Raw genomic sequence first — 224,149 nt, 5'->3', positions numbered from 1 at the left:
TTTACCTCCTTCTTCATAGTCTAAATTACCTGTGTATCTGCTGTGCAGAGATAGGCCCTTATCTCATATCGAATATGTTGACAACAGGCAGTTGTTGTGGGGTGGCATATCTTGAAAGCGGCGGCTTTCTGCTTCGTCGATAATTCTCCATGCAGTGTTTTCTTGAGTTGCTACAGTTCAGCTTGAAGCCAAGTGCTTGTTTTTCACCGTGCGAGTGGTATTGTTTTCCTCGCTGCTCGGTTTGGTTGGAGACTGTAGTTACTCTACTGAAACTCCTCCACTGGACTCACACAGACACTGTACATTTGAGTGTTAGTGCACCTTTGTTCAAAAGGTAAACATTCACATATCAGAAACAGACCAAGACTATCAGATTAAAGAAGTCTCAGGATCAATAAACACTGAGGCAGATAAGTTAAGAAAACCAATAATTGTAAAATATTTTTTACATTCGTCTTAAAATAAGACAAGAAATATGAACACAGCAGCAACACCCTTGCCTTAAGTACATTTAAGTCATTCTCTTGTACACGCTGTACTTACTGTTATACGATGGACATGCAACTGACATTTATTATTATTATTATTAGTAGTAGTAGTAGTAGTATTACTATTATTAATAATAATAATAATAATACTTATAACAATAATCATACAAGTAATAATCATTATGATTATTATTATAATAATATCATCATATAATTTGCTCACTCATAGAAAGCATTAAAAAGTTTATGATTCTGTGTGTGTGTTTTTTTTATCACATTTGTTATTTGAACATTAATATATTTGTTTGTCACTGTGCTTTACTTGCCTATGCTGAACTGTGGATAGCAGCTTAAAGCTTATCTAGCTTTCATTTTAAATTAGGTTTGTGTAAAGAGGACAGTGTTGCCGAATAGGTTTTATGAAAAATTACAAACAATTACAACAACAAGAAGCTAGTATAAGCACCAGACCTAAATTTAATAATGAAATAAGCAATCTAGGACTTGAAGGTGCAAAATAACACAATTTTAATATTTTAAAATAGCAAAACAAAAAAATAACAAAACTGAACATCAGGTATCAGGTACCAGATGCTTGATAACACACAGACAGAAAGAGTGTGACATCACTGTCTGCTCTAGACACTAGCACTCAACTATGTAATAATAATAATAATAATAAGAATAATAATATTGTATAATGCACTTTTCATTAGAAAACGATTCCCAAAGTGGCTCTTGACATCTTGAAAAGCTAAACGTTGTCTTTCAAATGTTGAAATTGGTATGTGCTGAGCACACACATCCGTGTACCTGTGTACATTATTTTGTTCCTTTTATTTTTGTAGAAAGATATATACACATATATATATATATATTTTTATCATAGTGTTACTTGTCCACACTGCATCCAGGAAACCTAATTGGAGCTGCATGGTGATGTGAACAGCAGCAGCTATGCTATAACTTGCAGGCACGTAGTCATGCAGTTGTTCAGGGAGCATATGATTGCTATTGGTGGACAATCGTACTTATGAGAGGCCAAAATTGTGTTTGTGAATCAAACATGATTTTGAAGTCCCACTTGTGTGCTACTTGTGAGATCGCTCTGTGTGCAGCACAGGGGAGAGACGGACAGTCAGAGTTGTGTGGAGCGAATTAGTTTAATTAGCACCATGTGAACTCATGTGACAGTGGTTTCAATGCAGGTGACATTTGTTTAAATTAAAAAGTCACAGCTCTAAGATTGATTAGATTTTAACACATTTTAACACGTGCAGCTATACAGGGCTGTCGACATGTTAAGGTATTTATGGAGCTCACAGGTAGATCCCTGTTGGTGCATCTTCTATTACACATATGTCATGTGTGCAAACTTTTCAACGTGACAGAGACGAGTTATTTCACAGTTTTATTCAGATGGGGAAAAAAAAGAGGATAGCACTAAAGCATTAAAGCTGAAATAACCTTCATCTTGAACTTGTCATTATGAAAGTAAAAGTGAGAGAAAAGCAACACAATTAATGTTTATATTAATTATAAACTCCTATAAGTTAGGGTTAGGGTTAGGGTTATAAGTTTAATTCCTATAAGTTTACTTACAAGACTACAGTGTGGGCTTTTTTTTTCTTCTGCTGCTTAACCCTTTAGGGGTCGACACAGCGGCTCTCCTGCCTCTATCTTGTTACACCAACTGTCCTCATGTCCTCCGAACACAGAGCATTTCGGCTGCTTTTTTCCATTACTATGTTAACACAAACAGTATATACAAACAGTATAAACTATAACTATATAAACACACCTGTGCAAAAAGTAAACATTTTTAAAATTTGGAAATATGACGGTTCAAAGTTCACTTGGGTTGTTTTGACAAAGAAAAAATAAAAGAAATACAGTTTTGTGACTTCTGCACAGTTATTGGTACTTACTGTGTATTAGTGTATTAGTGTATTATTCCCACGGCAATTTACCATGGTAAATGGTCTGTATTTATATAGTGTGGTGACGACTCAAAGTTGCTTTAAACTACAGTTTTTGCCATTCACCCACACGTTCATATGTGCAGCACATTCTATCATTCATCTTTCATACCCATTCACACACTGTCAGCACAGCCACCAGGAGCAACGTGGGGTTAAGTGTTTGCCCAAGGACACATTGGCATGTGGAGCCGGGAATCAAACCCACAACCTGCACAGATCCATGACGCGCGAGCACTAAGGGTTAACACCTATGAACCTTCCCTGTGGTCTTCCTCTTTGGATAAAAATAAATAATCATCTACCCATATCTACACATCTCTATACTGTGTAACATAATTGCACTGATTGCAGATGCTCTCTATAGTACTACACTTTCTATTATGACAAGACTGTGACCATGGATGCTTGCTTGCTTGAGATTATACAATGAGATGCCCACACATGTACAACCCATTGCTGTGAAAAATAAATAAATACAAGGACATACAAGTGTGGGCAATTTACTTGCAAGAAAGTGCCTCAACTGGAAGGGAATATGAGATCAAGTATGCATGCATTGAACGCAAGACTGACTGATAAAAAATAGTTTTCCCCACCTAGAATTATGACATTTCAACTAGTTTGATTACCAGAAACAGCTAAAAGATGGCGATTTTTTTCTAAATGGCCCAATTAAATGTAGTAGTTACCTTAAAAAAACAATCCTGTTGTTATGTACCACTGTTCCTTGTCTGATGATGTACACTGACTTGTAAAGTGCAGCTTAAGGGGGAAAATAAAGTCAAAACTGCAATGCTTTGAGAATTGCAATACGAATCAATTATCATGATAACATGGAATTGTGAGGAAAGCACATTGTCCCAGCCCTTATAATATAATATAATATAATATGATATGATATGATATGGTATAGTATAGTGCAGTGCTTAACAATTTTATTAGAGCACCACCAACCGCCCTAAATTACCAGCATTAGTAATTATCAAAATCATTTTTATGTCTCTGTGACAGTTAATACACCAGTATGTAGAAGCTCTTTAATCAAAATTAGATTTTTAATGCTAAAAACATAATTATCATTGCCATCCATGAATTTTCAAGTTTAAAAAATAGCAACGCACATTATTATTTCTTGATGAAGATGTCAAATTATACTTATTTACTTGCATTACTGAACAGAAAAATGGGTTTTAGTGGTTGAATGTTATGTTAATTTCTCAGTGAGCCGGCTCAGACTGCTGTGTAAAAAGGTGAATTCAGGTAAACTTGTTAAGCATAGTGTAGTATCGTATCCCTCCTTTCCAATTGTTTTTCATTGGTGCCACTATTACAATGTAGGTGACTTGGTTTTTATCACCTCATTGATCATATAGATAAAGAACACAGCAGCATATTCCACACACACAATAAACAATAACAATTACCGGCAAAATCGGAGGAATGTAGTTGCATGGACAAGCGCCCACACACTGTAAAATCTATCTTTTTAACTTCCTCTTTCGCTGGATACAGTATGGTGCAGTAACATTCTTGAGGACCGAGCTGAGTTTTCCACCAGACAGCTCGGTAATAGATCACACTGCCCTGACCTGCCAACCAGCATGGGTGAGCAATGTGCAGTGGGAGACTCAGGCAGTCACATGCTGCGGGACTTTTTTTTTAGCTTGTGAAAAGATGAAATAACTTCATCCATGTACAGCTTCATCCATAACCCACCTCAGGTGGAGTTTGGTCCTGCTTTTGTGCATTTGGGTACGTTCATTCGGCAATTATATGTACTTAAATCTCAGGATAATCGGAATCATGAGGCAGACATGTGTAATTGTGTTTTTGAATCTGGAAAAAAAAAAAAAAAAGAGAGAAAGAAATAAAGGCCGTCCAGATGTCATATTGTTAACGGGCCTTCCCACATTCTATACACGAGTAGAAAAGCCATTACCATGTCAATGCTGCACTGTGACATGGACTTAAGTGTCGAGCGGCTGCAAGATTGGCCTCAGGTGACAGGGCCATATTCTTCTCAGCTGCAGGGGGCTGAAATCTATAATAGAGGACTTGTCAGGACTCTAAAGAGGATTCATAATGATATCTTTGACCATAGACTGCCTGGCTACCAATGATGCCTTGCCTGTCAGGGAAGCAGAAGCAAACATAATGCCACAGAGGTGCACAGACTGCACTCCTCATGGGAAACAATACAAATATGAGATTATTAAGGACTTTAAAAGCCGGGTTTGTACTCTTGACTATTTCCCTAAATCATCTAAACCACTGTCAAATTAATGTATACAACGCTGATTGAGCCAAACAGCCACAATCGACTCCCTACGTTTCTTGGTATATAGACATGTTTATTCTTTCATGTCACGGACACATTCCCACACTGCACACAGAATGATGTATTTCACATTACAACTGATGCAGGCAAGGCGGCAGCGCAGCAGCTACATAGCACTAATAAAGCAAGACAGCTGCATGCAGCTGGACTAGGGCTGAAAACACCAATGAGCAGCCACGAGAAGTTTTAGAAGAGAATGTGGCTAAAAATAAACCTGGATGCTCAGTAGGGCTGCACAATTGTATTTTATGAACAATCACGATTTTGGCTCCTCGTGAATGTCATAATCCAATATAGAAAATGTGTGCTCCACAAAAATGATATATAATAATAACAGTTGTTGTGTGCCTGCATGTGTCACACGTGCTGCTGTTCCTGTACTATGCAGCTCCTGGATGGTTGAAAGGCAGATATACAACAGGGATTTGACCAAATAACTGTATGAAAAAATCGGACTTTAACAGCCTACATCCGTCAACTTTATCCTCCACAGGTGGGTCGTGGTGGGGAGCTGTGCCAATCTCAGCTGACATAGGGCGATAGGCGGGGTACACCGACAGTTCACCAGTCCATCGCAGAGCCACATATAGAGACAAACAACCATTCAACCACTCATTCTCAATCTCACATCCACAGAGTGTCCAATTTACCTAATCCCCATATTGCATGTTTTTGGGCTATGGGAGGAAGCCGGAGAACACAGAGAAAAGTCACGCACACATGGGGAGAACATGCAAACTCCATGCAGAAAAGCCCTTGTTCCAACCAGGGCTTGAACCCAGGTCTTCTTGCTACAAAAGGCAAAAGTGCTAACCACTAAACCAACCGTATGGCCCTGACAGCCTGTCAGTACAGTCACCTGTTTAACTGTCAAACTGCAAACTTGTATTTTGGAACTATTCCTCAACTTCTCACTTGTCTGTCTTCCCCCCCTTTTTGGGGCTGTAACAAGTGGATTTCCCTGGTGTAGGATCAATAAAGTCTAATCTGATCTTATCTAATCAAATATTGTTGTTTATGTCTAATCATTCTCCACTGCTGTGACTCCACCGCTGCTCGGGGAAGACGCACTTTCATTCTCAATCTCTGCCTGTTAAAAAAAATGAACTAAATAGTTTTGATGTTTATAAAAATAAAACAGACTTATGCATGCGTATGTGGCATGTGTAGCTACTTGCAACCGACAGTGTTTTTGTATTGGAATCGACTGAAGTCGCTTCAGCTTCACTGAAAGAATGAATTAATTAAACTAAATGAAAAAAAGGGGGATATTTTCATCTTGAAAACAGGGACATTGCAACAAAAAGTGCTGCATATAAACACTAATGTAAACACTAGTGGCTGCATTTTTACATACAGCTGCTTTAAGTTATAGCTTCTTCTTCTTTTTTTTTTTTTAAATCATAGTATTTGACACTTTCTTGGCAGTAACAAAAAAAAGAAAAAAAAAGAGAAAGTCTTTCGTCCTCTCACTCAATCATTCTCTTTTGCCCCCGGAGATGTAGAATAACCCCACGCTACCTTTCTTTGTGATAACACACTTCAAGTTCATGGCTCTTCCCTGACATTATTATTACACAGTGGCAAATTGGAAGTGTCTCAGGAGGTTGAGATGACATTCAAATATCCCATCCAGCTCTATTAATTTTGACCAGAGTGAGTGTCCACCCCCCCCCCCCCCCCAAATGGTGAGCCAGGTGAGCAACTCTTCTCTCAACTCTCATCTAATCAGCTCCCCACGGAAATCTGGTTTCTGTCCAAAACATGCATGTGTGTGTGCGCGCGCGCGTGTGTGTGTGCAGCCTTCAAATTTTTATTGCTTTCACTCATTAAGGTCAAATACTTGAAAAAGAAAGTTATGACCCTAATGTTTGCTCAAACTCCACAAGCAGTCCGTTTGGGACCGATACATATCTGCAAGCCATTTTCATGCTGTTTTTTTATTTTTTTTTATTTATTTTTTTTTAATGCTCTTTTCATTACACTTTCAATAAAAATATGAGCTGGTGACAGCTACTCAATAAATATCCACTTATGATTTTTTTCAGGTGGTGTGATATTACCCCAAGGTGCAATAGCTCTTATGCAAGTTATTGACTCTCTTTAACAGAAGTGCTTTCTTCCGCCACTTACGTCCGCTAAAACTGGATTATATGAACTTGCAAACATGGATGAAATTTCATTTTTGTTGAAATAGTACACGCGTGTCCCTGTATTGTGTCAATCAAATAAATGACCTAAAGTTGCATGGATCCATTTCCAGGCTTTCAATTGCCCTGAAGCAAAAAATCCCAAAGAGGGTATGCTGTGAGCTCATATTTCCAAATTAGTGTGTTCTTTTTTTGAACACAGGAAGAAAAGCAGAGGTGGTCAGAATGAACAGGACTCACCCATTTCCTACTGAGGAGTTATTGGAGCATATCCCATGAGCTGACAGTGTAAGTGGGCTGTGACACTACGTACGAATCATTTAATGGTATCAAAAAGAGAGGGGGTGCGGGTGGAGGTAGATGATTTTAAAAAGACTACTTTGACCTCTGGCGTCCTTTGAAAAGACGGAACATATAGGTCTCTTTTTAAATATGCCTAGTCTTTAGCAGCTCCGTAAATGTTCATGTCTTTGCAATGCCCACATTCACTAACCTCACTCTTGCTCTGCATGTTGGAACAAAAAAGAAAATATGTAGGTCCCAGTATTGTCAATCTTTTATTTGTAGACTGTGAAGCAGGAATATTACAGCAAGTTTTAAACATGAAAATCACTCATCACAGCTGAAAATGTCACAGCACAGAGACTGAAATACATGTGTTTCGTTAATGCGGCACGTTTTCGAAAATAACATTGACATTAATTAATTGGACAGGCAATTGTGCTTTATGAGAGAACTAAGACTTTGTTATTGCATAATTATTTCTAAGAAAATATTGCCTACGCAAACACAATTTTTATCACCGTAAAAAGTTTTAATTCGAGGACTTGAGTTTGTTGTTGAGTGGCCTTCACTTTGAACGATGTACTTAAAATTCAACTGGTTATTTGGAACAGAGATTTAACTTTTAAAATGTTCACTGGTATAAATTGCTGACCTAAAGTCCCAACTTTCTTAAACATTTTTCTACCTGCATGGATCAGTAATAACCTCCCACTATTTAAATATTTCATCAACAGTAAAGGAGCTGCTCTAAAAGTGCAATGTGCAACACAGCCAAACAAAATATCAGGCAACAAATTATACTGATGTATAAAAACACTGCATGGACTTTAAAGTTCTGCTGCATTAAATGTTATTTTGTTCACATTGAGCACACAGAGTTGGTTTAATAAAGCTTGCTTCTCTTTTCGTCATTATTATCAGGATTGTCCGTCTGTTGCATTTGAGTCCCGTTGGAAATGCTGGACCCTCTTTACAGTATGTTGTGTTCAAATGTGATTGTTTGCTACGTTTACAAGATAAACACATTTGAACACGCTTCTGTCTTATTCTCCACCTGTTAACTCATTTCCTGAGAGCTATGAGTTCAGGGTTTGTATCTTCCTGAGAATTGGCAGAAAGTAGTAGTGTTATTTTTTCCCCTCTACTCCCACTGGACTTGTATGTAACTCAATGCAATACATATTATTAACATAATATTAAATGTGTTTTCATGGTCTGTTTTCCTATCGACATGGCTGACGTGCAAGCAATTTCAATCATATTTGTTTTGCTCTGACATGACGGATGCAATGATTTGCATTTTGCACCTTCTTTTTTTCTTTTCCTTTTGTTTAATGACTTTTCCCTTAAATTATAATACAGAAAATTAGACACATTTACACACACACATACACACACACACATACACACACATGCATGACTCAATGTCTTAGAAAAACAATTTGAATCCCTCAGGTTTTAGGTGATTTTTGAAAGTCATATGAGGCCACATTTCTGTGCCCAACCGGTCATATTTCATTTTTTTTTTCCTTTTCTCTAAGATAACCAGGGGGAACAACCTACCTCAGGTGTTTCATGCAGTTATATTAGATTCACTATCCTGTATTTCTAACATATGTATTGCTGTGTGTGTGTGTGTGTGTGTGTGTGACATGTAGTCTGAATTATTTTTTCTTCTGCAATGGACCCAAAAAAAACAATAGAAACGTAACAGTTACAGTAAATGATGACCATGTAAGAAACAAATGTACAAATTAAAACTACTTGAGTAAATGGTATAAATAGTTTCATTTATTTTGTTTTTAAAGACTACATACACGCACTTATATTTTCATTGTCTTATTCTCTCTCATTTCTAGCTCTTGTTTTTATGAGCATCTCTTTTTTTAACTGCGTGTTGTGTTTATGACTTTCAGTTTCCTTTCAAGAATTTATGGTGGCGAGACGAAGGTGAATGTTGACGCTGGTGGAGAATAAAGTTCTATTCTATGTATTTCAGCATTTACTGCTTTAATTATACATTTCTACAATCTAAACACATTCAGGAATTCCTGTAATTCTCCATTAATTAATTTATTTCTCCTTATTGTTTATTCATTATAAGCCACGTACTGAGTGATTTATTCATTTATGTATTTATTATTTTGGCAGTTTTGGTCCTACATGCAGCTGAAGAAGAAAATCACCAAAGTCGAACAAGAGAAACAACTTTGCCTTGCAGTCCTCCTCAACCCACTGCAGAGAACAGCTCAGGATAGTGACTGTCAGGGGACAGGAAGCCCGTCGTCCTCCTGGATTACAGACACATGAGCATGGACAAACCTGGATGAGGCAATTGGACCCTACAGCTGCAAGGGGGATGACTGCCTGCAGGCTCCTGGTCAACAACCATAACATCACGGATGTGTCCTCATATGATAGCTTGCTGATATGAAGGCAGATCAACCCGACCTGACATTCCTGATGAGCAGAAACAAGAGGAGGGTGTTCCTGAGCTCAACTGGTGAAGGCATTCATAATCCCCCTCCTCTCACAGCGGCCGCTACAGCACGTTAGAAACCTGCTCAGGAGGATAAAACATGTCCCAATCCAGCGGAGGCTGCAGCTGGAGGAGACGAGAGGAGAGGAGATGCCAATTATGGCCCCAGGAGAAGGAGTGTAAAACAAACAGCATGTGCTGCATGGTACAATTAGAGTACATCCACACGCAAGCATACAATGCTCTACATGTAAGTTCGATCGATACTAGTGAAAGGAAATCAGTTAATTACAGACTGAACAAAATCATCTGTTGATGGCCTTAAAGAGTCTTTGGGGTTTGGACACAAGGGAGGAGATTTCTGAGACTCACGAGCAGCAACTAAGGAAACATAATGAGGGACAAGACACTGGTGGTCATGGTTGTTTCGGTGACATGGTGAGACTGATGAAGGTAAACAATGATTGATCAGATTACCAGGTTGCAGTTTTTGATCTCACATCAATTAGAGCATAAACACATGCATTTTATAATTTGGGTGTTAATCTGGGGTTTTGCCTTGGAAGTAATAATTTTAAACTACTCTCCACCAGCTTGTGTCGTTATTGGCCATATTTGTCATGGAAAAAAAAAAAAACACATGCTATTTCCACTAGGTGGCACTGTCACAATCTCTACCTCACCAGGCTGAAACAATTAAACTCACAAACATTTACTTTGCATGTAGTATATTGAACATAATGAAAAACTGGCATTTCGAATGGTTAAAATCTTTAAAAATGTATGAATATTTGATATCAATAATTAGGTCTGATGTAGGTGAAAAATAATAAGCTCAATGAAAGTAGAATATATAATAATGTCCAATATTTTTATGGCTCGCTTTTAAAACAAAGCAAATTTTTTGTGCTTAGTGGTACGAGTGTGACTAAAACCATTGGCTAACAAATCAGGTGCATCACAGTCCTATTGGGCAGACAAGACTAGCCGATTGACACAAAGGAAAATGACACTCGAGTAGTTACAGTGCACAAAATGTGAGGAGATGAAACCAGGAAGTGTGTGAATGTCATTATGATTGCAGCATGCAGCAGATAAGTCCTCCTCCTTATCCGTTAAATGAAGCTCGAAGGCTAGAGCTTCATTTAACCTGAGCACTTCCACATTTGTCACCGTGCAGACTGTACACACCGACTGAAGCATAACTCTTTCTGCTCCATCTGGTGAGCATTTGAGTGGTACACTCAAATGTGTGTGAGTGTACCACTCACACACATTTGGTCAAAAGACACAATGAAGAAGACATAGCCCATGACGCTTGCTCAGCACGAGTGAAATAACCGTAATATACACACAATGATTTTAAAGTGCAACTTCTCAGCTTTCAGAGGATTTTTCCGATAGCACTGCGTTGTGTAATTACGGTTAATGCAGAGTGCTCTTGCGCAAACGTGTCATCTGCGATACACTTGCTGTTAAAGGGTTAATGGTCACACCAAAATAAATCACCACTTCACTAAAATACATAATACTCAAATTGGATGTAAAAATCTGGATTTCCAAAATCCTTTCACAACCATAAAAGTAGCTTTAGCATTAATATTATTACAACTAATAAGAATATGCGTAATTATACCCATTAGAATATACAATATTAACAAGTCAATTATTTATACTTGATATCATTTTATATTTATAAAATGCATGTATATTCCTCCAGTTACAAATGTACCTCAGAGACTAACTGTAAGCAGGGGAGTTATAGATCCCTGAGGGAGGGCGTTTAATTGCTTTGCAGATGTCGTAGTGAAGCAGGGAAAGCCGTGTTCGAATAAAAAATATACAGGCTTAACTCTTGACTGCAACATTTAAAACCGCACAGAGGTATTTCCTCCAAACACGGTCCATGCCAACACTGACCTGGTGGCTGCAGGCGCTGTTGTTGAGGAAAACAAGCAGCCCGGTGTGTCCTCTAAATAAAAATTCCTGCACTGAAATGTGCCCCTGCAGCAGATTCACTCTGCATTTGATGACACACACACACACACATTTTATATGGGGTCTCAAGGTGATAACAGGATTTGATAAGTATTGATTTACACAAGTAATTTGAGACCCGCCTACATATTGTACATCACAAGTTTTTGACATCGCAGTTATTTGTTTGAGATAAGTCTATCCATCATGACACACTCAAAAATGAGAGCTGAAAAAAAAAAAAACAGGAGAGTAAACCTAAGTGTGTCTCTGGCTTAGGACTCATTATGCTTTGATTCCAATGCAGTTTCCCCCTCTTTCCATTCTTCGGAGTCACAATTCTCTGTCGAGCCTTTACTGCTGAAGCCAAGCTGTGGTTTGAGCAATGGAAATGTATCCTCAAAATCAGCATATTCTCAGCAAATGTGCCTGCAAAAACAAGAAAGAAAAAAAACAACAAAACAAAGCAAAAAAAAAAAACAACCCACCCTCTACATCCTGCACACCTCTGACAGAAACAACATCACGTAATTCCACGTAGAGCCCCTCCAAAGGGAGCTGCCTATTTCATATTTATACCTAGTGAGGAGATGGTGTACTTCGCTACACCTGTGAGCAAGAGATTTCCCTCGTCTCTAACAAAGAATAAAAAAATAAAAAAACGCTGCCAGTCTTTAAACATTCAAGTCATGGTTCAGTAAGGTGCCTGCTGTCAATTTTATTTTTTAACCTCCCTGGCCTTCATTCAGACAGACTCTGCAATCCCTCCATCCACATCTCGTTCACTGCCATGAGAGATACAGACACACCACCAATGAGGCCGAGGGTAAACAGGCTCACAACAGCACTTAATACAATCACTGGGCAAAGAAAACACATGCCTCAGCAACATTAGGCTACAACACTCTGCAAGGTGTTATGGTGAATAAAAATGCTTTCGCTCCAGCCCCGTGGCAGTAGACGCGTATATTTCTTCTGAGAGCTACATCTCACAGAATTACCCCCTGCATCCTCTGCCCAGTGTTTGGCTCTTTCGCTCATCAGACAGTGAGGCTGTGTGGAGGCGTGATGGCTCCCTGGTTGGAAGTCTGACGATGGGCTGTGATGCTTACAAACTAAAGTGATGGCTCCCTGTGTGGGAACGCAAAGAGAGACGCCCAAATAAAACCAGATAGATGCCCTGAAGGACGCCAGAGGAGCACTCAAACTGTGGGATTCTAATGACATAATGAGGGCACGTGCATGCATTCTGGATTCATTTGCAGTTTTGCTTCATGCAAGAGGAACACCTGCAAGTGTGTGAAACTCAAATAAAGACATGCAGCACAGAACTGGTCGTTACAGATGATCCTGTTGTTACTAGTAGTTTAGTAGTGTTGTATTTTTATTTTTCATCTCCACTACTCCAGTTTTACCCCATTTTCACTGGCTAGGGTAAGGGTGCAATTTGCCACCTTTTGCTTTTGTTCCTCCTCTATCAAACACTGTGAAAAATTGTTTTCCAACAAATGCAACTTTGCTAAATTGTGAATTAAGTAGCCAATTAATTACCAGTGTATGCTCAGATAGAAGCCCAATGGGTAAATACCATGGAAACACAAAGATTCACTTTAACACTGAACGTATCACAACACATTTAGATCACCGTAATTAAATTACACAACAGATCGTGCTATCGGAATAATTCCAACAGTTTCTAAAAGCGGAGAAGATGCATGTCAAATGTTGTTATTGTACTTGATTACATTGATTACATTGATTATATTGATTGAAGCTAATTGCATTTATTGAGTACAGTAAACTGCACCAATTCATATAATCAAACAAGTTTTATTTCAAGATTGAACCACACAAGGCATGTCATGGTAGCTCACCTTTGTTTTGCTCCTGATCTCTATAACAGGTCATAAGGTAAAGTTATATCGCTTTATATGGTACTTATATTTATACTGGTCCTTTACAGATCCATACAAATCATTAAGGCTCCAATTATAATGGGTTTCAGAGTTGTTCTTTTTAATTAATTACATCAAGCTCTAATGTTTCAGCTTCTTAAACATGAATATTTCCTGGTTTCTTTGATACATATAACAAAAAAATGATTGAAACTAAATACAATTTTGGTTTGTGGACAAAAGAAGACACCTGAAAACATCAGGTTTGAGAAACAAATGAATCGAGAAAATAAACAGATTACTCTATATGTAAATACTCATTAGTTGCAGTTAATTGTTACCATCATAACCAATTAAACATATCAGTCAATCCCAATAAACAGAACTGAAAGCAAAACATTAAATGTCTGAATGATATTAAATTGCCTTCAACACAATGCAAACTTAGTGGTACATGTTGGTAAATATTTGCCGAGTATTCATACATTTTCGGTGTAATATACAAGATATATGAAAGAGTATAAAGCTGTACTATGTAACTGGTTTCCAAAACAGTATAATCAATAAAAACAGTTGAGAAGATGAGTCAGCGGATCAACATGGTTGCAAAAAAACTAAAGGGAAATTAAAAGCAAAAGGTCATTATTTGTCACATGTCTGAAAACTAGCACGGTTCAAAACACATCACTCCGAATCTCAGAGGGTAATAATTAAATTATCCAACCAGCAGGTGTGTGTGTGTGTGTGTGTGTGTGTGTGGAATGGGGTGGTAGGAGTTGTAGTCCAGGCGAGCAATTATGAGAAAATCATTTCGGAACAACTGAAACTGTTCCGTCCAGAACAGTATGACCAAACTGGACATGGAGTCGCTGCATGATACATGAGTGTATTAGAGTGGAATATTGAGTTGCAGTCAGATAAGATGTTCCCATCCTCATATTTGTTATAAGTCATCAATAACATTTTCACTCAGTCGGCAGGCACAGGAGAAATGAGGGAATGGGCAAAGACTAATGTTCAAAACTGAGCATGGATGTGTAAACTGGAGAGGGATGACTTGGAAACTGGGCCAGTTAAAGTGCTATGGGGCAAATAACAGAATAGCTACTGATTAAATTAAACAGGTGGGTGTGAGGGGACTGGGAAGTTATCTTTGCCTTGTCTAATTGTAGGTATTTAACGGTAAAAATAAAGAAAGAAAGAAATGAGGCAGGTTAGAAATTAATCCAAATGTATTCATGAAACACTTTTTGTGCAAAACTACAATACAAAATGTATGGCAAATAATGCAGAAATATAGCAATGGAATAAAACAAATATGGCAACTAAATAAAAATTTAAAAATATTAAAACTAGGACATTACCAAGGTAAAAGAGTTGGTTTCAAGTAGTGGTGGTACTGGCTTGTGTGACGCCCTGGACGGACAAAATTGTGCACCTGATGGCTTTGACCTTCTATTTTTCCCATGTTTGGGCACTTGAAAACAACTATCAACGGCTCATTAACATGATCCCCCGACACCTCACCCAGGAGTCAAGGCTAGACCAATTCATTTGCAGATTTTCTTGTTTTTAGTGAAATAACACGTATGCAAGACTCTTGGTGTGTGATATATTCAATATTATGAATGAAATATGCTTTATTTGTAAGCAATAAGCAATAATTAACTTGAGGGTGTAGTCTCCCTCTTTGCTAATGTTGCCATAGTGATTAACATAATCACATAGATATGAATTGACTGGCCGACGCAAGTGCTGCCGCTTGGAAAGTTGAGCATTTCTCAACATCCTACACACATGCAATGCAAGCAGAGAAAAGCAATGGATCCACAATACAGTTCAAGGTTTCATGCTGCTCTATTCAAAGTGAATGAAAAGCATGTCTTTGACACTTCCACTGCAAACATAAACAGTTGCTTCCCCAAGAGTCCTCAGTCATATAAAAAGACATTTCCAAAATGCTCTCAACATAAAAAAAATAATAAATAATTCAAATGAATGAACAGGCATGATCTAAACCAATGAGTGCTGCCATCACATGGAAATGGTACATCACCTGGCGACACCGCAGACACCACAGAATGAATTCTGTTTCAAAGCGGTGGACCGACCAACATCGCCCTATAGAGTGTGACCCGAAAGGAGAGAGAATAAGTCTCACTCATTTCATCTCAGTCAGCGGCAAGAGAATGTGTGAATAAAAGCCTGGCAGACAAAAGGGAGCTCTGTCTCCAGGCCAAGTCCTGACCTGACCTGTCCTCACTCTACCCTCAGACCTCCTGCCTCATACTTGTGAACATCATATCACTGCCACTTGCTAAACAAGACAACCGTCCACAGCATGAGCAGGTGAAGGTCACATAGACCACTGTAGGTGCAGCTTACTGATTACTGTATATGTTGTTATATATAGAGTTTGCCTGTTCTGGTGTCATAAGTGTCAGCCTGTGTTATTGATCTAGAAGAGAAAAAAGTATTTTTTTTGCTGCATTGAGTGATAAATATCAGATATAGTTAAGGTATTTTGTGCAACATTCTTCCTCACAAGATATCAGGTGACAAATATGACCTATTTAAATATGTAGTATAGTAGAGAAGTAAGGTCTAACCATTCCTCTGAAATTGAGCCTCAGTTAAGGAAACCAGTCCAGTCAACTAGATAATTTTTTTTAAATGTATTATTTTCTTATGCAGGATCACATAGTAAGCCACTGTGCAGCCGTTCGCAGACTTTAAGCAGCCCGTTATCTTTTGTATATGTGTCTTTTAACATTGCATGTCCGCACTTCGTCCAGGAAACTTGGAGCTGCATATTGCGGTGAACAGCAGCAGCAGTTTCATGCTTGGTACGTGCTGGAGAGGGCTTGATTTGCTTTGTGTTCTATCGGCAGAGTACACATTTTCAATATCGATTGATGACGTTGACAAGAGGCCAAAATTGTGAACATTAGAATCCACTTCTAAAGCCTTTCATTCGTGGTGTTTTCAGTCATCGTGCTGTTGTAAGATGCAGTTGTATTAAGTACTGTTGCTGAAATGACACAATAGAATTATGTTAATAATAACAGCTGCAGCAATAATCAAAACATAATTTGGGCCCAGACATAATTGCCATTTATGAAAACCCACCATACTTGCTGTGCACGTCACCTGCAAAAAAATTGTGATCTAACCAAGTTTTATTGTGATCCGATGAATTTGCAGGAATTATAGTAGCAATAACTAACATCTCTGATTTAGTATACATTTGATATAACAAACATGCATGGGGCGTGCATTTAGTGCTGCTTACAGCCCAAGTTGATCATATTATTGGTGGAAATAATATGAAAAAGAAATAACATGCATGCAGCTAAAGGGCACTTGAGCTTATATTTGTGTTTTTGTTTCACTGTTTGTTTTACAGTACTGCACAAACAGAGCATTAACCTTGACTCAATGTTCACCACAATTAATTATTACAGTGGTCAAAAATATGAAAAAATATGCCTCTGAATAGATATAAAAACTATTTTGGAATTAAATGTGGTTAGGGAACTCCAGTTGGTTTTTGGTTTAAAAACATGGCTAGGAATGTTTTTAAATGTTTAAAAGTCTATGCAGTTCTAACAGTCATTACTAAACTTCATCCTCCATAGAGCAAATCTTATACATTGCTGATGTTGAATGTGAAGAAACCCTTTCATGTGCAACTCTGCAGAGAGACATTCATTCTTTCCCGTCAGCACTCACGCACAAGAATTAATTTGATTGAAATGTGATTCATCCATGGGGCTCCAATTAACAAGGGAGAGATGTTTCTTAAACTTTAAAGCTTCAATTTGTGATATCATGTGTTTGCACATCTGAAAATCTACCGAGTGAAAACTAAATGAGACAGCAGCATCACCTCACATCCATTACAGATGTCTGAGAACATCTGACTGCAAGTTTGGACAAGATTCCTTTAATGTGCCCATACATAAACTCTGCAAACAAACAACTAGACCAAAGAAACGTGATAATTATGTAAAATGTAAATGCTGTAATAGTGTTTTTATTTACAGTGTATATGACCAGCTATTTGTCAAAAGACTTCCCTCGCAAATACCACACAGGACTGAGGCAGAAAAGGCTCCACTGTCATTAAGTTTGCAACACTGTCAATCAAAAACTCCAATCATCATGCAGAAGCCCAGTGTCTGTACCCGCCCACTGTTCCATTGACTCCCAGAGAAGCTGAGCTTCTGTGGAAGTGACATTTTTGCCACATTTGTCCTAAGCATAGAGCTCACTGCAGTGAAAACCAACCCTATTTGGTGCCGTTCCCATAGAGAATCACCCACATGATTCATTCAGAATAAACCGTTGATTATGAATAAACTAGTGACACGTTGCAATCGCTTTCTAGTGCACATTCACTATTGAAATGTAAATACAACACTTTCCTTGCTGTCTGAAGAACAACAACAATTAGAGTAAAGAAAGATGCAAACAGCTAGAGTATGGTTTAATATGTGAACACCAGCACAAGTGGATTCTTCTAAAGAAAAACAAACACTAAAGCTACAATTAACATAAAAAACTGCATGCACAAAAAAGGTTTTACAAATAAAACAAAGTATTTCATTGGCTGCAAGGGCAGTAACAAGTGTATGTTGAAGTGGTCCTTATAACATTCAAATCAGATGTAATGCATTTTCAGATTCACCTATACTTTCACAGCCACACACTGTATGAAGGAGGGTTAACATCCAAGTGCCAACAAGGGTTACCTTGTCTTTTGATAAAGTTATGGTACGAATAATTAAAAGTAGTACTCGTAACCCAAAAGTAGTAGAGTTTTTGGGATTTAATTGATTATTGGCATTGCATGTCAAAAGTTAGGTTTCTTTTGTCAATACTCTGTGCCCCATCACCCGCAGAACAGCCTGTGTTATACAGGAGTCAAGCATTGAACTCCAGCAACGAAGGAAACAAGACTGAGTTGCTGAGCAACTCTGCATTTTACAAAAAGGCCTGAAACCAATTCTGTGTTTGGATAATGACGGCTTCATCTGCCATTAATGCTGCAGTGGGAGAAGCTGTTCTCTGCTGCTGGAGATGTAATGATAATGCTGCTGAAGATAATTCTGCCTCAACCCACTCCCACTCCACCCACTTTTGCCAACAACTTTGACCTAATGGTACTGGTCAGTAAGTTACATTTTCCACTGAGGCCATTATTGTTTAACCCAATTTGACCTAAACAATGCAAGCACTGTTTGGAACCTTCTGTCCAAATCTGAAATGTTCTCTGAAATGCGTGATTTCTCAACCCCTGAGGGTAAAAAAAAAAAAAGTTGTAGGCAATTCAAGTGCTTACATGGTGCAGTAAGAGAGTGTTAGATTAAATTTATTAATCTTATTGGAAGTGGGTGCAAACCCATAGCTTGGCTTTTATTGTGAATTTGCACCTCAGAAAAAAGACATGACAGGAAACAGGCAGATATTTTTTGTTCAATTAATTTTAGTTTTATATAAAAAAATAGTTAATCAAAATCTAAAAGTGTAATAACAATAATAATGAGCTTTAATTACATAGCGCATTTCCAAACACAAATAGAACGTGCAAAAAATAAACAGTGGGAGGAAACTGTGCAGAGGTGCAGAAAGAGTTAAACTTCTACAAATACAAAAATAAAAGAAACTGCACTGAAAAGAACAAGTAAGTTCACGAATTACACAAAATTATTAAAAAGCTTTTCAGTTCACTTAAATCATCTTGTAGAGTGCTGTGCAGTGTTTTAAAAGTCAGCTATAAACCATTTAAATCAATCCCAATGGCAACTATGAAGAGCAGCCAGGATGGCCTTGGTTAGTATTCTAGCAATAATAAAGTCTAGGGATTTAATGTTTGTTTGTTTTTTTGAGCCAGGTTAGCTTTACCTCTAGTTTGTGGCGGTAAAGAAAAAAAACAGTATCAGTCCCGACAGTGCTGCGAGTGCTCCCTGCACCGAGATCAGCTTGAGATGTTCACTCTCACTGAAAACATGGCTACCAGCAGAAACGCAAAGAACGTTTACCACCGAACAAAATCTTGATATTTTAAAATATTATCTGCCAATTCATCTCACCGTTAGACAGCCTTATCGGACTGAAAACCGCCCACTTTTCTCCACCAAAGTCCATAAAGAAAATCAGCATTTTTAGCTTGCGAGGGACACATTAGCCACTGGTACACTATTGCCTCATGGTCATTTTTTGGGTCACAAAAAAGAAGTATTTTAAATATTTGAATGCACTGAATCACTGATTTTCTCTATGGACTTTTGTATGGGAGAGTGAGTCATTAATAAAAGGTGAAATTCCAGTCAATAAATGAATAAACAAATTGTCGAAAAGTGCACAATGGGAATTTAAAGCACAGTTACTACTGACATTGTGCAAATACAGCATACATTCACAGCTCAACAAAATCCTGAACTGTGTCTTTAAAAGTGTCTCAGGATCATATATTTAAAAAATAAATATGGAATATTCTAAATAGTACATTTACACGTGACACAATGACCCCTCAGTGGACAAGCTGTAACACCATGTCACAACATGTTTGGTTAAAATGTCACTGTGATTGTGCAACAAATGCATTGATGATGAAAATAATGTAATTCAGCGACAAGGAAATAGATTGATAACTAAATGAAGGTAGCTATTAAGTTAGAGCCAATGTAATTGTTTTACTTTATTATTCAATAAACACCCTTTTTTGCCTCATGGGTCTTAGCATCACATCACGTGATGAAGATATTTTTCCTTCATAATTACTGATATCTTAAGAGCATTCAAACATTCAACAATGTTGGAAGATATCAAAATATCAAACGAAAACAGGAATTACTGACTCTCAGTATGGATACCTGAACACATCATGTGTAGACATCACTGAAGCTGCTGCTGCTGCTCATGATTCATCTCATATTAATGAAAGGCCTAACTCACTTTACTCACGCTTAACTCAGTGATGTATGACTTCGAGGACCAAAAAGGTAAATGATGGATGATGTACTGTAGGTTGGTGCAGTGGATGAGTTTCACTTCGATAAGCTTAAATGGCTTACCTTCAGATGGGCACAGGTTCAAGCAGACGAACAGAAATCAGGAAATCCCAAACGCTCTTTATCCAAATTAAATAATAAGAAACCACTGGTTAAAAACTCAGAACTAAACAAAAACATAGTGGAAACACTGGCAAGCAAACACACTCAGTAACCCAGCTGGCATAATTAGGCACAGCTGAAACTCGTTAGGGGTGGGGCAGACAACCTTAAAAGCAGGAAACAAGAAAACAGGAAGTTAATCCAGAAAGGTATGTATTTCAAATTAAGGGCGCAAATAAAAGCCAATAAAACACATAACAAACAAATCCTGAATGAATTGTGTCTTTCGGCATTTGTTTGACCTTCACTTGATTATTTATTTTTAAGAAATCAATGTATTTCCATTCATTCATGGAAGTCTCTTGATATCACGTCTTACATGTAAGTCTACACCCCTGCTTAATTATTTGGCAAACTGAAAATGACTTCTTTTTTTTTGCTGCTGTCTAGAAGCACAATATCACACAGACTATTCACATCACCAAACAGGTAATGTGATTTTTATATAGATATGATGAAATGCGCTTTGTAAAGCAAAAATTCAGCATAAATGTCAGGGATCAGGTGATAACAGAGCTACACTTTCTGAGCAAACAGTCAGTAGCAAGGACATATCGTCACCTTACTGTTTTTTAAAGCTTTTCACAGATCCACTGTGTATACTGCTGGGTTGTCGGTGGAGCATGGACTGTATTTCCCAGAATAAAATAGCTCCGTCTTGGATGTATTTGCTCAGTGATGCTTCAATAGCATTTACTCCCCTCACAGGCGGCTACTCTCTGATAGCCTGGAGGAATAGTTGTGTATGAGCTGCTTTTAACTGTAACCCAGTAAGTTGCCTTCAGTTGTGTTAGTATTACAAATATCACAGTGAGAGAAGTGTTATTTATTTTACCGACCTCACAAATATGAACAAGAAAAGACGTGGTTCATGCAGAATTTTGAATACTCGAGAGGAAGAGTAAATGCATTTAAGTTATTGCAAAAAAAAAAAAGTGGATTCTGCCCCAAGGATAAAAAAGAAAAACAGAACAGTATGAGCTCCTTTCAGCATACTGCATCCCCGAATCTTTGTGAAGTCAGAGAAATCCGTCATGTACAAACTCTGAGCTTTTCCATCTATGAGAGACATGATGAGACTAATTTAGGACCATTTCGATCAAATGACACTTTTCGGTCAAAGCTATTTTTAAATGTCACATTTCTTTATGTTTGATCCATGAGGTACACTTGTCCCACTGGCATCATCGATCATCTTTAAGTCAAGCTACCAAGCGACTCTCCTGACCACTGAGCAGTCAGTCTTGGGAGACAGATGCCTCTGCGGAACATTTGCCAATCAAAGCCTGTCATGGAGCCATTGCTACGTTATCCATTTTCAATCAACCCCAAAGAAACATTTGATTCTCATAAAATAAATTATCCTTGTTCTGTGCAACCTTCCAAGTGGCAGAGGGCAGATACCCGCCAAGGATTGGACAAAAGTTTTAAACTTCTGGTTGGGTTTGGTCATATTAGCTGGCCTAGCCTCTTCGACATGTTACTTAAATCAATAAAAGTGATGGATCTACTGTCCATGGCTGCTTTTAGATGTGCACTGAACTCTAGAGATTCTCCGGAGATTGTGTGGAGGGACCGTACATGTGAACGAGAGCAAAAAAGGAAGAGTCACAGACAATAAAAGAAGATTGGAAAAAAAAAGAGAATTTAATTATGTTCCTAAAAACAATGCAGTTTGAGAGGAGAAGACTTCAGGGAAAGCTACGAGTGAAAGGGCTCGGACTCGATCGGCCTGCCAAAACAACTTTTGATGTTTCCATTGTCATAGAGTATATCACTTTTTACATAACATGGGCATGTAATGACATTCTGAGTTTCTTATAAGACATAATGTGTGGTTTACCTGTTCAAATTAATATTATGTGTCACAGTGTTTAATGTCTGTAACTCATAGAAATGACAGTAAAAAAAAATAGACCGAAATGTTAAATCAAGCACAGGTTTAATGAGCGCTTGACAAAAATGGGAAAAAAGGTCAGCATACACCTGTTATCACCTGTCATGGTCATCCTTACAAAGCTTGAATAGGGATGATGGTAAGGGTTATTCTTGATAACTTGTGAGATACAAGCAAGGCAACACAATGACAATTAAAAGGCTTAGCTCTTTTGGTTGTACAAGTACAAGTACAAGTAGCATAAGTTCAGGACATGTGTGAGTATGTATCTATTTGGGAGTATATTCAAATGTAGCTTACAGGATCAAATACATACCCCACTGAGTAACACTCGGAAAGAAACACTGTTTAAAAAAGGCCAACTAAGAATGACACTGCAGAAATAATGCAGAGTCATAAAGGGCTTTAATCTTGAATAGAGTGGATGAAAGATACACTGTACACTTAAGCATTGCTAAACAAACAATAAACAATAAATTGTAAAACCACACATGTATGCCCCATCCTCATTGCTCCAGTAAAAGACAAGGAAAGGGTTAAGACTTGCCGTAGAAATCCTTGTGGTCCAGTTTCTTGGCGTAGAGCTGCATGGTGGCTATGTCCTGGGAGAACAATAAAAGTCCATAAATCTTTCAAGTCATTTCACAAGTTAAGTTTTGTTCAGACCGAGACAGAAACACAGAGCCCCCACCCAATAATCAAAACTTTAAATCCTGCAGGCAGTTCTCTACTTGGGAAATGGCTATTTTAATGTCCAGTATATTTCAACCTTACATATCTTCCATAAATGTGGCCATTGTAACACTATGATTTGCACTGAATGTGCACATTGCTGCCTCTACTATGAAGATTTTGCAAAAAAAAAAAGAAAAGACAGAAAGAAAAAAAAGAACTTAAAGCTGCTGTATGTGACTTCTGGTTATTCTTTTGTTGATGTCATCATTCTGCTTCTGTTTCAGTCTTCATGAGCAGAAATGATATAACATTATTTATATGCCGTGTCCTTCATCTGAAAATGGGCTGTATCGAGCAATATTGTCAAATCTGACTGTGTACAACACAAGGGGCGGGAACAAGAAGCATTTATCCCAATAATCTGCTGAATCACCTGGATTTCTGAGTATATAATAGAATATAAGTCACTTCTGAAACTTTTTGCATGCAATTATTTCTGTTTACAGCCAATGTGGCTTTACCAGAGCAATGCTGCTGTTGCCTCCATCTGTCCTGACATTAAAGGAATCACTTCCTGTGTGCAGAGTGGGAATGTAGCCGAGCAACACACGATCTGACCACTCTGCTACACAGAGAAACAAGTTTCTCTGTGCAAGTCCTGTGTCAACTCATCCGGCAACTAATCTAATGAACATTTATTTATAAAAGTTATGCACAGGCCTTCAAACCTACAGGAGTTCCTGTTTTTATATTATTTTATATTGTCATTTGTCTTTGTTAACTGGGTGTCTGTTGATGTAGTTTTCCTCATGGTGTCACATGGGTATACTTGTTAAATTGGTTCTGTACCATCAACCTGCCTATAGGGACAACAGGATGTAAATTAGTCACTGGCTACAATCTGGCATGTTTACATGTTGATGTTCATTAATGTGCAATATCCCTATTTTAAGTATTCGGGCCAGGTGTCAGCCCTTGCTTGAATCCCCCAGAGATTGCTGTTGTGAACACGTCTCACCCAGACATTGTTCCGACGCGTTCCTCACTTTGTTGGGCTGGTGTTACATTTTTTTGGGGGGAGGTGTATTTTAATGAAAAGAGTAAAAAAAAAAAGCACTACATGTATCAAAAGAAAAAAAAGAGCAAACGCGATCGATTAGAGATCAGACAGCGGAGAGAGACACGTGGGGTGTGGCCTCTTGCTGTGGCAGTATGATGTTTCAAAGTAGTTTGACTTTCACAAAAGTTTATAAAGACATAAATTGACTTATATCCGGATATCTGGGCCAGTCCGCTCGGCTGTGTGCAGTCTGTGTGCATTGTCATTATAGCGAGAGAGTCTGTGATAAAGATTTGTGCGCCCTAAAGGAACTGGAAATACGTCTCTTGACTGGCACTTACTGTAAATGAGTAAGGGAACTTTTTTAAACTACACTTGAGCGCAGATTTCACACGGTAGTCACAGACTGTAAAATGAGTAGCTCATTTATTTAAATGTTCCAATGTTTCTATATGTCAATTACAACCTCAGGTATAATATCGTCCAAAATGAGAATAGAGGACATGACTGTGTCTGGTCTGGGTCAGGATTGGTTGAATTTAGTCAGAAAAAACTCCACTGGTTGCATGGAAGTCTATGAGAAAATGTACTTCTTACTTGATTTAAAACACCAGCAAAACATTTTCTGAGTTGGGATAATTGTCTTAATTGCTTGGTTTGGTCGTCTTAAATAGCACAAGAAGTCATTGATAAGAAAATAGATGATGAAGCCTGGTTGCAAAACATCACCGCCGTGTCAGTCAGATCACGATTCTTGAGGCTTCAAAATGGATGATTCTAACAGGGTGAGGTCACAACCGGTTGCCACTTGGTCCTGCGCTCCATTCTAATGCAGTTATGCAAGAAAAACTGCACAGTCACTTGCCGTGCTTATTTTCTCAATTCTGTACTCAGACTGAGTCACTCTTTGACACTCGAGTTATTCATAAAAAGATCTTCACATGACAGTCACAGCTGGGATTCCCATGCCAGCTTTTTTTTAAAAATGCAGCTCTGAGCCAAGGTTGGGGAAATTAGAGAAGAGTGTCTTAACGGCAGGAGTGTAAACATTAATTTCGGTTCGTGTTGGCAGCTGTTTGTGCGTGTGTATGTGTGCGTCTTTGTTGAGGTGCTCATAAATTAAAAGGTGAATGCAGTGTAAGACTCCTTCAGGCCTTTAGAGGTGCAAGAGCAGCAGTTTATTGAGTAGCCTGAGAATGATTTTTGAGCGGCTTTGAAGGCAAATCAATGGCATGTGCCGTCTAAACACAACGACCTGTGATTTAAGCAGTCTAGTTAGCACAAAATAAAAATTTAAAAAATGAAATATCAGGGAAGCGCGGCTCACCGAGATGGACTTCAAGCTCAGTCCTTCAAGTATCAGTAAATTGAACAGCTGTTGGTGAAGTGCTGACAAAAACACACTGTCACTGGGAGACAGGGTAAGGATGAGAGACAGATTTTTTTAGATGTTTATGGTCAACAAAGGTTGAGTACTACTCAATCAGGGACGATGACAATTAATTCAGGTCTCATCCCTGGGACATCCGCTCTTTTCAGTGTTATATGCCCACCGCATGATTAGAGACACTGAGAAATAAGCAATTTTTTCCCCCTTAGGGATTGGCAGTAAAGAGGGAAAACTGGGATCATTTAATCAAATCATATCTGTGTTTACACACAATATGTAGAAATCCTCCATTGCCAGGAGTAATAAGTACTAGTTGCCAAGTTGCAAACACCATGTCGTTAATCTGTTGTGCGCTACACTCGATTACTCCATTTTCTCCAAGGAGCCAGGAACAGACCGTGGCCTTAACTGTGGTTTCACAACATCTATAATTAGAAAAACAATTATTCAATTCCATGATAATCCTGGTTGCAACACCGTGTAACACGCACAAATCACACCGTATGTACAGCTGCAGTCTTTTCCCACCGTTCCCTCTCACCTTCAAAGTTCGTTCGGGGCTAATGAACACAGCTCATAAGAGCTACGAACTCCCTGGTGGTTCAGGAAGATATTTCACCTGTTTATGTTCACCATATGGTTAGTGCTACATCGTACTGAGGGCCTGAACATGAGGTTACCTTCAAAAGAGGCCTCTACACATAAATGACTTGTTTCATGTTGACTCATGTATTTTTTTTTTTTTTTAGATACTTTATGAATCCCCTTAGGGAAATTATTCTCTGCATTTTGACCCATCCTAGAATTAGGAGCAGTGGGCTGCCACACTGAGTAGCGCCCGGGGAGAAATGGGGGTTGGGTACCTTGCTCAGGGGTACCCCAGCCCTTTCGACCTGGTGGGGACTTGAACCGGTGACAAGCCAAGTTCCCTTTCCACTTGGCCACAGGCTGCCGAGGAAAGACATTTAGAGAAGGATCTAAAGCAGTGGTCTCAAACGCCACATGTGGCCCCCAAATCAATTTCACGTGGCCCGCCACTTAATATCAGAGAGCACCCGGATACTGAGAAACACAGAAAGAATCCAGTGGAGTTGAGTGTGAACTCATTTGACAATGGTTGGGGAATGTAAGGGACATTTTTAATATTGAAACATCCGATACAAGTTTTTAAGTTACAGTAGATGAACAGTTAGCAACGGAGCCACTGCTGACAGCATCCAGATATCTACACAGCACTAACGGTGATCAGCAATGAAAATAAATGCCTCTGCCAGAGGAAAACCCAGCTCAGATCAAAGCTAAACGATGTAAGATAAGACAAGTAGTGAAGTAAGACAGGGCCTTTAGGGGAAAAGACATTTTTTTTTTAACTTGTCAGGTACTATAGCTCCATTCATTGAGTCTGAGCAACATTACAAAGTTAATTTATTTTCCTCATCATTTAACAAATAGTCAGGTTATGTAGCGAACAATCTTTTCTCTCCGTTATCCATGCCGCCTAACGATGTGGAGGCAATTGCTCGTGTCAGTAACTGCATCTTTGAAGACAACTGCTTCACAGAGACCACAAATGCCAATCTCCGTTTTGTAATTAAAAGTGTGAGACGCTGCGACAGGGTGATTAAGGAAGTATAGACTCACTGCTGACAGATGAGAGGAGGAAAACTGTATCGATAACAGCGGAAAGGAGTTATCAGTGTGGTCCTGTCACCAGTGTTGGCGAGTAATGGAACACCTTAAACAACCTCACGGATCTACAAAACTAAATCCAGGTATAGCGACAACATAGATACACTGACTAATTAGAATACATATTAAAATGAGTTGTTGTGTTATCCATTGTCAAACTGAATTATGCACTTTTAATGAATTACCCATAGACGCAGTAACCTTAAGGGCAGTGCGGAATCAACAAATGAAACTCTGGCTTCAGGGTGGCTTGTCTGGCTCAAAGGTCCAGTGTGTAAGAATTAGTGACATCTAATGTTGAGACAGCAGATTGTAACATTTCTTCAAAACAGGAAAAGCACGCTCTGGTTGGTTTGTTTGCTGACGCTGCAGCAATAGCAATTTTTTGACACAGTTTCTTTGCAAGGGACATCCTTTGAAAATAAATCGGTGGGGGAAAAAATATGGACTAGAAGGTGGCGGCGGTGGAATAAAGCCAAAATGTGGCTTTGAAATGTTGCCCATTAGGTGAGTGTTTTGTTAAGTGGCTAAAATCTGTTTCTCCTTTTGTCTCTGCAGACAGGGAGAGTGAAGTGTCCCGCTCCCTGATGGATCCACTGAAGCACTAATGTGCACGCCGGTGTGCTCGACAAGGCTCACAAATGTGTTTTCTGAGTATGAACGTAAATCAAATATTCACTTTGCTGTTGGATATTGTTTACTCTTCGGCAAATCCGGGCAAATAAGTCTGAGTCTATCATGCTGATCATTTCTTCATTCAGCTTGTGTCCATCAGCCCGATTTTGATGGGCAGCACAATGATCAGAGGATTATTCTTCCTTGTGAAAACAGTTGCCTGGCGCTGGAGTCAAGGTTAAACAGAGCATTAAGACCGAACCACTGAGGCTGAACTATAAAGTTGCGGGCCATAAAACCAAAACAATAAACTGAAAGACATTGAAGCGTTCCGTGGAGGTAATATGCAAAGTCAGGTGATAATTAATGGTGGATTATTCAGCATGCATGACCTCCTTTCATAATAAACACGGTCACCAGATCTATCATTTATATAAGAAAATATTGACAAGTGCAGCCTATCCGACCATGTGGGCCATGTAGCATCTCACCAAGACTTTAGAAAGGGGATTTATTATTTTAACTTAGTAGATAGGAAAATAACACTGGACTTCATTAGTTCTTTTTATTCTACTGGGATCCGCACACACACACATTATAATCAAATGCTCAATAACCTCTAGTGTTCCAGTGTTTGAAAATGACAAGACAAATAACAGGAACATTATTCATAAGTGCCTTATTACTCCAACTGCCGGAATATTGTGTTCCATTAGACTTGTCTGTAAAGTTAAAATACGTGATCAAACACCAGGACACATCATGTAAATGTATTAGCTAATCAGGAAAAAGCCTGTTGGTGTTTCTTTATCTCCATGAAATACAATATACAAGGCTACATGTACAGGTATGTATATATTCTTTTTTTGAATTCAGAAAAATTGAGTTGATGTAACTGTAAATGAGGTTTTTTTTTTCATGGGGATTGTTTAATGTATCTTTTTGATGTAGTGATTTCTTCTTTTTATCCGTTTTATTGAGCATTTCCTAACAATGCTGTCCAAGACAAACAAACTGGATGACGGTTGTCAGCTTATTTATTTATTTTTTGCCTATGGTGATCGCCGACTCGCTCTCTAAAAACGACTGTCATGTCATCCTCCGACAGACCAGCAGTCATCACTGTCTGAACTTGTTCTCTGTCAGACTCTGTCACATTCATTCTCCTTTTTGATTCCATTTTTATTTGTTTGGTTCTTTTTTGTTTACGGCCGTGAGTTGTACTGTGTTGGTTGTATTCTTGTGTGTGTGTGTGTTCCCTCTGACTCCACCTCCTTCAGGTCTTTCCTAGATCTCGCCGCCTTAGGCTGGTTACCAATTAGGGACCAGAGGGATACGTGCTGCAGGGAACGTCACTCAAGGGTGGCGTGTGACCAGTGTGGCAGAGCGTGCTGCATGAGCTGAGTAGGTGAAGCTTCTCCAGCAAGAAGCATGTTTTTCTTCAACTTTAATCACGGGTTTTACTTCATGCACTAATATCCTCTCTCCCTTTGTGTTGCTGCATACAGATCAGCCTCTTCCTTCAGAAGAAGCATGGTTCTGGCTGATTAATTTGCTTTTGTAAATAAACACATTTTTCTTCAGACTCTCCCTCATCCCCTAGCTCTCAGGGGCGTAACATCCTTCTTGAGTTTGTCGTAGCTCTGAGCTAAACTGAGGTTATAGGATGAAGAAGATATTAGCAGTGACATGCGTCTTCTAGGGCTGTGGTCAGGAATGTATATTCAATATGACCCTGATGGCCATTCAAGGTAAAATACTCAACTAAACTAGAATAAAACATTTTCTTCCTTTGATGTAAAAGGCTTTTGGAAAAGTTGGACAATTAGTAGGTACTTTGATGCTCATTTATGTTTGGGCATAAAATAAAAATTCAAATGAAAACAAATAATTGCAATTAAATCAGATTCAGAGAATAAACCCTAGTAGTAACAGAATAAACTACATACAAGAGGAGAAAATGTGTGCACCAAGGACTGAGAGCACAAAGCAAAAAATGTTACTCTGATAATATATGAGTGCAGCAAACTAACACAGCTATTTATCAACAGCTACTGGTGCTTTCTTTACAGCATCAAGTTCTCCTCCTCCTGTGATGACCCAGATTTTGTGGCACCCTATGCCTATCCTGTTGAATTATCTCCCTGTAACAGCAGTGGATAGAGACACACATAAATATGTATTTTCTGATCATTTGGTTAAAATATTTTTTTACTGAATCATAGCTAATGTGACTTGTTAGGAACATTCATCCTCTTACAAATCCAGGGGGGATTGCTGTGATCCAGACTTACATTTGATATATCATTTTATTATTAACAAAATCCATGTTAACATTCCACTTGTTCAAGCATTGGTGAAATAATCCATATCTGTGTAAGTTATCATGTCTGTGTCTGGCCTTCAGCAAGCAATTTATTGCAATGTAAATGTCAGGTTGTGGGCTGCAGCATGTTAACATGGCCTTACACATGTCTAGAATTTGAAGATGGTATTTCCTGTTTGCCTTTTGTGCTTTCACACACTCACACACACACACATTAGTGTCACCATAAACATTAAATTAACAGTCAAGTTAAGTCCTCTGAATTTTTTATCTTCAAAACGGTGTCTCATTAAAATGGTATCTCCCAATTTACAGAGTCGTTCACGTGTGCAATTGTGACAAGAATCCACAAAAAAGATACCGTCATGCTGTTCTCACATTATCACAATACTGCATACCCTGAACCAAATTACATATAGTGTGTAATGCACTGTGGTCACTGTGTTGTGACTTGGCCTCGGATAAGAACAATCAACAATTAACAGGAAACAATAGTTGTATGTGATGTTTTATTCCAAAACTGTACCACTTCCTACATACAATATAAAACACCCCTTTTTTTTTTACAACCCTGTTGTACAAATGAGATGGGATACAGGGTGAAGCCCACGTTTCACTTATCAATAATTTATAAAGCAGTGATCGACATGGCAACAGCCAAATCTCCGGGGGATTCCCAAGGTTAATGGCATACATGCGCTAATAGGCTGAAATACTAGAGGTCCCTTGACAGGGTATAACAGATAAGAAGGCATCATTGTTTCTGACCTGAGTAACAAGGGTGACTGTGTGTTTACAGAGCAGCGAGGTGACGCAGGTCAAATTAAAGACAAGAAAAAGCATCACTCGTGAGTACAAAAGGTGAAATTTGTCTTGAGTAGAGGAAAACATTTTTTTTCGAAGGTCGATTCATGAGATGATTCCATGCTGTTACAGCTCTCGAGTAGGTAATCAATAATGGAAGCCTGACACACTCACTTCTGAATATACTTACCAGGAATGTATAAACAGTTCAGAGAAGACACACTGTAATACTCTACTGTATGTGACGGCAGATTAGACAACACATTTGATAGATTTTAACTCAAAATGTCACAATAAATGACATCATTTCGAGCGCTTTAAAGGCCCAGTGCGTAAAATAAGGTGTCATTATTTTTTTAACCGAATAAATTTAAATCAACATTTTACATTTACATTTTTACAACTTTTACATTTATATCAGGAACCAGGTCAGCTCTATGGAGGCCACAATGAACAAACTTAACATCTTTTGGTATCAATAATACTTATTTACATAAAAGATCTTGGATCGTGTTACTATTGAGAGGTTACAGTAACATACAGAATCTTTTATCTGAAAATACTGTTCATTCACAGTCATATATGGCACCACTGCTACAGTAAACAGCTGTCAATAAAACGATACCAACCTACTGTGAAAGTACAGTATCTAAGACACAGTAATCTACCATAAATGCACATACAGTCATTTTCAATGGATGTTGTTCTGTGAATGTGGAAATATTTAACTCTGGGTATGTGTGTGCGTGCATGTGTGTGTGTGTGTGTACCAGGTATTCCTTATGTTGTGGGGACCTAGATCGGTTTACCCAGTCACATTATGGGGACTTGGCTTCCTTATTGGGACACAATTCAAACATGTTTTAAAGTTAGGCTGAGGTTAGGGTCAGGATTAGGATTAGGATAGTAGTAAATATGGTTATGGTTAAAGTAATTCTCCAGGAAATGAATGTAAGTGAATGCAATTTCATTTGAAGTCATGGGAACCAGAGTGTGTGTGTAATTGTCTTTGAACTGAAATAGGCCACATTCCCAATGCAGACCTCCATACAGGGCTCTGAATTGCTGCTCGTGTCTGACTTTTGAGGATGTTTACTTCCTATCTATTCTAGGACGTAAACCCACATCTGACACCAATATGAACTGACAGCCATGTTGAAAAGACTAGTATGGAGAGTGACAGTTACAAAGGACGCCACTTTTCTGAGGCTTGTTTTGAATCCATCCTGGTTTTGGTATGCCCTCTATTTTTTTTTTTGACATGAATTGAGGCTGCTACCTGAATATCAGTCAAGCCACCAATTCCAATTCTTCTCTGCTGTGTTTTGACCACTGTACTTCAGAATACGGGGAATTTTAACTCAAGCAAGCTTCCATAGGAACAAAGTTAAAACTGCTTTCTCAGATAAATAATGCCTCACACAGGGTTGTAAATGATAGCACATGGGTATATAATAGCACCAACAAACTTGAGATGCACAGATTCATATTTCGGTCAGACAGGTAGTAGATCGCTCAGTGTGGTCCATAAATCAACAATAGTAGATGATCTGAAAGTTCAGTCATTTCCGGCTTAAGTGCAATAACAGTTGACAGTGGCCTGATGTTTAATCTTCTATCTATCAGCTTTGAATGTGTCTAATGTCTTGGTTCATAACCAAATACCTACAACATTAAGATCACAGTGTACCCATCTGCCAAAGCTGTAATTAGGACTAATTAACAAAAGAAGTTAGCATGGTAACACATTAAGCTAATGTTGAAAATGTTAACTATCCCATCTGCTAATAATCAACATGAGCACATGAGCCTTAGGCTACTCCAATGTTAGCATTTAGCTCAAAGCACATACTGTGTCTAATTACAACTTGGGGGAACATTTAACGGCAACTTAAAACAAATAAGTTGTAATAATAATAAAAAATAAATAACAGTAATGTAACTTCATTTTATTTAGACAGGGACAGGGCACAACAAAACATTAACCTTGTATTTAAAAGAAGGAGAGACACATATTGTGTACTGTATCAACCACCAGTCGTCCCTGGGCGGGTACGTGGGCCAATATGTCATGAGGGTTTTTTTGTGATTAGTTTTGAAGGAATCTAGACTTTTCTTTGCAGTATTTAATCAAGAGAGAATTAACTTTTGTTTATTTTCTGCTTTTATTAAAGCCTGATAAGCCCAGTGTACCTGCTCAGCAGACATACAATGCTGGCAAATAGGTACACCTCGCACCTCTTTGATAATATGTCCATTATTCCCCACTTAGCGAAGTAGTCACATATGCTAGTTTTTGCTTTTCCTAACTTACATACAGTCGCTTTAACTTACAAGGTCATACATAACTTATTTAGAAGAGGACAATTAAACAAGTAGATAGTTGTAACAATTAATCAACCTTTTGAAGAGAAAGATCTACTCGCTTTTGAATTTTATCCTCAAAATAAAATAGTCAGTCTGCAGTCTAACCACCTCATTTTTTTTTTTATTTCACACTCTCGCTGTGTCTATGTCACCATGTTCCTTAACTCCTTCGCTGTGTACAATGTCACTAAAACTAAATCATAATGAACCAAACACCTGCCTTGCGGTCAAATTGACCCATTTCATTTTTTTTTTTACTGAAAGAAAAAAGTATACATGGACACATTTCTCAACATGGCATATTACTTTCTGTGAATCACATGGTTTAAGTACGCATGCTACAATGACTTCACACATTCTTGTTTTTCATACAATGTTCGGGGTCAGTTTGACCTTTGTAGACACATGCATGTGCACGCACACACACACACACACACAATATTGCAAGAATTAATTCTGTCCTCTTCTGCTTTACTATAGGTCTAAGCACAGTGACTTTCTGCAGACACCATGCTTAATAAAATAAAATTAAGAACTGTAGTTGAATTAACCTGTACACTCATGTCATCACCTTTGCGTTACAGCTTTGATTATAATAACATTTAAAAAGAGTGATTGACAGTATGAGCTAAAGTCAATGAAACAGTAAAAGTAAGTAAAACATTGTGTCATTTAAATTTTTCTCAGACAATCGTGTTTGACGTCTGTATTTCCCTATTAAGCTTTGTTGAAGATTTAAAGGTTCATATTTGTATTCAAATTAAATGTCAACAATACACTGCCTGGCCTAAAACAAAGGGTCACACACTCTAATATTTCATTGGACCGCCTTCAGCTTTGATTACGGCACTCATTCGCTGTGGCATTGTTTCGATAAGCTTCTGCAATGTCAGAAGATTTATTTCCGTCCAGTGTTGCGTTCATTTTTCACCAAGATCTTGTATTAATGATGGGAGAGTCGGACCACTGCGAAAAGCCTTCTCCAGCACTTCCCAAAGATTCTCAATGGGGTTAAGGTCTGGACTCTGTGGTGGCCGATCCATGTGTGAAAATGATGTCTCATGCTTCCTGAACCACTCTTTCACAATTTTTGCCCGATGAATTCTGGCATTGTCATCTTGGAATATGCCCATGCACATCAGGGAATAAAAAATCCATAATAATCTGGTCATTGAGTATATTCAGGTAGTCAGCTGACCTCATTCTTTGGGCACATAATGTTGCTGAACCAACTGCAGCAACCCCAAACCATGGCACTGCCCCCACAGGCTTGTACAGTAGGCACTAGGCATGATGGGTGCATCACCTCATCAGTTAAATCTAGGTGGGGCCAGGCAGTGTATATAACAATAATACACAAATACAATTTTTACACAAAGTATAACAACTTCACAAAACACTACATTTCGAAAGATACAACACATAGATACTCGACAGATATACAACACATAACTTACCAAAACAAAAAACAAAGAACTTAAGAAAACCGAAGAAACATAAAACTAAACTGCCTTGTGAGAGAGAGAGTGAGGAGGGGTGGAGTGGTGGCATCTGGCAGTGTTTCGGTGATCACTCAGAAGTCCACAGAGGGCGATAGAAGTTTCTGTACAGGACCTTTAAAAATAAGTATTTTCTAATCATAAATCTCATTATTGATAAGATTCAAGTCCGTCCAATTTAGTGGACAAAACCCTTCCAATGTTGCCCAACTCTGCAGCAAAACTGCAGACCTGGCAACCCTGAATCAAAGTGATGAGTCCAGTCAGTGTTAGTCTAAGCCTTCAGCAGTGATCTTCCACACACAGGTGCAGACACACGCACACACGCACGCAGGCACATGGGCGCACACACACGCACACACGCACACACAGGACTTTCTCCCTGTGAACCTGTGAGAAGAGCTCTGCGAGCTGTCTGTCAGCTGTCCCATGGTGCTTGGAGAAGGCTCATGGTCGTTTTTTAATTCCCAGCCAATCTTCTGTCCATCACACCACTTTATCCCGACTTCAGAGCTCAGCTCAGGTCCACACACTGTCACTTTTCTGACACATCTCGCAGCCTACACCTCAACAATACCAGAAAATATTGTCAGCTCCTCCGCAGCCTCAGCTCCAACTATGAACAACAAATCATATTTTCAAACTGGATGTAGAAGCTTCCTTCCTGCCTCACCACACCAATTCTCAACAGCATGGACACACAAGGTGTTGTGTCTGTGTGTGTGTGTGTGTGCGTGTGATGGAGATGAAACCATATTTGAGAATAAATTAAGAGCTTTGGGTTTGGCTCATGACAGAGAAACCTGCCGTGCTTAACGTGTGACCCAAGCACTCAAATCAGATTGCCTCACACGCGGCTTCACGTTGTTTGATAATAATGATCGGAGGGGGATTCAAAGCAACACCATGCGTGCACAGCCCCAGTGAAGGCAGAGACGCCGCTCCATGAACGCTGCCATTCTCAGAAGATTTCCATGAATAAAAGAATTGCTGCCAGCTGTGAGTCAAACTCTGGCTCTTGTGGATACTTTACATATTTAAGACCCAAACCAGCAGAATAGTGAGCTTAGATTTATCGAAAGTTTGTGCAGCAGTTCTCTAAAGTGGGGATGAGTCTTGGAGGAATATATTGATGTATGTTTTTACGAGTATGCTTTCATGTGTCTTAGTTCACTTTATATCAATGTTGTCCTAATGTAAACTTTATTTTGTATTTTTATGACATTTTTTTATCATCCTTAGTTCCTGAAATTCTTAATATACCTCTTTACGCCTCTTTACGTGTACATCTCCAGTTTACATAATGTATCAAACCAGTTGAGCTAAACCTGCATGTCACAGGGTTACATTTTATTTTGTAACCTTAACGGGGCAGTTTGTAACTGTTGTTGTTGTTGTCTGTGAACAGAAAACAATAAAATTGTTTGTATGCTGTGTCCATCTGAAATCAAGCTCAGTCAAACACTCAGGGAGCGTTTGTGTGTACACAGGGGCAGCGCAGGGGCGGGCGGAAACAAAAACACATTTATACCGTCATACCGTCGGAATGACTTTAATTCCATTTTTTTGTGTTAATATCGGCCCACCAATAATATTGGCCCGATATTAGCCTGTTATTATGATATTGGTTCGTATCCGCATCAGATAATGAAAACCTGATATAACAATGCCTGGATTTCCTGTTAATATGCGAGTAAATGCTTGGTATACATTGAGGCCCGCTTGACTTGCAGTTAGCGATCATAAGAAGTGGGTAAGTAATTAAAACAGGAAGTGACTTTTATTTTGACAGTCACAGCCTTGCGCAAGACACCACATCCAGTTAATACCCAGAGACTCATTAACTGCATAAACATTCTAATTCATGGTGAAAACACAAACACTTGAGAAAGCTGTGTTCCCCCAGAATGCATTTCGTCGGAACATTGCAGAAGAGAAAAGAAATACACACCTGAAGTAAATATTTTTCTGTGTCCCAGAATGCAGTTTTAAGATCACTTGAGACTGGAAATAAGTCATTTAGAATTCAAAAATGTGGTTTGTGTATCAAGGTATGACGTATTTATAGTTCGTCAGCAACGTGGACGGAAGTGATTAGCTCCGCCTCGGTCTGTCCTGTTGAAATGATCTGCTGGCTCAGACAGCGAGGGTCGTGTGGAGCTGATAGACCTGATCAACATCATGTGTAATCATTTGACAATGGTTTGAAAGTAACGGACATTTACAGTATATATGTTTCAAAGTTGCACACTACAGCTTTGAATTGCTAAAATGTCTCCAAGTTTCCCTCTGTAACTTTTTTGGCCTCATGAAAGCCAAAATAATCCCCCTAATGCTGCACTGTTACAGTGCAGTTTGTTTTTGACACAGAGATTATGAAGTGAAGATGTTTATCTTCCTAGATAAATGACTACGGGATAAACTCCAATCATCATAATCCATCTTACATTTAATTGGCTCAACCAGGATCTTTGGCTGTGATATCAATTTTGTATGAGTAAGCACATCACTTGATTCAACTTTCTGATAAGAAGTGATTTTATTTCATGTGTATTTAATAAAGTGTAAAATTATGATAGTAAATATAAGTTTAGAGGATTGTGAATGTTGTGTAAGTATTTCCATTAGGGCTGCAACTAATGACTATTTCAATAGTCGACATCGGCTACTGTAACGACAAGTTATTTATGACACGGCTCACGCAATGTTTACTTGCTTCTCCATGGAAGCTGCCACTGCTATTTAATACGTATGCATATATCGCATTCGATCACATAATTAGTTCCAACACAAACTTTTAAAGCCCTATAGTTTCCAAAAATCCCCAAAATACTAAGAAATTATTATTAGGAGTAACAAATGCAACCGTATCACTGTATGTGCTGGTTAACTTCACATTTTATAGCACAGTTGAAACCATAAAAGAGCTTCATTTCTGACCATTAAAACTCTATTTCAAAAGCATTTCAATATGAAACATTTATTGATTCATCTCACAGAGATATCACATCAATACAATGGTATTACATTACCGAAGGAACAAACTGCAGATTCAGTTAATGCATGTTGGTAATAAAAAGAAAAGGGTTCTTTTTTTTTGTATCATTATTAGATTAGAGATTACAAAAGGACATAAAACCATTAATGAGGCAAATTTAATAGCATTTCAGGTTTTAGTTCATCTATAACAGCACAATCACTAAGGACTGATATAGATTTTATAGGCCATGGATTTATAGTTGCACACTATTTGCATATAGAAAAAATATAAAATAAATATTTGTAGCACTTAAGATTAAGAAAAATAAGGAATAAAGCACAGACATATTTACAAGGAAAAAACAACTGGGAGTCCTTTTAACTCAAGGGAAATCATTTCTGTAATTGAATCATATAAATTATGAAACTTTTAAACTTATAACAGAATTGTACTTAATTTAGTGATGTTATTATTAGTTACCAAACAACATTAGTTACCAAACAACGTGTCATGTTGAAATGACAAACCCACTTACTCATTTACTGTGTAAATAAAGGCATCATATGATCTAAAAATAAGAATAAAAGCATGTGCATAGTGAACACATCTGAAATCTCACATTTACACAAGCACTTACACACATTTTCCCAAAGAAAGCGTCACTGTAACCTCGTCCATACATTTTACCGTTAAAAACAACCTCCAACAATATCTGCACTTACAATACAATATAAAAGAGAAAGTGGTGTTTTTTTCTCCTTTGGAAAAGAAAACAAAGAAAAGAGGAAAGAAAAACAACCTAGAAGACAATAAATGCAATATAAAGTGTGTAAATATCAGCAGATGACCTCATATTATCGCTCATAAAGTGTACATTTATCTGTGCTCATCTGGTGGGAGTGGCTCAGGACAGAGAGCCTCCATTCCAAAACATGTAACCTGAAACTCAACATTCATTCATTTCAGTTTGACCTCCTGTGACTTCATTATGCCACACAAAATATCATAATATAGAATGTTACAAATAAAACCAAAAATGAAATATGAATGATACGTTAGTCCTTCTACAGAGTCTTTCTTATGGGTCAACAGCACGTTTGAAGGATCGAAGGTTAACGAACGAGACAACTTTGTTAAACACTTCAAATATAACATAACACAGAAAACAGTGGATGATTGACAGGCTGGTGTTAAAGTGTTAATCCTTAAGATTGTTTGCCTTGATAGATTTAGTCACACATTATTAGTGTAAACTGGGTTGCATTGTGGGTAATGTTTCAGCTGTATGTTCAGCTTTTGACAAGGGAAGGCGAGTGTGGGAGTTGGGACTAAAACAATTCTTATAACATTACAGGGTTAACCATCATTCGTGATTAACTCTTTTAATACATGTTGCTTCATTTTTAACCTCATGTTGGCTCAATAACAAAATTCCATTGGGAGCTTGTTTCAGTATAGACGAGTTTCCCATTTAAAAGCAATCAACAGAAGGGTTAAAAAAAAAAAAAACCCTTGGTTTGGAAAGGTTTCTGTGGATTTAGTTAATGGTCCAATGAAGAAATGATTAGATTTAGGTGGCGATCCAAATATGGAAAGTGAGTGCTTTTTTCCAAGAGGTTTGCACACTCTGAGTGCATTCACGAGAAAAGTTCAAAGCTTATTAGTGTATATGCACATCGCTGTCAACCTTTTATACACAACTCTGGCTGCTGACGTGATGCATATTCGAGTAATAAGCGGCAGCTAATGGCTGCGATATGACTAGAGAAGCTTTTGAAAATCATCAGCGGCTTTGGACGGCATTAGCTACACAGGAAGAGCGCCGTGACTGTGTTTGCGTCGGGGAGTAAAACAACAAATTAGCATCGGTTTGCTTTTAACACGCCACACAGAAAGAGCTGCGATATTATATCTGTAACATGAGCCGATAAGAAAAGCCTGCTTATGAGTTACCAGACACAGGAGATAATATAGCGGATATGTTAAATAATGCAAAATCCCATATCAGAGATGAGTGAAGTATAGACAGAGTGTCACTCCTGACTAGTAATCAGTGGTATTGATCAGCCGCGCAGGATGCTGTACTCATGTTTCTAATTTACCGGAAGGTTACGAGCATGGCTGTGTGACAATTTTACATCCAAAGCCATCGGTGTGTTTCCCTCCGATCATCTGTCACTAATTAACAACTGACACTGTAAATAAATGTCAAACATTCAGTCTTGGCCACATTCATTAATCACAGGGTGACAGTGTTAGCTGTTCTTCCACAAAAGTGCACGATCAAAGTAAAGGCATTTGCAGACAGGATCACTGAAACCAGGTTTCTAAGGATGGTGAACATGTATATGTTTAGTCACAAAAGCAACTTGTCAATCAAACCTCCCTCTTTTAGGCCGTGATTAAATATGGGACACATGGATGCATCCCTCTGACATGGATCTATACCAAAACACATGCACAAATGAGTTTTTCTCCACATAAGTCAAATAGGGATAGTTCAGTGTTAGCTGGTTATATGACAAATTAACAAATTATCAACACTGACTTTGCCAGGGCTCATCCAATAAAATCTAGGTTTGCTTAAATATCTTGCTTTATCTGATCATTAGACAGCCTTCTCTGACTGGATGGATAAACCACTGTTTGTGACTAGTTGACTAACACAGTCAACACAAGCACAGGACTTTGGGTGTATGGATCATTTCCTGTAGGCATATTTTGTACCTGCAGAGGACATTATTTTATATATATATATATATATATGTATATATATATATATATATATATGTATATATATGTATATATATATATGTATATATATGTATATATATATATATATATGTATATATATATATATATATGTGTATATATATATATATATATATGTGTATATATATATATATATATATATGCTTGATTTCGTTAGAAAACCAATACCACCAGCTATGTCTATTTTAACTTTGGTGCGAGACCTGAGAATCAAATGGCTTAGTTCAGCACAAAGACAGGAAAAAGAAGGACTATTCCTAAAAAAAAAAAATCCAAATTATTTAATTTGAGGGTTATCTTTGACTCTATTAAAGCAAGGATTAACACTAAAACTCCAAACAGAGATTAACTTCACTCTCACGTATGCATATGATAAGATAGGATGTGAAACTTGAAACCTCTTAGTCTATAACTGGGGTGTCAAATGTACGGCCCGTGGGCCAGAACCGAAAATTCACATCACGATTAGATTCTAAAATATTAGATTTTTCAGTTCCAGACGGTAAACTTAAAAGTAATAAATAATAATAACTTAGATTTATAAAGCGCCTTTCACGAAACCAAAGGTTGCTGTACAGTTGAAAACAGAAGACGGATCCAAAAACACAAACACTAACAAACAATCAGGTGGCAAAAACGTGCAGGAACAAGTGTCGCTTCAGCAGTGATTGAAATGACTCCAGAGTTGGTGCTTGGCGAATAGCCAGAGGGAGCGAGTTCCAGAGGGTTGGAGCAGTGACACTGAAGGCCCTGTTGCCAAAGCTTTGCCTGCAGGTGCGGGGAATGGAGAGGATACCGAAGTCAGCAGACCGCAGGTTCCGGGAGGGACGGTGCACATGGAGGAGGTCGGACAGATAATGTGGCGCAAGTGAATGGAGAGACTTCTAGCAAAGGAGGAGAAGTGATCCGGAACTTAACGGGGAGCCAGTGCAGTTGTTTCCGCGTGGGGGTGATGGGTTGCCAAGGTTTGGTCGTTCTGGACGTGTTGGAGCCTAGCCAGGGTTTTCTTCAGGACCCCAAACAAGACGGCATTACAGTAGTCCAGGCGTGATGTAATGAAGGAATGGATGAGGGTTTCAGCGACAGAATCAGTGAGCGATGGCCGGAGTCGGGAGATATTTTTGAGGTGCAAAAATGCAGATTCTGTGACAGATTTGATGTGTGCATCGAAAGATCGAGTCCATAATGACACCCAGGTGGCAAACCTCCGTGGACAGTGAAGTGGTGATGTCATCGACATTATTTTACTGGTCTGGTCCACTTGGGATCAAATTGTGCAGTATGTGCGCCTGAACTAAAATTAATTTGATACCCCTGGTCTACAACATTCATGGGGGTCACATTATGTCAAAAATCACTTAGAAGTTGAGGTGGAAACAGACATGAACCTGGGACATGAACATGTGCTCATGTTCAATTTACAAATAAAGATAAGGAAACCATTTTCCCATGTTTATGAAATGTGTGCATCCTGGAGGATGGCAGCAGTCCGGAAAAGACGGCAGATGAAAATGTGTCGTTACTGTACCGGTGCCTATAAGTAACAGTCCATCCACGGGTTAGTGGGCATTTGACAAGCTGTCAAAATGATTCCAATCGCTCAGTTTGAATTTGCAACCCAACGTCGGAGATGCTTGTCAGATATATTCCACATATCTGACACGTCGAGGAGGAGAATCATCATCTAAATTCACTGTAATGTCCAGAGTTGAATACAAAGGCATCAAAAGCTACAAAGTCAACGTAGAAAATATGAACGAAAAAAAAAACATAATGAAAGAGCAAATCTTCACTGAAGCTGGGAACACACACCCTTTCGAGTTAAGACCTGGAGAAAAAAAGAAATACCTCATTATATTAGGAGTCACATTAAGAATATACCAGGTAACATTATAGCATTGATTAAACATCAAACTCAGTTCATTACAGCTGAAGAGTGGTTTCTCCCTTTACACTGATCCTTCAGTTCCTGTCACCAAAATGAAAACATGTTGGCAATTCATAAATAATTCAATTTTATAATATATGGAAGAATAACGTGAACAGAATTAAGAATATACAATAACAAAAAGTATAATAAAAAATAAGTTTGTTCAACTAACCAGGACAAAGTGATACATTGAATGGCAACATATTGACATTTTTTTCAGAACAAAATTAAGAGCTTAAAAATTGTATTTTGCCCACCAAGTTTCACGATAGGGAGTAGTTCACTGTATTTAAAACAAATACATACATTTTCAGCTTTCTTTGTGCGAGTGATGACTGGTTTAATAAATTGCATGTGGGGGGAGAATGTCACCAAGAAACAGCTCAGAAATACAGCACGCACAAATGAAACGTAGGACCTGAGCGCCGGACAACCACTCAGGGGAGCGAGTTGCAGGTCAAAATCCAAATTTAATGAGGCCACAGAGGGGGAAGAAAACAAAAGGCAATAACACAAAGGAAAATAATGTAAAAACAAAGGGCTCAAGGGCAAAGTCAGGAACAAAGAGCCAACAATCACAGGGTGAACACGAGTAACAAACAAGACAATCGGGCAGGGAGAATATAAAGTGAACTGAGAAACAGGTGTAGTCAACAAATGAGAGACAAGTATGAATACAAAATAAAATAAAGTATCCCAACTATCAGTGGTTCTAAAACTTTTTATACCAAGTACCACACAAGACAACATTAAACTCTTGAAGTAAAATACAGTGGTGTAAGTTAATTTACTCTCATCATCCTCCTCTTCCTCACATACAATTCACACACTGGTATTGTGACATTAGATTATGATGGAGCGAGAGATAAAGTGGCTCTGATTATTATTATTTCATTTATTGTTATTTGTTTCATTTTCTTCGCACACCGGTCAAAATTCCTCAGCTAGCTCCGCTCCGATCTCATACCCTGGTAGAACAGTATTTCAGATTTTTCTCCGAGTACCTCCAGAGGAAGCTTGTGTACCATTGGTGGCACATGTACCACAGTTTGAGAACCATGGCACTAGATAAAAGCAGACATACTGTTCATAAACATCAAGTGTGAAATCACTTTTATGTTCGGTAGATGTAAAGTGATCCTCTTATGTCACGACCCTGGACCCTTGATTTATTTCTAGTGCTTTGATTGATTTGGACGTTTGGTTCATATTTTGACTTCAATCGTCCAGTTTTGACTCGTCTTATTTTGTAGTTTTTGACTAAAACATTTCCATGCAGGCCAAGACAATTACGATCTCATATGTGTATGTAATGTAGCTGTGATCACAGTCGTGTTTGTAAACTCCCATTTTGAAGCCTCAAATGTAATGTTTTGGCCAGTCACATGCTGTTTGGTTCAAGGTTCAAGGTTTTTATTTGCCATTTGTGCTTAAACAGACAGTCCAGGCACATTGGAAATCTTGTGCGGGTTCTACGAGCCAGTAGTACGAAACATAAACACACTTAAGGATAAATATAAATATAAAAGTATAAAAGTAATAATAAAAAAAAAAAAAATAAAAAAAAAAAATGTCGAAGATGTGGGGAAATAAAAATAAAGAAATATACAGTTATACAGCAGATTATGGGGTGTATTGCACATTTCTGACATTGCACATTTATCAGACGCCATATTTGGAAATGCAGGGTTGCTCCTGACTGAGAGCTTGTCCACTGCCCCGTACACCTACACCTGCATCCAAGCATGCACTGAATGGTACTTGCTGTCATTCACAGCAGTGTCTATATTCCCAATACATGCCATGTTTTACCATGTATTAGAATCTAAATGGGGCTGCATTTCTCGAAATTGACACAACACTGTATGTGTTTGTCCAAACTGACATCTTTTTACAGACGATGGAGACCAATCAATAGACTGCAGCTTCTAGGCTCTTACTTGTTGGCTTCAATCTTCACACCAGGCAGGAATTTATTTCCATTTTCATATGGTTGCAGATCTCTTACAAACATGGACTCTGTGGGAGACCTTTAATAAAAGTGTAGGGATGGCTTGATACCACTTTTTTCATGTCTGATACCAATATCACGAGTATTGACCAATCAATCCATCTTTTTTATATATACATTTGACTTGTTTATTTTACTTTTCTCTTCTTTTATCTTAAAATAAGTCCACATGGCTCACTTACATTGTGGTCACATGACGCAGGTCTCGCTTTTCATCCTGTGCTTGATGAACCATTCATGTGATATTTAGCAGTTTTTACTTTTTGACCAGTATTGTACCTATCCCTATCCCTGATTGAAAGTAACTCATTTAAATAATGAATTTGCCAGTTGTAATGAGTATCGGCTGCAGGCTATTAGAAAGGAGGAGGTTCTATTAAAGATAAAAAAAAAAATAACCTAGAGCTGCTCGTTTGAAAAACTGTAAGAAATATAATCCGCATGAACTGAGCTGTATTTGAACTTTCACAATGCTGCCGTTAAGTTTGCAACACCCTGCTAGTTAATGGAGAGAGACGACTGAAACAGATGACTTCTTCTCCCCCCCACATACATTGCAGTCCTATTAGAATTTATATGTGTATTGTGAAAGCCTTGTCCAAGCCAGAGCAATGGTGATACTGATGGAGAGTATGAGTCACACTGGGGATTAGTGACACACAGTGCACCCAGTCCCACTGCTCAATTATGCTGCTGAGTGTTGGAAACTTACTGGACATCTTTGGTATGCGGATGGGACCACTGCTGGCACCTTCGCCCCCTTTGGTCAGAGCTTTGATCTCAATGAGGTAGTCGTCCCCAGAAGGGATCTGCAGCTCCACGCTGGTCTTGTTGGTTTCCACGACAGTAGTCCTGTCTTGCCAGGTCTGACGATATACAACCTAGGAGCAGAGAGCATGTGAACAAATACTTTCTCAGCGGTAACGGTGTGAATTGAAACTTTTATTCATGACCTCAGACAAATGTATGACTTTATTCAACATATTAAACCAGCGTGTGAAAAATAAATCCAAGTCCCAAAAGAAGGGAAAACACATGCAGCCATATTCCACTTGTACAGTCCCACTCTGGACATGATAAATAATTGAAAATGCATATTGTGGTACTGCTTTGGCCTGGAGATTCAGCATGGAGGAACAAAATATGTATAAATTAACCTTCAGCAAAATGTAGTTAGTTAAGGAAACACACAGGACAGAAACAATGTACCACTCCCAATATTTAGGTAGCTGTTCTCTAATGACTACCTAATTTGTGGTGCATGTATTACCACAAGGTGGCAGCAACAGCAGGCATTTAGATACTGGACTTCACGTGTGATCGCGGAAGTGATGACATTTTACGAGGTTACTTGAATGCCCCTTGAAGCAGCTCCAAGCTAAGCTCAATACGCTGTAGACCTTGTAAATGTGAAGGCATTTACTAGGTTCACTGAACGCATCTTTTTAGCTGCTCCTCTTGAGTCATCATGGTGTGAACCTGGCAATTCTCAAACTGTTTGCTTTTCTTGACTTCTGATAACAAGTCTGTTGTTTAGGCTTGGCCGGAGCACTGCCACCTTTTTCCTCCCTCATAAGAACCCTGGCAGAGTTAGTTTGAAGCAAGAACACACACTGCTGGATCTGAAAGGGTCAATGTGTGGAATAGCCAACTTGAAACTTCCTTCACAGTCCTTCAAAGTACCATTTTGTAGTATTCATGCATACTGTGCTGTATGGCTCGTTTCAAATTAACTGTCTTGTGGAGGACAAATAATCAATGTCTGTCTATCTTTGGCCTGTGTGTAGCAGCAGGGCGGTGTATGTCTGTGTGTGTGTGTGTGCATATGAATATTCCTTGGATAATCTTCAGTGACTAATAAAATAGCATTTCGTCTTGAAATGCTCATCGCTAGTAAAAATGTGCTGCTGGTGGTGCATATCGTACTGCAAATATGCAAAGAGGATCAAATATGAGTCATTGTTGTACTGGTTTCAAGAAGTGAAATCCCCACTCTGGCATGACACCTTTCATTTTATCACCTGGAAGGGATCTTTTAATTTTGAAAGGGCAGACAGGGCCAATCCATAATGTAACACTGGAGTGCTGAGCTCTATCTTTCCACCGCAATAAGAAAGCCATTTATTGAGATGACAGCTGCTGGGCCTCCATTTGTTTCCCCAGTTGTAGAGTTTCTTTTATTACACTGACAAACTCACCTTGTATCCCGTCACCTCCGACTCATTTTCCATCGCCTTGACGTGTTCCCAGTTTAGAAAGATCTTAGAGTTCGTCAGGTTCCATTCAATATTCCCCGGTGGCTGACTCGGAGCTGCGTGAGAGATGTAGACACAAGTCTTGCAAATGAATGCATGAACAATGTCTTGCTCTTTAAACTAACGTCGCAGTCAGCCTTGAATTGATCATCTTCCACAGCAGAATGTATTTTATACAATAGACCCTTCAAACTTCGGGGGGGGGGGGGGGGGGGGGAGAAGAACTGAAGAAAAAACAGAGGTCAACAAAAACAGAAAGCACACTCTCTTTGATTACCCTTTCATTGATGTGTGTGAAAACCCGGCTAATAGGGATGAAATGAAAAGTTCACCCTGAAGCAGCACAAAAGTCTTTACTGCATTGTGATTCACTCAGCTGCTGAATTCAGTCGTTGGGAGCAGCTTTCATTAGATGTTGCTTCTGCTTTGGTCTTGTTGAGAACTGGAATTAGTGCTTTGTGCCTCCTTTGCCTCAGCCGAATGGGTAAAAACATGACTGTCATTACAGCAACCTTGCCGTTTAACGTTTAACGTTTAACCTCTAAGTAAACATCTCAGCGTGTTTTGTTCTCTATGCCTTCCTGAGAAATTGTGTTCAGTGTGAGTGCAACATTATTTTAACCACCGGATTCAATTCACTTTAAAGCTGCAGTGCAGTACAATGCATATGTGATTATTCTGAACATAATTGCTGTAACATTATTTGTATGTTGCAATTGCCGTGTTTCCACCTCGCATCACCTTTGCTCTACACAATTGGTTGGTTTTTCATTATATACAATACAGTACCTCCTCAACGTGGGCGGGGTTATCACAGCGGCTGCATGAAACTGCCGTGACTTTGTTTTATGTACGAGACACACAAACTAGTGCCGTACAGTGTGCTGAATCATTTAGAATAAGTTGATTAAAAAGATTTGTTCAGTTCTTCCTCCATCGCCGGCTTTCAGCAGTGCTGCCGCTAAATACACCAGACTCACACCAGACACTTCCTTGCTAAATGTTGGAGATTAACCCACGTTTTCAGGACTGTTAACTGATTGTTCGCTTTGGTTCTTGTGTCGGATGTCTCTTCCAGTGACGACACTCTGACCAATCAGTGGCCGGCAGTCTGATGATGTCACTCAAAGTATCGGCTCAGCTCGCTTGGAAAAAAAGGTACCAGGTACTATCGCTGATGGAAAAGCAAAAGAAGCATGCCGTGCCGTGCCGAGAAGAGTGGAGTCACGTTAGTGGAAACACGCCACATCCGACCTGACTGAGGGAGCTTTTATGTGTTTGCAGCAGCAGCACAGGGACGGGCGGGGACAAGGGTGTTTTCAGTCCCCCTCCTACTATGTCTCACTTTACTAGGACATATTTGCTGTTGCCTGCGTCTGTTTCGTCACTTCCTGTGAGCAGTGAGAGAATGTCACTGGACTACACGAGATCTAAACACCACTAAACTGAGAGAGAGTCGTGTGGAGCTGATTGCCTTATTCAGCATCGCATGAACTCATGAGTTGTCCGTTGAGTTCAAATAAACATATTTGGGTAATAATATGATACAGATGTATCCTGCGGTATCTAAAAAAATAGCCACATATTAGTTTTTATTAATGTTCAAGAAAATTACTAATTTCCAACTTCATTCCAAACATTGAAACCTTCCGTTAGAAACTTGAATTCATCATGCCAGATTGACGTCAGCTCAGGCAGAAGGCAGCAATTCCACCGCAGTTTCTCCAGAAATCACCTTTCCTAGTTTAATATTATATACACACCATATATATACCTTATTTAATACCTAAATAAAGATTGTTTGTCCAACCCATGTGTCTGTGTGGCTGAGTTTTCAATTTCTCTAGTGTATTTTTCTCGACTGTTGATTTGGGAGATGACATTTAATAAAGTTCATGGACGTGAAGTCATCACAGGACCACCTGTCCTTAGACGAAAAAGGGCTAAGTAAAGTTAAAAAAAAAAAAAAGTCCCACATCGAGTGAGTCAGCCCGGAAGAAAACACCTGCTGGATGTTTGTTTACTGGAAAAAGTCATCCAATTATAGTGAATTTAAGCTGGAATTCTTGCCAAAGCTGGAGCTGAAGTAGTGCAGAGAGGACACAAGAGTGACAAACATGCTTTGGTTGGGAGAAGTCAGAGTTTAGAGTTAAGGAAGGAGACATGCATCTCTAAAAAAGTAAATAAATAAATAAATAAATAAATAAAGATAAGCCTCTGTCTTCTGTCGACATCACAAGGAGTGAGCAGGGGCAGAGAGAGGGTGGACGGTTGGTAAATTGTCAAAATATAAAAATAAACATTCTCTCTATGTTGATATGCAATCTATTGTTACCTTCTTTTTTTTTTTTTTTTTGCTTGATATTATTTATTTTGGAAATCCCTCTGAGCCAGAGTGATGTCATCTTGTAATTAGTCACAGTAACACATGGGGAAAAAGTGGAGACGATTTCACGTTCAAATTTGAATACCGTTCAATAGTGATTCCCTGAAGATGTTCTTGGGATACTGTGTAACCGAAACTGGGATGAGCGTATGGACAGACTCCAGCTTCCTCCCACAGTCCAAACATTTCCAGATTGAGGTTTAAGTAAATTAGAGACTCTAAATCAACTGTAGGTGTTTATGTGAGCGTCGATTTTCACTGCACTATTTATTACCTTTACTTTTTGTTTTACTACCTGTGATGCTGTAAGCTGCAAACTTCCCCGTTATATGACTAATAAACGGTTATCTTTTCTTTTCATTTTAGCACATCTACTCTATTTTCCATTCAAAGATCTCCTCCATTTGCTCCAGGGCATTAGGCAAGAAACCTAACAATATTTCAACGTTCACATGGGAACCTGACTGTTGTTTTGTGACAGTTCTGCTTCATTTCACGCATATCTGCTTTTGCTTTCGCACATCTGCAATAAAAACAGGGTTAAAATAGTACTTAACACAAGCATAGAGCAGAAACTGAGAGCAGATTTTACAGAATTGTCCCTAATGAAGAGTAATGTGGTTCAGTTGTGACTCATTTACAGTGTGAAAACTTGCAGATGCAATCACTGGCAAATAGAAGCAATAGCAGTTGTGCTGAAGGAATGTGAGTGAATATAAGGTGGGAAAACAATTTATTCAGGGAACAAAAGAGTTGCAATTTACTGACTGTTACCAAAACGAAATGGAACTGTCAATGGCACTTTGTATTAATTCATAATAAAAAAAACATTTTTATATATTTACACAACCTTTACACTCACTGAGGCCAAAGTTACGGCAAAACATTTATTTGTATCAGTCAAAGTCACAGAAACAGTTTAACTTGGGACGATAAGCTGAAAAACGTCACTTTCTTGGGAATTTTCGTTTTACAATATTTAATTTTAGAAACCAGTGAGTTTTGATTACATAAAAAAAAAAAGTTTTAGTCTTTTTGTCACCTAACTACAACACCTAATTTAAGTGGCAATGATATGAGTTTGCATTGACAGGTGACCTAACTAACTTCTGTCCATTAAGCATATTTAATATTCAGTTTTACTAAAGATAATTGAACATTTAAAGTTTCATTAAAGGGGGTAAAAATCATATATTAACATTTAAAAAAATGTAATTCAATAGTTACTTTTCTTGGTAACCAGTTACTTTTACAATGCAGCAACTCAGTTACTTTTTTGTCGATTCCTGTCAGGTGACGTTTCATCAGAGGAATTGAATTTGGCATTAAGAAAAAATAAAACAATTATATTTCTAACATGGGGGGAAAAAAAATGTTTATTTAAACTTTACATAATCAGGAAAAAAAAGTCCTGTTTAAGTTCAGAATGTCTTTTTTCAAATACCCTGTAGTGTTTTAAACATGATTTTCCAGTTTCAGAGCAAGAAAGAGAGTGCAGGGAGTACTTACCCCTACTTTTCTACATATAGTAGTCACTTCAAGCTCACTGAAGCATCAGCATTAAAGCAAACCAGGATTATAATTAAAGTATTCAAGTTTGAAATCACTTCAAGTGAAATCACAGGAAAAATAACAGTTACTTCACCACCCTGGATGGAAAAAATTGTGCCAAACTACGGTCAGAAATAGTCAGAAAGAAAGTGTTAGTCACTTGAATGACAGTATGCAGGTTCTGCCCGTGTTCTGTGACAGCCATTAAAATGTCAGCTTAAGTTAATTACTTGCACTTGACAAGAATTAGTATGACAGGTGGGTTAGTGTGTAGCAGCTGAAGGCAGTTCACATGCTTCTTGTCGTGTTACTTGGCACCGAAAAGAATCTGAATTATTAATGGAGACCTAAGTGTCACACTGTCCTCTCTTTGGACAGCATGAACGCAGTCACCAGTAGCTTTCAACACGTGGCGTGTGAGTTTTGTATTAAAAATAAGATTTGAATATGCCCTGTAGGAAAGACTCTTGAAGCTAGAGTCTGCCTGTTTTTGAAACGCGCACACAATCGTAAGAATTTAGCAAGTAAGTCACAGAAAAATGGCAGCCTAAAAAAACAGTGATGGAAACAAAGAAATAAATCTTGGTTTCTTGTTTGTTTGCTTTTTGAGCTTTTATTATGCTCTGTGGCATTTTGAATATTTTATGTTTTTATACTACTTTTTTGATTGATTTTTATTGGCGCCATTCTGTACAGCACTTTGGTCAATCTTGGTTGTTTTTAAATGTGCTCCGTAAATACATTTGAGCTGAGTCAAATAGGTGCGATGGATACAAATTCAGCAAATAACCGATGACATTTGAAAACCACATGACTGTAACATAAGCCCCTTTTCCACTAGTTTGGCACACCTCACCTTGCCTCGACACAGTATGGTACGTTTTGCGCTTTCATTAGTGATAGCACCTGGTACTTTTTTTAGTACCTGCTCTGGCGAGGTTCCAAGCGAGTTGAGCTGATACAATGCGTGATCATGTCAGACTGCCGACCACTGATTGGTCAGAGTGCCATCATTGGCACGAGGCATGAGCAAGAATCAAGCCGAATAATGCCGATCAGTTAACAATCCTAAAAATGTGGGTTAATCATCAATTACCAAGGAAATGTCTAAAATTTCATCATTTAATAGAGGAGTCTGATGTATTTAGGGACAGCACTGCCAAAAGCGGTGATCACAACTAGCGACCTGCATCACAAACCCTGCCGCTGTATTTCAGTTCAGTGACTGTGTCAGATGGAGTCGGAAACAATTCTTTTAGCTGATTGTAATGATTCAGTTACACTAAAAACAACTGCTTTACAAGTCACGAGTCTGCGTATGTCGTGTGGAAAAACGAAGTCACGGCAGTTTCATGCAGCCGTGCAGTGACGACTGAGAGGACGACAGAAAGCGTGAGAGAGAGAGGTTGAACACTCATGAGAGCAACAGCAAGAATATGTTTTGGTCCGACAGTTGAAAATCGAAATGGAGACGTGATTTCCAATCACACTGCATGACAAAATATGACAGTGTCTGTGACATATAAAGATTTCACAGGTGCGCTACAAGAAAGAACCGAGTGACACTTATTTTCTGTCTGTAAGTCAGACGGAGCTTTGATGACAGCGCCGACTGTAAGGTTAAGATGTGTTTTAAAAAAAAAAAAAAAAAAAAGTGAGGCCTGCTATTAAACGCTTTCCAATGGCAACGCACAATATAAAAGCCGTTTATGTTCATCATCGGCATGTCCCACTTTAGTTTACAGATAGTTTGTAATATTTGGGACACCTGGTGACTGTCATTGGATGAATAATGGGTTAATCACTGCCAAGCCAAAAAAGTCACACACCTGAATATTTTGACTATCTTTAGCTTGATGACACATATTCAACCATTGGCATAATATACATTTAAAGCTTATGCAATGTCTTCTCCTGCAATGTAGTTAAGGTCTGAACTCTGTGGTGGCCAATCCATATGTGAAAATGATGAGTCATGCTTCCTGAAGCATTCTTTCACAAGTTGAGCCCAATTAAAAAATCTTGAGATATGCCCAAAACTCTGTAGGACCTAGACCTGACCAACTGAAGCGATGTCAAATCATAACACTGCCCGAGAGGCTTGAATGGTAGGTAATAATCCAAATATTAAAGTATGTGCCTTTTTCTTTTTGGCTGTGAATGTGGTGTGACAGGGAATCACGCACACAGTTCTCACCAGACCTGGAACAAAGGAACACACTGCTATGACGGGACAAGACCAAAACAGCAAAGAATCTATATTAACAAAATAACATCTTCTGGGTCTGCCTAAGATCACTACTCCTTCATGTATGTTAAAGGGGAATAAATGAATAAGTTTGCCTCGACACACACAATATGAATCATACTCTATGTTTGTGTTGTGTTGTGGGTGTAGACTTACGTGGTTTCTTGGTGGTGATGTTTATTGCAGGGCTGCAAGGTCCATGTCCAGCACTGTTCTGGGCTCTGACTGAGATCAGATAGACTGTACTGCCCTTTAAGCCAGACAGCAGAGCTGAGGTGTTGATAACCTTCACTCTTTCCGCCTCACTCTGCTGAGATCCTTCCTCCCAAAACAGAACCTAGCCCAAAGAAACACATTTAAGAGAGAGCTCCAACACTATTGCCTGCCTTTGTACATTTCCACTATTAAAACTGCTTTTTGTGGCAGCTGAGTCGAGTCAAAATATTTATTTTGGCAAATTTCCGACTGGGAACATCACAATGTGCTTTAAGGAATGAGCCTCCTTCTGTCTGCACAGCAGAGCCAGCGTATGCACAGAATATGGCAGGAAAGACACACACTTATGCTCATTTCAGGGCTTTAATATAGTAAACCACAATTCTACAGGACCTAAATGTGAAGAGTACACTAGCTCAGATACTGTAGGTCCTGAAGCTGTTTTTACACGACGCAGTGACACGGTATCTGACAATCGGCAGTAACATAAGCAGCACTGGGAATGAGGAGTTCTAGGATAAGGGGCTTGTTCATGATCTGTATTCACAGTGAGATCATTCATGACCTGAGAACACGAGACAGAAAAAGCAGACAGGAAAATGTCAAACAGATGGTTTGAGAGTAGCCTGGGTACTGATTCAATTGGCAGCATGCATGTTTGTAGGGACCTTGCTTGAGAGTCGCGACAAGGCCTGGAGTTGCTGATAACAGATGCATCTGTGTGTGTGTGTTTTTTCCCCCCACTAGCAGTTTAATTTTTGCACTTTCAAAGCCACTTGGGAAAATATCCCAAATGCTTCAGCAGAAGTTATGGTTTGATTTTTGTTCCCCCCCCCACCACCTCTGATAATCTAAGCACATACTCAAAGATGGATGAAAAAGTGGGATCAACGTGCTTTAGCTGTCAAACCGCACCATAATGTGTGAGAGCGACAGAGGCAGGAAAGTGCATCCAATCACCAGTACTGTGTTTTAGCAACTCAACTACTTGAGTGTGCAGTTTTATATTAGATAACATGTGACATACATGTTATGTAATATTAAGTGTGTTCAGGGGAGAATGGCGGTGCATGACTATGACTATTGTAGCAATCAAAGTCTAAACATCAGACATCCTGTGGTCTTTGATTTCAGTTAATGGCCCCATTTTGATTATTAAATTGAACACTAAATAATTGCGTCAGCTGAGATTGGCACAGCACCCCCCCGCGACCCTCATCGAGGATAAAGTGGTAGAAAATGGATGGATGGATGGATAATTGGAATAATTGCAATAATTGCAAATGTATTAGGTATGCCTAGTTAAAATTACTTTTACCTGCAGTTATAAGGTACTAACATATTCAGTTCTGACTGGAACCAGGGCTTCTAACTTGGACACAAGAAAGAAAGAAAAACAAGATTTAGCAACTTACCAAAAATCTCACCAGATAAAACCCTTGCCTGCTTTTGTTTACAACATCTTAATAATGTATTTGCTGCTTTATCTCACTATTAGATAGAGTTTTCTGACTGGAAATTTGAGAACTGCTGACTCTATCGCACCAGAGTCCATAAAGCTCTCTTAACGCACTCGTACCAGGCAACTGCTGGTCTATTGCTGCCTCATTTGGTCAGAATGTGTCAATTAAGTAAATTGAAACGAAAGATTTCAAACTCCAAAATCACAAAATGCCACATTTGGACTTAGTGATAGAGGCCACAGTGAATCAACAACTCCTGTTTGTTGTGGTATCCTCTGTGAACCCAGCCGAGCCTGCCAGTGATTTGATTTTGCTCTGCGGACACGTCTGGCAATGATACTGTTTTGGCCACCTTCAGAATCTCTCCCTTAAAAAAGTGGAGAGGAGCTTTAGTGAATCAAAGCTCTATACACGCTGCTGTAACATGACTTCGGTTTTAAGCACGGGAAACAAAATAAATCATATGGTCATCAATGTTAACATCGTGTTGGCGGCTTGCTGATGAGTGGAAAAAAAAACCCAAAAAACTGAAACTGTTGTGGATCAACTGAGGAGGTAATCTCTAATCCATACCAAGGATACACTGCACACACACACGGCTTCAAACCAGCTCTGAATATGGTTTCTGTGATCAGACTTGAGGATGCATTACGGACTGGGACCGTTCAGACCTGAACTTACTGATAAGATCACTCGCTACGAATGTGAACACCAGGTTTGATCACAATCATAGGGAACTGAGAGCTAGAATAACACTTCTGCACCTGGTCTGGGCACTGTTTATAGCTTTTGCAAATTCTGTCCAATCACGGTAGACTATGACACGTTCAGAGAGGGGGGGAGAGAGAGAAAGAGAGACAACAATCTCTTCTTTTTCAAGCCATTCTGCCTATTGCAGCTTTAAAGTCTGCATGAGTAACCGTCACAGGTAGAGCTCCTCACCAGGCTTTTCAGTATTGCCGGTCAGTCAGTCTATTTCAGTTCATAGAGTTCTTCAGGTGTGTTTAATGAAATTACGGCGCTCGAGTGAGGCACAGAAACCTGTCAAATATAGTGATTAAGGCCTTTTTTCACTACAATCGGCAAAGACTGAATCCACTATATGGAATGTAGCCATGCAACAGCACAGCAGGTATTTCTTCTCACATCCACTATGTGTGTCTGTGTGAGTGTGTGTACATGTTGTACGTGTTTGTGTTAGCTATTTGTGATATGAACATGTATGGACCAGTATTCCTCAGTGATAGTTCAACTGTTTTGGTGTCTAACAGTGAGATGAAAGACATTCTTAAGGACATGGGAGAAGACAAAGAGAGGAAAAGGGAAGGGAAGATGAATTAAATAATGCGCCATTACATTACATCCTTAGAAAATCGAAGAAGACAAACATTACAGAGGAGGAGTTTTACAGCATTACAGATGCCAACTGCCGCCAACTGCCAACGACACCACTAACAACCAAATAAGACACAACACACTTAAGCTGGCACACGTTTCATTATGTCAGTAATTTTATGTTAAGTGGCTAAAATATCTTCCAGTTGTCACTGGCAGCCATATTTCATGCAGGTTCTCGTCACGAGGGCATGCAGTGCCATGCTCAGCGAGGTCGGTGTTCATATAAACACCTCATACAACTATCCATCTAGCCAATCTCGGCTGACATAGGGCAATAGACGGGGTACACACTGGACAGATCACCAGTCCATCACAGGGCCACATAGAGACAAACAACCATTCACTCTCACTTTAGAGTGTCCTATTTGCCTCATCCCCAAAACTGCTTGTTTTTGGACTGTGGGAGGAAACTGGAGGAAACCCACTCACCCTTGTTCTGACTGGGTCACGAACCCAGGTCTCCTTGCTGCAAAAGTGCTAACCACTACACCAACCGTGTGGCCCCCCTCATACGAACCAATCCAATTTAATAAAAAGCATGTTTAAAACAACACAGTTGACCAAAAAGCTCTATAGCAACAAAGCAAACTATTTAAAAAAAAACATAGGTACAGAGCATGTCTCACATTCAAAGTGTAAAACAAAACAAAACACTCACACAATGTCGAAAGTTAAGGAGGACAGATGTGGACCACACTTCAAAAACAAACAAACAACACAACTAACTAAGAGACACTTGTCTTATGATGTTCTAATTCTTCTGATGTAGTGACTTGACTGCATAATATGTGTCTCCCGGGGTCTAATATGTTTATATACAGCAAAAGATTTGAGTCACAAGAGAGAAGAAATGCTATCAGGGTTCTTTTATCAAACAGATCATAGTATTTTGTTAGTTCTTTGTTCTTAGGATGTTGCTACTGGATATATAGGTATTCTGCATTCACTTCAGTGAATAAATATTTGTGTCTGACAAGCTACCACTCAATAATGTCAGGATCACATGGTGGAATAGTGATAAGCACCACTGCCTCACAGTACAAAAGTAACCAGTTGGAAACCTGTTTGACAGAGGGCTTTAATGTGTGGAGGATGCATGTTGTTTCTGTGTGTGCGTAGACTCTCTGCAAATACTCCAGCCCAATTTCACTTCTCTCTTTTACCCCCTACTCTTTGCCCAATGCCACTTGGAAATGAGTATACAAGCATTAGTGGGAAAAATCTATCCTTTGTAGTCACTGTCACGTGTTATATTGCTATCGCTATTGTGGACCATGGGAATTAATATGCATTTGTCTGAATCAAAGTGGAGACATGTCAAAAAAAAGTATTTGAAGTCTTGAAATACAAGTGGACCAGATTGTGGCTTACGCATGAGACTACAAACACGTTCTGTTGTGGTTAGCATAGCTACACAAATCAGCCTAATGACGGTAACAGTTTCCCTGGATTAGGTCAATCTGTTTTGAAATTTAAAAAATCTCCCTAAAGGACATTTAAAAGCAAAAGGACATCCTATGCCTACAAGTGAACATGTAAAACAAATGGGGTTGGTGGTTGGTATATTAGCCCTGTCATGGATGATGACCTGTCTAGTGTGTACCCCACCTTTCACATTATGACTGCCGGTTTTGGGTTGAACTCACCCAGATAAATAACCCTGAACAGTGTAAGTGGTAGAAAAAAAGAAGTACTAATTTGATGTTCTATTGACATTAATGAACAGGAATAAATTGAAATGATGTTTCTTATTAGGAACAACACGGCCATCTGCGATGAGAACATGTTTTCCATGCCATCCTCAGATGCAAGGCAACCTGCTGTGGTTGAGAGAGCCAGGAAAGTGTTTCCCAGGACTCTGCCAGTCTGTCACAGCAGGACAGCTCAACTGCAAAGTGCATCTCATGCACACTGGCCAATGAATACCATTTAGGCATAAGTGTTAGAGCCTTTGTTTTCAACTGAAGTGTTCTCCAATATGTCGTCTTCATGTGGCGGGTCAGGTTGAACTAGAAAAGGGGGGGGAACCGCCACAGCTTCCTTCTTGTAGGCTTTGTCTCTCCTCAGTGACACTTTGAAATCTGTCAAAGACACAGTGTGACTGACGATGATGGAAACCGTTGAGAAAGTCTGCTTCACCATCAGAATTATACACAGTGAAATCTAAAGGATTTGCTGCTGTTTGGACCCAGTTGAATTCAAAGTGACATGTCACAGTGGGAATCAGTCACATTTCTATTAAACATTCTAACTTGCACTTAGTTGTCATTACAACTCTTTAAGCCATGCTGGCCCTGTTGATGTGTATATGAGTGGTTTAAACATTAAACCATAGCAGTAGGAGTAGCTTTTATCTGGTGGCTTTTTTCTTCTGTCCCTGCCCAGGTGGGTCCACAAAGGCAGTGTCACACCAGGCAAAGTCAAACTTATTAATAAGTCAATACCTCATACCAATAGTGGTTGCTGGTAGAACTGAAATGCTATAAGAGTGTTTCTATTTACAGACTATAACAAATGAAAATGGGCTACGACAAGCTAATTTTTTTACAAACTTCCCTCCAAAATCCATGCAGGACTGAGGCAGAAAAGGCTCCGCCCACCACCCCATCCACTGTCATAGAAGCTGAGCTTCCATGGAAGTGCCTATCCGTGCCGTCACATAGGGAACAGTTGAAGCTGAGCTGCTACGGGAATACGAAAATCACGTAAGACGATCCGTCATCTTAGATACACAGTTGATTCTGAATGAACTAGTGATACGTTCTAATCGCGTTCTAGCGCATGTTTAGTATTGAAATGTAATTACAACACAGTACATATTTTATTTTTTTGGGCTTTGTAATGCCTTTAATCGATAGTTCAGTGCAGAGAGGGGGAATGACATGCAGGAAAGGACCGTCCGATGTGGGATTCCACAGTATATATTTGACGGCATTATAGAGGAAGATTCCCATGCTGTCGTAGAGCAATCGCCACTGACACACACCAATTTGGTGTTTGAAGGACACCTAATTCAATGCATCTCTGATCCACTGTCAGTGAGAGTGCCTTCACTTTCCATGGAGTAATCCACATGAATATTTCTATTGGCACTCATGTCTTTCAAAGATGCAGATTCATATGTTAGAGCCGCTGTAGTCCTATTCTAAATGTTCTCATTCTAATAGCCCAGCCCGGGGAGTGTTTAGTTGAGTCATTTCCCAATGCCATTACAGTTTACAATCATATAAAAGAAAAGGAGTCCCGACAGACAAAAGTGTATGACAGTACAGTATGTCAACCCAAGCTGCGTAGTTACAGAAGCACATTAGCACAACGGCTTTGGTCTATTCAAGTCCAAGCGACCATTAGTCAATGAGCCGTTCCAGATCAGTTTTCAGAATCTGCACATTTGTAGCGGCGTTATGCCGCCTCATCAGCTCACTGGTGTACCCCCACTTAATTTCCCCTCTAGTGTAATTGCAGTGGAACCAGCCAAATTGTCACTCTTGGTAAAATATATCTCTAAAGCTTTTTATTTCCGAATTTCATAATGGTGATTTATTTGATTTGCCTTTTAATTTGGATATTTTACCTTTACCTGAAAAATTATCTCTGACATCCTAAAGCATCTCTCAGTAGCTGTTTTACAGAAGTACTGCCTTTCAGTCCTGAACAAAGTTACCCATATACAGTTTGATTGGCTATTCTGATTGGATGACAGTGTCTGCTATTTTTTTTTTTAACAAAAACCTGTCATAAATAGTAGCACTATCTAAATCTAACTATAATTAGTATCCAAAATAACGTTTTAGTGATTATAATATCATAGTTAAAGATGTCAGAGAAAAGATGTCAAAAAATCCCCAAATCCTGTTGGATGCCGTCACTAATTATGGGGTTTCAACAAAAGCAAGTCCCAAAAAGTCAGTCAGAAATGCAAATAGGAAAAGCCCTGAAAACATGTTTCTCATCTTTGTCATCCATTTATCTTAGTTCAGCTGTTTCTCCATATGACCCGATCAATATAGAGACCATTAGTTTTCTCTATGTAACCTCCTTCATGTGTGATTTCATGTAAGACCTTTGTATTTGTATTCAGGGCCAAATATAAAATAAATCATTCTCTGAAAGTAGGGTCTGGAATATAATGTGAAATTGAAATTCACATCAATTTTGCATTTGCTATGGACCAAGGTCCTTTACAGTGCACAATTGCACAAAGATAATTCAAACTATCTGCAAAAACAGGTGCATCCTGGTCCTGGGGAGCCACTGCCCTGCAAGTTTCCTTGCTCCAACACACCTAAATAAATAAAAATAAATGGGTCATGGGGTGGTTTAAGCTTATATTGATATGTTACATGTGTAAGTTAAATAAACTGTGAAACATCTATTGTGAATGTTTGTGAACTGGATAATTGTTGCTAGTCCAACCATCTGCAAAAAAACTTAAGTTTACTTTTTACTTCTTTTTTTAACAGAAATGAAAGATCATTATTATTCAAAAAGAGCATCAAGGCAACAACTTTCAAGCAAATGGAGGGGAAAAAAAACTCTAAATAAAACTGGTCCTAATCTTGACCTCTGTGGGACACCCTATTTAACACATGATTTTAAATGGGGACACACACAGTGTTAGGCAGTAGACACTTCAAAAGGAAGATGGCTGCAGCTGCATCTAGTGTGACGTCTCACATGACTAAGGTGTGATAGTCAGTATTAAAGTAAGCGCTAAGGACTCACAGAACAAATATCATGTGGCAGGTGTGTGCCTCCACCAATTTGCCATTTGTAGGAAATATGGTCACAAATTTGTCCTTCTATTCCTGCACTTTTACAAGTATATATTATATATAAAAGTACATACGTTTACTACTCAGCAAACCACTTAATGATATTAATTAAAAATGTTGTCATTATTATCCCATTTGATTCTATTTAAAAAATGTGTGGTCAGGAGTTTTGGGACATGATGTGAGAACTGCATATCCTGCAGTGTACTTCATCAAAGACAGATGGCACAAGTCCAACAAGCACCAAGATCAGGACATGACCACAGGAGGATTCGTCTCTCCAGCTACACATCTGGAGCCAGTGATCAGGTGGAGACTGAGGTGAGACTACAAACACACACAAATGAAACCAAAAGATAGAAAGCCTACCTCCAATTAAAAGAGGCATGACGGAAAACACACCTGCATGTGAAACTTTCCTGAAATCTCTCCACTGTAAATTTGAACTAAACCTCTGAATACCTCTATGCGGAGGTTTTTCCAGACACGCCCAACTGAGAGCCAGACCCAGAACAAGATGGAGAGGTTAATTATCTCATTTAACCTGGAAACACCTTTGGATCCCCCAGGAGGAAGTGGAGGAAGAGGGTGAGGGCGAAAGACTGCTGCCACCATAACCCTGATCTTGATCGATGCATTATAATCAGCATATTTGAAGGAAGACATTTAATGTGATAAGAATAAAGTTGATTTAAACATATAAAACATATACATATATATATATATATTATAAGATAATGTTAATACGCGACCCGGTCCGAACAAGAGTCTTTCTGCATGGAGTTTGCATGTTCCCCCTGTGTTTGTGTTTGTGTGTGTGTGCGGGTTTTCTCCGGGTTTTCCGGTTTCCCCCTACAGTCCAAAGACATGCAGATTTGGGGATTAGGCAAATTGGACACTCTAAATTGACTGTAAGTGTGAGAGTGAATAGTCGTTTGTCTCTGTATGTGTCCCTGTGATGGACAGGCTATCTGTCCAGGGTGTACCCTGCCTATCGCCCTATGTCAGCTGGATGGATAATATTAATATAAAACAAATATAATGATACTAATATTAGGGAGAAATGTTGCAAAGTAATGAAGAATAAATGAAGATATGTTTGAATAGGTGTTTGTTGAACATAAGTGTTAATGCAGGAGTGTTTAAGTCAGGGATGTCAAACGTACATCCTACAGGCCATAACTAGCCCACCAGAACGTCCAATCCAGCCTGCAAGATGAATTTATGTAAACAACATGTTATAAAAACGCTGTGGCCCCTTTAAGAGCCGGGCAAGTGTACGTGCAGGGAGAGAGAGTGAGCGAGCAGCGCTGTGTATATGTGTGTGAAGAGAAAGAAGCCGGCATATGGGCAGAGTTAGCATTTGTCTCTATGAAGTGGGGCAAATATCTGTTGTGTTCCAAGCCTGTTGAGAGAAATAAACGCTCAGACTCTGAGCATTTATTACATTACATATATTGATAGGAATACTATATTATTTTGTAAAAATATCAATTAAATGTAAAAAAAAAAAAAAAAAAAAAGGGAAAACATTGGTGTTTATAAGTAATTATGCTATTATTTTACTTGTTCGGCCCACTTGAGATCAGAGTGCTCTGTATGTGGCCCCTGATTACCAATAAGTTTGACACCCCTGTTTTAAGTTGATGAACAGCAATGCGTCAAGTGTACATATACTGTATGACATGCTTTTATTTGCAGTGTATAACAAACGTAAATGGCCAAACGATACAGAACATTTTCATATATATACTGTGTGTATATATATATATATATATATATATACACATACATACTGTATATATGCATTATATGTATGTGTGTGTGTGTGTGTTCAGGTTCAACAGCAGACAAGTCTTTCAAAACAGCGAATGTTGCTAAATTTTGCATGCTTTGAAACCTAATTTATTATTGCTTTGCGCGCTCTCCAACATGCTGTGATAGAAGAGGGGCAGTGCTGAGAGAAAACAGTCAGTGTAAGTGCAGTATATGATTGCCACTTCAGCACCAAGGACAGCTCCACGGATGGATCAGGACTTGCTCAAATTGCAGTCAGATACATCAATGTGTCAAGTCGACTAGATTTACATATTTAACCAAGCATCTCCCTCTGCCCCTGCAGTCGCTCAGATACTGTGTGATTGATAGGAGAGGTGGCAGGATAACAGGCGGGGGGGGGTGACATACTGGTCATTCTGCTAACAAGGATGATGGCGTCCTTGTAAATCACCTACTGATTATAGGTAGTTAAGGTGCAAAGGTTGTGTGTGCAATAATATGATGCCACAATCAATGCAAAGCTAACATATTGTCATTATATTTACCAGTGAAACGTCAGGCTGTATGTGCTGCATAACGGACAAGCCACTTTTTGGATTAACATATGATCTATGGTTTGAACACTAATCTTTACAATTTAGAGGTGCAATATGCAACATTTTGTCTTAACAAGATATTTAAAAACAAACACTACCCATGTAAATATACTATAGAAGAATACTGATATCAGGTGCCACATGTAGTAATATGTTCCCTTTTTTTTTTAACCCTGTTCACAGGAGAAACACAGTTGAAAACTCCACCATAATATTCATGACCTGGTAACTCTTATGTCAACTCTAAGAGCTTGCAGTGTCCTTTGTATGATGTGCATGTCATGATTTCATGTTGACAAGTTCCACTGAAACGCAACAACAGACACAAGCAAGTAGCAAGGTGCTCTGTAGTGGCAGAGAGAAGATGAAAGCATCCAGCTGAAGACGACTCTCCATATTTTCTCCCAAAGAAAAACTCATTCTTTGGCTAAAAAGACTTCATACGAGGAAAGAAATGAGACCAGGGCTGATACTGATCTGACGTTTCAATGATGAAGGGCTGTACAAGGCGTCAGAGGACTAAATAACTCTAGTCTAGAGCTAGTCTTTCTACTCCTGGATTGTAGAAAGTATTTTGATGCTACATATCATTACGTTATAGAACACATTAATTGGTGACTGGCTAGAATAGGCATGACAGTTTACGGCCATTAGCTGCCACAATCCCTTTTCTCTAGGTATGATGTGCGCAACAACTTGTGGTGCACAGATATTGCATATTGGACTATGAAACCCAAACTCAGCAAACAAACTGAGTTCATCTCTATGGAATTTATCTTCTCCCCATGGTCCGTGCTCACTTTTAAAACACTTTTTTTGTGTGCAGTATTTGCAGTATGCAGTATCTTGTTGTTATTGTTTTAACGTGTTTTGTTACAGGTGATCACTGAGACACATTCCAAGAGAGAACCGAACTGCAGCGAACTGTGAGTCCGAACACTGATCCAAGATCACACTGTGAGACAAATTCATCAGTGGTCAATTCAAGGTTTTTAGTGATCAACTTCTACTACTGTTGATTGTTTTTCAAACATTTTCCTTTCTGTTTACACTGTAGAGTTGTGGCTCACCAGGCATTCACTGCAAAATGTGACACGCCTCAAATTGATACTGCATGGTCTGACACCGATTGTGGACCAGAGTGTTATTAGACTCATCCTGCCCAGTGCGGGGAAAAGGAAAACTTACACAGTATTTGTTATTGTACATTACAAAGGTGTTTTGACACGAGAGAGGAAAAAAGAATATGTGCATTTCCTGAAGAGCTGCAGGATAGAGACACATTTGTTACAGCTGAAAACGTTGATTCTGACAGATTATTTGATGCCATCGTCTGGCAGCTCCTTAAAGGGTAAAACCGTGGCTGTGCTCAATATTGGCAAAGATAGCTAGCTGTGATTTCCTGACTTAAATGATACTTTATATTTATTTTCAATAACATAGAATATGTCTTCATTTTCAACATACATACATATACAGAGAAAAAAAAAAAAAGGGTCTAGTGTGTGACATTTAGGAGTGTTTGCCCAGCATGTTTTACATGTTTACCTTCTCTAACAAACCTAATTTAATGGGTCAGCAGATCACCAAGCTGTGCTAAAGCCTGATAAAGACCAATTCATATAAATCTGTATATTGGAGTAGGGAAACGTCTAAAACATGCCATGGATCTCCTGGATTAGGATTGAAATAATCCTGCTTTAAAGAAAAACTTGTTCTTAGCCTTAAAATAAGGTTTTTATATATACTTTAGGCAAGGGCCTTGCTTTACAGAGGGTGTCATCTGGTGCTGTTATGTTCCTAGAGAGGCCATAAATGCTGTACTTTTTGCCTTTTGAAGCAGAAACTCCACAACAAAAGGGATGAAGGGCATCACCCCATGAACCTGTTGCATAAAACAACAAAAAAAAAAGAATAAAGAAATGGTAGAAAGAGTGAGAGAGTCCAGGACTTGTTAGAGTTGTGTCTGCTCTTTAACTATCATACTTCCCTGAACGCTTTAGAAAGGGAAGGGTGAGCAGAGGAGTCCTCTGGACCTTTAACACAACCTTGGTGCTGCTATAAAACGCAGCAACACACTGATTGGGAATTATCATTAAACATTAAAACACATGCGTATTGCTAATAAGCTGTACACATAGAATCAAAACATGTACAATTAGAGTCCGTGTGTTGACGATACTCTCACCGCTGCTGCTCTCTCTGCTCCCAAGCGTCACCGTGGTGTCTTATAATAACAATGTGTGAACCAAACACTGGCGATGACCTCAAAGCTTCAGGCCACTGGGGGATACTTCACTGTGTAAGTATCTGGGGTTTAAGACAGAGCGGCTTTTTTTTATCTAGGTTTTTCACGGCCAAATCCCAGGAGAGTGTTTGTTGTTGTGGGGGGGGGGGGAGTGATGTATGATGTTCACACTTTCTTTTATTTATTTATTATTTCTTTAATAGCAGTTCTCAGACGGTGTTAGCTATTAAGGCACAGCTGCCACCAGACTGCTCCGTCCCATTGATTAAACCCACTCATTATGGGATTCATTTATTGCATCATTTTCTTTGAATTTTCCATGTAGCACAATTCAACTCAACTCCTCTTTTACATACCTCATATGCAATGATCTTCCCAGTTCTGGCCCTCCAGGGAACCGGTTCCCAGTGCACTTCAATTTCAGAGGCTGACAAAGTGCGGCCCGCGACTCTTGATGGTGCCTTAGAGGGCTCTAAAACGGATGTAACATGAATTATTCATGTTTGCAAATTAAGAGCGAATGCATATATTTTGAATTAACACAATCACGTCTATAGCATGCACAGGTAAATCAACAATACCTTCCTCTGCAGATAACACTTTCACCACGGGGCTGAACGGCCCCTCTCCCAGGCTGTTGTACACTCCCACTTTCACTTCAAACAGGGACAGGGCTGTGATGCTGTCATTTCTGTAAATGTATCTGGACATATCAGGTGATACCAGCACCGTCTGGATCCAGGTGCTGCTGCCAGGCAGGCGGAAAGCCACGATATAGCCAAACTCCTCTCCACTCTGATGTTCCTCTGGTACTGGCTGATGTAGTAAATAATAATAAGAAGAAGAAGCATTAGCGCTGTCAAAGTTAAAATGATTTAATGCAAGCTTGTTTTACTTGCAGTCAGTCAGATACTGTAGGAGAGACTGAGAGATAGTTGACAACTGTCCGATGCGCAACTAATTGCTGAGACCTGCGCAGAGGAATTCCTCGACATCGCCAAAGAGTGGAAAATAAGTGGCAAACTAACCACTCTAGGCACTGATAGTGTCCGGAACATGATGGGAGCTGCCCGGCGACTTCAGCCTTTTTGCAAAAAGGCTCTGTCAAGCAATACTATCAGACCTGACTGAGGGAGCGTCATGTACCCAGCATCAGTGCATGGGTGGTCAGGGACAAGAAGAGTTTCTTCCGTCAAACTGCTGAACAACGAGTTTGTTGAGCAAGAGTAGAATTTACTGCTGAAGTTTTTCATGGACACACGTTGCGACTTGAGTCAAACTCCAACTGGTTTACATTTGTCTTGCTTTACTAGGCCAATGTTGAGGTTGCGTCTAGCTGTCTGGATACAATACAAATCAATTTCTGTGTGCAGCATGGATATGTAGGTGACACGACCTAAACACCGCTATACTGTGAAACACTGAGAGAATTGTGACGAGTGGCATTGTGGGAATTCATTTAAACAAAGCTTTGAATGTAAGGGGCATTTATTTATTTTTATAAGTTGTCTATATTCTCAATTTCTGCTAACATTCTCACCTACCCTGTCCTTTACACACTGTACAATTTGTGTTTCTTAGATGAAACACACAGATTGCAATGTTTTTCTTAAAAGGTGGTCCTACATTGACCTGCATCCAAAAAGCATAAAGTCATCAGAGAATTTGAGTTTTTGGGATTGAGATTTTGTAAATCCCCCCTCCCCTACTCCGTGTTCTGGTTTCGATTCATACAACAAGGAAAGTCGACAGGCAGCAAATCTGAAAAGAGACACTCTCAATTCAAAGTCACATAAAAGCAAACATGCTCACTATGCCAGAAGTCCATTGTCATCCAGAGAATCAGAGAAAACTCTCTCACAACGAGGACTCACTCACAACAGTAGACAGAAAAAAAGAAAAAAAGAAAAACACCCATGATCCTCTTACCTCCCAAATGATGACAAGTTCTCCTTGAGCTCCTCCGCCACCACTCACATTAACTGGTGCAACCTTGGGAACTGAAGAGGCACAAAGGAAACGTAATCACCCCGATGGTTTGGACTGTTATGTCTCAGGCAGGTGTAAAGGATTGTGCTAATACACAGCTTTGAACGCGGTGATCACAACAGTCGCTCTGTCGAGGCTCTTATTTACACAGAACAGGTTCATCACGCAGCAGAGGAATTAGGTTTTTCTTGTGTTGACAGTGGCATTAACGTCCGTGTACGGCAACGTTATTAGACCGGCGCCGTATGTCAGCCCCATGTGTGAGGCACAATGGGAAGCTTGTTCCCGTGTAAGTCAAACTAGCAGGACCGAATTACTCAGCTAACTGGCTCCAAATTGACACTTCTCCTGTCGTTGCCTCGTGGCATGTGTGGTTCAGTCATATTATCTGTTGATGTAATTGTTAAATAATCATGATATTAAGTCCCAGAGTGCTAACACACACACACACACACACACACAAGCTGAGAGCTGATACCTAAAAGTGTAATTAAATTCAATCTCAACATTTTTTAAGTACCACAGTGACATGGAGCAATGAAGGAAAGCAAAAAGTCATTAAACTGGTAAATCACATTTTTCCAAGTGGGACTGATTATTTATTTGTAGTTTTCTTTTATGATGAGAAATCACAAATAGAGAGAATACCTGCTGCTTTGGTTCGAATCTGTTTTGATGGCGTGCTGGGTTCTCCCACACCAACACCGTTGATTGCCACCACCCTGAATTCGTAATCCACCCAGGGGTTCAAATCTTTCACTGTCGCATGCATCATCTGTCCAGGCACAGAATCAGGAACTAGGATTAAAGAATTTAGAATTGAGATGTGCTTCGATGTCGTTTTTTTTTTAAATGTTATTATTCTCATTTGTCATTGAGCAAACATTTCACAAATGGGCACAAAAAAAAAGATTCTCAAGATTTGTGTGCTTATGTTTCAAATGACATGCATTGGATTAAAGTTGATTCAGTTATCAAACATGCATCCCTGGAGAACGGCTGGTTTACCTATTCTATTTCAAATTATATTAGCTGTTATGTAATTGGAAGTAAAATGTTATATTGTGCTCTTTTATGATTGATATTTTTGAAATGGGTGACAATTATATTTCATCTTACACAGTATGAAAAGTATTAAAAAGCCTGTTTTACTGTAAGTGAAGGAACAAGTGTTTCAGGCAGATACTGTACCTCTGAAGATAAATGTAATTTGACTCTCTTTCAACTGCTCAAACTTTGCTCCCGCCAGTTCCACAATTCTTCCAAAATACACAGTATATCACGTATATACTGTATTCTATGAAGATGCTGTGCATGCACAGAAAGGTTTCCACAGCTGCAGCTTGACTTACGTAAACAGCAGATGTGGGGAAGCACAAATTGAATATTCAGTTTTTACTATACAAAAAATTTATATATTTATATACAAAAACTAGGAAGTGTGCGGAAAACCTGGCGTCCTTTTTCTCAAAGGATGACGCAACCCACAACAAAGTTAAACTGTATACCATGGGACCGATTAAAAACAGTCCAGCTCTATTCAATTATGAGACTTATTTGAGTTTTTTTTAATTTGAGAATTACAGTGTTATTCCTAATGCTACATTATCTTAAGTATGATTTGGTGTAGCAGGTGCTACCTGTTGTCACAGTCTGCCAGCCTATGGAGAAGGGGGTCCTTGCCTGCACCATGTACATGGTAACAGGACTGTGGTTGTCAGACCCAGGGCCCCAGGACAGTTGCACAGTGGTGTCAGTGATGTCAGTCACCTGCAGGCCCTCGGGGGCACCAGGTGGTCCTGCAATAACCCAGAAACAGACAGAAACCTGAATCAGCCTCACTGCACGGTAACAGTCACAACAAATGAAATCACTTGCAATGACACAATGAGACCACATCAGATGGAATTTTACTCACTGGACATTTAGGGGAACTTTGAAATTGAAATAACAATGATGTTTATTCACTATTTAGCTTTTCATTTGCAGGCATAAAACACTCAGGGTGTTTATAAAAAAATAAAAACAAATTAAATGTAATATGTCATAATAAATTCCTCAGTTATAGAAAAAACAAACAAACAAATGAGTAAAAAGAGGCGTCGTGATTTCGAGATGAAAACATTTGTGCTTCAACCAGACAGGAAAAAAAGTAAACAGAGATAAATATGTCCCTAACTAGTGGCTCCAGGTGATATTTATATTTGGTCACTGTTGTAAAGAAGCAGCTGTTGCAAGATGTGAGTAGACAAACTAATGCAAAAGTACTTCCTTTACCCACGTGTGGCACCTGTAACACCTGCTCCTCACTAATTTATCAACAACACTTTAAATGATATAACATAGTGGGCTTGGTGTGAGTGCTACATTTAAGCAGAAAAAGGCAGCAGACTGCATATCGAGTCAAAAAGCTCATATTTTCATATAGTCCAATAGAAACACAGATGGCGCCGTTTTGCCTATCACCATTACACTGTGCACACAATCAGTTTTCACATCATAATAACAATTTTGATGAGATCGTTCAGTATTTTTTTTTGTTTTTTTTTTCTCCAAGTTTGGTTGTATGAGGTGATGACACAGTTTTCAACACAGACTTTGCCAAGCGCACTGAACCAGTCTGGGACCAGGGTCTAAAATGGCTGCTAGCAGGGACAGATGGGAAACCAAATAAAATCAAATAAAATCCATGCCCATTCAAGTTTATGACATCTTCGAAATATATGTTTGCCACTTTATCTCACGTTTAGACGGTCTTTTCTGGCTGGATAGTGATGTTTGTAAACAGCTCAATATACCACACCAAAGTCCATTGAGAACATCTGTATTTGAAACTGTTGGTCTACGTTGCCTCGTTTAGTAAGTTTATTAAGTTTGTGTCACTTGGGTGAGTTCATTTGAAGGATTTCTACAGAGCCTCAGACATGACAAAAAAAAGTGATATAATACTAATTTGTTCCCACAAAATAGGTATAATGTGCGTATGAAATTAATAATACTACTAACATTCTCATGAATTACCTGGAGAGCTGCACAAGTAAACTGAGTGTAGAGGGCTGAAGCTTCGGGATGGACAGAGATAGTGTGATTGAGTTTTATTTTAGGCTGAGAATGAGTTACAAAGATATTCTCAAAAGGCTGGCATTGCAACTGTTGTGCCAAGGATTTGGAGCATGCATGCATTCAGCGAGGCAGAGGCAGGGGTACGTTGCTAACTGTAAAGTAACCTTGCTTTTAATGTTCTGCTCAAATGCCTCTCGCAAATAATGATTCCTTGTAATGCAAAATCTTTGCAACTAACTTATATTAACGTATATGAACATAATAATGGACGCAGGACTGGATTAACAAGCTGCAATTTAAAATTGATTATTTTATCTAAAGAGTGTGGGCGAGTAAGTGGTTTTCAAACTTAGATGTTGGAAAATGCTGCCTAACTACAAAAAAAGGGTGGCAAAAATATGCAGGTATAGGTTTTGGTGGCTAAAGTCTGCTTTTCCTGGTTGACGCTGGGCAGCTTGCTCTGCAAAGTTGATAATATGTCAATAGCTCATACAACCCCACTTCAAAAAAGCTGGACTATCCCTTTAAGGATACAACGCATGTAATCCAGCTTTAATGTGATTAATATGGCACAACTGTAATAACCAGGGATTTGGGGAAAACAAGGCAGGGTGTTAACTGGTGATCCCACTGAAATGATGACAAGCAGCAACATGAGATCAAACAAAGAAGCCGGGACTTGGAGAACTGAGATTTCCTCCTAATCCCTGAAAATCTGCAACAGAAGCACTGAGGCCTCAGTGGGACTACCTGCTGTTGAAAGAATACCACTGGCTGTCAACAATGCTTTGTTTTACATAATACACACACAAACCCACAGTACAATATGTATGTAAAAGGTGCACCATCTGTCTTAAGATACAGATTATTGATGGCACGCATTGCCAGGAAGATTTTTATAACTTTGCTTTTTGTATTGTATTTTTATTCTATATTTTTATTCTTATTTTTACTTTTATTCTATTCTCACCTTTCTTAACTGAGCTGTTGTGAATGTGTGTTTCCCCCCTGGGGGAGGAATAAAGTCATTGTATTCAATTCAATTCAATTTATCTACTAAAACCCTACTACTACTAAACTAAAGTCCATAATGATGAATGAAATAAAAAAGGGCTTCAAAATCAAAAGTAACCTGAGGTACTTGGATTCACATGATGCTTTGCATGTACTGTACCTACAATTTGTGAATTAAAGGGATATTTCCGGTTATTTTTAAGTGAGTGGCCTTGCATGAGGTAGTCACGCACACTGTGCTGAGAGCAGCTGGGGAAATGAGCAGACTCTGGGGAAATGGAGAGCGAACATGGCAGCAAATGGAGGCAGGAAAAAAAAAAAAAAAAAAAAAAACGATTTTAGCCACGTAATCAAATCTACATGAGCCTGCGTGTATGCTATCTTAAGAATGTGTTTGCAGTGTTGTAGGAAACTCAAATGTGTGTGACTTTGGAAACCGTTCACTTTCTCTCACACCGAAATCTATTAGAAAACAATCAGCGATGTTTGCTCACAGGGCAGAGGAGCTGCTGGTCAATTGTTGCCTCATCTGTGTCCGTTTGTGGTACTTAGGTGAATCTGAACGAAGGATTCAAAAGTCACAAATGAACACATCTGAACTTGCTGACGGAGGCTGGCGGTGGATCAACAACTGCTTTGTGCGGCGATGGGAAATCGCTGATTTTCTCAATGGGCTTTGGCGCGTGAGTAAGTGGTTTTATAATGTGACACAAAGTTAATTTTCCAGTTGACTAACAGCAAGATAAAGTAATGACCATGTTCTTGAGATAGCATACACTTAAGCTGGCATTCTGTTTTATTAGGTAATCCTCTTGGTGAGTGGCTAAAATTTGTTTTTCCTGGTGTCCCAACTGGCGGCCATGTTTTCACTAAGCTCGTCTCCCACTGCTTCCCAACACGGGGGGGGTGTGCAGAGGGCAATTAGCAGTATACAAGACTTAAAAACACAGAATTTCAATGATACATGAAATTCAGCAGTTTAGCTGCTTTGCACAAAATATGTGGACATCTCAGATATGCATACGCTTTGGCAGCAATGACAGGGTGTTCGAAAAAAGACGTTATGTAAAGTGATCCTCGATTCCAAACGTTTAAAACCTTTGATTTAAGGGAAAAAAAAAACAAAAAAAAAACTCCATGTCCATGATGTGACCGCCTTCTGACTTCTGTGAAATCTGACATCGCAGAGAAACATCTGTTATCTGACAGCGCTGAGATTAAGTATGTGTGCCATGAAGTGAAGATGAAACACACACACACACACACAAGAGAAAACCCCTTCACAGAGAGTGCTACAAAATGACAAACAGTGTAAGTGAGGAGAGAGAGGAAAAAGAAAAAGACATACCTCTGACAATTAGGTCTGCTGCTGCTGAGACTGTGTCGACTTCCGTTTGCACCATACACACATACTTCCCAGAATGCTTAAACTGAATGTTCCTCACCATCAGGTCACCCACAAATCCCTAATGAAAAACACACATGCGTATAACAAATGTGGAGGAGAAGAGGAAGAAGAGGGAGAAAGAAGTTTAAAAAAAAAATGCACAAAGAAGTAAAACAAAGCCAAAAGCAGAGTTATGGAAAAACATGACATTATTTTCTCAGTCAGCTGCTGTAAATCCCCCCACATAAGAAGCTTGGACGGATTCACCACAGGACCACCAAAAAAACAACAACAAAAAAACAACTGTTGAACATTACACAGCAACTCCCTTTCATATTGTGACAAAAGCTGCACAAAATTACTTTATAGTTGTGTCCACTGAATCAGAGTTTGCTGTGTCTACATTTTATCATTATTCATTATTGTGTAACCCTTTTAACACAACTCAGCTGTTTCTAAGCCATTCACCACTTCAACAAAGTGCCAAACATGTGCAGCTCTCAAATCCTGATCACGCGACGTACACGTGTCTTTATCGTGTGTACTAAATTAAGCCTTTATGTCATTGTGAAGGTTTAAGGACTGTATCAAAACTTTTTTTTTTGAAGGAGAAAAGAACACAGGGTTGCGTTCCTAAGAAACATGTAACGTGAGAAGCGTGTTAAACTGTGGAATATATGAACTGATGAATTAAAATTGTTTTAAAATGTCAAAAATTTATTTTTGAGAGGGATGTCTGTGTTATGTTCTCCTTTCCTCTCTCTTACACTGCTGATATTTTTAGATATCACATGGATTGTATGGAAAGAGCAAAAAATAGGCATTGGGCTTCAGCCTTTTTTATTTGTATGGGTGACTTTTTTCTTTTCTTTTTTTTTCTTTCTGTCAGTTGCAGAAAGATGTGACGGTCCAAGGACAGAGGGTGTCACTCGCTCTACACACTGTTAAGCCTTTCGAGGCAAATTGTGTTTGTGATGCTGGGTTATATAAATAAAACTGACTAGACACATTGTTATCCTTTGTTGTGTATAATATATAACCAGATATCATATCATATCATGTCTGTATCCAATCCAGTAATTAAGACCAGAACTGTACTGAGTATCTGACGGCTTGATACCACTGTTGTGTGTAGATACCGATAACAGAAACTGATATCAGTCCTATCCAGTGATCAGAGTCATATAGATACTCAACCATTACCATCAAGAGGAACAGCTCATCGAGATTTTTCAAAGCTACTTTTTACACTTTTCACTGCAGAATGTATACACAGACACACATGCCGACACAAAATCAGTAGTTTGTGTAAAAATCAAAGGTGAGTGGAACAGCTGTAGTGATTATGCACACTGTGGAAATGTCAGAGCTGCACAGTGACTTTGGTGAGCCTGGTCCTCTCAGCCAGAGGGAACACAGATCTTGTAATCACACAAATATTTTTTTTTTCCCTTTCCTTTTTTTCTTTTTTAAGTGGGAAGAAGTTGATTGATTTTCTCTTATAGTGAGATCACCTCAGGGCAGGAGAAATATCATCCAGGTTACACGTTTTCCCTTTAGACACAACACACAGCAACATCTGCTGGCATCCCTGAATTAAGGGAGTGCGATCCTGACACATGGGCTCAAAGGCAAAATGCCGTCCTCAAAAACAAAAATTTCCCCCGGTGCTTTTATGTTCTCATATAATCGCTTCAAACTATACTTAAAGGAGCAGTTTGACATTTTAGGGGGAAGTAAAAACACAGTCCTCACTGTACGTCTGTGCAGTATGGAGTTAGAGAGGCTAAGAGGCAATTAGCATAATTTTGCATAAAGACCGGAGGCAAAAATAGACTCATAAGCACCTTTATAGTTGTCTTTTTTAACTTTCATTCTTGCACCGGGGATGTTTTTCACATCCGGGCTGGATTTTATGGCACAACACTGAATCCTGAGAAAGTTATCAACACTTATGTGGAAATTCTATTCTTTTCATTGTTTTGCTTAAGGAACAATGCTGTTCTTTTGTGCTGTAAACCCAGTCCTCATCTGCCTGCTAAAACTGCGTCCCATTAGCCAGGAGAATAACATTGTGGAGGCAAGACTTATAGGGGAACAAAATAAGTGCAGATGATGTCATGTTATTTCTCTGACCATTAAACTTACAATAACTTATTTCATATTTACAAGACAAAGCCAAAATGTTGTATGTTTTATGTATTTGTGGTTTGGATTAAAAGAAAAAAGGCATTGTATTAGTCCAGTGGTAGAGCTGCAGATGCCGAAGTTCTTCGTTGGGAGTGACCGTGGACAAGGATTATAAATGAGCATATTCGAGGGAGAGCTCAGGTTGAATGGTTTGGAAATAAAGAATGAGAGGCAGGGCTGAGATGGTTCGGTCACATGTAGAGGAGGGATTAGTGATTATACCGGACAAAGGATGTTGAAGATGGAGCTGCTGTGCTGGAGGGAAAAAAAGAAACGCCCCAGAGAAGGTTTATGGATGATGTGAAGGAGGACATGAGGACAGTTGGTGTAACAGAATAAGACACAAGGGAGGCAGAAGATGGAGGCAGATGAGTTGCTGTGCAGAAGAAGATATTAATCATGAAGCCAACCAGGAAGTAAAAATATACTATATATATCTCACTTGACTAACTTTAGCAAACATTTTTCAACGGAGTTAATGATCTAAATTGCTAGTATCTGTTATCATAATAATAATAATGATAGCATAATGTTGATTTTCTAAATTCTGTTCCCATTTCGAGGAAAATAGGTGACACTGTGGACATGGTGTGATTGACAGCTGGTATAATCCAATGGGAGCCTGGTTGCAGGTGATGTTTGTGAACTTCAACACGCAGCCAGCCTAATTGCGAATCTTGAGGCTTCAAAACGGGACTTCAGATTCTCATGGGTGATGTCACGACTGGTTGCCACTTGCAAACAAACTCTTGCTCTGCGTACTTGCACAGATATGACATCATCAAACATTTGGCAAAAAAAAAAGAAAAGAAAATAAGCACATTTCTTAAGATATCATCAAACTATCCCTTGAAGATTTCTGCTTTTCAGGGCGTCCAGTGTGTACCATTCATACTTTAAATCTGCTATTGGATAGCTGCAGTAAGTCTCTTTTTATTATGGTCTGTTACCATCTAAGTCAATATTTTTTTTATACAGGATTTGATGAAGAATTAGATGGTTGAGAAACATGCGGGGGATTTCACACACACAGACACACACAAAGAAATCATCCTTCATCTCAGCTCTATCACACACACATTGCCAAATAAATAAACTGTCTGAAATGTAGCTCTCAAGAGCCTCAATATCAGGTCTGGCTTTTAGAAAATGATGTAGGTCACGTCCTTGGCCTAATATCAAATAATGTGTTCAACCGCATTATACATACCCCTCCGATCATTTCAAAGTGCTCCTGTCTGCTGAAATCAATGGCTTTGCCGTTGAAAAACCACTTGTAGATGGGGGTCAGGGTCGAATCGCTGGACACCTCACATGGCAACACGAGGCTCTGTCCCACGGTGGCGTCCAGACTCAGTGGTGGAACTACGATCTTGGTGGGTTCTACAGTATTATGGGAAAAGAGGTGGGGGGGGGGAAGGGGGGGAGTCATTTGTTACTGTATCTTGACAAAATCCTGCCAAATGGAGGAGATAATAAAGCTTAATTTTCCAAGAATAGTGAGACAGATTCTGCTCTATCAGTGTAATTAAATGACTTTAAATAACTTCACTTAGGGAGCCAGCGCCTCTCATAACTCAATAATGAATAATTAAACGCACTGCAATCAGACTGTCAACTAGAGAGAAAAGAAAATGTAACAGTATATCTATAATTGTAATTATTTAAAAAAAAAAACTGTACAGCAGCTTATTTTATTTTATTTTTATTTTTTTTAATTAAATGTTGTTGAGCAAATATTCTTCACTCGCAGCCGTGTGGACTCTGGTGCTTTGCCCCACTCTGCTTCATGAACAATAACTCACAGCTGACAAAACCATAGATGACTTATACGTCTGTCAAGCTGCCGGCAACATAAAACGGCTATATATTTCATTATCAATTTCATGCTTGAGCTGATATATTTCTTTTTCTTTCTCAAAAATTTAAACCCCCGGCTTAGAAGGTGCAGTGGTGGAAACTTCGGGAGAAAAAGAAAACAAGTCGAAATACCTTTCACCAGCAGTGTTCCTGTGCTGCTGGATGCTCCAAAATGGTTCCTGGCCACACACGTGTACCTGCCTGCATCTGACTTGGAGATGTTGGTCATTCGGAGAGTCCCGTCCTCCATGATAGTCTGCCTGAGGAGAGGAACAAAAGTGAAATCACAAGCTCTCATCGCTCATTCCCTAATCAGTTCAATGGTTGTTAATTAAATAAGAAGCAATGATAAGGAGCAAATGCACTACTTCCCCGTTGAGATATGAGGTCTAATCTTTCAAGCAGTTTGAAGTTTTTTCTTCCTTTCATCCCCTATTTGTTTTTTGTTTTGAACAAAGGCTTCAGAATCGACTCCGAAAGTCTCTTTGCACGCATCAGAAGATAACAATTATCTTAGCTGAGGCAGAACAGGTTTGCTGTAGGGTCAGCACTGTATTGACGGCACATATTCATCAGCTCAAATGCACATATTAATTGGACACACAACAAGCCACCAGAGCTGGGAAGGGTGGTGAGAGGAGGAGGAGGAGGAAAGCAGCGCTAAAGAGAGATCTGAATGGGATCTGCACCTGAAGCATTATCTCTCTACAACACGTGGCAGATCATATCAACACACTATAATCCGTTTCTGAGAAGCGGGAACATGGATGTTGAAAGGTGCACGTGGAAGCACTGGACTTGGGGGGAAAAAAAAGATGTGAGGCTGGTCTCATGGGAGAAATAAACTTGGAGTCTGCATGCGCTTGAAACAAATCAACTTGCAAAATGCCCTGCTGTGGAACTAGTACAGGATTTATTTTATTTAAACAACAGTTAAACAGATTATCATTATGCAACAGCAATTTGTCTTTGTTAGATTTCAAAAAGCAGTATTTCAACTGTCTATGGTACATTTGCCTTGAATATTTTAACATTTTAACATTTATTAATGGGACACAGGAAGCTCAAAATAGGGAGCGAGATGAGGTTAAAGGGCCAAATGCCAGAATTGAAAGGCTCAACTTGGAACCCCACGGACACATTCCATAAGTTTGTGTATAGATCTGTAATTGCTTGTAAAATAAAATAGTTTAATAGCTCTACAATTTTTTATACATACATATATATACATATTAGACACCACCACAGCAGCCCAGAAGACTGCAAAACAAAACATCTGTAGTTCCTCGATATGCTCAGGAAAGGAAGGGGTGAGTGGAGGAACCCTCAGTGTGTGACAGTCTGCAGTCTCACCATTAGATGTCACAAATGTTTACACACTAGACCTTTAAGTAGAAAATCAAGCAGAATCCGTGAGACTGATAAAGTGAGAGGAGCAAGTCCAACACACACAGTTTCTTCATATAACTTCACTCTTTAGCACTGAATAGTTCTGTTGGTGCTTCAGCTCTGAACAGGAAAGTGGGTGCGCCTGTGAACATTAGCATAAATGCTAATGACCTGCGACCTTTTGGATTCAATAAATCAAACAGAAATACAACGAGCAGCCAGCACAAAAGAAACAAACATTTTCATGTTGGTTCCCTGAAAAATAAATATGTATTCACTTGGGCTGAGCTGAGACCCAGAGAGCATGTCTGACACAGGGTGCTTTGCACTGATTTATTGACAAAAATATCAAAGCCTGAGTGATGGAGGAGCACCGAGAACATGACCTGGGGGGCAATGAGCTGCAAAACAAATACAAACATGAAGAACTATCTGCTTTGTAGACAAACTCCGTTCCACACTGTGATTTTCTATTCTTGTCCAAATGCACTCCATGCCTGAGTAATGCCTGGGTAATTTTTCTCTCTTTCCTCATGACCAGCCAATGGGAAAAATGATAACTAATCAATCCCGTTGGACACATCTTGACGCAGGTCCTGCGAGTTACAAAACATCTATAAAAAAAACCGGGTTGCACACATTGATCCGAGACCAAAAGTGGAATAAAAATGAAAATCACAGCAGGGAGGCATCTCTGCACACTATTTGTACAGTACGCACACAGAAACCACACCTCAGCCACACCAAGTGTGCAATAAAAGGTACTTAACTGCATTAATCTCCTTTTTTTGTTTTTTTTAGCATCTATAATTTGGCCCAGAAAACACTGTACTGTAAATTTAGCAACAAAGTAGTTCGCTGGTTACATCTGATAGTGGTTTCCCAAAGAGAAGAGAAAGCTCTTTCAAGATAGAGCAGCTTTTGCAGTCGAGTGAGATAATCCTAATTGAATGAGTGAGGTTCCTTTTTATCTTCCAGTTGAAGCCAATTTTTATAAATTCACTTTTTTTTTTAATGATAACGTGTTTGTGATCATTCACTCACATCTTGCCAGTGAAATAAATGAATGAAACTGCGTTAAACAAAAGATTGTTATTGAAAACTTTCCTCAATACTCCAGCCAGCAAAGGCACTGGATGTGACCTCCTCAGGTTTATCTTCCTGGATTCACACAATGGACTCCAATTAATGAACTCCCAGCTAAACTGAGAGCATTTGCATTTGAAGAAGGGAACTCAATGAAACATCAAGCACCGTTGATAAAACACGTTTTTTTTTTTTTTTTGTCATTTGGTATTTGGTGAAGCAAATTATCAACATTCAGAAAAAGAATTGTCTCGTAGCAGAATCAAATATGGAAGAAAAATGACATTAACGGTGAAATTAGCACAGTGTTTTCACCTAAATATTGCTACCGTTTTATCACAATGTGCTTCTGTACTTGATGGCTTAATCTCGAGTGGTGCGAGAAGTGGCCATTCTGCTGGAGAAAAATGAAGTCACAATAGAGTTATTAAATGAGAAAACGAATCCCATGCAGACATAATCCACTGCCACGTGAAGCTGAATAGCTCAAGGCAGAGATTATTCTTTAATTAGACCGGCTGTAATATTAAAGATTGTTTCTTGTTTGTTTTCTTTGAAATCAGCATGTCCAAAATGGAGAGCAGTAAATAGAGGGAAATAAAACACTGAAGTTAAAGCAATACTTCCATATAGAAAAAAAATAAGTGTTTCTTGGTAACATGGACACAGGAGATGCTGATCTATTGCTCATTTGTTGAATAAGTTTAGGTGAGTCAAAACAAAGGATTTCAAACACACGGAAACAGCAGTGGATCGACAACTCCCCTGCGCTGCGATGTGAAATCTGATTTTCTCTGTGGACTTTGATGCTGGGAGCGAATGGTTAAAGGAAGAACACAACATATTCTTAAGAAATTGCAGATTTAAGCAGGTGTATGTTTTGATTTGGTTAGCGTTTTGTTTTTCCTCGTCTCCTCAGTGGTAAAGTCTTGTGTCAGTCAGTGCTGATTATGTGTATTATGGTTTTTCAGAGCTATTTTAAAACTGTCCCTGTATTTCTGAAAGATGTGCTCTTCAGAATGGTTTCTCCGTGAACAAAGGGAAATGTTCACTTCAAAAAAATCAAGGACACGCTAAAAAGGGGGAAAAAAATATATAACACAAGAAAATAAACAGTTTGCTGTTTTAAAAATGGGGGGGGAAAAATCACTAGAGGTAAACATTTCAGAGGCAATAGACAGATATCAGACCACACTGTTCTTGCACTTTGTTATTTGGATTTCTTTGCTGCTTGGGACTGTTTTCCTGTGAACTGGCTGCGTTTTGAGTAAACCACTGAACTGATTCCATAACCCAAGTCCTTTCAGAGTCTGGCCTGACACAAACCTTGTCTCATCTCCTCAGTCCTATTACCCCCATCGCTGCCTGAAGAGAACAAACAGCCAAGGCTCTCAGAGAAAACGGATGCAGTTATGTTAATTACACTGCTCTGAACTGACAAGGCCTCCCTGATGGTGTTTTACACAAAAGACAAGCTCTCAACTGAATGTGCTTGACAATGGCTTTAAGGGGAAAATGCCAGACGTGCCAATGTTGTCCAACTCTCCTTAAACACTCTATCTATATTAAACAAAAATAATGACATTAGGCATAAGTGATATCAACACTGGGAGAACTGGGTAGCTTTTATGGGATATTTTACAAGCTATCAGTATGAGCAGATCAATGCTGCCAGGTACAGGTTTCTTATTTAAAGGCTTCTTTTGCTGGAATCTGTTTACTCGAGGACTGCACGGTATATACTGTAAATCTATCGCCATCGCCTTGGTCCTCAACCTTCACGCGATCATTAACATCAATGGACTCAGTGTTTCCTCCGCCATTCATTTGGAACAACGCCTATTTTATTTCAGGTCAGCCCAGTTGTGTCTCACTCAAAGTGGAGTGAAAGATGACTCAGGTAAATGATGAATTGAATGTTTCTCAAAAGTAGGCCAAACTATCACTCGTCCCCCACGCACCGGGTAACACAGCGCTGCTGCAGCAGAGGCTACATCTGTGAAACATCCTTTATTATACATGACATTAAAATACCAATAACGTTGCTCAAATTTCTTTTGGTTTTGTTATAAGTCATCTTCATCTTTTTGTTAACTGTATATCATTACATAACAAATCAAACACTTTGTTTATTTGTGCTTCTTAATTTTCTGCAAGTTCTTTATTGCAATATTCCGTTATTGCATTAGGATTTCCTAATATTGTGCAGCCCTACACAGTGTGATTTTCTCCTAAAAACCAAAGCAACTGTTTAACTCCACGAAACACCACTGGAATTCAAACAGCACATGGAGTTAGTTTCGTAAGTCGGATATTCCACGCCATGACTCAGTCAGAACGGTTTTTACGATCTTAATGAGGGAGATAAAAAGTGCTCTGGCCAAATCGACATGACTGACTTCAGGTTTCTACATCTGACTGGTGTGTAAGAATCCAAATCTCCACTTCATGAAAGCAAACAGAAATAAACTCCAGTGCATTAGAGCTAGTGATGTGCTATGAGGTGCATTCAGTGACCATCAGAAATGACCATACTTCTGCAAAGAGACATAAAGTCTACTGACTAAATATGTGCGTCCACCTTGTGGTCACAGACGCACTACAATTAAGGTAGTCATTGGTTATTGGAAAAATATAAAAATACACTTAATTACTTTTTAAAGCAATTATTGATAAAACGTTGCTCAGGATTATCTCTTTAATATTGTTTTTGCAATTTTCTTAGAATACCATGAGTTCTGATTGTTTTATTTTTTATTTATTTATTTATTTATTTATTTCGGTCATGACATTTAGATCACTCATCACATAACATTGCAGTTCACACAATATACATAACCGAAAGGGAAAGCGGGAGAAGCAAAGCTTAACTAGTCCCGCCCCCATTATCATCATACATTTCATTTCCTTATTTTTTTTTTTTAAATGACATTTTGACAAAGAAAAAATGCACATCATGTGTCCATGATGTTCCATCGCGCCGTCGCACCGTTTCCCACAGTGTCTACATATTTCTGTCCCTGACCTTTGTCATACTTTCTTTCTGTGTCATTCTGTATCGATTAATAGTCATCTCTACATACTTCTTTTTAAATACACTCAGTTCTGCGGATTTTTTCATCTCCTCATCCAGATTGTTCCACTATCTATTGTATTTATATGTATTTGTTCATGCTTCAAACTAACGTTATCCAATTTAGGAACTATCAGGATTTTGTTATGCTTTCCAAGCAATTTTGGCTTTCTGATTCTAAACTAACATTTATTCTTATTATTTTATTTTCCAAAAAAAACATCTGCTGAAATGCAGCTCTCACATCGTGCTCCCACTGGCTATTATTGTATTGCATTAGCTTGTGTGCAAAGGCACAACAGCACCAAGCTGTTTCTTTCAGTTTCTAAGTGTTGCCTCACACCTTAAAGCATGACACGGTGTGGCCTCTCCTGTTGCTGAAGCCAGAGTTTCTCTGACAGCTGTAGCAAGATTGTTTTTCCTCTGTGGCTTTCTCACAAACTGTGTCCTTACCGGGGCGTCTGTTCTACATTCAGCACTTTGACTGCTTTGAAGAGCTGTGGAGCTGTGGGGACGCCAAGTTCTCTGAACTTTCAAACTAAAGCTAAACCGTGCTGTGTTCTTTGTATAAAGCTGACGAGCGGGGTTGTGGCCTCACTGTCATGTCCAGTAAAAAGGCATCAGTCACAGCTTCCATGCATCAGCCGAAAAACAACATCTTTATGTGTGAAGATGGAGGCACCTGTCTGAAAAAGATGACTTCCTTGCTCCTATTTAAAGCTGCAGTGCCCTTTTGTTGTTGTTATTATTTTTGGTCTTTAATGGACAGATATAATGTAACATTATTTGTATGTTGCTTTCAGACCTGACGGAGGGAGCATGTGTGCATATATCCCATTAAACTGAGCAGTAGAGTCCGCTGAAAAAAATAAACAACTCCCTTTCTGTGAACAGCACGGTGATGTTGCTGGGCAACACAGACTCTAAACACCGCTATACTGAGTAATACAGAGAGAGTCATTTGGAGCTGATAGGCTTCATCAGCACTATATGTGAACTCATTTGACAATAGTTTGAATCATTTGTTTATATTTAAAAGTTACAGACTTCAGTTTTAATGAAGCCCCGACTTCTTAATTCCCTTTAAGCCAAAGCATAAATAACAATGTGTCCTAGGAATGAACATGGCCACAAGAGTAAACCCTTAAAGCAGAGGCCATCAGTGGCACAGGCAACGGTGCATACAGTACAAATCCCTACCTCTTGCCGCCCTTCAGCAGTTCGCCTCCTCTCCACCAGGAGATTGTGGCCCGTGGGGATGCGTGGGGGCGACACTCTAACATGACCTCACCCCCCTTCTGGATCACTGTGGATTTCTTCACTGAGCGGCGGGTGAAGTCAGGTGGAGAGGCTGAGGAGCAGACACATGTTCAGGTAATTTTTCCTCACAGCTTTGCATTAGACAAAAAAAGTTTAAGTGCATCATCGGCTATTTTGGGAACCACATTGTAACACCAGACAGGCTTATTGTGAGAAATAATTATGGAAATGAAAAGAACAAGGCCACGGTTCACTGAGGAGCCAGTTCAGCCTGTTTTATTCTCATTCATTTACTTTCAGGTGTGTTTCTTCCTACACAAAATGTGCAATGATAATTGGTATAAACAGATGTATTCTTAAAGGAAACTTCAGGTGTGACTGCAAGTACTGACACACAATCAACCAACAAAGGCTCACTTAACAATTTCTACACCCACTTATGTGTATTATATTTAGAAAATCTTCATCACTTAAAACTTGCCATTGCAAAGCTTTTTTCTGACACTCACTCACTCACTCACTCACTCACTCACTCACTCACTCACTCACTCACTCACTCACTAGCCGCATCAAAGTCCGTAGAGATATTCTGAGATTTTTTGTTTTTACATCACAAATCTCAAAAGTTGTTGATCCAACTGCCTCCATTCTTAAGTTCAAAAGTTTTATTTTGGGACTTCCATGTTTGAAAACTTACCAAACAAGGCAGCAGCAGTTCCTGCTAAAAATGCTGATTTTCTCAATGGACCATGGAGCGATAGAGTGAGCAAATTTCAGTTTCCAGTTGAAAAAAGGCAATCTAATGGCAAACAGGGGACATATTGATATAATATCATGGAAAACTATATATTTTTTTCCAAGTTGCTAAAATTTGTTTTTCCTAGTGTCCACACTGGCAGCTCAGTATCAGTAGTATCAGTGCCTCATACAGACATACTTCAAGAAAACTGAAGTGTCCTTTAATTTGAGTTCACAAATGTCTGCCAGAACTCGGAAGAGAAGGGAAAAAAAAGCAACTTTATGCAGTAAGATGCTATTTGTAATTAGAGACAGACAGTGGAAGACATCACGAAAGGGAAATGATTACATACAAATGTAGAAATAGAGAAGATGAATTGGGGGAAATGGGATACAGAAATTGATGAAGTAGAACGAGTAAAAGGAAGAGCACAGCTGAAAGCACAGCTAAAAGATTAATATTATTATTTTGGCGAATATCATAACATTTTTTCATCATTCTCAATTGTGGATCTCCCATTTTTTTAAAAGCTCAAATAAACGAAACAAGATTATTTTAACAAATGAAAAGTCTTTGAACTTTAAAGTTATACATTTCAAAAATGACATACATTCATCATGTTAAAATGAACACACTTTCCTGAATTGAAAAATAAAACTTCAGGATTAGAAACATCCTGCATGAGGACCAGTGTATCTCTGCCTTGCACTGCGCTCAGCTCAGTCAGTGATACAAGGTAAACAAAAGTGCTTACCTACAACCTTAAGCTCAGCACTGGCATATACAGCTCCATGTTCATTCTCTGACACACACTGGTACATCCCAGAGTCTGAAAGGCTGATCCTGGATATGGTCAGTTTTCCAGCTTCGACTTGAATCCTCCCCTGTAAACAAGAAGAGATAAATTGCAACCTCTAAAACATATTGTTATGGCCCTGGCCCTTGTTTTTATTCGCCTGAGCATGAGTGGGTGCTCAGTTGCTGAGTCATGAATCCCTTCAGGTCTCTTCCTCTAGGTTAGGTCTGTGGGTGTGGCCTGGGGAGCTGTCCACAGCTAAGTGAAGGCTTCCCTGACATGCTGGCTTTCAAATAGTGGCAGTTTCCAGCTCCAGGATGGAGACAGGCCAGAGGGATATAATACTAAGCAGGATTACTGACTTTGCAATCAGAGGTGGTTGCTCTATGACAGCAAGAGAAGCTCTGCCTCTAATATGATGGCTTGTATGAAATGGCTTGTATGAGTCAAATGACGCATCCAATCTAATTTTTTTTTTGCTAGGTTGTTTAACACAGGATTTGACAGGTTTTCTTTGAGAATGTACAAAACTACAATTTTGTTATTTTGGTTGTTGTTCAGTCTGAAAACTTTGTTTCATTTGTGTGTTAAGTGGAAAATAAAGTGTCTGCTTATTGAGTTTTGAGTGTTAATTTCGGGACAAGGAATGCAACAAAGAGTTTTTCTTTTTCACTTGATTGGTTGGACTGGATAAGATAGATGATAGATAGATACTTTATTCATCTCACAGAGAAATTCACACATAAGGCAGGGATAAGGGCACACCAACGTTATACTAATATGTTTTGTAGCACTTATTGTCTGAATCTCACCTCCGCCACTAGCGACTGACCATTCTTCAACCATCTGTATGTCGGCCTCGGCTTACCGATGGCCTTACACTCCCACTGCAGATTAGCATCTATCGCCATATGAGCATCTTTCAGTGTCTGCATCCAGTGCAGATGTTCGACATCTGTGGAAAAGATAAAAGATTATGAATATTTCAGACAAAAAAGACGGCTAAAAGATAAACTGCATGTGCTTTTTTTGAGGCTATGTACTGTATATAATGTCACCACTTTTTTTTCCAAACAATGTGAACGTTTATTTAAAAACATGAAGAATGTTTCACTTTTGCTTTGACAGCTGGACAGTTTGGGTTAGATTTATATACATGTAAGGCTGTGGCAAACTTGCACCTCTTGCATTTGCTGCCTGCGTGTAATTAGCTCCTGAGTTACTATGGCCGCAGCTCACTACAAAGTTAGTAGTTAGAAAAATAACAACTCATCGTGATCTGAGGACCCTCTTGTAATATTAAAACAACAGGGGTCAAACAAAGTAGACGAGAAGAAAATACAACACAAGGAGACAAGTTTGCTCAGGTGAAGGAAAAGAAGGGAGAAGAGAAAGGGGCAGGAAAGGGGAGAATGCTGTGGATGATTGTTGATGCCCGACTAAGTAAATGAAGCCAAATTCAAACTGCAAATGTCCTAAAAACCAAAAACAGTTGCTTCCCGCTGGGATTTCACACTTCACCGACTGAAGGTTCAAGCTTAATGAGAACAAGCTCAAAAACAAACAATAAAAATGTATTCTTTAAAAATCATATAAGAGATTGTTCATTCTTTGTCATATCGCTGGCCTGTTTTCTTTATTCCTACTTGTGTGGCATAAAATGAATTAAGATATTTTTGGCAAACAAATTCACTGGAGCATCTTCTGTATGGGCAATAAATTTGTACAAGGTGCAGTCAAGTGGGGGCACATACAGAAATGTGACTGGGCTTATAAAGAATTAATTGTCACATTGTCTGTGGGTGTGTTGGTCATAACCAAAGCCATTCACGCTGGTTCATCTAATCTCCTCTTAAAGCTTCACATCCGATGTCATAAAAACATTAAATAATGAACCGTATTACATTTTACAGAGGCAAGAATAACTAGTGTCTGTTTCAGTCAATCCAGACGAAGCCTATCATCACTGCTTCATTTACATATTAATTTTGCACGTGTTTGCAGTAGCACAAATGAAAAAAAAATTATAAAATCACAAAGTTCTTGCACACCGAGCTGCAACAGTCCCCTATAGGTTCACTTCACACAGGGATTAAATTAGCCAGTCACAGTGTGTGCTTGCAGCTCTTTCTCTGAAATAAAATCAGCTCTTATCAGTTTTAGAAAAATAGAAACAAACAAGAAAAAAAATTATCTGTAGGACAGACTCATTACAAATTGCCAATTCCAGCATGGTTGAGCATAAAACTGCCTGATAAGTCTACCTGTTATGCTCCATATCACAGCATTATAGGCATATAGACTAAATTGGATTCAAATTTGTGTAACAGTGTAAAACAGTGTCACTTGTGGCTAAACGAGTGCAAAAACTTTCATGAGTTGAAATGCACATCTGGTCCAGAACCAAAGACCGTCTTTATTTTTTTATTTGGGAAGTAAGCTATGTGTTCTAGTGCACAGCCAAGGTATACTTCCTTAGGAGTCAGTGATTAATTAGAAAATACAGACTTTACTTCAGTGGGGAACTGTGTTGTCATAAATTGCATTTATGCTCAACTAGAAGTATACTTTTATTATTTTATGTTATGGGTATATGTGTCCACTGTTTGTATTTTTGATTCAAATAATTAAAGAATCATTATTGTACTGTTATTATTTATATATATATATATATGTGTGTGTGTATATATATATATATATATATATATATACATACGTGTATATATACACACATATACATATATTTATATATGTATATATATATATACACACATATATATATATATACACATATATATATATATACACATATATATATATATATATATATATATATATATATGGCCAGGGAGAGTAGCTGTTGCACTGGTTACAGGAAATGAATACGTGAAAGAAAAAAGAAAACAACTTGAACTGCTGTATGGTCTATAGGTTATTGTGAAAGAAAGAAAGAAAGAAAGAAAGAAAGAAAGAAAGAAGGAAAGAAAGAAGGGTGATTGTACATATTAGCCTTGCCCCCAATTCTGTCCAATCAAACTCAAGGGTTTGGTCTGTTGGTCCCTACTCTTTCTATAATCTTTGAAATGTTTTTGTTTTTTTTATTTCAACAATGTTGCAGTGCTTTCCCCTAATCTTTTCTTTTGTGAAGTGGTGTTTTGTTTTCTGCACCGCTGTATTGAATTGACCTTCACGGCCACCATATAACTATCTCGCTGTCGCAACACCGAATCAGGAGCGGCCGAAAGAAGAAGATGAAGAAGAAAGAAACAATAAATCTCTTCTTTTTTTTTCTAACAAATGAACGTGACTATAAAGTGAAGTGAAGGAAATTAAACGGCACTAAAAGAGAAAGAGAGACAGAGAAAGAAAAAAGTTTACATGTTTCTTACTGTGGAATATAAGTTGCCCTCTGGCAACATTTCGTCCTCTGCTGTTTTCGGCTATGCACTCATACACACCGGCATCCTCTGGGCGAAAATATGGAATTTCCAGAACCCCGCTGGCATGATTGATTTTAATCTTTCCAGGAAGTGGATTTCCATCCGCTCTTCTCCAGGAGATGGAAGGCACAGGGCTGTGGAGGTCACACACACACAAAAAAAAGTCACGCTGGCCACATGCTCCCGCTCACACGGACCGGAGGGACTGCTGCCACGTTTGTCCGTCTGTTGTGTTGTGTCCAACTACAGATTTGAAAAAAATGCAGTTGGCAGGAGCCTAAGAGTTCTGATGTTTCTGACACTTACTTTCCTAAGGCAAAGCACTCCAGCTTCACAGATGATCCTTTGGAGACACGTAGGGTGTCAGGAAACTGAACCTCTATCTTTGGCTCGTATTCGCCCATCACTACTGCACGGGGGGGGATACAAGCAAATCGCATCAGTCATAAACACTAAAACATGGACACGCAGTTTCTTGTAATTCATATTGGATGAGAGAGCCATGATGTGGGTGACACTGGCAGAGAGCGCGCACACGTGTTGATGGCGTATTCAACAGCATTTGGCTTAGCACATGGTTGAGCAGATTACAAATCTGTCTCAGTTTAAATCTGAAGTGGCTCGCATAAAAGCTTCTGATGGGGATTTAGTGTGTGTGGCAAGCCCCTTCCTCTGTGTTTGTGTGTCAGCGTGCGTGTTTTTCTGTTTATGTAAATATGTGTCCTCATGCAGACAGAGGGTTTTCTCGCATGCACGACCCTGGGTAGTTTGGTTCACAGGCACTGGGACGGTGCGAAAGCCTTCCTCGTAAGCGAAGGCAAAACACAGAGTCACGCTCAAGACGAAGCCATTCATCTCCCCGGCTCACCCTCACGCCAACAGCCGGCGTCAGTTCAGCGCGCAAGATAACCAGGAGGCGGCAGAGGCGAACTGAGGATTGCTTACCATCCCTCCGCACCACCACAGGGGTTGGGGAGCTGAACACTGTCGCGTTGGTCATCATGTTCCTCACAGCACAAGTGTAGTTCCCCACATCCAGGGCCTCAACTTTGGCGATGTACAGGTTGCCCGTCCTCTGGGAGACAAAGCGGCGAGCATCCTGTTGCAGAAAGTTGCGCTGTCCGTTGAAAACCCACGCGTATTTGATCTCTGAAAAAAACACATGAGGGATAAGTGATTAAACAAGATGTGCTTTTCAGTGACTTTTCCAAAATGACCTGGGCAGCAAAAACGTCCACACATAGGAAAAAAAGGTATCATTACAAATAGATTTTCTATGTCTCTATGCCAGAAATATATCCTGTATATATAAGGTGACTTAAAAGGAAAAGGCTTGTGATATTCTATATTTTTCTTTTTTAAAACAAACCCCATAAGAAAACAACAAGTGCAGTTACTTGTGTGTGGCGGGTTTTTCATCTGAACAGTAAATCTTTTTTTCCAGCATACTGTGTATCTTGTCTATACAAGACACTTACGAGCTAAAATACTATGGCCACCCCTGCTTCATTCTGTGTTATTGTTTGATGTAAGGTTTGGGCTCTAGACGACCTCTGAAGGAGCCTAGTGGTACCAGGCTCCACTGTGTTAGCAGTAGATCCGTTTAAGTCCTGTAAGTTGCGAGCTGGAGCTGTGAAGGATCAGAGGTGTTACAGAACATCCCTTTAAAAAAAAAGCCAGTTTGACTTTTGTCACTCCTTAGGCCAGTGTTGGTAGGTTCTAACCACTGACACTGTGACCGTGTGAAAACTGCAAGTTGTTTTTGTGTTCTCTGTTGAGACTCTCAGCCACAGCCATCTTTGATTAGACCTTTACACTTGGCAGAGAAGACCTGGGTTGGAGCCCCGGTTGGAACAAGGGCCTTTCTGCATGGAGTTTGCATGTTCTCCCCATGTGTGTGGGGTTTTTTTTGTGGGTTCTCCGGCTTCCTCCCACATTTCAAAAACATGCAATATGGGGGAGATTGGCACCCCCTGCGACCATCATGTGGAGGATAAAGCGATAGAAAAGGGAAGGATGGATGGATGGATGGATTAAAATCAACCAACAAAGTGCTTTACAAAAGTGTTCAGACAAGTTTAAAGCAGCAACGTACTCTAAGACAGCATCAGGATTAAAAGTAGGATTTAAAAGGTTTCATTTTAAACTGGAAAATAAAAGAATCAATAGTAATGGAGGATGTGATATGGGATGGAAGACCATTTCCAGAGCTTCTGGGCCAGTGACAGAGAAAATTCCATCACCATTTTAAGCCCAGGTTATACTTTCAGATTTAGGGACAGTTTCCTCCACAGGGCCAGAACAGGAAACTCAAACCGTTGACCAACACCTGTGCTCACAATGTGCAAAATATGTGTTTATTCGCTATTTATTTCATCCGCAGCAGCCTTCCTTTTGTAGATAACATGGTTAACATATACGTTGTGTCTGTCTATCTTTTTTCTTTCTATTCGTATGAATATTTTTAGTTTTTCATATATTTTTTAATGTTTGCTTGTTTTTCTTCTTTATTGCCCCGAGCAGGTTTAAAAATAAAATGTTCCATCTCTATTTTCTACTTAAGTACAACTAAGTGGTCACATAGAATGCGAGATTGAGTACACAAGGGCAGAACACTAGACTGACATGGACTCTCAGAAGAATACACTATTGTCTTGTACAGAAAGGACTACTTGGTCATTGTATCATTTTTGAGATAATTCCCCATATTTTTATTTCTGTTTCTACATATAAACCCCCATGACTAGTGTGGATAATAAGTTGAAGTTGTATGTTATAAAAACTACAGTCGTAATGTTTCTTTTTAAACAGATCATCAATGAGGATTTGTGTCAAAATGAAGGGTAAGACGTGATGACACTATCACTGCACAAGTGTAAGACACACAAAGAGTGAGTGAGCGATGACTGCAGGAACTGCAGAATGAACTTTTAGTGCAGCTCTTGTGCATCAGAGACAACACTATGTAGTAGTCAGCCCCTTTGACTGGAATGACGTCAACATAGTTCTGCTTACGTCCTTAACCCTTTGAACAGATTCAGGCTTTAAAAAATGTAGTTTTGTTGAGTCACATTTTTAGTAGTGATATAAAGTAGCACTAACTGTGCAGAAATCACAAAATAGACCGTTTTTCTTTGTTCATAAAAAACAAGCTAAGTGAACTTTGAACTGTGACGTATTTTGAAAATTTCACAAATTCAATATGATTTCAAACATGTTGAGTATTTTTTCCTCAGGTGTGTTTATGTAGTTGGTGAACATCACAGCAACAAAAGACTTGCAGGCACATAATCTCATGTCCTCTGACAGTTTAATTCTCAGCCTGCCTCCTTTTGGACCACTTACCTATTGATTGCTGTAAGGAGCTTCAGATGATTCCTCCTTTAATAAGGTGTATCACTGTGTTCCTCAAGAAGTGCGTCGACAGGCATCGAAGAAGCTTTGGCATCATTTGAAACATTTTAGAACTGTTTTTCAATTTGCTCACACTGTTATATAGTGCAAATCCCATCAAATGTGTGACTATACTCTGTTTAAGGGGAAAAATACAGAGATGGAGGCTTTTTAGAGGGTGATGGAGGGAAGGCTGGAGGGCAAACCGCTAAAGTGTGGAATCCCATGTGCCCGCAGGATTCGGCTGGAAACGGAGAGCGGAGAAACGCTGCTACGCTGGCGTGAAATTGTGCTGGTGGGCAACGAACAGCTGCAGGAGTGCGGACTATTTGAGGGGGGCCTGCTAATCAGCAGCACGCAGACACAAGTCAACTCACAGCTGTGCCACAGGATAAATGCTCCCCCAGCCACAGCAGGCTTTATTACCCACAGATAACCTGTCCACATTGAGGGTGGTGGGGAAAAAAATGAGGAAGTGGAAGTGGAGCAGCGCAGACTTTATAGATGACAGCCTTGTCACGGATCGTATAGGCGAGAAAACTGAGCTTAAGGTTAAGAAGCGCGATGTGATGAAGTATAGATGTGAAGGCAAGGGTCTGAGCAGGTAGAGTGGTGGCTGATCATAAAAGAAAAAGTTCCTCACCTGACAGATAAGGGGGCAAAAAAAAGGGAGAGCGGCAGAAAGGGAAGTTGGTAAGGTGTGAAAACAAAGGAGACACAGTGGTGTTACATGGGTTTAATAAGAAATGGAGTGAGCAAGCATTAGGACTGCTGAGGCAAGCAGGAGTTTGAAATGACAGCAGACTATGCAGAAGAGTTAGGACAGAGTTGCTGTACCTCCGTAATGGGGTGGAGGGCCACAGAGCAGAACCACAGCTTGACCCTCTCTCACGGACACCATGTTCCTCGACTTCTTGCTGAAGTTCTGCAGAACTGTTGAAATAAAAGAGGGGGGGGGGAGAAAATGAATCTAAAATAACACAACTCCAACTCGTCAGGGTTTGACAGATTTACCAATTTCTGGTGACATCCCAAGAAGGACATTTCATTCTCCAGAATATGTCTCTGCCTTGCACAATTCAAAGCCGTGATTTCTCCTGTTATTTATCACAACATGTGCGGCAGATCGGGCAGACATAGGATGCACATATCAAGCTTATGGGATTACTCCCACCTTTAATTAAATGCTGGTGTGCCATGTGAGACAGTAAACAGATTAAAGACATATCAGTCCAAATGTCTATAGAAATGGCAGCCAAGTCCCAGGAGGGATCTGGCAAATATCAGAAGTGGTCAAATCAGAACTAACTAGATTAAAAATGCCCCTAAATCAAGACACAGTGAAATCCCCATTCCTTCACTGTTCTGCTGGTGGTCGATGGCACAGTCATCTCAGATTCCACAAATGACTCAATTCAGGAATTTCAAGCATGAGGAAATTGGCAGCGAGGCCTGTTTTTGAGCGCCGTTCATCAGCACTGAGACGTTGTTCGAATAGCAAGAAAAGAAAACATCGCACATGATGTGAAATGAAGGCTGTGATGGGGGTATTTTGAGTATTCCCTCAAATAACACAGTTAAATTACTATGTCTGTTCAATTACACTGTCTGAATGGTGCTGCACGGCTGTTTCAGAGGAAGAGGTAGATTGAAACAGGGAAAAAACCTGATGTCAATGCTTGATGAAACAACAGCAATTTTTTTGACAATCGCACAATAAGCTGAAATTGTTAACTACATAGCCACAATCCCATCCCTGTGTGGTTTAAACACTTTGTTCCTTCATTGAATTCCACATAATTAGAGGCGTCTAATGTGAGACTGCAGATTGTAACAAAACGGTGTTTACAACAAAATGATGTAAACACTCTTTCACAACTCTCCCCTCTCTTCTTCTGTCTTGGGTGATGTATTGAATGCATTCCATGTTTACGTATATAGGTTTTCACTTCAAACCATGAAATGCCCTTGCCTGAAGTGCATACAGTATAAAAGGCTTATTTCTAAGGTTAAAACCAGACACATTTGATTTTAAAGCCATTATGGACTAATTCCATGGTTCTCAAACTGTGGTATGTGTAGTATGAGCACCAACAGTGACACGCAAGCTTCCTCTGGTGGTACTTGGAGGAAAATACTGTTCTGTTGTATAAGGTATGTGATCGCTAATGCAAACACACTTATGGCAATTTGTGCCAATACATCCTACAACATATTACACACTATAGGCACACTAGAAATAGCTTTAACAATTTATCAATTTGTACATATATTAACAAGATATTGAATGTTGAATTGATGTTGAAAGAGACCCTCCGACAGCAATTCTAGGGATGAAACCAGCTGTGATACACTGTAGGAAAAAGATGTATCTATTACATATATTACTGGTAGCAGCAAAGAAAACAATTACAATGAAATTGCTTAAAAAGGAGTCGCCAAACCAAGCTGAATGGCAAACAATTTAAGAAATATTTACACTATGGAAAAAATTACATATTCGCTGAGATTGCAGAGGGAACTTTTCTTTGAAAGGTGGGCACCATTAATGACGCTGATGGAGGACTGTATCTACCAGGTAAACCCGTATACAACCCATGTTTTGTTTTAAGTTGATGTTTGTGTTTGTGTATGTTTGTATTTTCAATGTTGTTAATTGTTTATTTTCAATGTCGTTAATATTTTTTTGTTGTTCCTTATCTTTGTACCTGAGAGCATGCGAATGTTATGACCCCTTGTAAAGGATATTGTTTCTGAGTGGACGTAATGGAATGTAAAAGGAGAGCTGAAGAATATATAAAATAAAAAAAATAAGTAACAAAAAAAAGAAATGGCTTTATATTCTGACAGCAATAACTGATATAAAGAAGAGTATTTACTCAATGTCTCAGGCATCTGACTGTAACTCTAGGAGTATCCCACAACACTTTATCCAATTAGGAGCCAGAATTCATGGAGCTAGTCAAAAGTTGACTATGTGATATTACTGACAACAGCATGAACTGTGATGAAATGTCTTACATCATGTTATAATATTTTCCTTTGAAAATCTACAAAATAAAGTGAACGCCTTTGAACATTCGATTGTTAGTCTGACTAAAATGAAATGTTTGCAGACTAAAGCCAACGGTTTCATATGTGATGATTAGCTGGAGCAGTATTCTATCCCACAGCATCAAATCAAACATAACTGAATAAATAATTTGCTCACATGCAAATTGGATTTTTGCCTCCCTGCTGACAACGGTCCCAAAGGTGTTGGTGGCGATGCACTGATAAACGCCTCCATGATTGATGACATGAGGGTTGTTGATCAACAGGTTACCCTCGATGAGACTGAAGTTTGGATCCGAGTCTGTGTTTAGGTCTCTGCCATCCACCTTCCACCTGTCAATGAGATAAGTCGAAAAAAAACATCATTAGGGAGAGAAACATGTCAGAAGGCAGTTCCAATGTTCTCTGCCTGTCTTATATCTAATTAAAGACTACACATACAGTTTTTCCCAAATGAACACTGATGCAATAAATTCAAAACACTAACATCAGAAGTGTTGATGTACGTTTTGAATTCAGGAGCCCATGGTGCGTAGTAGTGTGTCAAACCTTTATTTTAAATGAAGTGTAGGGTTCTGTGTCTTCGAAATGACATTTATATTCATATATTATATATATATTTATATATATATATTCACACCATTTAACCCTGTTCTGTTGCCGAGCAAATTGCAACGAAATTCTAAATATGGCATACACATGATTCATTTACACATGATTCATATGTTTATGAGTTACACACTGCTGTGCTCAATTTGGCACTTAGTATTTCTGCTTTTCCAATTATACATTCAGTGTTTGAGTTCAAGAATATACTGAACAAAACACACAAGACCAGAATTACGCACTGAAGAAATTCGACACTGGATTTCTCTCACATTGTGATATCAGTCAATACATTACAGAACTTATTCTAAACAGACTTTACTATAGCACATGAAAACAGCAAACTTTTGTGGAGATGCAAAAAAAAAAAAAAAAACGTATGAATTAGAAAAAAACGGGGGAAAAAAAAAAACAACCTCGTCATTTCTTCACCTAGCTGGATTTGGCCATAGCCCTTCATCGCCACTGCAGGCTATTTCCTGTCTGACAAGACAGTGATGGAAGACCCTGCATCACTTTTGTCACAGGCCTTCTCCAGGTCTACCTCGTATTGTAACATTGCTCTCCATTTTAGTTGAAGACAGATAAACTCACCTGTTGCCTTTTTATAGTGATTTGTGAGTTTACAGTAAACGCCTAAGTGTCTGACAGGAGTGTTCTATGAGTCGGATCACAGGTGAGGTGTTTTTAAAGGCAACGTTTTGAAATGGCAAATCATTTCATGTTATATTTCTGGATTTGATGTAGAGAAATGTGTGTAGTGTTTTTTGCAAAAGGTGCGTCACAGAGAATGTGCTTATAGTTTCTCCTTTTGCATGCCAGGTTTCACTAACCGTGTGCTATTTTAAGTATGAGTGTGTAAGTTATAGAAAACAGTGGCCTCTTTTATACTACAACACATTATTGAAGTGTTTGCATGGATACAACGTTTCCAGGGTGTTGTATTTTAAAGGTTACCATTTCTCGGTGAACAAATTAGAGTATGCACGCAGATCCAATTAGCGTTCTGATTTAGAGTTTAGGTTGTTAATACACGAGCTTCATGTTTTCAGAATTGTTGTGCGTGTATAAAATGGGGAAAAACTGCAAAAATGTTAATAAAGAAAAATACTTTTTACACAGCACGCCAACATTAAATGCTCTACATGTATACAGCATTTACACATATACAGCACATGTATGTGTTTCACAGTCTTAATCACGGTATAGACAGTCAAATGGCAGGCTGAACACTCACCTGTAATGTGGAAGCGGGTTCCCCTTTGCCTTGCAGTTAATAAAGACCTGCTTATCATCAGTGCTCAGAGGGAAAACACTGTCACTGGGCTCCTGAGAAAAGACAGGACCGTGGCGCATATTCTCTGCATTGAAGAAAAGAAAAAAAAAAAAAGAAAACGCACATTAGCTGTACAATGGTGCAGAACCAGTGACACTGAATTAATGCAAAAATAAATCACTCATCTCTGTATATAAACTCTACAACCATGTAATTAGCTGCCAACAGGGCTCTTGGAGTTCATTCTGCATTTAATCAACCCTCTCATGCACATGTCACAAGGCAGATAATGCACAGTGATGAGAGAGCAATTAACTTACGATAACCCAATAGCATGTGTCTTTTTGTTTTTTTCCCCCCTCAGTCTCAGAGCGCTTACAAGCACAGAGGTCACTGAACTAGTGTAAAGAAAATACAGATTAGTTAAGGCTCACCTCTTCAATAACTGGCAATTAATGTGATTTTGTGTTTCTTTGTTTAAAAAAAACCAAAACAAAACATAATATTCTTGTAGTATTGGAGGAAAAGAGTGCACTGTTAATTGTGAATTTTGTTTCAACCCTTGCATTCTCAAACATTATCACACACAGTAAGAACAATTAAATTACCTTTGAAACTCAGACTTTGCAGTCTCCAATTGCTGTTTTGCATTTAAACTACAACAAACAAGACTTACATTTAAAGCTGTAGTAGGCAAAAGAGGAGCCTAATCATCAAGTCATGTAATGCTTATGTTTTTGGGAAGAAGGTTATATCATCTAAGCCCCTCCCACCAGATGAGCCCAGACAGTTGCATTCACTTCATATGAGACAAATGGCCTGAGGCAATATCAAGTTTTCCATTTAATTTGCCAATTATAATCTATGTGTGAATCTATGTGTGATTCCATCCACTGCTGTTAAGGGAATATTGGGGGATAGTTAATTGAGATAAGCAGTAGGTGGTGAAAAATCCCCTCAAAAAGTTAATGGCACTGTATTTGTATGTGTATTTAAAAGGCACATTAGATATGCCTAGGTTGGTTCAAAATAACAAGTTAATTTTTTAAGTTAGGAAAGAAAGCTTGAAAAAAAAATTATTCTCATCCTGTCTCCTGTTTTTCACATCTGCCCACATTGCTCAATGCCCAAACAGCCTGACCCACCGGGAACTGCAGATAAGGAAAAGACAAGCAAAACTCTGATTGACTAAATGGATTTTATGCCCAAAACACCCCTACATATAATTTATGCACTAAATAAAAATCCTTTGCTCCTTGCACCTCACTTTGTGGCTCTATTACATGCTGTGCAAATATCAAACATGGAGTTCAGCATACCTCGGGGCACTCATGCCACAACATGTATACCACAATAATACACTATAGATCATTTAAATAGGGCCCTATGCATTCAAACAACATGGGTTGGAGTTCAGGGTGAATTATGTCAAGACTATTTAGAGGGATGTGCAATTACCTGAACTGATTAGTTTAGTTGTTAATTATTTCATTCTGATCACAATAACAGTGGGATTACTTGGTTATGGTGTTTAAATGAGCGCTGTAATCATCAAGAGTATTGCCTTACTTTGGTCATAATGCAATTATTAGAAAGCGTGTAAAGCTGTTGTCCATATGCAGGTTAGAGTATGTGAGTCTGTTGTTCTGGTTAGCTCCAGACACACTTTCAATACACAGGAGTAATTAAAAGATGTTGCACTAATCACTCCTGTGAAATTTCAATAGCTGCACACACACACACACACACTGCTGTCCACCCTTCTTTTCCTCTGACACCACATATGTTACACCAAGCTGCACACCAGCGTTGCTCTCAAAAATAAAATATCTCATTTCTCTTTTTGTGCACTTGAGAGGATTGAATGCAGTTTTCTTTTTATAAAACGTCTCTAACCTTGACTAGGACAGAGAGTTCTCCCTCCCTTATCATCATCATCATCCTCCTAATGAGAGTGGGAGTCTTTGCCTCAGGAAAGGGCCTTGTTTTCCAAGCCTCTGAGGGCGGTGCTTCATTTTTACCTTGGTTGCAATGTCCTTTAAATTAAACAAATTAATGAACCTTTAATAGTCAGGCCAATTCACCTGGGAAATGATCGGGTGGTTTGCGCGTATGCTACCCTATAAACACACCAACTGGACTGACCACTGGCACACATACGCACACACACACATTACACTTAATTAGGTTTCATGGGAATGCATACAAATGTGAGCTGAAAGCGGGGATATGTATGTACAAGACCACAAGCAACGCCATACACATTCCCCTACATTCTCTGACTGGGTTTGCGGGCTGCACATATGTACCACAGCGGGACTGCTGCCCGAGAAATGAGATGCTAAATCAATGGAAATTAAATCATAAATAACAATACAATAGAGGCCCACCCCATATGCTACTACATAAATTAAGATGTATTTGTTTGGTGACTTGAAAAATGCTCAATTGAGCTCAGTACACAGAAAATCTGCCTGAAAAATCTAAATCTGACTAGGTGATGGAGGCTACACATTTTCCCATATCATAAAGCGCTGGTGCTTAGTGAGATTTGAACTCCTCAGCTGTAGCTCATGCAGGTATTAGGAGACTGAGCGCTAATGTTATTCAGATTTTTCCTTTCACTCCATGGATGTATGTATTTGGGAGAGCAGAGTACAGAATAAATTAAAGTTGAGAAAAGAGTATGTGTTTTTTTTTTTTTATAGTGTCTGGCTACACTTCATGTAAGCGGCAGTGGTTGGACATAAAGCAAGAAAATTGCATAATAAAACAAGGAGGCATAAAAATACCAGCGAGGGCAAAATTCTTTCCCACGGAATAGTTTATCTGCAGATGTAAATCCGACAGAGAGTCACATTTAACAATGACGCTGCTCTGATAAGACAACTTCAAAATGTCTCATTATAACCATTCTTATGACACAAGGCCATTTCAGTTTACCTTGGGATAACTAGCAAAAACAACACCACTCAATTCTGTCTCTTCGGCTTGTGTTTATCCCGAGATGCTTTGCTGAGCTCTTTAAAATCAAACTGGAGTCTACAGATTTGTTTATTTCTGGATATACTGTTTGCAGATTTTACAGCCCAAATACAAACGCGACCATAATTCTGAGTAGCGCTGCATGATAGGAATGTGATAAAATTCAGGTCAATAAAGATCATAAGCGCTGGGCATATTTACTGGATAATACATCTGAAATATACGTATGACAGAGTCTGTTTTTTTCTGCTTGTATGCTGGATACTCACACTTCCTACTGTAATCATAGTTTGTTGTCAAGAGCAACTAAAGTGATGGTGGACATTAAAGGGAACTAAACTAAAAAAAGGTAACACGATGTCGTTCGTGTGGAACTGGTTCGGACAGCGCAACATAGATTAGTAGATTAAGACAGGGCAGGGAATTCTAGGAATTCAGCCAAGCAAGCCAAGTTTCCGGTACGGGTCGGGTAGTGTACACACACCACATGGATGTTCCAACCACAGACCGGCATTATTATAGCATACTTCTTCTTTTGCGTCTTTTATTCTCTTTCTAATCTGCGGTCGAAAACACGTCATCAATGGAAAGCGTTAAATCTTCTTCTGACACACTTGTGTCTGGAAGGTCGCAGGATTGATTTCACCAGCATGTCATGTTCTTTGTTTTGCCTGTGTACTGTAAGGCCTACATTATTTACAGTATTATTATTTTATTATTGTATCAATTATTATGAGTATCAGGCATTAATAATAAAGCATATTGTATAAAGCATTAATGAGCGCTTACAACTAGTGTTATAAGTAGATTATAACGCATTATAAGTTTGGGATGCATACACTATTACTATAAATAAATATATTGGGTGTGTGGTGGTAACCTCGACTGGGCCAGCCATACATTTGCCCCGCACACACCAAGTTGGCAGCCTTGTTAAGATGCTCTAAAAAAAAAACACAACAAACTCCATCCATCACCTCACCTAATGAAAATTTGGCTCAACTTTTCACACAAGCCCTGCAGGTTTGGTCGAAAGAATGACTTAACCTGCCATTAGCATCACCTGCTACTGCTACTAACAGACATTGTCACACTCTCCATTAGCTATTAGCTCATGCTCGTGCTGCTAACAAGCTTATGGTAATGTACGGGTGGGTTAACCAATTCTTTCTCTGCTACCAACGTAGCAACTGAGGTGTATAGGCTTAAATATGTTCTTTTGCATATTTGTACTGTTGGAGAGCCAGGAACAATGCCTCTGTTTAATTGTGCTTACACCAACAAGAGCAACACATCTGTTTCCAAGAACACACCGCATGCTATAGGACATCCTCCTGTTTCTGCTCTCCCCGGGCAGAGAACCACAACCCCACACTAGAAGATCATTGGCCAGATTTCAGTCCCGATCTGGTCCTTCCAACAATTCTGGTTGTCTTCCGATTTTAGGCTGATTTGAACAGATTTGACCAAGTTATCCTGTAGTGTGAGGGACTAACAGATGAGAATTTAATGTCATAGGACACACCAGCGTCTTCCCGTGATTCCATCTTCTCAGCCATTAACCGACTATGATAGTCTTTCTCCATGTCTGTTTATATTCTGAAGTCACGTTCATCATATAATCCCTGGAATCTCTTGAAACTGCTTGATTGAACACCTAGTGTGTCAGTCAGTGTGAGGAAATATATTGTGATTTTGCCATATTGCCCAGCCCTACTTCTGCGAACACAATTATTATGACTATTTTTATTATAATAATACATATTCTTCCCTTTCATAACAGCAATATCATGCATGGAAAATAAGCAACCTATTTCCGTCTAAGAGGTGCAGGTGTGTCATAAAAGGCGACTTGGAATCTCACCAGCAAGGCACTGTTTGAGTGACAGAAGGATTAACAGTTCCCATGGCAACAGCATCTTCATTTTCCAAGGTCAAAGATTCTTCTTCCCATCCAGTTGCCAAAGAGTGAGGAATTGTTTCCTGTTTCCTAACTCCTTACTTCCTTTGGCCCTGAAAAAAAAAGGAAAAATAGGAGGACATATGAGCACTGTGGAAAGTAGGAGATGCAGATTACAACAAGCCTTTTGGGGAAAAGGAAAAAAAAAAAGGCTGGAACTTGTGGAAAAATTGGTGAAGCATTAATAATTCATTACACCAAAATAAGCAGAGCCAAGACACCATGCTGAAGAACCAGATAGCAGTTGATACTCGGGGCCTTTCTTTAGTATAGCATCTCCCATGAGCAACGAAAAGAAAAAAAAGAAGTCACAGCAACTGCAACAGATGAGCAGAGCATTCTGCCAATGGCAATGTTAAGCTTTCTAAAAACTGTTGGTTCAACATCTTTACTCTAGCAAACTGTGTGATGTGTTAAGTGCAAGGAATACACAGCATCGCAGGGGATTCTAAGGAATGAAGCACACACACTGAAGTGAAGAAAAGAAAAAAGCATAAAGACAGCACATTGTTCACGTATCATGACACTGACAACTACAATGACATCGATTCCTGACAGAAAAAGTACAAGTAACACAGAGTTCATGCTGTTTTACTACAGTTTTTAATTCAGTAAATCTGGACTCCTGAGTTAAATCTTCTATGAGCTTTACCAAAGGAGAATGACAATAACATAAATCCTCTCCACCACAGAATCACAGCTGTAAAAAAAACATACACACCATGGTATTCTGAACCATCCTGGGTCTTGAGTATGCCAAATAAACTCACTGACCATTCTTGTCACACTATTACTGTATTATGTATTACTATTACCGAATAAAGTAGTCAACTGTTGCTGTAGCATCTGCTTTAAGGTTTGATATGTCATGCTTCTGTGGATGGTCTTCTACACACCATATCAGTCAATTGGTCATCTGCTAGTTGATGCCATGTGACATCAACAGTAGCAATCAATGAAATATGTGTACCTAATAAAGTGGCTGTCGAGTATTATGTTAGATTAGATTATAATCTACTTTATCAGATGACTCTGAAATGTGTCTTTTGTCCCAAGATGTCCAACGTTCCACACAAACATAAACCACACCTTTAACATAATATGACATCAACACAGTATGACACTGCTCACAGTGTCTCCCTACACCTACTTAAACCCCGCCTCATTTAGCAGTTTCACAGACTGAGGAACAAAGGAGTTCCTCGGTCTGTTCTTCAGTCACGTTTGTGGCAAACTGAAACGTATATCTGAGGGCGACGGCTCATATTCAGTAAATAATACATGTGAGGGGGTCTGTAATGAGGGTTTGTGCCAGAGACAGCATTCTTTCAGTACATGTCTCTTTAAACTTTGGCTCAAGCAACTGTCCGACAATCTTCGAGCGGATTCTTAGTACTTTGGATAGCTGGGCCTTAAATTGAACTGAGAGACAGTTACACCACGCACTGCTTCCGTAGTGCATCACCCTCGGCACTATAGCCTGATAGAACATCAACATGACCTGCTTACCGTCTCCAAATGACCTCGATCTCCTCAAAAATGTGTTGCTGTACTTCGTTACAGATGTCATCTGTGTGAACACTCCAGGATATGCATAATGTATGCAACATAAAAAAATAAATAATACTAATGATTTATTTTAAACTAATAAATGTGTACTGAATCTATCAGTCTCTAGCTCTCTTTTTTGTCTGCCATAATGCTTTGGGGGACAATTGTGCCATATACCTTATGTGAAATTCATGTAAGGAATCACACTATAAATTGATAAAGAAATAACAAGGTAAGTAAGACAAATGTGGGATCACAACCTTTAAATAATAATTATTTTGATATCAGGGTGAATGGCACTTATGTGAAAGCCTGAGCAGGCCTACACTGCCTGTTTTCAGGTCTGTGCCACAGAAAGAACTCCAGCATTCTACTTTATTGCGTACATCACAGACTTATAAGGAGCATGCTTTTCTCATTAATTTAAAATTTCTCATTAGGTTAATCTCTAAGGAGATTTGTGAGGAGTTGCTCACTGAGGACATCATTAATAATGATACTCATAAGCTGTTAAGTCTCACGGAGTCTAGAAAGATGATTGTCATACCTTTGTGTTCCGATTTTAATTCATCATTTTCATAACAAATAAAGGACGGTTCACAAGTTTCATCGGTGCCAAAAATGACCTCAAAATTAGCCATGACCCAAAAACGATGTACGAATGTATGACCAGATCCATCCTTCATCTACAGCGTCACATGAGGAGCAACACTAATTGGATGTAAAGAGCCTTGAGGTAATGTATGTTATGAATCGGCGTAATACAAATAAAAGTGAATTGAATTTCTTTCTGTGGACTAAAATAGCTCACTTACTGAATAAGACTCCTATTACCATTTGAGACAAATGGTTTCTGAGCACAGATATGTGGACAAACTTTGCCTACAAATCCTTCTAAAAACATCACATTAGCTTTCCTTAGCTTTTCTTTGTCCTTTTCTCCTTTGCTACGTTTTTTTCTTTTTTCTTTTTAGTAAATCGTTGGCGACAGATGAATGAGGCAAAACAGAGCGAACCACAAATCACACCAATGTGTAGGAAGTGAGGTAGCTTTACTCTGCTCTCCATTATTTACTCGTAGAGGGAACAATGCTTATCATCTGACTTTCATCATGTCAGTCAACCTCATTGATTTGGTTTGAAGAATACTGGCATTTGTTTTTAACAGACTGCCATTAGGTTTGGGATGCTGCCCCCAGTCTTGTCACGGGTCTCAATCACATATGGAAGGATTAATCAATAGTGGGTGGTTTGGTTGATATCTTTCCTTATGAGAGTCACTGCGTTGATATATTCCCTCGTTCAGGAGAAACCTGATGAAGAAACTTTATACATCGAACAATATGAAGCCAAATCCTTCTGACTTAAATATTTCCTTTTCCAAGAAAATGTTTTACCTCGTGCTATTCTCAGCTTCCTGTAGAGTCAGAGGTAATTATGTGTTGGGTGAATAGGTGCTAAGTGGATGACACAAAGCTGCATATGGTAATTAGATGCAGTTATTATATAGGCTCTGCATGAGAAACTTTAAATCGATGCAAAATGTTTTCCAGACATTTTGTCAAAACGCCTATCTGCAATCGATACTGTTATAGGCCTGCACCTGTAACTAATTCCAAATCAATGTGTTTTAAATGCAGACATGCTTGCCAAGTGCCCTGTGAGGACAGAGCCTCAGAACGAGTCAAATTACATTCAAATAAAAACCGAAAAAAGAGCTGCGCTTAGTGAGCGCTCTCATATTTATGACTGACAGTTACAACTAGATGCCTTTTATATCATTACATGTGAAAGAGTATGAGTGTCCTAATATTGATCAAGTAGATTTTTCTGAGGTACAGCTTAAATGTGAGAGCTCTGTTACTAATGGCACTATTTCACATACAGTACTCTGCAAAAGTCTTAGGGGACCACCGGCTTTGTTGTTTTCACGTCTGTCAAATTCTGTGATCAATGGCATTCCAATGGGAAGGATGTGACTGAAACTCATACAACATGTCTATGTAATGCTCAAGCACAACTTGAATAAACCCGGTGTGATAGACCCTTTTCACACTCCCGTTTTTAAGAAAGTGGCGATTGGAAGTGCAAGTGTGTCTGCTCCAAGAAGTAGCCGTCTTGGCATGTCCACTTACAAACCTCTACATCTTTAATTTGAGTTTCTTTAGGTCCATTAATGTTAGGCTTTTTTCAAAAAGTGGGTGGGTGGCGGTGTGGGCTGTTAATCAAAATTTAAATCATAAATATACTGGCTGCAGTGAAGCCAGTATTTTCAATCAAATATCTTCCCTTAATTGCTAATGTCATATCATTAACATTTTAGTCTCATGCATGTGAATAGAAGACTGATCATTGACCAATATGGGGACCCTCAATGAGGAATTGCAGCCATTGGTATGTAGTGGATTGTGAGTATATGGGAAAAGATTAGCGTCCACTGCAGGAGGTTGAGGTTGTCTAACAAGCCCCTGCAGCCATGAGTCATTAGTGCACATGCTGTGCCCAATGATCGATGTTAATTTGTGTCTGTTGCAGTCAGCTATCCACTTTCACTGTCAAGCTGATCAACTTTATTTCCTCTATACTCACAAACATGTGTCCTTTGTTCATTTTGCATTCCGAGTCAGACTTGGGGAACCTGATTGCATTTAGCCAAGAGACAGTAGCTGTTGTGCATAATGTGGAAACACATGCAGAGGCCTCAGTTCTGTAAGGTATATAAGAGAGGGAACTAGCACTGCTCCCCCTGTCAGATAGCACAACTCTGTTTTAATGATGCATAGGTCCTTGGCATCCTTGGGGAGGATGTGTTCCTTGGTCACAGTCCAGAAATTTAAAGTAGTTGCTTGTGATTCCCATGATTAATTTATATACCCTAGAAAAAAAATACAATGGTAATATTTCTTGTGCCCGGCGGATGGTGGTCGCAGGTGTCGGAAATACCAAATGGGATGAGGCCAAGCTAATAGTGCCTGGAAGGGAAACTATCTGTCAGAGATAATCCCTAATACTGTAACACCCTGGCTTAGATAATGTGCTTGCCCCGCCTGTCTCGAAAGCCCACGATATTAAGATCATTGTGGAGCAATGATTGAATGTGGTATGGATATTGACACTTACAGTATAAATGTATATAATCATGAGGGAAGTTTTGCCCAGTGTAATGTTTAGAGAGTATTACCTAGCCAAACTGCGCTAAGAATTAAATGAGAGTGGAGGATTGTGAACTCTGATGAACCATATGTCACATCATTATCATCTGAGTAATTTGTTGAACATGTGACTGTAGAAATTAACTTCAACTGCCTTGCAAGAGGTAATTAATCCCCATTTTTTTTTGCCTTTCAATGATAAAAGTGACATTGAACATTACACAGGGCCCCATTAGAAACATCAGCCACATGTCACATTATCATGGCCAGAATGTCCAACACAAAACACACAGTCTTGCTCATTACAGTCATTAGAGGGCGACCAGAAGAGGAGTTTCAAATACTGATAGAATGATAGTGCACAAAAAAAGCTGTGAGCAGATTAAATGGCCAATAGCCCCTTACTGCCATTCCCAAAGGAGAAATAGTCAATAAAAAAAGTATTTCTAAGAAAATCTGCAATAACAGGATCCTTCACAATATTCAAAAGACCAAATGTTTAATCAGTGAATACTTGTCCAATAACCAAAGACTACTAATGGCATTATAAAACATGGCAGAAACAGCAATTTGTTGGTGGAGGCAGTGTAGTCATCGGACACTACTGGGTACAGGGTCCGCCGATGTCAAAAGGTTGTAAATGTCCCTATTGGAGCCAATTAATCAGCTACAAAGATTAATTGGTCAACCTCTAATAGCAATTAAATAAAATGCTAACTTAAAATCTGTACAGGCATTAATCTGTGTCATCACAAAACGTGCCATAATATAAATCGCAAGAAAAGCCTGCTGCTCTCAGGTTACAGTTCATCTTCAATCCACAAGGGAGCCCGAGCACCGCTGCAGCTCAGATTACAGACCTGCCATTCACTGTGCAAGTGCATATTACCCGCTGACTATGAAGAGGAGGAGAAGAATATTGAAAGCTAACACACTGTCACTTCAGTACAGACCCAGCAAACAGAAACTCACCTGAAGTCTGGGCGTGGAGAGATTGTAGATGTGAAGTGAATATATTATTGTATTATAAACATGCAAAGAAAGAAGATGTGACAAACAAAAACAACAGATTTGTTTTTTTGGACGGATTTAGCTTTTCTTAAGAGAGAGAGAGCTTCTGGGTCAGGATTTAGGATGAGCCTTTGAGTTGAGCAAGCTGTAAATTTAATTTACCACAGATCACAAGGGTTATATGTTTTAAGGGCATCCCTTTAAATTAGGTGCTGGCAGAGAAAATGTTTCCTACTCGACGCAGTTTTTCTAGAGCATACTGACTAGTTGATTACATTTTTCAATTCAAACATGTCCAAAACTGAGGATATCTAAATTTAAACTCAGAAAGCACAAACCTCTGCCAAGGCCGCTAAGTTTCTGTAGCGTAAAACTACCAACATCTAATAATTTCTCCCACTGGCCTTAACCTACAACCCGAGAAAATGTGATCATAATCTGTTCTTTACATTGTGAGTTGTGCTGCCCACAAATAAACATGAAAACCCTCTTTGGAGGAAGCTACAATACATCCAAACCTATGCCTTCCCATTAATTTAAGGGTGTAAACTGTGACTCAGTGCTGCAGAGTGCTAGCTCAATAAACTGGTAGCTACCTAGATGGCGTTCTACACTTCAAGAGGAGATAATTTACACAACCCAATAATTGCATAATTTTTTTTCTTATAATGTCTTCCCCCTTTTTTTTTTTTAGAGTGTTTAGATCTCATATCACTCAGTTAATGTCCTGTGCCCACTTAAAAGACACAGAAGCACCCATGGAAAGTTTCAGACGTGAATTCTACAGCTCAAAAAAAAACCAGTTCAGCAGTTTAATGGGATAAATGCTTCTTGCCCTGTATAAACACAAACAACTTTATCATTGGCCTCATTCTTATCCTCCATTTGGATCACCTTTAGCTGCCACTAAGGTAGCAGCTACTCTTCCTGTAGTATATGTGTATCTTCTCACTTATTTTATATTAACAACTTACTATATAATTAAAATGCTGGATGATTTAACCAATTGTACTCATAATAACCAGAAGGTCAGCACACGGCACATAGCAATGACCACAATAACAAACAATCGGTTTTGAATTAATGGAACAGGACATGTGCAGATACATATCTGCCCCCACACACATTTCAAAGAACAGGGGATGACTAAATGGTATGACCGTTCCTGTACCCAAAAAAAACAGCTATGGTTTGCAGTCGTTTAATAAATAAAACAGCCCAACAGAGAGGCATGTTTCCCAGGATTGAGTGCTCACCGAGTAAGTGGAGTCTGCTCGCACTTCTTCTGCAGCCAAGACGAAATCAGCCCTTTGGTCAGCTGAGAGAGAAAAAGAGAGAACAGAGGAGAAATGAGAAAAGTATTGAGTATTTTTGAAACAATGATTTCAAGACAAAAAGACTAAACCAATCATAGTTCAGTAACAAGAGGGACATAAGATGCAAGATGCACCAGGTGGGTTGGGTTGCCACTTCAACACAAGTATCCTGTTACATACTGAATATTTAAACAGTTTATGCGGAAGATGAATCTGGAGGTAAACATACTAAAAGTGTCAAACCTTGTAGATGAATGTTCAGCAATGCACCACCAACAGTGTAGGGCACATTTTTGATTATATTTCATGAAAATGACGGCCTCACTGCAGGCAACAACCAAATGCAACACTTGTATATGGGCTCATTCAATGATGAGAAATAATCTCTCTTATTTTACAGTATAATCATACAATATGGATTACATGGTAGTCTATATAGCAATAATGCCATTAAAGCAGGAACTAAAATCAAGGCAGCTGGAGTCAGAGACTAGGTTTGTTTGGGGTTCTTCTCGCACAGAAATCCACTGTAAATGTTGTAAACACAACTAACAGAGCAGTATTTCTACCGAGCGAATAAACAGGAGCATGCTGAGCTCGCGAGGACTCTTTCTATGATGTAGTAAAGTGAAATGCGATGTGGTGTCATCACGGCATATTTTATTCTGAAAAGTAAACCGGATGTTTTGTTTTCATACTTCCTCTTCCACTTGTTCATCCCCCCCACTGCTGTGCCTCTGGGGGCGTGGCTAGAGGAGGACGGTTAGTGACGGAGAAACGGGACAGTGACGACAACATGGGAAGAGCCAGCTGATACGGAAATTGATATGTAATGGGAGGTGTTTATCCAGAGAAGGCAGTACATTCACCCATTTTAGTCAATAATATTACTAGATAACGTTATACACTAGTTTTAACCTGAAAAAAGTGGTTTAGGTGTTTAGTTACTCTTTAATTGAGACAGCCACACAAAAACTGGCTTTAATAGTGTGGTATATATTAGGCAGAATTCATGACAGACGTCATATTTAGAGTGTTTGCTGCTAGACAGCCTCCAACTGGGAACTGATGTTTGTAAACCAATCATTCTCCTGCACTAAATTCCAAAAGTGCAGCAATTTAAGCCTGTGGTGACACAAGAACAGCCAGTGTACTGCTGCCTCATTTGTCACAGTTTGTGTCACATTGGTAAACTAGCAGATCAACAACTAGTATGTGCTGTGAGGTAAAACTACTGATTGGACTTTGGTGTGGGCGAGTGAGCAACACAACTTTCAGTTTCCAGTCAGAAATGGCTGTTCGATGGAGATGAGATGAAGTCGCATACATAAGATATTGTACACTTAACCGCAGAGATCATCTTACCAAGTGTGCTTCCCTTATAAATATGTATTTCCTTGTGTCCCTGCTTGCAGCTATGTCTTCAGTGAAAGCTAGTGTCAGTGCCTTAAGCTGGCTTCCTGCGACAGGGGTTGAGCCGGGAGCTCAGCACATTCAGCACCGACTATGTGTCAATACTCCACAAAAACCTGAACTGTCCCCTTAATCGCTTTGCATTGTTGTTCATGTGAAATGAGAAGCTTTACGTAAGCTTAATTTAAAAGTTATGGGGGGAAAGTTGTAACATTCCCATTATTTCTAACATTACATACATAATTGTAACGTGTTGCCAATGTAAATCCTGTTAGAAAAAGGTAGAAGGTCCCTCTGTGGCCTTTTTGTTGCTGCATTAAAAGCAAAAACCCTTCAAATGAACTGCTGAACAACAATGTTGGCTACTCAAATGTGGTTAGTGAGACTAGAATCTATATCTTTCTTGGAATACAAGTTGTAACAAGGCTAATGGAAGAGATTATAGGCACTTTAGAAAGCTTAATACTAATTCAGGGATGGTACTTCCAAACAACAGTGATGCTATACCCGACCATGTAGTGACAGGGAAAATAACTTTTAAATATAACAATGGGAATTAATTGTTCAGGGCATATTAAACCTGTGATCAGATTCTGTGAAACTCAGCAGGCTTAACTAGATGGCTCAAATGGCAACTCCACTACAATTGAAATATCAATGATTAAATGAGCAGAAGCACTATTGGCTTCATAATGATTTCTACCAACTCATTTAGCATCACACCTTTTTTTACTGCAATTCATTGTGTCAGCAACTAGGGCCCATTTCAGGCGCATCGTCCATCAATGAAGGAGGAGGAGTACAAAGATGTAACCGTCACACAGTGTGACAAAAGGCAGTGCTAAGCGACTATATCCTCCCCTAATGAGATTTATGCAAAGGTTAACCCGAAATAACCATTGTATAGATTATAATAACATATAAGGGTGAATATAAAAAAGCAGTGCCACGTTTCTGAAGATAAATTGTAAAATTCATGAAGCAAAAAAAAAAAGAGGCAGGTCACAAATATGTACTTCTGAACACAAAAAGCCCACTTGTTCTGATCATTGTATGCTGTATGTGTGTGTATGAAAACGTTTGTTTTCAGAACAACATATCAGGGTTAACTTGTTTTTCCTTGATGAAGCATTTTTACACCAAAGAGGATTCTTTCAACATGCATCTTAGGTATGATGCAAGAAGTGTGCTTGAGGAAAACAGAACCCTGATATAAACAGCGTGTTTTGAGAAATTGTTTGGGAAACTTTTCAGCAGCAGGAATTTATTGAAATTCAAGACCAGGCCTTCTTCAAAAATTGAATGTTCTGCATAAACAAATGTTAATTTGTCAGTGCTGTCATTACTTAACTGAGTTAGTCAGGCAGGCCACAGCCCTGTTTGTCATATTTGGAAACTACACTAACTTGATTGTTCATAATTTACCATGCGCCTGCACTTTTCAGCTCTTCAAACAGGCTCATGTAATTTCTATTTAATGTTTCATGGTAAAATGTGAAACAAAAGTTGCATTTATAAAATCTCAGATCACTGTTGAAACATCTGCATCAAATGTCCATGGACAACAGATGTAAAATAGCCATTTTGGCTAATTCTGGCACATTTACATTGTATGTTTATTAACGTGCACTGTCCATGTCAAATAAACCATAAATAAAATAAAATAAATATGAAACATTATAAACAGTTGACACATCTTCGTGAAAATCTTGAAAAACGCCACATGACGATTCACCTCATCTTTTCACTTTCTATCTCTTCATAGTTAAATAGTAAAATACAGTATATTCTCAATCTTAACATTGCTGTTTCTTCTTCAGTTATACATGTAACTCTATTCTACAAAATTATTTAGTGTGTGAATGACAAACAATGTATGAATTTGTTCAATATGGGTAATTGTTTCTCTTAAAGAGTGAACTGGCATACGACTGCCACAGACATTACCACCTAATGCTTAATCTCTGACAGTTATTTTAGCCTATTTTACCATATTGTTTTAGTTTTATGGTAAACTGTTTCACATAACTCGCACGTTTTGTTTTAACACTTTTTGGGGGCATGATAATGGGCTTAGGAGGTCAAGTGGATCCTCCAGTGGTTCACTGTGTGCAGCAAAGTGAATTGAACCTCTAAGTGCCTCTGCTCAGTGCTGGCAGTGTTTACGTGATATGTGATTAAAATACAGGTAAATGCACGGTATGAATGTGTGTGGATAAATGGCCGAATGGCAAAACTGTACTGGAAAGTGCACCGAGTGGCTGTCAAGTCTGTGTGAGTGTGCAAGTGAGAAGAAAGAAACAGGAAGAGCTGAGGGAATCAAAGCTCTACTCCCACTGCTGTAGCACAAAATAAGATTTGAACTGTAATATTGGAGCAGTAACTGCAAACATGTTTGTTTTGCAATAAAACTGAGCAGTTCAACACAACACAATGCATACCATCCCCCAATCCAAAGTGAATGATAAGGTGTTCATTAGTAACTTCTCATGGGTTTGTGAGTCTCACAGCTTCCAACAACCTCCAAAAGCAGGCAACCGACCTCAGCAGACACTTTCTGCTTAACCATATGCAGTGTACACAACTAACCAGCAATTAGAGGATGAATGTTGAGCATCTGGGTTTTCATAATTTGAGGAGAAGAAAAACACATGTGCAGGCTAATAATGAAAATGATGTTTAGAAGGTAGATCAATAAGTAGAACCCCATTCAAGTACTAATGTGAACCTCATAGGGTTGTAGCTAGGGGCCTTTTTGAAAGACAATTTTGTACCCATTAGTAAAAGCCCATTAGCAAGCGTTTTTTTCACCTTATCAAAATGTACCAGTTTAAGTACAATTCGATAACCTAAAAGTTGCACCGTCACAATACTATGGTACAGAAATGTACCCACACAAATGGTACAACACAATAATTCCATGTTGATCGATTATTTGCATGAATAAGAAGCTAATTTATGGACTAACATTGCAAACATACACAGCGGAAATAGACATAACTTTTTGAAATTAAAAAAATAGTATGTGCAGCGGGTAAAAACTGTATAAATTTGTTCCTTCTTTTGATTGAATTCTTTTTGTCATCATCGAAAGGTACATTTCTGGAAACACTGCACTAGTGAAAGGAACTTTTTCCAAATGTGTACCACTTGTAATGTTTTTTGAGTGTACACATGAATGTTAATGTTTTCATCTGATACGTTCAACTAATTTCCCCATATTAACCTAAACCTAAACTAAAATTACTGTATACTCTAATTTATGAATTTAGCTGAATAACCCACAGAAAAGGCAATTAAAACCCCTCATATTGCCAGTGGTTGGTCCACGCTGGGGTGTTTTTTTTGTTGTGTTGTTTTGTTTTTCATCCATGAATGACCCCTGTTTGAACTGTGTCATCACAAATGTGCTGAAAAAACGAGTCAGGAGGAGAAGGAAACAATAATTACACAATTGAGCTTAATGACAATACAATGGCTACTATTTTATATTATTCCTCTTTCAATCAATTTTTCACTTTATCCAAATGATGGATTGATAAAAATTGAAAACTGTTACATGTTGGAAACATTAAGATCAGTAGTGCTGACTGAAGCCAAAGCTGATAGAAACCTATGTGCACTGTAGAGTTGAGAGAATACATGAGGTTTCTTTGGATATCTCTCTCTCTCTGTACATGTTTTATTGAAACTCTGGTTGTCCCTGTAGAAATGCTGGACATAGAGGTCTGGATTACACAGAGTAATCAGAACACTGTGTTTTTGGACAGACATGATGGTGTTGGACCCTTCAAATGTAATTTTGCTGTGTTGTGAGGAGCACAAATGAAATTCCAGCCACCTCTGTGGAATTGCTGAAACAGCAGCACTGGTCATGTCAAAACCTCAGAGCACATAAAACCATGGAACCTTTCTGAGACCAAGCGAGTCAGGCACGGGAGGGAGAGGGAGAGATTTAGAGGTTCCATTAACCAAAAAATTCAATGGCCATGACCAACACATCACTCAAGAACATTAAACAGGGCAAAACATGCAATTTGTTCTCGATGAACTGCGGTCCAAACCATAAACTGTGCTTAGAGCATGAGGAGCTGAAACACTCTGGCTTACAAAGATATAAAAGAGACTTCTTCTCTGTTTAGATAATAAACTCTAAATAAAAGGATATTACTGCATAAATTACAGAGACTAATTTAAACATGTTCTCAGTTTAATCCACACTGTTCCTTTGGACTGTATTTGTATTTTAAGTGCATCATTTATTGGAGATTAAAAGGAAAGTCCAATCTCGAGTCTTGAGCTCCTCGATGAATCAAGATGTGTTGGTTTTAATAAATAAATAAATAAAAGTTGATGAAAAACTACAAAACTGAATCCACTTTGAAACACATTCAAAAAAAAGTGGACGTTAAAGAAAAGGGCTCCAAGACGCCGAGTTTATTTGAATGTTGGCTGTGAAAGAGTGTGAATACTTGACGCAAACCTTTCTATATAGTTACAGTATGTATGTAATCATTTCAATGTCAAGCAAGAGAAAAGAAGCAATAACCATGGTGATGACTGAATGAAAGGCCCAGCTTACATGAACTGCTTTGGGTCCAGGTGAAGTTATTTTTGTACTCTCTCAACTTTGGTTCAGTTCTGATAGGACTACAGCTTTAAAACCAAGTACCGATACTGTGATAACACAACATCATTTTCAAGGTCTTTGTGTACGTTAGACATACAGTTTGTTGCTTAAGGAGTGGACTGAGGCTGTGTGAACATCATTCTAAATAGAAGAAGGGGGAAAAGGTGTAAACCTATATTCACTTCTGCCTCTGACTTGGTGTTAACAAGATGTAACACGGCCAAAAATAACCAGCTCCGATCTAGTCATTCACTTTATCTGCGACACCAAATTCAAAAGGATAAGACTGTAAAAGTCACACTTGTGGTTCCAAATTGGGAAAAACATAGAATACAATTTGTAGTGTATATATTTAGCTTGCAAACAAATGTTTCTTACATTCAAACCATTGAGTTCACACAATGCTGATTAAGTCTATCAGCTCCACACAAATCTCACTGTGTTTCTCAGTGTGTGTGTGTGTGTCGCCCAGCGACATTCGCATGCTGCACACAGGAAGTGATATGTTTTATGTCCAAAAAAATGGCGGCAACATTGACAACGGTGCACATACAAACAGTGCAACATCGTCTCTGTGCATGAAGACCAAACAGAAGCAGAACAATGACATCAACAACAACACAAATGACCAAAGGTTACGCATTGCAGCTTCAAACATTCATGTGATATTTAGGTTTTTTTTGATTTCATGTTTTTATTGTTCTGATTTTGACCAAGATCACTCATCTCTATCCCAAATCTGACTTAATTCATCTCAGTTCGTTGAAAAATTATGAAATGTGGAAAAACCCTTGTCCAGACCAGGGAAGTGTTGGTAATGCACCCGAGGAAATTTGATAAAGTGAGTATACTACTGGCGACCTGTCCAGGGTTCACCCCGCTTTTCACCCTGTGTCGGCTGGGATTGGCTCTCCAGTGGCCCTCGAGGGGTGAGGGTAGACAATGGATGGATGGATGGACTAAGTGCTACTCTGAAACCTTGTTATACTGCAATGTTCTCATGCTACACTATCCCAGACAGTGACACAACAAGCAATAACCCGTTTCCCAAACAGGATAACATTTGCAGCCACTGCATCAACTACATTGAAACATAATGAATTATAAGTGCTGGACTTCTTCATAAAGCACATTTCATTCACACTCTGATGGCAGAGTCCTTGACTATCTTGTCCAAGGACACCTCAACACAGGAACTGGAGGAACCAGGGATCAAACCACTGATCTCAGCTATTGGGGACATTCCGCTTTACCTCCTGAGCCACAGCAAATCCATCTTCATTAAGGTTTGTAAAAGCAGATGTTTGTGTGGAAGACCATCTCGAAGAAGACTCTACAACCTGGATTTAGTTCAAGGCCTGTATCTCCCCTAATGTCAAATTGTGTTGCACAGATTAAGTACATTTTAATTTGAAATTACATGAGACTTAAAGAAATAAATGAAATAATCAATGGCATTTTCATATAAATAAATTAGAGCTGACAAAGTTGACTTTAAAGCCGTTGCATGCTGTTAATTTAAAAGGGATCAATCACATTAATTCCCTCTTCATCTAGCTAGGCTCCCGGTCTGCCTTTTAGGGCTTTGTGCCTAACGAGGCGACTCCAGTGAGATGGGAAAGCGAGTCTAAACCACAGCCCACAGAACTTTCTGAATAACATCTGCAATATAAAAAAAGTAGGCTAACCTACCTAGAGCATTTTTTTTTTTTACCTGTCACAGAAACACAAGGTCTTTGCTCCTGAAATACAGTAATCATACTTAGGATTCTACACCCAGTGTCTGAAGTCCTTGTCAATGACTAAAACACAACTGGGAACTTTAAAAATAATTTATTTGGGCTCATTTTATCCTATATTTGGGAAACATGGCGTGCTTCATACTGAGCTGCAGTTGGACTCATTTTCAGCCCAGGAGTTATCATACTTTTCATACCAGCCTATATCAGTTCACAACTGCTCATACAGAACATTATACTACACTTTTTTCCTCTACCACATCAGTGATTTTGTGCATCACCAGAATCCATTTTCATTGCCAATGACTTTACTATGAAATATAAATAAGCCTCACACATGAACAAATCTTCTCTGCACCTGTTTCTTGCGAGTATAACATCAATGAACACCTGGGCTGTGCAACAGCCTCAGAAATACCTTTAAAATACTACATTTAAAATTTCAAAAGTACAAGTTTCTATCATTTTAATAACAAGGCTACCACTTAAAGAAACTGAATCAAAAATGCTGTTTTACACTCACTGCTTTTGATTGTGTATTTATGTAGGAATCTTCCCATTCTACAGCTATAGGCTCAAGACTGAAGCTCAGTGCACCCTGTTCCTCTCCTCCAGCAGCAAACTGCTCTGCTGGCTACGGCAGTTAACTATCGACAACAAGCAACAAACACCCTCAGGCTTTGGTTCCCTCATAGCCATATTTCTGACCTAAAACATGCCGCCGTAAAAGCGAGAGCATCTTGCGATGCATCTAATGCAGAGGTCAGACCACATGATTATTTTTGTCCGTTACAAGGGTCACAATGGCCTTAAATTCATAACCACGACTTGACTGACAGATGACTGACAACCGGTGGTACCCAACCCAAACAATCATCACCAACAATGCGAGGACATCGGACAGAAGAGGGACTGGACCATAAGGTCGTGCTACAAGACTGAAAGAAGACATCATTTCAATAATAAATGACAATCATATTGTACATGATACGTGATCGGAGACTTCAATACTTTAGTCGTCTACTTCTTCACCATCACATTCTGGCATTTGTTTCTTAGCTTCACTTTACTGCAAGCAGTTTTATTGCCTTTTTATTCCCATCTTCCTCACTCGCATCCGCTCACATTGCATGTGTGTGTAACCTCTCTGGGTGTATTCTAAATTTATGTCTGAAGTCCCAGTGCATCACACTTGAGAGTCCAGAGGTCAGGGTTAAATTACACTGCTGCTAAAAGCTGCTGTGCGATCATTTATAAAGTTGTTGTGTTTACTGACTCTGTCACCGCTCCCCCTGAACTTCTCCCTACTTCCCCATTTACCACTAAGGGTGTGCAGCATTCTGCTATGACACACTTACAGCTTGAACAGAAATAAAACCACATCATCTCTGTCCTTGAATGCAGCGTGATAGAGATTTGACCTATTGTGAAGTCAGAAACAAACGAGGAAATAGTTGATATTGAATGATGACTGTATCAATATTTCACTAACTAGAAACAGATTATTTTTTGGCTATTATTTTGAAGTAATGCTATTGTGATACAGAGCTAATTCAGAATATGAATCACAAAGTATAACTCTTCATTTGTTTGTGTCCTTTCTCGTGTCCAAAAAATAATTAAAAACATTTTTATATATGCTGTATAACAGAGATTCTAATATTGTTTCAGTTTCTTCACTCCAGCTTTCACTACTGAAGTTGCAGAACTCAAGAGGCCTCTTGGATGAGAGGTGAAAATGTCTTCAACTTAACTTAAGCACGTCCACTTCCCCACAGCTAAATCCAGACGATCACTATGACCCGACCGACCGCGAACCTTCGCCGACATGCTAACGTGACATTAGAATATAGTGAATGATTGTGTTAGACCAGTGTTTTTCAAACTTTTTCAGACCAAGGACCACTTAACCCATAAAAAGACACTCACGGACCACCTAATTCAAAATAGCCCCAAAACGGTTGCGGTCAGCGGTGTCGCAAACCGGTCCACTATACCGCTCAAGTCGGACAATGCCACAAAACAAATATTTTTGGATTTTACTACTAGTTGATTTGATATTGAGAAACACTGACATTTGAATTTTTAAAACATGACTGCCAGACTCTGAAGTCACTGAAAATAACAGAAGAAGCAGGTGCAAAGAAGAATAAGGCTTACAGTGATGAAAACATGGTGAACGACGGGGGTGCAATTGCTTGGACTGATGAGGAGACTGAGCTTATGCTCCGCTTAAATAATTGAATATTTTAAAGTTGACGGATGGTAGGAAGACTAAGAATGATCGTCAACATGCTAACAACTAACCACAAGCCAAAAAGTGGAGGTAGACACACTTCAGTCAATAAATTCATTCATCAAGTACACTCAAATAAGCACAGTAGTACACTTGAATGGTTGAAGATGACTTATCTAAGGGATAGAAACGCATTTATTTTTATTTTAAAGAGGGAGATAACAATCTCAATGATAAGAATATTATCACTGGCCTTGATATACCTATTTTCTTTTAGGAAATAGCATTATCTCTGTCTTTTTTCTGTAACTTTTCATGCACTGAACAGTTATTTCAACGGCCAACTTGAAACCCCACTAAGTGCCCACAGCAATGGAGTCACTTTACAACAGCTGTACAGATTATGAATGATAGGGAAACTCTCCTCTCACACATAAAAGTGCTACAAATGAATAATTCATGGTTTCGAATTTCAGGCTTTTAAAAAAAAAAAAAAAGAATCAACCTTGTCGTCTCGGGCCTTTCCTCTCCGGCAGATTGAATCCGGTGATATGAGTGATATATTAGCTGGTCTGAGATCTGCAGCTCATTCACTGGAAGAGCCTCACATTTCTGTGAAAATGATGACAGCTGAAGTAACAGAGCAAATACGACGAAAGTAACTCTGATAGCCCTTGATGAATGACACGTATCTGTGCAGTGCCTATTGGTACGACCTAAATATTGAGGTTATTTGTCTCAATTGTCAAGAACTATAGCAAAATTATGAATTTGTGTTGTTCCCACTCTATATACTGTCTCGCCCACAGGAGGCAAACACCCACACGAAAGAGAAACTGTCTGATAGTTTCTATCTGGAACAAGAAAACATTGTCATCCGTTGTCTTCTGGTCTGCAGAAATATGACTTTTGAACCCTGATTAAACACCAATGTCCTGAGAAGCTTGTGTCCTAATGTTTTATTTTTTTAATTGGCAATACCTGGTTGGGAAATGTATTTAATATAAACTCATAATGTTCACAGCAGGGAAACTGAATGAATGAGACTTTCAAGGATCGTGAAATAACCTCAGTAAGTAATTTCCGTTTCCCAGAACACCTTCTGACAACCCAAGGCACCACTTTTTTCTGTCTGGCACTGATAAAGATACCACCACTTAAGTATCTGCCAATGCAGATATCAGTGCAATTCAATCGTTTAACATATTACTAATTATAATCTAATTGTGCTGACACAATACCACCGAGCCATAAGAGATGCAGAAGTGGCAGGACACATTTTAACAGCTGTAAAAATCCCAATTTCAACAAATAACCCTGATTTGAATAGTAATACAAAATAAAGATAAACTGTATTTTGTTTTTAAGCCTTTCATGTCTCTGCGTTTTCTCCACAGAGTGAATTCCCACCCAAGGTTGACTGTTCTTCTTCTATTCATTTCCGTCGGGCTGTACACTGAGAGGTATTGTTTAATCTCTTTTTCTATTGCTCCCCTTCACCTGCTCTTGTCCCTCAATCAACAATATTCTCTTTCTCTTGCAAGGCTGAGTTGTTTTTGTCAATTCAGCTGTTCCAGCATCTGCAATTTACTTCACTGGTGAAAGATACCAGGAGAATGCTATACACTAACATGTTTTGGCTCCAGAATGAGTGAGGCAGTTCCCTTTGTGTGGTAAATAGCCCATTGATCACAGTTTCTGTTCAGGCTCTATAGTTCTGTTAGGACCTTGAGGCTCTCAGTGAACCAGCCCAAAGTTACACAACCCTACGTGATGTCGGTCAAGGCACAACAAAGGCAGATGCAAACATCACAGTATATGGCAAAATCACATTGAGCATTTGCGAGCTGGAATTCAGAGGATGCCCAAATGTTCTTTTCTTCATTCTCTCGTCTAGTGCTTACAGTAGTTGTTTCCATTCCTTTTTTTTTTGTGAAATAAAAGCGATATTTCTTAAAAAAAAAAAAAAAAGTACAATTGCTACTTGCAGGTGTTTCCATTGAAGGGTGTAGTAAAATTGAAAATTATAAGTTAATTTTAATTTAATAAAAGTTAATTAATTAATTTAATTTTAATTTTATTTAATTTAAGTAAAATAAATAAAAGAGTAATATATTAGGATATAGTTGTTTATTTTTTATTCACCATTACACTCTAAAAGTAATTTTTTTATTATTATTATTTTGCAAAAAGTTGTCTTTTTTGGCTTAGAATCACACAATTCACTTAAGGTATCCCCATTGAAACTTCCATTACGTCCATTTACCAGGTGACCAGAGACATGACTGCACATGAATGCTTATGTTGCCCAGTGGATGAGTAATTAGGCAAATGCATACTAACGAGTTCACTGCAGCCTCATTAAGTGCTGAAAAAGCTAATGTTTTTAATTACCACTTGTTCCCCTGCCCTGCAGTGTCTCAAATCTAAAAACAAACTGTGTGGAAAAATCAGATTTTATAAGAAGGTGATTATGAGGCTTCACTGACCATCAGCTATTTGTTGATAAAATTCCCTGTGCCGCATCTCTCTGCCTGACTGATGTGGAAATGACACATCTGAGGACAGCTTTGTAAATATTAATTTTTACTTTAAGGACTACTGGATTGCAACACTTTTAGTGTTTTAAAAGTCAAGCAATTAGAGAAGGGGGGAAAAACTGAAAAGCAATGTCACCGAAACCCATCAGCCCATCTAGGTTGACTATGCAAAAGTCAACATGAGGAAACAGTGCTTGGGCGAGAGCCTGGACATTATGTTATCCCTGAAATAATCGAAGCTTCCTCGGGAGGAAAAAGCAACCACAGAAAATTATAGTTTTCAACTGCGATGCAATGACAGCTCTGTTTGTGACATAAAAAAAAACACGAAAATAAATTCTGCAAAGGAAAAAAAAAAAAAAAAAAGTCGAATCATAAATTGCTGCTGCTGCTTCTGTAACATCAGCAACATGGCACCGCACAGCATCCTCACAGCTACTCGGGCGTCTGTCGACACTTGCTGCTCGTCTTGCTGGCCGGGCAATTGTAGCTGTCAGTCACCTGAGTAATGTGGGAGACAGCCGTGGTATTTCAGCATGGGGGGGGGGGATTTATCATCTCCCCTCCGGTAGGTTCCACAGCAAATGACTGTGAATTGTGGTAAAGGTGGAGGATAAACAGCAACTGCATTTCTCGACAAGGCTTTGACCGAGCATCACTATGGAGGAAAATCAGGTTCATTGCTGTCTGATTATCCCCCTGACACAACAAGGGTGTGAGCTTACAGCACGTTTGCTCTGGCTGGGAGCCTCACTCTGTCAGGACTGCATGGGGAGATGCGGCAGAACATAAGAAGAAGCCCCATAATACAACGGCTGCATAAAAAATTCATGGCATTTTGTTGCGGCCACGGTTGAATCTCCTCAGAGGTTCGGGTGGCAGCTTTTCTTGGAAGGAGCTTAATAAAGAGAGAAGTCTGTTCTCGGCTCTCAAAAGATTTAAAAACATGCAGGCACAATGTGTGCCCTGTACTTTTGAGCTCACAGAAGTTTGTCTGATTCATACACTTTCACCTTTCTCCCGTGTTCCTTGAACCTTCCATTACCTCAGTGTTTACAGTCGAACGTGACCGAGCGTGTTTGAACTTATCTCTTGTCTTACATCGTGGATGTGTGGGTGAGTGGCGGTCTGTGTGGGAATGTTTCCATCTGTTGGATAAACAGTAGTTTCACACATTCAGTTGCTATGGCGGTCATCTTTGACCATGAACTGTGATCAGCAATTTGTATTACTCCGGTGAATAGTGTGGAGGATACGATGACAAATACAATATTTCCGAAAGTAAAATCTGTCAGATTAGACCAAACACTGGAGGACACATTCGGATTCGTCAAGTGCATTCAAAGCAGAATGTAGCTGCAATTAACGCGTGTGTACTGCTTGTTGAGAGAAAGAGTGCGAAAGAGGGATCAGGGAGATTAAAGCTCCTGACCTATGCTAAATGACACAGACAAAACTCAATTTGCGAGGATGAAGGCGCCTTCAAAGCTTTTTAACACAACAAAGGCCATCTATGTGTGGCTCCATGAGACAGACAATATCAATTGATAGTAATCCTTCTGCTTAACCCACCTCATCCACCCACACAAACACACACAGATTCACTCAAAGACTCCTCAGCACCAAGTTTTACAGAGAAGAAGATATGACATACAGTACTGAAAGGATTATGATGCATAGTACAGTTCAGATTGTATAAATGATTAAATGACTCAGTTTTAAAGTTCACTCTATTCAACTTTGCAGTGTATTTCACAGTGCTGGTGGCAGGAGGTCTCAAAGTGAGCCTTGATTGACGTCGTCTTGCCTCAGAAACTAAAACACTTGGACATAGAAATAAATGTGAGAAATGACACGCGGGACGATGCGTGGCTTCAGCGTCCGCCAACATTAGCATATGCCTGTGGACACGTAATTAAGTGCTTGCAATGGTGTAGCAAATATACATACTGAGCATGACTGAACACATACATAAATAACTAGTGTCTGTTACAGCGTTCAGTCCTTTTAATCAAAGCTTTTTGTCAAAGATTGTGTTTTTATGGCTATATGGGGTTACAGAAAGTTACCTGTAGTGGAAAGGTTGCTGAGGCACTAATATACTCCTTACTGAACAGGTGTCTACCAGTGAGGACACAGAAGAAGCAGATTTGTAGCCATTTATCAGCTCATGTAATCAAATTTAAGCTTTATTCTACAATTTTCTACAGTATGTTGCCTTTTTCCACTGGAAACTGAAGTTTGCTTCCAAACAAAATAATAATAGTTACATCACAGAACACAAAAGCAGCCATAGCCCCACCATGTCTATCACTGTTGGTGTCTACTGCAGATTTCATTAAACAAGCCTTGTCTAAACTAAAATCACAAGTTTTTCCACCGACAGGCATGTTTTCAGGGAGAGCTAGTGTTCCTGGCTCAAGCGAGTTCTTGGTTTAGGGGTGCACTCAGTGCTGACTTTTGCAGTTTTTCCACAGTACAGTTATAGCACGGCGAGGCTTGACTCGACAAGGTTTGGGTCATTTAGAACCTCCTGAACGTGGGCGGAGTCGTCACACCACAGCTGCACGAAAACGGCGTGACACAAACTAGTGATGAGCGCAGCAAAAAAGATTTTCAGCTGTACTGAATCATTAGAAAAAGATTTGTTCAGTACTTCCAGCATGACCGGAGCACAGACTCCATCTGACAAAGTCTGAACTGAAATATGGCGGAAAGGGGTCGTGATGTGGCTCACGATCGCCGGCTTTCAATACACCAGATTGCTCTGTTAATTTTGAGATGTTAGAATTTCCTTGCTAAATGATGGAGATTAACACATTTTCTGGATTTTTAACTGATCTAAAGCTTGGCATTGTTCGGTTTGATTCCTGTGTCGGACGTCATGCTCATGACTCTGCCAGTGATATTACAGTCTCTGCCAATCAGTGGCCGCAGGCTGTCGATGTCACGTTCAGTATCAGCTCAGCTCGCTTGAAACCTCGCCAGAGCAGGTACTAAAAAGGTACCAGGTACTATCACTTATGGAAAAGCGAAAAAAAAAAAAAAAGACAGTAGAGTCCAGCCGTGCCGAGCCATGCTGCAACTGCATAGTGGAAAAGCGTCTAGTACCTTATCCATCTACTTTAAACTTTAAACATTCAGACAGCGCAACCAAAGTAAAGTCAATATGTAGTCCATGATAGAGTGAGGAGAGAATGAGTTTTGGACCCTGTCCTACTAAATGTTTTGCCTCTGGTCACTGGCTGTCCCCGGGCACAGAGGTGAAAAAACAGACATGTGTCAAGCAGCTGTCAGTTACGGAAAAGAAAAAAAAAAGCAGAACAACTTGTCATATTTTGACTAAAGCTACAACTGAAAGTAGTTTATAATCTTTTAATAACCATAATGCTGTTTAAAAACCACTGCATCGCTTTTAAATCTTTAACTACAGCAGGTTGGGAGCTTGGGAGTTCGTGAAAGTTGTGTAGAAACCTTTAACAACAAATGGCCAAACAATTTTGAGGTTCTCACCGCGTAATTTCACAGGATGTCTGAAGTGAGGCAGCTGTGGTGAAGCGGCGGCCTGAGTGTGTGAGGGACAGCTGCAGGCGAGACGAGAGGACAAGTGACGGAATCTGAGGAGAAAACAAAGACATGGCGGGAGACACATCACAGGTATGAGTGTGACAGGGACAGAGAGTCAGTGTGTCTGTCTCTCTCACACACACACACACACACACACACACACACGGAACAAGAACTGTAAGGAAAAAATCTATTTCTTCTCCCAACCTTGAACCTCTGTGTGTGTATTAAAAGGCTGTCTATCATCCAAAACAACACAGTTTCTGAGGCTGTAGCTAATAAATCTGACACTTGTTATTTGTTCTTACAAAGATACTTCCCACAAACACTGGTGGTCCAGGTTGAACATTTTAAATTCTATGTAGGTAAAATAATAATATGGAGCGAATGAAAGGGTGAAGCACCAAACTTTGAGATTGACAAGAAGCCGTCTACTAAAAACAACATCACTCCTTTTGCACTTGCACCATGATTACAGGATTACAGAATAAAGGCTCACATTCCCTCATGAGTTCATGTCCGCCATGTTCAATACGTTGGACCTAAATTATTAAATCACCAACCCAGGACTGGGTCCCAGTCCTTTCTGAATTGTGATTAAAAATTAATATTAATAATCATTATGATTTACATTATATTATATACTATATTCACTGATGGAGTTCTGGGTCAGCACTCGTGCCTCACAGGAAGAGGATTTGCTGTTAGAATCCCAAGTGAGGGAGGTGACAGCGGTGTTACGATGTCATTTCACAGAACGCAACAGTCCCGTGTAAAACTGTGCACAATCAATCTATTCAAACTAAAGAAACACTGACTATCAAAATTTGATTACACTGAAATTGTTCATCCTATAATCAGGATACTAGATTGCCGTATCACATTTATGGGTAGAATTCTGTATCGTGTGTCAGTGCCAGAGTCTTGAGTCATGTAATGTCTAAAATGGAGATACGAGAATGTTAAACAGGAGTTTAGAAATGTTGAGCCACAGTTTTCTTTCAAGCTTAAGAAGTCCAAGAATCTACATTTTAGAATTCTTGAACGTTAGATCACAGCCGTCCACAGTAGTTCAATCTAGAAACCTGTCACCCTAAGGTTAGAGATCTAGAATGCTACATTACAGTTTTGGAATGTTGGGTATGAAAGATAACAAGAATATAACGTCAAAAAATCTTTAAAGTTGGACCATGTGAGGTTAAACATTTTAAATAGTTGAAATACTTAAAAATGTCAAAGTTCTAAGATTAATCACAGTGTTGCACCAAAGTTACAGAAAAGTCTATTGCCCTTTCTCTCTGTCATGAGATACTTGTATAGATATAGATGAGATACCTTTATATTATTGTACTGTATATTTTAATAAAAATAAATTAATAAATTAAGTTAAATATTTAAAATGTGAAAATAATAACAATATATATGCATTTATTAAAAGTTGTTCATATGTTCATTTATCAACACTGTAGGTGGCGGTAATGAGGCTTAAGCACTCAACCACCGCCATTCAAACAGTAGGACATGGAAGTACGCTGCCGTTCCAATTGGAGAGATCATACTCGTGTACTCCCGTACTTGGCAAGTATGTACTCCAGTCGTACTTCCCAAGTATGCGAGTACATACTTGCATTCTTGGGTACTGAGAAAGGGCCTATGTCTTGAACGTGGATGGAGCATGTCTCCCTCGGCCAGGTAACTCAACCAAGTGGAGCTCATTCCTTTGAGCAGCGCCACCTCGAGGAGACATCAAGTGGTGACACATGGCAAGTGAAACTGGCAGGGACTGATTATTTAAAAGTGCCTTCATTTGCCCTCGCAAATCGATTACCATATTGCACAAGGAAGCGACGACATATATCCCCAAATCGATATTTTGACCCTCCCCTAATCTCATGGCACCTTCAAGGTTATTTTGCACAATGCACAATGGAAGCTTCTGTTTGTAGATAATAAATGGAACTTAAAGCTTGCAGCGCCTCCAGCCACCTTGCCCCCCCAAAAATACATCTAAATTATGGAAATGTACTGTATTTAATCAGGCAAAAAAAAAAAAACATTTATATTCACTTACTTCCCTAGAACCTTGATTAGAAGTTAAGATAGATTAGATCAAACACTGATATTGATCTCCATGGGAAATTAGATAATGAAATTAGGTAATGGGGTATATATTATTATCTCGTTTCCATTACTGTTCTGTCATAATGTGGAACAGACTTCAGTCTGTGCACCTTGGGGAGAGATTGTCTCTGCTGCCACCCGTTCGTCCCCATGAGAAACACAGATTCCATTTACATTAATATTGACTGGCTCATTGGCGGTGTGATTTCCCATTATTGAAGCTCATCATAACGTCTCATTGCATAACATGAAGAATAATATGTATAATTATAAAATAATAAGCTACACGTTATGTGTGTCCAAGTTTGTTGTCAGCAACGTGAGGAGTACACATTTGAAACCTCGGCTGATCTGATGATAGATGGCTCACAGAAAATGTCATATATTGAAAATCTAACAACACGGTCCCACTGTGACTATACAAAGTGGGTGAACAAATACCCACAGAAGGAACCTGTTCTGAAAACTGAGACTTTTCAATTTCAGAATGTAAATGTCTTGGGACTTGCTGCCGCTAAAGGGTTGTGCACTGCAAACATCGACAAAAAATGGATTTCCAAACACTCAATAAAAGCTCTGTATCATTTACCCAAACAAAAGCAAGATGCATGTTAAAGATCTGTCTGAAAGAGAAGAAAAAGATGAGAGAGATTATTTACATATCATCATCTCTGCGGTGTATATTCAAATGATAATGTGAATTTTTGGTGTTTTGTTTTTTTTCTATCCTTTTCCATCCAGACCTCACATGCTGTGTATTTATACCAGAGGAAGATACACATCAACCAAAGTGCTATCGTAATCACCGTAAATATTGTGATGAGGGAACCATGTTGGCCTCCTCAACGAGTGCTGTGAGCTGGCGAGTGCTGCTGAATTTGTTTACCGTTTAAAACTTTAGGTCACTGTAATGTAAGGTAGCAAGCCGTTTGCCTAATAAGCTACCACTTTAAATAGCATTATATATACACTCGGACTGGTTTGTCCATTTGGGCTGCTGTCGAAACATTAGTTTTAAAGTAATTATACCCTAATGCGCACATACAATACTTATAGGTACTACATTCAATTTCTGAAAATAAACACATCTAAATCTAATCCACTTGAACTTTCACAATAAGCTAATTTGAGTTGCTTTTCAAGTAAGTGCCTTATTGTTTTACAAGGGTAGAATTATTTCAATACCTGATTTGCCAGTCATGTTCAATATAAAAAATGTAAACAAACAATTGTGTTTCAATCAATTTTTGTTGCTGGTTGAACAGACTGTTAATAATCAACCCACTAAAAAAAAAAAAATGCATAAAATGTGCAGTAAGGGACATCTTATCGTGTCAGCTTGTTGCACTTGTGTACTGCAGCCATTCAATGGCAACGTTCAATGCAATGTGCACATTATAGGGGTGGAATTAATACTCTGTCCATCTACGTACATAGACAGGAGTATGGAGTATTATTTGACAATGTTTTCAGAATAACTTTGAATATCTGGCAGTTATTTACAATGTACTGCATGTTAAAATATTGCATTAACAATACATTTTAATTAGAATTTTACAAAGTATAAAACATATTTACAATAACATGTTTTGAGTCTTTGTCTCAATGTGCAAAAACAACTATAACAGCATTTTTCCAATTAAGGAAGCTGGAAAGTAACCTCAGTAGCTCAGTAGCCATTCAACCCATCATAAGGGGTTGAATGGTTCTATATTAAATCACAAGCCCAAAAAAGCAGGATCCCCAAAAGTCCCCTTTACCCCTGCCCTCTCATGCACCCCAAACTCACTCTCCATTTCCTCAGTGGCATCAATTAATTTGTCTCTCACCGAGTCTCAACCTGAGAATATCACCCCAAGAGACAAGACACCCATTACTGCCAGGTCTCAGACTCCATTTAGACCATGCAGCTGAAGGAGGAAATGTTCCTGCACTCTGCGGTTACTAGCTATAAACTGTTTTGGCTTGAAAGACTTGGGGAAAATGTCGAATTGCATTTTATATATATTGTGATTTGATTTGCAAAACATGGATTTATATATTTTTACATTTAAGCTTCAGTCGAATATTCAGTGTGTTAGTGAAAAACGTGATCTCTTTACAAAATCTATTGTAAAATGGTGTAAATGAGAATAAAATTGCACACGCAGAAGCAGAAATAATGCTTTCTTTGCGTTAATTTTACATTAATTATGTGATTTATCAGTAAGGGATTTTAATTGATGAGTGTGTCTGTTTGTGTGCGCACAGACATCTGTGTTCATAATGTAAGATCCACTGTGACATTTTTCATTTGCTGGAAAACTGGAAAACTGGAATGCAGCTGGAGGAAAACAGATAAACGTGCACATGGTGTGTAGTACAGACAAAGAACACCATGAGCATGGAGGCGTGCTGAAGGTTGCAGAAAAGTGTCCTTGCACTTCTGGGTGATTGGTCTATATTTGGTTAGCGAGCCACCTGGATACTTTGTCAGACACTAACAAGCCACCTACCTGTCAATTAAACGAGGAACACATACAGTATGGGCCAAGCAGTAAGTATGAAGGTGAAAGAATGTTTTAAAAGGAAAAATCCCATACTGTAGGTATAAACAAAATGACAGCTAAGACCATAGTATAAGAGGACGTGGCAAAGGTTTCATGAAGATTATACAGACAGCTATAACATCCTCCTCCTGCATTCAGCGTTCATTTGATCAAACTGTAATTGTGTTTTCAATGCTACACACAATATTTAGTGGAACTAGATTTTGCATCTCAGACAAAAACAAATGGTTCATTTGCCGTGTTTCCACTACATGCTCCCAGCTCGGCACGGCACGGCACGGCACGGCGCGGCAGGTTTTCCTTTACAATACCTCCTCAACGTCATCATTAGAATCAGTTAATTAAAAAAAAGATTTGTTCAGTTCTTCTTCCATGACTCTGTCTGACACAGTGACTAAACTATGATGCGGCTCAACGGTCGCGATCGCCACTTACGGCAGTGCTGTCGCTATGTACACCAGACTCATCTGTTAAACGATGAAGGTTTAGACATTTCCTTGGTAATTGTTGGACATTAACCCACGTTTTTAGGTTCTACAGTTCGGCATTGTTCTCTTTGATCCTTGTGTGGGACGACACGCTGACAATCAGTGGCCGACAGTCTGACGGCGTCACGCGTGGTATCGGCTCAGCTCCCTTGGAAGCTCGCCAGAGCATAAAAAGTACCAGCTACCGGGTAGCTATCATTAAAACAGGTAACTGGTTTTAAGTTTGGGGCTGATCAGTGCGTTTCTGCCTCTGTCGAGCCATAAAATCATAGAGAACAATTCAAATTTAAAAAAAATAGTTTAAAAATGAACTATATTAAAACATTGAACACAATGGCACAGCTGGGACAGACGTCAACTGTTGAGTGGAGTGTGTTACAGTTTGAACTACTACTATTATTGTTGTGACTGCTGTATCTTGTGATCATTTTGTTTTTGACATCTGAAACCAGTGTGTGACATTTAGGATGGTTTTATTAGCAGAAAAGGAATATACCACACAGACGGACAGAAGTTAGATAATAGCTTTAAAATAAAAATGTTTTTTTATAGCATTTGAAAATGCCTTTTACATTCTACAGCTTCTACAGCCGCCCAAATGAATAAACCAGCCCCTACTACACAAACAAAGAAGTACAAAAAAATCCTCTCATATGCCAACGCCACTGTGGTTCCCTGATGCACTTGGGCGAGGAAGGGGGTGAACAGAGACTCCTTTGTATTATAATCTGCAGTCTCATCATTAGATGTCACTAATTGTTACACTGTGGAACATTAAAGGACCAGTGACAGGCTTGAAGAGCTCTTCTTTACCTGCACAAGGAGAGTTTATTGTGCTTCTCTCTGTCTCTCTCATTTATCCATCCATGTCCATGAATCACACACACACACACACACACACACACACACACACACACTCTCTACAACTGTCTCAAATAAAAGTCTGCCTCATTGTCGTGACCTTGTTCATCATCTTCCCTCGATGTCTCTCCACACATTCGCACACATAACCGCGTTCCCCGTCTTCACGTTGTCATGTCTGGTGAACAGATGTTTGTTAATTAAGGCGGATACTGATTGTTGGTTAATGTTGCTGTGCTTAAGGCAGTTGCTGATTTTTTCTTTTTTTTTTTTTTGAATATACGTGCATCCTCCCTGTGATTAGAGCTGGATTACAACGGCCATTGCTCTACACTTGTACCAATATGTTGTCTCAAACAAAACAAATTATTAACACCAATCGGGGACTGTATATACAGTTAGATTTTACTCCCCGAATGAAGAGTGTTGCCCCAAAATTATGAAAAACTCATTAATAATTTTATGAACCTGCTCCTGCCAGTTCATAAAGACAGTACGAGACTCCCCACTAAAATAGCCCGTAGCCAAAGTCCAGCGACTTTGATCTGCAGCTCAGACTTGCGAGCGTTTCACAAAGGTGGCCTCGACATATTCTTCATGTTGCTGCCCCATTAGACAAGCTGGCCTCTTAATTGCAGCGGCACTATCTGGCACATACAGGGGAGCGATGTGGCTGCAGTCAGCATTTCACGAGCCCCATTTTCACTTCCCTGTCAGTGCTTTGACACGGTAGAACACACTTCCTGTGGAGACACCTTTAACATCCTCTCGTCAATTTAATTGATAGCAAAATTGCCACTGGTGATCATTAACAACTTGGAGCACCCGTGACTGCAGGTGGCTGCGTGCGGAGAGGTTTCAACTCGTTTATCATCGGCTGAGCCGGTTTGTTTGGGTTAATCTTCTTACCTCAATTAATGCTAATGCATGCAGGATTTCCCCCAAAGCTATTATTAATTGTGATATTATTTGAATGGCAAAAACTTAACAGACATCATAGTAATAGCAACAACAAGGGGATGAAAAAAAGCAGTGTTATTATCTTTATAAGAATAAATGAATCATTTATCCACTGAAATTGGAAAAGTATATTAAAAAATAATGACATTTGTCAGATAATTTGTTCTTTTTGGAGTGTTCTAGCTCAAACACTTTTTTTAACCAAATGGAAAAACATTATAGTAAAATCTTGGGAGTATTTATGTTCAAAAGACATGTGAAAAGTAGGGTTGTTATTGTATTACACATTAATGTAGTTACTAATCTAAGAGTCAAGTGTGCTACATCTCTAAACCACAATTAGACCTGCACTTTCTTACTTTTCTGTCTCTTATTAAAACGAATATTACTTATCATGGTGACGCTAACTGCCAAACAACATGTTGCTATGCATGTTGATAAATTAGAGTGCAGGAAGTGAACCAGGTTGTCGCTCACTGGGAGAATTTTCCAAGGTCTGGGAACTAATCAGTGGGACTGACCCATGTTGGTGTGCAGGCACCACAGACCAAAGCTCCAACCAAAACAGAACCAGTGTCGTTGGCCTGCAAATGAAAACTTATTTTGTGAATATCACTTCAGTGAAGCCAGTATTTTAACATGTTTCCTGAATCTGTGTTAGAACATCACAGTCATTTTATGTTTTAATACAATACATTTCTCACATCACATCGTGTGGTATGGCATCTGTCCTAATGATAGAACACACAACAAGCTGGGCATTAATCGACACTGGCTTCACAGCAGGGTTGAAAACTACTCATTTGTGATCTTTGCAGGACCATGGCAGGTTTTAAATCCACAAATATCAAGGAAGGCTTTTTTTTCTTTTTCTTTTTTTTACCAAGGAAGAATCTTTGATGCTGAGGTGTGTTTTCATCTTGCCTTGCAAGAGCGTGTCGTTAGGTGGGCGTCTAACAACCGGCATCACCGTGATACCACAGTGTCTGCAAAATGAGCAATCTCAAAACCTTACAAAAGGCTCAGAGTGAGGACTGTGTTCCTCTGCAGGCATAATGTCAGTGCTCAGGCTGAAGTTTAATTTTTATTTTCTATCAGAGGCTCCAGAAAATTCACCTGTTGTTTAATTTCCTGCCCCGAACGCTGAGGTGGGAGGAGAGGCGCAGCTGAGGCTGTGTTTATGCTAATTAGGCAGCGCGGCGCAATTTTAGTGCTCATTCTCGCACAAAATTGCATGTGTGTTAAGAAGCTGTTCAGACAACCTCTTACAGCAAAAGCAGGGCACTTTTAGTTACTTTCATGGGCACACTTTTACGCACACACACACAGTTATCCCTAATCTTTACTATAACCAGTTCATTCCCAACCTTAACCTTGCCACAAGTCAATCTTTGCTCTAAACGGATTTAGTCCTTCAGAAATGATGCCCTGCCTTATTAGCACCAGGTTCTGGTTCCCATGAGGCGTCCTGGTCCTGACAAGGCAGAAATGCCAGAAAAGAGGTAACAAATGCAAGTACACACACCAGAACCGCTGCTAAGCTTTTGGGGGCATAATTGGCGTGTACACTGGGAGATGTGGCCCCGGACTGACATGTCAACATCAGCCTGGCACTTACCAGCAAAGGCATGCACGGGCGTCATCTCGCAGTTTTCTCTTCTTACGTTTTTTTAATCGCCAGAGTCATATCTCTTACTTGCCATTATGCCAGCTTCACCGTTCAAAAACAGCTTGATAAAGAAATATGGGAAACTTCAGGCTACTACCAGAGAAGTGGAGATAACTCTGTTGCAAAAAGACAATCATTTTGAAGACTGTACCACTTTGGGGAAGAGGTGGGGGGGGGGGCCCTCTTTTTACATATTAGGTAAAAACATTTAATTTGCCCAAATTCTGGAATAGGGTACTAATTTAAAAAAAACAAAAAAAAAAAACAACGGTGGGCCTGTTCATTAATAATTTATATATATTTTTTATAAAATAATGTAATGATTATTGTGATATTTTTGATCAACCTTAATTTTGGGGCCACCCACCAGGTACTTGGGGCCCTACGGGTGTGTAGGGACCGAGGGCTCTGACACACACAAACACACTTTCCAAAAAACAACCAAAAACAACAAGTAAACACTCGTCAAATGAGCGAAGATTTGTATATGCATCAAGATTAAAATTGTTTTAAATGAACAGAAAAAAAAAGGATCACTAACAATATCATCCACAGGAGTGTGATCCTGTGATGTGGAGTTCTGCAGGAAGAAAAAAAAAAAAAAATCAATACTGTTGTTCAATGTGATAAGTGAGCTGCCCACAACAACTTCGAGAATGCCAGGGCTTTCCAGTCGAGCCGATTAAACACCTTTATTCCTCACATTCCTACCGATTGTTTGTACGACTGCAACAACCCTTCTGACAATCCAACAACTGCTAAACCACCGCACACAAAACGCCTGGAAATTCTACCACTGCAAGCGCATTTGGTTCTCCGTGTGTTCTTTTCATTTTGTTTTAATCTCTCTCTGACACATCAGCCCCTCCCTGTCCGGGTCACTGCTTGCTGCTTATACAAGAGATGAGAGGAACCAACGCGATTGATCGTTACAGAAGCTCACCCCCAAACCTGCAGATTAGATATTTCTCCTCCTGATCATGCATTCACACTTCCCTCTTAAATAAAACTGTGCCACGTTGCTTATACGTTCACTGAGACTTCCAAAAGAATAGCTAACTACACTAAGACATATACAATATTATCACATTTAACTAAAAGGAAGTCACGCTAATTCTATTGTGACCTTCCTGTGAATGGGAATAATCCATTATTTCAAGAGATTGACTGCAAATATGGAGTCAATTTTGGCTTCACTGGATGCACCAGTAAAGGTCAGATGTGTAAAAAATCTTTGCGTTCCAAAATATGAACAGGAGTAGAAAAATCGCTGCGATTGTAGTCGTCAACCAACGATCATGAACAATTTTCTTCCTAAAAATGTACAGCAAAGCGAATTACGTGTGAATTTTAAAGCAATTTCAAAAGATTTATATTATATACTGCTGTAATAATGCGTTTTTTTTTGCTCCGGAAAGGCAAAAATAATTGCAATAGCCTGAGCTTCTTTCCCTCTCTACAGTCCTAAGAGACGGGGTTGGACACAGCGAGTCGGATGTTGGTGTTTTGTGACTCGTTTGGCAGCCGCAGCGAAACACAGTGGATCCAGGACTTTGGTGGCCTTTGTGTGCTTTTACAGCCAGGTCGACACGCTGGGTTTGTAAGGTCACACACTCCGTGAGCCTCTCTAAGGCATAAAGCGGCTCCCCTGAATGTGTTCCAACTGCACACATGCCTGCCAAGTCCCTCTCTGTGACAAATTAGACAGAAAACTGGGAGACTCGTTCGGTTTTTAAAAAAAAGAAGACACATTTCCTTCTGTCACATTAACCATGCAGTCCACTGTTTCAGTTTCATGGCAACAGGATGGCTCATCCCACATAAACAGCAACAATAATGTATCACTTTGGATCATAGGTTTATTTGCAGAACTGCATCTAAACTGAGGTTGACGTATTCAATGATTAAAAAGAATCTACAGCGCCGTGAGTGGCAATCATGTCTTGTTTTTTTGTTGCTTTGTTTTCTTGTCTTGCACTTGTGATGCATTACTTAGTCGCTGTTATCTGTTCATAGCAAAATAAGTGCTGTTGATTACAGCCGAGGACTAAAATATGCACTTCAAAATATCTCACCGCAGTCATTATTTGTGTTTCTCTCGGAACATTTGAGTGAATTTGAAGCACTATATGCATTATGCACTTTTTATTGTTATTCACGTTACCAAAGATAAATACACACAAGACAACAGAACTGTATCTAAAACTAGAATAATCGTGGCAAACTCGCTCTATAAATATATTTACTTCATTGTGCTGAAACACTAACAACTAACAATTTCCCATGTTTATGTATCATTATTACTATTATTATCATTATTATTATTATTATTATCATTATACCTACCCATTTTGACTTTTGGAAGTCTTTCCTCATCAACACCAACTGCACACTCTTAAATCTAATACCAATACAGTCAATTTAGATTTCAAAGCTTTACCATTTGCCTTGTGGTTGCACCGATTAAATCTCTAGCAAAGATTTCCACATCCAGCGTCATACTTCCTGGCCACAGTCCAGGGGCATTGTATAGACCTACTTGTTTATTTTCCTGTGCCACCTCATTTGTTCCTGAATCTGAGTCAGCAGAAGGAGGTGAGGATATGGACTTTCCTCACAAATAAAGCCTCACCGTAACACTTTGCTCTGTTAAATTAAAGTTTAGCATTCACTCTGTATTTTACAGAGTCGCTAAACATCCAAAGTAGTCTAAAGTGTGCACAAAGTAATATGAAAAAAAGAAGAAAAAAAATAAATAAATAGCAAGACGTCTTGAAAAACATCCCGAAAAAGTAATAAGTGCACTGCAAAACTTGTCCAATATCCCACAAAGGCTGTTTTACATTTCAGAGGCAGACGGCTGCTGAGTTTACAAGTCAAAGCTTGATTGCATGCAGGGCTTCCAGCAACGCAGCAGGAACTCCAGCAGTGGGAACAAAAATACAGCGTGAAAGCACACAGACAAAACGTGAGCAGACATAACCTGGACCGGGGTAAAGTCGATTGTGTAAGCAGTGAAATCAGTTTTTTTGTACATTTTACTGTATGCCAATTTCCTCTGAAAGTATTTGTCTATATTCTCTCTAATCTGAGTCATTGAGACAATGTGGGAAGTAAGCTGCTTGGGTGTGATCCTGCAAACACAGTGGTAACGTTTGCTTTGTTCCAGCTCTATATTTACTTTGTTGATTTGTCCCGGCAAATACATTTTTATTTGACAAAAATGTCACATGTACTGACAAATGTAGTTTGGGTCTGTCAAAATTGGGGATACTTTTTTCATTATCTTTATGGAAGACTGAATAATTTGGTGAAAATAGCGATGACAGGTACGGTGATTTAATTAACGGGAAAGGTCACTTTATTTCTTTTGTGTAGTAAGTTTCCACTTCAAAACACACGCTCTGGTTCCAGCTGTCAGCACAAGACGGTGGGTTCTGAAAAGCTAGTCCTCCTTAAAGTACATACAACAAGCTCATTTTTACAACAAACTATCTTTTGGGGGATGCATGATATTGAACTTTTTGCCGATATCCTGATATGCCGCGAGTGCTTGGGCTGATAACCGATACCAATATATATACACACCTTTCCCTTTGCCCGACTGCAAAGGTCATTTAGTCTCTTCTGTAGTGAAATTAAAATCATATTTTTTATACATATGTCGCAGCAGTGGATATAACATATCTTTACTGTGCAAAATAAATAAAAGCTGTAGGGGGCACTAGTATATAAGTCAAGGAGGGAGCAGCTTTTTCAGCCTACTATTTTAGTCAATAGTCCTATCAGCAGATCTCGGCATGTTTGCCAATATACAGCCAATTTCGTGCTGATGATATTGTGCATCCCTACTATTTTTAATCTTAAAGCAATTACTTGTACTAACAATTTATGTCAAAAAAAAATCAAATGAGCTTCAGTTTATCCTTTATTTTCTAACTGCTTCAAACTTTGATAAGGCATTTCCATGAGACAGGACCAGTGTGTAGTTTAGGTTTAGTGCCATCAAAGGTTGAAGATTCAGACAAACTGCAACCACCTGGATCCCATAGTATAGGACACTCTGTATAAGATCATGAAAATAAAGAAATAATGAAAACCTTTATGTTGTGTTCAAGTGTCTCCAATATACTGGATGTATTACCTGTTTTTTTTTTGTTAGCGTTGTACATAGAAAAAACAAATGTAAACCAATAAAATGTCATTGTTTTTAAACTCGATTTTGAAAACTAGATTTGCAAAAACCATTCATTGTTCAGTCCTACATATGTTACGAGAGACTTTCGCAGTCAGGAGCCCAAAACTGCACTTGTTGGCAAAGTGTAAGTCAAGAAATAAATGAAAATGATTATGACCGCAGCCAGAGGCATTTTATTCTTGGTCATTTGCTGTACAGTAGTTGGCCTCATTATGTCTTTATTCTTAATGAACCTCACAGCAGATCACCTGGAGGACGACATGTGAGATTTAGTGGCATGTTAAGTCAAACGGCTCTGTCCTCACATGGGCAAATAAATCATTTTGAAATAGCCAACACTTCAAACAACTAAAATATACAGCAATTTGTGTCAGCTATAAACGATTAAATACATAATACAGGAAAGGGACAAAAAAAAAAAAGCTCTGGTTTCACCATAATTCTGTCAAAATTCAGTGTGTTGTTCATGAGACACTTGCTATAATGATTACCACATGCTGTCTACATGGAGGACCAAGTGCTTACAAAACAACACATGTGAGATGCTCGACTGTCAGCAGGCTGGTACAGTTCGTATTTACTGGGAACAGAATCTAAACTAGGAGTTATCGACTAGGGCAAAAATGTTTACCATTGCATGAAAATCCAATCTGGATTCAGGTCCCTTTTTGAAGACAAGGTCCAGTTGTTCTACAAAGGACACGCAACCTAGATGATATCATTCTGTTTCTATGAAGCATGACTCGGCTCTTACATCTGCATCTCTAAGAGCCACTTACACAGAACAACAACCTGCTGGGCACTTCACTGGTCGCAAAGAATCCCAGAAGACATTTAAAAGAGCCTTTAAAGGTCCAGTGTGTCAAATTTAAAGGAAATTATATTAAATTGATTGAAAAAAACAATGAACTTAATTATTAGTGTACAATCACCATTTTCTGGGGTAATGAAAACAGAAATTTAGATGGTTGTACACAACTAAAAATAATTTCACCTACATTTTACACGCGGACTCTTTGAGTCATATGGGGCTTTTTCATTATACAGTTTTAGTAGTACTCTGCTTGGCTCTACTCGGTTTTTTACAGTACTTGGTACCTGGTTTGAGCCGAAACCAAAGTGTCACGTGCAGTCACTGGAAGAGCCATGAGCGCAAATGCGGACCTGTATGTAAAAAGACTTAACATTGAGCAAGGAAGCAAGGAAGTGGAGTTTGGTGTATTTAGCGACAGCACTGTCGAAAGCCGGCGATCGTGGGCCGAATCACGACCCGTTCAGCCTTATTTAAGTTCTGGGACCTTGTCAGATGGAGACTGTCTCAGGTCGTGCAGCAAGTACTGAACGATTCGGGGAACAAATCTTTATAGTTAACTGATTCTAATGATTCCGTACAGGAAAACAACGCACTTGATACCAAACTGAGTAGAGTAGAGCCGAGTTGTAAGAGTGCCAATAGTTGTCAAGGGACTAAGTTAATATTCAGCTATTGACAAAAAGTGTTCTGGGCAGAAATGATTCGACAAACAGCTGTTTAAAAATTCAAAGATAATTATCTAGGAATACGTCAGCATCCACTACACTTTATAAGAGGGGCACCACCATCAATTGAAGGAAAATGGACAAACCAAATGAATTGGACTTATAATCTGAAGTAATAAATCTGATACCAGGATCTGTGTCTCTACTTGGAGGAAATGCACACAGCCTGGACTTTTCAATAAATATGGATTTTTTTTACCCGGAGAATAATTAATGAAGCGTTCATTGTGAATAAGTGGTCCCAGTCAAACAGATAAATAAAGTTAGTCTAACTGAGTGAGCTGCTTACTTAGTTTGGTAATGTGCAGTTGGAAGGTGATACATGAATGGCAGAGCACGAGAGGAACAAACTTTGGATTTTAAACTTTCACCACAAACCACAGAGGTAAAGTTTTGCCTATACTTTGTAATGCAGTCTCTTTAATAGAAATAGAAATTTGGAGACTTTCTGCCCCGTGCACTCTGCTTAACCAGACAAGTTGAATAGTCTTGAAAATAATATCGCTGGCCAGACAGACTTAGAAAATACTATCAAAACGAGACCCAGTGAAGTGTAAATACCTATCATCACCACCTCACCTGCCTACTCTACAGCCAAAAGTATGTCTTAGGTCTGGATGCTTGAGCACTACGTCTACATCATGGAACGTGTTGCAATTTTAAGTCAAGCCTTAGTGAAATATTCATTTTTAAAACAAAGTAGAGCATTATTACATGACACCATTGATGCTTTGCACTGTCATAAACTGTTATACACTGTATACTGTTTTATAACTACAAGGATGAGATCTTAAAGAGATTCCAACATTCCAACAATGTAGTACAATGTTTTGTTTGTTTATCCCTTTTTAAAAATTCCCATAACACAATTGTATGACTCTTTTTCAGTGCCAGATTAGATTAGGAGGAGGTTAATGATAAACCGGGGTGAAACGGGGATTCGGGGGTTTCAGGGTTGCCATGGACGCAAACAGTATATGACAGCTTATTAGGGTCATTAAACTGCAATTAAATGAATCCCTGTTCCTTTGAAAGGCAAAGCAAAGACTGTAAGCTTCATCCTTTTTGATGAATTAATGACCTATTTTCTCTGCCCTTCCCTCCCTGCCTACCTTTCCCTGCTCCTACCTCGCTGCCGTCTGTCTCCGAGTGACAAGCGACCCATCTGTTTTAGGAGGAAATCCCTTCACACAGGAGAGAAAAGACCAGTGGAAACGAGCTCTGATGTTCGCAGATTTATCATTTTCATGCATTTCCACACGGTGAAGTGAACACGTTGACATAAGACATACACGGTACCCAGGAAAATAAACAAATATGGTTACATTGCATATGCGGTTAGTATTTTTCCTTATTTCATCATTATTTCATCATTATTATTATTATTATTAATTCAAATTTCTTTGTCCATATGATTTTTAATATGTTAATGTGTCATTGTGTGTTATTGTAAAGGAGAATTGGGAATTACAGATTAAAGAATGAAATAAGAATTTATTTTGTTGTAAACAAAAATAGCCTGTGTCTATAAGTTTTGGAATCTGAAGTACTGTCTCTAGAGCAGTTACAGCAATATTCACAACAGGTTATTACAAAGTGGCCCAGTAGAATAAATAACATACATATGACGTCTGCTTATTTACTATTAGGGTTTTATTTGTATTTAATCTACATTTATTAATGTAAAACTCCGTCTGTTGTTCCCTCACTTGCAAACTTGTGATATTGGCATTTTCCTCAATATACCTTTGTGTGTGTTTTTTCATTCTTCATGAAAAACTCTTGTCTTCATGTTGTTGTTGTGTACATTTTATGTGTATGACAAGCGCGATGCTTATTAAACTGGATTGATTGACGGTTAATCCTTTGCCCTCCGCTGTCTTTGTTTGTCTCCGACAGTAAATGTGGTTTACAACAATGAATACAACAGCTTTCCTCTTAAGCATCTCCATAACAATTTGCTAATAGCTTATCAAGTAGCAGGAAACTGACAGCCAGCATACAAACCATTATATCAGTTGGTATGATGGAGTGTGCCGTTGTAATGCTCACTCCAGGGATGTCCAAGAAATGAACGATCATTTCACCAACACAAGCCTCCTACAACATCCTTTCAGAGAATTTGGCAGTTCACCCTACAGGCCTCATCACCCCAGACCATGTGTCACCGCTCCGTCCACATCAAGTGTCGTCACGTGAGAGATCGGCTGAGATGAGCCACCCACACGGCTGATCAAACAGTTGGTTTAATTCCTGTGAATCCATCTGAGGGAAAGCTCAGCCAAGCAAAGCTCATGGCTCGGATCGACGGGTGCGACCGCAGAGTGGACCGGTATTCCACAGGCCGTGATCAAAAACTTGATACAAATCTATGTGAAGCAGATAAGTTGGACTGTGAGAGGCAAACGGTGGTCAAACCAGATACTGATTTTCTGCTCCACCTTAAAAAAAATGTGAAGCTTTAGTTCAGTGTCTTCTAAAGGTGTAGAGTTGGCCTGTGCAATAATCATGCTCTTAAATGATTTGAAGATTTTACAAAATTTTGATCACATATAAGAGTAAATGCAGTGTTGCATTTATATTGCTTGAATACTTTATTAAACCTGGGAAGGCTGAGTCTCCTCCGACTCCAATGGTTCTAGCAGAGGCCAATGTGCATGTTTAACCCCCTTGTGCCGAGTTAAATGATCAAAACAAATGGCCACTATAAATACTGCATTTAAATAAAAAAATACCTCTTTGACTCTTTACTTTGATCCTCGCCACCCACACACCCCACCTGTGTGCTTTAATAAAAACTGTCCTTGTCAAAGACAGAGGCTAGTTAAATGCTGTGCTTTCATCTTTTTGTACGAGGACAAACGTTAAGCATTTGATAATGGGATGCAGCAGCAGCAGCACCACCACCAGCAGCAGCAGGAGGAGGAAAATGTATGTGGCTGAAATTAGTATGCAAAGCTTTTGTCCACTGAGCATGGTGTTTGTAGCCTGTGACAAACTGTAATGAACTAAGCGAGGCCTCATCAACCACACTGAAACTGGGAATGATCACAACTCTCTCTGCGGAAAGTGTAGTGAAATTATTTCAAAGGTGGAAACAGGCTTAGGGGCAGCAGAGTTCTTTAATCTGAAAAGCCACATTTGTGCATTCTCCAGCTTCTCATTCTTTTTCTAATTTGATCACAAGTAGTTTAGTCTTCCACAAAGCTGATGCATTCATTAGAGGTTGTTTTTTTTACTATGGAGCACACAGTGGAGTAGTAGCATTTAGCATGCTAGAAAAGGTGCCTCACATCAAAAAGGTCACAGGTTCAAAACCCAGCTTGCATGTTTTTCCAGTGGGCTCCTCTGTTCTCTACGGGTACTCCGGCTTCCATTGACTGTCAACTCTAGTGTACCCCACCAGAACCCCACGACCTTCATAAATACCGATACGGCCGATAAAGCGGTCAACATTACGTGAGTCAATGTTGGAGGTTGTACTGTAGCTCAGAGGTCAGAACATGGTACAGATCCGTACTAGAGAAGCCATCTTATTCCAGCCTGATAGCCGATAAATCATCAACAATTTCCACATTCTAGAAGTGTTTGTGTTTCAGCTTGTGCAGCTTTTATAGCCTTTCCAGCACTAAAACCAATGTGCTGTAAATCACCGCGCGACAACACTCGTAATTTTAGTTTTAACATGCTCATTTTTAAAATGTAAATGGTATCATCTTAATCTTCCTATTCTGTAATGTCGACCAACTTGTTTTTTGCTGTTACATTATAATTACACTGAAGTCTTTATTGTGCGCTCATAGTTCAAAATAAAAACAATACATAGAAACAACACAATTGAAAAAGCAGAAATAATGATCTAAAAGACTATAAATGGAGCCGTCAGTACCAATGTCTCCACAGCTGAGACTGACCAAAATGGCGTCGTTAACTGATGCAATTTATCTACTGTATCAAGTAAATGGAGTTAAAAACTCAAGATTCCTCAAAACAGCTTGAAAGGTATTGCTGAAACTTAAAAAGAAAAGGTCACAGGCACTCGCATTAACCGCAGGTTTTAGCCTTGTTACTATTATTATTAAAATGAAAAAAATCCTAATTAATCTCACATTTTGAAATTCATTAATGTAGATTAATCGCGATTACAAGTATGCTTTTCTTCTAATGACTAAATGAATGCGTAATCACACAGCGTGCATTTCAGACGGAATTGTTTAAAATCCACCTGAGAATGTCCTTAGAAATTAGACATTCACGTTTGGTTTGTCATGATAAAGTGAGAGAGAGAGAGAGAGAAGATGAGAATGAGAGTACAGTGAGCCACACATTGATCGGTCATCCAAGTCTAGTCATCCAAATTGAGTCGCCGGGCAGCTGCCAGTATATTACGGACACTATCAGGGCCTAGAGTGGTTAGTTTGCCACTTACGTTCCACTCGTTGGCGATGTGGAGGAATTCCTCTGTGCAGGTCTCAGCAATTAGTAGTGGATTTGTTTTTTTTGACAGTTAAGACAAAGGATTACAGGATTACAGGATTACAGTCATTGTCGATAAATTGTGCAATGACACCCAGGTAACTTTAGTTGTATCGATGGTTCCGTCGCTCAGCTTCTAAAAATGAAACCTCGCGCCCAACAATCCCTGTGACTGTTTCATGTGGATCATTTCCGGCTTTCATGTCAGAGGTCAGCGCACACCAGAAGTAAACAAACCTGCGTTAAATTACTTTATCGCGTTAATCTTGGCTGTATTAACTGCAACAATTAACACGCTAACTTTGGCAGCCCTAATTATTATCATTATTATTATTTCAAATTATAGACAGGACAGTGCATATGCTGCCTTGCAGCATACGGACACAAAGTTTATTAATCCCCTTAGGGAAAATATTCCTCTGCATTTGACCCATCCTAGAATTAGGAGCAGTGGGCTGCCACACTGAGTAGCGCCCGGGGAGCATTGGGGGTTGGGTACCTTGCTCAAGGGTACCCCAGCCCTTTTTGGCCGGGTGGGGATTTGAACCGGCGACCCTCCAGTTACAAGTCAAGTTCCCTTTCCACCTGGCCACGGGCTGCACAATCAGTCACATTTGGTGAGTCTTTTTAGGACGAGCCTGTAATACCAGGGAGCATGACATATAGGGCGCACAACTCTGATGCATACCTTCAATAAAAGACAATTGAAATGACAATAAGATTTACTTCATTCCTTCTAATAGGTGCAGAGATTTATGTGAGCCTCAAAGAGAGAAGCAATCTTTTGCAATCCAATTATGTAAAGCTGGCAGGTTTCCTTTCCACAGCCTGAGATCAATTGCACGGCAGAGAAAACGAGATATGATCCACAAGAGGCTGAAGGCTTCTGTTGTATCAACCCAAGTGCAGCAGAGTCGGGCCAGGAGGAGATCAAATAGATATTATTATCAAATAAAAACAGGGTTCAAACACATATCAACCATCTTCCCGCAAGATGTGGCCGAATCGGGTGCGTCTTAGCCCGAGGACAAAGAGACTACCAGAGGACAAAAGGCACCTGAGCGCACCGATGAATTCACAGCCATTAAGTGAGGAAATACCACAGCACTCCTGTCTCCACCAGCCTCCAAATGGACAAAGACACGAGGCAAGCAATTACAATCAATCAACCTAGACCAAATGCACAGTTGTCATTGGATAATTGGTTGAACATGGTTTCAAATCTAATGGATAAAGAACAACACAGATCACATTCTGACATGGTGTCGAGGGTGTGACAGTTCACACCTTTGGATTCATTCAAGAGCGAGATTGTGCAACAATATTTAAAGCAATGACTGAATGTCATCTTTGTTGGGTAATAGCTGGAAAAGTTCCACAAATCAAAAGTATGGGTAGCTTTTGTCACTTTTATTTATTACCGTTTTTAAATTCAGCCTGAAGTACAACTGCAGGGACATTTTTGGTTGAATGGATCAATAATTCCAACTGTTGAGTATAATGTGACTAAAGTGAGGCTAAACGATTTGACAAAATGATCTTGCTGCAGTTTTTGCAGAAATTGTGATGGCGATTTAGTTTGCGCTAAAATTTTATGATGGAATACATCATGATTTTTTAATTTTTTTTTATTTATACTTTAAGTTGAATATCTAATCAATTTAAAACACAAACAAGTACTATCACAATATTAGTTCAAGAGATTATTAAAAATGTAATTTTTGGAATGAATTGATTTATATGCAAATATATTTACACCCAGAATTAACGTACTGCCCAAATTAAGTATATAAACTGGTATCTCAAATGTATTTAGGAACAATCAAATAGAAAAATGAAATAAACTGGCTAGTTGTATAATTTTTAATAATAATAATTCTCATGTGATGAGAACAGCTCAGGACAGAGAACACTGAAGCAAAATCTTTTTTTCTTGCAGTCCTGCCTACTGCAGATTTAAGTCATTGAACTTGATAATGATGCAAAATGTGTATCGTGTGTGATGTGTTTAAAAATGTACTATTGTGTGCTTTATTCATACTGCTTTTGGGTGAATGATGAAAAACACAGGTACATCTCCTAGCTGTCAAAAACAGAGGAGTGATTGACATTTTTTTTTTTTTTTTTACCCATAATATCTATGACAGTCAACGGTGCCACACACATTTTTTTTCTGAAGCACATGCAACTCCACCAGTGGCTGTTTTCTCTTTGCCTGTCAGAGCCTGTTGAGCAATTTAAGGTTTCACACCAAGCCCAATTAGTTTGGTGGCAGGGCTTATTGGAATGGAACAGCCGTGATGCAGAACAAGAGCAAAAGCAGTTCCCGGTAAAAAGGAATGTCAATCAAACACATGTCGCACAGCGTCAAGGAAGAAGTGAAACAAGGTTGACTCACACGGCTGCCTCACCATACAGAGCTTTACAGCTATATGCAGTCTGCTCATGCTCAGCAATGAGAAAGTGCCATATGAGACGATCAAATAATGACACGTATCAACAAAACCACCACAAACACAGTAACACAACCTTTACCATCCATCCATTATCCATACATACAGAAGAAGCACAGTTTAGTTGTATTTCAATTCAGTGCTATGGGCTTAAATGTCACTTAAAGAATAGAGCTGGTTAAAGGATATTTGATTTTGACATCACTTAATTTAACCCTTTAACACCTAAGCCTCAAAATGTTTGTCGGGACTATTTTTTTTTTTTGCTTATTTTAACCATAAAAGGGCCAGAAAATGTCCTTTTGCTATTTTTTTCCAGAATAACTTTCAATAGTTATTTACAATTTACTGCATGTCAAAATAGTGTATTAACAATGTATTTAGAAACAATACTATAGTTATAGTTGTACAGGAACACCAGATTGTGCATGTTAAATTTGACATTTGAACAGAATAGCACATATTTAAAATAACACTTGTTTGAGTCTTGACTCAATTGTCCAAAAACAGGCCAAAAAATTGAAAATATATGTACAGGCATATTTCCAACTCTCTCCTCTCTGGTGACAAAGGCGCTGATTCGCCGGCTTCATGCAACAGCGTGGGTGAAATGACCGTAATAACCACATGTTGGTTTTGCTTTCAGAAACCGCTGGAACTTTTCCGATAGCATGAACCGTCACGTAATTACAGTAATGCAAACGTGTCGCCTGAAACACGCTTGGTGTTAAAGGGTTAGCCCATCATTTATAAGCTACTGCATGCAGGTTATATAGTCTGCTGAATTGACAGACAAAAAGGACCATTTACTTGGGATAATAAAAGTATATATTGTTGTATGTATATACAAGGAACAGAGTCCAGGGTTCCCAAACATGCAGGCCTGTAATGCACAGGTGGTCAGAGGATGGAAGCAGGCTACATTAAATAACTGGCTGACAAAAAAAAAAGGACAATGTTGTTTTATGGGGCAGTGCATTGCTTCAGCGATTCACTGCAGTACTTCAATACCCCATTACCTTGATCAGAGTCTCCTGGAGCTGGAGTCTATCAATCTGGCGATAGGTCTGCCAGTCTACCACATGGCTAATATAGTTTTATACAATGTGATATAAATTATATATTCTTTCTGTGGAGTCATGTGGGGCAGGGATTCCAAACCCCCACGCCGGAGAACAGTCCTTGAACCGAAAGCAGACCTGCTTTGTGTTGTGTCGTGTTTTTCTGGACGTTTTTAATCATATTCCACGAGAGGATTTCATTCATTTAGACCTAACCGAACGATGGCGTGGACCAATGCAGCCACAGACAGACCATAAACCCTGCGTGATGTGTGTCACTATGCTCCACACTACATATAAACTAGTTTGGGTAAAACAGGTAAGATATCATCTGCCAAATGCTGCCAATGAATACAGATATTATCGTGAATCTTCAAACACTTCACATTGGAGTTTTGTTTTCCCATCTCGCACATTTTACTTTGGATTAAAGGAGTAAAAGAGATGTGTGATAGATGTGGGAGGTCTGTGTCACAAACTGCGTTTACGTGCGACTATTTCCCTGTGGTGCTTTGTAAATTAGTCCATAAAAAACTCCTCTGCAAGATTCCTGAACCATGCGCTTGTCTCTCTAGTCTATAGAGCTGCATACAGAGGTGCACAAGTTAGCGCCGCAACAGCTTTTGGAGCCCTCACGCCAAACATGCCAGTGCTGATGACGTAACAGCCTTGGACCAGATGCACTGTGGCGAGAATAAACGAGATTTGAAGTATTACGTTCCTTGTGTCTTGTACACTGGTCCACCTTCCTCCAGTGTTTGGTGTAATCTGATGGATTTTACCTCTTTCCCGCAGGATAAATATAAAGTTTGTTTTTGCATCGTACTGCTTCAAGACCTCATTATATCCTCCACACTAAGCAGCTTAATAAATCAAATCACTGATCACTACTTTCCTTGAATTTTCGAGGGGTTTATTCAACTCCTGATACACTATATATCAAGCTGAAATAAAAATGATGTGACAGGAAACTGACAATATTATTTATTAATACTCGTACTATCAGTCACGTGAGGTCGATCATTGTGAAGCATATTCCACTGCCTCATTAAGTTGATCCTAGTACAAACTGTGCCCATAGCGCCCCCCTGCTGGACCATGTGGTAATTACTTTAGCTGATCTGATGCACGGAGGATGTATATTTTGAACTAGAAAGGAATAGAGAAGAATTTTAAGGTTCAAAGTTGAAGATAACCCACAAAATACAAACTGATATTCAAATTGACGGCCCTACCAGTTAACCAAAGTCTGGCCCGTGGACCAATCACGGCGCTCGGTCAGATTCGGTTTTATAATGTATTATTTATGGCCAGGAACGGACTGGGACAGAGATCAGCCGGGCTGAAAAATAAAATGACTATAAATCAGTGCATTTGTAAGTAATTTTTACTGTTCAAAAAAAAAAAAAGGTCTGAAGGGACCATTGGCCCCTATAGGAATCTTCACATTATCAAATCTGGCCCTTTGGACACCCCTGAGTCACCACTGGGAATCAAGGGGTAATACTACACACACATCCACTCAGCTACACATTCACAACAAGCAGAGATGATGTTATTCAAAACAATATGCAGACAAATCCTGACATACCCTGTAAATAAACTGCAAGCAAATGAGATGGAGAAAAGCGGCTTTCTCCTGCAAGCAATCGCAGCGAGACAAACACACCCTCACTGTGGAAATTACCTTGATCAAACAGTGTTGCTTCCAAACAGCAGGTGCAGGTTGTTTTAAGATTCCAGTGCTAGTCCAATGCTGTAATTGGATTTGGTAGCGCCGAGGTATCTGTGACCTTTGCTGCGAGACAGCTTGTTTAAACTGAGGCTCTTGTAACCTCTGACACCTTTAAGTCCTCAGACAGTTGGATGACAGGTATGATGACAACTCACTTGAGAGGCGAGTTCAGTAAATTGTTAACTCGGAACTCGTCTTGTGTGGGATTGACAACTGACAGCGGAATAAAGGACACTGCCAAAGCAATGTTAAGAATTCAGTCGAAGATAACGGGGGTTTACTTGACAATTATCTCAAATCAATGACTAATTCACCATGCAAGGTTGGAAACATAAAGAGTCACTTTGGTTTATCCTCCAAGGTTCCGCTCTAAAATCTTGAATATGTATTCAGGGATTTCTGGGGATACTCGCAAAATTAATTATTAAAGCCTGTCCAGTGGCTGAAAATACCAGCCCCTACCACTCACAGCTCTGGAGGATTTAACATGCATCACACTTAATGGCCACCGCATGAATGTTTAAATGTTTCAAAAGGTTATGTACCCTGTAGCCTTTTCAAAAGGTTATCCACCATGCAGTGTTGGAGCCATCACCTAGTGGAGGTCTTGGAGTAATACTGCTTCACTGCTCTGTGTTCCTGGCAGTGAACTTCCCTTCATTATTTACCACTTCCTCAAGAGTGAATTAAAGTACAAAACCTGCCCATAATTTCTATGAAGAAGAATAGAGAACCTTAGAGGGCCATTTCTGTTTTTTATAACATCCTTTTGTGCTGCATTCTAAATTGCTGAAAGCATATGTCACACTGGCCTCTCGAGAGCGATGGCTGAAACGACTTGTCTTAACCCTTTATCGGGCAAAGAACTATATTTGGTCACTTCTGCAGATATCCAAAACCGCGTTACCGTGCAATACCGCAAGAGATCTTAGAAACAAGTGGATTTCAACCAGAGATCCAGATACATCACAGAAAGGATCATAAGTGGAGGCCTGTGATGCTGCAGACTTTACTTTAAATGTAAATGCTCCGGTATCAAACTATTCGTTAAACAAACATCTTAGAGAAGCAACATTTTTCACCATTTTGGTCAGAGTTTATCGACATACTGTACACAAACACAGAGCCGGTTTAGCTACAGTTCTCTCTGTACCAGCTTCTCCACCGCATTTCCTCATGTGGCAGAGCCTTTCTGTGCATTTTTGCATTGCAGGAAAACATATTCTCAGGACAAAGACATCTCAGCTCGTAAGCAAACCAAGGACAGTCGTGTAGGAGCAGGTGCAATTACTTGTGAGTGAATGGGTAAAAAGCGGATAAAGTGTGCTGCAGGCTTTTATATCACCACTGTGTACTGTGGAGTGTCATCAGGTCATAGTTGTTGACATGCCTCAAAAAATCCTGAACTGAAGATTGAAATGACATTCTTTACCCCATAATTGTTTTCTCCCCAGTTGTAATTTTGTGCACACATACTCAGCCACTTTTAACATAACATAAAATGTATTAAGAGTTTTGCTCTCTAGAACTGAATATAAAGGTGTATTCATTCTTCCATCACAGGAAGTATAAATGTAACCTCACAGCAACAACAAACAACAGCATCAATTATTATGTTGGCTACAACAGGTGTGAGAACAGGGAACAGAGTGAGACTTACTTGTTACAGGCTTCATAAAGAATCACGTTTCCCCATGAAAGCAGCAAAATACACTATTTTTAAAAGGACTTTTTTTTACAAACGTGTGCTTGACAGTATTTAATTTTCGTGGTTTTATCAGTTCAGTCAACAATTAGGGAATGACGTGTGACATGAAAATGGGAATATTAAACCAATTAGCATTGTCTGGAACACACATAAACAGCTTAATCAAAGTGTATTTACACTTGGAGATAAAAAAAAACAAAATTATATTATATTATCATTAGCATAGAACATAATTAATGAAATTTCAAGACGAGTGTCGAGCAGAATGATTGTATCAGTGGGTCTTTGTGTTCATATTTATGCAACATGGAACACATCGTTTTCTGCAGATGCACAAACAAGTGCAAATGATTCTCAGAAATGATAACAAACACATGAATGAATTACAGATGGGGAATAGTAATGAGTTTGGACTTTACTTCATCAGGCTTCATTAAGGTCAAATAAACCACACAAGGCATTCAAACAGACACGGCAACCTGTTCATACAGGATGTGGAGCACTGAAGGTCAGAATTCATTTGGATGTGGTCTGCATTAGTCTTTTGGATATTAGTTTTCATCCAGAACAATTGTTCACACAGAAACAAGAGGCAAATACCTTTAGAGCTCCGTGTAATGCCAGATATCATTGAGATGCAGACAGAGACAAAGCATCAAAGACAAATTCCCGTTCGACTTTTATAGTCCTTGAGAGCATAATGAAATTCTTATCTCTCAAAACATGCACAGATCTCAGTTGTATTAGTTCTTTAACCAGCTGAACATTTGAGAGAGATCAATGAAACCTGCTTGTCATTTTCAACAAGTGCTGAACTGAGCACAGTCTGACTCCAGAATGACACACAAGAGAGATTTGCTCGAAATCATCTTGTGTTATTAATTTAGATAATTTGATGGTACAAACGAGGTGCAGTATTCACAACAAAACAACAATCACGGTGGCTCATTTAAAAATCATATATTATGCAAATTAGGGTAAAGCCAGAGCTGATTGCGAGTGCTCGAATGTGATGGACTGTTTGTAAACAAAATGCACATCTTCAAGTCATCAAGACGTTTGACATCATCAATAATGAACGATGGAGGCATGATTACAGTGACTATAGAAATGACAAACACCGCAGTGGCTTCATCTGTCCATATTAAGATAAGCTGGAGTGAGAAGTGAGGCGCTGACAGGAGGCGTTCAGTAGGATGCTGATTTGAATATGATTAATGAAGTGCCAGGTCTGCAAATCCCATCCAGCTCCTGCAGCCAGTCTGCCTCTGATAGGCCAACAGTCAAAGATGCCTCCGCTATCACAGCTCACATGTACCGTCTGTTTCTGCCACCAGAGCTCAGCATGTATGGTGGTGGTGGTATTGGTGTGTGGGGGGGGGTCGTCGTCGAGGTGCTGGCTAAGCCAAGATCAACACAGCAAAGGGTCACAAACGCTCTCTTTTCATCTGGACAGCAGTTAAGCATTTAGGCACAGCCAATAAAAAAAGAGGAGAGAGAGATTAAAGTTCTAATCTGAGCATGGATTGCAAAAACATGGACATAGACTGTTAATTACAATGGTGTCCACTCACTGACATCATGTGCTATTGAAGAACTGAAATTGGTGATTGGAAAATGTTAACTGACTTTATAACTCGGGTAAGAAAAAGGCACCTTTTCCCTTAAACCATCAAACTGTTCTTTTTGCAACCAGTGGTATCCCCCCGTTGGCTATTCTATTTTTTTTTTTCCTTGTTGGACTCACCCTGCAAATTGGAAGACTGTGTCGACTTTTCAAAGACAGTCAATGAATCTGAGACATTCTGCTGTTTTGATGTCCTCTATCCAGCCTTCACTGACTTCAAAATGTGATGGGAATTGGAAGCGCCACACTCCGAGGCACGTCACACAGTGTTGAGTCATGTACCACTGACTCGTGTAGAATTGAGGATGTCGATCGACGTCCACAGCACGCACTCTTGATGAGTTGCACAGACAGAGGAGTCAGGGAAGATTTGCAGGACTGTGCAAATCTGAGATGGAGCGGTGATTATGTTTCTCTTTTCAACACTTTTTATTTTTTTTTTTTTTTTTAAAGTAAAGTACCGATATTGATCATCAGATGATTGTGAGAGCGATGGCTGAAAATTGTTGCTGACAGAAAAACAGACAATTCTCTTCTTGTTGAGACATGCCTTCTATTGACATTGCAATGGGAGAAAAAGTCAGAAGACAGAATCTCATGATCGTATATTTTCCAGTTGATGAAAACTTTGCTTATGGTTCCTTGCTTGGAGACTGAAATGAAGTTCAAATGCAAGTTTGCATGCTGGCTAAGTCCATCAATGGAGTCTGTCCTCTAACAAAACCTGCCACAACAAACTACATCCACAACAACTACCATTTCAATGTATTTATTTATTTTTTAATTAATTACTTAAAACACTGGAAATGTCTAATCAATTCCTCACTTATACTGAGGCACCGAGTCAGTATGATGGAGGAGACAATGATCTAAAACTTTCGATTTAAGGTATGACCCGGCGGACAATGGGTCACAATTTTAAAACTGCTTTACGCAACTTTTAAATATCGGCAAAAGTGTGTTTGATTAAATCCACTGTCAAAGACCCTCACACAATGCTGATTACGCCTATCAGGTCCACACAACTCTCTGTAAGTCTCTGTGTGGCTGTATTTAGATCCCCTCTCACCTGGAAATATATCCACGCTGCACACAGGAAGTGATATACAAAATCAAATTTTAAGAAACTTTGCAAAAAACACAAGGAATCAATCACATAACTGGGAAGATCTAATAAAAGGCCTAATGAAAAACAGTGAGAAAGAATTCTGTGAGTCAAAAGTCACTGTGTCACTACCGTAAAGCGGTTTGCTTAATGCTGCTGCGAGTATGTGTGGCAGGGAGCGGGAATGGCATCACAATAGTGAATCCACCTTTTGATATCTGTCTTACACTCTATTTTAGGGTTGATTTTTATTAATGCTATCACATATGATTCACTAAAATGTCTGTGTTTGTGACACACTATTAAAAACACCACAATAATGGCCACGAGCATTCATAAAAATAAAGATCCAGAATGAGGATGCCAGACATTTGCTGTCACATCTCTTTCTTGACTGATGTTTGATTTCCTGAGCGACTTTAAGGTGTAGCAGTAGTTTCAGCTGCGAGTGTGTGAAGTGGACAGAATAACACAGTCGTCGTAATGCACACACAAAGAGCCCCTTTGGAAGACACTCAAATATGATGAATGTCCTCACTGAGGGATCTTCTTCCACAATTGAACAACAGATACATTTTCATGAGCAACACGAGCACGGAGCAGACAAACAAAACCAACTGTAATGACAGGCACCAATAATCTTTACGATCTTCTAAATTCTGACACTTTGGGAGAAGAGCATGGTTTTGAATGAAAAGAAAGTAGAAGCATCAATCTCAAACTAGGTTCTGTGAATACAAAAACAACTAAAAACACGTCGCTCAACAAACACATGGTTGTCAGGGTCGTGTGTAACAGGCAATTATTACGATAATGTAGATTGGTTTCTGTCAGGAAAACCAGCCAGTATTAAGTATGAATTTGATGATTATTTTAAGTTTCATGCTTGGACCAAACAATCTGAAAGAATAAAAGAGAGCAAATATACACTGGCCACTTTATTACTGCTTATTAATGCAAATATCTCATCAGCTCGAACCATTTAAGCATATAGACAAGATCAAGAAAAACTGCTAAAGTTCAAACTGATCATCAGAAACATTCTGCCTCCAGGAGTCTCTACATCAAAGTAATAACAAAAAACCTAGTTTGATTTGAACAAAAAAGACAACACACTGGCTAACTAGTAATACAGAATGTGTCCTTGCTCAATAGAATGCTTCAAAGGAGGTTTGCCAAGACAGATAAAGGGGATGGCACGAAAGAGTGAGTACAGTATCACTCAAAAGTGTGTCCCAACTTTTGACTGGAACTATAAGAGCAGCACTCAACAAAAGAAGTCAATTTTATTGATGTAGCCCAACATCACAAACACATTTTGCCTCAAAGATCTTTACAGCCTGTACTCTGCAAGTATCACCCTCTGTCCTTAGACCCTCACATCGAGTGATAAAAAAAAAAAAACTCTACAAAAAAACCCTCGTACAGAGGAAAAATGGAAGAAACTTAACGCAGAGCCACAGACGAGGGATCCCTCGCTCAGGACAGACAAACTTGCAGTAGGTGTCACGTGTACAGAAACACATTCAGTACATAATGTCAGTCCTGTCGCTTTCATATACTTTAATGCAGAAATTATACATAATTATAGTGATTATAAGTGACTTAAAATGTAGCATGGTTTTGTGCTAGACAGGCTGTCTGAGTATTTTAGAAACTACCAGGATTCCCACTCACAATCTTTAGGGTTTACACATGGTCCAATAAAAGAAAATATCCAGTCAGAGGCAGTTCTCTGGATGATGCCTTGCTGATGTCAAAGGTCAGAGGAGCATGACCAGTCTGGTTCGAGATGATAGAAAGACAACAGTAACTCAAATAACCACTCCTCATAATGAAGTTATGAAGAAGACCATCTCTGAACACACATGTCAAAGACCACACTGATAACCACTCATGACACTCTATAACCCTGTGTACCTAATAAAGTGGGTGATGAGTGTTCATCACGCGGCTCGACTAGTTGTTTATGCCGTTTCCAATATTTGCGCTGGGCTTCGCATCTGTACATCTGTCATATCCATCTCTGACTCATTAGTTTAGTAATGAGATAAAGTAGATCACAGCAGTACTTTCACTTTGTGATAATTACAAAACGTCAACCAATTAGCAGCAAAAGTCACATTTAGCTAATTAGCTTTGGGCTGATTGGAGATGGATGAACGCACTTAACATCAGAGTTGAACTAAATGTGTCAAAACTGCCAAAAAGCTAAGTGATACTGGAACCTGGACATACCGAGACACAATTGTGGCGTGATGATCATTTTCATTTTCTTTGAGACAATCACATTTACATACTTAACAGGAATATCCATTCAGTTTCTTATCTCATAAAAGTTAGTTATCATTGGTTTTATTGGACATAAAACCAATGATCCTAGACTACTCGAACTAAACAAGTCTAAAAATGGCAGACCCATCTGCGCTAAGAGAAAGAAAACAAGATTGAATCGAGTCATGACCTTAAAATCAAAAATCTAATTAAGGATTTGGAGAATTGTGACACCCGTACTAATAATCCATGTCTTGTAAGTGTTCAAAAATCATTCCCATCCATAGCAAACTCTACTGTTTTCTTTGTTTCATGTTTATCACTTATGTGCCGATAATATTTTATCTTAATGTTGTGTTTTTCACCAAATTAATTACAAGCTTCTGTTTGCTATTAATGGCCTTACTGACCTGAGGTCATACAACTTAATTTAAGAATACTCAAATTAAACATATCAGGCTATTTATCCAACATGACTTTGTGTCAGAGGCTAACAGTGACGCCATCACACCATTTGAATGGTAATTACATAGAACTGAAAAGAATATCTAGTGTCAAGGCCACACATGCGTGTCTGCAGAGGTTAATTGCACACTCTTTATTGAGAGTGAGTGAATGGTTTCGTCTCTGAATGTGAATTCCTGTGATGGACTGACAACATGTCCATTGTGTACCCTGCCCTGTGTCAGCAGCCCCGCAACCCTTATGTCGTGGATGAAGTGGTAGACAAGGAATGAATGGATGAATCTAGTGTCAACACAAAGGAAGCATATCTTAGATCAGACACTACTGTTATATAAAATTAAACTTGCATGCAGATATGTGTTATGCAAACTTCTATGCAGTAAAAACTTAGCTCAGGTCAAGGCCATAAAAAGTATGCAGTATAAAATATGTTGTCTGTACTCGTGTATTCATGTGGCTGCCAAGTGGGAACCAGTTGTTATGTCAGCCTTCCTTTGGGAATCAAGATTTGGGAATCGTAATTTGGCCTGCACCATAAACTACTCACGAAAATGTTATACATCAGGTGAGGGTAGAAGTCAAATAGACTTATACTTAGTTATTTTTTGCAATCAGCAGAGTTGTCCCCAGTGGCTATTCAGTATATTCATACTTCCTGATTAGCTTCACCAGCAAACCGGAAGACTTTGTTGGTTGTTTTCATATTGTTTTCATATGCTAGATAACAGCAAAGGCTGCTATAGTCATACCTCATGTAAGATCTTCTTCTTCATATAATTCTTTATATGCTACTTTATCTCAGTCCCTCTATAATGATAGTCAGGTGAAGTTTTTTAGCTGTCTTGTTAGCCAGACTATTAGCTTTTCACTTGAGTTATTTTCCCCATGACTGATGCACTACTGTACCATAGATTGGGTCAGACAACTATTTGAATTGACATTTTCCTCACATGCATAATGCTTAAGAGTAGAGTGATGAATTGCGGATAGATGATGTGGTATTATTGTTCCAATCCAATCGCATGCGGACAGCCTTAAGTGGGACTGTCGACTCCTGGAATTAAAATGCATCCTGGATGCATCTCCTGTGACTACACCGAGGACAGATTGGGAGTGTTCAGCCGTGAAAATGATCTGCATGTTATTGGATCACTCAGGACAGATAATAATGCCAGGTCTGTATAGGGTACAGTTGCACAAGGAAGCTGCTTCGTACAGTGATTTTGCAGACCCGCAGTCTGAAGGTAAGTTATGACTTAGGCTAGAAAAAGCAAGCCTTACAAAAAAATGAAATGTATGCTAAATGGAGCCTGCAAAATAGTGTATATTCAAACAGTGTTGGAGTCACTAGCTTCCTATCTCAACGTTGCACTGGTCTCTCAGACCACTTCATTGTGACAAGGCTAATAATGGATTAAAGAGTGGAGGTTTAAAAGTTTGTTTTCCGACACTGTCTTTTATTTTATTTGGTTCTCATAATCTATAAAGTTGCAAAAGTTGGGGCACCCCTGAGCAAAATTAACATTTTGTTTTTTGTTTTTTTTCCTTTTGAGGTTAAAATAAATAAAGAGGCTGCACGCCTTGCAGCAAATACACATAAAAAGGAAGTTCTTCAAATGTTAATGCGCTACTAAATTTATTTCATGGACTGCACAAAAACAGAAAATAATTGAAAGCATGGGGCAAGTGCAAAGGCTTTGGCACCCTGCTAGGTCAGTAGTAACCCTGCCTTTGGAAAGTTTTAATCATGGGAATTGAAATGTAATGCTCTGGGGGTTGTATGGCAGCCAGCGGCACAGGACACACTGCACAAATAGAGGAGAGAACACATTCCACTGAATATCCAAGTGCCTTGCAGTCAGTCATGAAAAATGATGCTGAATAGACACTGGCCTCCACAACAGGACACAAACAGAAAAAATCCACCATAAATAAGACATTTTTGGAACAGCCCTCACATTCCTCTGACAAATACAGTACATATGTGCGATATTAAAGCTGCAGCGAGTAAAATTGGTTATTGAAATAACTTTCACAGCAGATTGGAACTAATCTTCTCTCATAAGATGAGCAGACAAACTCATTTTATATGTGATAAAGCAATCTGTCCATCGCTGAAACTCTCTGCTGATGTTGACACACATTTTATCTGACCGTCTTTTCAACACTTTCCTGATTTTAGGTCTCTTTCTGGCACAGGCAGTTGCTTATGTTTAACAGCAAATAAGAGCACCCTCTCTCGCAATGTAAACAGAGCCCAGAGAAGGTGCAGAGGTGTCATTTCCTCTCTCAGTTTTTATTTTACATTACGCTAAAGGGCTCTTGTGAAATTATTGATTAATAACCACATATACACAATAAATCTGCTATTGTACCATTAAGGAAGCTACAGTACATGTATGTAAGGCAACCCAAAAAAATGTCAGAGCATGAATTAAGTGGGACTTAGACTAAAATATTTACCACATTTGTACTGGAAAGAAGATAGGGTCTTTTTGTCACATAAAACACTGCATCTACAGTGTTTATTAGTCACTTTGAATTGCCTATTTGATGAAAGGTGCTATATGAACAAGCTATTTTTCATATCATCATATTAGTTCACATCATGATTACATAATGATGACCACTCGGTTGTGTCACTGTGAAAAAGATCAATCCTGAGGTTCACCGCAGAAATTGTGCCACTTACACATTGAGGGAAGATCAAAAATGGTGGAGGGTCCCTTTAAGAGAGGACAGTCTTATGTTAACAGCTGCTGAGTCTTGCCTCCTAGTTCATGTCAATTTAAAAGACATCTGATGAGATGTGATGTCAGCAAAGAGCGTGTCATCTCGATCAAACCGCACATGCATTAAGGTCAACCTTGACAAAGTCAACATCTCTCAGCTGCTCCGCTGATTCAACCTGCAAACAAGAGCTGACAGACACTCTTTTGGCTCTGCTCACAGTTGCACCACAGCCAGAGGTGGCAGGTAACCAAGTCTAAATGCATTAGTACTATATCTAAATTTATCTTTCAGCTATCTTTACTTGAGTATTTCTTTTCTGACGACGTTTTACTTTTACTTCCTACATTTGAACACAAATATGTGCTTTCCATTTCCTTAAGTTCTAAAGAACGTTCTACACACTCCGCATCAAATACAAAACAAAACAGAGAGGGACGGTCAACTGCAGAGATACAGGTGTAGAGTAAGAAGAAAACTTTGTGCTCAGAGGACAGATCATCCCATGCCCTCTTTTTGTTGCTGCTATTCGTTATTACATAACAAACATCTTACATAACATGTTACTTACATACATGGTATGTCATTTCTGCCACAAGGCGACTATTTCTCAATCAAAACCATGACAAAAGACATTTGATGACATCAGGGAACGGTGTGAGTCCTAATGCCCTTGTATATTCAGGATGCATACGTGTGACCCACACAAAGGCTGTGTAACAGGGTGACGGAGCTTCACGGGTACGGGCGGGTGTGGGTTTTAAAACAATTGACCCGTGCCTTTTTCTCCTGAGTCGCTTTGTAATGCAGCTTTCACCACTTTTTTTTCAACATGCATACGCAACACAGCAATCAGCTGTTTTTAAAAACACTGACTTAATGTTTTCCGCTCCCATACTCTTACCTTAAGGTACTTTTGCCACCTCTGACTAAAGCAAGCGAGGAAAAAAAAAAACATAATGACGACTACAACTATCCTCATCAGCTAATGTCAGTGCATATTTATTTTTGTACCATTTTGTTTATACGTTTTTGACCCTACATGACTGTCCACCAACATGACCCTGACCGAAAATGGTACGTTTCTCACGTCAGCACCAAAAACAGCGACACTGTCCTTTTCTCATTATTCCTGTGTTTAAAGTATCCAATGCACCATGTGGTCGAGGTCTCAAACTGTTCTGACCCTGTGTAGTTTAGTTCACTTAACCATCTGGCTGCTCTGTGCTGCAAGGTCACGTTTCTCTCTTGTTCCCTCCTAAGCCTTTAATTTTTAATGTAATCACTAAACATTTGGACAAAAAAAAGCAAAGAATACAACCAAAAAAAAGGAAGGAAGGAAATTAGAGAAAAGCAGATAGAACTGCATGCTTAATTGTGTTTTTGTGAAAGCTTGTATTCAGCAGTTACATCTCTCCATTTCTCTCGTGTGTTTTGATTTTTGCAAAAAGTAAAATAGTCTCTCTCTCTATCTCTAGACATTTATGACAAAAACATGTCCACACAAATAGCATTAGCAGATTTAATTTGCTAAATGCTTTGAAAACAAGAGGTCCTTGTAATAAGCTGTAATGACCAAATACTGTGCCCATGCATTTAAAGCAATTATGAATGTGTTAATTAGATCCTTTATTAACACTAAAATGTACTCTCATAAGGCCCTTTAAGTGGCTTATTAACTGTTAATTACAACTTATTTACAAGGACCTTGAAATTTTCTCCGAGTTTCAGATGCACAGGCACATCACTGCTTCACTTCTTCACATCTATGCACCCGTTATCAAACTCGCAGCCACTTTACTGGGTGAGTTTCTGATTTCAAATTCACACACAGGTAATAAAACCACCATAAGAACAACAGTGTGCGACGCAGCTAGAAAATGAAAAAATAAAGTCTTATATTCATGAAAGAAAAACACTGTAAGCCCGAACGCATTGCCACAGAGAGACACATTTAAAACTAGTATATTAAAATTCAACACAATTAAAGCTTAACAATAAGACCAGTGAGCAACACATAAACAATATGGAGCCTCTCCATTAAACACAGGCCACAAATTTTGCAAGCACAGACTGAGAAAAGGCATTTTCTGGCTCAATGGAGATAAAACAAACCACACTGGTCATGTTTCTGCTTGTGAGATTCATCTCTTGGCGAACTGGCTTTGGTACTTTGGGAATCTGTTTTAAAACCAAAACTAATGAGATTCTTTAAAAAAATATATATCATTTATAGACTGGTCAACCTGGAGTTCAACACTAGTAAAACACTGGCGATGGTGCAACTCATAAAAACGGAATGTGGTCCCTGTGCATCACACAAACACACGTACAACTGACATGTAGCATGTGTTTAATTATAGAGTATATTGTACTGTACACACACACATATATATATATATATATATATATATATATATATATATATATATATATATATATATATATATATATATATATATATATATATATATATAACACATACTGTATACTCTCATTTTCCACTGTTTCAGAGGGAAATATTGTTCTCACATGAGTGCATTTGTTTAACGGCATATGTTACGAGTTACTAGGCAGGCTAACATTTTCCATGAAATGTGATGCCTTGTCACTTATTAACTGGCCAACAGTGTAATAATGTAACTAGTGGCAATAAATAAGAACTGCCTAAAAAAATAAATAATTGTAATAACATAAAACTGAGGCACAGTAGGAACTCCTATAGTTTGGTGATAGTAATTACAAAAAATTCTGCAGTCCCCTCTTCTAATGGAATACAAAATTCTGTGTGGTGTTTGTACTTTTACCTTGATTTGAGAATTAAGAAGAACCATGGGTTCCTCACTTCACTGAACAAGCAACATCCTAATTAAACTGTGAAGACCAGTGACCTCCTTCTCCACCCTGTGAGTTTCCAGTGGGCTTCAGTAGGGGTCATTAAAATGCTCTGTAACATACAGAGTGTGTGTGTGTTTGATCTTTCTGTTTTCACGACTCGAGCCTCAACACACACTGCTAAAACACAGGGCACTTCACCATACGATACAGAGATTAAGCTGCGTCTTGTTTTTAATCAGTGAGGTGGGATATGGGTTTTTTTTCCCCCCCCCGCATTTTCAAAAGACTCTGAAAATTAAAGACACCTCCAGGTTCTCAGATTTCTTTTTTCTTAATGTCATATTTATACCATGATGAGAAAGGTGATGTCAAATGGTGTGTTGATTAATAATCTGGGGAAACAATAAAATGCTGATGAACTCCACTCTCGTACCTCAGACTATGCATCTTTACTCAGGATAACTGTAATATCCACGTTGAACAGAAAAAATACATAATGGAACAATTTCATCACAGCCTGATCCGGATCAAAACAATAGCCAATCACAATAGTATTAAAAAAAACTGTCAAAGTCTTAGAATAGCTCTAAAACACACCAACATCACTTTATGTGCAGAAGACATTATCTTATATCATCTTATATTATCTTATCATTACCTCATCATTAAACAAATATACTGTGCCCTCCATAGAAGACTGTGCTCTTCCTCCCAACCAGACTTTTAATTTTAGCGTCAGGGGAGGGCACTATTTCTCCAAGCAAATTCATCTTTTTTTTTTTTTAAAGTAGCCTCTTGCCACAGAGATGGTGGCTCCTGCGTTAATGAACAGTGAAATTTCAGGACACAGGGACTCAGGCCAAGGTGTAAGGGGGGATTTCCCCAAGCCACAATCCTTATCCTAAGTCCTTTCTAACTGATATTCTCTCCGCGGATAACACAATAGCATTATAACAAACTGATAAATAAAGCAATTAAAAGTGCCATGTTTCACACTCACTTAGGAAATCAACCATTTATACGCTTGTAAATGCAACTTAAAATGTAACAGTTTTATATTCTGCTGGCCACAGCCTGCTGGTGGACCTTAGAGGTATTGACTGGGCTGCAAAAACTGTGGCATTTACCTAATTCATTGGAACATATTCTTTGTTTTCCAACAAACATATACAAGAGTCTTTCTGCATGGAGTTTGCACGTTTTCTCCATGTACACATTGGTTGTCTGGGTACTTCAGTTTCTTCCCACAGTCCAAAAACATGCAGAGGTTAACTGGACACTCTGTGAGAGTCCATAGAGACACATTATGTGTGTCTCTATGGACTGGTGACCTGTCCAGGGTGTATCCTGCCTTACGCCCTTTATCAGCTGGGATTGGCTGCGGTCAGCGGCCCTGTGATCCTCATGTGGACGATGAAGCAGTTGACGAGGAATGGATTTTTTTTTTTTTTTTTTTGGCAAAACAAAGTGTGGAATGCCATCTGGTTACTTCAACGTTTGCATCTAATTTATATCTAATTGTGTTAAATATATATCAAAAGGAGATGGGGGAGTTGGTAAGAGAAAAAAAACAGCTGATGATCTTTGTGTGGCATATGCAACTAAAACACTGTACAACTAACATCAGGAAAAAACTCCAGAACAATCACTTAATTAGCGAGTGAAATAATAGCCGCATCAGTCATGACTAAAAGAAAATTCATGTTTTGACAGCCTGACTTTTAAGTCATGAAATTATCTAAAAAGGAGACCATGAAAAATCAATTTAATATCGTATAATCAACACACAGACAGCACAGCAGCGTGTAATGCCTGTTATGACACACCTCTCAGGGTTGAGGCTCTGCAGATCCTCGCAGCTCTCTTTGCTGTGACTGTCCACTCACACAAAGTAATGAGATCATCCTGGGTGAAGTGATGCTGAAAATGAATTGTCCCCTCCCCTATCCCCGACGGCACGGTGGCCACATCTCTCCTGGACCTTGTGCACTGAGGCCATCCATCCTCTGCAGCCACGCAGGGCAGTGGCTTCACTCACGACGAGCACAGTCCACTCCCCCCACCCTGCAAACCACCAACAAAAGCATCTGACAGGAATCCCGCATCTAATCCAATCAAAGCCGTGCAGGTCAAGTCCACCAACAGCATTCCAATAAGAAACATTATGACTTTTCCATTCAGGGCTGCTATTTCACTTGAGGCTTAAATTCTACTACAAATTGCACATGCATCTGAGGTCCAGTTATTGTTTAGCCAGGTTACAATCTATATTTGTTGATAAAGGTATGTCAGCAGAGCGTAGATACACGGTAATAATACCCTTGTATCTTCAGGACACATTTTCTATTAAGAGGAAAAGGCTATTTAAGTTGAACACAGTTTTGCTCCGAGACGAAAGTATAAGAACATTCCTGGGGTAATGAAATCACCATGCACAATCAGCGTTGGGCTTGAAGGATGGCAGAGATCTTGATCTATTAGAGCTCCCAGATGATTTTTACTCTGCCTCCATATTAGAACAGAGCACGCTGATAAATTCCTGCAAGGGCAGGCTTTTTCTGGACCGACAAAAACATAAACAACCCGGTACAAAGAAAAAAGCAGGTGCAATGTGGCCATGAAGATAAAGCTTAATCTATCACAACTCAGTAAGTGTAATAGGAAAAGACAGTTTAAAGGTTTAGAATAATCACAGATGTCAGGAGCTATCTTTCACCATGGAAACGATATGAGGCATCTAGGAAAATGTGATGTCTCGAAAATAGAGCCGTGCTGAGCTACGGGTCAGGGCTGGAACAACAGCCTGCATAAGTCACCGTGAAGCCATACAGGTCACGGCGCCAGATGACTGACAGCGCCACGGACGACAAAGTCAATGCTGCCAGGCTGTGGGGACAGACACCCGACACAGGACTAACAGGCCTTTTGACCGCTGTGACCGGCTCGAGAGATTGAGGAGTGTCGCACATGGTCTAAAAAGAAAAGAAAGCCAGGAACTGCATTTGCGACGGGTGACTCATTCTGGTCAAACACGTCCACAAGAATGAGTCCACGGAGGATATTTTCACCATGCAAATACACACATAAAAGAGCAGGGAGAGCCATACTCATGTCGAGGTACTGGTTTATTGTGAGTATAAGCAGCTCATCACACTATTGGCTCATTGCAAATCCATTTAGTGTGCAGTGCATTAATCATGCTGTGGGCTGCCAAGGTTTCACCATTTATGCTACTTGGTAGATTACATGAGAGCGGGTATTGGAAATCCTCCTTGATAGAATGGAAGCGCTCATTGTGCTCGATGGATTCATTCACTCTTGCATTGTTGTGTGTGGGATTATGTACATGGTCAAAGAGGTTTGACACAATATGTGCACAGAATCTGCAACGCACCTGTAGGGCTGTCCCAAACAATTATTTTTTGGAACTATCAATCTATCAAAAGTGATTATTTTCTCACTGGGGCTGCAACAATGTATTTTTCTGGTAGTCACCTACCACTATTTGTTAAAAAAACAGAAATATTGATCAAAACGGCATCACAATATCGACCTTTCGAAAGCATCGGTGAAACCGAGGATTTAGCCACGTGCCCAGTGTGACATCCTGCAGGCATGGCAGAGGAGAAAAAAAATCAGTGTTCTGGTTGTAGTCATTGTAGCATGACTACACATTATCTCCTCCCACTAACCCAAAGCTGCTGCTAACAAATAGTAACCATGCTGATTTGGGCAACACAAACTCAAAACACTCTTCCAAAAAGAAAGCCACAGTGTGTAAGCTATGTTATGCGCATGTAGCATAGCACAAGACATCTCCGCATGCATCATAAGGACACAGACGTATCTACAATAATAACTCAGTTACACCCCACACGAGTGTTAGGCCTGTTCCTTTAAGGAGTCTAGTTAGGTGAGGAATTCTGGGTAATGTGTTGTGTTGTTGTTGTTAGTTACAACTGCAGAGAGAACAGTTTAAGGACGTATACCTCAAGTCTCTCATTCACCTTCAAAACTGTTTGTCAGAGAGCAGAAAAATGGACGTGTGTGTTCTCCACATTTGACAATAAACGTACTACAGTAATAGAATATTGATGAGCTAAGGTAAAGTAGCATCATTCAGTGCTACGCTAACTTAGCTCATATGCACAGCACTTTATTGCCACGATTCACAGCCACAGGTAGAAGCTGAAAAGATAACAGGACGTTTACTAAAAAAAAAAAACTATTGTATTTTAACTTAACTTGCTTTATTTTGGTTAAATGTTCCCAGACTTTGGGTGAAATGTGCAGCCTTTCCATGTTTCAGTCATGGCAGACAATGGAAGTGATACTAAGCACTTCCTGTAGTGCACAGCTGTTCTTTCACAATAATACAAATGTCAACATTAAAATCCAGCATCAGTGTTCTTATAATTGACACCATTGATTATGCTGACACCTATACACCTGTATATACGATTCAGGCTCTCTGCAAGCTAAGCATTGTGTTCACATAGTTTAAAGGTATATTAGGGGCCATTTGTGGAAATAGCTTGCAGTACAGTAGTGTAGATATCATTATGAGATTCTCAATCCAAACCATCTAACCTCCACGGGTTCTCTCTCTCTTTCCCTTTCTCAATTACCTCCTCCTTGCACATCAGCACTGAGTGGAGCTCTGACATTGCATTCAGCGCTGATGTGCAGTGACTGACATCACAACATAAGATTGCATTGCAAAAAGGGTTAGGTGAATTAACCCAGATGTAAAAATAGCACACACATTCATACCTCATCCCACACACACACCCCAGTCTACAGCTACTTATTAGATTAATATTTTTTCATTTGAAGACCGGTACAAAGAAAGCAGCTGATTGTCAGAAGCCATCACAATCATTTAGTGAATGTCAAACTCGATCAAAACAGCCCCATTTCCAATGAAGCAGAGGCCCAGCACTGAATACGTGTACATTAAAAATAGCAACGCTACGTGCAAGCATTAAGGAGCACATGGTACCATGAAACATCACAGACACACTTACATGATTCGTCACCATCAGATATGACTAAAAGCAGGATTTGATGGATGGGGATGCCAAAGGAAAAGTAATTTCTACTAAATTATTATTGTTACTGTGGATATGAGGAGGTGCAAGAAAGCTGAGCTGGTTGCTACAGAGGACATACTGAAGTATACATTTGTGATATGTATTACCAGGGCAAGAGGCCAACATGAGTAAGGAATGGATTAAACAATGCTGCTGCAAGCAAGTGTGGTCACACTTCCTCCTTATTTCTGTAACTGATACTTCTCAAGCCAAGGAGCATTTAATATTACATTACTCTGTGGACTTACATGACCCACACATGGATAGGAAAGAGGTCTTGTAAGGGATTTGTTTTGTATGTCAATTAAACTGGTAATTATTTACTCAATTAATAAATGAGTTGTCTGGCAATAAAATGTCAGAGGCTGGCAACAGATGTAGATAAATGTGAGAAAAACCATGAAAAACAGAGAACACTCACAGAGAACACTCAAACAAAATGTCTTAATTATTAATTAACAATTAATAGTAGCCTGTTACGAGTTAATCCAACGTATAGAAAAATCCAAAGACTGAGTTGTGTACACCGTCTAGTGAAGCCGCCCTTAGTGCAAAGACAGGTCAAAGTGACTCACCCTCTGTTGCTGCCTTCTGACAATGACGTCCCTTGTCACCGATAGTGTTACATTATGAATGACTATCACATAACGTTATTGAAATTTTAAATAATAGCCAACTGTTGTGACAATAGGCAGGAAGTGCTGAAGAAGGATGCTTCAACACTTTATTTCAGCAAATAAAATACAGTGAAACAGAACATAATATCAAGAACGTAAACTGACATTACAAAGCAGATACATGAATTAAAGAAGGGTGAGCGTGTTGGTCCCCTGCTCACCCAGGAACTTTTACAAAATGTTATCATTACTGTTGGAGCAGCCAAAAATTAAACAGCGCTCTTCCCAACTTCTTGGACATCATCATAAAATGTAGAAAAATGCACATTCTTTAGGAGGGTTGCAGTCAAACTGATGCCAGCGATTCCACCACAGTGATGACACCTTGCGTATTTTGTGTGATTTGATTATAGAGCTGAGCATATGTTAATTACGCTCAGCTAGCTGCTCAGCCGTGCTCTCTGGTAAATTTGGGGAATTTTACAACCCAGACAAAGTCATTATTTGTGAGCTTTTGCACAGCAGACACATTGGATAGTCCCCATCCTCTTATGACTACTCCTTTTCAAAAAAAATAATAAATAAAGCTAACAAATACGCAAAACTATATCCTGTAATACGTGCAGCTATACGTACAACTATACAAGCATCCAAAAATCATCTTACTTGTTTTAACTTTCCACTGTGATATAACAAAAGGTCTTTGTGTGAGAAATGTGTCATGTGTTTGCTTTGAACACGCTTCTTTTAGCACAATATGTAAAGCCAAACTTAACACACCCATTTAAAACCAAGCTTTTATTACAAATGTATTTCCCACCTATGGGTCATGGTGGTTCTTAAATCACTTGGCCCTTGTAAATGTGGTTTGATTCCCATTCCGCATGGGCAACTACTAGCTGCACACATTGGCAGGAAAATGATGTGAAGGCAGAAGATAAGATATGTACATGCCTATGGCAGACAGGTTTCCTATTCCAAATAGTAAAATCCATACATGGCTCTAAGGCACATAGCTGCAAAGGACTCAGCACCAATCAGCCAGAATAAACCAACACTTCATGCAAGGGCAAGGTACTGTATTATCAGACTCACCGACTGCCAATCTTACACATCTAGCGACTTATGAAGAGGACTTTAAAAGGACATAAAAAATTCCAGCCAAAATACTTATTTTTGGAATTTCATTCTAATGGTGAGCTGATACTCCGCATGTTTTGAATAGCATCTGTTTAAGAGTTTGCAGTGAGTTAATGTGTAGGTTCATATTGCATGCTTCATATCAGTGCTGTGCAGCTGTTGCTCGAGTTAAAGCCAAGTCTGTTTTTAAAAATGTGCACCATTTCTAATGTGTTGGCCATGCCGCCCCAACAGAGGATTTATTGGGTGAAACTAAGCCCATGCAGCTCCTCCTGTTTGAGGTATTATCCTCAAACATCTTTCCTCACACCTTAGACTGAAAAAAACTGTCTGTAAATTTCCAAACTTTGGCATATTGATGTTATATGTGGAGTCAGAGTGTGTGTTACTTGTGTTTGGGCTGCAGATAAAACTGTTTTCCCTGAAATTACTATTGCAAAGCATGCAGTTGTTTACTTTCAATATTGCTTAGGTAATCCTGTTCACGACTGCAGCTATAAACTCACATTTTACTATAAAAATCTCAGTTCACGATATTGGCATTGGAACAGAGGTGCAAAAATACAAAAAAAAAAAAAACCTAAGTCTACTACAGTTGCAATCAGCTTTCTAAAAAAAAATAGCAATCAAAGGAATCAGATGATATATTTATTGGTACATTTTCTAACAGAAAAAAACAGCTGTTTTCCAAGGAGAAATATGCTGTGCGGCTCAGAAGATTAGCATTAATTCATGGGTGGCCAGTGAGTGAATGCGGCCATCTTACATAAGAGATAAAACAGAGGAATTATTTATGGAGTCGTCTATAAGTTTACATCCAACACTTTGTTGGAGCTTGTCTATTCATAGGTAGCAAATGAAAGATGAAAGCAGCTTCCAGCAGAGAATGTATCAGTACATGGTAGAGTACCATGTAATCACTATCATACAAAGCAGTGAAAGTGAGGGCTTTGATTTATTCATAAGCTGGGATTCCTCTTCCAGGAATTGCTAAACAAAGGCAGATCACACAGAGGTAAAGTTTCTGCTGAGAAAAGCAAATTACAGATAAAAAAACAAATCAAACTTCTGCTGTGAACACTTCATGTGTTGCATGGCACTGGTTCACTTGTTATTCTCCTGCTGCTGAAGTCAACAGTCAATAAGCAGAGGTTCAGTATGAAAGAAATGAGCAGAAAATGCCCAGTGACAAAAAGTCTGATTTGGCTGATTTGTCTGTTTGTGCTGCCTGTAGAAACATGCCAGTGCAAAAAATGATGGCTCTGTGAAGCAAGCTCCCTGCCTAAAGTACATTATTTAATGTACTTATTTTAAGGCTATGCAAACCAAACAAGATTTATTCTGAAGTGATTATATAATAAACATGCAACATAATATATTGCATTTCTGCCAGTGAAACTCTTAAATGTTACACCCTACACACTTTAATTCCAACACTATAGTGTGTTATTGCTCCTATCAGGCTTTGCAGCTCCATGTCAGGAATAATTCAACATTCTTCTTGGCTGCGCAGCCTCCATCAAGCTTGTGTCAGTGCCTATCAGGGAGTGAAGGTCACCACTCTGTCCTGCTTAGCTGCCCTCCTGCAGCCGGGCCACATGTCCTCACGCTGCACCTTCAGCCTCCGCCTGAATCTCTGGTGACGTCTGTGGCTGAACATCAGAACATGGCCTTTATCTAAGTGAACATAATGATGATAAGGTAGCCACTAAGTGCAAAACTGGCCTTTAAAATATCAATAACTGAGATTGAACAGGATTGTTTAATATTCTTGTGTATTATTTTTTTTTTAGTTTTTTTTTTTATCCTTAATTAAATGTTGCCTGGTTTACAAAAAAGCCCATTAAAGTGTGTCTTGCTTTTTTTCAAAAATACAATTAATGGCCAAAATGTATCTGCAGTGAATTCTAATCGGTGTGTTTCACTGTTGGACATTCTCCAAGGCAAAAACAAAATAATTAGATATAGAAGTTATTCTGTGAGAAGGAACAGGGTGTGGGTGAAAACACTGGTCAAGACAGTTGTGGTCAGAATCTAATTAAGTCTATTCATCAGTTAGTCATTCAACACAATCTGTCATCAGAGTCAAAGAAAAATGCCAAATATTTTCCATTGTCACCAATTAAAAAATCGGTTGGAGCAGTCGATGTGATCTGAAATATCAATAAACTACAGTGAAAACATCCCAAAAGTGATTTACCATCATTAAGACACAATGCAAATGGGATTATATCTGACTTTTATATAAAAGGGCCTCTTTTACAGTGTCTGTGTAAATCCCTACAAACACAGCATGACTGTATATACAGAGTATACTGTATATCAGTGTCATCAACAGACTGGCCCATCTGGTGTTTTGACGTTGTCACTTTTATATCAAGTTATTAAATTCCTTCAAAGTGACTAATTTCCTTCTCAACACAGTTGACTCCCCTGACAGGCAGCAGCCAATCAATAATCACACCTTAGGAAAAAAAACAAAAAAAAACTCACACTTCCTGTCTCGACACATCTTGAAGTGACAACAATCAAATTACGCGACAGCTAACAAATGATGTATGGCGTCTCCGGTGTATGTTCTGTATTTTTTCCATTAAGTAACCACAGCCTCCACGGCCAAGAGAGGACGCTTAATAAAGAGAAATTACAATTTATTTAATACCGAGCCTGTAGAGTCCCACAGGTGTGGTCAGTCCAATGTAATTGAAATCCTTATCTCCAGTCTTATCTTCTGTCTGGTGTATGACAAATAAACAATCTGACGTCGCTACAAACACCATACGGCCAACTCAGACACAAATTTCAAAATAAATACACAGTATACATATTAAAAAAAAACATTAGCCTGCATGCAGACCAATACTGGTGATCTGAAAGAGTTATGTGTTAGCGATGCTCCATCCTATTTTTTTTCCATATCATTAAAATGATTAAATATCAAAGAAATTAGGTAAATTGGACACTCTAAAATTGACTGTAGGTGTGAATGTGAGAGTGGATAGTTGTGTGTCTCTATATGTGTCCCTATGATGGACTGGCAATCTGTCCAGAGTTTACCCCGCCTATCGCCCTATGTCAGCTGAGACATAGGGCGATAGGCACGACCCTCATGTGGAGGATAAAGCAGTACAAGATGGATGGACATTATACCTATTTCATGGGAACAAATTAGTATTTTGTGTCCACAAATTAGTATGTTGTGCACACGTTATACCTACTTAGTGGCCACAAATGATTATTTTTTTCACCCATGTCATGTCTGGGGCTCCGTAGGTATTAATTTGAGCCAGGTGCAGCATCTAAATAAAAAATAACACAGCCATCACTTCTTCTGTGAGACATAACAGTAAAATGCAACCTAACCGTGTTACAGTATGAAGTGGCTGTCTGTGTGGCTGTGGGCCAAGGATGTATTTTACTTGGAGAGCAGAAGCAACTGACAGATGCATGAGCAGCAGCACAACATTTATCAAGGCATCAGCAGGCTGTGAATGCAGAGGCCGCCTCTGCTCGTATCCACCTGCAGCTATCATGACTGCCAAATCCCAGGCATGAGAGGCGCTGGCTGAAGCACTACTCTGGTATCACATACCTGACCTCGCTAGACAACAGTCAGCTCTGGGTGTTAAACCACCCCATCCGCTCCATACATCACTGTTATCTCTATCACCCCTGTGAAGATTAGCCACTCACACAACATACCTGTTCAGACTGCTGCTGCTGCTGCTGCTACGGTTAAGCACAAAGCCCAGAAGAGCCCAGTCAACATGAAGTGATAACCCAAGAAAACATGGTTGTTGCTCCGAGAATGTGTAAGGATGTGTAAGGATGTGCTGACAAGCTCACACTGGCTTCCTTCTTCAAACTAAATCCAGAAAATATGCTTTGTTTTGTTTTATTTCCAAGTGTACAGTAAGAGTTTTTACGATGGCCTTGCATCATTCAAATTAATAAAAATGCATTGTTACAGATCATCATGTGCTGTGTCAGGTTTACAGTAACATGTTTCGCAAAAAGATCGACCTAACTTTCAAATATTTGCTCAAATAAAATGACCCTTTATGTGTATTTCCATCTGCTGCTCTAAAACCTAAACTCTGTGTCGCCACAGAAGGATAATAAGGCTCAACTTAATGACGTAGATAAAGTGCAAACCCTAGCCGTTGGTATACGGTGGCGTTTCACCGCTGCTTCACTTTATCACTGGAGCAATATTTACTTCTCGCAGTAAGTGAAGAAATGTCATGTTCACACTGGCAAGATACCATGCAGTGCAGCTTTGCTGTGGTGAACTCAAACCGGTTTCAAAGTTCAAAGTGTACAACTTTGTGTTCTCACTCGTCACACATAAATGCCAGGAGAGGCGCTGTCAAAGCATTTTAGAATTTGTGAAAATGGATTGTAATTTCACATGACACAGTGGGCACATTTAAGCATTATTTATGTGTTTATTTCAATGCACTGTATCAGCATATAGGGTCAACACGGGGCTGTGGTGGCTAGTGTTGTTGCCTCACAGCAAGAAGGTCGTCAGTTCTGATCCCTCGACCAAGGGCCATCTATGCATCTATCGTTCATTTAAATGTACAGTGGGCAAGACTTGATCGTTACTTGTCACCAGAGTCACGTGTCAGACCAAAATAAAACGGATCAATGCCAACACCAGTTATTAAGCTATGGTGACTGTACTGGTCAAAACCCCATATTTACAATTAGCGACAGTGTGCATTTTAAGGCAGAAGGTCACTATGTAAATGAAGAAGAATGCCACCCTTTATGGGATAAAAAGGCCAACATAGTTTCCTGGCCCTCTGCAGTCTTACCATTAGATATCACTAATTCTCACACACTGGACACTGGACTTCAATATTTTTATTTTTTTTGTGATATCTCGTAATGCAGAATGTTGCATATTGGACCTTTAAATGAGCAAAGTGTGTCGCTCTCACAGTCACATGTTCCGACATTTCTGTCATTTCAGATAGACATTTTTAATCTGGGCAAACACTGCTAGGTAGGGACTGACAAACTGTGAGTATCTGCTGTGTACACATGAGTATTTTCCCTCCCTGAAGTGTTTGATTAAAGAAACGGCATTCTGGTGAAATAAAATGCCAGGGGTTAACAGAGTCGTCACTTTGCTCTGGTTTTCCAGAATCAGACTACAGAAGAATACCTGGAGGTTCCTCTCGACCTTACATTAGGAAACATTACATACGTGTATACTGTGTTTATTTTTGCAGACGCTGAAAATGCAAATAGCAGAAGACAGATGGATTTTTATGTGGGTGCATCAGCAGTTTTCCTTTTAAATTTTTTTATGCAGACTAAACTACAATGCCTTCCTTGTGAAACGAGAATAAAGAACACACTGATGATGTGACTTGTTTATGCACCGCATTGTGAATAAAGGGAACCTGGTGGCTGAAGTCTGCTCGCCTCTGCCATTATGTGGCAGTGAGAATGTGAGGGGGCTTGTATGAGCTCTCCTGATCACCCTCCTGGGAGTAATAGACGGGGCTACATGAACGTGGCAGGTTTATTAAGTCGGTGCATGGAAATTAAGCCACAAAGAGGCATATTAATCATCATTTTACTTGACAAAGTGACGAAGAAGTGTGATCAGCAAATACAACTGGAGTGGGCATGGTATTTGAATGGAAACGGTTTAATGACGCATTTATTGTGCTTCAGTGCCCTTGTGGGCAGGACAGAGTGAATGAACGAATGAGTGAGTGAGCGCTACATCCATTATACTCCTGTAAGCAACGTGGGTGTCAGTGTGGGAATTAATGACACTTTTGGGTTGGACTTACAGGCTCAATCTCATTTCACCCCTTGCTCCTACCACTTAGCCCTACACCGATATTTGTTGAAGTAGAAGGGTAGGAATTCAGGAACACACTTCAAATGCAATGGCAGGGGCTTTTAAAAAACATTTTCATGGATTGAGGGTATTTTTGTTGTTTTGTCATCCTTGTATATCACACACACACACAACAAATACAGTAACATGAATGGCTAAAAGCATTTGAAAAAACTGAAGTGAGGTACTCAAACACTCTTCATTCTTCAGCGCTCCAAATATGAAACATCAGTGAAGTGGAGGCAGATTCAGGAAACACACACACACCGTTTATTTACCTTTGGACAATCTAAATAAAGCTTTATCAATAACCTTAACCACAACCAATACATGCCTAACCCTAACCTAAACCTAACCAGAATTCAAATCTGAGCCCTAAACTTATACAGTTTCTCAGAAATGAGGTTCTGTCTCATTGGGACCATGTTTTAGTTTTAGAATACACTGACCTTGTGTCTCTCTCTCACACACACACACAGAGACCGACATACACACGCAGTCAGCACAGCAGCTGTACTGGAGCGTCACATGACTCTATATGCACCTTGATAATTGTCTTTCCAATCCATGTCTTTCATCACAAACTCATTTTAAACTTTCAAATCAGTAGAAGGCTGTAGTTCGTCTGTAATGAGAGCGCCTCGAGCGTAAAACACCTCACTTGTCGCTACAATCCTGCCTCTAATTATAACACCTGCGAATAATCATTCCCGTATATAAAGAATGTAAGTGATAAACACATGGAGACGATTCTCTGTGATGTCCTGCTGCAGGTGTCTCCTGCTGCTTCAGTCCCGTCATCTACATAGTAATGGAATGTGTGTTAAGTCCGGGGAAAGACGCGCTTCACTTCTCCATGTACCACCTTCCTCTGGAAATGCCGCGTGCACACCTCACGTGCATCTCGACCACTGACACTTTATCCTCGCATTAACGTGCACACCGGCATTAACCTCTCCCCAACAAGCAAGATACAAAAACAAGACAACAACCCAATAACCTGGGTTTATTTTCCACTGCGCGCAGCAGCCTGATGGAATGCGCAACGGATCACGACGTTCCACCCGTGCAGGGAATAAACTGGAGCTTGAACTTAATAATCAAATCAAATATTAAAATAAAGACCATGTGAACGTATAAAAGGCAACAAAGAGGCTTATCTCCTTCTGCATAGTTACACAGTACGTGCGCAAACCAGAGGTAAAACAAATAAATAGTATAGAGCGATCTGGAAGGTGCGGGCAGGCAGGAGACACACACACACACACACACACACGCTGAACTCCACAAAGATCGCACACTATTGCGTGACACAATTACTTAGAGTGATGCGTTACCTGTTCAGCAGAGGAGGAGACACGACAGTGGGCAGAGGAGGAAGAGGAGGAAGAGGAGTCAGGCTGAGGAGCCACACAATCTGCACTGTGGTGGATGAAAGGGATGCTATCGGCGTCCCAGCACTCAACTCCAAAGTGAGTGTGCGTGCGTGTTTTTTTTTCTCTCCACGCCAATAAAGGACAGCGTGACTCAGACCACTCCCCCCTTGTCAAAACATTTCCAACTGTTTTCTTGTCATCACCACCAACATCCATAACAACATATTATGGCATTTAAGTGGCGATTTGTATGCAATATGGCATGATTTATTTATATTTTTAATCTATAAAACGTGGTCGCATTTTACAACCTGTTTTCAATCAATGTTTTCAACTCTCAAAAAGTGGAAAAAAAGCATTTGAAACTTAAGTGTGTAACATTTACATAAAAGCAAATGTCTGTCAGATTCAAATCATCGACAGGTGAGTTCCCATAATGCTGATTAAGCTCCACACAACCATGTGCATCTCAGTAAAGTGCTGTTGTATTCATGTGTGTGTTTGTTATCTGTCATGTGCACACAGGAAGTTGGATGTCAAGACAGAAGAAGACAAAATGAAAACACACTTAAAGCTGCAGTGTGCGACGTTTGGTGATATTTGTTGTTGTCAGTGTTATTGTTTTGCCTCTGTTTGGTTATTGTGTCGCATTATAATCAAATAGAACATCAAAAATAACAAACCAAAATCACTTATGCACTGCAGCCTTAACCACAGTCATTGAAAACACTTAAAGCTGCAGTGCGTAACCTTTGGGGATTTTTTTTTTCTGACCGTTTCATATGAAGGATGCAGCATACAAAAACCTTGTAAACAACACAACTCAGCAGAGATGAATGACACACTGCAGCTTTAAATTCTGCTGTTTGATTTCAGACAACACATGTCAAAATCCCTGCCCTGGGTCAGAAAATACTAGTGTACAACTGGGGAGGGGGGCATCAAAAGAAAATGAGGGATGTAAAAAAAATAATAAACTCAGTATAAAGTCCGACTGATATTGGACTTTTAAAATACATGTTATAAAAGTCGGATTTTGTACTAAAATGTTGTACTGAAATAGTACTAAATTGAATTTTGGACTAACACAGTAATTGAGATAGGGAGTGAAATTACTCCTGCATGTGTACCTATGGTAGGACTCAAGCTGGCCTGGATGTTCTGCGCATGCACAGCAGTTCCTACTCACAGCTAATACGTGGAAACAATAATCCAGGCTGGTAGTTTTGTTGGACTAATGAGGAGACCATCTGTATGCTCCGTCATCATGAAGAATATTTTAAAATTAACGCATGGTAGGAAGATTTCAAGATTGCTTGTATACAGAGACAATGGCGTTAGTCCAACTACGTCGACTTAACTGTGCACAGCAACATACTGAGTGTGTCTCGTCTGCTGAGACAAAGAAACGCTACCACAGCTGGAAACGTGCAATCATTTACAAGGTCAAATTCTCTTGGATCAAATGAATACACTTTGGCAGAGTTTGGTTTCTTTTATTTTCTTCAAGAGGAGACAGGATATTGACAAAGCCGCTTTTATGGAGACAAGTTTCTTGGTGAGTGAGCTAAGAGCTCAGAAGATGGAGGATTTGTGAAGGTGTGTTCTTTTTTGCTGCTGCGGCAAAGCTGCTATAGCGCCAGACGAAGTAAAACTGTGTGTCAGTTTGTCATGAAGAGCTGTCATACACTGGATTATTGATATGACACAAGATAGTGAAAAACTGTGAAGGACACTGCAGAAATGTCCAGTTTTCACTCCAGAGGGAGAAAGAAAAACACCCAACTAGTCATTTTTATATGCGGCATTGCTGCAGAAGTGGATATAAGAGGGAAACCATAGCTGGTTCAACCAAAGGTGAGGGTTTGTTTGATCAAACTATTTTCCTCCTCTATGAAAATACTTATTATTCACTTATTTAAAAATCTTGTCACTCTGGAACAAAACAAAAATGAAGGTCTTGCCCCTCATTCACTGATGTCACCAGAGTCCTGCCCTCGGCTCAAATTTAATTAATTTGTTTGCAGTTCTCCTTTATCTGAACAAGATAATAACTTTGTGCCTAAAATACCTGTTTTAATTGAGTTCTCTGCAAAGAAAAACAATTCTGAGAAGAAAAGATATTCAGTAAAAGATAGAAGTAAATTAAAAGCACTGGAGATAATTAAGTTGCACAAAGAAAATGCTCAAAGAAAATATGTCCTTGGAAACCAGCATTAAAATAATAAAAAAAGATGAGTTCTGATTTGCTGTTAACTGTTAAATTTAGGCTCTTCGTGGAAGAGATTACAAGCGAATTGATTGCACTGCGGAAAATAATTGTTTCTCAATTTGTTTGCTTCAGCTCAAAGTAATGAAGCATCATTGGTTTGGTAAGTCTCTTGTATAGGATCCTATACTTAGCTCAGGTTATCTTTTGTAGAATCGAGAAATGCATCACATATCCGTAATTCTGGACTCTAGTGTACATTACGTTAACATTATACATAGAACCAATTCTAAAGACACAGCTAACCCACGCTTCATCAAATTAAAAACACTCGATCATAAAGAAACGGCACAAGCTAACAACTACAGACTACCACTGAAAAGTATGCAAACAATTCTCCAAATCAATATCAAACCAAGTTAAAAAATAAACTTTTACTAAGCAATTTCTGCAAACTAACACCAAATACCACTGTATTAAACTCACACGAGTCAAATTACGCAATAAGCTCCATAATGACGTGAAATCATGTAGCATTCATCATTAAATCGCTTCAAATGGATGTTTAAAAACAACACGAGTGGACATCCTGTACTCTGCAGCTCGCCTGACTCCGACTCTCGTTGTAATTCTTTTGTAACGGTTTTCCGATTGGCCGAAGGTAGCTCAGCGGTAGAGCAAGTCGTCTTTCGACTGGACGGTTGTGAGTCAGATTCCTGGCTCTGCAAGTGGACATGCGCTGAGTTGTCTCTGGGCAAGACTCTTAACCCTGCAGTGTTCCTGACAGTATGGTATGAAAGATGTGCCATAGATATATATGCTGTACGAAAGTGTGAGTGAACGGGTGTGAATGGGTGAAAGTGCAGTGTCAAAGAGCTTTGAGTGGTCGTCAAGACAATGACAGCGCTATGTAAATACAGAGGATTTAGCATTGTTGAATGGTTTATATGGAATTATGCATTTGTTTAGCATTTAAGTTTAACGACAACGTAAAGACTGGGAGGTGCTCAAAAAATAAAGAGATTTCTATATTCTTATTCCTTGGTGTTAATAATACATGTTAACTATTTTTTACCTTTTACTTTTTGTGCTTTTTGATGCTGTCAAACCATAAATGTCCCAATTGTGGGACTAATAAAGGATGATTGTTTTCTGTTTTAGTCTAATTCAGATCTTTTAACTTTGCCTGAACAAAAGTGTATTAATTCACACATACATTCATCAACATTACGAATATTATGTTAGTGCCAATGTGATAAAAAGCTGGAGGTGTAACACATTTTGCAGAGGTTTTGTCCAGATAATAGAAGGAAAGAACACGGTTTCTGGCCTCATTCTAAAGACCTTGACCAGTAACGCGAAGAGAGAGAAGTCATTATCGTTACAGATAATAACTCCAGGGCCCATTCATGTAAGGACAAATCCCAGAGGAAGGTACGCCTGCAGTATGCACATCATTATCAATATAGTCTCCTCCCTTGTGAGATTCCAAACCCCCCAAAATAGAAAGGACGTGGCGCAGACTAGATTTCAGTCTCATGATCTGTGGAGAATGTGCTCAGGATCCAGGAATACAAACTCCACCAAGGGCAAATATGCCGTTATCAGAAGCGTCTACATAATTAAAGTATTCATTTCATGTAATTACCGCCTAATCCGGTGGGACACCAAGTGTTACATTATGAACTTCCTGATATTGAACAACCTGGGAAAGCGTTGGTAATATTAGATGGATTCAATCACTCGGGTAAGAACGTGACTTTTAAACTTGGTGTATGTCACTGCATGTCAGCGACACGGCTGGGGAAGGCGCGTTTCTCCTTCTTAACAGAGAGAGAGGGTCCTAAAGGAATGGGAGCTTTCATTATCGTCATAATTATAGGCCATTCAGAAACGTCATATTAGCTCAGTAGGATCTTGTTTATTGGAAGAATTATCGCCTTAAAAGGCAAGAAAAGAAACTTCACTGGCAGTGGGAGGGAACAAAACACAGTAATTAGGGCTAAATCACCAAGTGGTGCAGAGGCCCTACTGTAGTATTAGTATTATTATTATGATCATTATTATTATTATTATTGTTGTTATTATTGGAGGAAATCCAACTTTGCATGCATAAAAACAAAAACTTTGCACATAGGTCCAGTCTGTGTTTCACTTCATAACTTCATAAATAACAAAAAAAATTGAACATGCTGTGGCTGAAATGTGGTTGAAATTATTAATGAATATACTTGCAAATTCTTGCTAGATAAATCCTCATTGTTGATTAAGTGTTTAACATTTCAGGATTTTACCTAAAAAAAACTGAATTCCTATGAGCATTCTATGAGCAAGTGTCATTTTAACACACTGGTTTTTCACTTATAAAGTAAATCAGTCTTTGTAAAAAAACAGATGATTAATATCTCTATGACGTCTGCAAATACTGAACTTTGACTTCATGACTAAAGTTTTGACAGCAGTTTGAAAATGTGCCTTTTCTTCGCATGGACGGCTGATATTTTTGGTTTAGTCATTGCGTGAACCCATCTTGCGTACACGCAATAGCACGTGGCTCTTGGCGTCCCACATTACTGCACGTTTACTCAGTGGGGGGCTGCTCCATTCAGATGCATATATCAATAACAAAATAATCGTAGTTCACACATCACTGTTTGCAACAAACATCTAACGCTACTTCCTCTGCTTGCCCTCCCTCTCAAATGCCAGAACACAGGAATGAGTGTTTTTTTTTTTGTTGACAGGCTGCATATCCATATTTTTTATACCCTCCAAATCTCTAAGAAAAGCCGAGGCATCTGTAACACACAACATAATCTCAAAGATTTTGCTTCAGTGAAAGGAAAGACTGGATTATTGACACAAGATACAGTACGGCTAAAAGGTGGACAAATCTAACCACACACACATCACAGAAGAAACAAACCCTGGTCTAGTCCGGGTCATTGTGCAAAAGGAGTAAAAAAAAAAAAACAACAGCTAAAATAACTGAAACGATAACTGTAAACCACTGAAAACATCTTGTATCTATAGGTACCAAAGTAAGACTCTCACAGCCACAGGTGGTTGCATGCAAGACGTGCAGCTGCTGTCAATCAGTTGAGTGAGTTGAATTTGGGCGTCCATGGTGGACTATAAATGGATTAGTGGACTGACCAGTGTGTGAGAAATTAGACTTTTCATTTGCCTCACAGTTGTTGTCCATTCCAACAGACAGCACCGAGCCATTAAATGATGTATTGTTGTTGTATCATGTGAACTGTTGTGTATATGATCTTAAAATTTGGATGCATCATCCGTCACCTGCCAAGGGACTACGGACTTAAATTAGCAGTTTCTTCATATACTCTGGCATATAATCAAAAACCTAGTTTTATCCTCGGAGCTATTCTGAATGTAAGCTCAGAGATGCAGTAAGCTGGCCGTGTAAATCAAAGCCTCGTTTGCACTAAGCGGTACAGTACAGTTCAGCTTACCACAGTGCGGTTTGGAATGGTACACCCTGATCCGAGTTGCGTTTCAACCACGCAGTGTGTGTGTGGGTGTAAACGAAGTAGCTCCTAATGTAATATTTGTCACGCCATACAACTGCAACACGGCCAATACATTCCACAAAGAAGAAGAATGAGAAACAGTTAACAAAGAGCAACAATGGAGGACATTGAGCATTTTGTGTTGTATCTTCTTGACATGGGGGTGTTCATCACAAGAAGACAAGCTTTGTTTGAGAGAAGACTGCACAGACAGACAGCGGAGTTTGTCCCTGCTGTTGCATGTAAGTGATAAGTGCTAAGACAGCAATGATTCTAGCAGGAGGAAACAGTGTGCTGGCTCACAAATTAAGGAGACAATTATAAAATAATAATAACGGTACCCGACTGTCAGTTCTTAGTCAAACTAAACCAGCACATGGAAGAACCTGCGTTCATCGCAGGTTCAAGCAGTCTTTGTGGTAACATGTATGTTGCACATGTTGCCATAGTAACGGCAGAACATTTATTATATACTGTACAGCCCTAATTTGTTGGTCAGTTGGTTGACTGGTTACCCAGGATGTGAACATGGGTTTTCAGTTTTGATAAAGTTAAGCATGCCAACATAAGTTCTAACATAACCCATATTTGTAAATCATTGATTTATGAAAACTTTGGTGATCCTACTACCAAAATAATCTTAGTTTTTATCAATCAATCAATCAATCAATCAATCAATCAATCAATCAATCAATCAATCAGTCAATCAGTCGATCAGTCGATCAGTCGATGTCTATTAATGCTTATTTATGTAGCACATTACAATATCTGCAAGGTACTCAATACACTCAATAAGTTAGCAGGAGTAATAAAACAGTAAGGAAAACCAATAAAATAACAATCAAAGTTAGAAAATGTAGAATTAAGAACAGACAGAAAGTGTCACCGTGCTACAGATTTTTTTCTGTATTTCATATTCTAAATAAATATGCATTGAGTTTACTTTTAAAAACGCCCATGTCAGTGATAGAACGCCTGGAACTGTCACCCCACCATTTATATCTTGACCTGGGGACAGCCAGTATTGCCACTGAACAGAAGAGCATAAACCCTGCCATTTTCACGTATCCCTAAAATCTCTCTGCTATATAAAGGTGGAGCGAGGGCATTGATGGCTTTTAAAGCAAATACTAACATCTTAAAATCAATTCTAAGATGAAATGGCAGCCAATAAAGTTCATATAAAACAGGGTTGATGTGGTCACACCTTGGGGTATAACAGCTGCATTTTGAGCCAGCTGGAGGCAAAAAAACTATACAACAACATCACTGATACAGTTGCACAGAGAGTTGAGGGCATCATCGCCACTTGTTTTCATCTGCAAATAGATTTGCAAGTCATCTGCATAACAATGAAAAGAAGAATTGTGCTTCCTAATTGTAGCCCCTAAAGGTTAGCATGTACAATAAAAAAGAGCGTTGGGCCAAAAATAGAGCCCTGTGGCACCCCACAGAATAAGGGAGTGTGAGATGATGAGAGGTTGCCAACCATAACAAAGAAATGTCTGCTTGGCAAATAAGAGGTGAACATATACAGTATCTACGCAAGGTTTCAGACGAGAAATAAGGACTGCATGGTCAACTGTAACCAATGTCTGCACCAGAGCAAACATAGCAGGTATCTGTACGACTGTTGTTCAACACTTTAGCTGTGATATAATTACAATAAATCTTGGCCTCTCATGAGCTATGTCTTAATTTTAGCGTGGAAGGTTTTCTAATTTGTAGCAAATTAAGATCTCACTCATTACAAAATGCACCTTTGTTAGATGCCTGAGTGCAGTAAAATCAGCTGCAGCTGACTATTGCTGACTAGTCACTGGAAAAAAAAAAAAAAAAAACACAACAAAGCCTGCTAGTCTCAGTTGCTCTGGAACAAAAAGTGTTATAATAATCAAAGTACTGTATGAAATAATGTGTATTTCTGTGTGTGCTGTTTGTGTGTGTGTAAGACAGAAAGACTCATTGTCAGCTTTTCTTCTAGTACTGGCTCTGGGACCTATTGTATTCCAGACAAAGAGTCAGAGCTTGTCGTCAAATGTGGTGCTCTTATGACACAGCGGGCGGTTTGGGCGTGAATTTCAACCAAAATGTCACCTTGTGACTGTAAAGAGAGAATGACACAGCTACCTTTTGATGTCCTATTGTCATTTACATAATCGCATTCATTCAGCAGCAGTTAGTTGGAAACATGAAAGGTTAAAAAAAGATAAAAAAACCTGTGCTCTCAAACCACTTTAACATTAGAGGCACAGCACTCAAAAAAAACATATTACATGTAGACATTTGTCTATGATTGCATGATGAAAATGTGTAGTAGTCATGCATGTGGTCTCACACTGAACATCCGTTTAATCGCAGGAAACTTTCAAGCAAAGAGGGTTAATAATTTATGATGTACATGCACTGGCACTCAAAGCTGCATTGGTCAGGGTTTCCATTTCAATTTCCATTTTCGTTGATTCACTTATCTCCAAACATATCAATAAGAGAGTTGTTTTTTTTTGTCTGATTAACTCACTGTGCTTTGGCTGTGGATATTTCACCTTCAAACTAGTGCTAGTGGCATTTTCTCTTTCTACTACATACTGTAGGTCTTGTTGTGCATTGGAGAGTGTGTCCTGTGGCAAGTGTAACAGGCTTGTATACAGTCATTATGTCTGGAATTAAAGCTGTAGTTTTTAACTTTTAATGAATAAATACGAATATGAAATATGAATAAATGGCTTAATGCCTGCATGTGCCAATCTGCCTGTTCCTGCAGCAACACAGTTTCCTGGATACAGTCTGGACAAGTAACGCTGCAGTAAAAGACAGATGAGCAACACATCAATTATCAAATTACCATGGAAGCAAAAGTGTCACGCAAATTGCAAAGCGGACAGCAACGCTTCCGTCTCGTCTGGATGTGCGCGAGTGTTTGTGTGACTAAAGAGAAAACTAGGCCACAGAGACGCCTAAATGTTTTGGTAATTACTCAGAAGTGGAGTTTTAAGTTAGCTGTTCAATATTCACTGTGATAGATTAAACACCAAGATGGAGAATTGCCACATCAAAATGTTATGACACCAATATAGGAGTCACAATTAAAAGAAATTAATTTCAGCATCTCAGCATAATTAAAAACAATCCATGCCGTTGAAGGAGACCTGAAACTAGTGACTGAGATCATCAACTTCTCAGGAAAATGTTCCCTGATGCTAAAAAAAAAAATCAAGTAGTTATTTAGAATTAGAAGATAATTTTCCTATAGACTTACATTCAGAGTCCTTTTTTTTTTTGTAACCGATGGAGTTGCCCCCTGGGGGCTATTTAATATATTCTCACCTCCTGAATGATTCACCTAGGAAACCAGAAGAATCCGTATATATATATATATATATATATATATATATATATATATATATATATATATATATATATATATATATATATATATATATATATATATATATATATATATATATATATATATATATATATATATATATATATATATATATATATATATATATATATATATATATATATATATATATATATATATATATATATATATATATATATATATATATATATATATATATGTGTGTATAGGCCTGTGTTCTGTACACAGAGAGTGCTAATAATGATTCATACCACAGTTGAGTAACGTTAGAAGGAGGACACAAATCAGAGATGCTTTTTATATCCAGACCTTTCAATCAGGACCTGACCCTTCTGTAATAAGTGACAACCGAGCCTGGCTGTGTAATTTATGTGCTGTTTCAACAAATTGCTTCACAGGGGACCAAATGAGAGCCTTACTTTTTCTGGTGGATGAAACCTACGGAGCTTTTTTCCCCACACGTAAACTTCAAGGTGTTTCCATTGAATTTACTCTGCCTCCTCCACACAATAAATGTATATTTAAGATCATATTCATGCTTTTTCCCCCCGCTATAAACTGGAGTGCAAATGTAAAGGAGCATAATGAGCCTGATTGTATGAAACCGCACCAGCATTTGTCATATTATCATAGCCGTTTGCAGCTTTAATCAGAGAAGCTCTCGGTAATGTGTCTGCGGTGGCTTCTGTTATTGCCTTAAGTCACACATCTGTCTTATTATGTCTCTGAAATTGTATTTGCTTGCTGTGGCAACACATGTTTCGCCTTCTAACTGTCGTTTCAGGGGCAAGGCTCTACGTGTGTGAACAAAGAAGGCAAGATATCAGTCCTGGTGACGAGCTATGTTTCTGAAAATATCCCAGATATTTATTCAGACAGACCTGATCATATTATAAGGTGAACTGGAGAATACAATGTGAGGGTTAGTGCAGTGCTGCCTCTCTCTTAACACCAGCTGGACAATCCTCAAAGGACAAGGTTGCAAAGGTACGAGAAAGTATGGACTTACTAAAAAAAAATAAACACACAATAAATTTTCTTTTGTGCCCAATTTGTCGTTCTGCATGAAGTAGAAATCTTACAGTAACTCTGTCTTATACTGACATCATGTTTTCTGTGAACCAAGCCAGAACAGGCAGTGACAAGCGGGACGCAATATACAGTCCCCACCTTTGTTGGAGAGTGCAGTATGTGCTGTTCCAGATTCAAAGGTGGAGGATAATGAATCATTTCTTACCACCAAAAACTACTCTGGTGACAGCCTCTCTGCTATCTCTGTCTGACTAGCCACCCCCAGAGTATCAGCGAGCCATCTCTTGGCATGGGGAAACAAGCACACGGGGAGAGAAAGAGAGATTTCTCCCGAAAGCATATCAGTGGATACTCCGAGTCGAGCAGTGTCACACTTTTAAAAAACAGCTGATGATCATTGCATGGTGTAAGCAAACCACAACAACAACAACAACAACACTAGAATACACTGACAACCATTCTCTTAGTCAGGAAGTAAAATAAAAAAATAAAGCTGCTTTTAACCCTGAGTCAAACAATCACTCACACATACATGTTTATCATTTTAGACCGTTTGCGTACGTTAACTCTGCCGTTTGGTTAATTTGTCTGCAAAACCCTAATATACATTTAGTGTGGAAAAGAGAAGGCAACTAACTAACAAGAATCTTCTACAGTTCTGAAGTAGACACTGTTTTACCTCAAGCTTATTAGACTTATTTTAATTTGAAATAATCAAATAAATCTAAAAGTCCCAATCAAGGTACACTGGTAAGAGTTGTGTTACGTTGTTAAAGCGGAACTTTGCAAGTGTGGTCGTTTTTTTTTTGCCTTTTTCTCTACGGAGCGTCCCCTTGTGTCTACCACTTTATCCTCACTGTTGTAAAAACTCACCCCCCCCTTCCCCCCTCGTGGCCATGTACATTTGTTTTCCTCGGAGCCGGCGAACACATAAATACATAGAGAACAGAGTGTTTATCGCAAATTGCAACAGCAAAACGCCAAGTCGGCATATTATGTTTTGTATGCTTCTGTGTTTTTCAATTTTCGCCATTCAGAAGAAGGCGGTCCCGATGTTTACTCCTGTGTGGCCCCTCACTCAGTCATTCCAAAACAGTTTTCTCTGCTTCTTTTTCGCCAGCCCCGTCACGATGAACGGCAACAATAACGCTGTCGCTGCCTCGATCTTACAGCCGGTACCTGGCTGGGTGACATATGTGTGTTGTGCCGTAAAGTAATTTGTGTTTTCTCGCCAGACTCAATACCTCCGATTTAGGGCCACGGCCCCGACCAGGCTGGTTTTCCACTCAAATATGGAAACAAGACAGCTCCAACAAGCCATTAAACTATCACAATGAGTCTGAAGCTGTGACGTTAGGGTAAAAATATTACATAGTTCCACTTTAACTCTTTCCCATCACATGTTTGAACATACAGAGGCTATAAGAATGTACAATACAGAGTTTATTATATCCTTTTTTTCAGCACAACCTATCGGCAATCTGATGAAATATTTATTTCATTTTTACCAACTATAAAAACACACCCGGGCAAAAAGTAACCAACATTTTAAAAATCTGGAAAATTTGCAAATACGTCACAGTTCAAAGATCACTTGGTTTTTATGAACAAAAAGAAAATCAAAACGGTTTATTTTGTGACTTCTGCACAATTAATGCTACTTCTGTCACTACTAAAAATGCAATATGAAATGAATCATAACTTTGACTCAACAGCACACAAAACCTGCATTTTTTAAAGCTTGAATATGCGACCTATAAACACACACACCCCCAGGATGTCCATATAAGGAGTTGTGTACAGATCTGTGCCACGTGAACACTAAGGGTTAATATGGACTTGAGGAAACAGAAGCAGATTAACACAGTTTGTGCGACAGCCCTAGTAAAAAGCATGAAAAGCAATAAGACACAAGCAAAATAAACAACATTTCACTTTGTGTTAAGAGCCAGGGAAAACAGGTGCATTTTAAGAGATTTAGGAACAGGCAGTTAAGAGGCCTGCCTAATGTGGAGAGGTAACTTATTTCATATTTGGGAGGATCATATGTGTTAAGCCCTCTAAGCTTCAGTCATGTTTCTGGAACAATCTTGACACAAAACAAATCACTTCCTGTGTGCAGTGTGGGAATGCTGCTGGGTGACACACCACTACACTCACAAACACACAGAGAGAGAGAGAGAGTGTCATGTGGAGCTGATCGGCTGACATTAAAGCTGTAGTGCGTAAAATTTAAACACAGCAGATTTGTTTATACATTTAACTTTTCTTCACTTTGGAGCGCCGCGCTGCAGTCTCGCTGCACTTCCTCGAGCAGTCAGAGGTGCAAATTCAAATCAATAACAGCCAAGATCAGGACACGTCACGTCACGGACAGTACAGAGCCACAGGGAAAAAAAGGAAGTGATCCCAACACAGACAAGAACAAATGTCCCCACTTTAATTCAGCACACCTGACCCAGAACTCCAACATGGTCAATAATTTATTACTCTGTAGAAGTCACTACTTCACTGCCGGAATCAGAGATGTGATGCAGGCGACGTCAAAGACTAAAACCCAGAGAGAGACAAATATGTCCAAAGATGGTTGTCTTGAGATTTTGTGCTTAAAAACAGTCTTCCACAGGTTCTACAGGCAAAGGTTACAGCTGTAACTTATTATTATGAGTTAATAATTGTTTTTGTCTTGCAGCATCATAAAACATAAGCTGCACAAATATGTTTCAAAACAACAAAAAACATGCCTGAAACACTTTCCATTACAGAGCAGTTTCAATATGGTATTAATTTGGTTATAATTTAGTAAAGGGGAGTAATATTATGGTTATACCACCATGTCTCTACTGTAAATGTAAGTAAAGGATTGGTAATGTGAAAGGAAAATCTATTATATCTCGATATGGAAAATAACACAGTATTACTGGAATATTACCTCCTTTTAACCACACATTTGTGAATTACAAAATCATTGCCATCATATTTTTTACCAATACTACAAAAACACTAAATTTACCACAAGGCGTTTCATGTGGTTACTGTAATTACCATTTTGATTCAGTCTCACTACCCTCATCAAAGCCGTCTTCAGGGATCATTGGACATTAATCAATAAATGAATCAATTAGAAACTGACTACTGAATAAATCAACAACTATTTTTCTTCAAAAGATGCCAGCCTCTTTAAAATGAACATTTTCTTTTTACTTTCATTTTATTCATTTCATTTATTTATTTATTCATCTTTGCTCCTTTACGACAAACCTATTGGTTGACACCTCAAGGCTCGGGAGACGCTAATCGACATTTTCTGATATTTTCTGACATTTAATGGACCAAACCAGTAATTGATTAATCAAGAAAACCATCCACAGACTAATTGAAAATGAGGATAATCATTAGTTGCAGTGGTGTTGAAAACAAAGAGCTTAAAAGGTGAGTACTGGGTGGCCAGAAACATAACTGATTTTATTGATTAATGCACGCGTGTGAGCGCCGATTAAAAATTGAAATTGTGCAGGTTTTGAATAATAATTTACAGATCGACTGCTCTTCCGTTGAACTGTGTGTACAGGTGCAATTAGAGCAAGTTGTTATAGCATGAATGGGGCAGAGTGGAATGTGCTAGTTACACGGTGCTAACGTGCTTGGAAATCCCCCGTCTGATCCAATACAGACACATAGCAGGATACAGAAGTGAGGTACACGGAGAGCCAGACGCCACGGCATGACAGAGGAGAGATCACCGAGGCTCATTAACAGCAGCCGCCTGGACTGATCCCAGTTTTCTGCCTGGGGAGTTGGAGCCAACTCTCTCTATTGCAGGGAAGAGAGAGACTTCTAAAGGGCACGACCATCTGGAGCAAACCTCATTCATTTATTTCCTCCAAACTGCGTATGGGCGGGAGGCAGAGCCCAGACTCATCAAGCAGGTTGATAATCAGGTGCCACTGAAGCGCATTCGTGTTGCTCTGTGAAGAGGCTGCTGGTGAAATGTATCACTTTCAAACAAGATTGAAAAAATTTAATAAATAGGAAAAGTGTGCTCTAAAAAATTTTTTTTCCACATATTGGGTTGAACAAGTAATCATTTTCAAATCAAAATGTCAATTTGAATCAATGCAATTAGAAAATCGCCAAGGCTGCAATTTATTTGCTCTATTTTGGATTATTTAATGTCTTATGGCATTACTTTACAATAAATGTAAACGTATACTGGATGAAAACAAATGACTTCTTAAAGTTTGCATCCTGAGAAAATGTTGAACTCTTAAGTTTTGACAAAACGTCAAAATAGAGTAGCAAACAGACCGACCAAATTCACAGGAGGCTTACAGGAGGCAGACACCTAATCATTAAATGTATCGTTCACTGTTTTCAGCCAGAGCTACACTGTGTCACCAGCTAACACTAGAAATGCCACATACACTATTTTTTTTCTGGGGAAAATCACAAATCAAAATGAGTTCTGAATGCATTTCCTGTGAACACATGACATCAATACTCTATATTCAAATATAGCTATACAAGTTAAACCTGTATGATGTTATAAATAATCACATCTGAAGGTTTATACTTTACTAGTTTAGTAGCTTTTTATTTACTTATTTCAACATTCAAGACTGTTTACAGTATCGCATTCTTAGTTATTTTGTATCATTCCTTTATTGAACGCAGTTGCAGCTTTTGATAAATAAAATATATATTGGTGATATCTCAAGTTGTAATGCTCCGTCACACTATAAATGCACAGTATGTAATTTCTGCCACTAGGAGTCTCTTAATCAAAGCAATAACAGAAGAAGCGGCAGCATGGAATGATGGGAAATTGTTGCCCGGGGAGCACTTCGGTGGCAGAAAGTGCAGCAGCCTGCAATGGACTACGTGATTCATTAGTGACAAATACACACAATAAAATGCAAAAAGAAAAGGCTAACTAGTAGTAGCAAATATCTTCATCCTCCCGCCGGTGTTAGGTCTGGGATTTTCCCCCGGTCGTTATAGCCGTCATATGCAGTAGCAAACACCTGCGGTTGCACACTTGATATGTGCTTTACTGAAGACGCGCAGGTAACTCGAAGTTGTGCGTCTCGAGCTGTGTAATACACAGGAGAGTCGTAGGAGAGTTAAGTGTGTGTTCCCTGTACATGTTGGTGCTCATTACAGTCAGGCGTGTTGCAGTAGCAGAGAAGGTAAAGCGGCTCACGTCATCAAAGGGTGCTGAAAATTTGAAGTTCCACTACCGTGAATAGAAATAGTGATTTCCATGGGTTCTGTGGCTGTCACACGTACACTACTCAAAACGCCCTGCCCAGACGGTTCAAAGCAGCGCGACTGTGTCAGAAAGAAATAGGGCGAGTGTTTACATAAGAATAAGTACAACCGAGTCTTTTCCCTCACATCATTCAGTGTCCAGGAAATGTCAGCAGAAAGCCGTGGGGACAGGTGAAATCTCAGTATCCAGTGTAGAGATGACATTTGTCCCCTAAGGACAAATGGCTGCCTATGAAAAATTGATATGGGGCAGAAAATAGACTTCCAGTTCAATATAGAGTAAGGGTGACCACGAGACGGGTGTAGCAGGAATCCAAATTACAACAGCACAATTTACCCAAATTAATTATTCACCGGGCAGGAGCCTGGTCTCTGGAACTAGACACACAATTGCAAAGACACAAGGTTGGACTTGTTTAAGGGTACATCCAGGGGAAAACTAATGAGAGCTGACACACTGATTGATGGCAAAGTCCTGGAGCTATTTGTCTGGCCCCCTCCTGCATGTACTTCTCTGCCGCGAATGTGTCTGGATAAAGCTTTACCGGCATCAGCAGATGCGAGCAGAATGAATGAACGTAGCCATAGGTGAAATGTTTTCCATGAAAACGAAAGAATGGATGTTTTCAGCTTTCTCAGAAAGAATACACACGCCGATGACACACTTCCCGAGTAAGTCCTCGGAGTCTGGAAAAATAATTACCTCCTCCGAACTATGTTGCATTATGTATATACATGAAGTGCCCTCAAAAAAAAAATGCTGTTGCAATAACCCTTACTGCTTTTCAACTTAAGGGAGACTCATTCAGCACATTTTGCGCGTGACAGCGAGCCTTAATAAGTCAGCCAGGAACCAGGCTGCATGGAACAGTGCTTCCGCGCTCAGGGCAGATACATAGATAATCAAGGCATGACAGTGGGTTTTACATTTCAAATAACCCTCGGTGCATTACCAGCAGTTATTTACAGTGTAAGCACTGCTCATTAATTTTTAAACAGGCCCTTAAGGTCTGGTTGACAGACAAAGCTGGTGAACAGAAGCAGGAGAACGAGCTGTTGTTGTTTCTCCACTCACAATATGAAACATAGTAATGGCACCGAGCAAAGTGCTGCGGAATGCATTATTAATACGTTGATGATGCAACATGTAAAGGTCATGACCATTGTTTCCGCACACACCCATTCATCATCACACCGTGTCAACACACACACACACACACAATTTCATTTAGTAATGGGTTAAAATCTACAATAGATACTCAGCAGATTCTTCATTAAGATGGACAAACGTGGGCTCTTCAGAATCTCATATATTAATCTGTAACAAGATTGTTCTTGTTCTTCGCAGTCTGTACATGTCTCTCTGATAAAAACCCCTCACAGGAAATGATGAGGCAGCATGGCAAATGTCTTTTCTTGCCATGAACCGGCACCACTGGGAGAAGCCGGGCGTCTCAGTCACCACAAATGAGATCACACAGCTGCCACGTCTCCATCCACACTGAGAGTGCAGGCGCGTTTCGCCACTCGGTTCTGCGGAGGCACCGACGTGACAGCGTCTACCTGGGAATCCTTCTTTTGTCTGCCCTTCCTCGGTTACAACTTTGCAATGGCATTACCCTTTGCGAGACTCATTAATTGCTATCATTGGGCAAGCGGCGCCGCGCTCTCACTGTCACCACCTCGTAAGATCCTCTGTGCCGGCTGCACGCCTACTCAAGGCGTCGACACAAATCGGAGGAGTGAGGAGGGGAAATGGCCGCCGCTGTAGCGGCCACAAATCATTGATTAGGGTCAGGCTGCTTCAAACGGTGAGAACTCACCTTGGGCTCGGCTTCTCGGCGGCCCATAAATGAACACTTTTGTGGTCTCTGATGGATGAAGTGCAACAACATAGAGGGGGATTGTAGCTTTGTTTGACCATGACAAGTATTTCTGCAGGCTCACAAGTTATATCTGTTCGGTGAGGAACTCAATGGAATTCCATTGATATTTTTTTTTTCCCAACTTTATTTATCATTTTTCCATATCAAAAGTATTTATACAAGCATTTATTACTGTTTTTTTTTTTTTTTTTTTTTTTAAGTATTTACTGCACGATACACGCATAGTTGAAACTGACATGACAAGGTTCATCACACTAATTAAAGTAGATGAAGCTATGTGTGGTTTGACCATGTTACGAGTTGTGTAATGAGGTTGCTAATGATGCCTTGAATGTGTTTATTGAAATGCTTGCTATTTAAGTGCTCCGTTCACTCCTTATTTCATGGCGTCGTGACTAACTTCGGTGTTTACAAATGACAACATCTGTTGTTGTGATAGCAAGGATGGAAGTCAATCAACTGCTTCTGCAAAGTGAAATACGGGGGGAGACAGGATTGCTTTTGCGTGACAAATATAAAGAAAGGCATTCTGATGCCTCTGCACAGGAGGAAGCGCTCATTTTTAAACAGAATACCTGGAGGCAATTTCATAACATCTGGCACAGACGTTCACACTTGGGATTTAAAGAAGCAGTGATTACGTTTTGTCAAAGGTCAAGGTCACTGTGACCAACGGAAACCCAACTTCACTCTTTCACTATGACAAAGTAGATTTGATATCTTTGATCAAATTGTTTCAGTCTTGACTTCACACTGTATTTATGTGATGAATTTCATCAATAATATATCATAAATGATAGTAAAACCTTTAAGAATACTGTTTTGTAAAACTAAGGGATACCACTAAACTTAACCCCTTTCTTTTCTTGTCACATTTTCAATGATCATTTTCATGATTATCTTAGTGCCGTGTTCAAGTAGGCGACAGAGATTTAGGACTTTCACTTGACGGCAAAATAACCCCAGCCAACAAAAGCACAGTTCAAACCACGAATGATGGAATAAAAACAGCGAAAAGGTTTCATAAGCTCTCCAAAATGTAAGGGGTGTGAAGGGAACTTCACAGAACTTTATATGAAAGGAAACACTTGCTGTAAAACATATGCTTGACATGTAGAAATCAGGGTGAATGTAGCGATTGAGTGAGCCACATTATTATTCAGAGGGAAATAACACCAATAACACTAATTAGTGATTCAGCGCTGAAACATTACCTGGTCACCACCTACTCCACGAAACTTTTCAACCCATTTCAACAACTCACACATCATAACGCTCAGCTCATTCATGCAATTATTACATTTTTTTCCCTGACTTTTATAGTTTTTGAATTATTTAACGCTTTTTTTTTTACACCCATAGGAAATGAATCGAGAGGGAGGATCAAAAGCATACATGGTCGACAGCACACACATCAAAGTCAACAGCAGGAGTATTCATTATCTTTTTTTTCCTCTTTCAGCTGCCTCATTTTTAACCACAAGCATACAATTTATGGCTCATATTGAAGAAAATGTATGCTCTTTCACATATAGTGTGCTTTATGTTGCTTTCAGGCATACATTTTTATCATTATTATTATTATTTTTTTTAACATTGCCATCTAAAGTGCACTGAAGTCAGCCTCCCTACCTCATGTTTATTTTACTCGCCGAGTGTCAGAGAAACCTGAGCTGAGAGAGAGATTTTTAAAACCGTGTTTTTCATACTTTATACACATAAATACGTGTGTGCAATTTCCTAGTCTTGTGGAGCTCAGGATAACAAAATGTCATGACTCATTTTTTCAGGACATTCACACTACCATTTCAAATGTGTGAGATTAATTACATTTTTGTGCTTTCATTGGAATATTTAACGTTTCTCACTTTGGGAAATGAACTGAAGAGGGCAGATCAAAGGCAGGCGAGGTCTATTACACACGCATCAAATGCAAAAGCATGAGTAGTCATTACTGAATTTAAGGGAAATAAACCAGAGACAGACACACACACAGTGAGAACACTCAACTTTCCCCAACTGCATTTTCTAGTCCTTAATGTCCCGGAATATACAGTATATTACACAACAATCTCTTTGCGCAATGAATCTATTCGTCGTGTTCAGCTGTAGCAACACAAAATGTGATCAGGTTTGTGCTGATGTATTCTGGGCACAGTGACAGTACCTGCTCTTCCTCTTGTCGTCGTTACCATCTTCTCTCCCTCTCTCTCTCTGTCTGTCTCCTCATCTGGTCCTGTGTCTCTTTCACTGCCACAGCTGAACAGTGTTTGATGCAGTCTATCCGTCTGTGAAGAAAAGCACACATTTGGCCAGTTAATCATTTTATAGAAATGTCAAAAAAATAAAATGTACATGTCGGGGTTTTGACTTGAAGACCTGACACCAGACCCCCGATAGTGAAGGAAAGATAAAACGGTGCGGATTAAGAATTTTTGACAGACTTTGCAGTACAAGAAGGGGACAATGCCTTTCTTCTTCTAATAATAATAATAATAATGATAATAATGATAATTACTGGCAGGAGAGGTGTAATGCTGCCCTCCACAGTTTGAAGTTTTTAATCACAATTCTTTATCACAGTTCTTCTAATCCTCTCATCTCCCCAGCCTCGCCTTCTTCGCACCCATCGTCATCACAGCTCTTTATTTAAAAAGCTTAAAAATGCTGCTAATGTACAATTTAACCACAAAACGATGTGGTATCATTTAATTGACTATGCCTGCAGTTTTGTGCTCGCGTTATACTTTGTGAGTTTGTGAGGGTCCATTAAGTTTAGCTTGGCACAGGTTTCACCAGGGGTAAAAAGGGTGTACATCTTCTTCTGATAATTTTCTGCAGCCTGCACACCGATAGGTGCAATGCTGCCCTCCGCAGGAAAGACATGATGTCTGCAATTTGATATTAATGTAGGGCACCAGCCGTAAATGCACTCCACCAACTCCAAAGAAGTGTATGAGAGCCAGCTAAGCTGCTGTCCATGCACGCGTCTGCCGAGGGAGGCCCAACCCTGCTGCCATGATAGGATTATGAGATTATGTTCAAGATATCTGAGAATCTGCAGGGAATGAGTAAATGTCTGGGCGTGACACAGCAGCAGACCCCACCGACCACTGGAGACTCCATCACAAAACATTTCTGGCTGACATCATGAACGCAGAGTAACATTTTTGTTGAACAGTATCAAGGTCAGTGATGCTCAGGTTTCAGGACGGTGTGCTGAATGGAAGGTCTGACATCTGGGGCCCAGAGGCACTCAGTTAATCTCGCTGTGATGATGTATCACTGAGGTGACTTTGGCAGTGCAAGTTTTTAGACTATTTTTATACTGTAAAATTCTCATGTTTGAACGGTAGGATTGTACGCTTTCCAATTAATAAAAAAAAAAAAAAAGGGAAGTTGAATATCTAGTCTAAATGCCTAAACGCAGTTTGTTTCTGAAGACTGATTTATTCCCTATTATGCAACACTTAATGATAATTAAGTGTAATAATAATTATCGCTCAACAAAGCTTGTGCTTACCTTAACAATAATCAAGTTTTGGGGGTTAAAAGTTAGATGACTTGTGTTATTTACTATAGTAACACGTAACATGATCTATTTTGCGCATTTTCTGTCAGGAAACTTTTATTTTTCCATTTCTGTCACTCCACACTTTTCAAAATGTCACTTTATGAAAAAGTAATCTGAAGGTGCCCAAGCAGCCCCGTTTCCTTCAAGGAACGGGTTATTCAGAAGATCCGACGGTGACTTGAACTCTTTATCAGTCCTTTCTTTTTAAAAGACATGTTAAAAATACATTTCCTTCCTTAAAAAAAAAAAAAAATCACCCAAAAGAATGGTGTTCAGGGTGACTGTCTTTGATCCTCTCTCCTCAGTCCTTTACCCTCTGCCATTTCAAAGCAGGTCAGAGATGACACATTAAAATGCAGAAAGCCACTGGGGCTTTTCAGCAGACACAGCTGAAATATAAAAGCTGCATTATACATACACACACTGGACATAAACTGCCGAGACATGAGCTGGACAAACACACAGGTTTTATATGATAAAGCCACATATGGAGCTCATACTGAGATAAAAGGCGGTGTTAGATAAACTGTGTGCCAACATACAGTAGATAAGAAATAGTGGACGATATAACCAGTCCCATTTTGCAGTCGATGCTGGCAATAGCTCTTTTTCCTGTTTTTATCAAGTGGTTTAGGCTCACTTAAACGTGTGCAACTTGAGTGTGAAATTTGTCAGCAGAAAGCTAAATCCCGCCCCACGGCGTAGAAGGCATCTCCCATTTCTCCACTGTCAGTCGCATAAAGACAGTAAACAGCCCTGACAAATCTTTTTCCTCTTCATTTTCTCCCCCCGCCCGTTAAATTGACTGTCAACACATCCTGGAGAATTTCAATTGTGTGACATTTATGAGAGAGCAATTTCAGGTCCAGACTCTGATGAGCGAAAGCATTGATATCCGCAGAGATCCAGGGGAAAATGCCCTTACTATTTCCCTGGCAACGAAAGCTTACAATTGGAAGTTTCAGTGAGAAAAGGAGAGGCCTCAGACACAGCTCAAAGACATGGTTACTGAACTGTTCAATACTAAACGAAGGCTCTTTCTCAGGAGACCACTGAAGCCTTCCTGGAGCGTTCTGCTGCAGAATTCTCCACTGAAGCAGCCTTCAAGGTGCAGAAGATAAGAAAAATGAAAAATGACACTGTGGAGAAGCAGAGCCCTTGTTCTCAAAAGATAGACATGCTCACTCCAGAGCATTGTTCATTTAGAGCCAGGAATGGTGTCTTTTATACTCGGGACAATACCACACAAAGCTTTTCACATTCCATCTACTCCATGCTCTTCCTCAAATGTCCTATTTATATACTGTATGTACACTATAGATATAAAAAAAAGTTTTTAAATGTCTCACAAAAGACAGGAACAGGAAGGAAGCAAACAGATGACATATATTGTGTTGGTCATGTTACTACAATCAAATTGAGTCCCTTTTTCTAAAGTCATACATAATGGTTTGAGGTAAAATCCTGAGTAGCAAGTGCATGGTACAAAGTCACTTGCACCATGAATTAATTATTATTATTAGTATCAGTTTCAGTCCTATTACCAGACAAGAGTGTCATTGCCCAAACACATGTTACAGGAATATTCCACAAAAGGGCCGCACCGCTAAACCTAGATCATAGAAAACAAAAAGAAATAGCATTTTACAAATAAAAAAAAAAAAACATGGCATCACTAGATGAGGTTAGCACCAAATGGTAACAGGATATGCCACGTTACCATGATTCATACACACTATATCTCAGTAGTTATCTGTACAAAATCGGTATCGCCGGATGTTCGCTTCAAAATGTATTACACACCAAGATCTGCCGAATACGACTAATGACATTAGGCTGAATAAGCTGCTACCTCCTTGACTTCTGTGCTAGCGTCCTCTACAACTAATGTCTTTTTTTATCTACATCTGCTGTGACGTGTGTATGAAAAAAAACACGTTAATTTCACTACAGAAGAGACTGAATAACTTCCACAGTTGGGCACAGGGAAAACCATATATATCGGCATCAGTATCAGTCATCGGCCCAAGCACTCCCGATATATTGCCATATTGAATATCGGCAAAAATATTATATTTTTATTTATATATTTTTTTAATATTGTGCATCCCTATACCTCAAGCCTAAGGTCTGTTTGTATCAAATGCAACATAAAATTGAGAGATGTAAATAATTCCAGTCAATGCAAACAAATTGTGAGGTTGTAACTCAGTTATTACATGTGTGCACCAGAGAGAGGTGAAGAAGGATAGGGCAGGGCAGGAAGTGAGCAAAGGAGCTGGACTACCTGGTAACCTCTTGGTCACAATGCTGTTGATTAGCTCAAGCATTAGCACGAGGAGAGCGATCATGGCTTATTTTAACAAATGGTACTAACACAATTAAATACAAATAACCACAAAATCACTTTGTGTTTAGTGAAAATATGTGTCTTATCAAGACTTACAGAGCAGAAATCAGGGCTTCCAGGTTACATCCAATGCCAACATCTTAAAAATGATTTCAATACATTAGTTCATTGCGACTGCAGTGCAGTTTCTCTTCAATTTAACCTTCAGTAAAGAGGATTTAGTGTCGATTTAGTCATAGAGGACACCAGCTCAGCATGGATGCTCATGTCTGTCACTTCAGAACAAACAACAGATTTTTGTCCTTTCGTCGAAGGACTTGGTGAAAGAAAAGAAAAGAAGATTTCTTTCAGCAGAGTTTGCTGCTCCTTATTCAGAGAGTGCTGCTCAGCCATTCCTCACATTTTCCATTCACCTTCCTTTTGAAGTTCTGAATTCCAACACAAGCCATCACGTTCCACCAAATTTATGAGCCCACGATTTGTCCAAAGTCAGTCCACTTCATATTATCCTCCGCTTGCACAGCACATGACAGGTTTAGGGTTGTTGTTTTTTTAACTCCATTTCCAGTCTCCAGTGGCTTTTCTAATTAGCCTAATTTTATTCAACCTGCAGGCTAATTTGGTGAATACACTGGTTTAATAGGCATTTTATAAAAGGCAAAATCATGTCTTATCACTGATGCTGAAGCAATGACGCAGTTATGGAAATAATTGTTATTCTGACAGATATGCCAGATCTCATTCTAATCGATGGACTGTGTCTGTGTCGATGTAAAAGTAAGGAGGAACTGAAATGGAAGTTGCAAAATCAACCTTTGTGTGGGTCACAGCGTCTCACCCACTGAGCTGGACCACCAGCTCTCCATTTTGAGATTGGCTTCACGGCGGGTTTGTTGCTCCCCGCATCGGCGACTGTGTTTAGTGGAATGGACGACATCTGTGTTACTAGCCGAGTTTGACTTTGCCTCCTGGCGAGCGTTTCATTTGGAGAGCGACGATGGTGGAGAAAACACAACACTTCCCTGTGTTCCCGTATTTGTTTTCATATTACATGGTTTGCTTCAGTCAAACATCTGTTTGCCTGTTTGTCTGTTTTGACGAAACACACAGTGACGCAGGGAACCTGTTGCTTAGCAACAATGGCTGCGGTCAAGTCAAATTTGTTTATGCCGTGTTTATACAGGGTGTTTGTCCGAGCATGTCGCGCTGCTTCTCAGCCATTTTGCATGTATTTTAGTGAAGTAAACATGAACAGCAACTACGAACCACACACACACAGACCCGACATGGAAATAAAAAAGTTGCTTGTTTTAATGTTGTGGCCAGTCAACACACCCAAACATGTCAAATAATCATAATAAAATAAACACAACACATGGAAGTTAAATGCACGTAGGACTGAGCTCTGCCTTTGTGGTGGTTCACAAGGCTGGGAATCGCCAGATACAATATGATATTATCACGATATTGCAATACATTGAGTATTATTGAGAAAAATATTGCAATTCCCCCCCACCCCAACTAATCACCCAAAACAAGTGCAAAAATTGGCTTCCACGAGTAATCTTTTCAGAGTTACTCTAGTGACATTGTCCTCATTTTTAAAGTGCATCAAGATAAACAAAAATTCACCTATAGCTTCAAACCATGTTCTATGCATTAAACAACCAAACTTATATCCAAAAAAATAAAGCCGAGCAGAAAAATAAGACGGTTATGTTGTTTTATTGTGAAAATGGAGTATACAAACTAAACTGTGGACAATCATGACACCAAAGCATCTGAAAAGTGATGTTTGGAAGTATGTTGGGCTCAACACATCAATAATGAACATAATGGCTTTAAGTGTCTTCGCCAAGGACACATCGGCATGTAGACTAACGGGAAGCCGGGAATTTAACCCACAACCTTTAAGTTGAAAGATGACTCGCTCTACCTGTACCTAAATTATTTAGCTACCATTGCCCCCATATGTGCGGACTTACCCTTTATCTTCTAGCTTCACCTTAGGTTTATCATTAATTTCACTCAACTAGTGGTAAACACCACATGACTTATTGTAAGAGTAATAATAAATAATGTCAGGTTTGAGTGGGCACGAGGAAAGGTTCAAATATCTTCGAAGAAACAATCTTCTTCTTCGAAGAACCAATAAAAAAAAGGTAGTTCCTTTTTGCCATAAATGGATTTTCTGCAAAAAAAACACCGTCCTGGTGGTAAAGAGTGAAAGCAATACACACATGGAACAGATATTAACATGGATGGTGCTGCTTTTTTTGGTCACCATTACACTATGCAATCCGTTTTAAAGTTTCAGCCAGAAAGTGTCTATTTCCATTTTAAAATCTGCAACATCAGACAACATAACCTCATACCACAACTGATCCAAGGGAAGAAACTGCAGTGCACAAGGGCCATATTTCAGAGACGAGGCCAAAAACCAACTGTGTCTTCCAGCGTACAGTATGAACTATTGCGCCATCCTTATTGCACGTTCTCTACAGTTTCATCAAGCCATGAAGGAGATGAACGATGTGTGAGGAAGCCCTGTGGAAAGCCGGGGCTGCAGTGTGGAGCGGCAGCAGCTCCAGCTCTGTTTACTGTGCTTTGTAGTCACAAGGCCCACAGCCATTTGTCACATTGTTGGCATGTCGGCACACAGCAGAGTACACAGCCCATGCTGCTCCCTCATTCATCAAATCGAAAGCTGATGCAAGACTTTGGACTTCAATTAGTCAAAAACTGAATATAGCTGTTGCGTTGTCCCAGTGCGGGGGTCTTTTGTTATGTAAATGGCTCATTTTTATATGACCCATATTTCTGTCCCTGCTCTGCATATGCACACAAAACATAGGGACACTAAATTATCATTTAAATTAGACGTTATAACATTACGGTGCCTGAAACAACAGCATTCATTTAAAATATACCAGCCAAGTATGATTGGCACTGACTTGTTTGCGAAAAAGATGAAGACAGAGAAGACATGGACACTCGCACTCACTAAATACATGGACACCAGCAGGGACACAAAAAAATAAAAAATCAGCAATTTAAGAAAGGCTAACATAATAAAACCTACACCTGCTTAAATCTACAATGTCATTAAAAATATGTTGGCCACTTTATCTTAGTGTTAGAGCTGTAAACAGTTCTCTCCCCAAACCAAAGTTTATGGCCAAAATCAGCATTTTTACATCACGGCACAAAGGTCCATTAATGCCTCCATCGACAAGCTGAAATGTGTGATTTTGTGACTTTGGTGTTTGAAATCCTTTGTCCGCATTTGCATAAATGATGCAAACATGCCAAACAAAGGCAGCAGCTCCTGAGTCTGCAAAAGCTAAAAAAAAAAAATGCTGATTTTCCAGACTTTAAAGACGACCTAAAAGGCAAGATCAAGACAAAAGCAGATTATTAAAACATTGTAGATTTTATTAAGTGGACCTTTTCTTTGTGGTTGGAATCTGTTTTTCCCTCATGTCCCCATGATGGGAGAATGAGTTACCATGTCTCAATTACAACTTTGTTTTAATTATAATACATAAAACCAAAAATATTGTTGTCAGGCCAAATTTATTTACTGGGAATTAATATTAGTTCATATAATATAAAAGTAGTCTTTCTTTCTTTCTTTCTTTCTTCCTTCCTTCTTAAAGGCCACAGGCTAAAAGACAGATGCTCAACATATGACAGGAAGTACAGGAAGCCATTAAAGTCATTGTGTCGGAGAAAACTCCTGATTAATGAAGGTTGAGACCAATAAACGGTAAAGTTACGATTGGTTCAAACAAAGAAACACAAAAATTTTTTTTTAATTTTGGTTTAACGACTGGCAACTTTCTTCCCTTTCTTCTTTGTCTCCGTCGATATAAAATGATTTGATCTCTTGTGAGGGATTTTTTGTTGTTGCAGTGTTTTTAAAATCCTGATGTCGGAAAAGAACAAAAATGATGATATTAGTCCCTTCAAAATTTCAGTAGCATTTAGGGGACGTGTTTTAAACATCATGCATTATTTAACCTCATTATATGATTAACCCAGTTTGAATCCTCAAACAGCTCCTTAAATTGGCCGGTTATAGAACACAAACACAAAGAAATACTTGGTGATATGTATGTATTATGCTCCCACTGCTCAGCGTGTCACACGGGGGAGCTGGGGTAATTGAAGAAATCTGCAGAAAACTATGATAATTGGTAAAATGTGTGGAAAGGTCACAATCAATGGACCAAGTTGCAAAGTTGAGATTGCAACACCCGGGAGGAAATGATATCTCGAAGATTTGGAGAACATTTTTAGAGGTCTTGGCAGGTGACACATGTACATCAATAGTCGGTGACTTTTAAAATAAATTGATTAGCACAGTTTTGCTAGAGCAACTGCAGCCACAAGCGGTAATTAATTCTACAAGGCTCTACAAGTCCAAGCAGTTAAGTGGTTTTCATGAACGGGAAACAAAACCTATCAATCACTTGACTGAAGCTCCAGCTGTGTGGTCCCACTCACTGAACTGAAACACAGCTGAACAGTGTGTATTCATCATAATTCCACAACTTTCCAAACTGGAAGTGCTGTCACAGTAACGAGCAGCACGCCAAACTCCATCTGAAGTTCTCCGGAAAGTTTCCTCACTGCAGATCACACGCGGAAGTCATTAAAAAAACAGCATCCCTTGACTGATCCACTGTTCAGCATAACTCTTGAAATTACGAGGCCTAACTCTGGCAGTTAAAGCCACAGACTGTCATTTAGTTATTCACATCCCGCTGGAGATCAATCTCAGATGTACAGTAGACAAATCCCGCAAAGTACTGGGAGGTAAGAAAACTGTCATGGCTGCATTGGTATCTCCCACAATATGCAAACGTCTGAATAAATTCTCTACTTTATATTCTCTGCATTTCAACTTGTATATACATTTTGTTTAGTGTGGTTTAACTACTGTTTACAGTAGTGTCCAAGAAGTCATGAGCAAATTGCCCCAAACTGTAGTCGAAAAATTTAACATTGTCAAAAAAGTGTCAGTAAAATGTCTTACATGAGGACTACAAAATGTTTGCACTAGAAATAATGTATCTGCCTGTAACATCAATGTATGCTCTTGATTTTGAGCAGCTAATATGTTACAGTCACCTCAGTATAATACACAATATAAAACTCTTTACGTTTGCGCAAGCATACTTGCATTATCACAATTACGCAAACGTTTGTCCTATCAGAAAAATCCCAGTGGTTTCTGAAAGCTGAGAAGTTGCAAGTCAAAGCCAACATGTGGTTATTACGGTAATTTCACTCATGCTGTCACCAGAGAGGAGAGAATAGGAAAAAGACCTGTATATAGTTGCCATTTTTTGGCAAACGTTTGGCAAACAAATGTTATTTTAAACATGCTTTACACTATATTTCAAATTTAACATGCAAAATCTGGTGTTCACGTCACACTGTAATCATTTAAATTGTGTAATTCAAATGAAAAGGAGAATTGTGTAAAAAAAAAAAATACCATCCCCTCTTCATCACAAATCATATCGCAATTTCAGTCAAAATAATCACAATTAGACATTTATTTAAAATCCTTCAGCCCGAGTGTCCACTTATGTGCCATCTTGTATTTGTTTTTTTAACACAATTCACAAAACTGAAATCATATTCTACTGAAGACCTGTAACTAGCAACTGAAACCATGATCTCTGCAGGAAAAGGTTTTCTGACGTTATATATAAAGGGGAATTTTACCAAAGAAATACAGTACCAACCAACAAAGTCACTCCCTGATGGCTATTCAATAGATTTTGTCACTTCCTATTTGACTTCAGGTGGAACCTAGAAAACCAGGTCCATTTTTTTTTTTTTTTAAGTACAATCCATACAGTACTGACTACACAGTAATTTGGAATAATGACCACTTTCTACACCAAATTTACTACAACAGCCACTTTAACAACATGACCAATTGATTTGTTTGCGATATAAGCTATAAAAGGTCAAATGACCTCTGCTGCCACCCACTAGTTTTATGCCACACTGCACTTGAGGTAATATTTATGTCTCAAGACTACCATCACAGCATTTGCTGCCACATATGACTTGATACATGCATGCGTGGTATATTGCAATAAAATATGGCTTCATCTGAGGAAATATGACCAAACTGTCAAAAGCGCACACTATTTCAATACATTCTAATAACAATCATAGTTTTCAATAGTAAAAACAGCAATTTGCAGTGTCATGCATATAAAAGTATTTTTACATTAGAATCAGACACAATTGATGTATTTCTGGTGACGACTTTAGCAAATGCAGCCGATAGTCCAGTGTCAGCCACCATCAAATGAAAGAACTTAACTTTTGTTTAACAAGTCAAGGAAGCTTTTTCCTCGTCTAAGCTGATTCCTTGTGGCTCCATGCAGTGTTCAAGGACTGTTGGAGTCTGTTATTTTCTACTGATATAGAAGCATAGTCCCTCATGTACAAACAATGTGATCCAGCAAGATGTATAATCAGTAACAATTGCAATCATGTTCAGAGAATATTCTTTTCTTTTTTTTTAGACCTCCCCAGACTTCTCACCAGGGTAGAAAAGTTTGCAGAGTGCAAAAGAAAAAAATATCTGTGAAAATAGAGTCAAGTAAAATATTGAACAGGTATGTTTGACAAACTGCAGGCACTGTGTGAATGACTGGGCTTATATGAAATCAAATACAGAAAGTAAATTGCCGGTACAGCCTTCTCAATATATGGATGTCTATAGGCTAAAGTTTAAAAATAAAAGAATATATGAAGAACATATAACATTAGATTGTGTGTTTGGTGATACAAAGCAATTACAGGAAGTTGTAAATGGTGAATTTCCACTATTGGATTAATTGTGAATGGAATGTGAATGTGATATTTCACATGAGCAACATGAAAAAATGTTGTCAAGCTTACAGTACCAACATGCAGTCCACGCAATATATATTTAAACCTGCCACAAGGGGGAGTTGGCATTTTTCTCATGATTAATAACAATCTTATTCTTGTTTTTACACTTTGTAATGTTCACAATATGCTTCCTTATGAACATGCTTCTTGTACACTTAGAGCAGAGGTCTCAAACCCACGACATGTGGCCCTCCAGTCTATCTCATGTGGCCCACAACTTATTATCCAGTTTAAAAGGAGTTCATTCTGTGTGCTATTTTTAGTAATAGATTATTTTTGGTATCATGAATACATATTGTGAGCTATACATATCAACACGGACACTTTTATTTTGAAATTATGTGAAATATCTATCATTGGGATGGCATGTGATATCATCATGTGAGTTTGAGAACCCTGCTTTGTATTTGTGCACATGTTCAAAAACCATGTAAAAGATTCAGGACAGAAACATCTTTAAAACAACAACAAAAAAATGGTATTTTGGATAATCATGAGAAGACATTTTCATGATAAACCAGGACAGGATGGGACATTGTGAGACAAAACAGTAAAATACATCCAAAAAAAAAGAAATGACTTGTGTGTGATACAGTAGTAACTACAGCTACAGTAAAAAAAAAGAGATGGTGAATGGTGGACAAAAGATGAGAGAGCAGAGGAGCATAAACCAAGCAAACTGAAAGGTTTGATCCAAAAACATCAGAGCACAGTAATATACGAGTGTGAGAAACACATCTGCAAGAAATTTATACCCAGGGGAAAAAAACATGGTGCTCTTCTCCACTGCATTGTGATACTCATTATAATACTGTGTCTCATTGTGAATCCATAGCAGTTAATGGGCAGATTTCCTGCAAGTCTAGAGGTTTTTCTAATGACATTTAGCCTCTGGATCTGAATCATATGTTCCTCATTTTCCCCAACTCCTTTTTGTTTTTGCAAAACGAGAGTGGAAACGCATTATTTTAAGGCTATAAAACAGTAAATGAAATGTAATCTCAATACTAGATCTCCACAGGGAAATTCGGTCCATGGACAAAAACAAAACTGGTAGCATGCGATACTCATTACCCTTACATTTCCTACAACCGAGATAAAAAGCTCATATCATAAAAGAGATTATATCAGTTTGTAAAGGTTTAAATTGATATAGCTGTGTATTATACTCCATATGTTAGCCGTATTTGTTTAAAAAATGTCGTGTATTGTAGCACTATTTCCCTATGAGCTGATGACTATAGTGGCGCAACTATTACCACAAGGTGGCAGCAGCAGCAGCATTTCTTGGCTTTCGTGTTGGGAGTGCGAATTAGCGGATTATTTCTGATGCATCTCTTTGCCGATACTCTAAGCTCTGTTCCAGTGAGGTTAACTTGTCAGTTTCTTTTGTATCAGATATATCATGGTTAAAAAAAAAAAAAAAAAACACACTTCACACTTAATTATGTTGCAAATGTGTCCGTGCCATGAGAGCACATAGAAAGTCATGAGTAGATTGCATTGTGCGCTTCAGTCGTTTGAATTAAAATACTCAAGCAAAACAGGTGCGATTAAAGTGGGAGTTACTAAAGACTAGTGTGGGAACAGTTGAGACAGGGCACATAATCAGTGACATTTATGTAAAACCAAACTATTTAGTTTTGCCAGCTGTAAGTATTTTCATATTATGGAATCCCAGACTTAAAACCCCCACGAGGGAGGCAGCATAGAATAGCAACGACATGAATTGTGAAGTGGAAGACGAAAAGGGAACGTATTTGACACCAAAGTTAGAAATTTTAACTTGAAGGCAACATCGATCCTGGTATTGATGGGAAGAACTCGAAATGTGTTTTGTATTGTTTAAAAAAAAAAAAAAAAAAATGACCGCGATGTTGGAGAGTCTTGTTATGACTTAATCTATCAGCGGACCATGCCAGCAGTGCTCCTACATGTTTACTTTCTTTGCAACAAACACATCAATCTTCAAAAAAGGAAAAGCAGTAATTCTCTGCACAAAGAAGCCTCTGATGTTTGTCTGCAATTATTTCCCAGAGCAACAGTCATGAGTCCAATACTCAATTCTCACTGGCAAAGTGAAAAATTATTTACGGATAAGTGTGTAATTTCAGCAGGAGAACGCCATGTCTTCTGAACACCATGTGTTGCTGTTGTGTTCTTGGAAATGTCCTCGCATTGCCACTTAAAGTCAGTCTAAAAAGGTAGAAGATATCTTGCCAAATTTGAATGATTTCAAAAATGTTTAAGCTTTTAAAAAATGAGGATTCAAACCATGGAAAATTACACATCATCTGCTCTGAAATGATGGCGACGTGTCCTCTGAAGGAGCCGACGCACATCCATAGGCAGGTGAAAGTCAGCGTTTGTACGAATGCAAACGGAAATGCTCCACTGTCAAAGCTCCTGTTCAAAAGAGAGAAAAAAGAATCTGCTTTTGTCCCTCACAGCAGGAGTCTGCTCATCTTTATCTTCTTCTGTCTTTCATTTCCTCATCTTTAGGAATTTTAAATAAAGTGTCAGAGCTTTTCTGAATGTTTTTTTCAAATTTTGTTGTTGGACAATGACAATAAAGTTTTCTGATTCAAGGGAAAATGCATGTGTGGGACAAAGGCATCTTAGCTCGCAAACCTAAGGCAGCAGTGTAGGAGCAGGTGAGGAGGTGTCATGCAGACGAAAACTCCAGTGCGTCTCATCTTATTCCACTTTTTCCTCCACATGAGGATTGTGGGGGGGCGCTGGTGCCAATCCCAGCTGACATAGGGCAAAAGGCGGGGGACACCCTGGACAGGTCGCCAAACAACCATCCGCTTTCACAATTTAGATTGTCCAATTTGCCTAATCCCAAAATATGCATGTTTTTCATGTTGAAAGACAACTCGCTCTACCGCTGCTCTGCCCCCCTGCTCTGCGTTTGCTGAAAAAACACTTTAGATGTTAGTAAACCTTAAATATAATGAATACTTATAACCATAGACATAATATACATAGACGCCTCATAGACTGACGCTGCCTATCGGAGCTGAAGTCCAGTGCGGCTGCCATCTTGGATGGGTCTCTCGTTCGCCCCCAGTGCATTTATCTGTACTGAGGAAGGTGTCACCCAACTACAATAACTCCCCGAGTTTTAACCCGATTTCCACACGGTTTGGTTTTATAAAACGGCAGAGACGCAGTTATGATACAGGACGCTGTCACACATTAAAAATATGTGCTTTCATGCCGAAATACTTTTTATTATGCTCTTTAACAATGACAGACATGGTGTGGCAAGTATAGCTATAAATATATTTATATTTTAATGAATAAAACAAGTTTGACTTTTCATTTCAAGCAACTTTATTGATCACTTTCAGGACGTAGGAGGATTCCGACAAATTACATTACAAAATGTGTATGTGAAACACATTTTATGGATTTATTAATTCAGCTGAGCGATACTGTTGTGGTGACATTTTCAAACTCGCCCACTCACAAATCAGCAGCTGAACAAAGCAACAACAAGGAGAGCACCCCTGTCCCCCCCCACCCCTCCCTCCCTTCAGAAAACTGATTTGGATAAAAAGCATTCATATTTGGACGTAATGAAATAGTCCATGACAATAAACTGTCCTGTGCTGGCTCAGCGAACATGAGATGATAAAAGGAGGGCTGATGCACATTTGATTGTGAAAACTCTGCTATAAAAGAGAGGATAAAGTGCCTCTAAATCAACCGTAAAATTGCTGATGGTAATACAGTGTACGCCAGTGAATATGTTAAATGACTATCATCACAATCACCTCTTCTTCCTGTCTGACCTGAGGCATACACCATTACCTCATCAATGAGCTGGAGCATCATCTTTCATAGGGGAAAGTGTTTTATTTGATTTTCATTAAAAAGAAAAAGTCATCGCAACCAGTCATTGCAACCAGAGTACAACTGAAAATAATTAAACAGAGGAGGGCATAAGATCACCTGCCTATTACCTGAAACTGTTTAACTAATGTTCATAGAATAACTATAAACTACAACTTAACAATTTCTAAAAATGTCTTTTGAAGTTATTGCATAAAGATGGAGTGTTTCCCTCATGTGGGCACATTTAGGCTGTGATCACAGCACAGGACAACACATTTACCAAGCAGCCAGATTCTAATAGTTATTTCAGGACCATGGACAGCACTTCTTAAACAGGCTTCGATATTCAATAGGAAATAATTACTTGTGGCCTTTTTTGGTTTGTTTTTTTTAACCTTAAAGAGATACAAGTAGGACTTCAACTAACGATGATTTTCCCGATGGATTAATCGAGTACTTTGACAGCACCAAGGACTTTGGTTCATAAATGTCAGAAAATGTGGATCAGTGTTCACCAATCCTGGATATGATGATGTTCTCAATTGTCTCCTTTTGTCAACAAACGAAAACGATACAGTTGTACCGATTTCTTCGTGACACAAAGCAAAGAGACTATTACATATTCACATTTAGGAAGCAAAACCACTCAAAACGATGAACTGATTGTCAAAATAGTTGGCGATTAAATTAGTATTATAGCAACTTTTCAAATTAGAACACAGATGAGAGTTTTGTGGCAGAAATTGTTTATCCTACCCTTAAGTATGTTTGTATAGTTGCTTCAAAATAAAAAAAAAACTTGTATCCTTAGAATAAATCCTTGACATGTGCAAGGCAAGACAAGACCTTGCTCTGGAGCGGTCCAAAGAGACGAGATCATGCACGTTGCATTTAAATTCTAAAGCCTATTACACAAATGAAGAAAAAAACAATAAAAAAGATGTGTATTACTACGAAAGTACAAGTGCAAAGTGCTTTTACGTTTCACTTTAACGTTCTAAAAATGACAAACACAAACATATCAGATTGATTTATAGGCTGAGATCAAGTGAAGATATGCGAGCTCTGTAGCAGAAGAAGAAAAATAAAAAGAAGGGAGAAAAAAAAAAAAAGCAGCTGGATTCCGGTCAGTTAGACACTGAAATCTGATAATCTGCTCCAACATCAGATAAGCGTCACCTGTTCGCTTCCTTCATCTCCTCTCATGCAGAGAGGGATCAATGTCAACGAGGTCATCATTCCTGAAAATAATCTGTCCTTTTGAAATGTTATCAAGTTTTTTGGACTTGGACTGCAGAGCGAAGTCAGACTCAGTGTGGAAACAAACAGCGTTGCTACAGTATGAGCTCCTGCATAGACGCGTCCTGGAGGCTCTGACTGAACGAGACAATGGTCCAGAAATGCAGGAAATCCATGGAAAGGAAGACGCCACATGTGGTCAATATCATTGGCTAAGCAAAATAAATAAATAAGTAAATAAAAAATTCAATACAACTGATCTCTAAGACAAACAAAGGAAAATCCTGGAATATAAATGTGTGTTGAGGTCCATGGAGATTAATTAATCAGCAGGTAAACACTGTCTTCTGTTTGTCGCCTTGAACCTCTGCTTTATTTTTAAAGGGTTTGTTCAGCCAAATACAAGAATAAGAATGAAAATGTTCAGGGTGGGAATCAACAGAGACACCACGATACGATATCAACACGATATTTAAGACACGATACGAAATGATCACGATATTCAAGTCCCGATACGATATCATGATATTTCACGATATGATACTATCAAGATAGGTCACAAAACTATCATGCTATTTAAGTCAGGATACAATATTATCATGATATTTAATTCACAATACGATATTATCATATCTGATTGACATTACGATATTATCATATTTAATTCACAAATCATGATAATCTCATATTTAAGTCACAATATGATATCACAATATTTAAGTCACAATATCATGATAACATGATATTTATGTCACAATATTATCATGATATTTAGGTCACAATATTATCATATTTAAGTCATGATACAATATCACAATATTTAAGTCAAAATACAGTATTACGATATTTAAGTCACAATATTATCATGATATTTAGGTCACAATATTATCATATTTAAGTCATAAGATATCACAATATTTAAGTCACACTACGATATTGCGATATTTAAGTCACAATATTATCATGATATTTAGGTCACAATATTATCATATTTAAGTCATAAGATATCACAATATTTAAGTCACACTACGATATTGCGATATTTAAGTCACAATATCATCATGACATTGTAATCACGATATTATCAAAATATTTAAGATACAATATCATCACGATATTCAAGTCATGACACAATATCGCGACATTGCAAAATAATGAGTAATTGCGATACTCACACCACAGCACATCATATGACTTTTCTGTTTGAATGTTGTTGTTGGTTTCCACATCATTCTGATGTAAGTGTGAATTAAGAATAGCTGCACAAACCTGTGTGTATGTACAATATGCTGTTCACAATATCATAACAGTCATCACCACTGAATTTTGTTTGTTTTAGTTTTTTTTTTTATTATTTAACTGCCACATTGAGGCAAAGCACCATCAGTTGGAAAATCTGCACTCTGACAGCTGCCTCACTTACAGTGTGTGATGTGTCCAGAATAGTCCTCCTCTGCAAATATAGAGAGAATGAAAGTGCTGTGTAGCGTCACCTCTGCTACACGACGATCACACCATGACCTCATTTTAAATCATATCATCTTTACTGCGCTGCTCTTATGACAAGGTGTTGACAAGAGCACGATTAATATGGATGCAGGTTTTTCAGGTCCTCTACTACCTCGACAGTTACCTCGACGGAGTTAAAGTTACAGAGGAGCACTTTAAATGCACTGAATATTCCCATGATGAAACGGCAGCATCAACATATTTACATCAGGTTTATCCATGTGGTCCCACAGCTCAAGATGTTCCAAGCAAATCAGAGTTACCTATTAACATGCCTACGACACGATTTGTACCACTTTCTGGCTATACAGTACGCATTTTATTTCAAATAACTCTCAATATTTAAATTTTTTAGGTCCGATTTTTAATATTTCTGGCATGACAACACTGTGAGTAATCTGTGGATGAGTTTCCTCGCGATACAAAAATACTGGAATTTCCTCACAACAAAAACCTTCCAATATACCATCCTGCGCCTCCTCCAGGTAAGAATTTTGCCTCAACACTTGTGAACTATCACAAATGTGGATATGACATCCTATTCGTCACACATTAACAGTGTTTGCGAACAAATGCAGCCACACTAAGAATGCTGACTATACCGCATACATCTAGAAAATGTCACATTTATTCCAATTCTCCAAACACGCAATGTGAAGGGTCGCACTTACACATACTGTAAGTAACCTTCCTATTAGGGATGGGAATCACTATGCATAGACTGTAAAAATGTTACAGTTGGAGATTTGTGTCTTTGAAATCACTCAAATGTGTTGTTTCCTCCTATACAGGTTTTCCTCATTTGATACGAGGGTCTAAGGACAGGGGGTGTACACACTGTAAAGCCCTCCGAGGCAAATTGTGTTTGTAATGTTGAGCTATATAAATAGTTAATGAATTTAATTGAACTGAACAGCTTTGTAGAACTGCCCAGGGTGTACCCCGCCTATCACCCTATGTCAGCTGAGATTGTCACCACACCCCCTGTGACCCTATGGTGGAGGATAAAGCGGTAGATAATGGATGGATGGATGGATGAACAGCTTCGTAGTTCATTAGTGGTCTAACGTATCTGTATTGATAGTCTGCGATATTGGACACACATAAAAGTGGAACATCCCTCCCCTGTTAGAGAAAACAGATGGATAGATAGATAGATGCTAATGTGAATGTTAAAATATACACAGAGTTTGCACCACAGCAAGTGCTCATTCCATACTGCTATTTCCCACATGGGAGTAGTGTAACCTACAGTGCTGTAAGATTTGTTGAGATGCCCCACGGGGGAAACAAGCAGAGACTGCAATTGTCAGAAAGTTTTGTCTGCAGCACTTTTATCACAAGTCACAGTGAAGTTCCCAGCAGAAGCTACAGATTTATTGTTGCAGATCAACAAACAACATCAAGGTTTGTCACCAGATGACGGATGTGCAGAGTCAAACGCAGCTCGGGTCATATTTTTCTGTCTGAACCCAACCCAAATAGGCTTCCTGTTTTCTTTGTGTCCGACCACCGCAGTGGGTCGGCTATAAGGTGTACCGAGTTTCCCTGTTGTGGCCACAGCTCAGGCAAACCCAAAACTGATTATCATTTCAAAATAACATGATTATTTCAAAGGGGAAAAAAAAGAATCTCATGTTCCTTGCAACTCGTTTACACCTTCAGTGAGAAAACACACATGAAACAATCAAAGCTGAGCTGAATATAAACATAACACAGAGACTACAGTCTGTACAGAGACACGTCTGACAGCTACACCAGCTGATCTGACATCAGCTGCATTATGAACTCTTGGTGCTGTCAACGTCCACCGACTAACCCACCACCAACCTCTCTGCTAAACCAACAGCAGCTAACTATAATTATTATTATAGAAAATAAATACAAAAAAATACTGTGTAGGGCCTGTCATTTTAACATCACTACACCAGCGTATACAAATCACTTTCTCATGTTCAGGGACTACATAAAGTTGGCTTGTATTACAATCTCTCTATTTGCCTGGATATATTAGATTAGATGAGATAGAAACTTTAGCAATCCCTTGGGATACTGTCTGTCAACACCAAGGACTCAGCATGGGATGTCTGTCTTGTCCTTGCAGCACCTGGTGTTTTCTTCTCTCCTGCCACTCCATGACCTCTCATATGTTCTGCACTACGATTACATATGAAATGCTCGACATGGTTTGTGGTGTTGTCAAAAGTACCTCATCCTTTCAATATACATCACATACAGCGTCGCTGCTGTTCTCTGAATCGATAAAGCTCCACACATGGCTGCGCTTGACAGACACAGTGGAGCTGTGTGTGTGTGTGTGTGTGTGTGTGTGTGTGTGTGTGTGTGTGTGTGTGTGTGTGTGTGTGTGTGTGTGTGTGTGGGTAGGGGGGGCACATTCTAGCTCATTTATACAGCCTTGGTTCCCATAAGAGGTGGAAGTAGAAGGCAAATTAGTGAGTATTAGACTAATGAAAATATTGATGTTAAAATGAGAATCAAGCCTAAAATGGACATGTTTGGTATTTGAAGCATTGATATTTGAGTACAACACTAAACTTATGAAGCAAACTCAAAGTTTTACAAGCTAAATTTTTCCAGTCCATGCCTAGAGCAAGGCCTGTTGGTCACAGAGAAAACACAAAAGGACATTAGGATGTGACAAGGTCATATATTTGCTCTGGAACTTTCTATTAAGAAAAATAGAAAGTTCCCATCTCTTTAAACCCAGGTAAAGCAACCAAGTTGATAGATTATACATTTTTTTCATAGAAATGGTTGAGTATGAATTGAGCTCCACTCTCTGCTGTGACATGTGTAAGTCTCTCCTTCAAGTGAGCAAGCGGTGGGACTGCAGTGTGTAGTGTTCTTTAGATGTTGCAATGCAAATAAACGGTTTAGGAAAGCCAACTTTATCACAGACATTTCAGCTCTCAACACACGTCTCCTCGTGTCCATGAACCTAACTTCCTCAGGTATTAAGGTGATTATAATCTCAAGTCCTGACCGAGTCCGACACAAGACAGGTAAAAATATGTCAAGAGTCCAGACCAAGATGTTCAGAAAGAAAAAAAAACACTCTCAAAACCTGCAACTCTACTCAAGCACCCGTTGCTTTGAAGAATTTTCATACAGCTTTCAGCATGCAAGTGACAACATATGATGACGACGTAGAGTCAATATTAAAAACAAAGTGCCGTCTTTGTCGACATTTGATGCTCAGTTCAGTGTATTCAGACATACTTGGTATCTTAATAAAACTGCGGCAACTTGACTAGAATTTTAACTGAAGCATTGCCAGTTTGAACAATGCTTATATGCTCAACATGCATCTGTGATGATAGACATGCCGTTGGCTATGGCAGAACGGTATAAGATATTGGAGGAGGGGATCCTGTGCATAACAAATATTTGGTGAGGGAGAAGGAAATAGGATTTTGATATTTATGTCAGGCTTGAACAATAAAGTCAGAGCCGCATGTTAATGTCAGGTGGAAAAGATTCCACTGCCGCGAGACATTTTAATCTCAGAGAGGGGACAGCATTTGAGGTTTAACAGCCAAAGATCTCACCTGAAGTGAATTTGTAAGCCATTGATCACACCCACCCTCCTCCGTTCTCTGCAGATTTATTACGGCTTGTTTGGCGTATGCTTCAGCAAAAATAAGAACTCATTTAGTTTTTTTATTTGCGTGCCGTTTTCTTCATTCTCTTTTCCTCCTGAAGGTCAGAGGCATCAGAGCCTAAATTACTGTGACCATGCACCGAGGCTGATCCTCTTAAAGTTGGAGGGTATTTCAAAGTGTTGTGTAAGGAGACGCTTGACTCAGATTATCCTGCAGTAACTGGTGTGAAAAATGTGGACGAAATCTTTGAAAGACCTGTTCCTGACAAACTGTGCAGGTGCTTGGAGGTGCAGGTGGACCTGCAGCAGATAACACGTGTGGGAGGAGCATTCTCACCAAGACCGCAGCTGCTTGGAGCCAGTGGGAATGGCCATGGCTAAGCCTACTTGAACCAGAGAGTCATTAGTCTTAGCTTGAGGTAGAACCGAGACCCAGGGGAAACACCTTGCCTGTCAGAAATAGGCTTTGCCTGATTGATTACACTTCACTCCTTTTGCAGTATAACATACATTAGTAAATTATAAGAGGACCATTCTGTATCCTGTATTCATCATATAGGGAGAGCAAAGCCCCTTTTGCACTGCAGGAACTAGGAACTTTATAGGGAATACAGTATGTCCCTTTCAATCACAGGGACTAGGGACTAAATGGACGGTCCAGCCCGGTAAATGAGTGGTGTATTTTGGAGGTGCGCCTCCAAAAATGTTTGTGGGGTGGGGGGCTTTCTGAAAGTTCAAGAAACTTAAGTGTGGAGCTTGCATCACACAGCATTTTGTTTTTATGTTTTCTATAGAAAAAATGTTTTACCATTACTACTACTAAAATAACTTGAAGTTAAAAAGCAGTTCACGTAACTATAGCTCATCTTTTCACACCAACACAATTTGAATGTTCACTGTTCCTTCCTACAAAACTTTTTGCAATAAAAACCCCCCTAAACTTTTAATGATCTCTCACGACCCCCCCGCAGCATCCTCGCTGCCCACCAGGGGACTGAAGCCCAAACTGCCTAATCTTTCAAGGTTGTTCATCCTGATGGAGACACAAACAACAACGATCAGCAGGAACCTCTTAGGTCTTTGAAAAAGGTTATTTACAGTGAAAGCCACACAGCTGAACATGCACAGAAGATAGACATAAGAGGGACTAACTTATTTTAGTTAGTATGAAGCTTAGTATTGCACATTTCTTTGCCTGTGCGTTGGATGCATCATTTTGAGTAAATTAGTCCGATCCTTTTTATGTCTCTGCTTCCTGCACAGCCTTAAAAAGATCACATAACCTAGATGGAATATTCTTTTTTACCATATCATTTCCCAAGTGTACCTTGTAACACTGTTGTTAAGCTTCAATTCATGGAGAGATGCAAACGTAGGTCAAACATCAAACCCTGACCCACTAGAACAAGCTATCTGCAATACACTTCCCTTGATGGCCAATAAATTGAACAGCTAATGCCCCAGGAAGCTTAAGACAACAGACTTGGTATATTAACATATGTAATGATGCACACTTACACTGAGAAGTCTATTTGTCCTTTGCAGAGGACATTGTATCAAAGGTAATAATTGTCAAACCCACATGCAGGGAACCGGGATTTGCAAGGAGCCACTGGAACAATAAAGACAATTTGTTCGGTGCCTTCCACAGCACTTCAATAAATAATCTAAGCAGCAATGAAATTGCATTGTTATTGAATACAAGCTCGGGGCAATTCCTGGGTTACTCTCTTACCCCGTTTATCAGTTCACATTACACAGAGATGGAGTATTTACAGTGATGAAGCTTTATAGGGTTTAATCATCATTTGAACTTTTGACTTTATGTAATTATCCACTAATGTTACCATTATACACGATAAGTGCTGCAATAGTAGTTTTATGATATGACTCGACCGCATTGCACGGCGGGGTCAGCGGTGATACTTTTCACTGTGGGTGTGTATTTTTACAGTCAACATACTATAGCCGTCACATGTTTACAGTCTGTAATGGCCATCACTCATAAAAGGAAGAACCCAGGTCAGCTTTAAGTGCCTCTCAACATTTAAGTGCATCACTTCCTGTTTTGTATTTAGAAAATTAAAAGCACTGAATTGATATGAAGAATGTGAAAGATTCTGATTCTGATGTGAAAGATTCTGAATTAAAAAAGGAGCTGTATGTAAGTATGTATAGTATTAAGTCATAAAATGACCATAATATGTCATAAGGGATTAAAGAAGCATGTAGTAACATAACTGAAAACTATCAATATATTATTGTTTATTGGAGCATTGACACACAAGCTATGAACACATGACTACAGATGAAGGGTGAAGTAAGGTCAAATATGAAGCCACCTGGAACTGAAGAGGCTGATGCTTCATTCTCTGACCTGGCAGGGTTGGGCTGCATCCAGAGAGAAGTGGAGCTCTCAGAGTTGTCTAATAGAGGCCCATCTGTCTGCCTCCCCTGGGTCCTCTGCTACCTTTGCCCCACCATGTGTTCCCCTGTAGCCTACATTCCCAAATCGGTGGCAGCCAAGCCCACTCTGGGCATCTGTGTGTGCTAGATACTTCAGTCTGTGCTGGCCCTCGCACAAAATACTGAGAGGATGCTCTCACACTCGAGGCTTCCAACCCCTCTCCAGTAAATTATCACCTCCCCAGAAAGAAAGCAGTGTGCTGACGGAGAGTTTGGATTATAAAGCAACATCAAGGGCCGGGCACCAACAGTTGACATTGCAGTGTAATCATTATTACCCTCACAACCGCCTTTCAAGTAGGGTCACAAGAAAGGCAGTGCTCAAGTATCTTATGATAAGATCTATGTAATGGCTTCTGGTCACTGGTCCTCATTTGAAGAAGTTTACAAGTGTCACAAGAAACACTGCAACACTGAAAAATAAAAAAGGACCTGATCCTCATTGTCACGACATGTTGCACCAACAACACTGGATCAAAACAAATGTATGTCAGCCACACCAAAGAAAGCAACATTTTATGTCCGGTTGGGAACTGAAAATCTGTTTTAAGGCTCACTAATGGACAAAGTAAACATCTTTCGAGTTTAAAGGCTTTATAGGTTCTCGGAAACACTTGTGAGGAGAGGGATATTCAACTGCCACTTCCATAAATGCTGCAACATTTTACTCAGTGTAACTTCAAGGTTTGTTTGTTTTGTCTAGTTTTGCCAAGGACAGGACATCAGCCTTTTATTTATCTGAAAGAACCGGTCTTGTTAGCGTCACACAAGTAACAGCATCTGTCTTTCAATAAAAGCAAGCACATACAGTGCACACAGCAAAGTGAACATGGACAGTAGAACAGTCAAGAGCCTGGAAACACTGCAACAAAGACACAAGGCAAAGTGAAGGAAGGACAGCAAGCGCAAGGACCAGTCTAGAGATGATCGCGAGAACACAACCAGCAACTGATTTGTTACCCTGTATACACCACCACCACCAACAACAACAACACAACACCAACACCAACACCAACACCAACACCAACAACAACAACAACACTCCACCTACACAGTATTGCACACTACAGGTGACATGAAAGCAGTCAGAGATGAAATGTTGATTTTGTTTACTTTTTTTCCAGGGCTATGCCTCAAGAGCAAAACTCTCAACGCTCAAAGGCTGAATGAAAATAAGGTGCAGCATCAGTGTTTTTCATTCAACGGCACCACGGTAGGACGGCAACTGGTGTTTCTATAGTGTAAATGTTAAAAGACAGCACAGTTATTCAATGCATTTCATTTACACCTATGCAGATCAAATCTTGAGCAATGTCAGGAGTGTGGAAATCAAATTATCTATATTAGGGGTGCATTCACTGTGGAATTCTTGTCCACATACATCAGTGCATCCCTACTCGTCCCACTCTGTATTTTTTGGAAAAAGAGAACAACAATGCATAACGGGTGTAATTATAGGATTCCAAAAAAAATGGCTAAAACAAATTAAGCTGGGGTCAGACTACAGGAGTTTTAAAATCCTGACTAATTTTGAAAACAGTTTTCCTCTTGCTCCAGAGGGAAATCTTTGATCATCTGGGTCAAATTTGTCCTTGTTTGTTTCTTGTGACATTAGACTAGCTTCAGAGGGTTGAGGTTGTAAATTCAAATCAATATCAATTACAGTCTTCAACAACATGTACTCAGTTTTAAGTTGTGATTTTTCCTCAAGTGAATTTGATAGATTTCTTCTAAATATGACCAAAATACTCCATTCTTGCTATAGACTGTAAAAAAAGCGTAGGAAGTAGCAGTTAACCACCACGAGGCGACTGCACTGGTTGCAAACTGTTTGTTTGAATGAGTTAATGACGTAAAATGAGTGGACACCAGTGTGATTGACAGATGGTATCATCCAATAAATCCCAAAGCTTCACAACAGGAGCTGGTTTTGTAATCAGAAGACAATTTCCACCTTCAGTATGTACTCCAAAGAAAACACCCAGTGCACAAATATGAGCAAAAATGTCGTCATACATTTACCAGACATACAATATAAAATGGAAATCATGGAAAGTGTGTTTTTTGTAACGGGGTCTGCATTCCACTGTGTACACTTACTGCACAATTATGTTCCACAGATGTTCCTTTACACCACGTGTATACTCAAGTAGCACACCAAAAAAGGACAAGCATTAAAAAAATGTTTAACATTATTCCTTCTCCTCTTTTTTTTTTCTGCAAAAAGTTGCTACTCGCAGGGAAAATTCTGTTGATGTATGAAGCTCTCATTCAAAGTGAGTTGCTGACAGCTCTGGAAACCCGCGGGACCAATTCATTTGCAGCCACAAGTGCGATCTTTTGAGATCAGTCGCTCAGATGTCCCGGACGCGGGAGCACTTTGAAAGAGTCACAGCCCTGCGTGCTGGCACCGGAAATTTGTGCAGCACTCCAAATGAATCGCTGCTTCAAAGCTTGAGAGCCCTCGCCGCCGCAACCTTCACTGTAACTCCAATTTCTCATTACCTGACTGCATGATTCACACATCCGCTGCGTTAATTTCCACTTATAATTCCCCGATCCAAACCACAGTAGCGCCAATAAGTGACTTGATATCTCCTGCTTTATCAAGGAATATGAAGGCACCCGGCATGAGGAAACAGCATGTGGATATTTTATCACAGATGCACTGTGAAATGATAATTGGATCCACTGCCTCCCCTTGCTATTGTAATGTCGGCCTCATGGCATTTTTGGCAACATGGAAAGAAATTTATATGGCACATGAAGGAGTCTATTTTCCCACTTTATTTAACAGAGATTTATTTTTCATTTCGAGTCCTTTGAGGCAATTCTATCGTTCATTTAAGTCCTGAGCTATTTGTAACTCTGATTTATACGAAAGCGCTTTGTGGGGGTGGGGAAAGACTTTGTCACAACACAGCAGCTATTAAAAGCTCACCTTGTGCTTTAAGTCATTGACACTCCCCCTTCCCGGAGTCGTCGCTCATTAAATGACGTGGCCCCATAGAAACGCTCACTTCTGTTGCATACTGCGACTTCAATTAGAAATACAGAAACACAACGGAGCACTATTGAAGTCTTTGACATTGCTGTTGTACTAGACTGTGTAATGCATAAAAGGCTGGTTAAGAGCACAGCAAGGTTATTTTACACACAAACACTTTTTACATGAAGACAAGGGAGCGTATAAAAATTTCTTGACCAAAGAAACTGAGAATCACAATATCAATGGCGATGTTTTTTTAAAAGCGCGCTTTAAGCACATCGTTAACAGAGACTTTGTCGGGTAACAGGAATTTTATGCATTTGACAAATTTAAGAAGTAGAAAATGAGGCTCCGATTCATTTTTCAAAACATATCGCTCTTGGAAATGACTGGGTTACCAACAAAAAAAATATTAGGGGTTACAGAAATGGCCAGGGGAATGATTTATATTAAAATAAAAAAAAAATAATAAAAAAAAAACTCAAACTAATCAAAAGCACTCAACCTCACATTTTGCAAAAAAACAGTTTTCCCTTGCATCACAGATAGGATACATTTAAAGTGAAAAAACATTATTATTCTTAACCATGTGGTTGTGAAATGGCTGAAAATGATGCAAGCTCCCCCTTGTGGCACTTAAAAATAAATCACTAGGATTATAATTTATATTAGTGAGCTGGGCAGCATTTTCAAGTCACTCATATTACGTATTAAGAATGGATAAAACATTCATCATTCGTTCATCATCTACCATGCACTTTGAGAGTTGCAGGGCTGCTGGTGCCAATCCCAGGTTGCCACTCCATCGCAGGGTCAACATACAGAGGCGAACAACCATTCACTCTCACACCTGGACTGTTTCTGCATGTTTTTGGAAACGGGAGAAAACCCACGCACACAGGGAGAACATGCCAACTCCACACAGAAAGGTGGACACGAGACCCCAACCTTCTTGCTCTCTTATAATATAAAGTCCACAATCAAGTGGATCAGGTGAATTTCCAATATTAAGACAATTATTGTCATTAAACATCTAGATGTCTTGTGTCTGGATTTTTTCAGGACTCACAAAGTAAGTAAGGAAATTCTTAAATCAGTCAAATTCTTATCGGTCAAGTTCTTTATAACAATTAACCGACTATAAGTTAATCAGAAATGTGTTCTACAACAATCACTTGATAATTACAAATCAGTTCTGTTCAAACCAGTTACTATTTTCCTTCAAAACTCCTAATTGTGTTCATGCCGCAGATTAACAGCAGTTAATCATTTATTATACAGATAGATAGATAGATAGATAGATAGATAGATAGATAGATAGATAGATAGATAGATAGATAGACAGACACGGGGGTTGTGACAGACACAAACCAAATCCCCACAAACAAATTATCCTCACACACACACCTGTGTCTAATTAACCCTGGACACCTCTGAAGCCATGGTGAGCAATCCAAGAAATCACACAGTGCTTATGAAACAATCGAAATTATGACACAAGAAAACACAAACAAGATGGAGAACATTCTCAAATAGTCATTTCATACCTTCACAAATGAGCCAGGTGCTCCCCTCGCGCCATTTAGAAGAGCCCAAACATCCGGGCTGTGTGGTGGACAACTTCCTCTTCTGAGCCGACCTGTGCAGGCATAACTAATCAATCACAGGCACCGAGACTCAACAAGTAGATCATAGATTCAATCACGGCACCTGGGTGAAGACCGAACGGCTTTTACGCTGTTGTTTCCATGGAAACGTTTGGGACGTTTCGAGCACTCACTCTCACTGATAAAATCTGTATCTGCGTAAGTTTAGATGTAAGAATATGTGTTTGTTTGTTTGTTTTTCTGCTTTTTCTCACCGTTTGACAGCATTTTGAACTGCTCACTCTCCCACACTAAACGCCATAGAGAAAACACCTATTTGAAATCATGGCACACAG

At 39.1% G+C, this 224,149-nt stretch overlaps 1 protein-coding gene across 2 annotated transcripts; it reads right to left on the bottom strand.

The window, feature by feature from the left end:
- Nucleotides 1-41,305: 41,305 nt before the first annotated feature.
- LOC131460269 (contactin-4) lies at nt 41,306-176,413 on the bottom strand. Of its 2 annotated transcripts, XM_058630600.1 has the most exons (25): nt 176,328-176,406; nt 125,364-125,467; nt 109,233-109,294; nt 102,167-102,315; nt 97,279-97,402; nt 95,593-95,768; nt 93,219-93,314; nt 89,934-90,137; nt 89,295-89,397; nt 88,938-89,122; nt 86,361-86,503; nt 85,507-85,636; nt 83,954-84,104; nt 77,338-77,465; nt 76,556-76,728; nt 73,117-73,234; nt 69,332-69,490; nt 68,340-68,489; nt 67,632-67,702; nt 66,284-66,518; nt 66,059-66,174; nt 53,384-53,564; nt 46,986-47,098; nt 45,500-45,668; nt 41,306-42,674 (listed from the first exon to the last, which is right to left on the bottom strand). In XM_058630600.1, exons 4-25 carry the CDS (start codon nt 102,225-102,227, stop codon nt 42,577-42,579), a joined length of 3,084 nt encoding a protein of 1,027 aa, XP_058486583.1. In that variant the 5' UTR covers nt 102,228-102,315; nt 109,233-109,294; nt 125,364-125,467; nt 176,328-176,406; the 3' UTR covers nt 41,306-42,576. The 2 variants fall into 2 exon arrangements, with proteins under 2 accessions (XP_058486583.1, XP_058486584.1); XM_058630601.1 differs by lacking the exon at nt 125,364-125,467 and having other exon boundaries at nt 176,328-176,413.
- Nucleotides 176,414-224,149: the final 47,736 nt, after the last annotated feature.

The sequence above is a fragment of the Solea solea genome, chromosome 6 (assembly GCF_958295425.1).
Source record: "Solea solea chromosome 6, fSolSol10.1, whole genome shotgun sequence".
NCBI lineage: Eukaryota > Metazoa > Chordata > Actinopteri > Pleuronectiformes > Soleidae > Solea > Solea solea.
The sequence above is the reverse complement of the archived record's forward strand: the minus strand, read 5'-3'. Positions and strand labels throughout refer to the sequence as shown.

Bases quoted from the DNA above. Each gene is read 5' to 3' on its own strand.
- LOC131460269 (XM_058630601.1), bottom strand. From the start codon at position 102,227: ATGAAGATGCTGTTGCCATGGGAACTGTTAATCCTTCTGTCACTCAAA. The intron at 95,769-97,278 runs GTGAGTGTTCAG...TCTCATTGACAG, and splicing joins AACCCGCTTCCACATTACAG to GTGGAAGGTGGATGGCAGAG. The intron at 47,099-53,383 runs GTAAGTCTACAC...TCTCTCACGCAG, and splicing joins CATCACCACCAAGAAACCAC to CTCCGAGTCAGCCACCGGGG.